General features: G+C 40.4%; 17 protein-coding genes across 25 annotated transcripts; 10 read left to right on the top strand and 7 right to left on the bottom strand.

The window, feature by feature from the left end:
* Positions 1 to 6,163: 6,163 nt before the first annotated feature.
* LOC148098248 (uncharacterized) lies at positions 6,164 to 10,048 on the bottom strand. Its single transcript, XM_087830126.1, has 4 exons — positions 9,970 to 10,048; positions 9,560 to 9,877; positions 9,384 to 9,474; positions 6,164 to 6,182 (listed from the first exon to the last, which is right to left on the bottom strand). The coding sequence occupies exons 1-4, from the start codon at positions 10,043 to 10,045 to the stop codon at positions 6,164 to 6,166; spliced, it is 504 nt and encodes a 167-aa protein (XP_087686252.1). The 5' UTR covers positions 10,046 to 10,048.
* A 3,633-nt stretch (positions 10,049 to 13,681) lies between these two features.
* On the bottom strand, positions 13,682 to 18,559 carry LOC148098247 (uncharacterized). Its single transcript, XM_087830061.1, has 5 exons — positions 18,484 to 18,559; positions 18,074 to 18,391; positions 17,898 to 17,988; positions 13,919 to 13,988; positions 13,682 to 13,831 (listed from the first exon to the last, which is right to left on the bottom strand). The coding sequence occupies exons 1-5, from the start codon at positions 18,557 to 18,559 to the stop codon at positions 13,682 to 13,684; spliced, it is 705 nt and encodes a 234-aa protein (XP_087686187.1).
* Positions 18,560 to 39,919: 21,360 nt separating this feature from the next.
* fstl1b (follistatin-like 1b) lies at positions 39,920 to 62,639 on the top strand. Its single transcript, XM_006788350.3, has 11 exons — positions 39,920 to 40,067; positions 40,213 to 40,269; positions 53,404 to 53,505; positions 53,628 to 53,757; positions 56,501 to 56,533; positions 56,887 to 57,017; positions 57,560 to 57,678; positions 58,033 to 58,145; positions 59,964 to 60,074; positions 60,157 to 60,251; positions 61,223 to 62,639. Exons 1-11 carry the CDS (start codon positions 40,065 to 40,067, stop codon positions 61,262 to 61,264), a joined length of 936 nt encoding a protein of 311 aa, XP_006788413.1. The 5' UTR covers positions 39,920 to 40,064; the 3' UTR covers positions 61,265 to 62,639.
* A 6,240-nt stretch (positions 62,640 to 68,879) lies between these two features.
* Positions 68,880 to 90,071, top strand: lrrc58b (leucine rich repeat containing 58b). The gene is made up of 4 exons (XM_006788349.3): positions 68,880 to 69,592; positions 85,539 to 85,667; positions 85,879 to 86,156; positions 87,636 to 90,071. Exons 1-4 carry the CDS (start codon positions 69,135 to 69,137, stop codon positions 87,827 to 87,829), a joined length of 1,059 nt encoding a protein of 352 aa, XP_006788412.2. The 5' UTR covers positions 68,880 to 69,134; the 3' UTR covers positions 87,830 to 90,071.
* A 6,115-nt stretch (positions 90,072 to 96,186) lies between these two features.
* On the top strand, positions 96,187 to 112,487 carry gpr156 (G protein-coupled receptor 156). Its single transcript, XM_006788348.3, has 10 exons — positions 96,187 to 96,365; positions 100,559 to 100,711; positions 104,072 to 104,199; positions 104,281 to 104,401; positions 104,484 to 104,594; positions 106,271 to 106,396; positions 106,655 to 106,750; positions 107,085 to 107,321; positions 108,035 to 108,193; positions 109,635 to 112,487. Exons 2-10 carry the CDS (start codon positions 100,571 to 100,573, stop codon positions 110,961 to 110,963), a joined length of 2,448 nt encoding a protein of 815 aa, XP_006788411.2. The 5' UTR covers positions 96,187 to 96,365; positions 100,559 to 100,570; the 3' UTR covers positions 110,964 to 112,487.
* On the top strand, positions 101,563 to 104,035 carry LOC102789583 (zinc finger protein RFP-like). Its single transcript, XM_006788347.3, has 2 exons — positions 101,563 to 101,726; positions 102,155 to 104,035. Exon 2 carries the CDS (start codon positions 102,157 to 102,159, stop codon positions 103,807 to 103,809), a length of 1,653 nt encoding a protein of 550 aa, XP_006788410.1. The 5' UTR covers positions 101,563 to 101,726; positions 102,155 to 102,156; the 3' UTR covers positions 103,810 to 104,035.
* Positions 112,488 to 114,937: 2,450 nt separating the features above from the next.
* gsk3ba (glycogen synthase kinase 3 beta, genome duplicate a) lies at positions 114,938 to 149,874 on the top strand. 5 transcript variants are annotated; one of them, XM_035906644.2, is made up of 12 exons: positions 114,938 to 115,548; positions 115,704 to 115,861; positions 124,069 to 124,262; positions 132,318 to 132,401; positions 139,681 to 139,791; positions 141,362 to 141,492; positions 142,904 to 143,010; positions 143,228 to 143,325; positions 143,430 to 143,537; positions 145,100 to 145,286; positions 145,692 to 145,790; positions 146,595 to 149,874. In XM_035906644.2, exons 2-12 carry the CDS (start codon positions 115,774 to 115,776, stop codon positions 146,663 to 146,665), a joined length of 1,278 nt encoding a protein of 425 aa, XP_035762537.1. In that variant the 5' UTR covers positions 114,938 to 115,548; positions 115,704 to 115,773; the 3' UTR covers positions 146,666 to 149,874. The 5 variants fall into 5 exon arrangements, with proteins under 5 accessions (XP_035762537.1, XP_006788407.1, XP_035762538.1 ...); XM_006788344.3 differs by having other exon boundaries at positions 114,938 to 115,861; positions 143,430 to 143,525; XM_035906645.2 differs by having other exon boundaries at positions 114,938 to 115,861; positions 146,560 to 149,874.
* Positions 149,875 to 150,937: 1,063 nt separating this feature from the next.
* nr1i2 (nuclear receptor subfamily 1, group I, member 2) lies at positions 150,938 to 161,503 on the bottom strand. Of its 4 annotated transcripts, none has more exons than XM_035906755.2 (9): positions 161,318 to 161,503; positions 160,277 to 160,549; positions 157,197 to 157,327; positions 156,783 to 156,952; positions 156,383 to 156,699; positions 156,160 to 156,305; positions 153,203 to 153,319; positions 152,902 to 153,007; positions 150,938 to 152,812 (listed from the first exon to the last, which is right to left on the bottom strand). In XM_035906755.2, the coding sequence occupies exons 2-9, from the start codon at positions 160,456 to 160,458 to the stop codon at positions 152,656 to 152,658; spliced, it is 1,326 nt and encodes a 441-aa protein (XP_035762648.2). In that variant the 5' UTR covers positions 160,459 to 160,549; positions 161,318 to 161,503; the 3' UTR covers positions 150,938 to 152,655. The 4 variants fall into 4 exon arrangements, with proteins under 4 accessions (XP_035762648.2, XP_006788406.2, XP_035762649.2 ...); XM_006788343.3 differs by having other exon boundaries at positions 160,277 to 160,506; XM_035906756.2 differs by lacking the exon at positions 161,318 to 161,503 and having other exon boundaries at positions 159,597 to 160,395.
* A 798-nt stretch (positions 161,504 to 162,301) lies between these two features.
* On the bottom strand, positions 162,302 to 170,269 carry cfap91 (cilia and flagella associated protein 91). Its single transcript, XM_006788342.3, has 17 exons — positions 169,892 to 170,269; positions 169,706 to 169,782; positions 169,290 to 169,438; positions 169,043 to 169,123; positions 168,848 to 168,904; positions 168,591 to 168,760; positions 165,477 to 165,654; positions 165,104 to 165,261; positions 164,843 to 165,004; positions 164,596 to 164,729; positions 164,016 to 164,129; positions 163,863 to 163,934; positions 163,625 to 163,771; positions 163,321 to 163,542; positions 162,946 to 163,094; positions 162,771 to 162,862; positions 162,302 to 162,600 (listed from the first exon to the last, which is right to left on the bottom strand). Exons 1-17 carry the CDS (start codon positions 169,977 to 169,979, stop codon positions 162,395 to 162,397), a joined length of 2,256 nt encoding a protein of 751 aa, XP_006788405.2. The 5' UTR covers positions 169,980 to 170,269; the 3' UTR covers positions 162,302 to 162,394.
* A 3,076-nt stretch (positions 170,270 to 173,345) lies between these two features.
* On the top strand, positions 173,346 to 182,522 carry si:ch211-214p13.9 (cell surface glycoprotein CD200 receptor 1-A). Of its 2 annotated transcripts, XM_006788341.2 has the most exons (7): positions 173,346 to 173,614; positions 174,800 to 174,847; positions 175,407 to 175,715; positions 176,641 to 176,907; positions 176,994 to 177,081; positions 177,178 to 177,220; positions 177,347 to 182,522. In XM_006788341.2, the coding sequence occupies exons 1-7, from the start codon at positions 173,548 to 173,550 to the stop codon at positions 177,413 to 177,415; spliced, it is 891 nt and encodes a 296-aa protein (XP_006788404.2). In that variant the 5' UTR covers positions 173,346 to 173,547; the 3' UTR covers positions 177,416 to 182,522. The 2 variants fall into 2 exon arrangements, with proteins under 2 accessions (XP_006788404.2, XP_087686038.1); XM_087829912.1 differs by lacking the exon at positions 174,800 to 174,847.
* On the bottom strand, positions 178,850 to 181,725 carry LOC148098246 (uncharacterized). Its single transcript, XM_087829913.1, has 4 exons — positions 181,628 to 181,725; positions 180,926 to 180,942; positions 180,759 to 180,796; positions 178,850 to 180,472 (listed from the first exon to the last, which is right to left on the bottom strand). Exons 1-4 carry the CDS (start codon positions 181,645 to 181,647, stop codon positions 180,269 to 180,271), a joined length of 279 nt encoding a protein of 92 aa, XP_087686039.1. The 5' UTR covers positions 181,648 to 181,725; the 3' UTR covers positions 178,850 to 180,268.
* A 3,302-nt stretch (positions 182,523 to 185,824) lies between the features above and the next one.
* LOC102787445 (B- and T-lymphocyte attenuator-like) lies at positions 185,825 to 189,785 on the top strand. The gene is made up of 6 exons (XM_035906841.2): positions 185,825 to 185,906; positions 187,424 to 187,753; positions 187,852 to 187,899; positions 187,988 to 188,116; positions 188,211 to 188,242; positions 188,747 to 189,785. The coding sequence occupies exons 1-6, from the start codon at positions 185,825 to 185,827 to the stop codon at positions 189,221 to 189,223; spliced, it is 1,098 nt and encodes a 365-aa protein (XP_035762734.2). The 3' UTR covers positions 189,224 to 189,785.
* A 3,759-nt stretch (positions 189,786 to 193,544) lies between these two features.
* LOC148098245 (uncharacterized) lies at positions 193,545 to 196,956 on the top strand. The gene is given in 6 exon segments (XM_087830159.1): positions 193,545 to 193,626; positions 194,800 to 195,129; positions 195,228 to 195,275; positions 195,353 to 195,481; positions 195,579 to 195,670; positions 196,603 to 196,956. Coding segments are annotated over 6 exon segments (1,035 nt in total).
* A 7,905-nt stretch (positions 196,957 to 204,861) lies between these two features.
* Positions 204,862 to 217,775, bottom strand: zgc:113337 (OX-2 membrane glycoprotein). Its single transcript, XM_006788339.3, has 7 exons — positions 217,604 to 217,775; positions 216,960 to 217,031; positions 216,541 to 216,864; positions 215,016 to 215,345; positions 210,865 to 211,149; positions 208,915 to 209,016; positions 204,862 to 206,419 (listed from the first exon to the last, which is right to left on the bottom strand). Exons 2-7 carry the CDS (start codon positions 217,021 to 217,023, stop codon positions 206,412 to 206,414), a joined length of 1,113 nt encoding a protein of 370 aa, XP_006788402.1. The 5' UTR covers positions 217,024 to 217,031; positions 217,604 to 217,775; the 3' UTR covers positions 204,862 to 206,411.
* A 938-nt stretch (positions 217,776 to 218,713) lies between these two features.
* gphra (golgi pH regulator A) lies at positions 218,714 to 225,702 on the top strand. Its single transcript, XM_006788338.3, has 14 exons — positions 218,714 to 218,963; positions 220,194 to 220,253; positions 220,371 to 220,474; positions 220,558 to 220,664; positions 220,747 to 220,848; positions 221,047 to 221,167; positions 222,328 to 222,408; positions 222,501 to 222,610; positions 222,798 to 222,886; positions 223,917 to 224,009; positions 224,158 to 224,253; positions 224,696 to 224,785; positions 224,877 to 224,942; positions 225,330 to 225,702. The coding sequence occupies exons 1-14, from the start codon at positions 218,922 to 218,924 to the stop codon at positions 225,534 to 225,536; spliced, it is 1,368 nt and encodes a 455-aa protein (XP_006788401.1). The 5' UTR covers positions 218,714 to 218,921; the 3' UTR covers positions 225,537 to 225,702.
* A 1,763-nt stretch (positions 225,703 to 227,465) lies between these two features.
* Positions 227,466 to 232,294, bottom strand: pdzk1 (PDZ domain containing 1). Its single transcript, XM_006788337.3, has 8 exons — positions 232,236 to 232,294; positions 231,122 to 231,331; positions 230,794 to 231,007; positions 229,683 to 230,015; positions 229,402 to 229,598; positions 229,097 to 229,321; positions 228,684 to 229,013; positions 227,466 to 227,974 (listed from the first exon to the last, which is right to left on the bottom strand). The coding sequence occupies exons 2-8, from the start codon at positions 231,326 to 231,328 to the stop codon at positions 227,921 to 227,923; spliced, it is 1,560 nt and encodes a 519-aa protein (XP_006788400.1). The 5' UTR covers positions 231,329 to 231,331; positions 232,236 to 232,294; the 3' UTR covers positions 227,466 to 227,920.
* Positions 232,295 to 240,147: 7,853 nt separating this feature from the next.
* On the top strand, positions 240,148 to 265,685 carry cckbrb (cholecystokinin B receptor b). The gene is made up of 5 exons (XM_006788336.2): positions 240,148 to 240,608; positions 252,546 to 252,797; positions 255,800 to 256,061; positions 262,182 to 262,309; positions 264,660 to 265,685. Exons 1-5 carry the CDS (start codon positions 240,446 to 240,448, stop codon positions 265,196 to 265,198), a joined length of 1,344 nt encoding a protein of 447 aa, XP_006788399.1. The 5' UTR covers positions 240,148 to 240,445; the 3' UTR covers positions 265,199 to 265,685.
* Positions 265,686 to 285,724: the final 20,039 nt, after the last annotated feature.

Genomic DNA, 285,724 nt, shown 5'->3' with positions numbered 1-285,724 from the left:
TGCCAGTATTACAGATAAAGAACCAACACAGAACCAAGAACAAGACTAAATTCACTAAGTAGTACAAAACGTCTTGGTCAGTGAGCAGCTAACTGTTAAAATAGCAATTTGTATAAAATGTCTTCAGAGTGGCCGTTGAATTTCACATTCAGTATCATGAACATGTTGGACACAACTTCCAGAATCATGTTTTTCACTTTTATTGTTGGCTAAATTCTCAGCAGCCACATTCAAAACAAAGCTAGTTAAGTTCAAATGGAGGGTGTAAAAAGCATGACACATGTCTGGAGCCTGGAGACAAACTGATTGGCAATTTAGAATTACCAATTAACGTAACGTGACTAACAGCATGTCTTTGAACTGTGGGAGGAAGTCAGAGCACTGGGAGAGAACATGCAAACTCCACATAGAGAAGTCCCAGCCAGATGGTGGATTCAAACCCAGGACACAAATGTTAGTCCAAATCTGTTTGAAAATCACCAGCAAGTTACCTGGAGATATTTACACAACAGACATAATCTGAATGAGTTTAATTTTATGCTTGTTTTATGCTTATTAAAAAAAAATACATATATCCAGTTTCAGCTTTATCAAAATAATCAGTTGCAAAAAGCCTAATTTAATACATTTATGACAAAACTAATATATCTGAATCAGAAGAAACAAGTCAAAGATTTAAAAAAAACAGTCAAAATTAAGATTGAAAATCAAATGTTTTTACACAAAATTTTACTCGTACAGATAGAAAATTTGGTCTACATGAGGTTTCCAAGAAATGTGTAACATTTTCTTTTCCAGTACAAGAATTAAACAGAAAACAATGTGACCTTTCTCTTGAGCTCTCCTTCCGGTCTATACCTTGTTTCCTATTCATCTTTTATCTGGACTTTCTTTTTGTCAGCACACTAGAACCCCCAAATAAAATGATTTTCTGAATGTGCTGTCTGTCCTTTATAATGCAAAACGTTGAGGTTGTGGAGGGACCACCTATGGATCAAAAGTGTAAATAAACTTAATTTCTACAAGAAAAAAGTAGTAAAATAGCAAACATGAGAATAGGTAAGAGAAGATATGAGTTGAAACACTTTGTGAGGAATAAAAATCTTTGTGTGGAAAAAAATAAAATTCCTCTAACCTTTCCTCTCAGCTGAACATGATACTGGACAAAACTCAAAGTCCTGATATCATGCGGGTCCTTGTTCAGGGTCCGGGTGCAGTATCTAATGAAAAATAACACAGAACTTTATTTTTGTTTTATACTGTAACCTTCCCATATGTTCTCAAAAACCAGACGTTTTGATCTCAATTTGTCTGTTTATTCGGTAACACTGGTAAATGGGCTGTTAACTCCGGGGAGAGTGCTCCGGTACAAACACTCTCTTCAACCCCCGGACAGTCACAACAACAACAAGGACCCCCCTCCCTTCCTGCACACATTAACTCCAGGAGGAAGCTCAGAGGGGACAGGGCCTTCTCTATCGTGGCTCCAAAATTATGGAATAATTTGCCCTTGCACGTTAGAGAGGCCCCTTCACTGTCCACTTTTAAATCACATCTTAAAACCCACTTTTATTCCTTGGCTTTTAACCTCAGTGAGACTTAGTTTCTCTTTTAATTGAAGTAGTTATTTAATTAATGATTTCACTCTTCTTTTATTTTGTTTTTATTTGTATCTCATGTAATTTTATTTTACAGTTCCAAAGTACAGCAATTTGTGTCAGCTGTGGGGGTTTTAAAGTGCGTTATAAATAAAGGTGATGATGTTATTACGGTGTATCCTTATAAATGGCCCACCCTGTATAAGAGATGTTGATGCACTATAACTGAAGTAATATTGTTAAGTCCTAAAAGTCATATTCTTTTTATTGTCATGACTGTATTTGAAGCTATTTTTATTTTTGTATGATACCTGATTTATATGGAATATGGCTCAAGTAAACTAAAGTCTAAAATACTTAGTCAGTCATTTGTTTAATTGTAATTTAACATTATATAATTCACATATAAAACTATGAATTGTAATTTTAAATGGTTTAAAAGCATGTAGAATAGGATATGTAGGCAAGTGTATTTCTCCTTTTTTATCAAGAAGCAAGGAGAAAAAAAAGAAACGGGGCAGGGTTCGGTGGTTGAATCATCCGTCCCCACCAATGCCAAAACCAAATCTACGCCCTTGCCCACAACGTATGATTTTTGAGCATTGATCTGGCTTTTGAAGTTTTAGAATAGTATTGGAGCCATATGTGGAAGCCTGTTAATGTGCATATGTCACACAGTGGAAATTTGTTTGTTTTATAGTCAAATTAGACAAATTGGTTAAAAGCTGCCACCTGTTGTGGTGCCTGTGTGCCCTGAGGTGGCCTATCATATGTGGCCTCCCATCTTGTTAAAGGACCTGTTTAAAACAAAAAAAAAACACCAAAAAGGGAGAGAGTGCCCAGACTGTAGGAGGAAGGAGCGTGTAGAAGCCAGGAGAGAGAAGGGCATGCTGTCTGATCGCTAGGGAAGATGGCTTGTGTGAAGACGGGAGGACATCCCATTACCGGAAAAGAAACGGCGGCCAGTGGGAAACTGGCCGCCGCAAGTTTTCCACTTTAAGGAAAACTTGTGGACTTGTTCTCATTTGGTATCCCATTCACCCACTGGTGGCGTTGTAGGATTTTCCTCACACTTGTAAAAGCTTTTGAGCAATTGCATCTCCGCCATTCTAGTGTGTGCGTGTGACATTATTGATTCCTTGCTCTTTTCCTTATAATTCCCACCACCTCGTGCTGCTACATTTCTTTAACAATAGTAAATGCAAGTTACACTTCAGGTCTTGTTTCTATGTGTGTGGTTTTGTAGCAGCTAATGTCTTAAATATAAAGCAGCAAATTCATTTCAAGTGCTTGTTTTGTATTAATAGAACTTGGTCCTGTTTTTTATTCTACCCGTCTTTGAGATTCTTGTACACAGTTCAATGTCACATAATGCTTTATGTTAGTTGGAGTATAAAGTCATCTATAAAGTCAGTCAGGCTGAGCACTAAAAAACATTCTCTTGGGATTAGTTCTTGATCTATTTTTAATTTGTAAAGTGAAAAAATGGTAAGGTGTAATAATTTTTGAATACTGAAAATCAGATCTCTATCAGTACATATTAGAATTATTATTATGTAAATAATGCAACTTTTTTAACACAGTGAAATTCTGATAGATACCTCTTAATCTCACCATTAAAACTTCCAGCCAAATATTCTTTAGCTCCTCCTCTTGTTTCACTAAAATATCAGTGACTGGAACAACTCAGACTTCAGTCTGATGGTGATCTGGAGGATATTGTGAGGTTTGCTGCTACATTAATATCTTAGGTTCTTTCTTGTCATCTTAATATTTTCTTTATAAGTAGCTGTGACTCAAAGTACAGTTGGTGCTCTTTTAATTACAGGGTCGATTATCTGAACCTCAGCTCACCCGGTCCACATGTCAAATCATCTTTGAGTAAAATGCTGAACCCCAAATGCTCTGGATGCATCAGTTGGCAGTGAGTGTGTGGTTTATTTTTTTATTTTATTTTATTTTTTAGTATATAATGTCCATCGGAGACCCTACCAGGACTGGACTTCTCTACTTAGCCTGCTTCCACTGCAAACCCAGATAAGCAGAAGAAGATGGATGGATGGTATATAATGTTTGAATGCAATTTTTTTGTGTATGAACACATTTCTAATTGTGAGTTGTGCACTCACAAGCACAGTGTGCTTGTGAAAACTCTCCAGAAACCATAAGTTATATTTATGGTTTTATATTTTGTCTTGCATTATATCTGTTCTTCATGTTGTGATATAGCACCGCTAGGGGGTGTTGTCCTACTATTGTAGCAGTTGGAGAGACTCCTTGGGTGTGTGTGAGTGCAGCGGCAGCCATTACATGCTGCTCGTGTATCTGTTCCAAGAGACCTCACCAGTAACAGGCTGGCACCGGCGACTACCTAACCCTGCACATGTATATACAGACAGAGTAGAGCCGTGGAGACCTGGCTTGTATGGTCTGCTAATGACAAATAAAGGTCTCTTGTTCTATTTAACTGACTGGCCTGAGTGTGGCTAACCTCCAACCTTTCTCATGTATTCAGCATTCCAGCTTTGTTATCCTTCCTGTCGCCTCACCCTGTTTTGTCTCCGGGTGTCTTGTTGAACTAACCAAACTGTCATGGTTTGAAAGTCTCAGCCGGCTGACCTGCCTGTGGGCATGTTTTTCTTTGTGTACTGTTTTCGGCTCCCCTCCTGGTCCCCTGCCTCCCCTGTGTTTGTGTGTGTTTTGGTGTGCCAGTTTTATTGAATCATTAGGCTGGAAGAGTTTCCTGCACTGAAGTAAGCCGCACCTGTTACCCATTTAGTCTCACCAGCTGCCACTAATTACCTTTGTCAGTGGACACTACTTAGCTGGGTGGGTGGGCTTTAGTCGACTCTGGATCGTTGAGTTATCGAGTTAGTGAAGCTCGGGCTGTGAGCGGAAATATTGTGGCCATGCTTTTCGTGAGTTTGCCACTGATCTTCCCATTTTGTCATACCAGGTCACGGGAGTGGAGCGATTGGTAAATCAAGTGTTGGGGAAGGTTGTCTGTCACAGACCACGAGCATGGAGCGAAAGTCGGGAGCACGTTCACGGACACCAAGTTATTGAAACTGTTGCACATTGTTCACTAATTCTCACTGTAAATAAACACACTGACACAAACCTTGATTAACAACAGTGGATACAGTCTATTTGGGGGAGTGCATCTCAGTAGTTTGTAGATTGTCCAAGTAAAATCTATACAAAAGTAATGATCCAAGTTTTCTTTGTTTTTTTGTTTTTTTCCAAAAACGCGTATGTTTAAGCATCATGAGCCTACGCACAGTGGACCCAGAAACCAAAGGTAGTTTTCTTGTCACAGAACGGAAACATGCCTGTCTGACTCTGACAACCTTTAAATACCTCACGTCTCTCATTTCCTATTTTCACCTGCAATGGTTTAGAAAAATAGGTCAACATAGAGCTAATTCAAGCCTGTAAAGTTAGAAGTTTGTACTGAACAAAAAAACTGCATTTTTTTTCTTTACCAAAAAAGACTATTTCAGCTGAAACTTAATAATTCAGGTGATCTCCTACCTTTGAATATATCTGAAAGGATATATGATTTAAAAACATGTAGGGAAGAAGCCTGTCTAATCTCTAAAGGCAGATTGTTCCACATTTCCACAGAGCTGCTACAGCAAAAGCTCGTTCTCCTCTAAGTTTACGCTCAGTCATTCAGGAGCAACTGATCAGCTGACCTGAGAGAGCGGGTGGGTGTATAAGGCTGTAGCAGCTCAGACAGATAAGATGGGGCTAGGCCATTGAGGGCTTTAAAAGCAAATAAAAGAATTTAAAAATGAATCCTAAAATAAATGAACAGCCAGTGAAGTGAAGCTAAAATATGGGAAATGTGCTAAAACTTTCGAGGGCCAGTTAAAAGAGGAGCTGCGGCATTTTGTACCCTCTGTAGATGAGTAATGTATGATGCACTGACCCCTATATAAAGTGCATTACAGTAATCCAGCCGAGTGCTAACAAAAGTGTGGATAACTGTCGTGTGCTGCCGTGAAAGAATTGGCTTTATTTTTGCCAGCTGCCTGAGCTGAAAGAAGCTTGATTTTGCCTTAATCCGACTGTCAAGCTTCAATTCAGTCCACTTTGACCCCCAGGTTTGTGACAGTTGGCTTAACATACTGGGCCAAGGTATCTAAATACTCATTTGGGGTCTCAATGGGCCTACCAAAAACCACCTCAGTCTTTCTGTCATTGAATTTTAAAAAGTTAAGAGACATCCAAGCCTTAATGTCATCAAGATAGTGAAGTAATGGCTGTGTGAAATATGTGCCATGTGCAATATGTGACATAAATCTGACAGTCCTCAGCATAAAAGTGCAATGCAATGCCGTGTTTTCTCAGTATAGGACCAAAAGGGAGCAGATATTAAAAAAAAGAGGAGGGGGACCTAGAACTGAGCCCTGTGGAACACCACACAAGAGAGGGGTGGAGGACGACACATGGTTACAGAGACTGACACAAAAAGTTCGCCCTGCCAAGAAAGAACTGAAACACTCCTAATGCTCACCCAGTGCTCCAAACGAGAGAGTGAAATGGCATGATCCACTGTATCAAACGCAGCTGTCAAATCTAAAAGCACAAGAACAACACATTCCCCAGAGTCATGTCAAATCATCTTTGAGCAAAATACTGAACCCCAAAATGCCCTGGATGCATCAATCAGCAGTGGTTTTAGTGTTATATGTTATAACTTTATGTAGTACTCATGGAGTACTAAATAAAGTTCTGATTTTTTACCTTCTGTATTCCTGTATGACCACACCATTTTAAGTTCCTGCTATATTCCACAATATACCTGCCTCTGTCTCCTCCTCTCTGCATGTGAGCTAAGTTCTTCTCGTCTTCTTTCAGATTATCTTTCTCAAGTATTCAGAATTCCAGCTTTCTTGTCCTTCTTGTTGTCTGGCCCTGTTTTGTCTCCGAGTGTCTTGTTGAACATATTTCCTGTGTACCAAACCTTAATTTACAGCAGGGAATATCATATATTTGGGGAGTGCATCTCAGTTGTTTGTAGCAAAATCTACATGAAGCACGATGACCCTACGTACAGTGAACGCAGACTCTTTGAGAGTAACAAAGGTATTTTTCTAGTTGCAGAATGGAAACATGCACGCCGGAGAAGGTTTACCACAAAAAAAGAAAAAAAAAGAAAAAGTCCCCATCAATGTTAGCTTTGACTCTGACCACCTTTAACCACTTCTTCACGACTCTTATTTCCTCTTTTCACTCTCATCTGTATAGAAAAATAGGACAACATAAAGAACAGAGGCTGATTTAAGCCTTTACAGACGTACTGAACAAAAAAACTAAACTTGAAAAATAAAACCTATTTCAGCTCAAACTTGATAATTCTGGTGTTCTCCTACCTAAAACAATAAAGCATCTTCATATGAAATAAAAAGGTTGGGTTGAGTAATAAAAGAAACTACTGCCAGACACATTTATTCTGTGTTTTATTTTTTATTGAACACACTCGCTGGATGGATGCAGTTTCAGTATGTTGCTCAATCACAGTTTACCACGTTTACTGACAGAGCTGGATGCAATGAGAGATTTTTCACCTGCATTCTTTATCTGGTATTAACATTAGGGGTGCAACGATACTCGTATCGATATTGAACCGTTCGATACAGTGCTTTCGGTTCGGTACGCATATGTATCGAACAATACAACATTTTTAATTTATTTTATCAACTTTGTTGAGCGGTCAGTGGATCTGCACTCGACAGTCCAGCCTAGGCGGAGTAGTCGAACACAGATTCACTGAGCACAGGGCAAGCTAGCGAGACAGAAGTTAAGCTCTCCATGCAACATGGCAAATTGAACCTCCCCCACCCTCATTCAGATCTGGCGTTTGGAACTATTTTGGTCTTCATGTGATGTATGACCCTGAAGGTAAGCCCGTCATGGACTAAAGTAAAACAGTATGTTGGATGTGCCAGCAATGCTCAATTACATGGGTGGGAACTAGTGTGTTAGCGCAGTTAGCTCGTTAACGTGTTGGCCGTCTAGCCCCACGCACGGGGCGATCCGCAGTAGCTCGTTAACGGAGATTTGCCGTGTTGTGGCGTTAACCTCATTTCAGATTAATGCTGACAGCACTAGTGGGAACACAACGAATATGACTGCACATTTACGCTGACATCATCCTAGTGCAAAAACAAGTGGAAGTAGAGAAAAACAACAAGCACGCATGCTACAAACTTTACCCGAGTCATTTAGACAGCCGTTAGCACATGATTCTCCTTATGGGGACCTGATATGTTTAATATGCTGCTAAGAATATAGCCCAGAAGAAGCGTATAGTATAGCTTTTATTTTGGAAAGAGCCATTTCTCTGTAATAAACTCTCTTTTCCAAAGATGAGTGATTCCTCAATCAGATACAGGGCTCGCAAAATCGCTAGCCCGACGTCCCGGGGCTAGCGATTTTTCCAGTCGGGCTGCCCTGCTCTGCCCGTCGGCCTATCGTAGGAAGGAAAAATATATGTCAATGCTTTTGCATTCTTTCGGAAATGTAGCTGGGTAATTATGTCATTGGCATCGGTGAGCCACTGTCAATATGTGACATATTGAAATTGCGTTTGAATTTGCGCTCGCTTTTTGCTTTCACTTTGCAATCGCGCGAACTGTGTATAGAGAGCGACAGCACTGATTGGTGAGTGATGATAATTTGCGCACCAATTCCTCTGACATCGTCTTATCAATCGTTAGCTTACTATGCAAACATGACAAGTGAAATCTCCCGCAGCTTAAACATGTGAGAGGTTGATCGCGCAGAGAATCATTGAGCGTTATGTGAGTGCGTGTGTAAAAGCAGCAGGATATATATTTTAGTTCTGCTGAGCCAAATAAGACAGGTCAGGGTGAAGAAGTGACAGCCAAAGAAAAGCTTACCACAAAACGGAAAAGTTATGACAAATCAGACTATAAGGCAAAAAGAACGTGCAGCTTTATGGTTTCATGGACAAAAGAATTTCTGTGGCTGCAATATGACGAGCTAAATAACCAGGGCTGCACATAAGTGGTCCGCAGGTGCGCATTCGCTGTCAAAATAAAAAACGCGCACAAGATAAGAAGTTGCAACGCGTGTTTGCGTACATAAGATTTTCTGGAGGAGGACAGACATTTGTTTAGAACTCTTAAAGATGTCGAAGAAGCAAGCTCCTTTAAGCAATTACTTAAGTGTTCCTCCACCTCCAAAGAAATGTCAGAAGGAGCCCGAACCACAAAAGAAGCACGTATTCTCGGAAAAGTGGTTGCAGGAGGTGAGCTGGCTTCAAACAAATGATGAACGCACAGAGAGGTGGTGCAGAATGTGCCGTGAAAATTTAATAAATGACAAATTAAAAAGGCATGAACATTTTTTTTGTATCGAAAAAATATCGAACCGTGACACCAAAGTATCGAACCGAACCGAACCGTGAATTTTGTGTATCGTTGCACCCATAATTAACATTCACCCTGCGTCAGTGATTTTGTTATTTAACTGAACTGAACTCAAGAGGTCCAGGTTGGTTTTATGAATCTAAATGCATTTTATTTTTCAATTGTATTGTGTACTTGGAATTTTCATTTATCATAATTTGCTTTGAAACCATCATAGAAATATGATTTTAATTTTTAAATGAATTACCCAATAATATTAACCATATACATTTATTTCCATTTCACTTTGTCTTTCTCTTATTTGGTACGGCCAAAGAAAGAAGAAGAACACAAAATAATCACATTCATGCATTCATTATGAAGATAAAAAGGTTTTACTCACCTGTAGAGGAAGACAGCCAGTGTGATGCAACACAGAAGGAATCCAATTGCAGGTGGGAGTATGTATAGAAAATACTTTGATGAAGTGGATTCTGTATCAAAACAGCAGTGAATTAATTTAAAATGCTTGGTTGACCTTTGCTAGAATTGACTGGATCGGCTTTTTGTCCCACCTACCTTTGGGGTTCTCAAACACAGTTAAACTCCATGTAATGCTGTATATGCCACATCTGTCTGTTGTGTTACATGTATAAAGTCCTTCATCTTCAGGTTGAGCACTAAAAATAATGAGCTTTGTAGGAAACTCATGATTTATTTTCAGTCTATGCAATGAGAAATTTGAATAGATGCGATTTCGCTCAGTGGAATAACGAAAAACAGATCTGTTGTTGGTCCAGGTGATCAGTGTTGCATTTGTCTTGGATATGTTGCAAGTCAGCGTCACTGAGTCTCCTCTGGACACCAGCACAGCTCTGTGGTCGTTTTTAGCGAACTCTATAGTTTAAAGGAGACAATCGTTCAATATAAAATTCTATCTGCACTTCATCTGTAAAAAAGTGAATCTCAAACACAAATGTGCTCTTTACCTGCAAAGACTTCCCACACCACTAACAGCTGAATGAAAAGCAGTGCTGCTCGATTTATAGTGAACATTGTGATCATCAGACAGAGAGAGAAACAGACCTGAACTTCACTGCCAGCTGTATTGATATCTAAGGAGGAGCCGCAAAAAAAGGAAGTGGTTACTTGCTGTAGAGTTGAGCTCCGAACTAATGTATGTGAATGTGTCACCATTTGTTGAAGCGATAATTTACATTTAAGTAATGTATGCAATGATTCAGAATCGTCACAACTGAAGTATATTTCTTCCAGAAACTGAACACAATTATATTGCAATTAATTTCCTCTTGTAATTTAGTCACTCATGTCATAAATGGAAAATATAAGCTGCACCTGAGTAAAGGAGCATTTTTCAACTACTAAAACCACATCTGCAATGTTAATCAGTCTTTACCCACCAGATAAAAACTGGGACCTGCAATGATTTTCTTGCATTGCTCAGTTTGTGACACAACTGTGATTGTTCTGCTTTATGAATGTGAAGTAGAACAATTAACAACAGCAGGTCATTTTTATAGAAGACATTAGATATGTCATAATCAATAGTTCACTGTCACGTGACTCAATAGAGAATTATTATTAACATTAATATGTTGTCTACTAACAGACATGTATAAATATTCATTAGCAGCTGACTGATGACATTTCATCTCAGGACTGTGTGATTTTAAACAAACTGTTCTTGTGTAGTGACTTCCTGACTTTCTGCTTTTGCTGTGTTGCACGTGTTCTGGTGAAAATGTGAATGTTTTGAGAGCTAAATAACTAAACTTTATCAGGACCTTTCAGGCTCTAACTGATAATGTCAGCGATAATGTCTAAAAGGATCTGCTTAAACATCATAGACTGAATTCAAGCTGCCACCTCACTGGTGTGTTTGTTATTTTTACAACAAGCAGTGCCACCCTGTGGTTGAGAGAGTTTCTGCCTATAACATGACAAACATCTTCTGTTCTCTTCTCCTGAGGGAAACTGATCCTGGACTGGATCCTGCTTTAGTGTCCTCATCATAATTCTTTCTGCAGAGTAAAAGCAGCAACCAATAATAATATCTTAGCACTTTCCAGGTGTTTCAGATACCTAAATATATGAGATAAGATTAGTAACACTGCCTTATAGTGACTAGTATAAACACAAGAGATTCTTTTTTCTGTCCTTCACTGTGAGGATTTGCTGATAACAATGATTTTTATGGTGCACGGGTTCTGGTGAGAATGTGAATGTTTTCAGAGCACAATAGCTAAACCTTAGCAACACCTTTCAGGTTTTAGAGTGTAAAACCACAGTTGCAAGAGTCAAACCCACCTCCTCTTGCTGTGTATAATGCTCCCATTAAGCTTTGTTTGCTAACTGAATTAAAAACTGTTTCATTAGAAACCCTGGTGATGTCAGTGACATAAGTCTCTTTACACAATCACACAAGCACACATATTGTCCCACTATTGACACTCTGGTTACCACCTCAAACCTTTTGTTTTTATGGTTTTTGTATGTTGTTGTTTTTTTGTTTTTTTTGGTAATGCATTTGAAAAACAAAAACAAATTTCATAAACTTACTGTGTGAAATTAAGAAAGCTGTGTCACACAGGTCCGAGGTGAATAGCCACATTGCTATAAGCTGATGGGGCGGAAACAGTAACTCAAATAACCGTTGATTACAGCTGAGTTATGCAGAAGAGCATCTCTGAGCACAACAGAGAAAGACCCCAGCCTGATGGTGGAATTGAACTCTGGACCTTTTTGCTGTGCGGCAACAGTGCTAACAACCGTGCCACCGTGCTGCACCATATGTAAATGTCTTCAGTGAATAAAATAAATTTAAGGGTTCATGAAGTTTAATCACATAATATTTCAACATACAAATAATATAATATGTCAGTCTTAAACAGTCACTTAAAAATTGGAAGGTTGATTTAAGGTACAGTGTGTAGCTGTAATCTCACCACTAGATGTCAGTAGATAGCAGATTGCAGTCAAATTAATTCTGTGTTTAATTCTCCTCTCATTTCAAGTACATTTAGAGGGGTAGTGTGAATGCTGCAGGCCAAATAACTATAACCGCTGTTTATGTGCAGTGATTCTAGCAGAAGGAAATATTGGAAAGCCAAGAGATTATTGTTTTATCTTTTTTTTTATTGGATATGCTGCAAGTCAACATCACCAAGTGTCTTGTTGACAACAACACAGCTCTGTACTCATCTGTACCACTCTCTGATGTAAAGACAAAATACAAAAAAATCAATACAAAAATACAAAATGTAAAAACAGAATAGCTAAACTCCAAAAATGTACATTAACATAGAAAACTTTTGTTCATTTGCTAATTATTACTAAATATTTAAGGAAATTTTACTAAACAAACATGCACTACATCCACATTAATGAACAATAAAAAAAAATAAATTATTATTATACTCAAAATTATGGCACACATAATTAAATAAAAGGTATTTCTGTTGGGCAAATAGCAAACGTCTGCACTTTACACTTAATTATTTCTGCAGTGAAACTTCTTTAAAAATGCTTAAAAGCAACAAAGAAAACAATACAAATTATGAATACAAATTACAACACTATTCCCTAAAATCCTGCACAGAGAGTGACCTGCCTTGGTGGAGGTCTGAATTTCCTGAGTGTTCTTTGTTGGAAAATGGTTCAGAGAACTTGAACTCATGTATAAATAAATATACTTACCTATAAAGACAAAAGGCTAAAATGAAATTTGGTGCTGACTCTGAGATAGAGAATAAGGTAGAAACATTTGAGAGTATTAAAGATGATGACAATCTTCTGATCTCTTCTCTTGACTGAGGGAGAAACTGATCCTGATTCAGTGTCCTTATCATAATTTTTCTGCAGAGTAAAGCAATAATGACACTGACACTCACTAGTCTCCTTCATTCTGCTTAGTGTACAATCCCAGGATATGGTGAAACCCTCCATGCATGGTATGGATGGACTTGTAGCTGTCCTTGATGTCTGCATTGTTGCCTTCTGCTAGTGCAGTTCGCTCAGTTCTGACTGCTTTCCCTCTCTTTGTTACCATCTCACTACACTTCTCTAGTCCGTATGACATCACAGTGTCATTGCTGTATATCCTAGTGATATGGATCAGTGAGTTTATGTCTCGTTCTCTCTTGGCATACAGCTTGATGTCATCCATGTAGGTGTGGTGGCTAATGATTGCTTGATGGTGTAGTTGGTATCCCTAGCCAGTCTTGTTGATGATCTGGCTAAGGGGATTCAGACCTGTGTAGAACAGTGCATCTCCAGTGGGGACAGTGCATCTCCTTGGTAAATCCCACACTTGACCACAAACTTGACTTCAAGTTGGCCTCAAGCATTGTTCACCACATCCCCATTGAATTCCCGATGAAGGCTCTTAGGGTCCTGTTGGTCTTGTATTTCTAGGCATTCCAGGATCCATGTGTGAGTCATAGGCTTTCTTATAGTCAGTCAACAGGTTGACAGTACATAAGTTGGTGAACCTGGTCTTATACTCACAGATGAAGAAAAACATTTCTGTCAAAGTTATTAAAGCAAAGATCCTTGAGATATAAAAGCTCCTTGGATGGTGATGGATGGTTGGAACTGCTGTGCTCACAGGCAGAGTCATTTGTCTGAGCTGAAGCTGAGGGTATTATAGCCCGGGTGTCCTGCCTCTGATGGCGTTCCCTTTTAGTTTCTGCTTTGACACTGTTCATGTCTGTCAGGAACTGGAAGGTTTTTCAGTTGATCATAGATTGAATTCAGTCTCTCCATATACTGACTCCTCTGTCTGTTGTTTTTGCAATTCGTGCTGCCATCCTGTGGTTGAGGGAGAGATGTCTATAACAAAGTAAAAATAAAAATCAGTCTGGACTGTGCTAAGGCAGAGACATGTGACAGTGTTAAAGATGGCAACAATCTTCTGACCTCTTCTCCTGACTGAGGAGGAATCTGATCCTGGATGGCATCCTGATTTAGTTTCATCATCATGCTTTTTCTGCAAAAAAAGAAGTGACCAATAATAAAATCTTAGAAGTCGCCCAGTGTTTCAGTAAGACAGGATGAGTAAACACTGCCTCATAATGACTAGAATAAACACAAAACATATTCTTTTTTTGTTTCCTTCCTTTGAAAATTTTCTGATAGCGGATTATTTATAGTAAAAATTATAAATATCTGTTGCTGTTTTTTGATATTTACCAAATTAGAGGTATGAATTATGGGTGATATGTATGAAACAAACTTTTAATCGCACAATACAAAATCTGACAGTTCATAGCAAAGAAAAATGTGAAAATTGCCTTTGAAAGTGAATATAAACAGTTGCGTATACAGTTATTGTGTTTTTCAGTCCCATTACTGACACATCCCAGTTCTTAAAGTATTGTCATTACTGTGGTTATTGCAATAATAGGGTTGAATTTTGGAACATCCTGTTATAACAGGATATAATATTCCCAATACAAATGAAAACAGCTAAAGTAATACCACCAGTTCACAAATTACAAGCCTGTTTCTCTACTTTCACAATTTTCAAAAATACTGGAAAAGGTTTTCATTAATAGACTTGACAAATTCTTGATAAACATCATATAATAATGGACAGTCAGTATGGCTTCAGACCAAAAAGATCAACATCCACGGCATTAACTGAACTAATTGAAAATATCACTAATAATATAGTTCAAAGAAAATGCACAGTTGGAGTTTTTGTTGACCTAAAAGAAAAAAGCTTATTATTTGATAGACAGACAACAATTTGTGAAGATTGGTGAATATCAATAAGAGTGCCTGGACAGTGTTTGTGGCGTCCCACAGGGGTCAGTATTGGGACCAAAACTGTTTATCCTGTACATCAATGATATATGTACAACATCTGATATATTACAGTTTGTTTTATTTGCAGATGATACAAATATTTTTTGTGCTGGAGAGAATTCACGGATTTTGGAAATTGTCACACAAGAAATAATTAAACTGAAAATATGGTTTGATAGAAATAAGTTGTTGCTAAACTTGAATAAAACTACATTTATGGAGTTTTATTCAAACTTCATAAACTTGACCACGCACAGTTTTCCTGTGGGTCTACAGCATTAGTCCGTTCACAAAGATGTTTTGAAACGTGCTTTTGGAAGAATATGAAACTGATAAAGCTGATGAAGATAGTATTTATAACTATGCTAAATTGTATCTGAATTATATCTATCGCTGTAGCTATGGTTATACATGTCCTTCAGCCTGTCTTTATTGTGTGGGGTTAGGGATGAGGGGAAGTTGGGGTAACACAGAATATGTTGATTCAATAGAGTGTTGAGCGTGGGGATTAATAAGTATGTACATACTTCTTCCTACTGCATTTTGGACTTACAGTGGTATGCAAAAGTTTGGGCACCCTTGATAATTTTCATCATTTTCCTTCGTAAATCACTGGCTATTTGGATCAGCAATTTCATTTAAATATATCATATAGCAGATGAACACAACGATATTTTAGAAGTGAAATGAAGTTTATAGGATTTACAGAAATGTTGCAATAGTTACGTAGGCAGGTGCATAAATTTGGCCACCGCAACAGAAAAATTACATCTATATTTAGAATAGAATAGAATAAAATAGAATAGAATAGTTTTTTATTGTCACTGTTACAAGAACAATGAAAGTCAGTTTGGCATCTCTCCATGTGTGTGAAGTACACAGTAAGTAAGTAGATGTTCCTTTTACAGAAATAACAGCCTCTAAACACTTCCTATAGCTTCCAATGAGAGTCTGGATTCTGGTTGAAGGGATTTTGGACCTTTCGTCTTTACAAAACATCTCCAGTTCACTCAGGTTTGATGGTTTCTGAGCATGGACAGCCTGCTTTAGATCACACCATAGATTTTCAATAATATTCAGGTCTGGGGACTGAGATGGCCATTCCAGAATGTTGTACTTGATCCTCTCCCTGAACGTCTGATACTGACTGGAATGCAACCCTCAAAAAGATTCCCAGTGCCTGCACTTCAGCCCCCATATATATATATATATATATATACACACACACTTTTTCCCCATTTTTAAATGGAACTACATTGTGCATATGCTATATTTGAAAAAATAATATAATGCCTGTGCTTTTTGAAACTATTGTGTAAATGTCAATTAGTGAAGGACTGAATATTAAAACTCAAAACTTTAATGCTAAACAAAATGTCTATTAGCACAAACAGTAAATTAAATCCTGTTTTAGATTTTTAAGTGCATTGTTTGTGACGCTGACTTTTGTGTTGCAGTATTTGAATGGCGTAATTTATTTCATTTTAAAACAACCTGCTCAGTATTGTTTCGATCCCGTTTGTCTCAAGATGTTCTTCAGAGCAGCCTGTGAATCAGGAGAGTGGGCAGTGTACTAATTCACAGGTTCCCTCAGTTCACATGTGAAGTTGTCTTTGAGCAAAATACTGAACTCCAATGCATGCATCAATAATCGCAAATAATATTAGATTTTTAAGCATAGTATACACGAGTGTGAATGCAGTTTGTTGTATAGGTATGCAGTAAAATTGAGGTCACTGCCACTGAAGTATGAAACCATTGTGCATTTTTAGTGTGTTTATTTTCTGTTCCTGTTTTATTTTGTACTCCTCATTGGCTCTCATTTTTGATCTTTCACTTCCTGTATTCCTGTATTACCCCACCCATGTGAAAATCTACATGAATGGAAGGACTCAAAGATTGTATTCCCCAAACAGAGACAACATACACATGAGACCCCATATAACCTCTGGGATCAAGACCTAACCCTAACCCACTATGCAAAGTGATATTGGTGTCACGTCTTTCATATGTCATTTTTGGACGTCAAATTTTGATACACACTGAAGGGGTTGTTTTGTAATGTCTGATGTTGATGTCCGTAGGCCCGCCATGTACAGGCTATTTATAGTCCAAATGTGGTCGTTGTGGACAGATGTTATTTTTATACTGCTTCTGTAGTCCCATGTTTCCAGAGGGTGGAGGGCATGTTTCCTACAGAAGTTATTGGAAAATGATCTAGAAAAATATAACACTTTCTGAAATGGGATTGATCATAACAGTTATGTATGAAGGAATGCAGAGCGATTAGCGGACATCTCCAAGATGACGCAAGCTCTTGAGCTAAAACAAAAGTGCACGTCTATAAAACATCCAGTGTTTAGTGGGACGACGTCTTCTTTGTTATTTTAATGAGGTTTTTTTTCCAAATGTATGATGAATCTGTAGAGAATGAGTTCAGCTTGTAGTTGTAGGATGTAAATGTACATGCTGGCGAAGGGTTGCGTCAGAGAAAAGTGAATGACAGCTTTGACTCTAACCACTTTTAGCCAGTTCTTTACTACTGTCATTGTCACTTTTTGCCCTGTTGTATGTAACAATAGCCCCCCCCCCCGCAAAAAAGCACAGCGGGCTGATTCACAACTTTAAATTCAGAGCAGGTTTGCGGTGCTTACAGAAGTAGTGAAAAAAAGCCTGAGCTCTTTCATCCTTGAAGTTTTCAAAGATAGATAATAATGCATCATCTTATTAAATAAAATCCCCCATTTAGCAATGAAAAAGATCTGAGCTCTGTGCAATGAGGCACTGAGCCTGTGATCACTAATGTAATGATTTGCTTTAAAAACATCATAGAAATATGACAATATTAATCATCACATGATGATTAATATTGTGTGTTGGTATAATGGTATAAGCCACAATATCACATTTCCATTTCCCTCTTTACTTATTTAAAACAAACTTTAAACACTTTCAGTGTAGGCAGATAAAATAGAAAATAGTGTTTTATAATCCAATCAGTCTTACATGTACTGAGAACACTTCTACAGACAAACACAAAATAATCACATTCATGCATTCATTATGAAGATAAAAAGGTTTTACTCACCTGTAGAGGAAGACAGCCAGTGTGATGCAACACAGAAGGAATCCAATTGCAGGTGGGAGTATGTATAGAAAATACTTTGATGAAGTGGATTCTGTATCAAATCAGCAGTGAATTAATTTAAAATGCTTGGTTGACCTTTGCTAGAATTGACTGGATCGGCTTTTTGTCCCACCTACCTTTGGGGTTCTCAGACACAGTCAAATTCCATGTAATGCTGTTTACGCCACGTCTGTCTGTTGTGTTACATGTATAAAGTCCTTCATCTTCAGGTTGAGCACTAAAAATAATGAGCTTTGTAGGAAACTCATGATTTATTTTCAGTCTATGATATGAGAAATTTGAATAGATGAGATTCAATGCAATGGAATATTGAAAAACACATCTGTTGTTGTTCCAGGTGATCAGTGTTGCATTTGTCTTGGATATGTTGCAAGTCAGCGTCACTGAGTCTCCTCTGGACACCAGCACAGCTCTGTGGTCGTCTTTAGCCAACTCTATAGTTTAAAGGAGACAATCATTCAATATAAAATTCTATCTGCACTTCATCTGTAAAAAAGTGAATCTCAAACACAAATGTGCTCTTTACCTGCAAAGACATCCCACACCACTAACAGCTGAATGAAAAGCAGTACTGCTCGATTTATAGTGAACATCGTGATCATCAGACAGAGAGAGAAACAGACCTGAACTTCACTGCCAGCTGTATTGATATCTAAGGAGGAGCCGCAAAAAAAGGAAGTGGTTACTTGCTGTAGAGTTGAGCTCCGAACTAATGTATGTGAATGTGTCACCATTTGTTGAAGCGATAATTTACATTTAAGTAATGTATGCAATGATTCAGAATCGTCACAACTGAAGTATATTTCTTCCAGAAACTGAACACAATTATATTGCAATTAATTTCCTCTTGTAATTTAGTCACTCATGTCATAAATGGAAAATATAAGCTGCACCTGAGTAAAGAAGCATTTTTCAACTACTAAAACCACATCTGCAATGTTAATCAGTCTTTACCCACCAGATAAAAACTGGGACCTGCAATGATTTTCTTGCATTGCTCAGTTTGTGACACAACTGTGATTGTTCTGCTTTATGAATGTGAAGTAGAACAATTAACAACAGCAGGTCATTTTTATAGAAGACATTAGATATGTCATAATGAATAGTTCACTGTCACGTGACTCAATAGAGAATTATTATTAACATTAATATGTTGTCTACTAACAGACATGTATAAATATTCATTAGCAGCTGACTGATGACATTTCATCTCAGGACTGTGTGATTTTAAACAAACTGTTCTTGTGTAGTGACTTCCTGACTTTCTGCTTTTGCTGTGTTGCACGTGTTCTGGTGAAAATGTGAATGTTTTGAGAGCTAAATAACTAAACTTTATCAGGACCTTTCAGGCTCTAACTGATAATGTCAGCGATAATGTCTAAAAGGATCTGCTTAAACTGTCAGGCGTTGTGTGGAGGCGAGGAAGAAGGAACCCAAACGCAGGACTCACAGGTAGGTGAAGACTGGTGGATGTTTATTATAAGGAGTGGAGGAACAGAGGGTGAACGGACACTGACTGGCTGGAACACTGAATGGCTGACTGACTGCGAGAACACGGGGAGGACAACATCACACGAACATCATCAATGACACGACAAAGAACGAATGGAAACAGAAGACCTAAATACACAGACTGATGAGGATGATAATGAGAGACCGGTGAGTACACAGCTGAACATAATCTGGCTAATGGCACGAGACGAGGTGACAGGAACAAACAGGAAGTGACGAAATAAACTGAACGTGAACAAAACGGAAAGCACTGGGTCACCGACCCAGGAACCCTGACAGTACCCCCCCCTCCAAAGGCCGGCACCCGACGGCCAAAAGAGAAAAAGACCAGAACAGGGCGGGCGGAGGGGGCCCAGGACGGAGGGACGGAGTCCACAGAGAGACAAACAGTACAGGCGGGCGGCCGCGTGGCCGGCGGCCGAGCCGAGACAGTTCAGGCGGGCGGCCGCGTGGCCGGCGGCCGAGCCGAGACAGTTCAGGCGGGCGGCCGCGTGGTCGGCGGCCGAGCCGAGACAGTTCAGGCGGGCGGCCGCGTGGTCGGCGGCCGAGCCGAGACAGTTCAGGCGGGCGTCCGCGTGGTCGGCGGCCGAGCCGAGACAGTTCAGGCGGGCGGCCGCGTGGCCGGCGGCCGAGACGAGACAGTTCAGGCGGGCGGCCGCGTGGCCGGCGGCCGAGGCGAGACAGTCCAGGCGGGCGGCCGCGAGGAAGGCGGCGGCGGCGGCTGCTGAGCTGGTCCGGTGGGCGGCCGCGAGGAAGCCGGCGGCGGCCGCTGAGCTGGTCCGGTGGGCGGCCGCTAGGAAGGCGGCGGCGGCCGCTAAGCAGGTCCGGTGGGCGGCCGCGCCGGCGATGACGTCCAGAACGTGGCTGGGGCGACGGTGCGGCAGCCGCAGGACCAGGCGAAGCGGAGGCTGGCGACGCGGCAGCCGCCGGACCAGGCGAAGCAGAGGCTGGCGACGAGGCTGAGGCCGAACCAGGCGAAGCTAAAGCTGGCGACGAGGCTGAGGCCGGACCCGGCGAAGCAGACGCTGAAGCAGAGGCTGAGTCCGGACCCGGCGAAGCAGACGCTGAAGCAGAGGCTGAGTCCGGACCAGGCGAAGCAGACGCTGAAGCAGAGGCTGAGTCCGGACCAGGCGAAGCAGACGCTGAAGCAGAGGCTGAGTCCGGACCAGGCGAAGCAGACGCTGAAGCTGAAGCTGAGTCTGAGGCCGGACCAGGCGAAGCAGACGCTGAAGCTGAAGCTGAGGCCGGCCCAGGCGAAGCAGACGCAGACGCTGAAGCTGAGTCCGGCCCAGGCGACGCAGACGCTGAAGCTGAGTCCGGCCCAGGCGACGCAGACGCTGAAGCTGAGTCTGAGGCTGGCCCAGGCGATGCAGACGCTGACGCTGAGGCTGGACCAGGTGACGGCACGGGAGCCGGGGGTGACGGAGCCACAGCTTTAGGGCCAGCGGGCGCGGAAGCCCCTGGCTGGAGACAGGCAGGGCCAGCGGGCGCGGAAGCCCCTGGCTGGAGACAGGCAGGGCCAGCGGGCGCGGAAGCCCCTGGCTGGAGACAGGCAGGGCCAGCGGGCGCGGAAGCCCCTGGCTGGAGACAGGCAGGGCCAGCGGGCGCGGAGGCCCCTGGCTGGAGACAGGCAGGGCCAGCGGGCGCGGAGGCCCCTGGCTGGAGACAGGCAGGGCCAGCGGGCGCGGAGGCCCCTGGCTGGAGACAGGCAGGGCCAGCGGGCGCGGAGGCCCCTGGCTGGAGACAGGCAGGGCCAGCGGGCGCGGAGGCCCCTGGCTGGAGACAGGCCGGGCCAGCGGGCGCGGAGGCCCCTGGCGGGAGAGCGGCCGGGCCAGCGGGCGCGGAGGCCCCTGGCGGGAGAGCGGCCGGGCCAGCGGGCGCGGAGGCCCCTGGCGGGAGAGCGGCCGGGCCAGCGGGCGCGGAGGCCCCTGGCGGGAGAGCGGCCGGGCCAGCGGGCGCGGAGGCCCCTGGCGGGAGAGCGGCCGGGCCAGCGGGCGCGGAGGCCCCTGGCGGGAGAGCGGCCGGGCCAGCGGGCGCGGAGGCCCCTGGCTGGCAAGCAGGAGGGCTCACAGCTGGCTCTGGGTGCTGTGGCTGCAGGTCCGAGGACTGGACTGACTGGACGGGAGGCGACTGGACTGACTGGACGGGAGGCGACTGGACTGACTGGACGGGAGGCGACTGGACTGACTGGACGGGAGGCGACTGGACTGACTGGACTACAGACTGGACTGACTGGAGGACGGGAGGAGACTGGACTACAGACTGGACTGACTGGAGGACGGGAGGAGACTGGACTACAGACTGGACTGACTGGAGGACGGGAGGAGACTGGACTACAGGGGACTGGAGGACTACAGGGGACTGGAGGACGGGAGGAGACTGGACTACAGGGGACTGGAGGACGGGAGGAGACTGGAGGACAGGAGGAGACTGGAGGACAGAAGGAGACTGGAGGACAGGAGGAGACTGGAGGACAGGAGGAGACTGGAGTGAAGGCTGAAGAGCAGGTGAGTGAACTGACTGGAGTGGAAGCTGAACAGCAGGTGAGGGAACTGACTGGAGTGGAAGCTGAACAGCAGGTGAGGGAACTGACTGGAGTGGAAGCTGAACAGCAGGTGAGGGAACTGACTGGAGTGGAAGCTGAACAGCAGGTGAGGGAACTGACTGGAGTGGAAGCTGAACAGCAGGTGAGGGAACTGACTGGAGTGGGGAAGCTAAGGGATGAACAGAGGTTGGCGATGCTAATGGCTGAGCTAATGACAGAGTTACCGAGGGGGATAAGATTGCGGCCTGGGCTAATAAGGCTGGTGCCTGAGCAGGGGAAACTTCAGCTAGCCTAACCAGGGACAGTGCGAGGGCGTGAAAGGTAGGATCAGGAGGTGGATGAAGAGGTGAAGTAGTAGGTGGGCCGGTTAGCTCTTCCAAGCCTCCAGGGAGGTCAGGCTGGGTTGAGGCTGCCCTCAGCCTGGGCGCTGGGACAGGCACGGGAGGTGGCTGGACACCAGTCACCCCCACCCGGGAAACAAGAGTGGATGTGGAGGTAGACTGCGTCGCAGCTGCCTTCCTCCTGGGAGCTGGCACCGGTGTGGGAGCTGGTACTGGTGTGGGTGTAGGCCGGGCCCTAGTCATCTGAGGTGATGAAATGGCTGAAGAGGAAGGCCAGATCTGGGCTGCCGTGCTGGTGGGGAATGGCTGAGTGACGGGTGTGGAAATGGTGACCGGGTGTGTGCTACTGGCAGGTTTATCAGCGTTCGGTCTGTTTCTTCTGCCACCACGATTTACAGTCTTTGCGGGAGCACAGCAGAAAAACTCTTCCCAGTCTACATCATCCAGGAGGGAATCTCCCCATGAATCGGAGTAGAGTCCCTTAGTTAATCTGGGTGAAGTGTCAAATGAGGAGGGTGGAAAACAATTACCGGAACTCACCACCGGGAGTTGTTGACAATAGTCCGTGTTATGGCGGCGTGTGCGCCGCTTTCTCCGGGAAGAGGAAGCGGCCGGGGTGAACAGCTGAGCCTCTGGCGCGGTAGCCTCCATTGAGTCGAGGTAGGAGGCGTAGCCGCGGTGTCGTGGCGAAGGTGGAGGTCCGGCGAATGAGGCGGCGGGTGTGTGAACGAGGAGCGGAGCGGCGAGAGAGGGAGCGGCCGAAACGCGGCATGAAACGTCCGCTCTCCGCGGCAAACGCTCCGAGGCAGGTGTGGCAGCAGGTGGGGGAACGCGGCGTCTCCGAGGCCCGCCCAGAGCCAGGCGAGTCCCCTCGAAGACGTGCTCTCGCTCCGCGAAGAGCCGCTGTTTTCCCCTGACCAACTCTGCCCAACGGTAAAGCGCTGCCACCTGCCGCTCGTTGAGGTCCGAGTCCGCTGGGTCCCAATCGTGTCTTCGTGGCACGGGTCGTGTCATTCTGTCAGGCGTTGTGTGGAGGCGAGGAAGAAGGAACCCAAACGCAGGACTCACAGGTAGGTGAAGACTGGTGGATGTTTATTATAAGGAGTGGAGGAACAGAGGGTGAACGGACACTGACTGGCTGGAACACTGAATGGCTGACTGACTGCGAGAACACGGGGAGGACAACATCACACGAACATCATCAATGACACGACAAAGAACGAATGGAAACAGAAGACCTAAATACACAGACTGATGAGGATGATAATGAGAGACCGGTGAGTACACAGCTGAACATAATCTGGCTAATGGCACGAGACGAGGTGACAGGAACAAACAGGAAGTGACGAAATAAACTGAACGTGAACAAAACGGAAAGCACTGGGTCACCGACCCAGGAACCCTGACATAAACATCATAGACTGAATTCAAGCTGCCACCTCACTGGTGTGTTTGTTATTTTTACAACAAGCAGTGCCACCCTGTGGTTGAGAGAGTTTCTGCCTATAACATGACAAACATGTTCTGTTCTCTTCTCCTGAGGGAAACTGATCCTGGACTGGATCCTGCTTTAGTGTCCTCATCATAATTCTTTCTGCAGAATAAAAGCAGCAACCAATAATAATATCTTAGCACTTTCCAGGTGTTTCAGATACCTAAATATATGAGATAAGATTAGTAACACTGCCTTATAGTGACTAGTATAAACACAAGAGATTCTTTTTTCTGTCCTTCACTGTGAGGATTTGCTGATAACAATGATTTTTATGGTGCACGGGTTCTGGTGAGAATGTGAATGTTTTCAGAGCACAATAGCTAAACCTTAGCAACACCTTTCAGGTTTTAGAGTGTAAAACCACAGTTGCAAGAGTCAAACCCACCTCCTCTTGCTGTGTATAATGCTCCCATTAAGCTTTGTTTGCTAACTGAATTAAAAACTGTTTCATTAGAAACCCTGGTGATGTCAGTGACATAAGTCTCTTTACACAATCACACAAGCACACATATTGTCCCACTATTGACACTCTGGTTACCACCTCAAACCTTTTTGTTTTTATGGTTTTTGTATGTTGTTTTTTTTTTGTTTTTTGGTAATGCATTTGAAAAACAAAAACAAATTTCATAAACTTACTGTATGAAATTAAGAAAGCTGTGTCACACAGGTCCGAGGTGAATAGCCACATTGCTATAAGCTGATGGGGCGGAAACAGTAACTCAAATAACCGTTGATTACAGCTGAGTTATGCAGAAGAGCATCTCTGAGCACATGATATGTCAAACTTTGAAGTAGATGGGCTACAGATCACACCAGTTGTTACTCCTGTTAACTAATAACAGGAAACTGAGGCAACAGTTAGTACTGGCTCACCACAGTTGGGCATCCAAAGATTGGTGAAATGTTTCCTGATGAGTCTCTGTTGCTGTTATATCCAAATGGTGGGTATAACATGGTGGATCCATGCTGCCTTTATCAGCAGTTGGCTGAGGAAGGCTGCTGGTGTTGTAATGGTGTGAGGGTCTTTGTAAAAACTGAGCGAAATGTCCACAGCCAAGATGAGTATTTTTTGTCCACCCCTTTATGACCACAGTGTACCCAATTTCTGATGCCGGCTTCCAGCAGGGTAACGCCCCAAGCCCAAATCTCAAATCGTGTAAAACTTTTTTTTTAAACATGAAAATGTGTTCAAGGTACCAAATGCCCTCCACAGCTTCCTGTGGAGCTTCCTGTGGAGGGCATTTGAGGCTTCCTGCCATCAGGACATTTATCTTCAGCGATGCCTCCATAAAGCACACAGCATCATCAAGGACCACAGCCACGCAGCACATCAGCTCTTCTCCTTGTTACCATCTGGCAGACGTTACAGGAGTCTGTCGGCTCGGACTACATGACTTAAAAACAGTTTCTACCATCAAGTCATATGACACCTCAACCACAACACTTAAACACACACACACACTCCACAGGACGCACTCAGAAGCTACCCTGCAGCTTCACAAGTACTCTGTATAATCTGCACTGGTCACTCCACTTTATTGATATTTATATTTAAAAAAAAGTGCAATACCGTAAGAACTGCCACAAAAAACAAAAACGTTTGTACTGCTGTACCCCCCCCCCCCTCCACATTCCTATTTAAGATTTTCTTTATTTAATCACTAGTGTGTACATATGTTTATATATATATATATATATATATATATATATATATATATACTTGAGTACAAGATCCATAGAGGCTGGGGTCTATCACACCAGGCAAGACCCCAGGTGCAGGCTGTGTAAAGATGCCCCAGAGACAATCCAGCACATAACAGCAGGGTGCAAGATGCTAGCAGGCAAGGCATACATGGAACGCCATAACCAAGTGGCCGGCATAGTGTACAGGAACATCTGTGCCGAGTATAACCTGGAAGTCCCGAGGTCAAAATGGGAAATGCCCCCAAGGGTGGTGGAGAATGACCGAGCTAAGAGCCTGTGGGACTTCCAGATACAGACGGACAAAATGGTGGTGGCTAACCAACCGGACATAGTGGTGGTAGACAAACAGAAGAAGACGGCCGTAGTGATCGATGTAGCGGTTCCGAATGACAGCAATATCAGGAAGAAGGAACACGAGAAGCTGGAGAAATACCAAGGGCTCAGAGAAGAGCTCGAGAGGATGTGGAGGGTGAAGGTATCGGTGGTCCCCGTGGTAATCGGAGCACTAGGTGCGGTGACTCCCAAGCTAGGCGAGTGGCTCCAGCAGATCCCGGGAATAACATCGGAGATCTCTGTCCAGAAGAGCGCAGTCCTGGGAACAGCTAAGATACTGCGCAGGACCCTCAAGCTCCCAGGCCTCTGGTAGAGGACCCGAGCTTGAAGGATAAACCGCCCGCAGGGGCGTGCTGGGTGTTATATATATATATATATATATATATATATATATATAGTCAGTTAACTTAAAATCTCTTTTTCTTTTACTACATCTTGTTAATATTTTGCTCTTTACTATTTTTCTATATATTTTTTATTATTTTATTATTATTTTTCTTCTACTGTACCATTCTGCTGAGTGACTGTCTTCTGCTCGTCAAATACATTTCATTGCGATGTTCACCCTGTGCTAACTTGCATATGACAAATAAAAGTGAAACTGTCTGTTGACCAGAGCACTTTTAGGATGTGGTAGGATGGTAAAGTCACATGAAGGAGCTTACAAATCCGCACAAATATGCTATCATGTTCAACCAAAAGCCCATCACCCCTGTTGCCATGAAGAATTAGATTAGCTCTGAAATAAAAATTACCATCTAATCTGATACTAACAAGGTGTACCTAATAAAGTGGCCAGTTAATAGTGGTCAGTTAAGTTGTATATTCTCAATAAAATTGAGGTTTTCTAGATTTTCAAAATAATGTTAAACACTGTATATGTGTTTGAATGCAAGTGTGTGTGTATGTGTGTGTGTGTGTGTAACACTCTTTAAAGTATGATTTCCATCTTTGTGGCCTTGCTGTGGAAAATGACACCTTATCGTGCACTCTGCTCTACTGCAGGTTTAAAGTGAGGAAAGAAAATGTTGTTAAAAAATAAAAACCTTATATGTTCAATGAAAATGGTGTTAGATAATGCAAAACCTAATAAATAACTGAACCTGTTTGAAAAGTCTAATTAGATCCCAAAATGACTCATTAATTAGGAAACTATGTGTTATGAGTAGCAGCCTGCCTGACATATAAAAATGACTTTTGTCTATCCACCACACATACAGAACAAGGGTCTAGCAGTACAGAAGGTGCTTCTTGTTTCCTTTAGTTCTGCCCACACACAGGGTCTCACAAGCTTAACTGCAAAGAAAGAGTACAAACAGGAAATTCACACTTTTCAAAGGTGTTGGAGAAAAACACTATCAGTATATTTTAGTTATTATAGCCTCATCGTAAATCACAGGTATGCTAAATATAAACATGTCATTTTTTCTTCTACTAGGTGTTGTAATCAATTCCATTTAATGTTCATTTTATTAATAAATCACAGTGTTTGTTATTATTCTCAGAAACAAGTCCACTACAGCATCAGGTACACTAAAGACAGAGGAAGTTCTTTAATCGTATTGTGTGGCTGCAGACCGAGCTCTAATCACCATTCTCCTACATCACAGGCAAAGCACAGTGTGCACCGTGTGCTTTCAATGAAAACAAATTCTGTTACTAAACTCGGAAAATGTGCATCAAAAACTTGTGCTGTACCTGTGAGGACATGGCACACAGCTAAGAATGAATTAAAGAGAATGTCTGATTGATCTGGATCAAACATGATTACAGACAGACAAAGTGAAGCTTCACTTCTACATGTGCTTGTAAAGGTGATGCAAAGAACAGGAAGTGGTTACTTGCAGGGGACAAAAAAAGCAGTTCATTTAACGATGCATGAAGTTTAAGCATATGACAAATTAAATCATAATCAATATAATATTTAAACAATTCAATGGCAGCACGGTGGCACGGTCGTTAGCACTGTTGCCACACAGCAAGAAGGTCCTGAGTTCAATTCCACCATCAGGCCGGGGTCTTTCTGTGTGGAGTTTGCATGTTCTCCCCGTGTTTGCGTGGGTTCCCTCCGGGTACTCCAGCTTCCTCCCACCGTCCAAAGACTTGCAGCTTGTGGGGATAGGTTAATTGTCCATAATAATAATAATAATAATAATAATAATAATCCAAATTACCACTAGGTATGAATGTGTGAATGGTTGTCTGTCCCTGTGTGTTGGCCCTGCGACAGACTGGCGACCTGTCCAGGGTGTACCCTGCCTCTCGTCCTATGACATCTGGGATAGGCTCCAGCATCCCCCGCGACCCTGAAAAGGATAAGTGGAAGCGAATGGATGGATGGATGGATAATTCAATGTAAACTAGTTATAAACAAAAAATTGTGTAATATGTAACTATTACAAGAAGTGTTCCGAGATCACAAACCTCCGCCAAGGGAGTTTTTACATTTAAGGAGATAGTACTTTTATGAAAGTTTGATCCTATTTCACTCATATCCTTTATATGTTGTCAACACAACCAATGGTAGCAATAAACAAAGTTTTAAACAGCTCTGTATTACACTTGTAAGAATCATCACTAAGTTGACCTTGAAGGCCTCAGTGGACATAATCAAAATGTTAAAGGATCGTTAACATGACCCCACTCTGCAAGGTTTTATCAGAACACACACACACACACACGTGCACACACACACGCACACTAATGCTAAAGAAATACACAATCACCCTGTAACAAGCTTATAATGAAGACTTAGATGGAAAAAACATTAACGAGCTTGAGCTGAGAATACATTATTGTCATAACGTGAAAACTTTAAGGAAAATTCTTGAACATTTAAGTTACACTTGGAGTTGACTTGTTCTGATTCACAGTTTCATGTCATTCCTATTTATTTGGTAGACCTGCAGTTCATCCTGTCTCTGAAACAACATGTTTAGTTCCCTTCTCGTGTTCTTTAATACAAACCTTCTTCTAATTGGCTGCTTCGTGTAAGCAGAGGGATTTGTTCTATTGGCTATAGTAGCACTGTTGTCCTCCCTCTGATGGTGCTCCCTTAAAATCCCCTTCATTAAAACTTTTTGTGTGGATTGTTAATCCGCTTAGACATTATCATAGATTGTATTCACCCTCTCCATATATTGACGCCTCTGCTTTTTATTTTTACAACAAACAGTGCCACCCTGTGGTTGAGGAAGAACTGCCTTCAAAGACAAAAAGAGAAAAATAAAAATCAGTGGAGGTTCTAAGATAGAAAATAAAGGCAGAGACATGTGAGTGACCATCTTCTGACCTCTTCTCCTGACTGGGGAGGAAACTGATCCTGGACTGGATCCTGATTCAGTGTCTTCATCACAATTTTTCTGCAGAGAAAAAGCGATAATGAAACACCTCACACTGGGCTAGGAAAAGCAATGCACATCCTACAGTAAGAAACACAAAGCATGCAATAAACACAAAACATTTGCCAATGTGAGAAATTAAGTAATATTTTTTTAACATCATAAATCTGATAAATACTGTTCAATCACAACATTAAAACTATCTGCCCAGTATAGCTCACCCCTTGTGCCACCAAAATGTCTATGAGCAGGACAAATGCGCGTGCTCTAGCACCTCTGTTATGACAACAGATTAATGTCTTTCTTGTGTTCTCAAGATTTTCTTTAGCTGTGGCTCAGGTAGGTCTATTAATTTCCATGTTATTTGTTTAGTCCTGAGTTCCCTGAATGTCCACATCAGGTCATCATGCACAAAATACCAAAAGCTAAACGGGCCTACAAGCCTCCCTTGGATGGAGTATATCAGATTTTTAAAAAGCATAAATGTGTCTGAATGCAGTTTGTTGTATGGAAATGCTTTTCTCAGTAAAACTGAAGTCACTGCCACCAAAGAGTACTTGTGTGAACCCTGCAGAAACTTTAGGCTGCATGTTTTGTTCTGTTTTCTTGCATTATTTCTGTTCCTGTTTTATTTTGTACTCATCATTGTCTCTCATTTCTCATCTTTCACTTCCTGCATTCCCTACCTTTGTGGTTTCCTCCCATAATGTGCTCTATACCTGCCTCTGTCTCTCTCCTGTGGACTTATAAACTGTGAGTTCTCCTTGTCCTCTCTGATAATCCTTGCATGTATTCAGCATTCAACAGTGTGGTCTTTCCTGTTGCATGACTCATATTTTGTTGGATTAGTTACCTCTATACCAAACCTTGATTTACAACAATAGATATCAGATATTTGGATATTTGATTCTGAACCTATGGATTCTGAACTCTTTCAGTCTCTGCTCCATAGAAAGATACATCATCAAAAGGCTCTGATGGCTGATTTAGTTAGTGAACACCAAACTACTAGCACCACAAACTACACTCCAGTTCTTTTATCTAATACGGTGCAACCTTCAAATATATTTCAAAAGCTGAACATATAACTGAGACTAAACAGTCTGGTCAACATAAAAAATTATCATTTCTAATTTGGTGTAAAGTGGGAAAAAAAGACAAAATGTTACAAAGCGTGTGAAATTATTGATCGAATCAGTCTAACCAGTCTTAAGCAGTACTGATTATTCAGAACTATCCTCGATTACATTCATGTATTCATGCTTACAATTAAGTAGTTAAAAGCTTTTACTCACCCACAGATAAAGACAGCTAGTGTGATGCCACACAGAATGATTCCAATTGCAGATGGGAGTATGTATAGAAAATACTTTGATGAAGCGGAATCTGTATAAAATCAGCAGTAAATTAATTTCAAGTGCTTGTTTGACCTTTACTAGAAGTGATTAGCTCTGTGTTTTGTCCTACCTACCTTTGGGGTGCTCAGACACAGTTAAACTCCATGTAATGCTGTATATGCCACTTCTGTCTGTTATGCTACATGTATAAAGTCCTTGATCTTCAGGTTGAGCACTAAAAATAATTACCTTTGTAGGAAACTCACGATTTATTTTCAGTCTATGAAAAGAGAAATTTCAATGGGTGCGATTCAGCACATTGGAATATTGAAAAACACATCTGCTGTTGGTCCAGGAGATTAGGGTCACATTATTCTGTCTTATATTGCAGGTCCGCGTCACTGAGTCTCCTTGGGACACCAGCAAAGCTCTGCGGTTGTTTAAAGGAGTTAATCAATTAATATAGTCATCGGTAATGACAAATTTCGATAACAGGATGAACATAAATATGTCTGTACCTGCAAAGACATGCCACGTCACTAATAGCGGAATGAGAAGTGCTGCTTGGTACAGTCTAAACATCAAGACCATCTGACTGAGAGAGAAAGAGAGCTGAACTTCACGATCAGCTATATTTGTATCTGAGAAGAAGCAGCAGGGGGAAAAAAGGAAGCGGTTAGTTACTGTATTGCTAAGAACTGCCTGCATACTTTTTCCACATGAGACCAGGTACGAGGAGGAACCCAGGACCCCTGCACCAATGTCAGGTCTTACAGTGGGTCCAAGGATTTCATCCTTCATACGTAATGGCAGTTAGGGTGTCACTGTCTAGCCTGTATAGGTCTCTGCTTCCCATCCATGGACATGCCTCCCTAGACCATCACTGACCCACCACCAAACCGGTGATGCTCCACAGCTTCTCCAGACCCTTTCATGTCTGTAACACGTCCTTGGGATCATCCTGCTCTAATCTGTGGAAAGCACAGGGCACCACTGGTGGATCTGCCAACTCTGGTATTCTATGGCAAATGCCAGTCAGGCTCCACAATACCAGGCAGTGAGCACAAGGCCTGTTAGAGGATGCCAGCCCCTCAGCCCACACTCATGAAGCTTCTGATTGTTCAGCCAGAGACATTCACACCAATGGTCTGGAGGTCATTTTGTAGGGATCCTGCAGTGCTTGGTGCTCTTTATGTTTAGTTATGTTATTTTATTTTTTTTGAGGAGTCTATATAATGATTTCCTTCAGCAACAAATTGTAACAATTAAATTGAGTATAATTATAATTACGTGTTCTCCCTTAGTTTTCCCTTCACTAAATAAATGTATCTGTGTGGGATATGCTCCAAATGTCATATTATATAAACTATCAAGCTAATGAAAGTTTAAACTAAGTACAAGTTTAATATTGGTCTTGAGGTTCTAAACGTACACATCATGTGTGGCATAATTCTGATGGAAGAAATTCTGACAACCGTGTCAAGCATGTGTAATTTCCTTCTTTGCGGCTTTGATGTGTGAAATGAGATATTATAGTAAACTTCGCTCTACTGCAGACTGAAAGTAAGCAAGGGGAAGTTCAGGGCAATCGGGTTTAGATAGATCACCTACTGATCCATTTTTAAATGAACAATTTTGAGTACTTTTAACTTTTCCATTCCAGCAAATGCAATGTAGATAAAGAGTTTAGCATCACTACCCAAGAAGCTTTTCAATTCCTTTATGTCTGCCCGGTCTTACAACCTTAACTACAAAGAAAGCCCCCCCCCGACACATAGATATCGACTACAGGAAGCCTTTAACCCATACTAAAACACACACATATAAACATGCACATGCACCAAACACCTTTCTATCACTTCAGAGGACTTCAAAGTGAGGTACATTTATTTTCCGGAAGCATATTTAAATTTTTGTTCCACACGTTTCACACACACACATAAGAGCTGCCTATGACTCACGCTTACATTTGACTTATACAGGCCTCAGAGAAAGATGTGATAGAAAAACTGTGATTAAACAAAACTCCAGGAGCAAAAAAAAAAAAAAAAAGGAAATAATTAAATGTGTGTATGTGTGTCTGCAAGTGTGTGACTGTGACTAGTTTCTGACCCTTTCAGGCATTGATGGATGTTTGTGAATATTCGAGATGCCTCTTGGAAAGCCCCTGGCAGAAAACAGGGAGACATCAGAAGAGAAAATACCTCAGTTCTCTGTTCTGAGCGCTGCTTGATCCTCTCACATGTACGTGCACAGTGAATGAATTTAAATCTTCTATGAAGAAGACGGTTTTTATAATAATAGCTTGGAAAGAAAGAGCTGTTGTTGTTGGTTAGCTTCTCTCAGTTGCTTGCAGAACATGCTGTAAAATTCTTTTATTTTTCCCACCACACATATCTGTTTTGGTGTAAATATGTACGTGTGTGCGTGTGTGTAGTACAACTGATCAAACCTGTATCAGCTTTTGCAGAATTTATCAATCAAACACTTCTGGGAAACGATATGTTTGCATTTTTTCTACTGATAGCTTTTTATGTTGCTGTTTTCACAGTGTTGCCTTCTAGAAAGAGATTGTGAATCTCCAATGCGGTTAGCGCTCAGGTAAGATTGTGGTTTCAGGTAAATAACTGTACAAACTGCTGTTGCTGTTTAATACCAGAAAGCCATCTTTCGCTTTGTGTAATAGGCTGTGATAGCCTCAACACAAAAGTGCAGTTTTGCATGGAAACAATGTTCCCAGTGAGTGATCTATCTAGCATTGCACTTTTAGAACCTCATTTTATTTATGATGCACAGTTCAATAAGACTTCTGGGTTTTCCATTGTGCTTTGTTCTATTTGTCAAACCCATGCATGCTCATGCACTAAAGTAACCACAATGCATGATGACTGATAGCACTGCTGTAGCCACATAACGTCAGAGATGGTGTTCTCATTCCTTACTAACCTCACACACAAAGATTTTTATCTTCACATTTTCAAACTTGCCTTCAGTCCCATCTGACACTGACTCAGCTGATCACCTGAGGCCCTTTTTGTTATGTTCCCTCTTGCTTTCAGTGCTGGACAGCAAATTCTCTCTTTCCCTCCCTCTGTCTGATTTTCTTTCATGCTTTTTTGTTTTCTTCTCTAACCTAGCCAGTGTGCATTTTCTTGCAAGGGGATAAGTTCTGCCAGGATTGCCAGCTCTCTTAATGGGCATTCCCACTGGTTCTCCACCTGACATACCTGTTGTTGAGCATCTTGATCAACAGCAGGTGTTGATAATCTCCACTTACCTGAAATTTTTAAGGTCTGGTTTATTCACCCTCTGTTCACCAGATTGCTGCAGCAGTACATTCAGGCTCACATTCAGGCACACACCTGTTTCTAGTGCTGTGTTTATCTGGGTATTTACCTTGGCTTTTCCTGTTCCCTATAGGGCCCCCTGCTGTATCAGTAAGGTTTGGTTCTGGAAATAAACTTACCTGGAAACCAATGCTCATTGCAGGAAAACAAAATGTCCTGCCTTGAAAAATCTATTCCAGGGGTCTCCAACTCCAGGCCTCGAGTGCCGGTGTCCTGCAGGTTTTAGATGTGTCCTTGGTCCAACACAGCTGATTCAAATGGCTAAATGACCTCCTCAACATGTCCTGAAATTCTCCAGAGGCTGGTAATGAACCAATCATGTAACTCAGGTGTGTTGACTCACAGTTATATCTAAAACCTGCAGGACACCAGCCATCGAGGCCAGGAGTTGGAGACCCCTGATCTATTCTTTAGAAATGTTAGCGAATAAACAAGGATATTTACCAACAAAATGGAAAAATGTGATGTCCTCATGTTATCTTTTCTCTGGTCTTGATCCAGCCAAATCTCCTCACCAAGAAAAGGGATGGAGCCTAACCGGGCAGAGCATAAAGCATAACTCGGTATGCCTAATCCAGCCTTGGATGCCCCCAAGCCTCCTTGGTGACAATGATATGCAACTCTAAAGAGTCTCGTTTGGATGTGCTCTTTTTCTAAATTCCTTCATGTATTACAAAATTTTAACACATACTTGCACAAATTGCATCAGAAACAAATGTATTGTTGTTCTGGCTGGTTCTTTCTCTTTGTGTGTCGGAGCTTCAGCATCTCACAAATAACATCTGACTTCTAAATGGTAAAAATGTGTAATACCAAAGCACAAGCAAACAAACTGCTGTGACCCTGATTAAGGTGCCACTGCTTTAGTGGCTTTGTATTCACACTTGGGTAGAAGAGTGATCTCTGAGCTTTGAGCTTGAGCTTGCACAGAGATTTGAGAGATTTGCAACTGGCAAAAACTGTCAGAGTTAAGAATGAGGACAAAGGGACAGGAAACATTCAACAAGTCATATAAAAAAAAACAGCTTTATCAGTGAACTGTACTAAAATGAATGTTCATAGAGGTCTGGATGACCAAAACTAAATGACATTTTGCTGTTGGGGAATTAAAATTGCATTTTTTTCCCCAAATGGTATGTTGAAAACAAGGCTGTTAATTTTAATGGAGTTTTAATGTGACATTAAGTTGCACACTCACCAACCACTTTATAAGCTACATTTTGCTAACACCAGGTTGGACTCCCTCCTGGCCACAGAGCTGCTTTAATGCTTCATAGCACATGAAGGCCTTATTAGCACCTTTAACAAAATGATGCAAACACCCCTCAGAGATTTTGGTCCATATTTACATGATAGCATCACACAGTTGCTGCAGATTTGTCAGCTGCACATCCATAATGCGATTCTCCTGTTATTTTACATCCCAAATGTGCTCTATTAGATTGAGATCTGGTGGCTGATGAGGCCATTTGAGTACACTCAATGTAACGTTCAAGAAACCTGTTTGAGATGATCTGAGCTTTTCAGCAACAATACAACGATAGGCTTTGGCATTTAAATGATGCTCAGTTAGTCCCAAAGAGTGGCAAGAAAATATTCCCCACACCATGACACCACCACCACCAGCCTGAACTGTTACAAGGGAGGATGGATCCATGCTTCATGTTGTTTACAGCAAATTCTGACCCTAGTTACTGTTGCTATCCTATTAGCTTGAAGCTATCCGTCCATTCTCCTCTAAACTTTGACCTCAATAAAGCATTTTGCCAAAAGAACTCACTGGATATTTTTCTCAGACCATTCTCTGTAAACTTTAGAAATGGCTATGTGGGGAAAATCCCAGTGACTCAGCAGTTTCTGAAATACTTAGACCAGCCCGTCTGTCACCAACAGCCATGGCACAAGTTTCTTATCTTCTTATTTTTAACATGTTTCCGTGACCAAATGCACTGTGCTTGTGTAGAACAGCTCTACCTAAAAACAGTTGCTGCATGTTATCTGGCTTGTGCGAAGTGTTTTGACACAGTAAGCCTAATTACTCATCAAGTCTGTGATTACTCATACAATTTAATACTGCACATGTTATGTATATATGTTAAGTATATCAGTGTGTTGTTGGATGACAGAAAAACCTCTTCATGTATGTGTGTGTCTTTTTGATCAACAAAGATTTTAGAACGAGGCAATTTTAACACATACTTGAGACAAAACAGTTTTGCAAAACAGTTGTGCGGTTTGCCTTTCTGCTTTGTGTTTAGCATTTTGACAAAATGAGTCACAACTGGGCCCCTTTTGTTGTTGTGTTTTTTCTAAACTCAACAACACACCACTTCATGGAAAAAAAAATGGGGCAGCGTTTCTTGTTTTGGAATCGAAACAATAAAAGTCTGCGATGATGGCTTAAAGCCATTTCCTGTTTCACTCACTAGTGTCTCAGCAAGGCTGTTGAGCCAAGTTTGAAAAGATGTAAGAGGAGATCGAAATCACAAGGGAATATTTTATCAAAGGACATTCAAAATGAAGACTATAAACTATGGACTGCTTTAAAATTCTTAGCACCGCAGAACCCGAGCAACAATATTTAATTGTTTATAAGCCTCTTAAAGATTATTTCCTCTTCAGCTCTGCATGGTCCTTTGAAAGGGCGTGCAGCTCTCAGTGTGCATGCAAAACTCTGCATAATGCAGCCCATCTCCTCAGTCCTAATTCAATCTAACATGCTTTCAGGGTTCAAATGGACATTTCAATGTCATTATATCTTAAAAGCATATCCAGAAATATATTATGTGAATGCCCCTTTGTTAAAATGTCCCCTCTATTCTCTCCTTTTTTCATGCTTTCAAACACAGTTTAAACTTCAGGCAAGGACACTGCTGACTACTAGCATAGGCAGAGGAAATGACATCAATCTGCCATGAGGGACTTCAGTTCCATCCATGTTAAATTTAAGTACAAATAGCTGCATTTTTCTGGAAAAGAAGAAAAAAAACATTGTGGCTTTTTTTTTTGTTTGTTTGTTTGTTTTTCTTTCGTTGTGTTTTGAGCCTACTGTGGGCAAAGATTCAGGAAATCGGTGTACAGAACTGTGCTAAACTATATTGAGAATAAAATATTCTCTTAGTCTTTGATTCTCCTCTTTTAGCCTTTCACAGTTGGTAAAATCACCCACAGACACTGAGAGCTGCAGCGCTTTGAGGCAGAAAATGAAGAAAATCTTATCTGCAAAGGGAATGTTGCAAGCGGTGTGCACACATACAGCGGGTCCTTTAACATCAGCTATGCGAAACACTTCACAGCATGTTTTTAATTCACTTTTCTGCACACGAAAAGGAGCTCGGTGCTCTGTATCTGCTCAGTGACACTTTAGCAGGTGAGTCTGGGGACTGAAACACCAAATCTGCATTTAGTGGACGCCCCATTCTCCCACTTAATCCATAGCAGCACGTTTTTATTTCCTGAAGTGTGTTTTCTTGTTTTATGTTATGTTTTATTGCACGTTGTGTTCTTTGGTTTTGTTGCTGTGGCTTTGGTTTGACATTGCACAGCCCGTTCTCATTCCCACGTTTTGCATTGCAATATATTCAATGATGTGCTTTGCACTTCTCTCCCTGAAAATGCCGTATTAAATTTGTCTGTGCTGCATTGTTGCTTTGTTTAACACATTAAGTTTAGTTAGGCAGCTCCCAATGGGAAGCATGAAGAGAAAAAAAGTATTTTTCCTCTTCTCTTACAGTATCTTGCATGGCAACAAAACAGGGAGAGAAACAAAGGTTAGTGTATAAGCGAGACAATATGGAAAAATACAGAATATCTCCCTACAGCGTTAGAAACAGGGTCAATTAGAGGCATGAAACTAACTTTGGCCAACACGAGGAAAATATTTTTTCATGAATTTTAACGCCAGTGCTAGCCCAAACCCAAGGCCCAGTGCATGTGCACACTTTCACACACAGTAATACAAAACGCCTCGGGGTGTCAAATAAACACAGAATCTATTTAAATAGGTAGACTCAAAGGAGATGAAGTTATATATAATTGATGGGTTGCAGTTGAAAAACATTCTTCATTCGCTTTTTTGTGTTCAAAATTCAGTGCACCGCTGTGTTCAGAGCTCAGACAGTCCTTCTTAATCACTCTTTAATTACTCCTCAGTGGAGCGTGCACACCATTGATGGTTTGTAATCCTGAAATATTGAAATCCTGAAAGAAATAAGAACATTAATCTTTCAGTACGTGAGATACAACAAAGGTCTTTCTGTAGAGGACTTTAATGAACCTAAGCTCTGATCGAAGGATGCAATGCTAAATGATGTAAAAGCCTATTCAAAACTGAAATATATATATATATAGATATATATATCTATATAGATATAGATATATATATTTGTAATTAATACCACTAAAAGCACAAAGTCTGATCTCCTTATGCACTTGTTCATACTATTAATATGTGCATAAATGAATGGGTTCTTATCAAATCAAATCTGAATTCTTTTTAAAAGAAGGCCATCCCTAAAAATGACTACATATAAATTTATTGCCCAACAGTTCTGTTTCATTGTGTCAGCACCCTCCAGTGACCATTTGAATGCATGTGGAAAACTGAGACTATTCAATCACAAACAGTATAAGGAGCTTGGAAAGAAAAGCGTCTGGACTTCTTTAAGTTTCCTTGAAGACGTTTCACCTCTCATCCGAGGAGCTTTTTCAGTTGGACAAGTTCAGGTGGAGAGTCCCAGATTTTAAGCCCTATGGGAGTGTCCCCATTGGGGACACAAACACTACTTAAGGAGGAGGCTGGAGGGGATGGATTGGGTGACAAAACATTGAACTTCAAAGCAGGAGACCTCAGTTGGCTCTATACTCATAACTGTAGAAACAAAGGACAGCTGCTTCTCTCATTTTTTTTCCTCCTAAGATCTTGTGTCCTCATTTGGGAACATAACATCTGATACCTCATTCTGTTCATTAAGGACCTGTTGCATGCCTAAAAAGTGCTCAGTCTCAGCACATTAAAGTATTTTTTAACATGTCAGAGTTTGAGGGGGGTTTTTTTGTTTTTTGTTTTTTTGTGGCTCTGCTCGTTGCTGATGTTACAAACCATCAAGAAATAAATACAGAAGGTTCTGTTGAGTCCCTTTTCTTTATTAAACATTATTTACATAGACTCTACAATATAATGTATATGCATACAAACTGAAGGTGCAGATGTCCGCATACGCATTGTGCACCCATTCAGTGCAGTACACCTCCACATTTGATTGTCTTAGTCAGAAGAGAAACGAGGGAAGTAAATCATCAAAGTGAGACATCAAGAACCAGAAGCATCAAACAGATGGAGAGAGAGGGGTGAATAATCAAAATATAAGCTTAAAACGACACAAAGAAGCAGCGGAAAACAAAAACCAGTTAGAGTGAGTCATTTCATTTATTGTGATTTAAAATTGCCCTCTTTTGTGTGTTTACCTGCTATGTGGGGGGGGGGGGGGGGTGCCTTCAGCTTTAACAACCTTTTTTTTACTGTTTTTTCAGGAAATCCAAATGATCCGATAGACAAACGCAGACTTGCCTGAGAATCTAGATGTACTGCGATTACTGCATTTGTCTCGTGAAAACTAACAACTAACGTTGTTTTGTTCGTTTACAAGCTGTGGTCAATAGTGTGTTTTAAGAGTTCTTCTGCCCCCTGGTGGCAGCAAAGAAAATCAAGCGAAACCTTGTTAATAATACTGGATGGTTTTATGGCTGTTCTTTGAGAGTTTGACTAAAATGGACTGAAACGGCCAAGAGAAATGTTCCCATAAGATCAGTAGGATACAAAAGATTTTATACGAACCGGACACAGAATATGACTGAGCCCCGAACACAGCCATCCACCTTTCTTGAGAGAAAGGCTGCATTTACCGTTTAATTTACACACAATACATAGCCTACACACTTTCCATCGTTCCTCCCCCGCCTCATCTTCTCCTCTCCAGACGTTTTCATTGGCCAGGGTGAGACGAGAGGAGGAGGAGAGACTGACGGACTGGCAGGAATTCCTCAGCGCTCCTCAAATTTCTTGAAATCTCGGCAATTCTGCTCGACTGCGTCCCGACAGATATCCGGACCAGCACCCCTTTTCCGAGCAGATTTCCCAAGCCGAATATAAAATGGTAATGTAGAGGACTAAAATTTGGCTTTTCCACAAGTTTGTCTTGACAATATGAATGGTATGAAAACGGATGGACACTGTCGTTGGCTCATTCTTTTCCCATAAAACCATACTTACTCTCTTTTCCCCTCCTTTTTTTTGTCCAGATGTTCCAAAGTGTGGCTGTGCTCCTTCTGCTCTCCGTAGCTCTGTACAACGCGGAGGTAAGTTTGCTCTTTTATTTTTCTTTTCTTCAAACAGTTGTCTTTGCGAGGCTTCATATTGGAATCAGCCGTTTTACGCCTGTACTGAACACTTTATAACCGTTAAAAAACAAAAAGACAAGGCAGCCAAACAACAGCTTTGTTGAGCTTGAACACATCTGGAAAAAGAGAAGAAGAAGAAAAGTATTTTATTGGTGAAAATGGGCCATTTATAGTTGGGTTTTCAAGGCTGTATTGTGTCTATGTGATGTAGGCTGGATTGTTTATCTTCCTAAGCGGAACCACACAATTACGGCAATCATGAGCGTCATTACAGACACATTCTGACTAGTTTGCTTTCTTCCACTTGGGGTATTGTTGTTAATAACGAGGTTGCACCCATGAGGCACTGGAAAAGTGAGCGCACATATTTCTTAAACCTTCACATTTTCCATCTTGTTTGCTGACCGCACAAAGAGAAGTCCTTCACCTATTCTCTGTTTTTGTTTTGCCGAGTTGTGATTTTTGAAGGTAACATTGCAACAAAAGCTGACATGTGCCATGAGAAGATGAGAGGAGTGACAGACAGCTGTGAAGGAGAATGGGTGGGCTTGTGTTTAGCTTTCACAAATCTCTCTGGGGGGGATGACACTCTTCATCAATACTGGAGGGTGTTTTGGTGCCAACTGGCAGCTGCTCTAATGGCATAATGTTTGTTTTGGTGGTTGGTCGGGGAGCATGTGTGTTTGTCTGCAGCGTGGTGAGTGCCTCAAGAGCTGTGAGAATGTTCACCTCATGGGTATCACACTGCAGTGCTAAGTAGTCTCCTCTCTAGGTAAACACCAGGATGTGCTGTTAGTAGGTGGCCCGATTGCACACAAGAATGATTAACTGAAACAGCGTGCAATTATTAAAGTTTAAGCATCTCACAGGGGTGACAGATGGGCTCGTATATGTCAGTGGGTTTGAAGAATGAGTGAAGCTTACTGTCTGGGGTGGATGCTCAGTAAGCCTAAATATGATTAAAAGTAAACCTAGCAGTCAATTAGCTGAGCTGAGCATGAATGAGCATGAGCATGGCAAGTTTCTTGTTTTGAGATGTCTGTTGTGATTGTGCAAGAATAACAAATGTTATGTTATAGTTATGGAAACAGCTATCAAGATATCCAAGAGTAAAAACAAAAAAAAAGCAAACTACAAGAATGTCTTTGTGACCCAGCACATAGTCTCTTGTAAAAATGATTATTTTTCCTTTGTTTCTTGCTTTTGTGGCAATCTATGCCAACCAGCTGCTCATTGTACCTCCCTAATTATTATGCAGACCTGAAAGCAGGATGGATGTTCTCATATAACTTGGCAAAAAGTCATTTGTTCTATGTCCCAAATTATTCCTCGAAGAACGAGCAAGCACACACATGCCAGGTGGCAGTTGATGATGGCCTGGACCCTCAGTGGACGCAGCTGTTGAACACCTGGCTTTGTGCTGACTCCTCTGTTGACCGGCACAACAATAACAGGAGGATGATATAAACACGGTAATAACTGTAGCCTAATTAGAGGGATTTTTCAGCAGGTTAGAGCAATGCCACATGTGAAAGATAAATCAATTATCTGTGGCCGAGCCTGTCTTTATGGCTTAATGCAGATGGCCATTAGTGTCGGAACTGCAACATTGCTCATAGACTGATGTGCCGGCTACCCCGGCTGACCTTCCCCTGCTCTTCCTATCTTTACCCGCTGGCTGTTAAATGTGGGATTGTGTGCCTCCTAATTGAATCTATGGCCGTGATCTGTGAGGTATGTCCTAGATGGGATAGAACACACGGCAGTTGTTGTTGGGTGGACCCACAAAGTAATGGGCACCCATTAAAAAAAGAGGCATCTGTTCTCCAAAGGTAATTATCTTGATAATATATGGCCTGTTGACAGGCTGTGAGAAGGGCCTGAACTGGCATACCAGCGTGCTGTCTAAAGAAGGTCAACAAGTTGCAGCAAAGAGGTGAATCTGAGCCTATAGGGTATCTATTTAGCTTGTGTATGAACGATGGGATGCATGTTAAATTGACTGTATACACATCACTAAAAAAGCTGGAAAGATCACTGAAAGGAGGATCGATTGTGTTTTTATTTGCTGGCACGAGTTTAGGCTATTAAAATGTGGAAACTAACTCCTGATTTATTAAGAAGGCGAATGCGTGTGTGCTTCTTGAGGTGAGAATTTGCTGCGTTTGAAGATAAGCTGCTCAGAAATGCAGTGTGACAGGGTGGCCGGGGTCGAGACTCAAAACTCTGTTTGTGTGTGTGCCCGCGGGCTGGAAAGCAGATATGCATCTTGGGGAAAAAAAACCTTGATGTCTTACTCAAACACACCGGGAGCTTGATATGCAAACGAGGTCGGATGCAGGCATAGTGAAAGTCATAAGACTTTGCGGCCTCGGGGGACATGTGTGCGCACAGCCGCATGTAAACAGAGGGAGGAGAGTGTTTATATTTCCGCTGTTATGGCATGCAGTGTTATTGTGTTATTGTGCATCATCCACGGTGAATGACACATTGGTTAATTTAGTTTATGGCGCTCTGGCATCAACAGGCAGCCAGACTAGTTCGCCAGGACAACATTTCATGTAACAAAGAAAACAAATGAAAAAATGAAGGTGCTGGATCCCTTTTTCTTTCTGGCCCCGGATTTGTAGCACCCTGATTGAGCTAAATGCTCTCGGGCAACCCGCCATGTTGCCATGTTGATGCTTGTTCTTTCCCATACAAGGTGGGCTAAAAATATCTGCCCAGGTGGAGAGAACACAAGCATGAGGGGACGCCGTGTCCTCTGTCCGTACGAGCCTGCTCTAATTACTGTAGCTCGACATTCAGTCATGGATCCCGTGCAGAGATTGTTCAGGGCGGTGAGATAGTGATGTAAAACAGGAAGGAGATGTCATGCAATTACAGCAGGCAGACTGGGAGTGAGGTAAGACTTGGCTGTGTGGTGTGGGGGTAGAGAAAGAAGTGGTGTGTTACGTTTCACGTCCCTGCAGTGTGTTCTCCTCGCTCTTGGCTTGGCTTGAAAGGAGTCCTCATTTAGCTTAGCAGCTGTACTGGTGTCTTATCATTACCGGTACTCTGCACTCAAAGGCCTGACGCACATAAATTAACACAGGCACCCACGCAAATGACAAAGACTGGCACCAAAGGGTTCTCTGAGCATTTTTTAAAGAATGAGGTAATGCATCATTTTCAATCATAAAAGTTAAAAAGCAAAAGTAGGTAATTTACTGATGACTGACTGTTTGCTGCTTTTCTGCCCACTTTAAGCTCTTGGAAAATGTAATGAACATCACTGTGAGCTTGACATCTTTAAAAACAAAACTTCTACAAATATTTACTTCCAGCAGAGATTATTCTGTGTCCAGTGACCCGTCAAAGAGAGATCACGAACAGGCTTAACTGTAGGAGGAATGATCAACAGACGAACACTGCTGTTTTCCAACACTGAGCAAAAAACATAGAGGCTAAAGTGGCTGTTTGGAACTTTTGTAACTCTTCCATTTTCTTGTGATCTATGTGATAAGAGAGCGCTCTATAATGTAGCATACCTCTCTTATCACATGCAGAAACCTTGCTCAAGGGCCTGCAAAGGGTGACTGTGCGCACAACCATGATTGATCCACATACAGCCTGTTTGCTACAGAAATCTGTCAATTTTCTTGTTATTCAGTATATTACACCCTAACATAAAAAAATGATGGTTAAAAATATATAGGTTTTTTTTCCCTTTGGGGCAAAACATCTTTGATGGAGCTTGTTTTTCTCTGGTGGTGGTATTGTACCACCACCGGTGCTGAATAAAAGCATTTCATTGATTTGAGTCACTGTACTATGAGTGTGTTGGTGCTGTTTGCTACACCAGGGTGTGTTGCATACTTTAGGACAGCAGCCCCCAACCTTTTTTGGACCAGTTTATGTCTGACAATATACTGGCCTTTAAGGTGTCGCGGGTAAAAACAACAAAATAAAACCAGTACCGCTACCATAAAAAGATTTGTTCATAACACATGGGAAAAGACCCAAGGAAATCAAGTTAACAATAAAAACGATTAAAAAAATAACAATAAAAACCAATAAAAACCCTGAAAACCATACATTTCATACCCGAGCCTCAACTCTCGGTACCAAACATCTCGGGGGTTGGGGACTACTGCTTTAGGACATAACATTTTTCCCTTTACAACACACTGTACTTCTCTAAAGAGTCAGCTGAGAAAGTAATCTGCAGGATGAACAACTGCAATAAAATAATTAGTTTAAACTGGATTTGATGTAGCTCAGCAGAGGTCAAAAAACATGTCAACCGCAGCTCTTCGAGCGATCAAAAATGTGGTTAATATGTGTGGAAGGAAGCCACTTCTTCATAAAAAATCCCTTTAATTAGCACCCTTTCAGTCTTCTTCAAGGCATGAACAGGTAGCAAGTGAAAGCTGAAGTACAAAAGGTTAAAAGAACATCCCATGATTAGCCTCACTGCGGTATACTGTGAAGCTCGCTAATTAAAAAGATTTTTGAATAGATTGGAGTGCGCAGATGACTGTTTCATTCAGTTTGATCATTTATAGCTCAAATACCTCAGCCGTGACTGATACATAGTGAGAGGCTCTTTTCTCCGTCTATTTTAGTACGAATGAGACACGATACAAAGCAGGGGGGATGACTTTGATTGTCAAACCCAAAGGAAAAGAAGTCCTAAAAATCTGTAATTTAAAATGTCATGAGGAATTTCAAGAACCATGAAAAAGTGTGACTTGCAAGTTCTTAGATTACAACAATGCTAAATTTCATTACTGTTTAATCTGCCAATTAAGTTCTCTGAGCCCAGGTGATTGCTTGGTCTGTATAGCACATGATCCAAAATACAACGATGGTCTGCAGAATTAAGATCTTGTGACTGTGGAGGCCATTAGAGAACAGTGATCTCATTGTTAAGTTCAGGAGATGTGTTTGAGATGATCTGAGGTTTGTGACATAGTGTGTTATCCTGCTGGACATTGTCAGCACCAGTACTCAGGTAGGCTGAAGCCAAGAAACTTTCCCCCCAACACCAGTGCACCACCACCACCAGCCTGAACCGGTATCAAGACATTTTTACCAAGAGAACTGCTGCTCACTGGAGATTTTCTGTTTTCAGACCATTCTCTGTAAACCCTAGAGATGGTTGTGCTGGAAAATTCCAGAAGTTTGGCAGTTTTTGAAATCCCGAGACCAGTCTGGGTCACTTAAATCACCGTTCTCCTCCATTCTAATGCTTAGTTTTAAATTCAGCAGCTTGTGTAGACCACTTCTACCTGCTTGAATATGTCAGTTTGCTTCCATGTGATTGGCTGAATGGATATCTATGCTAACAAGGAACACGTGAACACATGCACCTGATACAGTGGCCACAGTGCCTTAATGAAACAGTTGACTTACTCTCTGTGAATCAGATAACATCTTGATTGTTTCTGCTCTCGCTGTATCCTGACATGCTTTGAAAGGTTTTGATTAAAAGGAAGGCAAAATACAGTTGTTTAAATATAATTAAGGTCTGATCTCACAACAGGTTTGAAATGTCTAAACACACTAAACATCTTGCAGTCTCTAATTGGACTTTCCCTTGTACAAAAGTGTTCGACATTAGCCCTTACACTGGCCTCAAAGAGGGAGCAGAGAGGAGGGCAGGGAGTCTGCTCATTCCCCTAGCTGTTAAAGCTAAAGCCTGCATTGGCCCACCCTCCCCATCCCCCTCACTTGCCCTTCCTCGTGGTGGAAAAATGCAGAGAACAGCGGGGGGTGGGGGGTGGTTCAGAGGGGAAAGAAAGGTGACAAAGTGAGCAAAGAGAGAAAGTTGAAAATGATAAGGGGAAATGAGCAAGATTATCTGTAAAGAGTCAAAGAAAGGGATTAAAAAATTAAAGGCAAAATAGATGAGAAATTATTGAAAATGATGATAAGAAAGAAAACTTGACTAGAGGTTAAGATAAAGCAGGTAGTGAGGACAGGGGACGTTTTTGTCCGAGCAGAGTGACAGCAGGGTGAACAGGGGAGGACGGGCCAGGGGCGGTGCTGCGTTCACAGCATTTTGTGTTCTCTGGTGACGTTTTAACTGCTAGCAGATGTTGCTCTGCCCAGACGGTGACTTATTTCCTGCTTTTCTTTAGTCTTGTACTTCTTGCTTTCTCCATTTTCTCACCCTCTCTGTTTCTCTGCTGTACTTATCTTACCGTGTATTTCTGTTATCTCCCTCTTCTATTTCTTCTTTTTTCCCTCATGTCTCTTTTCAGTTTAGTTGCTGCATTTCAGCTTTTGAACAATGAGGCTGCTGGGTGTAAAATAACAGGCTGCAGACTGGGGTGACATCATCCCGTCCATTGGTGCATTCCTTTTACACTGAATAAGAAACAGGGACGAGAATAACAGGCAGAACTCTGTAAACTGGTCGTTACCCTGAGCCCTTTTGTTTCTGCAGTTTTAATCTCGGACCCGGTCCCTCAGAGAACATTTGAGACCACCCCTAGTGCTCTTATAAACCGCTCAAATTAGTTCTTCTTTGGCCTCATTATTTCAAGGACACATACTGCTCTCAACTGCTGGCGATCACTTGTCATGTAATCCATGAAATACTAAGCAGATATTTGAGCCAAAAGGAAGCAGAAGCATGGCAGTCGATCGTGTCTTTTTGATGGGCTGACTGCCTGTTTCTGAGTGGAGGATTTACTGTACATCTGATCTCACGAGGCTGTCAAGTACAGAAGAAATGAGACTGAAACTGATTTGATATAAATGAAGACACAGATTCACAGAGGGGGGAAAGGCAACAGAGTCTGAGAATGGAGCAATGTGAATTATTGAAGGCAAAAGAGACAGCTTTCTGTAATGACTCAAAACCAAAATAAAATAATATTTTTTCCCATCATCTCGTTAAAATTCCTTAAGGGGGGAAACTGGATCGCAGTTAGCTTGCAGTGTATCTGGTAAGTGGTTTTCTTCTTTGGCTGCGCTCCACTTCTCTTCTGATTAGAAGTTAAGGGGAAACAAGTTGCTCAATTTTGAGCCCTCCCGTTCTGTCTGCTCCTGGCATGGACTCATGTCTGATGGAGCTGAAGAGTGTTAGACAATCTAAAGCTGGAGGGACACCATGGGGAAAACGCTGGAGAGGGGAAGAGCAGGGCCACCTTTCTGACCCAAATACTGAGGAGATTTTGGCTCAAGGCAAACTGGGTCGGGTTCCAGCTGAGGCACTACATGGCTCGGGAATGAACCCCTCTTACCTTCTCATTCTCCTGATTATGTCTCTTGTCTACATTTCCTGCCTTTCAGTCTTGTGTCTCTTTTATTTTTCACCTCATTGTTACATAAAAACTCTTGTAAAACACTCAGTTGCATTTAGAGGTAAGGGGGGGGGGGGGGGGGGGGGGGGGCGTCCATGCATTTGCCTGTCCATCTGTCATGCTGACTGTCTCTATCTGTCACTGTTATTGCCTCGCTTGAAGTAAAATCACGTTTTAGTGCACATCTCCTCCACGTCAGCATTTGTTTAAATAGACTTATGCATCTCCTTGGAGGGAGGTATATGAAAGGAGAAACCACTGTCTCTGAAGGACTTCTGAAGCTGCAGTCAACAGCCTAGCTTTTTGTAGCTTAGGCCTCAGACTCTGACCCCCAGCAATCTCCAGTCACTAGGCAAGAATGTGCATTCCTGACTGTCGCTAGGTGAAATAGGTCACAAAGACGGTGCTGCACTAAAAAGATCCCTGTGATTGCTTTGGTCACTAGCAGATTACTTTGAAGAAAAGACAGCTGGAAACGGAGAATGTTCACCTTCAACATTCGCACTGCAGCCAACACATTTCGAACAGCACAATTTTAACTTTCTGTACATTTTGGATAACACTTGTCATATTTTCACTCCTGCTCGGCAAGCAGTTGGTGAGTGCTGGCAGACAAGTGAGCGTATTCCATGTAGACTAAGGGCGATTGCATTGTTTTGACTCCCAGAAACCTCCAGTTGGTCTGGGAATAGATATTATTATCTAGTGACCAGAGGACGCTAATTGTTCTGTAGGCCTGTGTGACTGGTACTAGCCTCGCTCTTCTCAGTACAAACAAAAAAAAAAATCTACCTTTTTCTCTAAATTGTAGAACTTTTCCTTCACTCCTATATTCAAATGTAAGACTTTTTATATAACCTTTCTCAACCAACTCTGTGCAAGAAACCAAGTGACTCAAAAATGGGTGATATGTTTTTGAAGAAGCAAATTTTTTTAATCAAATGAAAATAATTTTCTCATTTCAGTAGTCTTTCTTTTTTTTTTGCTTGTGATAGTTTTCATTTTTCTTCAGATTTGCCAGTTTGTTATGTAAATACGGGGAAATAGATGCTTTTTAATAATCATTAAATTGAACAGACAACTGTGTGCATACTTAGATTAGATTTCAATATCACTGTAAATATTTCCTCTGCTTCCTCACAAACCGAAGCCTTATCGGTGTCTCAGCACGACAGCAGCATGTGTAACAGTGTGCTGTAGTTCCTTCATTGTTATTCAGCATTTCAATATTTCAAGTGGCCCAGCATGCATCATTTACAGTGAGGTGTCTCTTACACCCGTGCATTAAATCCAAACTTCTTGAAAAGCCTTTTCGAGCCTTTCACATTCAGATATCGATGAAACTCTGTGTGTCATACAGATGTTAAAGCAGCTCAAGCTGATCTACCCTGTACCTTTTTATAATGCAGTACGAATGAACAGCACCAGAAAGTACAGCCTACACAGTGAAAGTAGCGCTGAATCAACACCTCTCGAACACAGCAGACAGGCAAAAGAAGCTCTATGTGAAAACAGTCGAACTGCAGGCTCGTTGTATTGGATTCCATTGAATTAGATTTATTGTGTCCAAAACTAATCCAATCAAACAGATGAAACTAATCTTTTAGTATTATTAGAAATGCCACATTCTGTATTTATTGCACTTACTGTTTTTTTTGCAGTTGCTTCCATTATTCTCTTCACTGTTGTAGGCATATCTATGGCAGGGACTTCAGTGCAATCTCTAGGTTAATGTTTTCTATGCTAATAAGGGGCAGGGTGCAATATGGGAAGTGCTCACGGTGGCTGTAAATGACATCAACAGTAGAGAGGCATTGATCGGCTTGTTCGATTAGTGGAACATCTCCAAGATATTTGAAGGTACACACACTAAGCATGCAAATACAGACAAATATGCTGCTGCTTGTACTGTTTTGAGTCTTTGAGGACACAGAGATAAGAAAGGCTTGCAAAGGCAGAGCAGATGTTCTAATGCTTTTTATGTGTTGTGCAAGGTGCCTTTAGGTGCCTTTAGTTAGTGTGCCTTTTCACTGTTGTCTTCATTGGATAAAAGATAAAAGGGCATTTTGTTCTCTAAAGCAAGGATATGTTCCACTTTAACTCAAGTCCGCCTCATCAATGAACCATATAACATGCTCGTATGCCCCCCTCCTCTTCTTCACTACCCACCTCTTTCTTAATATTCAGACTGTCCTCACAACTTTCTCCTTTTATTCAGCCTCTTACTATTCTCTGATTTTCCTCCTCTGATTTCCATCTAGCTCTTCAAGGCTGGCCTTCGTTCACAGACACGTGTCTTGCATCTGTAAAAGGGCATGGTGCTAGAGATGAGATGACAAGAGAAAGAACTAAAGAATAGCAGAAATGAAAGCAAGACTTGAAATGAGAGTTGCCACGCTGATATAAAAAGATGGAAATGATGCAAAGAGTTTTTGGAGAGAAAAAAAGTATTTTAGAAACCTTTAAGTCGTTTCATCCTCGTGACTAAAACACTGAAATAGAAAACATGTGAAACGCAGGGCAAGAGATTAGTGTCGTGAGCTGTGAAATGTGTCCGTATTGACTGTAATGAGCTTAGAGAAGCTCTTTGTATGAAGGACTCTGGTATGATTCACCAGTCTCTTATGAGAACACTGATTGGTTTTAAATGGGAAAGAAGGCATTTGTTGTCAGTAAATTAAAAATAATAATTTATCTAGGACATGCATACTGGGTGTGTTTTTGTTTGTGCTGACTTTGTGTCATGTCTTTTTTATGTCTGCTCAGCTGGTGACTGTGTTAATGAGTGCCTTTTAGTTATGGTGGGGTTGATACCAAGTCCCTACAATGTGTAAACAGAAAGTGATACCCACTTGGATAAAAACATTGATATCAATCTCAGTGTATGAACTTGGAATTACATAAAGATTCAAAGAGGGGAAACGTGGGAAGTTCTTTACCAAATAAAGTAAAATAGTGATAACAACAATGATAAAAAAAAAAAAAAAAAACTTCTCATATTTTCAGGCTACTAACACTCAAGTAAATAAAATAAAGCTTTTATGCTTTTATGTTGTAACAGCATAACTCCCTGTAGGAGTAAGGGTGACACCAATATTTGGGGATTTAAAAGTCTACTAATTTTTCTCCTCTTAGACGCATGAAATGTGACCATATGTCTCTGACATTTGCTATGTGTAGTTTTTATTTATCCCTCTGCATTGTCCATGCATGTTTTATGCACTGTGTTTGTGGCATCCCAAGAACACACGAAGAGACTATTTCGTCTGTTATTTTCTGCAGTCTTGTTTTATACAGTGCTGTATTTGCCCTGTTCCTGATTTCTTATTTTATTGCATATTTGGCACACTTAAATGTTTCAGATAATCAAAGAGATTTTAATATTTGACAAAGATAACCTAAGAAGATACAAGATACCATTTTTAAATGATGATTTACTTTATTAAGGGGAGAAAAAAGGTTGTCCAAACTTATCTGTCCCTGTGTGTAAGAAATGTAAATGCTCCATAAACCTAATAACTGGTTTTGCCACCTTTGGCAGCAAAAACTCAAAAAATATTTTGTAGTGGCCTAGTCAGCGTTGGGATTGGAATTAGACTTGAATCAGTTTTCGAGCATGAATTATCTGTTTAAAACAGATCTGCAAAGAAGAGTGGACCAAAGTTTTCCACAGTGATGTGAAAGCCTCGTTGCCAGTCATCACAAACACTTGATTGCAGTTGTTGCTGTGAAGGGTGGCACAACCTGTTATTAGGTTTAAGAGACTATTACTTTTTCACATAGGGCCAGGTAGGTTTGGTTTCCCTTCATAAATGAAATCATCATTTCAAAAACTGCACTTTGTACTGTATATTTGTACTTTGTTATCTTTGTCTAATAAAAAAATGGTGTGATAGTCTGCAACATGTAAGAGTGACAAATATGAAAAAACAACTAAGGAAGGGAGAAATACTTATTTCACAGCACTGTATGTCGAAAGAGCCCTGCTGAGATCTCATTTTGAGGCTTTCTTCCATCGGGCTTACTTGACTGACACTTCTGTAATCAAAAGAAGCCGGTATATGTTCTCACTATGGCAACAAAGCACTTGAATCAGCTGCAAAAAAAGGACCCTCTACCTCTGTATTCATTAGCTAAATGTCAGATATCCTCAACTGGTTCTGCTAGGAGGGAGATGGACAGACAGAGCTCTGTGTTTGTACCAGATTCATCTTAAGGAGCCCATCTATTATTCATGTTCTCAGTGGAGGTTTCTGCAGGTTTCAACAGGCCTCTTGCCCATCTGTGTCTGAGAAACTGAATTGTCCAACATGTTCAAGGCCGGGAGGGTTGCTTTGAAGATTTTTCCATGACCTCATCTTAGGATAGGAAGTGTGTGTATGTATATGTCTCTGAAGCATGCATAGAACCGAATTCCTCTCTTTGAGTCAAAATTGCTACACTGTGATGATTGCATGTGACTGCTCCCCCACTGTCATCCCTTTAGCTCTGAGATCCATCCTGTTACATTTTATCATGAGAGCTCAAGAAGGTTCAGTAACAACATCCCACCTTCATTTTGACCTACATACCAGACCTTGCAGTCATACACAGAGAGACAAAGTTGGAAGCCAGCTCACGTGCAGCCACACAAAGAAAGCCAACTTCTGTCTCGCTGTTACAGGAAACAGCAGCTTAGGGAGCAGGAGTGGAGTCGGGGGGGGGGGGGGGGGGGGGGGGGGGGGGATTTTGCACTGCATGGGAATGGGCCTAAAGGAAAACACAGCTCAGACTCCAGATGTGGAAACACCCTGTACACACACAAGTTCACACACAAACAAATGCAATCACACACAATGGCACACATATACAAAAACAAACAGATGGGGAAAGGAGGCGGTAATGAGGGTCATAAACCAGCTCTTGGAGCTCCACTTGGCGTCTTCTGATTGGTTGCTAGAGCTCATTTCTTGAGTCTGCTGGCAGTCCCTAAAATGAGCAAACACAAGATGTCAAGACGAGCAAATGAGATGGTGTGTGTGTCCATGAGTGTCAACGAGAGCGAATGAGACACGCTAAATGTGAGAGAAAAGGCTGTTTAACTGAAACAGATTTGCTGGAGACATTTGGATGAAAGAAAAAGAGTATTTTTGAGGAGGCAGCATGGTCCAGCAGGAACTTATCCCACTTACATGTTTTCTGTATTCTGCCTTATTTCAAGCCAACTTCTGTCACTGACAGGGCAACAATTCAGACAGCTCTGGAGACCTCATTAAAGTGCAGATACTAACACACACATAAAAAAACAAAGATAAGCAATAAACCAGGACACATTTGTTTGAGCACATAAATATTGCTTTTTTTGCTTATCATGTTGATGAGAAAGGAACAAATAAAATTGAAATGCAGTCAGTTGTTTGAGGATTCCTCAGAGTCTCCAATGAAACATTATGAACCACTACGTGCACAAAGCAACTGAGCTTATTTACCAAAATGATTTAAGTAATTCTTGGTATCTTGCTAAAAAAGATAGGAAACAGATACAAAAAGCATCACCTCCTAGACTGAGTGCGGTGCAAGATCGGTGAGCTTTCATCTCGGATGCCATCAGGGGACAGACTCTTGTCAGTTAATTGGGCGAAACGATCTCTTTATCTGTGACATGAGTTTGGTTCCACATGGCTTATTGCGAAAGTTAAATATTTGTGTTTTGGATCCCGTTTGCAGATTCCTGTTTGACTTGATTGGCGCATTCTGTTTGAAAAGCACAACAGTGCCACCCTGTGTTCAACCATCACAAACTTCTTTTGCTTTACAGGAGGTGCAGACCAAGAGCAAAGTGTGTGCCAATGTGTTCTGCGGGGCCGGCAGGGAGTGCGCTGTCAATGAGAAGGGGGAGCCCAGTTGTCTGTGCATAGAGGTGAGTGTCGGGTCATTGCTTTTACGCAAGGAAGCAATATATGTCCAAATAATAGATTTGGATTACAAACTCCCTTTGGTTTCACTTCACATTCATTCCCTTTGCATTTTGTTTCTTTGCAGAGCTGTAAGCCCCACAAGAGGTCAGTATGTGGCAGCAATGGTAAGACCTACAGGAATCACTGTGAGCTCCACAGAGATGCTTGTCTAACTGGCTTGAAGATCCAAGTGGCACACGACGGACACTGCAAGGGTACGGATAACAAATGTTGATAAAACAGTTCAAACCGGCATAATTATCACACAATGATTTTTTGCTAAAAAAATGTTTTTTCATCATCATCTTTCTTGCCTTGAACGGTTTTCAGGGTTTTTTCTTTCTTTTCTTTTAATTTTTACAATTTAAAAAATGTACACACAGAAACAACATTTTGATAGGATAGGACATAGCAAATCAGGTTTCTCATTCAACTGACCTATTAAGCACTGATTCAAGCACTGATTGGTCCATCCATTGATTTTCTTGCACATATCTAATTCAGGGATGCTGGAGCATATCCCCACTGTAATACGGTGAAAGGTGGGGTACATCATGGACAGGCCGGCAGTCTATTGCAGCTAATTGATACTATTCAGCTCTTTTTTGTTCCAAAAATGAAATACTTGACTGTTTAGAGTGCAGTGGAAGCCAAGATAACACGAGAATGCTATAGAGATGAAAAGATGAAAACACAGTTTGGAACCTGTCATGACTGAATTACTAGCGAGGAATTTAACAACACTGACTAAAAATCTTGTGTTCATAACACCGAATGTCAGAGTCATAGGTTACTGTCAGGTCCTTCCTTCTTCCTTCTTGTCCTTTAGCGGGCGACCAGCGGCGGTGGTCGGCCGCGCAACCAGTACGCTGCTGTAGGTGCCGCGGGTTCTCTTGCTTGACCAACAATTATCTTCCACGCTTTTCGATCTAAGGCGATGGTTCATGCCTGCTCGAGGTCAAGTCGAAGGGCCTTCAAATCATCCTGGATTTGTTTCATCCATGTGTTTTTTGGTGCATTTCGATGCACCCTCCAATCGGTGGGGCGGGTCAACCAGAGTAGGCAATGGGGGTAGCGGCTCTGGTCCATTCGACAAATGTGGCCAAACCAACAGAGTCGGCGGCGCTGGATTAGGTTGACGATCGTCGGTTAGCTGCCGCAGTTGGTGAGGATGATGTCATTTGAATGACGGTCGCGAAGGGAATCACTGAGAACGCATCTAAGGCAACACATTTGGAAAACTTCGAGCTTGCTCAGGTCGTGTTTGAGCTTTGTCCACGTCTCCGCACCGTAAAGTAGAATGGGCAGGATCAGGGTTTGGTAAAGGCGGATCTTTGTCGCCAATGAGATGTTGCCCTTCTTCCAAACGCCGCCTGCCCAATTCTGGAGCGTATCTCTACTGATGATGCCACTTCCTTCTCCTCGACGAGGGACCCCAGATATTTAAATTCCTGAACTTGTTTGATCTGCACATCGTCGAGGTGGACGATTGCTGGTGAGCCGTCGGTGGTCAGGAATTTGGTCTTCTCGGCGTTAATCTTGAGGCCGTACGGTTTGGAGTGCCGGGCGATGTCACAGAGGATGTGAGTCACCTCGGTGTTGTCTTCGGCAAAAATGGCGCTATCGTCAGCGAACATTAGATCGGTGATAAATTGATCGGTCGAGGCTTGGACTCCGCAGCGGCCCTCGAATGTTTTGCGCATTATCGCATCGATGACGATGTTGAACAACAGCGGTGACACCACATCGCCCTGCCAGACTGTCAGGTACAGAGTAGAAGCTTAAGTATAAGTGAATCCCTGAGATCTAGTAGATGTGACAATGGGAGGCCTAAAAAGGCCAATTTGGCCCCTTTTCAGTAATATCATTTAGCTCACCCGACTAATTGTGAAAGCGCTGATAGTAAGCAATTAAACTGATTAGTATGTGATCTCTGAACTAGCATACATTCACTGAACTGATAATGTGAGGTGACTGGGTTGACAGTCATACAATGTCCCCTTCCATGACCCTGCACTATCATTTTTATCACACCTCTGCCCTGTAGCCACCTCTTCATATATCTAATATTTGTATCTTATCTGATCTCGAGTGAACTTTCACTTCGCTGCTGGTCCCTGCTGACATGAAGTTGTTTAGTTAACTGGACCTTAATCTGTGATATATAATCTAAAATGCTTTGGTCAAATTTGTCAACATAAGTAATGTAAATAATACATATAAATAAATAAATAAATAAGCAAAACTAATTCTGAAACTAATTTCAGCTGAGGTTCAGTTCAGTTGAGGTTTATTTATATAGCCCCAAATCACAAAAACAGCTTCCCCAAGGCACTTCATACTGTAAAGAACCTACAATATTCTGGTGAGAGCCCAACAATAAGGAGATCCCTTTTAACAGGAAGAAACCTCCGTCAGAACCGAACTCAGAGAGGGGCAACCATCTGCTGCAACCAGCTGGGGGATGAGGAGAAAGACAAAGACAATAAAAGAAAAAGACAGCATAGGGAGGCAGGACAAAAACACAGATTAAAGCAGAGAGAAGACAAAAATTTCGTGGCATACTGCAGTGGTGTATAAACACGTGAGGAGAGAAAAGAAGTATGGGGAGAAGAAGTGCTTAGTGTGTGTCATGAAGTCCAGCAGCAGTCTGAAAAGAAAAGAAATTACATTGATTTTCAGAAAGAAAATCAAACATAAAAATGAAATCACAAAGGAATAACAAAAATGAGGAACTAGAAAAAAAGAAAGAAAACAAAATGCAGAACTCGAAGAAGGCTAGCCTGGACATTGATCGGTGACAGAAAGGTCAGCGAGGGAAAATCATTATGTCACAGCATGCTCTTTGCAGACCTTTGGCCAATTGTTCAGTGACAGACATGTTTATCTCCAATAATGTTCTCCAGGTTTTGTATCAAATGTTGTTTCTTTCTCTCTTTTTTTTCAAATCACCTTTAGAAAAGAAAACAGAACAGGCCGCTGCCAGTCCAGGTAAGCTTATGTGTATGTGCGTGCATGCTCTTTTTGGTTATATAAACATCCATTCACCCATCCTTTTTCTTCCGCTTATCCTTATCAAGTTTGCGGTTTATATAAACATATAAATTAATTTACAACTGAATGTATTTGTAATTTTTTGACTGGATTGTACTGGCATATTAAGGTCTAGTCCATGGTTACATGGATGGGTTACAGTTTACTAACACACGTGCTATACAGTAGCAGACATTTATGGTCTAGCTGAAAGAACATATTGAGCCTGAATACACCGATGCACAGTATACCAGGTGTACTGAGTTATTTATTCATGCTGCTGACTTCTGGAAATATCCCCTCTCCTGCAGTGGTTTGCTATGCTGCTGACCGCAACGAGTTAAGATCTCGTGTGATCCAGTGGCTGCAAACGGAGATTATCCCAGATGGCTGGTTTGTCAAGGGTTCCAACTTCTCTGATATCCTGCTCAAATACTTTAAGGTAGGCAGAATGAACCCTTTTCTGTTTTTATGCACACCACTGCTCCTAAACCAATGTTTTCACAGAATACCCCAGTTTATTTGTCCACGCGGGCCTCTTTCAGTTCACCTGCTTTTTAAAGCTGCCTGGGACTGTGTCTAATTATTCATGTGACAGACCTTTCAAGCAAGTCAGCTGGTGGTGATAATTCAGTTTAATGAGGAACTTTGTTCTGCAGAGGAGGGCCCCTTCCTCTCCAAGGTTTGACATGAATGCCATTATAGCAAAAGATGGGGGTTTTGGACGATTTAAAACTTTACTTATGCCCAAGATTTTTTTATTTCATCATCATATATGAAGCCCATGTACAGTAGTCAAACAGCAGTCAGCTTGGATGCTAAATCAGTTTGAACAACAACTAGTCATTTAAAAAAAATGAATAAATGAATAAAAATGTTAAGGTAGCGCTACAGCCAACCCAGCCTGTGGATCAGAACCCCAAATGACTTCTTACAGAGTTCTTTGTGTTCAATCCTCATGCACATGAGTCTGTGTGTTTGCAGTCATATGACAGTGGTGATTCTCAGCTGGACTCCTCAGAGCTGCTCAAATTCATCCAGCACAACGAGTCAGTTGTGGAGTTGCAGTCCTATGCAGACCAGGAGAGCAACAACCTGCTCCGGTTAGTGTGTCTGCAAGTTTGCATGCTTATGAAAAAGTGTGGAAGTGGCAGAGGTGAGAGAGCCTTCAAATATTTATTTTTCCAATGGTACTGTTTGTGCGTAGAAAATCTTATCTTTGGTTGCAGCACTATTTTAAGACAAGTCATTGAACCTGATCTTGGCCAGAGCAAACATTATTGCAGGCCTCTTGTGGGAAACCATATTGGCAAAAACACCTGCACTCTGTAGAGAAAAAAAGAAAAGCAGCTATCAAAATGATTTTTACAGCATTTGCATTGTTTCTGTAATGGTCCACTGTTACTGTATGTAACAGCTAATATTTATTCTGTGTTTGTGTGCTTCTCGTTCCCCAGGAGCCTGTGTGTTGATGCCCTCATTGAGCTCTCCGATGAGAATGCCGACTGGAAGCTGAGCTTTGATGAGTTTCTTAACTGCCTGAAGCCTGGCTTCAATCCACCAGAGAAGAGTGAGCTTGGAGTGATACTTTGACATAATGTAGCACACCATTAGATCTACTATATAAATTGACCGAAGCACAAAGCTCAGTAGTGCAGCTGCTGTTTTCTTAGGATTTTGAGACTCAGCCCTTCAATCTGTTCAGTTGACTGGTGCTGATATATCTGGGATAAAGTTCACAGGAAGAGGGGGCATTTCTCCAGCAGCCAGTCGCTGCGGTTGACTTAACTCTGGAGCTACACCAGATTCAAGGACGCACACGTTTATTTGACGAACTAACTGTTAGCTGTGTAAAATTTCAAATGCAAATCAAGATTTTCATGCCTGGTTAAGGCATTTGATTTTTTTTCTCTTTTTACATAATAGTTTCTCCAGTTTACACACAAAGGTTTTATGCTTGGCGTTGGCTGTTTTGCTGAGTGTTTGTGACTAAGCAAAAGTAACCAAAAGAATGAGACACTGTGGTTATGCTGGTGGATGAATGATGCAGCATTTTAAAATGCTGGCAACTCATAAAAGTCATAAAATTGGTAACAATGTAAAACTTTTATTGTTCTACTAGCAGTGTTGGGGAGTAACGGAATACATGTACCGCCGTTACGTATTTAAAATACAAAATATGAGTAACTGTATTCCGTTACAGTTACCGTTTAAAAAGGTGGTATTTAGAATACAGTTACTTTGTTGAAATAAATGGATTACACGGCGGTACTTCCCTGTTTCATATTGTCACGGGTCAGGACTGTTTGGGTTTTGTTTGACAGCTATGTTCTGTTGTTCCAGGTGGCAGCGTTACGGTTGCCATGGTTACAGGGTGACGCTCTCTCTCTCTCTCTGCGTGTTTCCTGGGTGAGAGAGCGCCTTTTTGTTGTTGTTGTTGTTGTTGTGCTAAGCTAATAGGCAGAATGCAGAATGTAGCCTCATGGGCAGTGTAGTCCGTGCTGCAGGGAGAATGGACTGCCATACTCATTATGTGTCTATGAGCGCGAGGAGGGAGAAAAAGGAGAGTGGAAAAGTACGAGTTATCGTTGAGCAAAAACGGGAGCTGGAAGCATGTAAATATAATAATAACCACTGCAGCCAAGAAGAGTGCCTGACGAGCCCAGTTGTAGGTACGCTATTAAGACTCGACTGTACGCTGTGTTCGTGTTTTCCTCCGAAACAATAAGTTCCGTTGGAGCAACCTTTCTACGCCTCTCTCGCAAGCAAACTTGACCCACACAACAAAGTAAAGCTATTTTTCGGCTACGAGCCCAACACGAACCCGCCATATTAGTCAGAGGTCCCTTTACTACGGTTCGGAGCCACAGACCTTCAGTAACAGTAATAAATCACAGCAATAGTACATTCATGTAGTTGTAAAATGATACATGATAATATATTAAGTAATCCAAAGTATTCAGAATACATTACTCTCATTGAGTAACGTAACGGAATACGTTACAGAATACATTTTGGGGCATGTATTCTGTATTCTGTAATGGAATACTGTGAAATGCACTACACACAGGCACACACACGCCCAGGTCTTTGTCTCCAGATGCCACGTTTATTTATTCTTTCCTTTGTTATGACCGACCACAGTCTGACAGCTGTCGGTCTCAGCTGATTTCCAGCCCTCCTCCGCTCCTCTCCCGTCTCACTATAAAAGGGGAAGGAAACCATGATCAGTCCAAAACGCCATCAGCTGTTCTCACCTGCGTCTCCAGCACCGCCCCGGGACCACACCTCCACCACAAATACATTTTAAAAGTAACCTTCCCAACACTGTCTACTAGAGTCTTATCTGTGGCCTTATCTAGGTAGCGTGTTCTTTATCTTTGTGCAGAATGTGCCTTAGAGGATGAAACATATGAGGACGGAGCAGAGACCCAGGTGGAGTGCAACCGCTGCGTTTGTGCATGCGGCAACTGGGTCTGCACCGCCATGACGTGCACTGGTAAAAAAAAATACTGAAAATGGCATTTATCCTGTTTGTTTACACGCACACATTTCACTTAACCGTTGTGTAATCTGACCAGATAACCAGCCAGCTGTGGATGACTTAGCAGATGCTGGAGTGGAGATGACTGAGGAGGAGTGGAACCTCCGTGTGGCCGAGCTCAACAAGCACCAGGTGTGTATCTGTAAACTAAATCCCATCAAAAAAAAAAGTACAGTATATCAGTCGAGTTAAAGACAAGATAAATCAAAAATTATAAGTGTTTTCCCAACCTTAGAACCTAATTTTTGCTTTTCTCCCCACTTGGTTCTACTGCACTCCAAAGCTCATTCACTGTCCACTGCTTGTAGAATTGGTTATAAAGTCCACTAAATATAACCTTTATGAGCCAATAGCCTCGTGCCTGCTTTTATATTCCTTGATTACCTGTAGTTCCTTTCAAATCAAATTGCTCAATACAACTGACAGAGGAATAGGTCGGTGTAAATATTTGATGCGTTCCAACCTGGCAGAGCTCGGCGAGCCACAGTATCAGCGGCTTTATTGCTTCTGACAGAACAAGTGAAACAATAAATCCAAAGGAGAGCGATGTTTTCAAATTTAGAGCCATAAAATGATGTTGCGGATATGAAATGTAGGGCAGATGGCCTTAAAAAAAAACCATCAATGCTTGAGTTTCTTTTACCTTTAACAGATTTATGTGTTGGCATCTTCCTTTAACGTTTCTTGCTTATTTTGATTCACAGGCAGTGCATTAGGTTTAGTAGGAGTAGACTAATTGGCACATGTATTTAGAACAATCTGCAAAAGTAAAAAAAATTTTGCAGATTGCTGTTTTTGTAGCTTGTGCGTCTGCTTGTGTGCGTGAATGACACCGTGATGTCCGCAAGGTAGCTCTAGGAATCTGGCTTGAGGCCATGACTGAGTCAGCAAAGCCATGTACTCTGCACCCCAGAGGAATACTTTGTAGTGCCACTGTAAACAAATGTGGTTCATCGTGTGTACAAGTTTCGATAGGTGACACCAAATTCACCTTCAAACAAATGCAGTGCTGAAAAAGAGTGTGTTTTCCAGAAATACTGTTTTAGTCAGCATGTCAAATGAGACACTATAGCTCACGTTTCTTTTCCCTGTTTTAAACATAGGAGACAGTGGAGAAGATGAAGGCCAGCACAAAGGAGGCCTAAGTCGGGATGCAATGAAAGAAGAGGATGCACGCCATCATCCTTCTTCCATACTTGATTTAACTCACTTTAACATGTTTCTCTGCTCTGTTAATTATTATCCTTTTTTTTTTTTTACATTTTTAAGTGTTTGTGTTGATGTTTGTTAGTTTCGGGGCAATCAAAGCGTATCAGTGGATTCCCTTGTGTTGAGTACTGTCATGTTTGATTGTATTACTGCACCCCTACTCTAGCCTCGGGGTTGCTTTTTGTTTTATGTTTTTTTTTACTACAATCCTTATATTTTTGCAGTTATTATGAAAAGAAAACTGTCAAGTTATCACTGTTTTGGAATATGGAAGTCACTGTTTGAAAAGGTAGTGAGGTTGGGGGTTGTTTAAATATAGGCGCTGAGTACACAGAAAACTGACTGCTTGGCGCCTCGTACAACCTCTTGTCAGAATGTTGCATAAAAAGGTAGAGCTACTAGTGCTTTTTAAAGTTTTGTTGCCTATAGAACTGCCACAGTAGGCCACTACCTGACCATTGCACTTCTCTTTCATTCTCTTTAGCTTTCTTAGGCTTTAGTTCAACCACAACAATGAATTTATTTGTGTCTTACGGCTAAAATAATAACATTGCTGCCAAAAAAAGTTTGCTTCTATATACATTATGTTATTGGCTTGAGTTGGAGTTCATCGTGTTCCCATGTTATACTTAGTAGAGTCTCTCTGGTGCTTTTTTTTCTTTTTGTGAGGGGTTAAACATTTCCCTCTGTGTGTCTTACTTTTCCGAGACGTAGTGGTCCAGCTTTCATTGAGACCTGATCTGAATATAGCATGGTGAAAACTGAAACCAAAGTCTAGATGAAGTGTTTGAATGATGTACAAAATTATCCAGGTAAGCCATTACTCTGGACCCAGCAACGACACTATACCTGTGCTTTCAATATCACTCTTAACAGAAGGACTAGCCTCAATGTCAGTGGAAGTAGCTTAGGCGCGTCAATAACCTGGTGCATATGAATTGTGTGCGTGTGTGTCTGTGTGCGTGTGTGCGATTTTCAATTATGACGCTGAGAGTAGCTCGGTTTGTTTAATGTGTTCATTTGTTGAAATCCTGCATCTGAATTGAGATGTCTAAACACCAGAAATCAGTGCCTTAGACCTGCAAACTTTACAGGTCGCTACCATTACCTGCACATAGGATTTTGTTTTTGCCACGTGGCGTTTCAAGAACGAGTGTGCTTTGATGAAGATGGCATCAAACTAGTGCTTTGTGACTCTATTTCCTATGTGTGTGAAATTTGCATTACTAAGTTGAAGCTGAATCTTTATATTTCACTAAAAGTGCAGAGACTGTAAGGAATATGTATGCCAATAAAGCCCATTCACCACAACACAGCTTTGTCGCTTTGTTTGTGTCTGTGTGCGCGTACGTTTTTGTGCTTTTATCTGCCAGATTTACTTATGAGGTACTGTTAGTGGTGAAAAAGTTTAAATCATTGACTATTAAGCTATTCCATTTTCTTCCAAAGTGCAGTGAGTCAGTAATATCACCACTGGACTGGTTGCCAGTACAGATGGGAATCACATTAAAAAATTGCACTTCCTACTTAAAAAGCACCAATCAGTAAGACCAATGAGCGTATTTCTGTGCCTATAGTTACATGAAGGTGCTCATCTCAGCAAATCAGTGACTGCTGGTTGTTCTAGTCTTCTAGCTTGAAAGGGCAACTCATTTGTTGTCTTTACCTCTAAATGTTAACTGGAATTTCTCTTGCCTAACGGGCTATTGTAATAGATTATTTAAATGAAATAACATTTTCAAGTACACTGTAAAATCTAATTAGTTCCCAGAACTCAAAAAAATTGAGGAAACTCGTTGCCTCAAATAAATTGAGTAAAGCTTAGCTAAAAATGACTAAATTAGGACAACTTATTTATTTTGAGTACTCTGTATAAGCTCATTTGTTCCCAGAACTCAAACAAATTGGATCAAGTTTACATAAGATGACCAAGTTAGAGTAACTTACTCATTTTGAGTACACTGTACAGCCCTGTTAGTTCCCAGAACTCAAAAAAACTAAGTAAAGCTTACTTAAGATGACTGTTAGGACAACTTACACATTGCAAGTCTGCAGTATTAAGAATAACTTGATATTTCTGACTGTACAATACTAATTGTTTACCTACTGACAAACATTTCAAGTTCAACTAAGTGAAAAAACAATTTGTGGTAACCTGAATATGATTAAAAATAATTAACAACACTTTTTGTAATGATGTTAAAATGAGCCCAACTTTTATTTTCAAACACAACAAAGTATAACAGCCAACATACTGGACACTGTTCTGCTGAACAACAAACATGCCATGCCATCACTGTTATAATCTTACAATGAAACAAAGTCTCAGATGTAATTATTCTGAAAATAAGTTTAGGCCTACCACAAGTTTGTTTTGTACTTACATTACTTATATAATAAAAATAAAATATTTATTGTTCTGTCACAAGTGCAGTCTCTGATTTAAACAACACATTTGTTTTTCATTCCAACACATGAGCTGGAATGTTGTATTATTTTAAAGATGGCTTGTTTCCAGTCCAGGCATTACTGCCTGAATGACTGTCATGAATCGAGGTGATCCAAATGTAGGTGCAGACAAAGTCTTTAACTTCCCTTAAGTACAGTGGCAGTGGATGTGGGTTGGAGATGCTATGAGCTTGAACCTGAAGGCGACCATCTTCACTGACCACACCATCTGTGACGGAGGACTCATCTCTCCTGTTGTCCTGCAAGCAAACAATCATATTTTTGGAACATGAACTTAATTGCTTTCTTAAAACATTTTTTTCTGCATTTGGTATAAAACAGACTCCAATTTGGACAATCTCAGGGTCCCTCCCCACCAGAGAGGTGACATTCAATGTCCCACTTGTCAGTCTGGATAGCCGTGACCACCACCCAACACACAATAATGTCATGAAAGCATCATTTTAAAAAGGGCTATGCAAACATGGCCAATAACTTTCATTCTAATGATGTGCAAAATGATTTGGGCACAAAACAAATTTTGCTGTTAGTAAACCTGCAGACTTCACTATATACAGTGTAGACCCTCTAAACTAAGTTTGGGGGATGTGATCTTTCAAGAAATGCAGACCAAACTGTTGTTGTTTGTTTACTTACACAGCATGTCTTGTAGGATTAACTGGAGTCACCAGCAACAGCATCGTGCAGTCATATCTCAAGTCTAATAACAGAAGGCAAGAAAAGATCAGTACAGAAACAACTTCCCCAAACCAAAGCACAAATAAAACAATAAGTAAAACAGGCTGATCTAAAGTATGATTAAAGTTCAGCCTGATTAATATAAATGTCACTGACAGTTGCTAATATATTGGAAAACCAAAATACTTACCACTGAGTTGATGTCTTTCTGTCCAACAGCAGGAGTGCTGGTCCTGAGCCTCAAAGACAGTAAGAAGCAAGCAGAGGGAGAAAAAGCAGAACATTTTTCAGAAACTGGTTTGATCCTTAATGGCTGTGCAATCATTCTAACATAGAGTTTGCTTATGTTGTTAAATAAAGGCTAGATTTGACATTAATAGATGCCACAGATGTTCAAAAGCTGCCACAAAGCATGAAAAAAATGGACGTCTCTGAAAACGTCGGAGCATTTTTGCAAATATGTGATGTCTTGGTAAATCGAACAGATATTTGAACTTTACACAGCTACATTCTTGCCTGAAAATATCTTAAAAGTTTATTTTGTGACCCAGAAAAAGTAATAAGTTTTTTAGCCGTGCTCCTCCGCCATTGCCGCGCTTACAAGTACGCACAGGCTCCGACAACCGTGGCCGACAAATGCGATCCTCCTTTTCCCCAGACTACCCTTTCTGGGTCACGAAATAACCTTTTAAGATATTTTCAGCCGAGAATGTAGCTGTGTAATGCTCAAATATCTACTTAATTTATCAAAATATCACATATTTGCAAAAGTGCTTCGAAGTTTTCGGAGAGCTCTGTTATCCACCAGCGCGATAGCTGACCAGGAGGTCAAGGCTTGATAAGAGTCCGCGAGCACAGCTAACTCCTGGCTTATTGTTTTCAACCCCCTGCGGTCTTTTGCTACTCAGGTTAAACATGATATATATATATATGAGATATATATATATATATATATATATATGAGATATATATATATATATATATATATATATATATATATATATATATATATATATATATATATATATATATATATATATATATATAGATATAGATATATAGATATATATCTATATCTATATCTATATATATATAGATATAGATATATAGATATATATATAGATATAGATATAGATATAGATATATATATTCCATAACAAATGCTGGCACCATGAACATGCGGACTGATCCGAGAGGGAGGAGGACGGTAGTGACGTGGCATTTTCAAAACACATCTTTCATCCTTCCGCACTGAGAAGCAAAACTTCCAGCTTACTTAGTTTTTCTAAGTTAAGACAACTCAAATAAATTGAGTTTATCAGCGTTTTTGCATAAATTGCACTGGTAACGTATTAAAATCTAGTTCTAATAACAAATTGATAAAAACTGAGTTCAGCATATTTAATATTTTTAATTAAACACAATATTACATTTTACAGTGTAAAACTTATCAAGGAACCATCCTATGCTTTATGTTCCATCCATTTACTTGGCTGATTATGTAATGTAGACTTGTGTGTGTGTTTATTTTACAATGCACCAACTAAATCTACAGCAAGTGACACTGCAGACATTGACCTACTCCTGAATCTACCTCTGAATAACAGACAAGCGCTTCTGACTTGGTACAGAGGTTGTCAGTGGAGCAAAATGCAAATAGTACAGTGGATATTGCATAATTTGGACATGTACGGACTATTTTCTGTGGCACAAAATTGAAGTCTACTGAAGAACATGAAAAATTGCTTTAGGCATTCTTTGGTTAAAATGGCGTCAATATGAATGCAGTTCCAACAGTAATGCACAAAGGTGAAAAGGTCAGAGAAATGCATGAGGCTATAGGAGAGAATAGTTGGCACCATGAATGTCTGTGGGTATACCACAATGCTGTTTAACAAGAAGATAGCCAGCTGACCAAGGCTTGTCAGTAGAGGAATAGCAAAAGTAAAAATGGATTTCTAAAGAAGAAAACAATCACCATAACATGGTCAAGTATGTTGCTTGAAGTATGTTACAAAAAGAAGGGTAGAGCAATGCAGCTCTTCCATCAAAGAGTGACTAAAAAAAGATGCTCTTGGAGGAATGGCAGAACATCTATGCAAAAATTGTGAAATGGTATCCTTCATGCTGACAAAAACTGATTTAATAATCCGAAATAGATGTTTGTTTTTAAAAAAAGAAAAAAAGAAAAAATCTGAAAATTCAACTTATTGTTCCAGTTGGGCAAAATGGATGTACAATACTGTGCAAAAGTTTTGTACCAGCCCTTATTCCTTTATATTTAGTTTATTAAAAGGGATAATAGAGGATTTATTTAAATATGGGCCAACGTAAATGGAAATTCAGTATATTATGCAAAAACAGAGTTTGTACAATTATAGCAAAATGGAAACTTGGTATCATCACCTTTATGCTTCAACACAACCTGAACTCTTTCAGTAATGTTGAGGTCTGGACTCTGGCCCATTGAGTTTTTCTATCCAGATATGCTTTAAGAATGGTTTGCACCTTAGGTAACGGAAACTCTAGGTCTTCTTGCCACAATTACTAAATCTTCTAGGAACCTTGGGGTGAGTTTTGACCCACATTTCATTTTGGATGATCATGTTAAAGCTGTGGTTCACTCTCACTTGTATCACTTAGGAAATCTTTCCAAGTTGAATTCCACTGTGCCACCCTCTGGCTTGCAAACTGTTATTAATGCCTTTATTTCATCATGTGTGGTTTATTGTAATTCATTGTTCGCTTGTCTTAACAAATCTTCCTTGGAATGTCTGCAGATTGTTCAGAACACTGCTCCAAGGCTTCTGACTAAGTCATGTTAGAACTCACATATCTTACAGTTATTAATTCAGTTGCACTGGCTCCCCGTTAGTATCAGGATCCACTTTTAAGATTCTGCTAATACTTTTAGAGCCCTCTCTGGACAAGCACCAACACAAACTCATACTTCCCCTGCAGGTCCCTGAGGTCATGAAATCAGAGCCTGCTGAAAACTACACGGGTTTTTGCCCCAGTTGCCCCAAGACTCTGGAATTCTCTCCCACTGAGCCTGAGATCTATGGACTCTTTTTACTTTGATGTTCTAGCTTTTTTCACAAAGCATTTATTTTTCTTGAAAGGTTCTCACTTAAATGGCTCATTGCACACCATGCTGAGATATGTCAGTAATCTTTGACAATTACTTATTTATTCACCTAAAGAAATGCAAACAACTTATGTGATTTGTGGCATGATGCTAGAAACAAAGTGCCTAAAGATACAATTTTAAACAGTTTCTTTGAAAAAAAAATTAGGTGTTATGTCAGGACACAACACAGGTTCATCCTTTGAGTTAGGTGCCTTCTTAATCCTTAGCCCCCACTTTTTTCACACACTGGCTCATGATCAGTAACAAGTCAACAACCACCTCAGAACAGGAAAACCTCCACTGGGGTTTAAATACCCATATCTCTCCACTTTTTGTTTTTTGAGCTTCAAAAACCTCTTGGATTGCAAAACTGTCTTCACAAAGAACTGCATTAACCTTTTAAGACTATGTTTGAATGATTCATAGTGTTAAGTGGTTCATCAAACACAAACATATTCCTCCAAAAATAGTCAAGTACAAGAATTGGACTGGCAATGAGTGAAAAAGCTGCCAGAACCTGGAGGACTATTGCTTGAGACCACCAAATGACAAGTCTGGCTACTTTGAAGCTAAATATGAATAAACGAGGGATGGCTCAAGACGTTTTACACAGGACTTTATTTACAGTGTTATTTTGAATTACTTAACTTTTTGATAGGATGACATAGATGCATTCGTTTCTGCTATACTGTGTGTACATGTTACATGTCAGCAGTATTTCAACACCTCACAAACGTTACAGTGTTTGTTTAGTTGTTTTAATGACCATGAAAACATGTAACTACGTCTAACCTACACAATAACTCTTCCGAACCGCTTCCAGATAATTCTGCAGGAACAGTACCCATGGCCAACTGCTGTGCTTCTCCCGAATAAAGCTGTGACATTTTTATGCATAGACCTGAATTCAGTGGGAGGAACCCAATTATCCTGTACCTATTTCTCATTCCATGCACATCCAAGTCAGCATTGAACTGCATAACGTAACAGAGGACGCGTGTTGCATAAGGGGAGAGAAAATGGGTAGCTGATTTTATCGATCATCGGCCACCACTGTCCCGTTTTCGTAAGACTTAAAAAAACACAAAAACAAGAAAAAAAATGCAGTCAGCGGTTACACATGGCTACTTGTGCCAGGAAACTGTTTATAAACTCCAAAAACCAGTTACAACTCCCTTAATCGATGCCTATGTAATATGACAGATCTGGAGCGAACCCAATGGGCGCGTGGGTGGGCGGGATTTATATGGAGAATCAGCCAATCTGAACCAGGAAGCCACAGGTCATCCCAACAGCTGCGAGTAGAAGAGCCTCGCAGCGTTCGGTGTAGCTATTGTGGCTTATTTCAGCCTGTTATAAGTAATACATTAGTCATTTAGACATGATTAGAAATGCTGTTAAATGTTACTGGTAGATGCTCATGCTTTATGTTAAAAATAGGCAACTTGTGGAGCTAAGTCACGCGTTGACGTTAAACGTTCTCTGCGAAACTTTTGCAGAGTTGCAAAAAGGAAAACAAAATTGCCAAAATGGAGAGTCACGAACGGGCAGCGGCTGTGGGCGACGGCGTGCTCGACTTCTCACGCTTGGGTTTGAACACTCTGAGCGTTGACAGTATCACCGACAGGAGGAAAAGAGACACCAAACAACTCTACCTGAACTACAACCGACTGGGCTCGCTGCCGTCGTCGGTCACTCTGTTCTTCAACCTCGAGTTTCTGGACATTAGCAACAACGGACTTTCGTTCATCTGTGAGGACATTACGCGTCTGACCAAGCTGAAAACACTTATAGCCAAGAACAACCGCCTGGACGAGTTTTCGCTGCCCAAGGAGTTCGGCTCTCTGCAGCTGGAGGTGCTGAACTTTAGCGGTAACCGATTCGAGGAGATCCCGCTTCAGTGTACCAAACTGCTGCGCTTGCAGTCGCTTTCACTTGGAGGAAACAGATTGAAAAGTATCCCTGCAGAGATAGAAAACTTAACCAGGTAAGGTAACAGCACAAAACGGCCGAAAAGTCAATATATGAGTGACGTTTCACTGAGGTAATGGATTACGTATAGTGTCCAATCTGCATATCTTTGCTTGAGGCAATCGACTATATTGCATAAACTATAATCTGACCAACTGATAAGTCGCAATAATTGAGGGGGTGGAGAGGAATCAATCTTTTATTTCTCTCCAGTAAAACCCTCTGTATATTACCTGTATTGATCACTACATAGTTTTTTTACGACTTCCCTTTTGGTTAAATTTAACTATGTAATTAGCTAGTGGTGTCGTTGCTATGGTTATCTGCAGAGTCGGCCCAGCCTTTGGGCCCCCCAGCCCCAAGCTAAACCCACCACCAACGACACACTTCAACACGGCTAATATTAACTATATATTGTCCACGCTTCGTCTCGGCATAATACATCTGGCATAACTGTTATAATGGGTAACTGGTGTGCTTGTAAAAATTAAATAAATGCATAAATAAATAAAAAAGTAGTAAAGTTTTTACATAAAAAAACTAGTTGGCTGTTATTTCGGCATAGACCTTTTTTATTTTGTTTGCATAGCAATGCAATTGTTAAAACCGACAATATTAACTAACTTAAATAGAAACTTGCTAACTTAGAGAGCTTAGTAGTTGGTTACCAGTGATAATGCCTATGGTTTTAATGCAACGTCACATCTAGTCAAGTCTAGGCTTGCATCTCTGCTTGAATCATTGTTAGTGAATCATAATGATAAATAACTAAGATAAAGGAAGCATACCATTATCTTGCTGTTTGTTTGTTTTTTTCCTGTTTTGTTCATATATCCTTTGTTTGTTTGTTTTTTAAATCTCAGATATGCTTATTGCAATCTGTTTGCAGTTACTTAGTGTGGATAAACACTGTCCTAACTCTGACAATGAAAATTATTTTACCAGTAGCATTAAGTTGCCAAACATTCACTTTCTCTTATGATTACACAATAAAAAAATATACATTCATCAACCTGTCTTATGTGACATTTTCAGGGCTTAGACTGTTTATGACTTGGCCCGGCTCTGCTCAGCCAGTCAACAACAATAGCTGAATATAGCCAACTAAATCTCACCTGTCAGGCGACTAAAATATTACTGCTAAGATCTGCAATTTGTTTCCTGATGCTTCTTAGCTTATTGAACGCTAAACATGTTAAAATGCATAAATCCATAAGTTGGTGATTAATGAAATATCTTAGTAAAAATACTTTTTCCTGCTGTTCTTTATGTTATAGTAATTTTAAAATGTATGTGAAATTCCATATTAATTTCATATATAAATTGTTGAAATAATATATCATTTTTAATTTTTCTGCAAGTATTTTGAACCAATTACAAAAAAAAAGTAGATGCTGTGTCTGGGGAATATATTAGGATATGTGAGTGAGTGAGTGTGAGTGAGCCCAGCAGTACTCGCAGTACTCCATCTGCCATATCGAATGGGATATTTCGACTGGTTGCTAGGGAAATGAATTTTTCTACTGGTTGGTTGTGGTTTCTGGAGGTTGCTGGCTCCTGCTGGGTGAAATCCGTTGCAAAGAAGGTTCTGCACTAGAAATATCCTACTAATTGCTTTGGTTGCTTGTAGATTTTCATGTTTGTCTGCAAACATTTGCTAATTACTAGCCGAGCAACGGAACAACTTGAAAAGGTATGACAAAAACTGGAAATGGAAGAGGTTTGTCTTTACAGTAAAAGTTTTGTTCCAGCTGTGCAGCCAAAAATTTCAGAAAAAGTTTTTGGAGAAAAGTCTCTCACTTCCATTCAAACTGTGACTGCAGTAGCAACCAAAGAAACTATGAGGGTTTTGCCAACAGGGGGAATACACTTTTCCCAGTGACAAGTGATTGCACGGGGTCGCAGGCTTCCTTTCCTATTTTCACAGCAACTGCCATCAACCTCCTGCAACCACTTGAAGCTGCTGGTTGCCAAATGGTGTTTAGGGCTGTCTGACTGTGGCTGTATTCGATTGAAGTCTATTGGAAAATGTCCCTCAACCCTGACAACTTTGCTGGTGAATTTATTGACTCAGTCGCTCATTTTGGTTTCATGTTGAATAAGATACTACCTCTATTTTGTAAGTTTTGATTATTCAGTTTCAGAAAATAGGTTTATCTGGGGAATAATTGGCTCAACGGCTAATTATATGTGATTTACAAGTCATTACCCAACGAGAGTAGTTTCAGTGCAACATAATTGCGTCGTCACATCTGGTTTCAAAACACCATCGATGGAAATGCTCATCTCAAGGCTTCGAGAACAGACTTCACAAGCCAATGGTTTCCCTACATCACCGTGGCTCAAGAGTTGGGAGTTCGCCTTGTAATCGGAAGGTTGCCGGTTCGAGCCTCGGTCGTTGTGTCCTTGGGCGAGAAACTTCATTGGTGTTGGCCAGAAGGGCCGATGGCGTGATATGGCAGCCTCGATTCTGTCAGTCTGCCCCAGGGCAGGTGGCTACAACTGTAGCTTGCCTCCACCAGTGTGTGAATGTGTGTGTGAATGGGTGGATGACTGGGTGTGTAAAGCGCTTTGGGGTCCCTAGGCGGGACTAGTAAAAGTGCTATACAAATACAGGCCATTTACCATTTACAATAGCTACGCCCATCTTTATAGTGTATGTGTGTGTTTCCATATGCCAAAATTAATAATTTAATGGCGGCTTGTCTATTATAAGCTGTTATTTAGTGAAACATTAAACGTGACTTTCTGCACACTGTATGCTTAAATTTGACTTCTAACATTTTTCATTATTCCAGAGTGTGCATGTGTTGCTCTGCTTCTACCAGTTTGTCATTTTACTGTTTGCTTCATTTGCACACACAGGTTTTTTTTTTTGTTTGTTTGTTTGTTTGGTTTTTTTTTTGGGGGGGGGTTAAAGCATTTTAAACTCATTTATGTCATACCTAAATTACTGCTTTACATGAGTCAAAGTTGACCCACCTATTAAGCCTGCCTGCAAATTTTTTTTTTTTTTTATAACTGATAATAATCAGACCCCTATGAAAAAAAACACTGAGGGAACAGTTTACCCTGCCCGGGATAGGGTTACCGGGGCCCTGCCCTGGAGCCAGGCCCGGGGAGGGTGCCCGAGGGCGAGCGTCTGGTGGCCGGGCCTTAGTCCATGGGGCCCGGCCGGGCACAGCCCGAAGGGGAGACATGGGCCCATCCTCCCGCAGGCCCACCACCCGCAGGAGGCGCCATAGGGGTCGGGTGCATTGTGTGCCGGGTGGCGGCCAGGAGCGGAGGCCCTGGCGGACTGACCCCCGGCTGCCAAGACTGGCAATAGGGACATGGAATGTCACCTCTCTGGTGGGGAAGGAGCCTGAGTTAGTGCGTGAGGTTGAGAGGTACCGGCTAGATAGTCGGGCTCACCTCTACGCACGGCTTGGGCTCTGGAACCAGTCTCCTGGAGAGGGGCTGGACTCTGTCTCAGTCTGGAGTTGCCCCTGGTGAGAGGCGGCGGGCTGGGGTGGGTATTCTAATATCCCCTCGGCTTGCTGGGGTGGGTATGCTTGCTGCCGGTACGTTGGGGTTTTTCCCGGTGGACGAGAGGGTTTGTTCCCTGCGCCTTAGGGTCGGGGAATGGGTCCTGACTGTCATCTGCGCTTATGCGCCGAGTGGCAGTTCGGAGTACCCAGCCTTCTTAGAGTCCCTGGGGGGGGGTGCTGGAAGGTGCTCCACCTGGAGACTCTGTTGTCCTGCTGGGAGACTTCAATGCTCACGTGGGTAACGACAGCGAGACCTGGAGGGGCGTGATTGGGAGGAACGGCCTCCCTGATCTGAACCCGAGCGGTGCTTTGTTATTGGACTTCTGTGCTAATTACAGATTGGCCATAACGAACACCTTGTTCGAACATAAGAGTGTCCATAAGTGCACGTGGCACCAGGACGCTCTAGGCCGTAGGTCGATGATCGATTTTGTAATCGTATCACCAGACCTGCGACCATATGTTCTGGACACTCGGGTAAAGAGAGGGGCTGAGCTGTCAACTGATCACCACCTGGTGGTGAGTTGGATCAGGTGGCGGGGGAGGACGCTGGACAGACCTGGTGCACCTAAACGCGTAGTGAGGGTGTGCTGGGAACGACTAGCAGAGGCCCCAGTCCGCGAGATCTTCAACGCACACCTCCGGCAGAGCTTCAACAGCATTCCGAGGGAGGCGGGGGACATCGAGTCCGAATGGACCATGTTCAGCGCCTCCATTGCCGAAGCTGCTGCATTGAGCTGCGGCCGCAAGGTGGTTGGTGCCTGCCGTGGTGGTAATCCCCGAACCAAATGGTGGACACCAGAGGTGAAGGGAGCCACCAGGCTGAAGAAGGAGTCCTATCGGGCTTGGTTAGCCTGTGGGACTCCGGAGGCAGCCGACAGGTATCGACAGGCCAAGCGGAATGCGGCTCGGGCAGTGGCTGAAGCAAAAACTCGGGTGTGGGAGGAGTTCGGAGAGGCCATGGAAAAAGACTTTCGGACTGCCTCGAAGAGGTTCTGGCAAACCGTCAGGCGTCTCAGGAGGGGAAAGCGGTGCTCTACCTGCACTGTGTATAGTGCTGGCGGAGCGCTGCTGACGTCGACTGAGAAAATTGTCAGGCGGTGGAAGGAATACTTCGAGGACCTCCTCAATCCTACTGACGCGTCTTCCAAGGAGGAAGCAGAGTCTGGGGATGAGGGGAATGACCCGCCAATTTCTGGGGGCGAGGTCACTGAGGCAGTTAAACAACTCCTTGGTGGCAGAGCCCCTGGTGTTGATGAGGTCCGCCCCGAGTTCCTGAAGGCTCTGGACGTTGTAGGGCTGTCCTGGCTGACACGCCTCTGCAATGTTGCGTGGAGATCAGGGGCAGTACCCGTGGATTGGCAGACCGGGGTGGTGGTCCCCATTTTTAAGAAGGGGGACCGGAGGGTGTGTTCCAACTACAGGGGGATCACACTCCTCAGCCTCCCCGGGAAAGTCTATGCCAGGGTGCTGGAAAGGAGAGTTCGTCCGCTAGTCGAACCTCTGATGCAGGAGGAACAATGCGGTTTTCGTCCTGGTCGCGGAACACTGGACCAGCTCTTCATCCTCTCGAGGATACTTGAGGGTGCATGGGAGTTTGCCCAACCAGTCTACATGTGTTTTGTGGACTTGGAGAAGGCATTCGACCGTGTCCCTCGGGGTGTCCTGTGGGAGGTGTTGCGGGAGTATGGGGTGTCTGGCCCATTGCTACGGGCCATTCGATCCCTATACAACCGCTGCAAGAGCTTGGTTCGCATTGCCGGCAATAAGTCGGACTCGTTCCCGGTGGGTGATGGGCTCCGCCAGGGCTGCCCTTTGTCACTGGTTCTGTTCATAATTTTTATGGACAGGATTTCTAGGCGCAGCCAAGTGGCGGAGGGCTTTCGCTTTGGTGGCCTCAGGATCTCATCTCTGATCTTTGCGGATGATGTGGTTCTGTTGGCTTCATCGGGTGAGGGCCTCCAGCTCACACTGGAGCGGTTCGCAGCCGAGTGTGAAGCAGCGGGAATGAGGATCAGCACCTCCAAATCTGAGGCCATGGTTCTCAGCCGGAAAAGGGTGGAGTGCCCACTCCGGGTCGGGGATGAGGTCCTGCCCCAAGTGGAGGAGTTCAAGTATCTCGGGGTCTTGTTCGCGAGTGATGGGAGAAGGGAGCCGGAGATCGACAGACGGATTGGGGCTGCAGCTGCAGTAATGCAGACGCTGCACCGGTCCGTCGTGGTGAAGAGGGAGCTGAGTGTAAAAGCAAAGCTCTCAATTTACCGGTCAATCTACGTCCCTACCCTCACCTATGGCCACGAGCTGTGGGTAGTGACCGAAAGGACGAGATCGCGGATACAAGCGGCGGAAATGAGCTTCCTCCGAAGGGTGGCTGGCATCTCCCTTAGAGATAGGGTGAGAAGTTCGGCCATCCGGGAGGGGCTCAGAGTAGAGCCGCTGCTTCTCCACATCGAAAGGAGCCAGCTGAGGTGGTTTGGGCATCTGGTAAGGATGCCCCCTGGGCGCCTCCTGGGTGAGGTGTTCCAGGCATGTCCCACCGGGAGGAGGCCCCGGGGCAGACCCAGGACACGCTGGAGAGATTATATCTCTCGGCTGGCCTGGGAACGCCTTGGTGTTCCCCCGGATGAGCTGGAGGAGGTGGCTGGGGAGAGGGAGGTCTGGGCCTCTTTGCTTAGGCTGCTGCCCCCGCGACCCGGCCCTGGATAAAGCGGATGAAGATGGATGGATGGATGGATGATAATAATCACAGTGATGTGGCAATTTCGACACTTCAAATGAGGTTGTTTGTTCTTCCTCTCTTTGTGGGTTTAGTCGTTTGAAACATTTTGCACTTATCACATCAGTCCATACGTCTTGACACATTTATTTCTATTCAGTTTATTCTGAAAATGTCATGTTTCAAACTGTGCAGAGTCATGCTGACTTAAGCTGTTCCACAAATTATGTTGTAGTGGTTTTGCACCTGTTAACACTAGTGGAAGGAAAGTTGCAGCTCTGTGGAAGACATTGTTGGCAGAAAATGCAGAAAGTGAGCAGTTGAATAAATTCACGAGCAAGAACGTGATTTATTACCAAGCTCAAAAGTTCACTGAGATCAGAGGAGCTCATTTCAAAATAAAAGCGAACAGCTGAAGTCGTCTGTTCAAAACTTTTTCAGCCTGGTTGTTTTGCAGTTTTCTGTTAAATGGGGCAAAGCAGGGTAAGGACTTCTTATCTTGAACTGCTGACAGGTACAAGTGTCATAGTGACCGAATGCTGGGCCAAAGATCAAACCTAATCGTTTTATCAACATGTACAAAATACTGCAGCTCAGAGGCAACGGATTTAATTATTTAAATTTAATCATAAGTCACATGCTGGCAGGAAGTATTTAGACTTTTTTTTTAAAGTAAGCCTTTTATATGTGGACAGTACAGTATTGTATTCACCATTTTTCTTGCTCAAAACTGCTCAACATTGAATTGCATTTTCCAAATTCAACTACACATTCTCACATGGATCGAAGCCTGGACTCTGGCTGTTCCTGGAGGTGCTTATTGAGCAGAATGGAAATGGTGGGCTTAATTGTTAATATTCTTGCATACTCTCTTAAAATAACTTAATGACACAATAAAAGAAACTCCACACTGCTAAGCTCCCCTCTTCCCTCAGTTTGTTGCACGGCTGTCTTTCGAAACTCATTACTTCGATGATGTGGAAGTAGGATCGTTACAATGTTACAAAGCCTTTTTCAGGTGATGCCAGTTAAATGGAAAGTAGTAGATGTCTGAAGATGTGTTCAGACCAAATGAGAGTTCAAAATATTTCATCTTCAGATGACAACCAGAAATGGTGGACAAACATACTTAAACTCTTTCTGGGCAGCCTGAGACCTATGATTCAACTTCTTTTATGTAGAAAAAAAAGGGGGGGGGGGGGGGGGAGGTCTTGGTGAATATCGAACAAATATAATTGAATATTTGGCGATTTTAAAAAAAAAAAAAAAAAAAAAAAAAAAAAAAAACTCAAACAGTTGACTCTATTTGCACAAAGGGGAAACTTGGCTTCACATTTGATGTGAACATATCATAAAAGGGATATTTTATAGACAAGCCACCTAATTGCTGCAAAAAGACAGTATATACTTTTTTCTTTATTATCGGGACTAATAAGCCGTGTGTGTGTACACGTTCTTTTCAGCTTTAATGCTGCATCAGCTGAAGCACCCTGGCAACAGTTGTGCATGCAAAGACATTCCTTTTGGTTATGTGTCCTATAGCGCCTGATAAGGGTTCATTAAGTCTCTTTGCATTGTAGGAAAGTTACTGTCCAGTTGCTATCATAATCATTGATAAGCACACTTTGATTACACACTGGTGATCTTTGTTTCCAAAAAGCACAGTGACATGTTACAGCACAGGTTTAAAGGCCATCCATACAAACTCCTGTGTTCTCTATCGCTGTATGTTAAGTTTTTCTTGTTCTTCAAAAATAATCCCTCATGCTGCAAAATGACTTGTAAGTCTACACATTTTTCTGCCTGAGTAATTTTCCGTTTGTCCTTGTTGACCTAGTTGCCTGTAGCCCGTCCTTGCTGACCCTGTGAGTTTGTGAGCCTCATTCACACAGAGCTGGTTCACACTGTGTTTTATTGAGCATGAAAGGAAAATCCAGTGCCCAGTATATGAACCAGGAGGTCCTGGATCACAGAGACAACACTGATTGATCAGGGACGAGAAAGATGGAATGCATCTGAAAAAATCCTGAAGCACACTGGATGGTGCTTGTATGCGAAAACTGTCACTGCAGCCAAATCTGTTATCCTAATTGTTACGACCGCCTCTGCTAGGCGTCAGGGGAGGAGTAACATACACAAGCCCCCAACACAAAACTGAGTAAAGAAAAAGGATTTAATTACAAACTTTAAACAGAAAACCGACAGGGCTGTTCAACAGGCCACTGGGCAAACAATTATTACATAAAGAAAAAAACAGTCAAGAGTAAAAGCTAGAGGTTAACTAAGGCAAGCCAGCATCACAAAACTAATGAAACTAAGGTCAGCTGGTTTAGCAAACAAAGAGCAACACAGCAAACAGTTTCAACAAACAATGTTCAAGTGTGAGGCAACGAGGGGGACACTGCATGTCACTTCAGAGCAGCAGTTCCCCATAGTGTGAAGGATCTTCAGCCTTTTATACTGCCAGGTGCAGACAATCAGCCAGTCAATTGGTCTTGGAGTGGTCATGGGACCTCCAGGCAGCCAATCGTCCGCGAGGTCTGGCACACTGTGATCTGCATAAAAGAAGGCTGGCACAGGACTCCCAGCAGCCAATCCTCCCGAGTCCTAGCACACTTGGATTTGCATAAACAAAAAGGCAGCCTCACTCCCTCCAAGGCCCCAGGCCGTAACACCCCTCCCCTTAAAATACAAGACCATGTTTTGTATATACAGATTTCCATATTCGTGACAGACAACAAAACAAGTCATACTCACAACCGGGAGAGGCCATCAGCTAGTACATTTTCTGATCCTTTGATATGCCGAATCTCCAAATTGTACTCTTGTGGCAGCAAGGCCCATCGCATGAGTCTTTGATTGTGGTTAAACATTCGGGCAAGTAATACAAGTGGATTATGATCAGTGTACACTACAATGGGTAATGTGCCAGACCCCAAGTACACATGGAAGTGCTGAAGAGCTAGCAACAGGGCCAATGTCTCCTTTTCAATGACGGAGTAATTTACCTGATGCTTGTTAAACTTGCGAGAGAAGTAACAAATGGGGTGGTCCAATCCCTGCAAGTCTTCTTGCTGCACTGTACTGCCCCAGCCCCAACAGCACTGGCATCAACCTCTAATTTGAATGGACGCGTCAAGTCAGGTGCAGCACGGGAGTGTGGCATAGGAGGGCTTTTGCACTTTCAAAGGCATCCTGACACTTGTCAGACCATAGGAAATCAACCTTAGGGCTTAGCAGGTTGGTCAACGGCTGGACTATGGAGGAGAAGTTTTTGCAGAAGTTCCTGTAATAACCCACCATTCCCAGGAATCGGCGCAACTCCCACCGGGTGGTAGGCGTGGGATACTCCATAATCACTGCAACCTTGGCATTAAGAGGTCGCACCTGCCCGCTTCCCACCTCCCTGCCCAAGTAAGTCACTGTGGCCTTAGCAAATTCACATTTAGCTAGATTGAGGGTTAAGGAAGCCTGAGCTAAACGGTGGAATACTTGGCGCAGAGTGTACAAATGGTCCGACCATGTTTTAGTGTATATTACCAGATCATCTAGGTAAGCACTACAGTTGGGAAGGCCATAGAGGACCTTATTCACTAATCTCTGGAAGGTCGCGGGTGCATTACACATCCCAAATGCCATGACAGTGTACTGCAAAAAGGTGTCAGGCGTTACAAAAGCTGAAATGGTAGAAGCACGCTTGGTTAAGGGGACTTGCCAATAGCCTAAGGGAAGGTCTAATTTAGTCACATATTGGGCCGTTCCAATACTGTCCACGCGATCCTCAATTCTAGGGAGTGGGTAAGAGTCAGGGACAGTAACGGCGTTTACTTTGCGGAAGTCAGTGATAAAACGAGGCTTCGCTTCTAGCAAGCATTGTGAGCTCCAGGGGCTCTGACTGGGCTCTGCCAAACCATGTTGTAGCAGGTACTCAGATTCTTGCTTCATCAACAAACGTTTGGTGGGATTTACACGATAAGGGTGTTGTTTGATGGGCTTTGCATTTTGAACATCAATGTCATGTTTTAGCACCGTAGTCCGTGTTGGCACATCGCCAAATAAACAGGGGTACTCATGGACCAAATTAGCTATGTCTTCTTGTTGCTCGGAAGACAGGTGATCAAGCTGACTCCGGAATGATTTTAACACTTCAGAGTTAGGCAAGCGGGGCTTAGAACTACTAGAGTAGTTCAGTTTTAAACCATCAGCCTCGTCTGTGCTTTCTACCTCTGAGTGACTGAAGACAGCCACAGGAGCACAGCTCCCAGTGGGTTATGGTTTGGGTCGGGAGTGGTATAACTTTAACATGTTTATATGGCAAACACGGGTTTTGCGTCTTCGATTCGGCGTGCTGATTATGTAATCGGTTTCTCCTACTCGTTCGCGTACCTCATAAGGCCCCTCATACTTAGCAGAAAGAGATGATCCGGTGACAGGCAAGAGAACAAGTACTTCATCTCCTGTCTGGAATCTTCGGTCGACAGCAGCCTTATCATAAGTGAGTTTCATTTTTCCTTGTGAAACGGTGAGGTGCTGCCTAGCCAGAGCATTAGCTTGACTCAAACGCTCACGGAAATCCTGCACATACTTGGTCACTCCCACTCTAGGGCTCCCTTCCTGGATCAACAGTTCCTCTTTTATTGCTTTAAGCGGGCCACGAGGCGTGTGGCCAAACACTAGTTCAGAGGGACTGAACCCGAGTGAAGGGAATCCCTTCATCCCAATCCACTTTGGCCTCTAAGCAATACTTGGGGAGCATGGCTTTTAGGGTTTGATGCCACCGCTCTAAAGCTCCTTGGGATTCTGAGTGATAGGCAGAGGACACAACCTGTTTGATTTGTAGGCTTTTAGCTACTTGCTTGAATAATTTAGACTGAAAGTTAGAGCCTTGATCTGTTTGAATGACTTTAGGCAGGCCGAATGTAGAAAAGAACTTCGTAAGGGCTCTCACAACCAACCTTGCTGTAATTTTGTGCAGTGGAATAGCCTCAGGGAAATGTGTAGCAGCACACATAATGGTGAGTAAATATTGGTTTCCCGACTTTGTTCTTGGTAGTGGACCTACGCAGTCTACTATGACGTGATCAAATGGTTGATCGATTACTGGGATGGGACATAATGGTGCAGGGGGTATAACCTGATTTGGTTTACCCGCAAGTTGACACACATGGCAACTACGGCAGAAAGCTGCCACATCTCGTTTCATGCCAGGCCAGAAGAAGTGTTTTAATAGTAACTGATACGTTTTTGTGATGCCTAAGTGTCCCGACCACTGGCTTTCATGAGCAAGCGCTAGGATCTTTGACCGATACAGCGTGGGAATGACAATCTGCTTAACCTTACTCCAGTCCACACTCCTAGCCCCCAATAGAAACCATTGACGCATTAGCACACCTTGTTCAATGAAATAGGCTTGTTACTCATTCTTAGCTTGCTCAGCACTTACCACATGCTTAAAACATCGCTGCAACGATTCATCAGCCAACTGGGCCACCGACAGATTTTCTCTGTTTAAAGGCAGTGGTATTTCTTTTACAGATGGACTAGGCTCCTCAGGTTTACCACGTCTGGGGAAGACAAAACATTGTTGTTGTCAGGTAACGTGGCACCCTCCCCAGAAAATTAGGACATCAACACAGAATCAGTGAGGGTAACGTCACCATCTTTGCGGGCTTGGGCACGAGTAACCACACAGGCTGGGTACAGCTTTGGGGTCACAGAAATCTCAGGGGCATCACAACTGAGGGGCTTATCCAGCACCTCCAGACTAGGACGCACTAATCCGCCCGCAATATCATTTCCTAGCAACATGGCCACCCCCTCTATTGGTAAGGTCGGACAGACTGCGACGGGGAAAAATCCCGTAACAAGTTCTAATTTGATATAGACCTGGTGAATGGGTCTGGGAGCATAACCCATCTCTATTCCACGCAGCACAACATTAAATCCACATGCACTGTCTGCTGAGAAAGGTAGAGCACTAGAAAGGATTAAGGTCCGAGACCCTCCAGTGTCTCTCAGTATACGCACTGATTTTAGATCGGTGCATTTATCAGTTAGTGATACATAAACATCAAAGATAAATGGATTAAAACAAGGGTCTGGCACCTTACTACCACAATCAAGCAAATCAGGATGGAACGCTGCTTTCACAAAGGCAACACCTTTGGGTTGCTGAGAATTCACCGTTTTGCGTTTCAGGGCCAAACAGTCCGCAATGACATGTCCCGGTTTATGACAGTAGAAACACTCTCGACTCACTTTAGAGCCTAAGGGTTTAACAGTGTGAGCCTGCTGCGCAGCACTAAACTGACTTCCCTTTAACCAGAAAAGAGGACTTATGGGTGAGCACATACTCGTCTGCGAGAACTCCTGCAGTTGCTAAAGTGGTTACTTTCTGCTCATTCAGGTATAACACTATACTCTCTGGAAGACACTTTTTAAAGTCTTCCAGCTGCATCAATTCACGCAATAAATCATAATCACTGGCTTTTGACGCAGAGCACCACTTGTCAAAGAGGATACCTTTTTCCCTGGCAAACTCCACATACGTTTGGGAGGGAAGTTTCCTCTGTAGCCGAAATTTCTGCCTGTATGCTTCTGGAACCAATTCATATGCTTGCAACACAGCTGAGTTACAACAAGAATACTCCAAACTGTCTTTTAAGGGAAGCGCAGCTACCACCTCTTGGGCTTTTCCAGTCAGTTTACACTGTAATAAAAGGGGCCAGATCTCACTAGGCCACCGCAAAGCACCAGCAATGCGCTCAAATGCTGCAAAATAGGAATCCACCTCAGCCTCTTTAAATGCAGGCACTAAAGAAATGCACTTACTAATGTCATAAGGAGTAGTAGACACGGGGGTAGAACCTGGACCATCAGCGGAGACAGATGAGGCTCGTGGCTGAGACTCCAGCTCCAGCTTACGCTGCCTCACTGTTTTATCTGCCTCTATTTCTAGCTTTCTGATCTCAAGCTCTAATTGAGCTCGCCTGGCTTGAGCCTTCTCCTCAGCCTCCAACTGGAGCCGTGCCAAGCGCACCTTTAGCCGGGCCCCTTCCCGTGCTTTTGAACTTCCAGAGGAAAGGGGATCATAGCGAGAGAGCGTGCGCAGCGTCTTCCCCCTCTCATCTCCCACACTGTCATGACCCGTACCATCTTTATGGTCCCCCTCAAATGAGGAAGTTTGACTAGGCTCACCAGAGACCACAGGCACTTCAGGCAGATCAGGGACTTGCATTAGACCAGCCTCCACCAAATCGTCTACTACCCGCTTTTTCAGGTCACTCTTACGGAGTGTTTTAGAGACCTGTAGCTTAAGGTGTTCTGCAATTTGCAGCAATTCGCATTTGCGGCAGCTTTCAAGGAGCACAACAGATGGAGCTTTAAAAAAATCTTCTAAACAAAATGGAGCCGACATGGCGCTCAAAACGGGGAAGAGGGCAGAAGAAGAAAAAAAAAACCCAAAATCGAGCAAAACACACGTTCTCTCTTTCACAAGAGGGAATTCTCCTTATGGGGAAAAGGAGGATCCCGGACGAGCCCCCACTTATGTTACGACCCCCTCTGCTAGGCGTCAGGGAAGGAGTAACATACACAAGCCCCCAACACAAAACTGAGTAAAGAAAAAGGATTTAATTACAAACTTTAAACAGAAAACCGACAGGGCTGTTCAACAGGCCACTGGGCAAACAATTATTACATAAAGAAAAAACAGTCAAGAGTAAAAGCTAGAGGTTAACTAAGGCAAGCTGGCACCACAAAACTAATGAAACTAAGGTCAGCTGGTTTAGCAAACAAAGAGCAACACAGCAAACAGTTTCAACAAACAATGTTCAAGTGTGAGGCAACGAGGGGGACACTGCATGTCACTTCAGAGCAGCAGTTCCCCATAGTGTGAAGGATCTTCAGCCTTTTATACTGCCAGGTGCACACTTGGATTTGCATAAACAAAAAGGCAGCCTCACTCCCTCCAAGGCCTCAGGCCATAACACTAATAAAGGTTTCAACTACATTAATGTTTTTTTCTTTTAAATCTAAACTTATGCTGCATTTCTGTCTTTTTAAATTCAAAGCATCTACTGTGAATTAAGACTGTGTGGTTGATCCTCTGGACATTGTTTTTGAATTGAAATGCAAGAAGTGACTTACATTAAAATGTGTGTAGAAGATTAGAGCCTGCCTGATATGGGATTTTTAAGGCACTACTAATGATTAATATTGGCTAATCAATAAATCAGTCAGGCTTTTTATAATATCTCTAATATATATTATAGACTATATAAAGGGGAAAAAAGTCAAGCTAGTATTCTTTGGCTATATTTCCCAAAAATGGCTAATCTAAAGGGGGGGGGGAGGGGGGGACTTGAGTCACTTTTCATTCCAAGCTCCTTAGATTACTACGATGCAGATGACTGAGAACCTACATAGACAATTGACCTGATACAGCTCCATAAGATTTGTGACAAACAGACTTGTGGGGGAATTAATTGTAGAGTCTACAAAATAGACATTTAGTCATATTGCCAAACAGAAGAAGACAAGGTACATGTAACCACATGAACCAGTTTTATAACCTTTATGGACACGCTGAACTTGATTAGCTGATAAACCTTGCATATCAGCCAGATACTTGTAAGACGGGGAGAGGTGCTATACTAACAAGCTTCTTTAGGCTTATCCTTCCCATGACCCAAACATTAGTCTCAGCAAGCGATCTTGAAGGATGGCTGGTCATTGTGCAAGTTATCACAAACACTGCTGTGATCAAATGACAGTTTATAAAATACAGCAGCGGGCTATAACAAAACTATGCATGGATGATGATGTACCATGAGTCAGTTCATGATATGTGTCTTTGAAATTGTCAGTTAGTAGTTTTGTTTCACGGTGTTGGTGTGGGCAGTGAGCAGACCCTGAATGTCTCCGTTCTTTTCAAAGAGAGGCTCAGCCACCAAGGACAGGATAATTGCTTCATGTCTCGTAGTCGCTGTGTCATCAGTTCCTGCAGGCAGATGGCCTGACAGCTTACTTTCGCTGACCAGCCACCCATAGCTCTCTCATGTCTCTCTTTGATGCCACCCCCTCACCCCCACCCACTTGTGTTCTTGATACCTACAATAACTCAGCATGGTCATTTTTTAATTTATTTTTTTTGTCTAGCAACAAGCATGTATATGTCCGTTTTCCTCAATGTAAATATCATCTCAGCATTTATTTCATGTCCTTTTTAATTTAAATCAGCATATTTTGTAAGCAAAGTTTCATATTTGGTGACAAACCTGAACTCTGACCATGAAAAGGTGAAGCTTTAGCTCCCCCTTGTGGCATACTTTAATGTAACATTTTATTTGTTTATTTAATGAGATGAAATCATCATCGGTGGCTAATACAGTGCTCTTTGGTATCTGCGGCCCTCAGCCATCAGCAGGGTTGACAGGAGTCTGAAGCTATGGCTATAAACTCCTATTGTCTATAGGGACGATAGACAATAGAAGTTTAATTTAAAAAAAATACCTGCACACCAGCGATTGTGATGGAAAGTGTAATTTTATTGCATTTAGACTCATTTATTTAAATTTGTCATGGTAAAAATCACAAAGGAGAGAAATGGATGCTCTACAACAGAGCACCATATGAAAGAATTTACTGTGTGATGCACAGAGGAAAAAAATCTTGAGATTGCAAATCAATACCTGTTTTCTTTTGTCGTCTGTCAGTTTGGAGATGTTGTACCTCGGCGGAAACCTTATTTCAGCCATTCCTCCTGAAGTAGCGAATCTGCCCTACCTCACCTACTTGGTCCTGTGTGACAACCGCATCCAAAGTGTCCCACCGCAGCTCACCAGGTAATATCAGCACTCTCCAACTATCCTAGCAGTCGCCACACACCAGTCTACCTAAAGCTTGAATATATGGTCTCCTCAGAGATGCTATCTGAGTTAGAACTGTAATTTATCCTGCATTGATCTGGTAGCTGGACTTTCAAGTAGTCATGATTTTTATCAAAGCGCAAACAAAGCTGAAATCATTTCAGAGTGCTTATGCATCCGATTCTAGGCTCCACTCTCTGCGATCTTTAAGCCTCCACAACAACTTGCTCACTTACCTGCCGAGAGAGATCCTGAGTCTGGTGCACCTGCAGGAGCTCAGTCTTAGAGGCAACCCGCTGGTTGTGCGCTTTGTCAAGGAGATGACCTACGATCCACCCTCATTGCTAGAGCTGGCAGGGCGCACCGTTAAGAGTCGAAATCTTCTGTACTCCCCTTTTGACCTACCTGCAAACCTGGTGCGTTATCTGGACTTGGCCAGCAAGTGTCCCAACCCCAAGTGTGCCGGTGAGTTGTGCCTAATGATTACATGCCATGTCACCAGTTTCAGTGAACAATAGGTGGGTGAGGCTGCTGTGCTCCAAGCCAGAGCTGTGTGCCTCAGATAATCAAATTGAGGATATCCTCTCTCTTTGACATACAGATTTAAATGTAGCAAAAGAAATCTCACATGGATTAATTGTACATATGGTGACCTCCTTATTTGAAACTTGTTTTATGAGCATCTATCCATTGTATCAGTATATATGACAGGATAAGGATAAGCGTCATAGCTCCTTTATTTTTATCTTGTGACCTTCCTATGGAAATTCCATATCCCAGGTTGGGAACCACAGTTATGTCACCATGCTCACCACACTTGTGAGCTGCTCACTACAACTGTTGTTCCTCATATTGTATATTATCCATCCATTTTCTTCTGCTTATCTGGGGCCGGGTCACGGAGGCAGCAGCCCAAGCAGAGAAGCCCAGACCTCCCTCTCCCCAGCCACCACCTCCAGCTTATCCGGGGGAACACAAAGGCGTTCCCAAGCCAGCCGAGAGATATAATCTCTCCACCGTGCCCTGGGTCTGCCCCGGGGCCTCCTCCCAGTGGTACATGCCCGGAAAACCGCGCCCAGGGGGCATCCTTGTCAGATGCCCGAACCACCTCAGCTGGCTCCTTTCAATGTGGAGGAGCAGCGGCTCTACTCTGAGCCCTTCCCGAATGGCCGAACTTCTCACCCTCTAAGGGAGAAGCCAGCCACCCTTCGGAGGAAGCCCATTTCCGCTGCTTATATTCGCGATCTCGTTCTTTCGGTCACTACCCACAGCTCGTGGCCATAGGTGAGGGTAGGGACGTAGATCGACTAGTAAATTGAGAGCTTCGCTTTTACACACACTTATTTATCAATGCTATTTATTTTCTTGGTTAAGGATTTGATTATTTCTATGGGGGTAAGGGATAGGATAAGTATAAGCCATAAGGCTTCAGCCTATTCCTTTTTCGGTTACTGTTTGAGTACTTTTATGTAAAATTATAATCTGTTGTTGTTGTTATTGTTGTTGTTGACTGAAATAAAAAGATTTCAATTTCAATTTTCAAAAAATTTCACTCAGCTCTCTCTTCACCATGACGGACCGGTGCAGCGTCCGCATCACCAATCTGTCGATCTTTCGCTCCCTTCTCCCATCACTCATGAACAAGACCCCGAGATACTTAAACTCCTTCACTTGGGGCAGGAACTTGTCCCTGACCCGGAGTAGGCACTCCACCTATGAGATCCTGAGACCACCGAAGTGAAAACCTTCTGCCACTTGGCTACGCCTAGAAATTCTGTCCATAAAAATTATGAACAGAATCGGTGACAAAGGGCAGCCCTGGCGGAGCCCATCACCCACCATAATATTGTATAGTGTGTGTGTGTGTGTGTGTGTGTGTGTAACAGCACAAGTTACTGTTACTTAAGCCTGACTGTGCATTTCCTGTCACTCTTCTTGTTCCAGGTGTGTACTTTGATTCGTGTGTGCGCCAGATCAAATTTGTAGACTTCTGTGGAAAGTACCGGCTACCCCTCATGCACTACCTGTGCTCCCCTGAGTGCACCTCTCCCTGTAGCTCCAACCCGCAGAGCGACGCCGAGTCTGAGGAAGAGAACAGTGTGCCTGCTGACCGCCTTCAGAGAGTGCTTCTGGGATAGTACGACCAAGAGGAACATCTGATCCTCTGTCCAAACAAATCCTTGACAGTTTGCCATTGTTTTTATAACACTAACAAGGACCCTGATTAAGACTTTATCAGACATATTAGTGCTCATACACATTTTTATTTCCCCCCCCCTTCAGCCACTGAAACGCACAAAAAAAGTGAGACAACTTACCTTTGCTTTGAACTAATGTGAAATCTATTCTATGAATGTTTTGGGTTGTTTTTTTTTTCTTTTTTTGTTTCATGAAGCGTGTTGTCTCACCATACATCAGTCTATCTAGAGCACATGAAGGAAGGTCCATCCACGCCTGCTTGCCTCATGGTTGAGCACAGGAGGGCAGTAAAACTCTTGTTTGACTGAAGGAGTGAAAGGATTCTTTTTTGTTTTCAGGGCAACATGTTTAGTTGTAATTACAACATTTCATTCTGTGCAGATGCTACAGTGTATTAGTCTGCATTTTCACTTTGAGTATGAGCTCTTTGTCAGCCTTCATCTGACTTGATTTGACCATCAAGCCTGATGTGCCAACCAAGAAAAAGTCAGTGTTTTTTATAGTATGTGAGCAGGAACTTTGAACATTGTTTCAAACTGCGGTACTATAAATATTTTTTGTGGTTTGAGATGGCCTTATGCACACTTTGCTGTGGCCAGTCCCACACAATACTAAAGGACCAGTATGTAGGATTTTGATGGGGAGGGTTCACTTTCAGTCATGTGATCAACCCTGGAGGACAAAAAGAAAATTAAACATTGCTGGCTAAAGCTAGATATGCCACATAACTGAGAAAAAGTACACGCCTGTCAATTTTCCAGCTCTTTCAAACCACATGTTTAGATCACCTAAATATGAAAAGCAAAGATTTGTGAACCATAAGTTAGATATGTGGCTGTCTAGTCAGCATACTCAATGACAAGGGAGAAATAAACTGTGGTCAAGTTAAACCATTGTGTCATTTCAAATAAATCATCACTGACAATCTGGGTATCTGTGAAGGAGATGACTGAGGACCGAACTGAGTCCTCACAGAAGGAAAGTAACTGTTAACTATGCCAATAGAATATGTCTTTGCTTTTGAAAGACTGGGGTGTGTCATAGACGATGGTTCACATAGTCCTGCGCTTTGTTAGCAGTTGTGAAACAGTCGAGTGTCTGATTATGGGTTGTAATGGCTGTGCAGCATTTTGGCTAAACACAAACCAGATGAACAAAACTTGGTTTTGGCTTTCAACACAGGAGCGGGTCCTCGTCAACCAAGCTCCAGTGTTTCTACTTTAGCCCAGAAGAGATGAGCCAAACATTGACACTACAGAGGACCTTTCATTAGCAGCCACTCCAGGTTCCTCAGAGGTGTTGACTTGGTTGTCATGTTGCTCGATCCCACTTAATCCTGCATACTGCCTTCAGAATAGCAAGGTGGCGATCTTTTATCAGTGCTGTTGTCTCAACTGCATGCCACCTTTGGGGGGGGGGGGGGGTGGCTGCGATGGCTTAGTAGTTTTAAATTAACTCAAAGTAGTGGTTATGTTGAAGAATGCTTATCCAGGCTGACTCACAGGAAGTGGATGTGGGTTGGGCCAGGGAAAACCATTCACTGTGTTCGCACAAAAACAATAGCTATTGAGCGCAACTCAGTACCAGCCTTTGTGTTTATGTTCAGGGCTGTTAGTTTTCTGTGGGCATAAACATATGAAGATGTATCTGAATAAAACCCACAGTCAGTGATATATGTATGGTTACATATCTGCTGCAACTTTCTGCTTGTGTGGAAAGCTGGGTCATTTTATAATGTCCCAGACAGTTTGTGTGTATTAGTCAGGAGAAGAAATCCAATTTGGCTTCACATTAGACCTTAATGTTAAGAAAACAGAAGAATGTTCTTCTATGTTACAGAAGCTACAGTAGTTACAATTCCTAAGTGCCTTACTAATGGAGACTTCTAACAGCGAAGCAAGTATGAAGAAACTGATATATGCACCCTGAAATGTGAATAATTTAGCTTTATAAAAGTCACTTTTATCTGATTTCCATACTCATCTGTTTAACAGCAAATATACAAAATAGCCCTTTAAAACAAAATGGATTTATATAAATGTATAAATCCATTTTTTAAAAAATGTTAAAGTGCTACATTTGTAACAAGCTTTGGAATAGACAATGCTTTAACCTCAGATATTGTAAGTAGATGTACAGTAAATAATGACATTAATAAAGACTGATTGTTATATCTTTAAATTGTGTTGGTATTGTGATATTTTCTGATTGAATTAAAGCAAATGTGAGCAACAACTTGGAGGATTTCTTCAGTTGCTTTAAGTTGCAATTATGTTGTTATACGATTTGAATACTGCTTTTTAAATATCTGGTATCTGTAATGTGCATGTGTGCAAATGATTCGCAAAACTATTAGCTGCAACTATAACGTCGATTTAAAAAGTTACATGTTCACCGTTTTAGTCCTGAAAAGGACTGAATTGCATTCCTTTAACATATATTATTTTGTATGTGTTGGTCTGAGCAGCAGAATCTCCTCAGATCCCCACAGCCTGTGACTACAACTACATGGATTACTGTTTAACCCTAATAGAATCAGAGTACTTTTTAATGCTGGTAAAAAAAAAAACAATATATCCTTACTTTATTAGGTACACCTTATCAATATTGGATTGGACTCCCTTTTGCTTTCAGAACTGCCTCATTCTTCGTGGCCTATTCTCAACAAGGCAACTGTTTCTGCAGATTTATTGACTGAAATTTCCTCCAAAACCAATCTGATTTGAGCTTTGTGATATGGTGCTCTATCCTGCTGGGAGTGGCCATCCGAAGATAAGTACACTGCGGTCATAAAGAAATTAATGTGGTTCGCAACAATTCTTGCTTTTTAAATTATGCTCAGTTGGTACTAACTGGCCCAAAGTATGACAAGAAAATAACCTCCCACACCATTACATTGCCACCACAAGCCGGAACTGTTGATACAAGTTGGGATGGATCAATGCTTTCATGTTATTTACACTGAATTCTGAACAAGCATCAAAATATTGCAAACAAAATCAAGACTCATTAAATATAATATTTTTCTAATCTTGTATTGTGAAGTTTTAGTAAGCCTGTGCAAGTTGTAGCCTCTGTTTGCTGATCTTAGCCAACCTGTTGTGGTCTGCGGCCGTACTCCATCTGCTTTAATGTTCGATATTCAACCACTCATTGCATTAGTTGCAATAAATGGTTGTTTGAGTTACTGTTGCCTTCCTAAGAGCTTGAAGCAGTCGAGCTCTGTCATAAACAAGGTATTTTCCCACAGAGAACTGCTGCTTACTGGGTATTTCTCTTTTTTGGACCATTTGGACCATTCTCTGTAGAGATGTCTGTGGAGGAAAATCCCAGGACACCAACAGTTTCTATGCAGTTTGTGGCACCAATAACCATGGCAAAGGCAAAGTCCCTTAAATCTCTTTTCTTCCCTCATGCTGAAGCTCAGTTTGACTGGTCATCTTGAATTGTCTACATGCCTACAGTTGCAATGAGCATGTGTACTTATTAAAGTGATCACAGATGAAAAGTAACACTCAGTTCTTCTGATCAGTTACTTGCAGATATTTCCTAATACTGGCCACATGCCTAAGTTAAATAAGAACAGGGTTGGATTGACTTTAGTAGAATCACTGGTTGCTGCTATTATCTGACTAGCAGTAGTGAAACCAAGAAGCTGCATTGTTTTTTATGTTGCACCAAATGCTGTACAGGCACCTCACAGCACCTGTTCATGCTCATGCTGTTTTTTTAGTTGCAAACTGAACTTGTTTGGGTCAGCGTTCACAGAAATACTCTTTTTAAAATGTGTTCATGCACAACACTGACTCCTAAAGACTTTGTGTGTGTTGTTTGCACGAACCGTTCCATTTTGTAGCTTGAATATGTCCAGGTTTCATTTGCATATGAAGGTGAGTTCATTCTTGCATTTGAATACCGAGAGCCCTTTTCTGATACAGCTAGTGAATTCTGCCTCTCACAATCTGCAAATCCTTTAACATCAGCAGCCAAAGGCAGCTAAACTACTAGTTTGTTTTCCTTTCTCTCGCCTCTTTTCACAGTTTCTGTTCGTACCTCGGCATCTAATTCCACTTCTTTTCACCTCACTGTTTCATTAAGCCTGGTTGGCAAAGAGGGTTGCACATATTTTGTTTGTTTTCAATGGTCTTTGAGCAAGTCACAGCTGGGTTCCCGTGTTTTTGCAGCATGTCTCTTGTCCCTCATTTCTGCTCTCAGCACTTGCACATGAACCCTTCTACCAACAGCAAACACCAAGGAAACACTCTGGCATCACTGTGCCGAGTTACATCCATGGTTTGCATGCACACAGTGGTATACCTTGTCTGTTAAATAAGGGGATGCTGTCAAATGCAACCTGAGACGCAAGCAGTGATGAAGCACAGTTAGCTGTGACTGGTAGCTGTCACCAAAACCAAAGAGTCAAATCAGTCCTGCAGAGTCACAGAAAGTAAAATACTGCTTGAACATAGACTTTGAAACCTTGGATCACTCCTGAAGCAGAATGGGTCTGTAGCAAGGAGGATGTTTTAGACTTCTCGAAAGGTAGCATCTGTGTAGTCCTTGTCACATCTGAGGATTAATGCAAACATATATAATTTTTGTTTGTTTGCTGAATTTTATGCAGCACAGCTCTCTTTGGTGGTTACAGTACAGCATTGCAGGTGATCCAAAAATCAAAGCACGTGTTTTTTTAAAATATACTTTAATCCTCTTAATGCCCCACAGTCTGAGGCATACCAGCCCATATCAGCTCGTAGTAAAGCCAGTATGTTTTACACATGTGTGCCAGACCTCACACGATCGCTTTCAAATTTACACTTATTACTTATGATAGCCGCACACTGCAGACACACTGTCAATAAGGAAGCCTTGTCTTCAAAGTCATACCGCTAATCCCGCCGACAGTGAAAATCAGGCTGGAGTTCGGAGAAGCAAGAAGGGAGTAAGAAGAAGTGGCAGGTAAATAACCATCCAGATCTGAGCAACTGTGTTTTGTTTTTTGTTTTTTGGTTTATAGCTTCTTCCCTTCCTTTGTTTTCCTTAAGCCATTCAGTCTTCTTTTATCACTTATCTCTTATTCATTCATCTCAGGCAAATGTTTGCAGCAGCCAACACGGTCACAGAAATGCTCGGGAACATTGAAAGAAACCATGTGCAGCAGCTAATCACACACAATAAGGAACATGTGACTGCAGCTTTCATTGATGATGTGTAGTAGAAAAGAATGGCTGCAAAAAAGCATCACTTTTTCAGTCTTTCCAAAGCATTTAACAGCAGTCTGCTTCAGCGTTTGCTAAAACTGTTGCATGTCTTTGCTTGAGTGTCAGAAGTGTATACGACAGATCAAATAGCTTAAAGACTGCATAAAGGTGACACGGCAAACTCCTTTTTTGGATCTACAGTTTCACATTCTGTAAAAAGTTGTAGGCTGTAAATGACTTTCAAAACTGAAATCATACAATTTTGACAAATTGTTACATCAATGTAAACACTGTAGAATATATTTATACTGGAAGTGCTGGGTATACAAGTCTGGCCTAAGTCTTTTTGCACAAACACAATCAATCAAATTATATAACAGAAAGCATTAAATCCAATTAAATATAGCTAACGATGAAAATGAGAATGATTAGATGGAGACCATAAATGGAGCTAAAATGAGAATTTGATTAAATAACAGTAAACAAACCCCTAATGCGTCAGGAGTCTTTAAAACTGTTTAACTTTAGCTGTCAGTTATTGCATAATCACTTGTTACCTGTTTATTTTTTTTAACAAGCGTGTAGGATGATGCTTTACAGCAACCACATTAATCATTATCATAATCCGCTGCTTTAGAAACACCATGATTGGAACCTGCTTGGGAGCTTTGATTCAAAGTTTCTAATCCAGGTCCATAGCAACACTGCGGGAGGATCTGCGGTGTTCCAGAGAGGGCTTTGTCTCCCGGTATGTCAGTGGGCAAACCTGGGCATGTCACGGAGGAGCGTCCGGGCTCAGGCAAGGACAGCTTGGAATTGAAAAAAAAAAAAAGATTGTGATGCTTCAAACGTAGAACAATGTGCTTCCACCCACACAGTACGCTGTTGGTGCTGCGGTCACATGTTGGACCACAAATGCAGATGCTTCCATGTCAGGAAACAGCGGTGCATTCAGGAGTGGTTCAACAGGAAATGGTGTGTCAGGAGCTTATAAGCTTTGCTTGTTTTTTGTTTGGTTTGGTGAACTTCCAGCTGCTCCATGTGCACAACATGGCAGAGAAAGATAGAGGCTCTCACTGATACCTTAATTTGGTAATTATAACATCTCAATGTTAAGCTCAGTGGAACAACATGTGTCCTGTTTCATCCAGTTCGCCTTCCCATTCAGCCTCGTCTGTTTGACTCCTGCTTTATGGGTGACAGCCCCCTCCCTGTCCTCACATCAATTATTCAAGCTCCTAGTAACCTGAGCATCATTGCAGTCCACCTGCTGCTGCAGTTATTTTGAACCTGATCTTGAAGGAAACCTGAGAGTGATCGACACACTTTGGGTGTAACTGAGCTGGTGACAGCATTTCAGCCTTTCAGTGGAGTACTGACATCATGTCATTTGAGCTTAGCTCACAAGAAAAATTATGAGCTTAAAAACACTCATCCCATATTCCACTCGAGCTCTTTGTGCATTCTTTTAAAACTTTCTTGCACTGATGAGTGATTAGTACTGTAGTCAGTGCATTTTTCAGAAGGTCCTATTGCCAGCCTCCAATGAAGACCTAATTGTCCAAAATGAAAACATGATGTTGAATTACATATTTTAACATGCTAACTTCATGATAATCTGTTTTCCCGGCACTTTATCATATTTAAAACCAAAAGTTTGGCCACAGCCACTGACATGAAAACCATCTTCCAAATAATGCATATTGCAATGTAATATAGGTCCAAAAAAGACACAAATAAACAATGGGTCTTTTGCATTGACTCAGCTGGATGTCAAGTGCCTACATCGTGTTTTATGTCTTTTTACTCAACAAATTTGAGAATTTCTTGTATTTTTTAAGTGCAATTTTAAAAATAACAAATAAAAACAACTAGTATCTTTTTCTTCTTCTCATGACTACAAGTCTGCACTGAATTTAATTCTGCTTTGAAATATTTACTTGTTGAAAGTAACAAACAATGCTGTTACTGAAGAATACACTCAATGTGCCGGAAGCTGTTTGGGCGTTCATTAACCACAACGCAGTCATTCCATCCTGTTTACGTAAATATGTTTGCGTCTGCGTTTCACCTGGTTCCCACCTGAGAAGTCTGAAAAATGAAACCCAACTTTTGGGATAACTGCTGCAGGGCCCCTGTTGTAAGCTTTCCGGTTTTGGAAAATCTGGTTTGTCATAATTTCGATGCCAGAATAATTTATATGTTTAATTCCGGGGAAAGGCCACAGGAGCACAAAGCTTTTTCAAACATGAAACAATGGTGCACTGTAAACACGTACTGTGGCCTATTTGAAATAACAGGGAGCTATGTGTCTGTTCAGAGTTTTAATATAGATTAAGTGACTTTAAAATTTAAAAGCAGTGAACCTATAGATTAATACAGCCATGGGAGGAAATTTTATGTCGTGTGAATGGGACTAATGGGGGCAGATGGACGCATGAGTGGATATCCGCATATTCTTCTTTTCTGATAATCTGTGTTTGTCTCTGTTTCCCCACTTACAGCTCTCAGTGGTGGCACTCCCTTATCAGGAATGACCCGCCGTGTAGGCTCACACTGTAAGCCTACAGTGACGTCTTAATAACACCTTTATGTCTCATATAGCCGGCTGAATAAATGCTGACATACCTGTGCAGAGGCTTGCTGAGCAATCTGAGAAACTCAATCTGTCCTCATCAGCCTGCACGACGATATCATGTCCATCCGTCATAAACGTCTGCTTTGGAAGAAAAATAACAATATTATATACAGAGATGATGTGTGTTTCTCTTTCCATTAAAACGAGCGCTGTTTTCACTCTATTTATTTGTACTGGTGATAGTTAGAGCGCCGCCCTGTCCCATCTGCCACACGCAGGTCCCCGAGGGGCCCCCTGTACCATACTGGGCCCACATTGTCACAATCGTGCACCGCATCACGCTTTGAATTCGCTTTATTGGAGAGAGAAACAGAGAGAGAAGGAGAGAGAGAGAGAGAGAGAGAGAGTCAGTATCTCCCACACACACTCGCTCACACTCGCGCCCTCCCCTTCCTCCGTGCGCAAAGGAGGACTCCAGAGTTCTGCTGAACTTCTCCAGAGTGACGGGCTCGTTCCGGAGTGACGGGCGGGAATCGTTTCAAGTGTGCGGCCACGAAAGCCATGTAGCAATGTTAGATAAGGAACTATATTTTCATTTATTTTCAGTTTTTATTATCATAAGGTTTCTGAGTCTGGCGACATGGAGTCCGAGACGGGACGAAGCAATGGGATCCTGCGTGCGGTTTGAAGACCAAGGTTTGTTCTTTTGGAGTCATTATTTTCTTCTTCTTCTTCTTCTTCTTCTTCTTCTGCTCAGCGGGTTTAGCTGACAAATTGGCTGCTTTACTGTACAGCCAACTAATTACAGCCATGAGTGTCGCCTCTTTTACCGGATAGGATCGCACTTCACAGCTGATTATGCTACAGAACCCAGAGGAAGGCTTATTTTTTTAAGCGATCTCGTACAGGTGTTTTATCCAATATTCAAATTTTAATAGCTCATAAATCATTGCTTTCTTCTTCACTTTATTTTAATATTATCTGTTTCTCTTTTTATTGGTGCTTCATTACAAAGCAGTGATGACACGCACGTTTCATTCAGTTTATGCTCTTTCCAAAGTCTGGGGGGTATGGCTAAAATCAAATGCCATTAATAGTGTTTTTCTCCATCATAACGTAAAATATGTGCATATTCAAGCATTTTATGAAAAAAGCACAAATGTGATCGTGTAATTTGTGTCCCCATATAAATAGAATACAAGACACGTTTACTTAAACTACTTAAAGTAACTGAATAATACTTGACACCAAAGAAAATGGCTGCGAATATACTTTTTTCTCTAATGTGTATCGTGTTTAGAATAGAAGTTGCGATTTTCTATAAGAAAGCATTTTATCTGGACCCATAATAATGACATAATATTTTAATATGATGCTTGCATGGATCCACATGCAATCCTTGTATGTTATATCTACAGTATCTACTCTCGTGATAATGATTAAATAATTAGGCTAATAACACAAGGTTTCTCTATAGTTTTTCCTTGGTAAACTTTAAACTGATATGCTGAGAACTCATCAGATTTTCCGCTTGTATAGTGAAATTGCTTCCGTTCTCAGAGAAAATATAAATTTTGATAACATTTTGATGAATTGATGTCGCTATAAAATATATAATCCAGAACCTGCAAAAAAATGGATGATGTGCCCAGAAATGGCCTGAGGTGGGATTTTAGTGCCAGTAATTGCGTTCTAAATCAGCTTAGGGAATAAACTTATAAACGGATTACTGGCTATGAAGGAATGTTTCAATAATGGCCCCTGAACCAGGCTTTACATCTGATGGTTACAACACTCTAATCTTAAAAGATGAACAGAGTGATTGACAGAACAATGAATGGGCTTTACTCCAATTTTTAATAAAAGTTTTAAAGGACTTGTTAATTCTATCTATCTGGGCCCGTTGGCCTGCCAAAAGTAATGAGAATATTCCTGAATTTAAGAAAATGTATCCCAAAGGGAGGCACAGTGGTACACCCCTGTTACCAACATTTAAAGACACTCACTTTAGTTTATTTGTTTATTTTTTGTTTTAAGGCAGCGAGACTGCGATGATTCTTAAATTATTTAACCTACGGCTCTATAGTGTCATTTACAGATTAAGCTTACAAATTAAGCATTCCCGAGTCAATCCAGGAAGGAGACATAAATCCCTTTGGGGTTGTATCAAGAAGGGAATCTTGTGTAAAAAGAAATCTGAACATGGGAAACTACTGGCTGTAGTTTTCTATTTAGTTTAAAATGCAAGAAGAATAAGTATAATTTTAATAAATATAATTTTCAAACTTGTTGCTTTTTTTAAATGGAGATGTCATAAAATACATTTAAAAATGATTATCCTGTAACAACAAAAGACTTAGAAATAGTCCTCAACATAAAGTGAGGAATAATGTTTGAATTTCATTTTCTGTGGTGCATAAAACTATGAAACAATTCAGAGAATAGAGAGAAATCTTTTCACATAAAGGAAAAAGCCAAAAGCGATGATTGGGCTCTTGTACATTTGCATTAAACAAGAAAAAGAAATATGGTGGAAATCACTTCACGGCTCAGAAACACTGATAACAACCACTGAGAGTGAGCACAGTTTTTGCTGCATTCAGAAATACAAGTGAAAGTTTTATTATGCAAAGACAATACCATAAACACTATATGCCTCTCTGGGTCTGAGTCGTCTAAAACAGGCAGGTGCAGAGACTATCATTGCACAGATACAAGCCACAGTCTGTGAAACTTGCCATGAAGGAACCATTAATACTAAACAGCATATACAGTTTTTAGGTTCTGAGCAATATTTTCCAGCTAAACCCTTACAACCACAGACCCTGTAAGGATCTGGGTGCTGAACTGGCCTGCCTGGAGTCCAGTGCAGTCAATCTCTGAAAACATTTTTGTCATGAAATTGGCTCTGAAATTTGAATCTGCTGGCATATCAAGCACACCTGGGGGGGAAATGCCATTCACAAGAGCAATTTGTCTCTGTAGTTCCCAAAGGTGAGAATGTTATGAAAAGAAGAGGTGACACAACACAGTGGGAAACATATCCCTGTTCCAACGTCTTTGAAATGTGTTTTTGGCATCCGTTTCAAACTGTCATGTCCCAAAATGTGCTGTTATTTTCCACAAAGCAATGTTTCTCAATATCTGATACGTTGTCTATGAAGCGAGTTAAACGCAGGGTTCAAATGATTTGCAAATCACTGCATACAATTTTTTATTTTTTTATTTTTTTTTAAGACAAACTTATAAGTATAAAAGTGAAAGCCGCGCTGCAGGCACATTAAGCCCATTAGGCCCATCCCATGTTTAAAGTAAGACAATCAAGGCTACAGGTAGCTCAGGTATTACTTGCGGTTTAGCCTTCAGGACTTCAAAAGACACTCCTCATGATTATTCTGAACTGTCAAAACATGTCCATAAAACCAAGCTCAGCTTGGAGTCTAGCACTGCTCTCCCTGCTTACACTGTGACCCCCCTCACAGTTGGATGTTGACCTCTTCAGGGGGGTGGGTTTTGGCCTAAGCTGAAAGCTACAGAGGCAGGATTCTGAGAAAAAACTTGCGGAAATGCCTCTCTATGACGGCTTTTCTTGCAGGAAGCAGAAGAACTGTGATCTAAACTTGGAAAGTGACAAAAGGATATGAACAGGAACTCCAGACATTTCCTAGATATATTGAAAAGATGGCTTCTTTGTTCAGAAAACAGCCTTAATATTTGGAAATGCCTTATACTTTACATTACTGTCAGCCCTGCTTAATCATTTTCACTCGGGAGCTTGCAAATGGGATGTTTTTATGCCACACTGCTACACCACACTATTTCTGCACAATTTCCCCTTTCATTTTGATTGATCCCATAACTGAACTGCCCCAGAGCCTTTCAGGTTACCTTAGTCATTCTACAAAGACGAGACGTGTGATGCCTAATAGCACTCTACTCACATAAACACCCACCGGTCTGCCAATTTGTATCGATACAAGTAGTCTTACATCGTCTTAGCAACATGTGGCTGAGTCACAGCAGCGATTACAACGATCAGACTCTCGTCTGTCCTAGTTACAGCTCACAGTATCATGTGAGACCATGCCGCATAATTAAACGTGCAACATGTCAGTGCAGCCCAGAGCAGCCTCATAAAAATTCCTGCGGCAAGAGTGACAAACTGTTGTTTGGCATTAAAGTTTACCTCTTCAGTTGCAGATGCTTTAAATTAAAGGTATAATTGTGGATTGTTTGGCTGTCGGGGAAATCTTAACCCTGAAATGTTAACTTTGATATGTTAAATTAGCTCTGCTGTTCCTTTTTCTTTTGCCTGGTCAATGTGAAAATGTGTGTTATCAGAGGCTGTGGTCCACTGTTTGCTAATTTACCTCTGGGATCACAAGGTGATGGTAAAAATTGAGGATAAGCAGAAACAGAGTTCCTGTTGTTCATGTTTATTGTTTTAAAGTTGGAAATACCACTAATGCCTAATAATTTCTCTAATTTATATTCTAGTAATTCTAATATTCTTGTCTGTTTAAAATGCCTGTTTCTGTTTGGGCTGCTATCTATGCAATGCACAATCACTGTCTCTGCCCCTGTCACTCCTCGCCTCAGAGGTTTCTGTCAGAGCACCACACTGTGGTGGCTTCAGGTCCTACAACTGTCAGGTGAATAATAAACCTGGAAACAGAAGCAAAATGCCACTAAAACGTGTTTCCTTGGTCTCTAGTATCTTGTGGAATTTAGTACATTGGTCCATTAGTAAGATAAATAATTATACAGTAAAAATGTTATCACAAAACAGGAATAAGTGATTTTAGTGTGTTCGGTTTTCTTTCACAAAGAGCAGTGTGTTTATTCTTTCCATTTCATCACATCTGTGAAATCTATTGATTGCTTAACAGGATGTTTTTGTGATGGTGGACGGACTGGTGCCAATCATGGAGCCTGAGCTGAACTGCAGCTCCCAGTGTGAGTCCCCATTTTGCTTCATCCAATCTGGAGTCAGCAGGCAGGACAGCCTCGACGTTCTGCAGAGGCTATGCAGTCTCAGCACGGTAACCTCTCTCTGTCACTCTCTCATGTTAATAAATATACTTATAATGAAAAATATAACAATGCCAAGCACATACTGTATAATCAGGGGTGAGAAATTAAAGGAAAAGAAACTCAGAACGCTATACTTCCAAAAGATATCCCTTCATTCTTGGTTTTGATGATAGATGATTGAGAGAGTCCAAAATCTCCCACAGGTGTTCAGCTGGTTGAGAGCTCTTGACAGGAAGGCCATAGAATATGATTCATGTTGTTTTAATATACATGCAGCCACTCAGCAAACCCTCAATGTTTCACCAGAGTATGAGGTGAGGGTGAACAACTTTGTCCAGATTTACAATCACTCTTGCAATGCCAGTAAATTACTCTTACAGCACAATAAATCAGCAGGACTTTTCTTATGGTCAGCTCAGCTGGCCAAGTTAGTTTTTCCTTTAATTTGTCACACATCTGTGTATCTAGACTATCCAGATGTCACATGCACATGTTCCTGCATTTACACAGTAAACAGATTTTTTTTACATCACAAAGTGCTGGCACACTGGCATGTCTTGTGCAGTTGACCTTGTGAAAGGGTAAAAAGGGTGAAACTACTTCTGATTAATTCGATTAGCAAATTACTTTTAATCGAGAGCCGTTCACTCAAAGCCTAAAAAAAACCTGTTTTTTAAAATTACTTTTAAAAGCAGATTTTAAATGTTGGTCTGTTGGTCAATGGAACAAGTGAGCCGTGTAAATAAACACACCAAGCAAACTAGGAGTGTGATACTATCCTACTCGAGAAGCTATTTGAATGGTACACATCCCGAAAGGTAATAGGGGTGGACTACCGAAGCTATGTTTAGTATCGTCTCAGTCACTGGTGCCCTTAAGAGACGAGTCAGCGGAGATCAGCACCGTGAGGCAGGCAAAGAAAGTCTAATAAGACTTTCAAAATAGAAGCTAAAGTAGCCGAGACGCTGTGTCAAAGGAACACAAACAAGCTTTTCTCTTCGTGCCGTGCCACAACGAGTTGAGGTGAGTTATCGCTTTGATTTCTTTCACTTTCTGATGTTAATTTATGCATGGGTGGGTCTCAGAGTGTATAGCATCCTCACCCAAGGGAGGGAAGAACAGTGAGCTGTGCTGTGTTTTCTTTGTTATGGTAATTTTTTCCATGACAAAATAGTATTCAAACATAGTATTATCCTTTAGTTCAGTGTCTTTATGGTCTCTCTTTATTATTTTCTAATGACCTCAACTGACATAAAAACTGCTCAGCTAAAGTGAAATACTCTTTGATGAAATCTAACACCATGCATTTGTTGCTATTTGTGGATGTGAACAGCCCACCAGGCACCAAGTGTTCCTATCCCTAACGCTATAGTGGAAAGACAAAAATACAAGGAGCTGAGCCAACTTATTGCATAAAACACCACCTGTTTTTTCTCTCTCTGTGCTTCTAGATATGGCCACAGCTGGCAGTGTGCTGTCCAAGGAGCAGCTCCTTTGCCCCATTTGTCTGGATTTGTTCAACCAGCCAGTGTCCACTCCTTGTGGGCACAACTTCTGCAGGGAGTGTTTACAAAGATATTGGCAGACCTCTAACATGCCTCAGTGTCCCATGTGCAAGCACAAGCTGTACATGCGGCCTGACCTCAAAGTTAACACCTTTATATCGGAGGTGGCTTCTCATTTTAAGAAGTTGGTGGAAAAGAAAAATGAAAATGAGAGCAGTGCTATGGATCAGTCAGAGGGCCACAAGGGAGATGTTTCATGTGATGTATGCATTGGAAAAACAGTCAAGGCTTTTAAATCATGTCTGGACTGTTTGGCCTCATTTTGTGAGACTCATCTGGAGCCCCATCACGTTCTAGGCACCTTCAAGAAACACCGCTTGATTAAGCCTGTGATAAACATGCAAGACAGGGTGTGTAAGCAGCACGAAAAGCTGTTCGACCTGTTCTGTAACACTGACCAGGTGTACGTGTGCCAGATCTGCATTACGAAAGACCACACGGCTCATCAGACTGTTCGAATAGAGGATGAGAGCCGGAACAGAAGGGCTCAGATCGGGAGCACAAAAAAAGAGGTGGGAGAAATGATCCATCACCGACTGCAGAAAATCTGTGACATCAATAAGATCATTCAAATCAGCAGGAGAAACACAGAAAGGGAGACTGAAGAGAGTCTGCGCGTCTTCAGCAAGCTGTTCCAGCTTGTCCAGAGAGGCCAGGCTGAAGTGGCCGAGGTGATTGGCGCAAAGCAGAAGCAAGTAGAAAGCATGGCCAGCAGGCTTATCTTGGAGCTGGAGCAGGAGATTGATCAGCTGAGCTGCAGGAGAGATGAACTGGAGCAGCTCTCGTTCACCGACGATGATCTCTATCTTCTCCAATACTTTCCAGCTTTCGCCACAGTGCCAGCCACCAAAGACTGGTCCGACACCTGCTTAGAGAGTACTGAATATGTGGGCATAGTGAGGAGAGCGGTGAGGAGAGTAATGTGTCAGCTGGAGGAGACGGTAAAAGCTGAGGTGAAGAGGCTCTGCGAATCCGAATTTCAGAAAGCTCAACAATATGCTGTGGATGTGCATTTGGATCCCGATACCGCTCATCCCAAGCTGGTGCTGTCTGAAAACAAGAAGCAGGTCTATCACGGTGACGTATCCCTCGGCCTTCCTGACAACCCAGAGCGATTTTACCCTTGTGTGAGCGTTTTGGGAAAGGAGGGCTTCTCTGCTGGAAGGTTCTACTATGAAGTTGAGGTGAAAGGAAAGACAGAATGGGATATTGGAGTTGCGCTTGAAACGGTGACCAGAAAAGGAGGGAATATGCTAAACCCCGACAGGGGCTACTGGGCGCTGGGGATGAGAAAGGATGAGAGCTACTGGGCTCTCAGCAACAGCCCTGTGTGTGTCCCGCTGATTGAGAAGCCCCAGAGAATTGGGGTGTATGTGGATATGGGCTGGGGACAGGTTTCATTTTACAACGTGGACTCTCATTCTCACATCTACTCCTTTACTGGGTGCACCTTCAGTGGCAGACTTCTCCCCTACTTTAACCCACGGAGGAATCACGGCGGGGTTAACTCAGCACCTCTCATCATCGTGCCTGTTAACTAAAACTTCATAATGTGCGATCTCTACTTGAATGCTTCATTTAGTTTTCAATTTAACGTTTCAACTGTGCCAAAAAAAAGTTCCAAGTCTGTAGGGTAATACTTGTTGCTTAATAAAATAGTGTTTGTCCAAATGAATCGTGTTTCTTTTTTTATTATTATTGTTTTGTGTCCGTGATTTCAAAAAATGAGAGTTTCAGATGCACAAGAGCAGCATCTGAAATAATTTGGATCCATGTTTGCATGTTGCATGTATGCGTTTGCAGATGGCAGCAGAGCTCCCGAGGCGCTCTCTCTCATCGGTGCTAATTGCTGTGGTGTGGACGCTCCTCTCCTGTGGAATCCTGTTGGCATTTTGCTTCCTCCTTTTCACCCTGCGCTTCAAAAACAACAGGTACAGTGAAGCATATGCAGTATATAAACACAAAGAGAGGCTTACAGAAGTCATTTAACATAATGTGTGTCATGTCATTAGGATAGTAAAGATGTCCAGCCCCAACCTCAATGCCCTGACTCTCTGTGGAAGTGTCCTCACCTATAGCAGCGGTTTCCTGTTTGCCGTCGAGGAAAGTGGAGCATCTATAGCTGTTCTACAAGTGAGTCCAACTTCCCTTCACCTCTCTGTATTAGCATTGACATTGTTAGATTGAAGTAATCATACCATGCTCTCTCCCGTAGACTCGCATGTGGATGCTTTGTGTTGGCAGTACCCTGGTGTTTGGCCCAATTTTGGGGAAGACATGGAGACTGTACAGGGTGTTCACGCAACGCGTGCCGGACAAGAGAGTGGTAGGCATGCTCTTCAGTTTTCCTGGTGGTTTCCTAGGGTTTGTTGTTAGCATCTAAAGATTTGGACTTACAGTACACAAATATGAGTAGATACTTTGAGATGTGAAAGATTAAAAACAAACACACTACATAGTCTACAGTCCATAAAAAATATGTAGGTTTGATGATAAATTTGATCCTCCTGGACTTGGAGGAAGTGCTTTTCACATATGATTGTTTTCAGCTGCTCCTTGCTGGAGGAATTTTGTTGCTTGACCTTCTACTTTAAAACACTCCAGATGTAGTCTCTTTGAATTAGGGGACATAGTTTTCACTCTTTCCTCCTGTGTCCACTTTGTTAAGACCTCAGGGCAACCTTCCTTCAGTTTCTGGGCACAAACTTGCCATCTCCCCAACATTGTTTGCACTCGTGTTTCACAGCCAGCACTGTTGACCTCCTCTTTCTTGAAGTATTATTCTTGCTTTTATTTGGTTGTAATTCTAACTAAAAGTGCTTTCACTAATGGTCACAATGCTTCTTTTCATGATCTTTGGCAAATCGTGCAGCACTGTGCTGTTTTTAAGCTGCTGTTTCCTTCTTTTCTTTCTTTCTGCAGAGGCTTAATTCATTCAGGGTTTTTTTTTTTTATTGATGCATTAGTTTCTGCTGATACTCTGTCCACTATCAAACATGCCATCTGCTTTTCAGTCAAATTATATGTAGCAGAAAATAGCAAATTGTGTATTTGTCCTGTATTTAAGGTCGTCCACTGTGCCTGTTTGTGTTAACATGGATCTTCATTTACCTTTTTTACTTTTTAATCACTCCTGGCTCATTGTTTTAACTTATGCCAAGTAGCCTACTTACACTCTTGGACCCTCTCTATCTTTATGACATCTCACAATCTGGTTTCTTACGTGCTGAGGCAATTGAGCCAGGCCAGATTAGACACAGCCAAGGCCAACATATAACAATATAACCACTGTGATATGTTGGTATAGTAGTTTGTGTTCAGATAACAGTTTGATTCTGGGATAAGATACAAAATTTAGGGGCTGGTCTTGGATTTGGACTCAGGGCCTCTCATGTTAGGGTCACTAAATCCATGGCTCAAAGAAACCTAACATATGAGATGCCACAACACTGCTGCAGCTCAACAAATGTTTAATATTGCAAAAATAGTTATTTTAAAAAATAAAACAAATAGATATAACAAGGAATAGGAGACCAACCATAAACAAACAAGAGAGAAAGAAGAACATGAACAACTACACAATGAGCAATCAGATTCCAGCTTAAACTAATAGTCGTAAACTAAACTAATAAAACCAAGACTGAAAACATGATTGTCAATAACTCCCAACTCAACTAGGAATAAATTAAAAACAAACAAAAATATAGTCAGTATGTATTATGTATTTTTCTTTCTTCCTTCTACTATTTACCAGATTCATCAAGCATGTTCTGCCCCAGGTATTTATATTGCTTAGGAGATATTCAGAGATGTTTCTGAAGCATTAACTAGCAGTTTAGGCCATGGATAAGATACAAAGCTTGTTTTGCTTAATATAAATTTCTTTACTGTGCATATCCAATCTGGTATCTGATAACTGTGCCACTTAATCAAGGTGTCGCTACATGAATGAAAATGCTCCACTGGTGAAATAATAACTGGGGACTATGCTCTATGTGTCAGATAATCAGGGACATCCAGTTGATGGGTATGGTGGCTCTGTTGATCCTGGTGGACATGCTGATTCTCACCGCTTGGAACCTCAGCGACCCCATCAGGTGCTCACGATCTGTGGGAGCTGTTGTCAAGGTAGGATTATTGGTGATTTCCTGAAGCTGAGCAAAAAGTTGTAAAATGACTTGGTTTCATTAAGAATGATGAAAACCGAAATGCATGGGACTTTATGTTCACCTGAATGCTTTTTGCTGTCAAATTATGGAAAGTGAAATGAGAATGAGATTGCAGGAAAAATTGAATTTGTGACTGGAAAATGACAAACTCATACATAATGATGACAGCTAAATAAATCAACTCTCTGATGGTGTATTGTTTTCTTTGATGATGTAGGTGATGGAAAGAGATGTTTCCTACTCGTTGTCGCAGCTGGTTTCTTGTTCTTCTTTGTACTCAAATCTGTGGATCATTATTGTTGTTGTCCAAAAGGTAACTAGTCTCTATTCAAACTTTATTATACATTTGTATCAGTGTTTAAATGCACATTTTAAAGTTTTGTATTATTTTGATGGCATAATTTATCTTTCACCTGGTGTTTTCTGTGTTTTCTGTATGCTGTACAGTTTTACAGCTTTACTTAAGTGAATATATGTGAATAAAACTGCTGAATTTGAGAAATCAAATCAAAATTATAGTTTCAGACGTCAAGTATTAAATAACCTGGTCATTCATTTTTGAATAATATGAATAATTTTTAAACAATAATAATGGTTATCTTTTTTTTTCTTTTAATGTTCTTTGTCTTTACTTTGTTTCTCTTTAGGGTTGTCTTCTCCTCTATGGCACTTATCTAGCTGGACTGACAAGTAATGTCAGCCATCCCCCAGTCAACCAGTCTCCTACAATCATTACATGCGTCACTTTGGTCACCTGCTCCTCCGCCGTTGCCACCCCCGTGTCCGTCTTCCTGCAGACTTGGCCCAACCTGGTCTACAGTACTGTGGCTGGAGCCATCTTCATCTGCACGCTGGCTACAAACTGCATGCTGTTTGTGCCTCAGGTCAGACACTGATGTCATTTTCCATTTTTTAGCATCTCCGTAACAGAAAACTACTTGGAAAATAAAATTTTCCAAGTAGTTTTATTATGTTTACTGATTGTCCATTTCATTTTTGCGAACACAATGATGCTTCAGTGTACAGAGGGGGGTTTTTTTTTTTCAAATATGGCAAACGTATTTACTTAAAGTGAAGGATACACTGATTATATAATAATAGAATACTACGTTTAGAAACCAGCAGTAAATAAACAGACTCAATCAGACAGACAGAAACTAAATACAGACAGATGACAAATAGACACATGAATGATAGCTTTGGTTTTGACTTTTTCTTTTTCATTTGAATAAAGTAGTAAATCTGTGAGTGATTGCGGTGCTCACACATGCAGTTTTATGTGTGCCAGGTTTCCATGTCTGTCAGTGGAGGGTGACTCACACACAAGGTGTTTATGAGTCAAAACTACGTAGGCTGTCGTAAACAGGTTTATGACTCTCTAAGAGTCTAGCAGAGGGCTTTTGTTATGGTAAAGGAATGCATCTCCTCTGGAACGGAAGAAAATAGCTGAACAGTGAGCAGTTTGTGCAAATACACCTGGTGAATATTCCCGATCAAATGACCCTGATAATATATCTTCTTTTTTTGTTAAAAAAAACTTTTGTAAAAAACGACATTTTTTTCATATCTCTAAAATATCTCACTTGCCCCCATACAGCTGACCCAGTGGCGACAGTTTGAAGAAGATCAGAACAACCCGAGTCAGATGGCCAAGTATTTCAGCAGCCCCAGTAAGAGTCAGCCATCTGTGTACAGTCAGGATGAAATCTTCTACCTGCTGGGGGAAAACAGCTCAATGAAGAAACTCCTTAATGAGGTAACGTTAATGTTTTCTTCTCAGAATTAGCCACTCAGTAAGAAATCATCTTTGTTTCATGTTAGAATTCATATAAAGCTGCAGTAGAACTTTCTCATTTAATTATAAGACACGTAATCTTTATTTTTTTGCAGATGATTTAGGTTTTCCATTCCTCTCCTGTAGACGAAATGTGCTTTCTTTATAAAGGCCAGTAGGGGGTGACTCCTCTGGTTGCAAGAATATGGGGAACTGACACCACTTCTCTTATTTATGATCTCAGTAAAAACTTCCTAGATTAGTTTATGGCATCAATCACTTTTGTTTTTTTAAATAGAGCATAAGGTTTATGTAGTAAAGAATTGTAACATTTAGAGTAAAATCAACACCAAAGTAGAGTATGCTTCGGGGCGTGGCTGCAAATATATATTGTCGCTAAACTTAATTAGTTTTTTAAACAATTTGTCATTTTTTGAGTATTGCGGTAGCACATATTGCAATTTAGTGGCCTTTTTTAAAGTGTTGCAAACTGATGCAGACACTTTGCTGTACTCAAATTTTCCTCAACTATATGCTTCACATCTCTCTATAGTGTGAGTATGGTTGTGAAAAAACACAACATATCAGGGTTCCAGGCTGTTTAACACATAACAAAAATTTCAATTCCGGTCAATTTTATTTATACAGAATCAATAGTCCACTCAGTGTGCTTTATACAGTAAGGTAAAGACTATTAGAAAGAAACCCTAACAATCATATGATCCCCTATGAGCAAACGCAGGAAGACAGGGAAAAAGGCAAACTGTGGGAGAGAGAGTCAGATTTTAATAAAGGCTCATGTTATCTGAGACAAAGGTTTTGGTAAATAAAGTAGGTCATGGATTGTGTTATTTCAAACTAAGTGTGTCGAGTCTTTTTTATTTTATTTTAGTTTCTATTTTATACCTAATAAACTTACATGGAAATGGAGCAGCAGAGCACAGTTCTGATAGCGTACGAGGCACTTATAATGTCCCCCCAGCTTCTGTATTGGACACATCTTTGTTCCTCATCTATAATAATATGTGTGATGCACTGTCCAAGTGCTGGTCTCTATATTAAACACAAAAACAAATTTCAAGAGTTTACATCCTGAAGCTGCAGGTAGTCCTCTTAACAGACTCATTTAATGTCAAAATTAGGTGACAAACACATTCAGTACAATATATAAAACTAACACCTTCATATTACTTCATTAGTGGTGTAGATGAAACAGGGCTGAGTCAGTGCTGAATCAAAGTGGCACCAGCTGCTTAACCATATGTTTACGACTTTCTGTCACTGCTTGACTGTTCTGTTTATATTGATTCAAAAGGCAGGAAACTGATGCGTGCCAAGTTTTCTTAGTGGCAGATTTTTCTAGCAACATTTTCTCAGTATGTGTCAAAATGTTTTCACTTCTCTGTATCACCACAATTTTCAGAAGAACGCCGTGATCGACAGTCTCCAGGAGCAGGTGAACAACGCCAAGGATAAACTCCTGAGACTCATGTCAGCGAGCCAGCACCCTGAGGACCAAGAAATGGACTCCTCTGCCACTAACCTCAACTCGTCCTCCACTCAGACGACCGAGCTCCAGTCGGAAGGCCCCTCTACTTGTTCTCAATCTCAGAAAGACACTAAATCAACACTCTCGCCCTCTGCTCTCTCCCCTCACCTCACTGCTGCTCATGGTTCATTATCTGCTGTTACACCGTCCTCTGCACCTTCCTCTATTTCAAACTACTCCGCTCCCATTTCTGTTTCCTCCCCTCTCCCCAACAAAATCCCTGTTTGTGAAACTCAAAACAATGCATCTGCTCTCAAACGGGACGCATCCCTCCCATTTATGGGTTTACTCAGGACACCAGAGGAGACAGTTCAGTTTGTGACCTCTCTACAGTACCGACGAGGGTTGAACCCCTCTATGGCTGAAAACTTTGGTAGTTATAGTGGCCTAAATCTTCAGGTGGGACCAAATACTAAACCAGCTGGTTTTGTTAGTAGCGAACAGTTGCAGGAGATCCTACAGGAACTCAGCGTGGATGCAATCACGGAAACCACGCTTCGATCTCCCGATCAGGTGCCCAGGATACCTTCTCAGCAAAAACTGACCAGAGACTCTACACTCTCCCCTCTCTCCCCACGGACACCCTGCTCCCTTCCCTCTCCTCCACTCTTTCGCTACCCTAGCATCTCGCCTTATACCATGAGAAAAAGGCGGCGGCCCTTTCACTCCTCCAGAGGAGGTTTAGCTCCTCCCTGCTTCTACACAGGCTCTGAGGTTCCTGGCTGTGCAAGAGCAAGAGACACATGTGCGCTCCCAAGTCCAGAAGATATTACTGTGGATGATAACTGTATCCCACATCACAACAGTGACCTTGAAGAGGGAAAGGAGGAGGAGGACACGAAAGTGCATGAAGTAGTGAGAACATGTCAGAGGTGTGTTTCAAGGCTCCCGAGATGTTCGGTCTTGCATTGTGAAGAACAAAACCGTAAAGCTCCAGAGGATGTGGGAGCAGGCGGTGATAACGAGCAGCACCGCAGACACATTCGAGACTCCTGTGGGTACTCGGACTCAGATTCCAGCAGCTCAACCGATTACTGCTACTACCACCGTCCTTACTGTGACTCCTGCCTGCAGCGAGGCTCCCTCCTGTACTCAGACAGCTCCTCAGACTCCTCTGACAGCGAGTATGATGACTACTTGAGCCTCTACCGCTCACCACGCCCTGTGGTATTCAAAGAAGACCTCAAACCCACCTTCGTATGAACACGTTTACTGCACTTTACACATTTATCCAGTTCCACAACTTGAATGAATATTCTCAGAAAGGTTGCTAAAACGGATGTACTTCTGTGATGGGGGACATTTGACAGTAGCTTACAGTATAGGAACTTTACATCCCAGAGATTGGTGTTTTTCTGTGTTGCACCATAGGTCACAGTGACTGATTTATGAGACTAAAGCTTTTGTAGCTTAAAAAACACATAATGCTGTTTACTTTTTTATAGTTACTTGTGGCATTATTTGTATTATTTGTATTACTATTTCTACTGTCTGATGAAAACTTTTGACACTTACAGTACTGTGCAAAAGCCTTGAGTTACTCATTTATTTATATTTAGTTTATTTTAATTCTTTAAGTGGTTCTGAAGGACATTTGTCTTTGGACATTGGCTGCTTTTTCATTCTTTTTCACATGAGACGCATGTTTTTTTCTGTTTGTTTTTTGTTAATCTTTTTAACACTTACCTTTGAATAATGCAAACATAAAAAGTGTTTGATGACAATGATAACAGACAACTTATCAAAAAAAAATATTTTAAATTGTATGTTTAGGCACTTTGTTACTAGCAGCGTTCCAAAATGCATAATTTGTTTCCACTTCTTTAATCCATAAAAATAAATGCCGAAGATAACACATTTTCACAGATATAAAACACAGTTTTTGCACCACAAATTGATTCTCAAGGTGCTATCAGCCCAAGATATTTCTTATGAATCATAGTTTCATAGTTTCAGTTGACCAGGAGAGAGGTGCAACAATGAGTGCCTACAGCCATCTGTAAAACACCGTGGAGGCTCTGTCATGGTTTGGGATTTCCTTTCAAGTAGTGGTTTTGGAGATCTTGTCAAAATTGATGGAATTATAAATGCAGAAAAGTACCATTGGCATTTGATCCGCTATATAATACCATCTGGAAAGCTTTTGATTGGCAAGGACTTCATTTTTCGATGATCCCAAACACACTGCCAAAGCAGTACAAACATAGCTGGATAGAAATGCACACAATGCAACCCCAGAACCCAGACATCAACATTAGTGAAGCAACGAGAGATCATGTAAACAGAAAATGAACAAAAAACATCCAAAGAAGAGTTTTTTTGTCCTTCAAGAAGCCTGGAGAACTATTACTGAAGACTACTTAAAGAAATTACAAGAAAGCTTGCCTAAGAGAGTTCAGCATGTGTTAAAGAATAAAGGTGGTCATACTTGTACAAACTATGTTTCTTTCCTTATATACTGTATTTCTATTTATGTTTGCACCTATTTCATATTTTCCTAGCAAAATATTGTGAACTGAGGAAATCAGGACTTTTGCACAGCACTGTAGACAGGTGCTTTGTTAGTTAACTCATGTAAGATCTCAAAATATACTGACAGAAGAGACACAATAATGAAAAATGACATAAACAGATGCAACATAAAAGGTTTTCACAGAACAAATGTGCGCTCTATTATCAATTGTGCAATTCTGTATTTATTTCTGTATTTATTCATTGATGTTTTGGTGTCCAGAATTACTTTATGTTTCTTTTATTATAAACATTCCTTAAAATGTTGTTATGTTCCTTTGCTGAATCTGAGTTTGAATTTACAATGTGCATTCTGTGAATGTGAGTGCTGACTTGATGTTAAATACTAAACCTCACCTTTATATGATTTCCATGTTAAATGCAACATTTTCCCTGAGTTAAAATATTTTCCAGGCTCCCCATCACTTAAATCTCCACCATGATTTCACCACATTTTCATGGGTTTTTCTGAAACACAGACAAAAGCCTTTTCTCCCTCGTATCTTTCATGTCTTTTTTATGGCTTGCCCTTCACTTCCACTCCCTTCTGCTATCTACTCTCTGTCTTTCTCGTATTTTATCCCTCCACTAATGGGAAAATATATGTTTGCCGGGGGAGGTGTTGCTATGAAGGCAAAACAGTGTCTTGCGTTACTTCTGCTCAGCTGCCTGCTTTTAAGATGCTGCTGCTCTCTGTTCTGCATATGAACCATTGAAGGCCAGCCTGGGAGAAACTCCCTTTGATACGGAGAATAAAACGCACACACGCATACACACACCCCTGCATAAAAGATACACTAGCAACTGTATCACTGTGAACAAGGAAAGACTTTCCTGCCCTTTCTGCATTCTGCATATGATAGACTTTATTGCCATTTCATGAAATGCAGCTCACATATAATTAGAGTTCAGTACAGTTAGTGACATCTACCTGCATTTGCAGAAAAGAACAAGATACACCTTCAGCGATTTTATATTACCAGACAAACATAAACTGCACCAATTCCAACCTTTTTGGTGGTTTGTTAACAATAACTGCTTTATAGATCAGTAATAAATTACAGTTCTAGATTATTTTGAATATTTTTGACTCAGTGATACAACATTCAATTATTAACATCTCATTTAAAATTTATATTAATGGTTTCTTCTTCTTCTTCTTCTTCTGCATCTGCATGTCCTCTGTCACCACAGCCATGAACCTTCTCTGTGATCTTCCTCTTTTTCCTCCAGCCTCGCAGCTCCATTTTTAAAATATATCTATTATCCCTCCTCTGCAAGTCCTCTCATCCTTGTCTCTCTGACTTTGTCTCCAAACCTACCATCAGCTATCATCTTGTAAACCTTCCATTTCACTCATGCTGCTTTTGTCACAAATCACCCCTGACACTCGTTTCCACCCAGTCCACCCTGCCTGCACTCTCTTCTTCACTGTCCGTTGCTTTGGATTTTTGACTCAGTGTAGTTAAACTCATCCACCTTCACTACCTCTGCTCCTTGCAGCTTCACTATTATTAATTAAAATCGTTCATAAATATTATGTCAGTTGACAACAACAGCCCTCTCAAGGGTAAGAGGAAAGAGAACAAACAAAGAAGATCATAGAGAGACAAGGACAAAACACAATGGCTGAGAGAAGAAAAAGTTAATGCCATGCTGGAGTGGTATGTAAATGCAGCTGTAGCATAAAGCCATAAGAGGAGAAGAAATGCTCATTGCATCTTAGCAAGTCCCCCAGCAATATTGCATCATAATCAAGACATGGTTCGGGGTCACCTGATCTAGCCCTACCTATAAGCTTAAAAGAAAAAATGAGAGTTTTAAGCCAAGAGTAAAGAGGGTATCTGTCTCCTCAAACTGGGAGCTGATTCCACAGGGGAGATTGCTAGCTGAAGGTTTTGCCTGTTATTCTCCTTTTAGAAACTATATACATCAAAATATCACCAAAAATTAATCGAAAAAAAACAACAACCCATCAGTCAAAGGAATCTTCAAAACCAACTGATCCATTAGGTACGACGCCATCTTTATTAAATAAATAATAGCAAAAGCTTTGTTTATCTTTCATCTTTCAAACACACAAAGAGACAACAGTTTAAATGTGCAATCAGGAGGTACGATGCTAAACATGTAAGATAAGGTTATAATAGAAGGATGAGACGCGTGCACGCGCACATTATTACATTACTAAGCAAGATGACACTAATTAAAAGGATGTGCCCGAGAGCCGCGTGTGGTAAAAAGTGTTGGGGAGCGATAAAGGAGAGGCTTTTGTAACTAACATAGCAACAGTGCTGCATGACCACCGGTGCTCCGTGTCCGTGACAGCTGGGTCCATTTGAACAGACAGCCCGGCTTCGACTCTCCATTGGTGGAAGAAGTTATCCATCCCGGGAACGGGCCCGCCCCTTGTCCCCGACGCGGCACAGGAAAAAAGCCTTTGAAGTCGCGAGGGCGGTGCCGAGCAAATTATGCCATGTGGTGCTCGAGAGCGGGGTTTTCATTGGACGGCGGGGAAATGGTCGCCGCCCATTTTTGAAGGATACCCTCTCTGATTGGCTCAATCGGCCACCCCAGTTTTGCCGTGCGCGCGTTCACACTTTTCCTATTCTCCCTCGCGAGTTACGTCAGCAGCGTGAACGTCTTTCCGTGACGCTGGAGCGATCCCTCGAACAATTTGCGGAAACGGCGTACCTACCATGCGCAGCGACAAAGACTGCGAGCCTGAAACCTATGGGGAAGGAATAAAAAAAGAAATTTCGTATCGTCGCACTCTGTGCTTAAAGACCAGTATTTTCTGAGGAGCTCGCCGGCCTGGGGTCTTGGTAAAGACACCGAAATTTAACCGAGGCAAGGCTGGATTTAGAGTCGGCGTACGGCTAGTGAATTCGCTGAAGAAGATTGTAGCAGCTGGCAGATTTTCCGTTGGACCGTCTGTAGGCTAGGGTAGCGAGGGAGCCGCCATGGCAGTCGGATCATTGAGCCTCCACATCGGGATATGAAGTGGACCTGCATGTGTCCCGAATCGTTAAGAAAACGCTGCATTTGTCACCGATCCGCACCGGATCAGCATCTTAACTAACCCTTCTTCATCTCCGTGAAATCGATTCCGCACCCCGAAAGAAATTACCGCTGGTTTTTAACCGTGGGGCCACAGGGAGAGGCCAGATTCATGACTATTTTAGTCGGATACGTGTCTTCAAAGGCCCGCTGAAAGAAATCCTGGAGCACAAGGAGGAAACGATGCTCTGATAGACCGTCGGTGGAAAAGAAAAGGGTAATTTAGTGGCGATACGAAGTAGTGTGAAGGATTCCTGGGATAAGGGGATCTCTTTCTAGCTGACCTCCCCGTGAATTACAGTGATATTAATTTACTGTCATCCCCCCTCCTTTTTGGATTTTTTTTAATTATTTTTTATTTTTGATGAGAAGGTTCGGCGAATCGATCAGCTCCGCCGTTTAAGCAAGTCACAGTCGAGAGAATCAAGGGGATCGTCGGATCATGTCGGGTCGGCCCAGGACCACATCTTTCGCGGAGAGCTGCAAGCCAGTGCCGCAGCCTTCAGCTTTCGGCAGCATGAAAGTCAGCAGTAAGTACACCCGTCTAATTCTAGAGTGGCAGACTTTTCCTGCACGCACCAGGCCCACCGTGGGCTGCATATGCTCGCTTAAGTGTCCTCTCACTAACTAGACTGGAAATGTGTCAAGTTAGCATACAGTTAGCTCCGGGAAGCTTATCTCTGTCATATATGTGTGTCACTGAGCGAGACAGTGGATGGTGCTGAGCGGCACACACTGCTGCTCGCCCCGATGTGGACACACAGCGTTACGCGCTCTGTCGCGCCGCCCCGGGGCCGGTCAGCCGGAGCAGGGTTAGCAGGCCGCGCCGGGAAGGGCCGGGCCGGGCCATAGGAAGGTAGTGTTGGCACAGGCCCAGGTCAAAACCAAGCCTCCTTCTTCCACCGCAGATCCGGCCTGATTATTGTCCATTTGAATGTAGATTAGATCGCGTAGAGATATTGCCACACAGCACCAATCACATGCGTAATAGAGTTAAAGCGATTGGTCCGGTCTATTACGCAACTGTCAGAACGGAAGGTGCGCCCGTAGTTGAGTCGGGCAAAACTGACGCGATCCCAAGGGGGGTGGTTTATTAGCCTTGTTTCCACTACTTCCACGGGCCGTGTCGCGACGACCGGAGGGAGTGTGACATCGAGTATCCTGTTCATGAAGCCACGGTGGCACGGTGCCAGAGACCGCTTATAGACTGGCTGCAGAGAGGAAGCCATGCGACTGACTAGGCCTGTCAGCTGAGCAAGTGGCGGGGTGGGGGGCTGGCAATGTGGGTGCTAGACTCCTCTCTTTCGTCTAGTCTATCCATCACCACGACGATCTCAAGGCAAGGCGCACTCGCTCCCATGCTGAAGATACTGCTGCTGTGCTGGTTATATTTAATGGCCCAGTTAGAGCTCAGTCAGTTTAAATAACATCAAATTAACACTTTACCTATCTAAAAGCATTTTCATTTAAATTAATCTATAAGTATAGCATCTTTATTATTAATGAGTATCGACTGTCATAGATGGACACTTGCACAGTTCCTAGTTACACCCGTCTTATCTGACACACAGATGGGTGGGGTGGAGTGTGGGGGCACGTACCTGTTAAGGAATGCTGATGGAGCGTTAAGGCTGTGATGTGAGCATGATGTATGTCAGGCGGGTGAGGCCTGAGCTCAGGCTCATGTCTGGGCCTTGGTGCTGGAAACCGATTAGTGCACTGTGACACACACTCCAAACCCAAGTCTAATTCTTGTCTCGCCCCAGGTGCATGTATGGGTCAGGTCTGCTAAATGTGAGAATTTTTTCAGACAAAAGTTTTGGATCCTCAACTTGATTTCTTTTTCTCTCATAGAGACTCGTCTGGTGACTCAGTACTTTTTTTTTTATCAACTAAAATAATAAGCTGAACCTCTAGTTGCTCAATTAAATAGGTGTTTGATAATCTGATGTCTAACAGCAGGTGGTGTTCATCTCCATGGAGGAAAGTAGAGTGGCTGATTGCTCAGATGTCCCCTGTTGTAAAATTTTGGTCTGTGAAGCATTTCATGGAACAAACCCTTCCCAAAGTAATTTCCATCAAAGTAAGCAGCTCTGGCAACTTCAGGGCCTTCTGTACATCGCCGATTGCAGGCGTGGACATTAGTAAAACATTGGTGAAAATTGTGGGTTATATTGATTTAGACTTTTACAAACGGGAAGGGAACTAGCAAATGTAAAGATCTGTGGATGTATATGCAGAGACCTTCTTAGCAGCACATTGTTGGTAGCAGCATCCAAGCACCCAAACAGAACGTTATTAAGTTCCCAATAGGGCTGGGCCATGTCATACCGGTCACGGTAATACCGGTATAATGTTGGGCAACGACAAGAAAATGAAATATCGTGATAGAATATTATTTTCATACGCACATGGTGGTAAAGGCAGCGACGGAGAATGAGGGCGAAAGCGGATCGTTGAATGAAACGGATGAACGAGAATTGGTTTGTAAAAATGCTGCAACTTCAGTGGTGTAGAACTGGTTTAGCTTTCGTCTGTCAGATACACAACAAAGCACTATTTTTGGTAGAGCATGCCAGCAGACCGTCGTTATTACCGTGTTTTTTGGAAAATACGGCACACTCAATCCTTTGATTTTTCTGAAAATCGACACTGCCTCTCATAATCCCGTGTGCCATATGTTTGAATTCTGGTTGTGTTTACTGACTGATGTTTTAGTACGACTTTGCTAAGCTACAAACCCGCACCACTTTATGGGTTGTCGGAGCATTACTTCTATCGTAGGGAGTAGAGCAGGGCAATATGACCAAAAATATTTATCACACAATATATATTTGAAAATTTGCGATAACGATATAACTGACGATATAATTGACACTAGACAAAATACTTTACAACTCTTCAACTTTGATGGGTTTTTGCACTAATAATGTATTCTCACTTAAACAAGCAGCTGTTTTTTCCATTAAAGTTATATAAAGATGTAACAGTGCAAATGCAAATTCTTGCTGACAGTTTAACCTAAAGGCATTTCCAGTGGACACTGGCCAACATATCCTCAGCATAACAGTGTATAATATCCACAAAACTTAAAAAGAGCTTATACACACGCAATATGGTAATATTATGTTGAAGCACCGTACGTATCACTCCGCAAGGCTCCTCCCTACGATAGCCGTAATGCTCCGACAACCCATCAAGTGGTGCAATGTCCACTGGAAATGCCTTTATATAACTTTAATGCAAAAAACAGCTGCTTGTTTAAGTAAAAATACATTGATGGTTTATTTTGCACTAATAAAATTGTGGAGTTGTAAAGTATTTTGTCTAGTGTCAATTATATCGTCAGTTATATCGTTATCGCAAATTTTCAAATGTATATTGTGATAAATATTTTTGGTCATACCGCCCTGCTCTAGTTCCATATCTTTAACGATCAAGGATAATAGCAAATCTAAATCACTGAGTTTTATTTTTTCTTGTAACAAGCAGCTACATATAATTTAACTTTCTTTTTAGTTATTGTTTTAATCTAAGGTAGGCTCTGTCACACAGAGGTATGTGGTACGCAGTTTCAGTTGTATCAAAACTGTACTTTGGACTGTGTCACTTAGCTGGAATCTACCTAGACTTGTTTTTTCTTCCGGTCCAGGATGTCATCCACTATTATCCTTTCCTCCACCATCCTATAACACACACACACTTGGATAGATATATGCACTCAAATGTGTGTGTAATAACTTGGCTGATGGTCCTAAGCAGCTGTAGCCACTGCGTATGATCCTGGAGAGAATGCTCTTACCCCTCCTACACAGGCAGACGGAAACACACATGCATATACATACATACAGTACATTCACACACCCACTCGAGCACCCTCAGGTTTTGTTTTTTGGGGGGTGAGGCAGCTGGCCAGGAACAATGAGCAGCTTGTTTAGCATCTCAAAGCAGCAGCTCTCTCTTCCTCTTTTCTCCTTTTTCCTGTCTGTCCCCCTCTCACGTTTTACAAGTGATGACGAGAACAAAATGAACTAATTATACTCTTTGATTCCAAACGAAACAGCAGGGCTTACAGACGAGACGAGGACCACCGGAATCGCTCAGGGTTTAGAAGAAAGATGAGATCTATTTATTTATTTATTTATTTATTTGTGAGTGAGAGAAAGAGAGAGCGAGAAAGCTAAATAAGATGAGTGTAGTAGTGCAGCAATGGCTCTGCAGGCTGCACGCTACCCTGACATCTACAATCCATGCACCAATATTATGTCTCCATCTCAGTGAATCTTGGCCAAGTTTACTTTGCATTAGCTGCAACACTCGTTCCAGTAATGCAGTGAATTATCGTGTCAGCTTTACAACGGGGGGATTCTGCAAAATTGTTTGTACCTGTGTCTGCATTACAGGAGCTGAGGACTGCGAAGCAGTAGATGCACGTCTGTCATGAAAGACATGTGAATGCAGCACCAGTGGGGAAAAAAGAAAGAAAAAAGAAATCTATTAATAAAAAAATGAAGCATAGCAAGGGAAAAAATGACAGTGAAATATATACGGTACATATCACTACAGCCACTACACTTTAAAGTAATGTAGACTGAAAAAGAGGAGGCTGGAGAGGTGTAGAAGAAAATGCAAGAGCTGTCACTGCCACTTCCTGTTACCTGTGTGAATGCAAACCAAAAAAAAGGTATTGAAAAGTAGTAGCGAGTCCTTAGAACTGTTTGATCCAATGCGTGGATGCTTCTGCTTGCAAGGTTCAGGCATGACGTGGCCTAAATGTTCTCCTGACTCGGCAGCGTAAAATATGGCACACATATCTTGAGCTAGGTTTAAAATCTAAGCTTAGTGATAAGCCCGTCAGGTTTTAGTTACCCTAAAGGTTATAAAAATATCTCTGCGTGCACTCTTCAGGGCTTGCACCTATGTTTAGTTGGGTGTTGATGCTTGGACCTAAGGTTTCCCAGCAGAACACTGCCCTGTAACGAGTCGTCTACAAATCCCCTGTCAGTAGTTCCCTTGCGTAGCTGATTGGTGCATGAGCAAGTTATTGTGTGCAGTTCTTTGCCAAAATTCAGAAAGCGATGGACACATGGGCTGTTTGGCAGGCTTTGCACTCTTTGACATTCACTTGTAGTGATGCAACATGAATGGTGTGAAAATTATTATTCGCACTGCAGTAAATACATGACTAATTTTATGACTGCAGCTTGATTACTGCTGCATATTTATACCCCTGTAGTACTTGGAAAGAGTGTGGCTGATCATGCTGTGGGAGTCGAGTGTAAAAGTACAAAGAAAATTTCTTTGTTTAGACTTCCGTGTCAGACAAAATACTAATGCATTAACTTTAGAAGGGGTAAAACTGCTATTGCATTAATAAAAAGAAGCATCTTGTCCAGAACTTGGACCATGGAATAGTGAGCGTGGAGGATTTGTCTTTAGAGTTATGCCATGTTATTCTGTTCATTATCAGTGCCAAGGCACTGCTGTATATTAATAGCTAATAACTTATTGAATTATCGTGTACATGCCACAATGTGAGTGTCATCATTTTGTGGCTAATGTTCTGTTTTGAGGAGGGACTGACAGATAATTTCAGTGGCAATATAATAAAGATGTGATTAATATTTGCCAGCCACAGGAAGACTTGAGAGTCAGAACTCAAAGTTTCTTCACTGACTGTGACTGTGGGGAGACGTCCACACGGGGAGCAATTTGTTGTCATGAGGCGTTTAGAGGCCGTAGAAAGTCAGTGACACTCAACGACTTCAAGTGACTACGGGCGAAAAAATCCCACTGGTGACGCGTTGAAGCGACTGCCAGTGAGAGGACAGGATACCGGAGGTTGACATGACCTGGTAGGAAATGCCTTAAAGGGTAACCTCGGCAACTGGAACCTAGAATATCTTCTGTCGACCAACTGTCAGCATCAGACCAGTGATCGCTTCCCTGTGCGGATGCACCCTAGCCTGAAAGGGCTACCCTGTCACATGTCAATCAACTCGTCCTTCCCTCTCATTGGTAGCTGCTTCATTTGCTCACCTCGGGTTGATGAAAGTTTAACTCAGGATCTGCCCACCTTGCATTGCCAGCAGTTATTTTGCTCCACATCACCTGAAGTTGCTGAATATTGTTGACTATTTATGGTCTCTTGTTGCCAGGATGCTGCTGGTTGCTTCCTTTGTGGATGCCCCTTAAAAGTACTTCATTGCCCTCCACCAGAGAAAAATAAATGACAAAAAGCCAGAATAGAAGTGTTGCTTTTAGGCAACACTTTACAAACTTAATCATGTTACTTATCCCATAATAAGCTTCAAATAACTGCAAGTCCTTATTTATTATTCATGTCAGGAAAATTAAGATAATCCATAAGTCTGTAAGTTAAAAAGTTGTTTTTCTTCCCCCTTGATTTGATTTAGATGAACACAGATGAATTTATGACATTTGCTCATGTAGTTTTTCAGCAGCTTTGATAGAAATACAGGGTTACACGTTTTTATCAGCAGCAGCCGCACACGTGTCCTGTGACTGCTCAGCGGCAGTGTTGTTGTGCGCACGCGTTAGCCATATTCAGCCGTGGCCTGAACTAGTCTGCTGACCTGAATCGAATATTGATGCCGCTGGCTAAACGTCGCATTGCAACAACCGTCTCTGCTCTGTCACTTTGTAGATATGTAATACAGCATACGTACATGGAGTGATGCACTACGATTTATCTATTAACTAGTGTACTTGTTGCAGGCTGATAAGTTAACAATTCCCGCGCATGCTTGAAGATGTTTGTTGTTGCACTGATTTCTCTGTTATTGGTGCAAAATTCATGTTTGGTTATATTTAAAGAACTCTTTACATGTTATAGAAGTTTTTACCAAAAACTTTTGTGTTTGTTGGGAATATTTTATTATAGGGATGGACAGATTATTGGTTAAACCAATATTGGCCTTTTTTTTTACTGTAGAAATATTGGTAAAAATGATTGTTTATCAATGCCTGGATCCATTTTTTTGTCTCCCCAATGTTTTTTAGTTTTCTAAATGTTAAATGCCAAAGTGATTAAGAACTAAAATGCAGTTAAAGCTGTTAGGATTTTTTTTTTTATTGTAGTAAAGATTTGCTTGTTTTCCTGGTTTGTTTACTTATTAGAATAAATAGGTGCCCTTTGCTTTATAGGAAGTTACATTTCTTCTCACATGTGAACTGAAGGTAATTCCTAATTGTGTGCAATTGTAATAGTTTCTCTAGTCTGTGTGAAAAGTCCTGCTTCATGCGGCGTCCAGTTAGTCAGTCAAATCACATTTGATCGCTTGGTCATTCCTTCCTTACACCAGTGTGGGTTTCCAGTATGTGTTTGTGAGCAGGCACAGACTTTTCTCACGGTTTGAGGAAGTGCAGAGGCGTCATAGAAATGGCCCTGTTGGAATATCTGTAGGCAGAGTCATATTCCTCTCTCTGTCCACAGTCCTGGAAAGTGTATTTTTGTTGGTACAGAATCCATCTTTAGTTTCCCTTTCTAGACTTGGTCCTGGAGAGAGAAGCTGTCTCTTTTTCCTTTTTCATTTTTTGGTTTCTCAGACCCCTCCACTGTTTTCTCCCATTCCTTCCCTATTCTTTGATTGTAATTGCATCTTTGGTAATGGAGCCTCTCACTGGCCACACAGCAGCAGAATAAGGCTTCCAAACGCACATTAATAATTTTATGTCTGGATTGAGCTTGTGTGTGTGCCGGCGTCCGTGGGGGGACTATTTGCATCGAAATCAATGTTGGTGTTGGAAAATAAACTCAGCAAACCAGTGAAAGTAAGAAATAGGACTGATTAACCTCCACACCCTCGGTTATAGTTTGAGGTCAAATGTGATTTGTGGATTAGCAGTGCGGGGGTAATCAGCCCGAGGAAATTGTTGATTCAAAACACACATGCAGACAACCCATGACCTGGTAGTTTACTAGAAATCAGCATGACGTGCACACCCACTCAATATGGGTGGACGTAGCAGCCTTCCAGAGTCCATCCAACCAGTTGTGTTTGCTGCCTACCACTGTGAGAAATTTAGAGAAGAATGCGTTTGATATTTTTGACTTGTTTAGGCTCCTCCTCTGAAGTCTGGGTTAAGTTCAGACCTGCCCAGTCATCCTTTTTACTGCCAGCTAATGTAGAGTTTCCTCAATTTTACAGCTCTTTCCACTTGTGCTTCTTTTGTCTGTCTGAGGCTAAAGCTGATAGGCGTGACAGTAACATGGTTCAAATGTTCATCAGTAATACACGGTCCTAGCCTGCGTTGTATGACTTGTGAATCGAGGACCAATTTGACGCTTTGATGACCAAAGACAGCCTGCAGCAAAATTCAGAAACGGTGTCAGAGAACAAGTTCTCACAGTGTGACCCACATTTAAAAGCCAGTCCATCACAAATGAATCAATACACCAGTCAACTGTCGTTCTGAATAAAGTTCCGTTTGAAGATTTTTTTTTAATATTCTTTTAGTTTTTAAACGCTTAAAAGCACTGCTGCAGTGGTCACACAGTGGTCTGGTTTTCTGTGAAATATCTTTGGATTTTCAGACAGGGAGCTCTGAGACTCACCTGAAACTCTCAGGATCATGAGCATTTTTACTCTTGTTTCATGTATTTCAGTCAAAATGATTAGGAAAGAATATAATAAATGGGAAAATTAATGTTTTCCTCTAATCTACTCGGATCTGAACACTTGTGTGTTGCTTGTGTCTTTGTCTCGATCTGCAGGGGACAAAGATGGCAGCAAGGTAACGACAGTTGTGGCCACCCCAGGCCAAGGCCCCGACCGGCCACAGGAAGTCAGCTACACGGACACCAAGGTCATTGGCAATGGCTCTTTTGGCGTCGTCTACCAAGCTAAACTCTGCGACTCTGGAGAGCTGGTGGCCATCAAGAAGGTCCTGCAAGACAAGAGGTTTAAGGTAAAACTTGTTATGACTGAGAACAGCTGCAGGCATAATTGACGAGTGTGCATATAAACGCAAACTCAATGTTTACCCTCCAAATCACCCTTTTTTCCCTTTTCTTTCTTTTTTTTTTTTTTAAAACAAAAATCCATGCTATCAGAGTCGAGATGTGTGGCATTAATGAATGTTACGGGGTAACCGTGAAAGAGACATGAATGGAGTGATCTTTCACACGAACGGGGAGATCAGAGAAGCTGCGAAACAAAAGAAGAGCGGGAAAGTTTGTCATTCAACACATTCCTACTTTAAAGCGTGTCTTTTCTTCTTCTTGCAGAGAATGTGCGTGTTTGTGTAGTAGTGGAGCGGAGGTCTTTTCTCACACCGACAAACTCAAACACATAAATACTCAGTCTCCGTCAGCTTGCAAACGTCATGTTTCTTTCCAAGTAGAGCTCTGCTGGAAATCTCCTCCTGTGCTTTGAATAGATTTGACTGATGGCATGTTGTTCCTTCATTTGGGCAACATTGTCTTTGCTCCACTGGTTCATGGCCTCCGCTGAGTGTATATGGGTGGAAATAAGTGTCCCGAGGATCATGCGGATAGGATGTTTACATGAAACACACAAACTTGATAATAAGATGTATATAAGCAACATTAGCTGGGATTATTTTTGAGTGCTTAGGATAGCATATTTGGGTCTCTCGGACTGGTTAAGGGTTTGTCCTTGTTTCAGAAATCAGGATATGATGTTTATGTGGCAAAGACAAAATGGGATACTTCAAAAACTCATGTTCATATAAACAAACTCATTGTCCCTGCCACTAGACCTCAGAAAGCAACGCTTGCAGAAGAGCTGTTTAGAGTTTCATCAAGTTTAAAGGCTTTAAAAAATGAGCTTCCACAGTATTTTAAGTGTGTGATCAGGCTGGGGTTAAACTGGGTAACAGCTCAAAGTGTTAATCTTGCAGTTGGTTATTTTATACATGTGCATAATGTTTGTTAAATGGTTTAAATTCAAACCAGCGCTTCTTAACCTATTTCTGAGATGCTTCACTTAAAAAGCAGCCATAAACTCTAACACTGGGATCAAAGTTTTATTTATTAAAATATACATTACCAGGATACCATCAGTCAACTCGTGTTTGTTTCACTTTCACCAGATAAATGATATCTGTTAACTTAGCTGGACTCCACATTTTTACCCAGGTCACCTACACTGGTTCTCTTCCTCACCACTGAAGCCAGTGCAGTCTAATTAGGGATGTTATTTGATTTAGTGATACCAATACTATTATTGAGTCTGCTTAAAGGGCTTATTCTTTATCGATTCTCTAATTGATTGTTGATCAATTTTCTGAAAAAAGGAGGCCCATTCTTGTTTTCAGCAGCCAGTATAGCAACAAAATATAAAAATAGCTTATGTTAGACTCAGGTACTCAACATGCTAAAGGAAGTTATTAAGCTTGCAGGTGTGTGATTATGGTGTACTGGACAGTTTAGTAGTGGTTCTTAACTGGAACTTGGTTCTTGAAATGCAAACTTCAATTCAATTCCATTTTATTTATATAGCGCCAAATCACAACAACATGGGCTTCAAGGCGCTTTATTTTGTAAGGTAGACCCTACAATAATACATACAGAGAAAAACTCAACAATTATATGACCCCCTATGAGCAAGCACTTTGACAGTGGCAGTGGGAAGGAAAAACTCTCTTTTAAAAGGAAGAAACCTCCAGCAGAACCAGGCTCAGGGAGGAGCGGCCATCTGCCGTGATCGGTTGGGGTGAGAGAAGGAAAACAGGATAAAAGACATGCTGTGGAAGAGAGCCAGAGATTAATAACAAGTATGATTCAGTGGAGAGAGGTCTGTTAACACATAGTGAGTGAGAAAGGTGACTGAAGAAGAACTACTCAATGCATCATGGGAATCCCCCAGCAGTCTACACCTATTGCAGCATAACTAAAGGAAGAATCAAGGTCACCTGGTCCAGCCCTAACTATATGCTTTAGCAAAACGGAAAGTTTTAAACCTAATCTTAAAAGTAGAGATAGTGTCTGTCTCCTGAATCCAAACTGGAAGCTGGTTCCACAGAAGAGGGGCCTGAAAACTGAAGGCTCTCATTCTACTTTTAAATATAGTGCGAGAGCAACGTGCTCTAATAGGGTGATATGGTACTATAAGGTCATTAAAATAAGATGGGGCCTAATTATTTAAGACCTTGTATGTGAGGAGCAGGATTTTGAATTCAATTCTGGATTTAGCAGGGAGCCAGTGAAGGTAAGCCAATATAGGAGAAATATGCTCTCTATTTCCAGCCTTTTTTTGATTAACTGAAACCACTGTAAGCTACGGGAAATGCTGGTGAGTGGTTGCTACCTCCTTGGAATTGTCTTGGTTACAATAAAACAGCTTGTAGTTTGCAAGAGAGACGCGAACGTGTCCACAAACAGTGCCACTGCGTACAGACTGGTGGTGAAACTGTGAAAAGTACAATACAAATGGAAACAAAGTCACTTAGCCTTGAAAGTAGAAGGTACACCTTTATGAAACATGTCAGCAGTAAAGCTTAATTTAGACTTCTGCAGGAAATTTACGTCTTAACTTACATAGTAACTCCTTTTATCTCCACACTGCAACCTTTCACACCACTCGAGTGGTTGTGGTCGTCGACCCAGCGTGTAGTTACATTTCTCGGGAGGTGCCTGTCTGGCGTAGAGTTAAAATAGGATTCCGGTTATTGCATACGTTACAATGTCGATCTGACGCAGGAGTATAATTTACATGTTAGGCTTAAACTTGAACTTTGTGTTTGTGTCAATGCAAACTAAGGGTGACCATGGCTGCCTGCTAGCCACGCAAGGAGGATTTTTTTTGTTTTGTTTTGTTTTTTGGTGCAGCGCTGTCTTCGCAATCGACAACCCCTAGCGACAGCCAGCAACCTCCAGCAACTTGTCAGCCAGGTAGGGAATACACATTTTTCCCAGCAACTGAAGGTTACCAGGGGCTCACCAGCCAACCTCTAGAGTTGCTGCCATTCCAACCACAGCTGAAAGTCACACCTTAAAAAAACGAGTGCACTATTGTCGTGTGAGACTATATATTTGTCATGCACACAGACACTCAATACAGTAACAACTACCAGCTGAGTTGGGGTTGGTTTGAGTGGGCTATTCCAGCCTAAGCACAGCAATTACTTTGCAGCTCTGAATGGACTTAATTTCTAACCTCACAGGCAAAAATAAGAAGTTTTTGCGATGATTAAAGGAGATACATTTCAACTGTAAAATTACTGCAAAAAACGATTTATATCTTACATCTCTGACCTTGTGATGCTGTAAAGTTTGTGTACGTTCTACCCATAAGCTTTTATTTCACTGTGTGACAAGAGATGCTTTAATTGTAGACATTTGACTAGGGGAAGGGGGGGGGGAAAGCACATTTGTTACTAAAAATAGCAGTGGCTATGTCGTCAGACAATGGTTCCAGTAAACAATGGCTGCAAACCAGGGGAAGCAGTTCACATTTACATGCATTTAAAGTAAAACTGAAAATACAAAATGAAATGCTGGCATGAAGAAAAGAGGAATAAACAAACTAAAACTGTATTGACAATGATAAATGGTTAGGTTATGTGTCATACTACATACATGCCCTGTTATAAATAAATAAATGAGTAGTATGTCTAATGGGAATTAAGTCTGTTAATATTTGATTTAAGCTTGGAAGGCAGAGCTATTCCCTTCTCGCTCATCATTTTATGTTATTCCCAGGAGGAGAACGCTCACTGTTGTCTTGTAGACTCCCATCCCGCTACTCTTTTTCTTTTTACCCATAACTGTGAGAACTGATCACAAAGTTCAGTCAAATCTATTTGCCTGTAGCGTTTTCACCCAACTGGTTCAGCTAAATGCTTGAGCAACTCAAAACCCTGTTGGAGATTCAGCACAGTTTTTTTCTCTCCTCAGGATGTGCTAGTCCTTTGCTCTGTGAAGCCAGACAAGATGAATGATGTCACTTAATGGTGTAGGGGGTCGGACATCTGCCACCAAATTCGCGGCGCTCGTTGCGGACGCTCACACTGTCTTTTTGTGGCTCTGCGTGCCGGCCCCGGTGAAGTCACATCCTGCTCTTCCTGTTAGCCTGTGGTTAGCATGACGTGCTAGCAGGCCGCCTCCTCTTTTAAACAGCTCAGTGAAGCTCATGCTGGTTTGATTGTTCAGTTTCCTCTTTAGAGAAGACCCTCTGCCTCAGCTGGCTGCCGCTCTTTCCGCCTCGTCTTTCTCGCTGCTTCATCTGCACGTCCTCCTCATGAACAGCTTGTTAGGAAAAATGAAGCAAATGAGGGCTAAGACTCTTCACATGACTGTCAAGCATGCAGCGCGAACACACACACACACACACACATAAACACCTGCGTTCTATTTTCTTCTCCCCCACTTCAAAAGCCTTTTGTCCACACTTCTGCTTTTTTCCTGTCTGATTTAGTGCTCATCTGTGAAGTGAGCGTGGGTTGAGTAAACCATGCCAGTCAACATGTGTGAACGTTTTATTTTCTCTCACTGGCACACACACACACACACACACACACACACACACACACACACACACACACACACACACACACACACACACACACACACACACACACAACCAATTCAAGTCAAGTCGAACAGGGTAATCATGTGAAGAGGCTTCTGGTTTAACTGTGAGGCAGCTTTGGTGGGCTCGCAGTGTTCTTGTTGTCCATTATGGGATGGGTCCTTCTCCCTTCCCAACTGAGGGATCACATATCAGCCTATCGGAAAATGGATGCTCACATTAGACCTCGCTGTCACACAGACCGAGAGCACGCCTGATGGCAGATACTTGTAAATATTATTAACGAATAAAGAAAAATAACAAATCCTGTAAATACTCTGTAGCTGAAACCTGATCAATTTAACCCCGTAGGTTTTTTTTAAAATTCATAAGTGTCTGTTTGACAGTTTTGAGTAATACACTTAGAGAATCCCCTTTGTTCTTTTATTTTGGATGATTTACAGTTTGAGTGGGCTTGAGAGGGACCACAGGTCTATTTTAATTGCATTTGACTTATACATAAACAACATTTCTTCTCATTATTTATATTTAAACCACGTCAGATTGATCATTTTTTTCATTTTTTTGATTGTACAAGTACATTACAGTATTTATAATCAACTTATGTTCTCCCACAATGACAGCTCTGTATAATTCCCAAACACAATCCAAAATCTACATTGGTGCTGTAGGAAGCCATTTAAAACGACAAAACCAAGGAGCTGGTTGACTCATGGGAGATGGGAATAACTAGAGTAGGACAGGGCTCATGTTTGTATTGTTCTGTGGCTTTGCCGTTCTTAATCTTTTTGGGATGCGGTTTGGTTTTGGCAGCATTAGCTGCGCGAGGCGCTCAGGTGTAGTCCTTGCAGCCGCCTCAAATCAAGTCATTTTTCTCTCTTTCCTCTCGGTCTCTGCTGTCTGTGCCGCTCACACTCTGGGGGATGATAGGTCAGCAGGATGGACTGCAGTATAACTGGAGCTGGGTTGGGCTTTACTCAACAGCCTTTCCACTCCTCCTCCATATGCTACTGTCTCTCTCTCTGTCTCTCACACAGAGACACACCCTCGGACACTCCAGCACAAAAAAGACGAGGGCGTTGCCTGCGGCCGGTCTTTGACCCCATGTGCAGTGATGTCACTCGGTGATGTGGGGGGTTGTGTGTGTGTGTGTGTGTGTGTGGTTGTCGTGGCTGCGTAAAGGGTAAAAAAGCAGGGGGAAGACTGTGGGGATGATTTGCATCAGCTTAAGTGAATTAGACTGGGGGGTTGTCTACAGGAGGCTATTGAGCTACCAGATGCTCTGTTGTGCTGCTGTTGTTTAGGTGGAGAGGACCTAACCCTGCTAACATGGGTTTAAAGCCTTATAAAGACAAGGACAGCTGCAAGCATCATCCCGACCCACGTAAGGGACTTTTCATGAGTCACAGCTTCAGACAGACAGTTCAAACCACGCAGTGTTTTGTCAACCACGTTTATCCATATTTCTTTTTAAGAAAACCACTGATTTACAGGCAAAACTATGAGCTTAAAATCTTTTGGTTTGAGGAATTGGCATTTTATTTTGTGTTGTTGCATATAATGAACAAACTTACCCATTCTGCTATCTTACACTGAGCTGCAAAACCAGATGATGCCAGTCTGGAGGCTTTTAAAGGCTTTTGTAATGATCGTCTTGACTTGGACTTAAGGAGTTAAACAGTTATCAAAGCCACTGTTAAATAATACTATAAATTTCAGTTAATCATTAGATTAGTCAAAGAGGAAGATTAAATCTCTAGCTGCTGTTTTATATACTAAATAGTGATTTTAAGCCTCTTTATTACAGAAGAGCAAATAGAAGAACCTTCAGTAAGTAGTTGTGTATTCCTACATAATGTGTGTTTTTACTCACAATGATACTAGACAATTTGTGGATGGATAAGTTGCTTATTGATCACTCTCTGTTTAAAGTCCAAAGCTCACAAAGTAGTTTCTTTTGACATCACATGTGCATCCAATTTAAACAACACAAAGATGATTTGCGTGCGGTGCTTCTAAGCCAATCCTGAAACCTGTCTTTAGACAAGTTCAGACAGTGTATGGGGTTATCAGCAGCTCTGTGGTCAGCCACCTAACTGCACATCTTGCAAGTGGCTTTACATCCTTTTTCATCCAGAAACCCACAGCAGAGTCTCTGATGTTGAGTGGTTGACACTTGGTCTGGTAGCTTGTTAGTCAGCTGGACAGTCATGCAATTCCGTGCTTCCTTAATAACTTTGTCTGTGAATTAACTCTGTAACCAGTCTGGTTACAGGGGAATTAGACAGGAAGCTGCTGAGTTTCTTTGAGTGGAAATGTACATTTTTTTCATTAAAAGCATGCTGCATACTGATGTCATTGTGACTATATTTGCCATCTTTATGTCACCAAAGTCACAGCGCTTGGTTTCTGAATGTAATCATATTTTTCCCAGAAGCTGCTAGCCTTTATCAAATACAAAAAAAAGTGAATGTGGGTGGCAGTTCTTTTGTACATCTACAAGTGGACAGCTTCACTGAAAACCCACATCACAGCTATAGAATATGCTGCTCTAATAGGTTTCTAATTGAAAATATTAAAATGTACTCAGTGGGGTGCACGCGCCATTCAAATTGCAGGTACTCAGCTTTCTTCTCTGATCTCTGTGTTAGTTCTCTATATCCTTGCTACCCTCCATTTCTTTCTCGACACTGGGGCCACACAATGTTACACAATCACTTTAGTCAACACCGAGCGCTGTGGAAAAGAGGAGGAAGGAAAATGGAGAATGGGAACAAATGTGGACTATAATAGAGCTGTTAAAGCTTTTTGTAATGCTTGAATTCCTGCCCAACCTTGAGAAAATCCATACGCCTAACCTTTTTATGTATGGAAACACTGTATATGAATACAGATGGAGTGGTCTGACATTTTTTCTCGGCCTCTGGATTGTCTGACTACAGGGCCCAGAGCTTTACTCGAACCCTACTGAACATCTTTTTTTTTTTTTTTTTTTTGGACAACTCTTTTTCTGGGGCCATTTTCTGTAGTTGCTGGTGCTTTAAATGGGAATGGATGGCATGCAACCTTTTTTTTGTTTGCTTTCTTCCCCTCCCTGTGGAAGTGTTTGTCTTGGTAACACACTGACCTGTCACAGTGATGTTATTGTGAAACCAGTTGACTAACGGAATGCGTTTTCTGTCATAAGACAGTCAGAAGCAATATAAGGTTGATGGTTTATGTTAAACGTTTGGCTTGTCCAAACTGCACTCGTTGCTGTTGAACCCACTGAGGCTGACACGTAACGCTTCTGACATCTAGTTGGTTAAAAAAAGCTCAAAAGGAATTCTCCACAGTGTGCTAAAGGTTCAGTGGAAAGCTTTCATGATCTCCTGACCCTCTTTAGACCAACGGTGTTATGAAAGCTGTCTGAAGCATAAACATGAAGTATCTCTCACGCTTTTTCTGTTTTTTTTCTTCTTTTATTCAGAATCGTGAGCTGCAGATCATGAGGAAACTGGACCACTGCAACATAGTCCGCCTGCGCTACTTCTTCTATTCCAGTGGAGACAAGGTGAGTCGGCTCGGTGTACTTCTTCTAATTCTTCATCTGACCGTGGGAGGATGCATATTTAATTCTGCACAAATATACAGGAAAAAATATTAACAACCATCTGCTTAAATTGACTGTTCAGCATAATCTATTTTTTCCATCCTTGGAAAAGTATTGCTGCTTGTGGCTGAGGAAGCGTATTCAAGGACGAGTGAAGTAATGCATAAAGAAGTCCTTGCTTTGGTTTTCTTAAATAAGGTGGTAATTTATAGATTCCTCTTTTATGGGCCTTTTTAAGGTATCTTGGGGTCTTCTAAACAAAATAAAAGAAGATCTAAAATTCAATTTATTGACTCTGATTGCAGTAGCATAACACCAGCCTCTTCTACAGAGTGTATATACATATATAAACTAAATGTGCTCTGTGGACGCTGTACTTTCAGAAGCAGTTGAGCATTTTCTAGCTCAATCAACTTGTTGTGTGTTTAAAGGGACTGGACTTATAGCATCATTTATTTCACTGAGTCCCATTCACAGGTCATTTTGTTCTATTTTGGAATCTGTTGTTTTTCTGTTTTGTTTTTGTATTTTTTTTTTAATGTTTTCTCCTTGCCAGCTTAGCTGTAATAAATACAATAGTACATATCTTGACTGGAAAGTCCCTCTCTGTGCCCTGCTGTCGGTCTTCGCCGAACATCAGAGGTCCCCTGGAGACTACACGGCTGTGCTATGTCATTCAGCTAGCTTACAATGGGCAAAGGTCTGTGTGTCAAATATAGAACCACGTGGACTTGGCTCACATGCTGTCGGGACTATACCCATGACACGGCAGTTAGGAATGCTTTCCTGTTGCTCACCTAGCGACACCAAGGAAAGCTGTTAAGGTTTGAAGGGGAGTAGACGGTGAGATGGTCAGAGGGCATCGGCTAATTATAGATCCACTCGAGCTCTCCCTTTCGTGCCGTGCAACCTCCAAGCCTGTCCCAGGCTCTCGCCACACACTCACTGACCTCTGGGAATTGCCTCTAATTCTTGGTATACTGACACAACGCCCGCGGTGACATGTTACACAAATCACCTTACACGCTGCCAACTTCTTTTTTTGTATTGCACAAGTTTCATGTGACTGTACCATTGCATCCACCTTTACATCACTTTCTTGTATAAGTACCCCCCCCCCCCCCCCCCACACACACACACACACACACACACACACACACACACACACACACACACCCCTTCTCTTCGTCCTCTCCTCACCATGTCTAATTATGTTTTTGGTATGGGATTTTACCACCCAGAGAGCTGCTGAGAGGTAGTGAAGTAGCCAAAAGGCAATGTGAAAGGGATGGAGAGTTTCAGGCATGTTAATGGATTGATGGCAGATGGGTTTAAAATAAGTACGGGAAGAAAAAAGACAGACAAAGAGATGACATGAGAAGAGGTCAGGTGTGTAGGTGCCACTGGTGTCCTGAAATGAGGGTTCATGTTGGGTGCAGCTGTGAGACAGGCAGGGACTGTTGCTACAGTAGCTGTCAGCGTGTGCACAGGTAGTCTTATGTAAGTGCTGGCATGTGGCGTGCCTGATGCACACAGTGTGCTTTTGCTTTTACCCTTTAACCACTTGTATAATGCTGTGTTTAAACAGAAGGCCACCGGTCCAAACAGCGTAGGCAGGGAAGCAAATAGTCGCTTGACTTTTAACTATGAAATCGCTCAGAGGGTGCATGGAACGTACTCTGCTGACATGTAGCTGCCCTCTGCTGCATTTCTTCTTAAAATCACATATATTTACATACTGATTGCTTTCAGTAACATGAAAAAAATTAAGATAACATTCTTGGCAGCAGATTGACACTACAGGTTTTTTCTGTTGTAACAGACTTGAAGACAAAGTTCAGTTCATTTTCAGGTTACTGACTGAACGGTGATTAGAAATATGAGAGGCAGAGTTCAAAAACTAGCTAATTAATTGTTCATAGGTGACGAATCTGCATTAACATGAACTTGCACTCTCACTTGCAACTTCCACTGGCACATCTAACACTAGGACCACCTTTGGTCTTCAGAACTACCCTAATTCTCTGTGTCTTAGAATAAATAAGCCACTTGAAACATTCCTCACTGAGTTTTGTCCATGTTGACATGCTGTGGTGTTTTAACAATGCTCAGCTGGTACTAAGGGGCCCAAAGTGTGCCAAGAAAACACCCCCCTCATCTTTACACCATCATCAAGCCAAAACCACTGATAGCAAGCAGGATGGATCCACAGAAGAATCCACTGAGACCTCTCAACAGAAAGTGAGGAATCTTAGACCATCCGGTATTTTTTCCCCAATCTTCTGTTGTCCAGTTTTGTTGAGCCTTTGTCAACTGTAGCTTTAGTTTTCTGTTCTCAGCTGACATGAGCAGCTCCCAGCGTGCTCTTTTGCTGCTGTAGCCCATTTCCTTCCAGATTTAATGTGTTGTGCATTCAGAGACGCTCTTCTGCTTGTTTTATTTGAGTTACTGTTGCCTTCCTATGAACTTGAAGAAGTCTGGCCATTCTCCTCTGGCGAGGATCAGGATATTTTCGCCCAGAGAACTGCCGCTCACAGAATATTCTCTTTTTTTTTTTCCAGACCATTTTCTATAAACCCTAGAGATGGTTGTGTGGGAATATCCCAGTAGATCAGCAGTTTCTGAAAAACTCAGCCTGTCTGGCACCAACAACAACGCCACATTCAAAGACACTTAATCAGTTTTCTCCCCATTCTGATGCTCAGTTTGAGTTGGTGCCATATGACTGACTGATTAGATATTTGCATTAATAAGCAGTTGAAAAGGTGTAACTCTAAAAAGTGTAGGAGTTTATTGAGGACTATGAAATGCAGACATTTTGGTCTAGGCGTATGATTCTTGCTTGGGGTGCGAGATGTCCCGGGTTCAAATCCCGGACGAGCCCCCAATTATGCCCCCAATTAAACATAAGAATAGACTTGTACATTACAGTGGTGTAAAGAAATGGTAACTTAATGATAGAGCTGTGACTTTGGTTAATGTCATACATTAGTGTTGGAAATCACTTTGATCATGTCCAGTTAATTTAATGATGTGCAACAGATGCACTTTTCTAAGGTGGGCATTGTAACTTTCCTGACTTCAACAGTGTCTTAAAACTGACATCATTATGTGATTCAGACAGGATTCAGGAGGGATGTGTAACGATGATGAGTTTTGTTAACATGGAACTTATCTGTACCCACTTTAGACTTTAGTTAACACATCTTTTTTTATACTGCAGCTTGCAAAGTGAGCAAATCAAAGTACGCTGTGTCACATCCTATTAGATTTTGATTCATGTCGGAAAAACGTTTCCATGTTGGGGAAAATGTATTGTACGTAATTAATAAAGCTATTGTTGTGCCACGTGCGTAAGTGACGCTGATGGATGAATCCTGCTGCTCTGTGATGTTGCAGATATATAATAAACTCAGAGGAACGACTCCAGCACACACAAAGCCTAAAACTAAATTTCACCCCCTGTTATTGTTTTGTCAAAAACCTAAATCATATTTATTGCTCCCACTGAGTTTTGTTAATCTGTTATACTGAATGATGCTGAATTGGAGGCCCTAATATTTGGTGTCCACTATTTCTTCTCCACATTTATAATCAGTCTGGGTGATTAAGAATGTAAACCTGACTAGTTGTTGGAGGCATACATTCTTCTTCTTCTTGTGATTCTTGTTGAGGGCATTCCTCACATCAGTCTTTCCTTTTTCTTTTTTTGTGGGCTCAGAAACTGGCGACCAGAGAAACCACAGTCTAGTGCGTGCCTCTCCATTAATACTGCAACGAGTTACTTCAAATATGAAGCAGACGCTTTCAGATGCTGTCTGATAAGCAGAAAGACGTGCACGTAACAAACAGATTTAAGTGACGTGAATGACTCAACAACCTTGCGTGCTTGGTGAATTAGCTGGAAAGGAAAAGGGAACTGCACTGGTTTTTTGTGGCATTTGTTGCTGGTGCCTTTAAAGGACTTTTAACAACTGATTTTTAGAAAAGACAAAATAAAAAATGTGTATTTTCTGTATGAGAAATAAATCTACATCAAGTTTTCAGTTCTTTATTATGTTAGATTGTGTTGCGCTTGGATGGTGCATATTTTTAAATGAAGTGCAGTGAACTTATGAACTGATGGGTTGACAATGAGCCTGTGTGGCTATTTATGAGTTCAGCTGAAGGATGGTTATGTAAACATACAAAACAAATAGGCCCAGGGGCACCTCTTCTGCCTCCGGTGGTTGATCCGGCTGTGGATAACATACAATTGTAGCTTTCTGCTTTTTTCAGTTTTTTTTTTTTTTTTTTTTGAGCTATTAAATCAGTGATTCCGGATTTTAATAGAGACACTGTTGTTGAATAGCATTGCATCTAGATAATGAATCTGGTAGAGCTGCCACTGGATTTCCCAGGAGCCAGTGAGAGACAGGTGAGAGTTTATGGCTGTGGCTGACATATCTGGCATTGCTCTTGCACATATTAAAGACTTATTCTTAGATTCGTAGTGCCATGTTGCAGTCTTCATTAGCGTGGGCCAAAATAAGGACTCGAGCTCCGTCTGTGCCGCTGTCTGCCTTCCTTGATTTCACAGACTCATTTGCGCTCACAGTTGTGTAATTTCCTCCCGTAATATGCATTTAAATATGCCTCATAATGTCAACACAGAAGCACAAACACACATGCTAATAAAAGCTTTGCTTGTGAAGACTGACATGCAAACTGTGCATTACATACTGAAGACTGCTAAGCTTACTGACAGATAGCGTAGCCAGTTTTTCTCACCAAATTAGAGGCTGGGTTGCTTAGCTGGGAGTGAACAAGGAGCCAATCGGATCCTGCCTGGTTAACCTCCGGGAACAAGCCAAGGAAGTGGCTTTGTAGTGAGGCAGGAAGTGAGTCATTGCTGTTGCTAGGCTAAATATAGCTTTAGTGGCACCAGAAGGAGGTGTAATGGGCTCTCCAGACATCACAATTCTTATCAATGGGAGTTTTGCTGGTGAACGAGGGATGGCTGTGTGCTATGATTGGTAGAAGAGAAAGGCACACAGAGATCGCATGCTAAGGCGTGAACGCGATGCCGGTGATGGATCAGTTTGTAAAATGAAGCTATACTCACCAGTATCGGAAACCCTGTGCGTGCCTGTCCATCTGTCTTCCAGGAGTCAAGGCCCTGTACTTCGCTCGCTGTCTGTGTATGTGTCCAGTCATCTGAGTGTGAACAGGAGAGAGCTGTCAGGAGAAAGCAGGACACTGAGCTGACAGAAGTGTACCGCACAGTCTGTCTGGAGGCTCTTCACAGGCCCAGCTCACTCATTTTGCTTTGCAGACCTGCAGGGAGCCAGCCTAAGCTGCATGTTGGGCAGTGTTGCTAACAGATGGGGGAGAGGAGGCAAAAGGAATCCAGACACTCAGTCCCAGACTAGATAGGAGGGAGAGAAGAAAGCAAGGAATAATTTAATTAAAGTGTAATTTAAAAGCTCAGATTTATTTATTTATTTTTTTACTCAAAGAGGGATGTCTCATGGGTGTCTGTGCAGATACTGTTCAATACCAGTCAGTGCTACATGATTACATGTAGCAGTATGCGCTCACCGCCCACTGATCCTCTCAAAGATGTCATGATGAGGGAAAACATGAGATATATAGCTTTGCAGATGCAGTTACACTGTGGGTGATGCGCTGCTGTTATCAAAAATGCAGTTTATCACAGTATTACATGCGCCTACACAGAAGGCACACCCATGTGAAGTCCATTTACACTTTATCTTACATTTATGTTTGAAACGAGTGAAGGAGCCTTCTGCTAGTGATAAACAGTGAACGCACACAACTTATATTTTGGAGGCGAGTCGGTTGTGTTGCAAAGATTAAAGACTGCATCAGCAAATCCCTTGAAAGAAAAGCAACACCATCAATAAAGCGATGGCCAGGTTTAGCTTCTCGCTCTGCTTCATATACCTCAGCTGTATTTAAAACACATCAGTGGCCCGCAGTGTTGCATGGCTGCTATGTTTCTTCACTACAACATGGCCTGTGTAGTTTATTTTGGGTTAGTCCCGCCTCACCATTTTGGTGCTATGAATACTTACTAGAGCATCAAATGTGTACCAATACCCTGGTGAGAAAAGTCCCCTCCACTAAAGCTCAGCTTGCTCTAGTTTGAGCAATATTAGATCAAATTTGCTCTGTCCGGTGGTTTGGGCATTTTTCATAAGACCACAATTTGTGATTAAGTGAATGATTTATGCAGTTGGGAGGGAAGTCAAAGTATTAAGAGAGACAGCAGGACTGTGGTTGTGCTAATATTTTGTAGAGAATGCATGAAAAATATATAAATTCCAGGTTTGTCCTCTGGAAAAGTGCTCAGTTTGTTACATTGTTACTACTACTGGTATTCTGTTACTGGTTTTATTGTTAGCATTAAATGCTTAGAAGAAGACACTTCTTCTGATGATGGACATTTTCCAAAAAACACCACTGATCACTCAGTGCTGATTTATTCACATCACCCTTAACATGAGCATAGTGTTTTATGCAGAGGCCTCTGCTGTTCCTCCTAGCATGCAATCAGAGCCTGAGCAGGCTAGTTGTCAATGCATCACGTATGCGTTTGTGAGTAACCTTCCTCCTGAATTTTTAAAGTATTTCTTAACTCTTGCATTTTAGCCTTATATGATTTATAGCCTCAAGCTTGAGTTCCTCAAGAAACTGTAATGGCTTACTTTGGGCTCATTTTGGCCACTTTTAAAGGAAATGGGAAGTCTTAGAATAATTGGGTGGAGAACCCCCCAGATACAGCATCCTTTCATGGTCAGTGCGCTCCAGAGTTCAATGTACACAACCCCGCCCTCCAACACTGGTCTCGTCCAACCAGGAAACGAGGAAATGATATCACTGTCTGCGGCCACTGTCGGGGCAACGGCCGTTATGACGCATGGTTGTGTGCTTCCTGCCCGCAGGGAGAGATACAATGGATTCCCAGTTAGGCTGCAAGAAAGCATCAATTACATCAGCATGAATACGGCTTCTTTCTTAGGAAAAGATGCATCACAGCTAAGAGGAGAGAGACAGGGTAATAGGATGGGGGTGCATATTTAGATCACAAGTTTTGAGTTAAATTCATGCATTTTCCAAGATTGTGTTGTTTTTCTTAACATGTTTCGATTACAAGTGTCTTTTCTATACAGTTTACATGATTTTTGTCAGTGTAACCATGATTTTTTTCTTTTCCATTGTTGCTTCTCATCGACAGAAAGATGAAGTGTATCTGAATTTGGTTCTGGATTACGTGCCTGAGACTGTCTACAGAGTGGCCAGACACTACAGCCGAGCCAAACAGACTCTGCCTATGGTTTATGTGAAGGTAAAAGCTCTGTCTGTTTAACAAGGCTGAAAAAGATACAGTTTAAAGTGAACTTGACGGACATGTTTCCAATCTCATATTTTTTTATTCTTGGAGTCTACTATAGTAGCTTTCAAACCAATCCTCATTGGTGGAGCTCTATGGTTTATCCACTGACTGAAATAGTTCGCTTTAGCAAGCCTTCCTTTAATCCTGCTTACTTCTGATTGGTATCTCTTTGTAAACAGAAGGTTAAAACGGAGCATGGGCGGATGTACTATGAGATGACCATGTAACAATTCTGAAATACATAATAGTTAATTGAATATCTCTGGTAATTCTTACTGGTAGTTACAGCAACTTAGTTAAATCTGAGTTAGACTGGTGAAAGCTGCAAGTATAAAGACTGTAAATAAATCAGTAAAATGCGGTGTGGGCTTTTTGTGTGTGAATCAGTCGTGATAAATTTGGGCTTGGAGAATTTTTATACTTTTAATATGAGACACACTGCTTGTAGGTCCACTTTAACCACACTACCCCACATTATGTGTCCTTTATCTTCACATTTCTTAAAGTACGTATTTTTTTTTACTACAGAAAGAATATTATCAAATCAAAACATGTTTATGTTTTTATTAAACAGCTGTGTTGGTATAAAATGTGTCTTAACTCTTCTAGTTGATTATGGGGCTCAGTTTTCATCCAGCATCATAAGATCCAGATTTCACTGAGCTGTGTTATCAGCTTGTTTTTGATAAAAGCTAATTTATCATATTTCATATTTAGTGTTTAGTTTCACTGCTAAACACTAAATATAAACAGCTTAACAAATGAAAATTTTTGTCCTTGCATATCCCATCTATTTTTGCCCGTAGATGACTTTTACTAACTTTTTAACGTTGTGTTTTGTACAGATCTTAGATTTAGCTAAAAATCATAGAAAATCTCAGAAACACTCCTCTCTGTCTTCAGATTTCTTTTACACAATGTGAAACTTTACTGCTTTGTTGGTTTGCATCGTGTGTGCACACATGAGATGCTACTTTTTAGGACTTACTTACCGTAGATGACAGATGTGCAAAACAAATTGGGAATAATTAGCAGAGGCACAAAAAAACTCCATCTGAAGGACTTTTCTGTATCAATGAAGCAATTAAAAATAAAGCACACCTACTGTTTACTACACCTGCTGTTCCACTGAGCAAGTTCTCTGCAGTTGTAATATTAATTAGGATTAAACAACTAGTTCACTGTGTTAACAAGTAAAACATTGTTTGATCTTATTTGTAAGGATAGATTGACCTGAGGCAGCAAATTTGAAACAGGAAATGAATTTGGATTTAAAAAACTTGCTTTAGTTTTAAAAATTGTGTCTATAAAAACACTTCATATACTTAATTTTATCTCTACAAAAGCTGGGTGACAATGTTTAGGAGTTAAAAGAAACCATGTGTGAAACTGGAGTCTAAACATTTGCTGTAAAACTCATTCTCTGGAACTGAAATACAGCCCAGAGTTTCTATATGTTAGTGCTGTAATGGAAGTTTGCTGTTTGTCTAACCTCTGTGTGTGTGTTTTTTTTCCTGTGTAGTTGTATATGTACCAGCTCTTCAGGAGCCTGGCCTACATTCACTCGTTTGGTATCTGCCATCGGGACATCAAACCCCAGAATCTGCTGCTGGATCCAGAGACGGCTGTTCTCAAGCTCTGTGACTTTGGCAGGTGAGGGACAGTCATGTTTTACACTGATCTGAGTTTTTTCTTTTCTTGGCATTTACAAAAGACGTTCACATTGGTACTGCTGTGATGTCTGATAACATAAAAAGTGAGCGCCAGCAACCAGTTAGCTTGGCTTAGCATGGACAGTGGAAATAAAGGAATGGGTCTTCTGGATCTGTGTGAAGGTTTCAGAAGGCTTCTAAGTAACATTGCTGCTCATCCTCAGTCTTTAGCAGTGTTCAGCAAATCACACACTGTAACTATGCACAACCAAGAAAAAGGCCCTGTAACACTGCTGTACATCATTCTTACAACAGATCATGTTGGAATTAAGCAAACGAGACTGACCCCTGTTTACATCTCTTCTCATATGACTTTATATTTATGAGCATGAGAATGAAATCAGTCTCCAGCTCTAAACATACCTAGTCAGTCTGTTTCCCCAAATGTTACTCTATTCCTTTTGAAGAGTTTCACCCTTAAGCTGATGCACACTGTGTGGCTGCCTGGATTGAACTGAGAAAATAGGTGAGGCCATAGTTAAGGTCACGTGGTGCCATGAGTCTACGTTTACTCTGTTCCTGGAAGATGAGCACACTGTACCCTGAAGAGAGGTAGATAAAAGTGATGCAGCCACCATCATTGTCATCATACCTGTACCTGCACTACAAGCCTGTGGAAGCAGCGTTATGATCTGGGGTTGCTTCAGTGGCTCAGGTCTAGGTTCAGCAACATTATCTGCCCAAACATGAGGACAGCGGCTACCTGAATGTGCCGAATAATCAGGTTTTTTCCTTGTTTAATGGAACGGGCACATTCCAAGATGACAATGTCAGGATTCACTGGGTTTAAATTGTGAAAAGAGTAGTTGAGAGAGCACGAGACATCATTTTCACACCAGCACAGAGTCCAGACTTTATCTCCACTGAGAAGCTTTGGGATGTGCTGTAGAAGACAATTCAGTTCAATTTGTTAGTGGAAAAACGTGAACCACCTCTGGAGTGAAAATGTCGTTATAAATGTTGCTTAAACGTATCAAAACAATGCCATGGAGAATGCAACGCCTTCATTAAAGCTAAATCCAGCAACATAATAATGTGGGAGCCGTTTTCGGCCAGGCACATTATACAGGCTCTATAAAGTGTGCAAAAGTCAAATTGAGATCAGCGTGCGTTGTTGAAAACAGATGATTTATTTACTTTTCATTCGTTAGCATAAATGCTGATTGTATTTGTAGCAGAAATGTAGAAATCTTCCTTTTAGCTGTGTGTTTGATTGGATATGAAGTCCACTGAGGTTTTATCACACGTGTAAATCCTCAGTACTGGGTGTTTCTTCAGGTTCATTTTTTCCCTTTTTTTTGAAGTATGCAGATGGTGGTGATGATGATTATTTGCTATGATTTTGTGTGCAGCGCTAAGCAGCTGGTCCGTGGAGAACCTAACGTGTCCTACATCTGCTCTCGCTACTATCGAGCCCCTGAGCTGATCTTTGGTGCCACTGACTACACTTCCAGCATAGGTAGGCTAACTCGAGCAACAACTCTCGCTGCCTGACACATGCACATTCATCAGGAAATTATGAGATCGTGTGTTAATCATGATAAATGGACTGGTTCTTATATAGTGCTTTTCTACTCTGGTTCAGCACTTAGCTTAAGCTTTACAGCAGCATAGAATCGCAAGTCGTCATTGCTCCTCTTCTGTTTTTACAATCGGACTCCTGCCTTGTCCTTTAGATGTGTGGTCAGCCGGCTGTGTACTGGCAGAGCTGCTCCTGGGACAGCCGATCTTCCCTGGTGACAGCGGAGTGGACCAGTTGGTGGAAATCATCAAGGTAATGACCGTACTAACCGAGAGTATTCCAATATTCCCAAACAAATACTGCTTCAAGTTGGATGTAATATTACTCGGGCTAATGGTTCCACCCGTGTGTTTCAGGTTCTCGGCACCCCGACCCGAGAGCAGATCCGTGAGATGAACCCCAACTACACTGAATTCAAATTCCCCCAGATCAAGGCACATCCTTGGACTAAGGTGAGTCAACAGGTACAGGAGCCCTTTTACTTCTTTAAGATCCACCGCAAAAGCATTCTGCCATTCCTGTTTTGCCTGCATGCTTCGCAACCATCCAACATCATCATCTTCATCTAACAGACCTGCATGTGAAATAATTACTGCCATAAATGCACAGAGTTCTAAAAAATAAAAGATGCAAAGAATTTGCATTTACTGAAAATTTACTGAACTCAGCTCACACTTATCTCCCTCAGATCGAGATTATGAAATCAGCAGCACTCGTGCTCAGAGCAGATGCGCTGACTGGTAGCTAGCAGCAATGTGCGGATGTGCAAATCAAATATTGAGCACCAGGCAATGAATCTGAGGGGCCGTGTACTTTTTTGCATCAACTGTTTCAAACTCGGGGGGAATGGGAATGAAGGCCTTGAAATCCTACTCAGTGTTCCCGAACGTGCCATGCAGTTGTGTGATTTCTTGGTGTTGATGCTGCCAAAGATGCTTTTGTTTTAATGTTAAATGAGAGTCTTGACCAAATCACATCAGCCAGACAACTGGCATCCTTAACTGAGAGTAAGGGTTTCTCCAATTTTGAATAAGTCAGTCCTGAATTTTATATTAAATTTATATCTTTTATTGGTTTTTAAGTTTTTTCAGTCCCAATAATTATTTGAACAAAGAAAAAAATATCAGACTTTATAAGAGCAAGAAGGGAGAAGGATGCAACACCATCGCTGGTAGAATTCTACATTTTAAGCACTTGTTACCGGATCTGACTGGTGATTCAGAACATGCCGTTTTAAAGTGGCAGTTAACCCTGAAATGAAAGTTGACTTAGCTGATGCTTCAAAACAACTGAGGCATTTAATTACGACTTCCGAGTTGCAAGACTTGCTTCAGGGAGGAGTTTGATAATGACGCACTGGTTCATCGAGCTGAAAACAACCTCTCTCTTTGTTCTTGACCACCTGTAGCACAACGTCTGGGCCCGTTATCAGCAGCATCAGAGTTTTGGCACAGGCTCAAAGCAAATATAAGATCTGCCTGATGTTTTAGAGTGGACTGATGTTAAACCTGCGCTATCCTACTTCAGTCAGTTACTTCATCAACTGCCACCCTACTTCCCAACATCACAATGTTGCCTCGTTGCTTGTTTTAACTCATCTTGAGAACTAAACAGGCTTTAAAATCTAAAGGACAGTCTCTCTTTCTTAGCTAAGCACAGCTCTTCTATTTGAAAAGGCAATTAGCCAATCAGGAGGGAGCAGGGTTATCAGGCCCTCCTGTTCACCTCCGACGTGCCTCGCTGTGGTCGCTCTCTGCAGCTGCATTTCATTTGCTACTCACTGCTACAGCAGTCATATGCTTCCACTGATTCATCCATAGCACACCATAAAAAATGCATTGGACAAAGTGCATTAGCTTTCATAGGATATTAGTAAAGATTCATTTTTCATCCGGTCATATGCTCTTTGTGTGTGTGTGTGTGTGTGTTGTATGTGTTGTATATGCGTTTGTGCTAAAAATACTGAAATGTCTCTTTTCTTTGGAAACTCGTGATGTTCTCATTGTTGATTCAAATTGACATTCAGGTGTTCCGACCACGTACGCCTCCGGAGGCCATCGCCTTGTGCTCCCGCCTGCTGGAGTACACGCCCACGGCCCGGCTAACACCCCTAGAGGCATGCGCACACTCCTTCTTTGACGAGCTGCGCGACCCCAGCATCAAACTGCCCAACGGGCGAGAGAAGCCCTCGCTCTTCAACTTCACTACCCAGGGTAGGCGCACTCACAAAGCGTTCCTCGGAAGAGAAACCATTCATTTAAAAAAAAAAACACCTCTCCCAAAGTCCCATTTGCATTGTAAATACGGTTTAAAAACGAATATTAAAATAACAAATTCAGGGGGATCCGAAGCCCTGAGGGTTTAAAGTTTTTCTGTTTTGAATAATTCGCTTTACTTTATTTGGATACTCCAATCTAACAGATTTTTTAGAAGAATATAAAGTACATTTAAATATTTTTTTTGTCTGGGACGTATCGGTTATCTCGTATTCACAGTAGCATTTATCCGTAAGGAAATCTAAGCACATCTTAAAACGCCACTTTTATGTTATCGTTGATCTGCAGGTAACTTTGTAACAGCATAATGTGGTGATGCATTGTGTGTTCTTCTTCTTTTAGAACTATCTAGTAATCCTTCTTTGGCCTCCATACTCATCCCTGCCCACGCCCGCAGCCAGGCTGCCGCCTCTACCCCAACCAATGCATCTGCCACCACAGGTTAGAGCCACGCTACCTCCGTCAGACCCTTGTTTTATGTGGTTAGCTGCTCTATATTTATTACTTTGAAGTACTGGTTGTGGCTTTGCTTACTGCTAATTTGAAAAACAATTTCAGCCCCTAAAGGTCAGCCTCTTTAGTTCAATTTAAGTTCAATTTAACTTAAGCCAGAAGTTGTTTTGCACTCATGTCTCCGAGCACTAAACGCTGCAAACAACAACACATGCTGTTTTCGTCGAAGGGTTGACCTTACTTAACATGCCACCTTAGTTTGGCAGTATGTTAGGTGTTTTCAGCTGTGAGTTTGGCTTTTAATTATTAATAAAACAAGATAATTGAGGTTTGTTTTTTTTTTTTTAAATTGCGACACCCTTGCTTTGTTTTTTGCTATAAATTCTTCGCACTGTGCCCTATTACAGCAGCGGCTTTAGCCCGACACCATAAGCCCAAACTCGCTCCCAGTCATGTGACATGCTTAGCTTACTTCACATTTATTAATTATTATGTTTCCACTTCAAAGAACTGCTAAAAAAAAGTTTAGTGTTTTTTTTCCGCATCAATCCATGGGGTTTCTAATTGTTTTTAAATTGTGTCTTTTTCCAGAATTTAAAATTCCTTTCTTCTCATGTATGCTTATGTTTAACCTGCGTAGCATTATCGATTCACATTTGCTGCTTATATTGTTCAGTGTAGTTTGTATACACAGATTTGTATCCTTCGCTCTCATTGTGTCTCTGTAACTCTTTTTCTACCTTTATCTCTAAACCAGCTGTTCAACTGAGCACTTCCTCTTCCTGTTCATAGATGGCAGCAGCACAGAGCGAGGTCCCACCACCACCACCGCCTCTGCCTCAGCTTCCAACTCCACCTCCTGAGCCCACAGAGCACCTGCCCCGCCCCGGTCTCAGCCCCAGCCCTCAGCCTCTCCATTGCCCTGGCCAGGGGGTGAGCTCTGCTCAGCTCAGCTCTGCCCTGCTCCTCTTCCCCGGCAGCAGCGGAGCGATGCTGAAGCAGACCGGGTTCGACAGCTAACTGACCACAAACCTAGCATCCCCAGTCTGCCTCTCTTACCCCCAAACCCGGCCTCAACATAAAGCTGTTTGAACTCTTCTCCATCCTCCGTCAAAGATGCCTCTCCGTGCCCTCTCGACAGGGAAGTGAAGCGCAGGGCCGAAGATGTTATCGACTGTACTGTTGATTTAAAAAGTACACTGTACACGTATACACAATGCTAGCCTGCTAAGAGGACAATCGGTAGAAAAGTCCTGAGCTCTCGCCCTTTTTTGCCCTGTCTCTATCTGGCCTCCCTCTCCATTGTTCCATTTTTCTGCATCCTTTGACCTCTGACCCCTCCGTCCCCTGGCCAACCCCTCCTCCTCGAAAAAAACAAAAACAAGCCCCGCCCCCCTTTTGGTTCTTTCTGTAGTGCATGGCCTGAGTATGGTAGGATCACCTGGGGGCCACCAAGCCCTCTCACATCCACTTCCGCAGACAAGGCATGAGGCTCACGCACGCGTATACACACACACACACAGACACACACCTACACCCTCAAACACACACATCCTCACACACATGGATGCATGATGATCCTGGTGTATGTGGGAAGAAACAGTCCTCTTTGGGAGGACATGTTTGGACAGTGTTGTTTTTTTCTTTGCCCGGGGTTATTTTTAAAAATGGTTAGCGATCTGTTTTATTCAACTTTGTTTTTAATTATTTTCTTTTTTGTTGTTTTTTTTGTACTCCTGGGCAGACGTCTTTTGGATTGCCATGTGCGATGGATGTGACATGTATCTGGTCCTGTGTGCTTGTATAATATATACATACAATACAAAACAGACATGCATACACACACAGTTTATATATTACTTTTCCTTATGTATAAAAAGTATATATAGATATATGTATATTAACTACAATGGTTCAGAAATCATTTATGGTGAGCTCATATCTGGCAGAGCAGTGGCAATATTTGCTGCTGCCTAAAGACAATAGATTTAGATAAGGTGGTGTTTTGTTATTATTTTATTTCTGTTTTTTGTTGTTGTTCTCTTCTTTGCTGGAGTGTGGTTAGATTCCAGCAGCCACTTCCCTGTGTCGTCTGTATTAAGGCTGTAGATGGATTTAGGGCATCGCTCTATTCCCCGTCTTTGTACCGGCTCTGTCTGTAACAGTGTTTCTGTGACAGTGCAGCGTCTAGACAAACGTGTCCCCCACCCTTTTCCCTCTCTCCCTCTCTCTTTCTCTTGCCGTTTCTGCGAAGAATTCGAGATTCGTTTTCACGCTCGACTCTCGGCCCGCAGTCTTTGGCGCACCACCGGCTGCCTCGTGCGCTGCGACCACCGACCGGAGCGCCCCTTTCTTTTCGTCCCCCTCCACCCCCGCAGCACATAGAGCCACTCGGTACAGTCTGACGAATCGTCTTATTTACGGAGAATACTCACTACATCTAAACAAAAAAATTCAAAAGATAAAACCAACAAAAAAAAATTCAGAAAACAAAAAAAAAATCACACACACAAACACACAAGAAAGAAAAACCGAATTTGTACATACAGTATAAATGCTCCTCACCAAAATTCTGACTTGTATGTTGTTTTTTTTATGTTGTTATGTTGATTTTTTTTTTTTCTTTCATGTTGTGTTCAAGGTATGTATATATGCAGACCCATGTACTGTTTATGAGCAAAAACAAAGATGGGTGAGGGAACGGAATGAAAAAGATTCAAAAACAAACAAAAAAATGAAACAAAAAACAAAAAAAAACCAGAATCAGGGCAAAACTGATGTTGTGTATGGATATTGTAGATGACGACGACGACGATGATCAGCTTTATCCAGCCATATGTTCAATCTTACCTGTACAGTACAGTAGATTACAGCTGTATTATTGTAACAAGAACTAGTCATGTATAGTGTAACTATAGTTTGGAGTGCCTTTGCTTTCATACACCTTCGCCTTGTTTCCACCCTCACCCAGCCCACGCCATCAACCCCCCACCCCCACTGTCACCGCCACCCTCTGATATTGTGACTCTCCCTTTTGGTGCTGTTGAATGTCCTGCTGTCCGCGTGCTCACTCACGCGCCTCCTCTTCCACCCGATGCACATCCTCTCCCTCCTGCTCTTTTCATTGCACACTAAATGTAATATACAGACATTGTTAATTGTAAGGATTTTTTTTCTTTAACTGAAGATATAGTAGACAGGTGTTTATTTTAATAGATGTTTTATCTTGGGACACACACACACACACACACATACACGTGTACTGCAGTCCTGGCACAGATTTGGGGTATGAAGTGGGTGGGTGGTGTGCTGTGGACGGCAGCAGGGTTTTAAACAAAAAAAAAATCAAACAAAAAAAGGCCTCATATATTATATACGATACAGTGCAGTTTCTGTATTACTCGCAGTGTTGGTTCTGTTACCAAAGCCAAACCATCATGTTGTGATGAGCCATCCTCAGAGGCAATAACTCTTCTTCTTCTCTTCTCTTTGGATGTTTTGTTGTTTCTCCTCCTGCTCTTGAGTATTCAGGGGGGTGAAATTCAGTAGCACCTAAGGGGTCAAGTCATGTAGCCTTTCTCCTGTCTCTCCCGCTTGCTGTAATTTTGCATTCATGAACGTGTTGCTACCCTCCACCAGAAGGTTGGACCACTTCACCTCTGCCCTCTTACTCCAGTTCAATTAAAGCACCACAATGGCTACCAAAAAAGAATAAAAGTGTATAAGCTAGTATAATATCTTATACTGACATATACACTAGTGTCATATGCTGACTGGGTTAAACTGGGGTAATAGAAAAGAAGAATCTTAAGAAAATACTACAAAAACATCCTGTATAACAGTACTACTACTTGAATGCCTCTGTTTGTGACTGAAATTTTGATTTCTTTTTTTGTTTGTTTCTTTTTGTTTGTTTGTTTTCCTTTTGTTCTGTGAAGGTATGCTAAATGTGCGCCTCTGTAAATATTCCCTCTGCGTGCTCCGAGGAATAGTTCCCTGGTACTGTAATTTGCATTAAATAAAGAGTAGGATAGCCTGGAAATGATCATGAAATTTGTCTGTTTGAGATTCTTTTACTGTGTTTGTTCCTGTCACTTCGTAGACATCAGATCGATTTTGTTAAAGAAAATTCAAACCAAAGTAGTAACATTTATGTACATTGCTGAAGTGGCAGGGACATACATTATATATTGTAAATGGCAATTTATTAGGTAGACCTGCTCAACTAATCATTAATGCAAATGTGTATTCGGCTGATCACATGGCTCTAGCTCAGTGCATTTAGGTGTGTAGACATGTTCAAGAGACCTGATGAACTTCAAACAGAGCATCAGAATGGGGGCAAAAAGGTGACTCTGGTTGTTGGTTGTTGTTGTGGTTGTTGGTGCCAGACTGGATTATCTGAATATTACAGAAACTGATTTCTACCACACAACCGGAGTTCACAGAGAATTATCTTAGAATTATTAGGAGAGAGAGAAAACATCCAGTGAGCAGCAGTGGATATAACCAGGATACATAAGACCATCTCTGAATGCACGCGCATCGAACCTTGCAACAGAAGACCACACTGGATGTCACTCCTTTCAGCTTAGAACAGAAAACTGAGGCTACAGTTTACACAGGCTTATCAAAAGTGGACTGGAAAAACACATCTGCCCTGACGTCTCAAGTTCTGCTGCTGTGTTCAGACTGTAGGGTTAAAAATTTTGTGAACAAATTAAAAGCGTGGATCCCTCCTGCATTGTATCAACAGTTCAGGTTTTTGGTGGTGTAAAGTTTTCAGGGATATTTTCTTTGCGAACTGGTTTTTTGAACATAACAATGAAGTCACTGTAGCTAATTGGCCTCCAGTGTCACCAGATGTGTAATGCTGCCATGTCAATCAAGTCTCCAGCACTTCAGCCTGTGCCACAAAGAATTAGGTCAACTGAAGAACAAACCATGACCAGCCTGATACTTTCACAACGTATCTGTTAAAGTGTTTAGTGAGTGTCTTTTTTTGTATATTACAAAACCAGCATGGCAAAACTCATATGATCATGTAGATTCACACAGATTTCTGTTTACATATTAAGAGTCTGAAACCTTGCTAATGGTTCAATGATGCACTGGCTTAAAATAAATGTGTTTGAAAAAAGAATATCTTTATTACAACATGATGCACAGAGATAACAGAAGCATCAACAGTGAATCACAAAGTCTATAGTAAATAAAAGTAAACAAATGTGGAGGTATTCTGTGCCAGGTAAATCCAAGGATTTCAGTTGGAGTGCCAGTTTCAAGTTCAACCCAAACTCATGAAAGGTTGCCCTTTAATGATGATCTGAAGGCAATAGCTGAAAATCTCTTTGGATGTTCTTAGTTCTTGAAAGAAAAATAGTAAAAAACGGTGTCCTTTTGCTTAATCTGAATCAAATAGAACAACTGCCGGGTACTGTACACAGAAATCTTGAAGAACAAAACTCTCAACTCTCAAAGTCACATAATGAAAAAGTTCTCCTTAGTGCAAAGAGAAGGCTTGAGTCTGCCATCACAAATTAAGGTGGACAAAGAACTGACAAAATAAAAAGTTCCTCCCTTGGGGCGTGTTTATTTAATCCATTAGATCAAAAGTGATCAACAAAACTTCAGGACAGTCCAGATGTTTGCAGTGCAGATCAGCCTCACAGAGAATCTGTTTTTCTGTGTGTGGCCACAGGGGGGCAGTGTTTGTCTTTATATTCCATCAGAAACGCTACATTCATCACAGTTTACAATAAATGAACATTAAGGCACCAAAAGCACAAAACTAGACCAACAACAAAATTCTACATTTAAAAAGCAGCTTTTTTGGAGTAACAACACTGACAACACTCGTTCACTCCTTCTCACCTATATATTTTTGTCCTGTCAATATTTAAGACAATTCAATTCAATTCCATTCAATTTTATTTATATAATCACAACAAAAATCGCCTCAAGGCGCTTTATATTGTACAGTAGATCGCACAATAATAGATACAGAGAAAAACCCAACAATCATATGACCCCCTATGAGCAAGCACTTTGGCGACAGTGGGAAGGAAAAGCTCCCTTTTAACAGGAAGAAACCTCCGGCAGAACCAGGCTCAGGGAGGGGCGGCCATCTGCTGCAACCGGTTGAGGTGAGAGAAAGAAAACAGGATAAAGACATGCTGTGGAAGAGAGACAGAGGTTAATAACAGATATGATTTGATGCAGAGAGGTCTATTAAGACAGCGGTCCCCAACCCCCGGGCCTCGGACCGGTACCGGTCCGTGAGTCGTTTGGTACCGGGCCGCGAGAGTTGAGGCTCAGGTGTGAAATGTATAGTTTTCAGGGTTTTTATCGGTTTTCAGCGTTATTTTGTTATCGTTTTTATCGTTTACTCGGTTTTCCTGGGTCTTTTCACGTGTGTTATGAATAAATCTTATTTTTTTCGGTACCGGTACTACTTTTATTTTGTTGTATTTATCCACGACACCTTAAAGGCCAGTCCATGAAAATATTGTCGGGCATAAACTGGTCCGTGGCGCAAAAAAGGTTGGGGACCTCTGTATTAACACATTGAGTGAGAAAGGTAACTGGAAAGGAAAAACTCAATGCATCATGGGAATCCCCGGCAGCCTATGTCTATTGCAGCATAACTAAGGGAGGATTCAGGGTCACCTGGTCCAGCCCTAATTATATGCTTTAGCAAAAAAAAGTTTTAAGCCTAATCTTAAAAGTAGAGATAGTGTCTGTCTCCCGAATCCAGTCTTCACTCTTTTGACACATGTAAAATAACAATAGGATACTTTCATTTAAGCGTCCCCATTAACAGTGCTTGTGCTGCTCACGTACAGCACATTCTTCATAAGTCATTATAGGAGCCTTTACTGACCACCTCCATTATGAGAGGACTGATGGTGTCAGGCTGGATATCCTGGATCTGTAGAATCTGTTTGCTGTATTCCTCAGTCATTGTTCTCATCTCTGTAAAGCAAGCTATCACTTTGGGATACAGCAGGCTGAAATACAATAGAAAAGTCAATAACTGCAGTATGTAAAAATGTTTCACACTGACTGGAAAGGGGCAAGAATTTGACATTTCACTCACTGTTTGTCTGGACTTGTTCTCTTGCAGTCAATCCAGGTTTTTAGCGTCAGCGCCAGGTTTTCATGAACTTTGTCAATCAAGCTGTGGTGCTGCACGCCTGGACGGTCTGGCAAATCAAGTAAAAAACAAATTTCTTTTAATTTGAAGCCACTTCGCCCTGAGGAAAATCTGAGAATGCATTTTTATTTTGGGCTGGGTACAAATGCACACTGTTTGTAGGGTTTAAATATTTACAGGGTTGGTTAATTATTGATTTGGTCCTGGCAAGGACTGGGATGAACTGCTGAAGAACGACCATCACCTGGAGAAAACAGAGACATGGCTTGCATGAGAACGTATTCTTCCTCCTGTAGGCCCAGTGTGCGCAGCGTGTGGTGAAATCTGAACAGAGGCTCCAGCAGACATGGCTGAAATCCCGCTGGAAAACACAGGAAAACGGGTCAGGAGCAGGACAGATACGGAAGGACAGTGACAGTCTGAGGGCCACTGAGGTCTGATCTGTTCCCACTTTTCTCCACACTCCCAGACACGGATTCAAATGGATATGTTTAGTTCCCACTTTCGAGTGAGCTACCATCAAGGTGATTCTGGCAGGGATTTATGTGTGAAAATGTGCAGCACATGTACAGGCAAACCACAATCTAAAAGCTCATTCATGCAGAATTATCCACAATTAGGAAGGAAAAAAAAAATCAGGGAGAACAATGAGCTCAAAACTACCAGCTACACAGTAAATATTCACCAAATACACAAAACACATATGCCAGTCAGATATGCGCTCCAAGAACATGCTGCAGGATTTTCCAGACATTCTTGCAAAACTATTTTTGCACAAGTTCTAAAAAAAAGCAGGGGTGGTGATTTGTCACAACTTCCCTACAGTTTTTCCAACACACAAGGCTTATACATGTAACTGACATGCTGTTAGCCTAGGAGCACTGAAACGGTGAAAGGAATTTGCACCAATAAAGACAACTAAACGCCAGCGGAATAGTCGGGATATCCTTGGTGTGTTGACTGGAATCAGTCAGACATTATTTTATACTGATTTCTGTTGTTGCGGATGAAATAAAGGTACAATTATTCTACTTGGCTTTGCCAGACAGATTGCACCACAAGTCCCAAAAAATAATATCTAACAGATTATAAACAAAGTATTTATAAAAGCATTTATACCAAAGACCCCTGTAGTTCAAATGTCATTTATGGTTTATGTGTATTTACATTCCTTTAAAAAACAAAAAACCAAGGAAGTGCTATTTTTAGTGTTTGTTCTCTGTGTGACCTACTTTTAGGTCAGTCTAAGCAGTTAACTCGCAAGTAAAGTAGCATGAAGAGCAAACACCTTTGTGATGGATATTTGTAGCTGCACACCTTATCCAGTGTGAAAACTGCAGGTCAGCACCTTGAAAATTAAACAGAGCTGTATTCCCTGTAATCTCAACTTTCACCTAGTGCTCAGTGTGAATTCCTTATTCCTAAGAGCTGTTTGTCTAATAGTAAAAGGGAACCTTGAGACAGCGCGTTTGTGAAGCACTTTGGATCGAAAGAAGTAAAAACCAGTTTGACAGCATTGCAGTGAGTGTTTCTTAAGGAGTCATATTACACCACTGTGTGAGAACATGTGACAAGAGTGATAACAGACTGGACATGTTACTGACTGACTGTTGTCTGACTGCTTCAAAAATAAAAGTGCAACATGTGCATACATGTTAGGAGCGTCAAATTTCTCTTTGTTCATTTTACTCCTGTTTAATAACAGTTTGCAACTTTACATGTAGTTTAAAAGCAAAAAAAACTAGCGAGATTAGAGAATAACGACTCAACGTGTTCATCAAGTGAAAAAATATTTTGCGGGGGCAAAGGTCATTCAGTACACGTACATGTTATTTAATCAGGTGTGCAGAATTTGTGATCAGGGATGTTACTTTGAGTCCTTAGACAACACACACCTCAGAGTTACTATAATTGTCTCCATTACTGAATGCATTTTGTATTTTTGTATACCGACTTGATTATAAGCACTAAGTCCATCTCTATGAACAGTGGAACACAGTGAGAACTCAAAGAATCTGCACCTCCATTTGCAGTTTCTCACACTCTTTGGAGTACGTCAGCATTTTAAACTGCACAGCCACTCATTGTCACACTTTTTTCAGCAAAAGCTTTCATACACCGCTGCAGTCTTTGCCAGCACCAAAGAGCACCTCGAGATTGCTAACACAGCGGATGATTAGGGAGCTAATTAGGCCTAATCCTCCACTATCCTCTGGGAAGCAGCGTCAAATGTAGAGACAAATGAAGAAAACAAGTGTCAAAAACTAAACTGCAGTTCCTCTAATGACCACTTGAGGCATCATTCATTCATCATGCTTATCCAACTCAGGCTCACCCCGGGGCTGCAGCCTATACCAGGTGCCAATGAAATAGTGGACGGTTACACCAAACATCGCAATGCTAACAGACAGAGAGCAACAAACATTCACACCTATTTAGATTCACCAATTAGCCTAACATTGGATTTTCGTGAGTGTGTAGAGTCAGTTGCTCATTTTAGGCCATATTGTATAAAACATGAAGTTCAACTTTTCTAATTTACATGTCAGAAAGGAGGATTATCCAGGACATGCTCTCCTCTTCTGGGATGGTTTGAAACACACAGCAAGCCATAATAATTGTCAGATAAACTATTAAAAATGCTCCAGATGATACAACATCACAATTAGCTACTGCAAGTAGCATCAAGCCTTGCAGACACCTATCACTGCCAGGACAGGTATCAATCAACTGAACAAACTCAACTATTAAGGTGAGTGAGTGGTTAAAACCTCTCACCTCAGAACACATGAAGCAGGAAACTATCCACAGAAGCCAAAACTTTTTTTTTGTACCAGGTTGTAAACTTGCTAAACTGGTTGGCAGTTTTAACGTGGGAGTCTGGAAACTGACTTGCTTTTTGAGCCAGCCTCAAGTGGCACCTAGAGGAACTGCAGTTTTTGCCACTTGTGCATGGGTCTCATTTTTCAGGTCTGGAGGTCAAGTCCCACTGACTGACTTGTTAAAATATCCATGTTTTAAGACCTGTTTAGAAAAAAAATTAAAATCTCTCTTTAAATGATGCTTTGTCACAAGTGTTCAGGAAAGTGGCCACTCTAAGTGACAGTCTGACTTCACCTCAGATAATCTAATCTAATCTAATCTAATCTAATCTAATCTAATCTAATCTAATCTAATCCATCCAACTGTAAGAAGTCTTACCTCGTACAGCGTCATCTATGCAGTATGTAATATGGCCACATTCCCATGTGCTCGTTTTTGAGTTGAACACCATGTTGAAGCGGATCTGCATTATTTCAAACGTGGCTCCCTTCAGCAGAGATATTTGGTCTCCCATGGTAAGAGACCTGTAAGACACTAGTTTGACATCAAGTGTCGAAAACGTGCCGACTGAATATAAATATTCGTTGATGTACACATTTACCGGAAGTCTTGGAGACTTTTGGAAAAGCTAATGACGTTCTGGATCATGTAAGTGGTGAGGTCGGCCACATGCGGAAGAGCAGTGAAAACACATCTGTTTTCGACGCCATTCCGTATGTGGTGTTCTTGTTTTTTAATGGAACTGTGGAAACAGGAGGAGGATGAAGAGCATGAGGTGGCGGATGGCGATGATGTGGGCTCGGTGGTAGATATACTCGCAGTGCTGCAGGCGTTTCTAGGGCACTCGGTCAGAGGGTTAAAGAGCTTGCTTGCCGTCTGCTTGTGCGTATTCACAGGAAGGATGTTTCGGTCCATAGGCTGAAAAAAATCAAAGATCAATTACACAAGTTAAAACAAAGATGATGATGAAGAGCTGAAACTGCATGCATTATCACACACACCCTGAAGCTGCTGAAGCAGGAAAATGCTGAGTCGAATGTGCTGCGGTGACCAAAGAGCAGTTCCTGAATACGTTTTTCTTGTTGGAATGAAAGCTCCACTGGGGAGTTAAGCATCTTATTCTTCTTGATTTGGACCCTCCTCTCCTGCACCTTTTCATCAGACATGACCACTGAACAAGCACAAAAATACAAGCATTTACTATGTGAAGCATATCAGCATAAAAAAACCTGATCTGATTCATAATTTCTTCTGAAGGCATGAAAATTATGTGTATCAGTTTATTGTATGACATGATGTAAACATGCAAAATGATAACAAGCATTCTAGAAACTGATGGGTGCACCTTTTATAATATCACACACTTCCTACAGTGACTTTAACATTAAGTATAAAAGCCTTTAGATGTTACTTACTGTCTTTGCGCATGCCACTGGCCTGACATTTGCGCATGCGGCAGGCTTGACAAGACCGGCGGCTGTTTTTCGTTATAACACATTTATTCAGGAATGGACAGCGGAGCTGGTTTGACCTCTTTATGTTACGTCTGAAATGAAAAACATCCACTCACAAAATAACAGCTTCATGCCTTAGGTTTAACTGCTTGTTAATGCAAATATCTAATGAGTCACAATTTGCACAAGTTTACTGAAATTGCACAAAAAATGTGCAGTCTCAAGTTCTGCCGCAACATTTGTTTGATAGGGTCAGAATTTGGTGTAAACAACATGAATGCATGGATCTCCACTCCATTTAGGTTGGTAGTGGTGGTGTAATGGGGTGGAAGATGTATTCTTGGCACACTTTGGGGCCCTTGGTACCAACTGAGCATCATTTAAACATGACAGCCTACCTGAGTAATGTGCCCGACCATGTCCACAGTGCACCCATCTTCTGATGGCTGCTTCCAACAGGACAATGCACCATATCATAAAACTCAAATCATCTCAACCTGGTTTCCTAAACATGACAACAAGTTCCCTGTAATCAAATGCCCTCAATAAAAAGCTCTCAGTAAAATAGAGCACCTTTGGGATGAGGTGGTCTGGGAGATTATGGATGTGCAGTAACTGTGTGATGCTATCATGTCAAAATGGACCAAAATCTCTGGGAAATGTTTCCAGCACCTTGTTAAATCTATACCACCAAGAAATAAATCAGTTCTGAAGGCAAAAGGAGACCACCCTGGTACTAGCAACCTGTACCTAATGAACTGTCTGTACTGCGTGCACTGTGTGGATTTGATTTGTGAAGGTGTTGAAATTAGAGAAGGTCAAATTAAGAACCAAAGTAGATGAGAATATCACACTGACACCACCTTTTATGCCAGAAACTGAATGTTATCTGACCACTCAGCTCACCGACAGCAGCACATCTGAATAACAGGGACAGAGAGAGCTTTGGTGGCAACAAAGTGAGGTTTAAATAAAGAATAATTTGGCCTAAAGAAGTCAAATAATAAACAAAACTGAGCACACTTCTAAATGAGACAGTTCAGAGAGCATATATGGTGAACAGTAAAATAATGTTCCATTAAAAATCTAAATAAAAGCCATTAAAATAAATGGTTAACTTCAATACTACAAAACTCTAGTATTTGGGCTCCCAGTGATTGATGATGATGATAACACATTGATGACACACAGCTTCCTATCTGACAGACATCTTGAGCTTCTCGTTGTATAAACTCTTTAATCAAAAGGTCAGATAATTTTAAACGTTTTACAGCTGAATGTGAGGAAAACTGAAAATGTGATTAGTGTTAAAGTTAATAGTCATATCTTTTATGTAGTTACAACACATTTCAAACATAACAAGCTTCTGACTCAGAGTAAATCATGTTTTCATTTATCACGAGCAGACTAGACCACTGTCATTTCCTGTTTGTGAGCCTTCCTAGTAAAAGAGTTCAACTTATTCAGAACACAACTACACCAGTCCTAACTAGGTCAACAAGTCACGGTCTAATCTTCTGAAACCTGCATGTGCCACAGAAAGAATACAATTCAACATCCTACAACCTCCTACAACTTCATCGTTACTCAGGTCACAGTGAACTGAGGTGGCCGTCAGATTGCAGAGCAGACGGTGTCGAGCCTATTTCACATTTTGAGCCTATGAAAGAAGGATAGTCACTGTATCTATGTAAATATCTATGTATATACATACTGTGGTTGTACATATATACAGTATAAAGTGGTTTCACTTTATATGATATTAAAAATGTGCAATATAAGCAGCCAACAAAATGACATGAACATTGCCCCCCCGAAAAAAAAAAAAAAAAAGTATTAATGACTGCCTGTACTCTTCAACACACAGCCTGAACCCTCTTAGGCAAGATTTCTCAGAATGTTCTTTAAGGAATAATTTCTTCAGGAATAGTTCAGCAGGCTTTTTGAAGGACATTGAAAGCTCTTCTTTGGATGTTGGCTGCCTATTGTTCTTTTTTCTGTCAAGATGTCCCCACACTGCTTCAATAATGTTGAGGTGCGGGCTCTGGGGAATGTTTTTATTACATTACATTACTGTGTTGAAAAATGAAGCGAATGCCAATGAGATGCTTTCCAGATGGTAAAAGCAATCTGATGCTTTTACCATCAAAATCTGATGGTATTTTTCTGTGTTCATAATTACATTAATTTTGACAAGATTCCCAACACCACTGGATGTTATACTAATGACTGTGGTATGAAGGTAAATGTGTTGCACTTGCTGTGTACCTCTCTCCTGACCTATTAACAGAGATTTGAGCCACAAATTTCAAGACCAGTTGCCACTGATGTTTAGTCCAGTTCTTGTGTAATTTGGCATACCTCCACCTTTTCTGCATGTTTTCCTCCCTTAAGAGCAGATGGATGAACTGAAGGGCCAGATGCATCTCTCTGTGTCTCTCTGTGTCAGGTCTTTGCTGGATCTTTTCCTCTTTCTCAAGGACATGACTTTTAGAAACTGTTCATCTGCTGGAGATGATGGAGTTTTTCTAACCCGGTCACTTCTTCTTTTGTCTTCTACTTTCCTGAAAATTCTTAAGGACACACTGCTGAGATATGCCAAATTTTCATCTAATATTTCTTATTAGATGAACTAAGTTATTAGCTATGTATGGACAAAACACTGGTCTATCCTTGAGTTCAACCGGGAGCCTTTTATGCTCATCCGGTACAAGAACTGAGTGAGTGAAAATGACTGAGAAAGCAGCAAATGTCAAAAGAAAATTTTTGGAAGACCTTCTGGAAAACTGGAGAACTATTGCTCAAGACCACTTTAAAAGATTACAAGAAAGTCTGGCTCCTTGGAAGGAAAATCACTCATTTGTCTATTCACATTCACAAGGGATTCTTTTCATGACAAAAAAAATTGTAAATATAATTAAAAACATGAGAGAAACTCTAGATACCGCAAACATAAAAGCTGGACTATTTGTTTTCTAAAAGCCCTTAAACAGCCATTTATTGCTTGATTCATGACGTTATTAAAAGTTGAAGAGCTTTACCTGAAGAAGCCCTTGCAGCCTTCACAGGTCAAGGCATTGAAGTGGTAACCATTAGCCAGATCTCCACAGACACCACACACTCTGGGCTCCTCATCATCCGTCAGCTTCTCCTCCTCATCCTCTTTATTCTGCCTTGCGAGCACTTCACTGATAATCTGCACTCCAGCGGCCTTCTCGCTCATTCTCACCCGAGAGATAATCAGATTAGTCTGGTGTCACTGCCTTCACATCTGTTCTGGGCAAGATTCACTCAGTAAGAAGTGGAAAGGTTCCCTGTGAGATCAGGCTTAGGTTTAACTACTATCAGCACTACTACGTCACAGTTAATGTACAGGATACACACTGTATATTTTATTCTGCTATGACACTCTTAAATGAAAGGATATGACCACAATACTGTGGCTGAACCATTTTCTTCCACCAGTGACACATACCTGGATATGACTAAAGGCTCCTTGTGGAGTCATTTACGTCTATTACGACCCCCTATTCATTGTGGCTACATGGTCACAGTAGGAGATCACCTTGATTTTCATCAAAAAGCAATTTTCTGACGTGCGCAGAACAGCTCACAATGTTCAAGTGCAAAGAACAATGTGGACTCTTCAATTTTATTAATTTTTTATTATTTTCCAGTGAAAAAACGGTAAGTTGCACAAAAAAACAAGCACAGGCTACTGTTGATTAATGATTTAGAAACATACATTTCAGGTATTTTCTGCCAGTAAACAATGCTTAATGCAACCTTTTTAATTTTAACACTCAAATCCCTCAGAATTACTGACACACTGAAATCACAACTTTAATGTAAGTCGTTGTGCTTCTTTAAAGCATACACAACTCCACACACTCCACTGAAGCAGCGTGTAAAACATTAGTGCTTGTTTGGGAATGCTCCTACTTTACTCCCACCCTGCAGGCAGGCAGGTTTGTAACTGCAGCCTGACCTGTCTAACAGGTGTGCACAGGTCGTCATAAAGTAAACTCTTTTCCTTCCTTTACCTGGTTAAATGTCTGGCTTAAGTCATTCAAATCACTCACCTGATGATTCCAGAGGTCAAAACAGCTGTGCGTGGTCCACAGGTGCCCGCCTCACTTCGCTTAATCGGGTGAATTTTGAGCATGACCAACAGGGGAGAGAATCGTTAACAGGTCGTCGTGCAAGCTTTCAACCAGCTTAATGTTTAATACTGGCAGTTTGCCACAACTACAACCGGCTGCAGCCGAAGAAACTGCGGAGTAAAATCCAGCACCGCCTACTGATGTCGTACTTCGTAGACGCGGATCACGGACGCAGGGGCGTTTCCAGGATGGAGTGGCACAGGACGAATCCAAATATTTTCTTGCAAAAGTAATGAAACATAATTTTTTGCTGAATAATCGTGGAAACGTGAAAAAAATGAACTTTTAATGTAAGTTATAATCCCGTTTAAGAGTCTTCATGCTGCACGTTGTAAAATCAAAATATATAATAAGTACCAAAAGTCATTATGGAAAATGGCACCATTTAATGTTGAGCTGCGATTATTTTAATTGCTTGTGTGTTGCTGGGTATCTTAATCTGTAATAACCCAATCAATAAAAAACAAACAAAAAACAAAGCCTGGATTATCATGTTTGAATTAGTTTTTGAGGCTTCATCATCATCATCATCAGAGTGATTTTCCCCTCAAAAACTGAAATAAATTGCACAACGCATTTTAAAGAAATACATAGCTAAATATAAATAAATTAAAAAACAGATGCAGCAAATATGACATAAATTAAAACACCTACAATAATAAAGATTTTTTTAAATTCATCACAAGGTCCCCTTTTTCAAAATATATAAATAAAATATATAATTTCTGGCAATTAATTCATGCCTATGCTTCAAAGGGTTCAAATACATCATCTACCGTATAAAACACAACATTTGTTCCCCGAACGTGGTGGAGTAAAAGCAGAAAGATTTCTTCAAACATTTCATGTCAAATTAAATTAAATTAATTACTGCTTAGAGTAAAAAAAAAAAACAACCCAGAATGATTATTAAACCCTCACTTTAATAACATCACAACAACTTTTAGACATTATAGATTGCAATGCAGAACACTTTTAATATTCTAGTCCTCCCTTTTACTCAGTTTGAGCATCGTGCTGCTCTGCTTCCTTCCCCTGCAGCGGCTGGCTCATTGTCTCTTCCAGGACTTGACAGGACGCTTTTATACCAGGACAGGTAATTTTTGACGCTTCCAGAGTACTGTTCAGGAGCTCAGGAGCATTTGAAGTCCCTTGAATGATGTTCCGAGCTGCCTGTAAGTGTCTATGCTGCTTCTGGTGCACTGAAAATGCAAGGTCAGAAAAAATTAGGAAAGGATTTACCTTTAACTTAATCACTCCATCAACACACCAATAAGTCATTTTAATTTCTATTTTTTAAAAAAGGGGCATTTATCTTTTACTACTAAGTCATTGAATGCATTTTTGTGTGTTTGTAATTCTTGCTACAAACCTCTTTTTCTGACACCGATCTTCTTTACCTCCGGGATAAGGAAGCTGTACACCAGCTCAGACACAATCTCCTCCGACTGAAGATTATCCCGGCTACTCGCACACAAAAGCGATGTTTGTTAGCGTTACAATTCCTTAACACCAAGCAGCGACAGATATTCGAAGGTGCTTGTTACCTTTCCTCAACGGCATATGCGATGTCATTGACCTCCTTTGCCCTCTTGTGGATCTCCTCCCGCGCCTGCTGGTCGGCTATGTGCTCAATGGTCCCCAAGATGATGTCTTCTAAATACATGTCCACAGTCTCCTGATGTACTTGTACCACCTGTGACAAGAAGTGAAGGGAACCCACAAACTCACACACCTTAAAATGGTAATAATAAGTACAATAATTGACAAAAAAATAGGAAAGTATGTTTTAAGAAGCAATTTAGAGCTCACTGACTCAGCTTGTTCCAAAGAGTTGGTGCTTTGACTGCAAATGCTTTTTTACCTCATTGTTACTGATCTCTGTTACCCTTTTACAACAGAACAATGACATGTGCACATACTTCTCTGAAGATCTCGTCTTCCTCTTTGCGTCTTCGCTCCTCTACCTGCCTCCTTCCACTCTCCTCGGCCTCTCGCATCCGACGGTCTCTCTCAGCCAGCAGTGTAAAGGCGTGGATCCTTCGCTCATCCTGGAGACGAATCAGCTCCTTGGACAATGTGTCAAACACTTGTTCTAGTTCTGCCCCTACTACTCCGGCTTGATGCGCTTCCTGCTGAAAAATCTGAAAAGATGGAGAGAACGGGTATAAAGGTTGTTTGGATTTAGTACATTTTTGTCCGCATGGTCAGGTCCGTGTGTTTCACCTCATGTCTGCGTTTGTCTCTTTGTTTATTGAGCATCATGACGTGCTCTTTGTCTGCCTTCTGTAGCTCCTGCTCTTCCCTCTTCAAGGCATGAACAGTCCTTAGTTCCTGGATGAGATCCTGATGTTTCTCCTTGCCCTTAAACATCTTTAGAACAGCGGAGATAAAAGTAAAAAGATAAGTGCTCAAAAACTGAGCAAGACTGAAACATTTATGTAGGAATGAAACACAGATGGACCTCATACTGGATCCTTCGTCCTCGCAATAGTTTCTGCAAGAAGATTACAGCAAGTTCTTTCTCTTCTTCCCCCTAAAAAATAGAGAAATATTAATACAATAAATGTAATATTTACAAAGGAAGTCTCAGTAACAGTCAGAATAATTAACTGACCTCAGGTGGGGTTTCCACTGTGGGAGTGACAGGATGAGGAACAGGCGTCTCCTTTCTGAGAAGACAACGTAAAGTCCTCAAAGATGTGTGGTCATCCTGCTTCTGCTTCAGATTCTGTGGAGCCAGAAGTGCCAGTATGTATGTATCTAAAACTTCAAAGATATACTTCAAGTGGATCTTGCATCAAACAAAATGGCTAAAATGTCAAATAATGAGGTTGTTGTATATACATGAGCCAAAAGCTCAGGCTTCAGATTTCTGCCTGGTTTCTCACAATTTCTTCTGCTCTTGGCTCTGCCTGATGTTAATGAGAGCAGAGATCTTTACTGTGGTCATCTCAGGTGCACAGAAGCACCATTAACCTGCAGTTCAAACCTTGTGTCTGCATGAGATAGCCAATCAGAAGTGTTGACTTAAGCTTGTTTCAGTGGGTGAATCGCCAGAGCCCAGCTTATGATAAGTAAGAGTTATTTTAAACTGTCAATTACGCAAAACTACTCCAGTAGTAATAAATATTGCATTGGACCTGAGCAACGTCGATCCACTTTAATGAACATCTATATTTTCTGTTCTGCCTTACCTTGTATTTCTTCAGCAACTGCACAGCTCTGCTCTCAGGAGGCTTCATCACATCCTCTGAGACTTTGGGTTTGGTTCTTTCTCTCTTTGACTTCAGTACTGAAGCACTGAGTTGCGTCTCTAGTTCTTCTAAACCTAACAAAGAGTTAAAAATGATCTTAACAATGAATTTATGAAATTATCTCTGTGTGTTATACTGGAAATTACATACAAAAATTTTACATCTGCAACAGCATTCCGATTCAAACCTTCATATGTGTCTAAGTAGCGTCTTGTTGACAGCATGCTGTGGATGTTCCTGTTGGGAAAAATGCCAATGCGGATCCTGGGGACATACGTCTGAGAAGCTATGACACATCGTTCTAGCTTCCCCTCCACATTTTTCCTCTTAGCTTCTAATTTTCTCAGTGCTGCAGACAAAAATAAGAAAAGAAAAACAGAGGCAGTTACCCAGGAGTGAGACCAGATATTAAATAATATACTTAACATTAAAGGGGTGGACGTCTTACATCTGTTGTAGTCAGCGTGTATTTTGTTTAGCTTGGTCTCCCTGTCTTCCTGGTGCTTAGAATATATCTGGCTCAGTCTGTCATTTGTGACATCTTTCTGAGCCTCATCTCTCTGCCTCAGAAGGTCCTTTAGCACCTCTAAACGAGCCTCTTGCAACCTAGCAGAGAAAATGTACGATAAAAACACAAAACACATCTGTTCCCTATCAGAGTGACAGGAGTGAACTGAAACAATGAAGGTGTAAAGCAATCAATACATGATGAAGTTTAAATCTGTGCAAAACAGTGCATCACCATCACTTTAAGCAGTAGGTTGCATCCCTATTAGTGTGTTTTCCAGTTAGATTAGCATTTCAGATGCACTATCACTCACTTCTCGATTTCTCCTTCTCTGAAAGCCCACTCTTTGGCCTCCATCTCTTCCATTAAACGCCTCCTCTTGTCAAGCTGGCTCAGGTCACTCAGTGGAGGAAGACTGGCCTCCCAAGCTCGCTTGGCACGGGTTCGCTGCATCATTTCCACTTCTGCAAGGCCTGCAGGCAGACCGTGACCTGAGGAATTTTCATTCAGAAAAAAACTAATTATGCAACCCTGTCACAAAAAAGCAACACGGCTTAAAATGTAAACATATACAGATTGCAATCATCTGAAAATCATTAAAAGCCTATATTTGCCTAAAAATAAACTTGATGCAAAAGTAAGGAAAATTTGCATTTTTTGTAACAAAGAAGAATCTTCTCCAAGCAAGAAACAACATAGAAGAGCCACCTCGAAAGGACAACACTCGGCTGTACATCTGCACCTAAAAGTTAAAGGTCACTCTTTCAAGGATGCCAATGTTCACATTTTGGACTGAGAACATAGATTGTTTGAAAGAGGAGTAAAAGAGGCCATCTACTGTGAACGACCATCATTGAACAGAGGGGGTGGCTTCCCAGACGCCTCAACCCCCACTCATATATTGCGTCAGCTGATCTCAATAGGTCACATGATAGGGTGAGACAAGTTCTTACGGTGTTTTCATCAGAAACCTCTGGGGGTAACATCCCATGCCTTTTATCACACCTCGGGCTCATGTGATGACACACATTATGCTCTTAAGGGACAATCCCCACTAGGCTTTCAGTACCTGTGACCAGGGGCACCTCAAGAATTTTTTCATAAGGGTGGCCATTAAAAACAGAACAGTGCAGGGGTGCAGCGAAGGGGAGGGGGTGACGATGGGAAATTGTGAGGGACATACAAAGTGACACAATACGAAACCTTTTAGTTTTAGAACTGAAGAAGCCTCTTGGATGAGAGGTGAAACGTCTTCATGAAAGATGTCTAGTCGCTTTCTTTCAAGCTCCTTGGAGTACCATGACCTGAGAGCCCACACAGACACATTTTTCCACGTGCTACTGAGTCAGTAGCAGAATAAGCTGCTCGCCATAGGCAGAGTCAATTTGGAAAGTTTTTCAAGCGAGCAACCCACATAGTCAAATCTGCTACTTAACCTAGAAATCCATTTTCCTTACAAACATGGCAACATTTAAGGGAAATAAACAGGCTTTAACTGTGTAAGACTTATTGCCATGAAGCATTGCCACAACTAAGAAATAATCAACCAAACTACTTGTACTATTTGTGCTAAGTGTAGTAAAAGATAAAATATCAAGCATTGACACTGAGACACTTCATACTTAAAAAAAGTATCTTACTTTATAACTTGATACTAGACAAATTAAATGGGACAACTAACACACTTAAAAAGGATTTAAATTATTTATAAAATCCCTTAAGTACCATCACACAACTGAGCTAATCAGTGACGTGACAGGTTATATAAACAGTGCGAGCAACAATTTAAGAATAAGAGGAGTCAGAGAGTGCAACGTCCCCAACATGGCAAGGGCTATACTAACACTGATACTTTATGCTGATGTCAACATTGTTAATATGGAAATCTAGTGTAGGATGTTCATCTTTTTGTTACATTGGGAAGTCATATAATGTAATGAAAAAATAATGTTTTAAAGAGCATGTTTATGACCCCCAATGAAGAATATATTGTTTTAAAGTTTGGAGATGACTCAATGAAAACTAAAGTTTTTCCTAATTTATGTGACCCTGACCTTTGACCTTGAAGCATTATATGCAAAACTTGTGTATTTTATTATCTTTACCCATATGATTGTAGCAGAAATGTCTTAAGATTTAAGATATATTCATGCAGTGTGAGATATTGTGAAACTAGTTGTGATGTCGTAGGCCATCGTATTGAAAAATGAAGAAGTGCATTGTACAGTTCTCTTCAAACCCTTTTACATGATATATTACTAGATACGGCTTCTTTAATTTTTTTCCAAGCTCAACTTTGACCTTGGGCACTAGCAGTGATGACCTGTGGATGCTAGCTTGATAACAAACATTTACAGCAGACAGACAAACAAACTGCACCAATTACATTTGTCGGGGGAATTTGTGGGGATAAAAGGCACTCTGGACCCAAGGCACAAACTTGAGAACCAAGACAATAAAATTTCTCAGTTTTAAAATATGATATAGTCACTTATAGGCATATTGATCAATTGTGCAGTGACAAATGTTAGCAGTGTTATGGTAAAGCAGACAGACTGCAAAAGGTTCCACTAATATGTTTAAGGCATGGTTCTATCTTGTGAAGCAAAGCTCAACTTTATTTATGCATTTGCCTTATGATAGGGGTGTCAAATATAAGGCCCGGGGGCCGATATTGGCCTGGCAAAGATCCAATCCAGCCCGCTTTGGAAAATATGAAGGAGTGCATCAATTTTGGGACTTTTAAGGGTATTTTCATTCATGTTTTAGAGCTTGTCCTCTAAATACCTCCCTCACAGCCATTTATACTACACCTAAGTATTCAAGTAACCAAGTAATCTATCAGATTAACAATTAAATAACAGAAAAGTTTTTTTCACTGTCCACTATATAAATTTTAATGAACAAAATCTTTATCTTGTTTTATAAATACAGGGCAGTGTGGGAAGTGAGCTTCCAGAATTTTTCTTTCTGTAATTTCCACATTTAACATTTAGAAAAACTGAGACATGCTGTTGAAATTGAACTTCTTCATCTTATATTAAGATATCTCAGTGATTAAATGTGTAGTTAAACGTCTTTACACTAATAGAAAGTGGAGTTTCAGTTATCCCTCCCACTCAAGATCAGCGTGGGTTGTATGTATTTTACTTGTACTTTCTTCCTGTGCTGACTGCGACTTGTGGATGATGAACCTGTTGATGTAAACTATTTGTTTCTGCAACAAATTGTTTTTCAGTGAGTTTCTTATGCACAGGTTAGCCAGCACAGATGCATTATAAATTATGTTTAGTAAGTAAATAAAAAAAAAAATAGGATGGAGAGAAGAGAGCAAGATAATTATACTGCCAAGATCTAATAAAGTTGCTTATGAGTGTACCATCACGGTTCATATAACAGGTAAAGAACACAATAAACATGCCTATACCCCAAGTCAAAGCTGCCATCTGCAGGAGCTCTGAGGGAGTAGTCCCGGGCTGAATCACATACTCGGGGCTGTATGGGTCTGTCTGTGTTTCACTTTCCCTGTAGTCTGTCTGGACCCCAACAGTGAAGTGGGTGGGTTGTTGCTCAGCATCAGACGTTATAAAGTCTTCTCTAAAGTGACACAAAAAACAGACATACTTCCAGAAAAAATGGCACAGCAGAAACAGCTGCACAACAAAGTAATGCAAAGAACCTCACCTCGGCGAAGCATAAATCACACTAGGAGGCATCTGCTGCCCAAAGGGAATGAGAGGGCTAAAGGGAACAAAGTGAAATACTATGTCATAGACTATATTGACATCTATATAAGTGGGGCAGTATGGCAGTTATCTTTAGTTTGTTGTGTTAGGAAAAACAGAACAAACAATCAGATTCTCAACTGGCTAGTCAAACCGTTTAAAGTATTTGCAGAAATCCGCTCCAGTTACACGGCACTCCTTGCTTTTCAGCCATGTTTGAGCATTTGGAGAAATCCTGTCAAGAAGATAATCAAGATGTAATATATACATATTTTATCATTTATAATATATAATAAAGACATTAAAAAATTACTTTATTTATTTTGTCTGTAATGAGAGAAAGACTACATCTTAAAATGAAGCAACTTAGTTACTAAGGCTTCATGTGCATGTTGTGTTACCCAGCCAGCTGCTGCAGGGCCTCTTTGCGCTGTTCTGTGTGGCCTCGCCACTGAAGATCAATAAAGGCCGGCTGCGGGACTGCAGGGTCTACTTTAACAGTATAGCGTGGGTTGTCACTAAACATGGATGCAAACTCTGGTATTCTCCTCTGAGCGAAGAAGACGGAAACAATGTTAAAGAGTGCATTTCACATTTAATTTTTAGTTAAACAAAAGAGACAAAAAAAGCCCCTGTACATTACATTCAAAAGGTGGAAGAAAATATACATTATTACAATACAAGATAAATGCTCTGTATACTACAGGTTTAAATTAATATTAAAATAAACTATAATATAATAATGACAGCATTTTAAATCAACTTATCTTTTATTTAAAATGTAATAAATTTGAAATAATGTATAGATACGACTTACTATTCGAGACCTGGAAGCAAAGGACTTGAAATTGGCCTTGGTGTGGTCTGCCTCCGATGACACTGTGTGAACCGGATCTGTGGAGGAACAGTTCAGGTGATGGCAACCGAGGGAGCTAAGTTCAGCTATTAGCCGTGCTCATTGGTGTGTTCGTTAGCTGTGCTAGTTAGTTCAAAGCTTACTCACCGTACAAGTAGTCATAAGCCCGTTCACGCAAAACAGCTGTACCAGCATCATTCTTCTTGGTAAACGTGTTAGTCACAGATGCGCACATTTTCTGTATTTAGTCAAACATTTGAGTATTTTTACAGCTAATTTTACATGCGGACGGCCGCTTCAACGACGTCGTTTTGACATTGTAGTCATGGAGACAATAAACTGACCGTCCGGAAGTGGGAGGATTAATCTCGAGCTTTCTGTTTACTCTCACCGGGTGGAAGTTGGAAGTAATTCTTGGGCAACATACTTTGGGTTTTTATCAAAATGTGATAATATAATATTAATTTAACTCCACATGTCATCATTTAAGATTTAAAGGACGTTTCTTCCTTCGTGATTTCATCTAGGAGAGGATTCAGGGTCTACCTTTCCACCGGTGATCGTTTTTTATGTCTCAACTCCCACTTAGTTGAAATTATTTCCTCTTCTTTTTCATCCCTAGTAATAATAAATAATGAAGGGTTATATTATTATTTTTAATTAGCAGGATAGTTGAATAACTTTCAAAATTGCTACAATGAATTTTTGTACTTTTTACCAGCCTACAGTACCACAAACGTCACAACCTACATATAAACTACCTACATACAAAATCTGCTGTATCTGCTAAAATGATTATGCCTTAGGCCGTGGGCACATCACAGAAGTTAAACTCCTAAGTAGGTCAGGATTTTTTTTCCCTAGTATCAGTTCATATAAGACAGCAAAGACTTTAAGACTTTAAGAATCAACTTTATCAACTAATGCCAAGTAAGTGTGCACATTAATAATTTTATTCTATTTTTTTTTTAAAAAGAAAGAAACAAAGTAAAAAAAATGCTACAAAATGCAGTAATATAATCAAAATATACAATAAAGCAAAAATACATATACACAAACAGTACATCAATATACAAACAATGCAGGATATAAAAGGATACGAATTTGACCTCTTTTTATTAAAAAAAAAAAAACCCTAAGTAAGACAGCAACAACTGTAAAATTTAGGACAGCAGTCTTTAAGAATTAGTAGAAGGAAGGAGGAGTGAAAATGTAGTTCCTAAAAATGTAACTACCACAAAAGCCCAGTAATCTAATCAAAATATATCTACAACATAGAGAAAATATATATGTATGGCACCAGAGTTACATCAATGTGAAAGGAATATAGAATATAACTGGTCATGAAATGTAACTGTTTTTATTCCATAATGGCAAAAATGCAAGAATTCAAAAGTAACATGTCAGCTTGTTACTTAGGACATTTTAACATCTACATGCACAAACGACCTCACGTATGAGTCAGAGATGATAAAAGTTTCCATTTAGACTAGGGTGGAGTTGTCTGACAGTGTGAAGACTGAAAAAGGTGACCCTACAAGAAGTGGAAATAGTAGTGTTTGTAGCAAGAAGTAGTAGCACACAAGAAAATGAAAAACAAGAGTGATCTGATCCCCATCTACATATACCGGATGACCAGAAAATTATTTCCATGCTGATGAAAATTCTCTGTATGACTACACAGTCACAGCAAATCGAAAAAGCTCTATGATACCACATGTACTGTACATCAGCGACCAAGAGGATTCACTTCATGTAAAACGAAGAAAAAAACAATTAAAAAATGCTGGTTTTTGAAGCATGTTGCCTTTCTTTTTTTTAATATGAACAAGGCACTGGCACACTGACCTTCACTCAGGATTTTACTGGACCATTCAGTGAACACAGAGGTATCAGCAGCATGCCGTACTCTTCTATTAAATTTAATGTTTCAAATCTCTTTACTTTGTATCATACTGAACTGAAAAATGTAATAAAAGCAATCAGCAGCTTTTCAGCTGACCAAACTAAAGGCAGGGGGACTTCACAACAAGCAAGTGGTACGTGTTACTGCACTAAGGTTTCGTTATTAGGGTAGATACAAGGCTTCAGGCTCTTAGGGGTGACACAGCATGACATAGTATATAAAATAATTTTTTTCTGAACCCCTAAACTTTCCAGGCAATTTTGCTAATACTGACGTAAACTTCTTAAACTGAAACCTCAGAAAAATAACTAAAGAAGACCAAAATTGTCTGACAACTTCTGTTTTTTTTCTTACCCTCCGAGTTATATTTTTGGGTAGCCAAAAAGCATGATTTTGACATCAACAGGAAGTCACTTATCAAAGGGAAACAGTGTGTGCATGCATGCATAGACACATGCACAGTCTGTGCTTCTTATCGTTAAAGCCCAAAATGTGAGTTGTTTTTTTCGCTCCTTTTTTGGGATATGTGTGCAATACTGCTGACCAAAGCAACAATAGTTCACAGATGAAGGATTTGCTATTTTTTTTGGAAGAACTAGTTCCTTGTCCCATGTGTGCCAACTCATAGTCAGCTGAATTTCTGTCTATACATGAAATAAACATGGTCTAATATTAGATCCAAGAAAAAGGAGAACGGCAGTTATTCATTTAAATACCCCTCTTTTTTTAAGGTCCCAGCCCAAGATGAAATTAGGAAAGGATGAATCAAACTCTGGCTGGTTAAGGTATGCGATGTATGAGTTTATACTAAGACATTTTTTTCACCGTTTTTGCCTTTTGTTTCACAGTTTTCACAGTTTGTCACACTTATACCCACAAGAGAAGGATAAGCCGAGCTATCGGCCCTATCAGATAGGGCAGATCGTTGCTCATCTGCCCTATCTGAACTTATATGGGACAGCTAATATCAAGATTTCTCATTGCAAGATGTATTTGTGAACCACAAACTCCGCATACGGCTTGGAGACCTTAACCGCATACAAGCAGAATGATTGCACCATTTGTTTTCAGTTAATGTGTGCAATGTGCAAACTGGAGATGGAGTCAGTAATAACACCTGCACCCACATTAATGCTGCATGTAGGCAAGCATGCATAGCATGAGTCTTATACAGCAAAATGTTCTTACACCAGCAAATATGAGACCACAGCAAGACTAACATTTGTCCTACTCAGCAGAAATCATTTCTCTCATCAAATCTTTCGAAATACTGATACAACTAAGCTGAACTAAGCAGAAATACATAGAATGCTTCATTTATGTCACAAGAAAGGATAAATGTGAGTGTACCATACAAAGTACCAGTAAGCTCGTGATGAATCATCACCTGTGACTATGAACGTGGAGACGAACGTTGAAAGAATTTCATAACGTTGCTCTATTTTTTATGTGTGTGTTCACGCACACTGCTTTACTACAAACTACTTTAGAGAGCACAGCTATGTGTCTGACAAGAGAGGAAATGGGTGTCTTGACTTATCAAACGTCATCCTGTGTGGGAGAAAAAGGCAAGATGTCTCAGTGGAAAGCGGTTTGGAGAGAGGGGATGAGAAAGAAGAAGGGAGGGATTTGTTAGTCACACGATGTATATATTACTGTGTCACAAAGGACTTCAGGTTTGTCTGAAGTCTTTGTTGGAGGACATGCTTCACTTAAATCCAGAGCTTGTTGGGAATAGTAAGGAAATGAAATGGCAAGATAACGGAGGAGAAAGAAAATGCATCTTGGTTTGATGTTACTTTAGAGAGTCTAGCACTGACGGTTTATGTCAGGCCATACTTGAGGTTTTACGGTGTGAGCAGCAAGTTTACAGAGGAGCACTCGAAGACACGCAACGATGAGAGAGACTATGTGGATTTATGTCGTGATCCTGTTCTTGTCTGAAACACGGAGCGTGGAATTAGGTTTGACATGTTAACTTATTTTTCTTGCATTTGTTTTTTGAGCTCTTACTACTTACATTTTCTTAAGAGTGCACAAACTTCACAAATATAATACATAATGACAAACTCCATGCGGATTCATGTGGTTTACGACACAAGTGAGACATTTTTAAACCTTGAAAATTTATTTATTTTTTTTACCTTTTTTGTGTCATTATACTCTGCGAATGTATTTTAGTGTCAAATATGTGTAGCATGCATAATAACAGAGGTAATTAGTGTTAGATTTGTGGCTCATTACTATGAAGTGGGTGAGTTGTAAACTGTAAGTGGTTGTGGGCCTCCTGAGATTTCAGTGAAATGGTTGTATTCTGATTCACAGCGTAGACAGTGTATGGAAAGACTATGCATGAAAGTGGGCCAGAGCAGAAACTGGCAGGGGGAAAAGGTGTTCCATAACAGAAGTCAGGCTCATCTTTTCTGAATGATCAAACTGCCTGGTACTATCCTGTAGCTGCAGTGGAAATCTTGATTTCACATCTGGGTAACACTATGATGCAGCTCTTTCTGCATTGTAAGGGGGTCTCTGTTTTAGAGTTGTGGTTTTGTTCACTCACTTTCTGCGTGGTCTTGGTTTTACACCTGTCAGATGTAAACAACTCACTGAACACATCCACCTTGAATTTTCCGTTTCACTTATATGAAATACCGACTGTGTCTCTGGCTTCTGGGTAACGTGGAAGATTGTGATTAACCCTTCTAAGGCTCTGGGGACGTTTTGTGGCTTTTTTTTTTCACTTACAAGCCATTTGCACTGTGTTGAATGAAATATAGCCAAATTTTCCAAAAAAAAGTTTGGTATAATTTTGTTTCAAAATTTAAGTCTGACTTCCTTAACCTTAGTCGGCTTTATAAGGAGCTGAACTTTAACTGTGAAATTTTATCGCCCCACATTCAGTGATTGTCACGTTTGTTTGTTTTTTTCAAAAGCTTAAAAAAGTGCAGTTTGTCTCACAGCTCTTTGTTGTTTAACTGTCCTGCATGGCCATTTAATTCATGTTACATCTTAACCGATTAAACTTCAACTAACAGACGACCATCACTGCTGCTCTGCTGACTGAACACTTAAAAATGAATATTTTGCTGCTACTTAATTACTGAAACATTCTACTAACTTTTTCCTTAATTCCCCTTTGTCTCTCTCAGGAACTACTGAAATCTCCCCTGTGAACACCACTTTTCCTCCTATCACTGGTAACAGTCTTTCCCCCGTGTTTCTATACTGCTTCTGTTCACTATGAGTATAATATTAAGTTAGAAAGTGTGACTAGCAAAATGTGAAAATGTCAGTACATTATGTTTAATTCCTTTTCTACTGCTTATTGTGTTTCAACCATTGAACAATCTTCTTTACTTGAAATGCATTAAAGTGAAAGAAATAGTGCTTTAAAGCACTTCAATACTTTAAAGAGAAAAGAAAGGTTTTATTTATCAAGCCGATTCTTTACTCCTTTTTGTTTTCTAGACCCTCTTTTCCTCTATTTTACATTTTCTTTTTTCTTAAATTTTTTTGTAGTAATATATAAAATCATTTTCTGCTAATTGGACAAATCTCATGAATTATTACAAAAAAATAAACAATGTTACAATTTATTTTATAGTGTTTAAAGCTTTGAGTAAAGATATTTGTTCAATACTTTGCATTTTTTCTTTGTATACTAGCAAACCTGTTGTATTGTGAAAGAAAAAAAACACAAAGAAATTTATTTGAACAATATGTAAGATGCATTCACACTTCCTTTTTTTTTTTCAGAACACAGATATGCAATTTTCAATAATGGGAGAGATGTTAATCTGACTTGCAGCGATAAGATGTGGAATGAGACATTTTATGTTATCTGGACCATAGAATTGATTAACAAAGACCATTGCACGATCAAATTTAACAGCGACGGTCAAAACAAAGACACCTGCAATGATGGAAAGTCACTCCGAAACACATCCAGTGCTCAGCCATATCTATACATCCCAAAGTTCTCAAAAAATGATGTGGGAATCTACAAGTGTGAGTTTGTTTACAGAGGAGGATCTACTAATTGTAAAATCTACATGAATATCATAGGTAAGACTTCTGTTGTCACATTAGTCACATATCACTTATGGTACCTCCACTGATATATACGAATGTAAACAGTTGAAGTATCAGCCTTCTACCATTCAGCTTATACCTCATAAGGGAGTAAAATGGATATGCATTTGTGTTGCTCTGCAAAGTCTTTTAAATGACACATTTTAAAAACCTTAATCCAATTTGCTTTTTTACACACAAACATACTCCTCTTCCTCTAGAGCTGGGATGTTAAGCTCATTTAACATCGCAGTCAACATACAGCCCACTTTGATCTGAAGTCATCTGAACCAGGAAAATTCCTCTTTCTGTCAGTGTAAAAAATTTTAAGTACACATTTAATCCCATTTAATCTAAGAAACAGAAGTGCACTTTCAGCAGCACATCATAATACATCCAAATGGTGCTGCAGCAGATAAAAGACATCTGTCAGCATGTCTAAAATTGCAGAAAGAGCTCAACTCCACCCGTGTACCAATTGTAAAAAACAGAACTTTCTATAGTAGATTTTCTGCTTTTTAATTTTCATTGTTTACTTGTCACTTAATTACTTTGGCGTAGTATGAAATACAATGGAGGAGGTCTTTTATCAGTAGGAAAAACTGTAAAATGCATTGAATGAAAATACACTTGAATGAACAAGTCTAAAATCTATTTAGTGGGCTGGAATCGAGTATTTGCTCGTCCGATTCTGGCTCACAGGCCTCATCTTTGACAACTCTGCTCTAGATGGATCATTGACTTCATTGTTAACATTCTTCAGTTAGCATGTTTAGATATTTAATTTGAAAAACAAATAAAAAATAAAAATAGAGCACACCAGGCCATGCAAATCCCATTTTGTGATGTGGTTAAGCTTAAAGCAAGCTTAAATGTTTTGTTTTTGTTGTTGTTTCTTTTTTTGTCTCTGCTGATTTAGTTACTCCTGTAATGAAAGCCTGGTTGGAGCACAAAGACAACGTAACTGTAGCAATATGTATAGCTGAAAATGGAAATCCTGCAGCCAACATCAGCTGGAGTCATGCACGAAATTCTTCTGTGGAACAACTGCCTGGGAAAAATGGACGTTTTACAGTAGTAAGTCGTCTGGAGCTGCCTGAAGGCATGGATCCAAAAAACCTGAGCTGCATCATCAGTCACCAGAACTTGACTAAGATTCTGTTTCCAGAATTTCAAAAAGTCAAAGGTCAGGCTTCTACAAACTGAGGCACAAAAGTTACACAACCACGTGCATTTAAGGTATTAACAAACATTTAATTCGTCTTCCTACAGTTTATTCTCTCTGGCTGTATGCACTCATCGTTGGGATAATAATTGCATTTGTGGCGGGAGTCTTATTTTTTGTGGTCACGAAGCTGAGGTAACAGGTTTAATTTGACAGAAATTGAATCAAAAATAATAACTTGTGTTCTGAGAGTGTCCAGGTTACTGAACATGTTTGTGTAACTTTTGCCAGGCAACACCAACAGTCAGATACCTCCTCCTCCAAATCCCCACCGGTAGGTAAAACTGCCTGTATTTTATAGTTCTGGTTGTTGACTGCACTTTGTCATGTTTTGTTAAAGACACCTCCCTCTATTCTATCTCTTTTGTCTTTTCTTTTTTTTTCTTTTTTTTTTTTGTAGATAGAGGATGTGGAGGAAGTGGAGCCCTATGCTAGCTATGTTCAACGTGTGAACTCTATCTATAACTGATCTGCAGATATGTTCACAATGACAAAAGAAAAAGAAAAAAAGAGCGTGCACATAGATCACAGCCTAAATGCAACAAGTCTTTGTGAGAAACTGAGGGCTGTGAAACTGAGAAAGGGTGAAATAGTAAAGAGAGGGAAGGATCAAAGATTTTCTCTGAAAGAGGGAAGTTTCTCGCTTTAAATGTATCCTAATAAACACTTAACCAATGGAACGGGGGATGTACCTGATGTCTGCCCACCACTTTGTGTGGGTCTCAAGGAGAACATTAACTAAAAAATGCACTGAACTGCTGAAATGAGGAGGCTCTTGAGCCACATGCAGCATGTAAGACTACAGAACTACAGACTTTTGATAATGCTGATGAAATATATTGGCTACAATTATGTACAAATACACTTATTTAAACATTAACAGTTAAATAGATGATCATTTCTTACATAGAATCATGCTGGAGTGGCTACAGTACAAGCACCAAGCAACGAAAACATGCATTTTAATCACATAGCTGTCTCAAGGTAATGTGGACAATGCCATGTGAAGTATTTATGTTATGTATGAATGTGAGATGATATGATTCTTTGTATTAAAGTACATGTATAAATGCTGACTTCATTTTAGCTACATTCTTCAGACTTAGGAACAACATTAGTAACGCTGCACCAGAGCAACTCAGCAAGATACACCAACAGTGATATCTGCCAAGGTGACTTTTTCATTGTTTGAGGGCATGCACTAAAAATACAATCAATACTAATTGTCACTTTTTTCATAGTGACTGTGTAAAGACTCACCTCAGGAGAGTAACAGTGACTAATGCAGTTCCGAGAAAAGAAACTAGAAAAAGGAACTATTCTGTCCTCTACTGGTGAATAATAGAATTAATGTTGCTACAGGATTAAATGATGCAAGGCGTCTGAATAATTTCAGTGATAGAAGTCAATCTATTCCTCCGAGTTTGAAAGCCATTATTTGGTCTTTGGGAATAGTTCTCCGGACTTCTTGAAGGACATTGAAAGCCCTTATTTGGATGTTAGCTGCCTGTTCGCTTTCAAGATGATCCCACACTCTATCAATATTGTTGAGGTCCAGGTTCTGGCGAGGCCAAGCCACGACTGTTTTCCATTGGCAGTGTGTTTGCAGTGTATATATACATGTATGTCAGTGGCTTCACACTTGTTCTTTTCAGTAGCTTTAGTAAGTAATAGAGGGTAGATCAGAGGCAAGAGCTGCAATGACTATAATTGTATTTCCATTATAATGAGAGAACTAAAATTTGCCTCACAAATATATCCCTATTTTCACAGCCTGACTCTTTGAACTCTTTCAGTGACTTAGCACATTAACATGATTTCCTCTTAAAAGCAGAAGCAAATAGCAAAACTGGTTTTCGTTTTAAATTGAAAAACAAAAACCAGTTGTTGTTTTTTCTCCAGTTTTTCAGAAATGCAGTTTATTCATACAGCAGAATAAGAACAGATAAGGTAAATAACAGTACTCTGCCATGAAGTTAAATGTATAAATAATTCTGTTGATTAGACAGATTCAAACTAAAAGGCACAAAAAACCATCTCTCAAAGAAAAAACAAACAAACAACTAAAAAAAAACAAACAACTTCTCAGCCTTTCAGTGTGTTTGTAGTATATTGGGGCCTGTGGAGTGCTTCTTACATGCTGTAAAATGCTTCTGACTATGTGTGGTCTGGACTATCGTTTTATAATGTGGCAATAGATCAAATTACACAAACAGTTTTCGTATTTGGTTGCACATTTGGGTTGCATTTTAGGTTTGGGCAGTATTAAGTTGAAAAACACTTTCTGAGGAAACTCAATATGGGGCGTTGTGAAACTGGTTAATGGTGGAGCAAAGAGTTGGCATTGTTTCAGCACCAACCACCAGCAACAGACTCTAGATAATGATCAAACCTTCCTGCGCAGCACCTTACAGCAGATGCATTCATATCAATAAATTTGTCTCTCAAAAACCCCCAAACAGTTCTGCCATTATTGTTGCACATGCACGCTATGAAACCACAAAATACCAGTTCTAGATCCATTTTACTTTCCTATGCAAACAAAATGTTTGGTAAGAATGTCGGAGAATGTGGTGGACATTCTCCAACTTTCAGTTGTGGTGTGGCAACAGGTCAAAAAGGTTAAACAGGTCAAAAAGTCTGAGTTTCTTCAGGGAAACTTCTCTTTAAAGAGGAGCAAGTTTTGAATTTGTGCTGTGATGTTTTAGGAATTTGGGGCCAAAACATAAATCACAAAACCACACACAGAGCTAAAGAAACACAACAAAATAAAACTTCTATTAGGAACATTTTCAAATTCACATTAAAATGTCACACATGGTGGCTTTAAGACTTCATCGATTCACTTGTAAGTAGTAATTGCATGCCAGAAACTTCTGTATTTCCTGATTTGGGTGCATTGCTCTTCTCAGAGAGGTCCAGAATTGATGAAAGCTTGTTGGCTTTCTTCTAATTTTTCAAATCTTTTAGTAAAGTCCCAATGTCTCGAGAATCGTGTCGTCTCTCGCAGGTTCGTCTGCAATGCGAGTTAGTCTTCTTGAGGAAGGAACACGACCACCATGTTCTGGTTAAAACGTTTCTTCAATTGTGGAGAGAAACTTCTTTCTGGTTACTGTACATACTTCCACAATCAGCTGCTGTTGGCTGTTAATCTTCTTATTTTGGCAGTTTCTTTGATAATCAAGATCTGCTCTTGATTAAGCTAAGAATATAAAAAATAAAGTGACAATTCAAGTGCAAACAAGTTCTTGCATGCCTTTACCCGGCATCAGATATTTTCTGCAACTCACTTGACCGAACAAATGCTTCCACTTCCGTTTGTTTACCCCATAAGTACATAATCATCTGGACATTCGTCTTTAGATGAGCACTCAGATTCAGACTGAGGCTGAAGTGCTGCAGGAATATTAACTGTAGCATAATCACAGTCGTCGTCGGTGATCTGGTTTGTCGGTGGTCTGTTATGTCTTGCTCCTTTGGCTTTGTCGTGGTTAATAGAAGCATATGTTACATCTTCATTGGGTTGCTGGAAGAGAGAGAGTGAGATGGGTGATCATCTACCCGTATTGTGCCCATGAAATAATTTATTCTATTTTTTACACTGTGTTTCTGCAGCTGGCATATTTTGAAATGTGTCTACATGCCGCGGGTTCCTGTGTAGTTTGTTTTACGGCAGAAGCCTCATGTTAATCTTCTCCAAGTATGTAAATCCAAAGTGGAACACACCCATGTCTTATGAAAATCATGAGCTGATAACGGTGAAGATTTATGGTCAACAGAAATAGAACCAAGATTAATGCGGGGATGTCTACCTTGTCATTCGCGGTCTTATCATCTGGTTCAGAATCCCCTGAAAGAGGAAATGTGGAAATATCATAAAATTACAATAGTTTTTTTTTGTTTATGATATTTATCACATTTATACTGGGGAAAGTAACACAAAAGCAAAAAGAAATTAGTAATACAAAATAGTTTTTACCTTTCTCTTTCTTCTTTCTGAAAATAAAGCAAATTGAAACGATAAGCTACCAAGGACCACAATGGTAGCACACACAGAAGGATAACGCCTTTGGATAATACTGCTTATTGAGTCATGTCTTTTACGTCAATAAATCATATAAAATATTATCTGTGGCAGCAGGTGGGGGCTTTAGCCAACAGCAGTGTTTCCTTGACAGCTTTAACAAATACGCGCTTGTGCAACAGGAAACACTTTACATAGACCTACAATCAACACCTGTTTATAACCAACTGAATATGGCAGTGAATAACCAAAGAGGGCATCAAGCTTTGCATATTTCTAGACTTGCCATTTTAGATGGTAATATATTGAATATGTAACGCAACAGCAAAATATGTTCTTTGCATTTGACTTAGTTCTTGTAAGAAGACAACCAGAACCCAGGGCTATTTTTATCTCGTAACCACAGTTTCCTTGCTAGAGGAAATGCAGAAACTTCTTGTAAAAAACTGCACAATCATTTCATTTAAGCTTTGTCTTTTTTTATAAATATTTTCGCTGTAGTTAATTCACAAATACCTTAACTATATTTTCTGCATTTACAGCAGTTAAAGGAGTGTTTTAGAATACATCACATTCTGATGAATAACTTTGTAATATATGAAAGTCCCCACTTATAGGAATGTGTGAATGAATGTATGAGTGTGTATGATGACTTACCCTGAAGCACAGTTTCCCATGACGATCCCACAGAGTGCCCGGTTGCTGGAGAAGGGCCCCTCGGCCTGACGCTGTAGTAGATATGAGCTGATCGCTTCCTTGCATCAAACTGCATATAGGCCACAGTAGTAAGGAAGTGGTAGAAAAGAGAGGCAGAGCGAGAATGAGGTAGAGAGAGAGCAAGTGAGAGAGAGAGAAGCAAATGTGCTATCACACCAATAGGAAAATAACAGTACTGATGTAGAGGAAAACGGTCAGTACTAACAAACAGCATACAAAATATAACCTGACACATTGATATTAATACGGAAATGCTGTAACACGTTGACACAAAATACTCAATTTTTTCAGCGCTTTATTCATATAAAATTGTGTATATCTATATGCATGTACTTGTATGTATGTGGATATATTGGTTTGTTGGTTTTTTTTAATGTCAGAAATAAAAGGTGATCATCATCATCATCGTCACCTACTGTATTTGCTGTAGTTTAAAATATTTGCCATTGAGCAAACATGAAATCTGCATCGCGAGATAACACAGTAGTGAGTAGTTACTGTAATGTATTTTGTTGTCAGTGCATGATGTCATTTGCATGTTTGTGTAAATACTTTGTATGTGCAACAACAGGAAGTCAGTGATCTTTGCTACATGGAAAGTCCAGGTTTGGTTCACAAACTATTTATTGTCAGCAGGAAAAAGAACCACACCTTCATATTCATTCAGAGAAATGTCTGGATATGCACCACCTAGTAACACTCTGTACAGGAAAGAGTGGACAAACTGAAGACTTATTACATCATTTTCTTTTCTCTAATGATGAAATAAATGATCAGATAATCACACCAGATAATCATCTTTACTGATATGTTTTCAAATATAATAAAGAATATTGCAAATTTTGTGTTTTATTGACTTTACTTTTGTTCAAAATATATTTAGTGACGGTACGATAGTTAGAACTGTTGTTATACACTGAGAAGATCCTGGGTTTGAATCCAGTCTGGGGCCTGGATGATGTTTGCATGTTCTGTCTGTGCCTGCATGGATCCACTGCTTCAACTTTTTCCCACAGTTCAAATATATTCATGGGTTTAGATTAATTGATTATTCTAAACTGACTTTAACTGTGAATCTGAGTGTGAATGCTTTATGTGTCAGCCTTATAATACACTGGCAACCAGTCCAGGCTGTACCCTTTTGCCCTGTGACAGCTGGAACAGGCTCTAGCCCCCCTCCGTAGATTGTAAACAAGGATAAGAAATCATTCTTCGTGGCTCATGAGTTGGGAGTTCACCTTATAATTCGAGTTCGAGTCCCGGCTTGGACAGTCTTGGTCGTTGTGTCCTTGAGCAAGACCCTTCACCCGTTGCCTACTGGTGGTGGTCAGAGGGCCCGGTGGTGCCAGTGCCCAGCAGCCTTCCCTCTGTCAGTGTGCCCCAGGGTGGCTGTGGCTATAATGTAGCTTGCCATCACCAGTGTGTGAATGGGTGGATGACTGGATGTGAAAAGCTCTTTGGGGTCCTTAGGGACTAGTAAAGCGCTATACAAATACAGGCCATTACCATGCTTATATTAAGAAAATCCCTGGTATACTGACGCATCAATATGTTCTTTTTAGGAACAAATCCTATAGTGAGTATTCTTTATCTTTTATGGTATGATAATGTATTCAGAATTAGTATTGAATTACACAATACTGTCTGCTTAAAAGGGGTCATATGCCTCATCCATGGGTTGCACTGAACACTAGTTTCCATCAGGTGTGAGGTGGTTTCTCCCTGAACAGACACAGAGAGAGACAGACAACCATTCACATCCACACATAAAACCAATTTAGCAGAAACAGTGAACCTAACATGTCGTTGGGATGAAGCAGGAGTAGCCGGACAGAATCCATACTGATGGGTTTGAACATTAACTTCTTAGTTTGCAACAACGGTACACTTCACAATGCCAGCCTTATGAACGTTTGTGTATTTCACAAAATACAAGCTGGCTAGCTAGCTATTGTTAGCGAGATAGCTAGTATAGCTAGTACTAAAAATATTAGTTGGCATGAATTTGAAGAGTGTAGCATTTTGCACACAGCCTGTAAATGTCAACAACAAAAGGAGTGTGTAAAACATGTATATTGTAGTGATGGCAGGATACTGTGTATATTTATACTGGCAGTATGGAAAATGATTATTTGGAAATGCTTAAAATGGAAATGATCATTTACTGTGAGGTGAGGTGTGGTTGGGGTACGGACAGTGGTTGTGCTTTTGTAACGTTGAGGTATGGACAGCTACACACTGAGGCCTCAGTCCTGCCTGTTCACATTTTATTCAGTAAAAACTAAATTTTCACTGCTTTTATGACCTTTTAGTGGGGAGAACATAGCTAGGATTTAATGATTTAACAAATCTTTTAAATCCTTTGTCCTCCACAATGCTAAATGGCTGGGAGTCCTCAATCACCATGCTAACCAGGTTTTCATCTATTTGAGATTGTTCTCCTGAGGAAAGAGCACAAATATAAATATCACACACGTAACTTATTACAGTTGTATAATATTGTTATATCATTTAGTAACATTACTGCATGCTATATTATCATGGCATTTGATGGCTCACCTGGTCTTGCTCCACAATTGGTGTTCCCCTTATTCTCATGCAAAGCTCTGTAGTGCCTAAGCATGGATGAGGTGTTGTTGTTATATCCCAGCTCCCTGGCACATAGCAAACACTTCACCTTGTACAAAAGTAAAGACAGCTTAACATAAATTGTATTGCACCATCAGTATTATGAAAATACATCTTCTGTAGAAATGTACATACCTTGTTGGGAGGAATAAGATCAAAATGTTCCCACACAGGGGAGGCCATCCTCCTCTTCTTAGCTGGCTCCATTCTCTCCTGACTTTCTCTAAACCTCCTAAACCTCCAAACTCTCTCCAAACTCTCACTAACTGCAACTCTCCATCAAACACCCACATTTTGAATGAAGTCTGAGGGGTTTATATCGCTGTCATAGCTCGCGGCAAAGTTCGAACCACTTCCTGAACCAGTCACGTGGTACGGCCGGGCAGCGAGGCTTCGGACGTCATCATTTTCAGCTCCTCCCTCGTTACGCGCATCGCGGAAACGCCCCCTCCATTACTCGACGCAAGCTTTGAAGCCTCGATACAGAACGCCACATCACTAATCATGGGTGTGCAACTATCATATTTTGGAAGCTGTGTGATACTCTCTTGTCACTGTGGTTCAAAATGTTTATCTATAGATAACTACCAAAAGCTAAAAGAGAAATAAATGATTATATTATTTTTGTGCAGAGACACACATAATGGCATATCCACATGAAGTAACACACAATTTTCCACCAGATGATGCTGTTGGAAAAGTATGCTCTGATTCACATGACCCTGAGAAGCATTGTCTACAAACTACATAAAAAGGTGAATGTGAACTTACACCACCTGCTGGCTGCACAGACAGAGCAAAAAAGAGTAAAAACAAAAGTCATTCTTGGTGTATACTTCAGATTTCTAACGCACAAGTATGTACACAAGTTACAGCATAATGAAGCCTGAAGCATGATCGGTATTATAAGTTGTTCATATAAGTATACTGGTAACCCGAGTGTGAAGAAAAGATTCTTTTTTGTGTAATAATTGATCCAATTTTCCTGTTTAAGTCTGAAGAAAACTATCAAAAATTTCTCGTTTTCTGGTGCAAAGCTAAAGTGTTCTTTTTTAGATAGTGAATTTGTGCTTTTTAACACTTTGACCCTCAGTTAATAAAACAAAATAAAACAAAATAACAGCATGTTTAAGTTTTGTTTAAAAAAAACCCCGCTGCATCTTCATTTAAAAAAAATTGCAATGCAATTGCAATTATAGTTGAGAAGCAATAACAAAACATTTTCTAGTCCCCTAAAGCCCCGCTGATAAATCTCCAGTCATAAACCAAACAAACCAAAAAGTTAATGGAACTACTTGAGTCGAAGTACCGAACTTTGATTACATAAAGTCCACTCCTCCTTAACATTTCTGGAAACTTTGTTAAGTAACAGCATACTGAATTACACAAAATGTGCCGAATGGTCGTGGCATGCGTGTGGGACGTCAGGAAGTGGTGAGCCTGTCACATGTGAAAAAAAGCCCCTGACGTACCTACAGTCAATTATTTGAAAACTTTTAGGCTGTGAGCATGTTGAGCCTAAAGGATAAACTGAATTATCTGATAATATTTTGCTGCTGTGTGTTTGTCTCTGTCAATGGAAGCGGCAAAGGTAAACATAGATATTATTTTATTGATGGAATAGCTGTTATAGATGTGCCATGGTTGTTTGAGGGTAGGAACACTTTAGAGCACACTGCTAGAACATAGACTATAAGAGCTATAGAGTAATCATTACTGAGGAACAAAGATTGAAGTTTAAAACAATTTAGTTATTATTATTATTATTATTATTTTAACATAATGAGTGTGAAAAAAACACGACAGAGATTTAAATGCTTAATTCAACTTGCTTTAAAGTTGTACCGAAAACAAACAATGTAGCACATTTTATTGTTACTGTTGTATATACAGCGTTGTTGCTGGACTAAATAAAAAGTACATGTACAGCCATTTGAGGATACATACATTTTATAATAGTGATATACTTCTGGGGCACGCTATGGAGTTTTAAAAAAATAGAGAGATGATATTTTATGTAACATCAAATGATAAAGGCATGCCTAATTAACCAAATAATCAGATGTTGTTCTTGGAAAAATGTGCTGATATGAATTATTTGAACATGGCATGCCAAATTTGGGCATATTTACATGTTACAGCCACTATGATGGAAATTACATGTCAATATTATAGATGATGAGGGAAAATCATAGAAAATATGTGAATATTTTTATTTCCTTTTATTACCAGGGCATATGGGCACTGCCTCAAAGTATTATTGGCTTCTTGTCTATCTGTAGATTTGTTACACCTCTCATCATTAATATTAGGTTTCTGAGGTGTCTATTATTTGACTGAGCACTGAATTATGTGTGAGTAAGACTAAAGGGCTTTTGCTTCAGATCAGGAGCTGCGTTCTCTCAGTGTAAACCAGAGTAAAGGTAAAATCTGCAACTAGATTTCCCTCTGTGGCATGCAGCCTCACGGCACTAAATCTCAACCATGCCACACAAAAGCCACACAATACAACACAGTTCCTTTATACAATGTATATTATCATAAAGTTCATTGTAAAAACATTAATTAAACATTAATTCAATCATGTAAACATTACATTCATACCAGATAAGATAAAACTTAAAACAAATCTTTACAAACATGAATATTAATCTTATCTTGCACAAGTAAATGGCCAGTAAGTCCTCCAGTTACTGAGAAAACAATACCGTGAGAATGAAAAACAAACTGTATAAAATAATTGTCTTATGTATAAATATACATGTGAATATAAAACACGTTGTTTTTAAATACACAGCATCTATTACGCTAAGTACCATTATGTCTATATTCTCTCTGTCTTTGAAATGTTAGCACTCCAGAGAGCTCTGGGACATAATTAGACTAATAAAACCACTAATAAAATGACAGTAAAATGACAGATAGATAAATAAATAAGATGGACGACATGTGTGGGATGGGACAATTTATATAGTATTAAGATAAAAAATGTATTTCATTGTTGCAGTCACAAAAGAAGAAAATATGCTTCATGTAAACAGGCTTTAATTCTTTTCTGATAAGAATTACGCATTACTTAAAATATATATATATATATATATATTGCAGGTCCACATGCTTCGTGTGAAGTTGCGATTATGGTCCGAAGATACAGCACTCGGAAGACTCCTCCACGACAAAGTCTGACAGTCAGCTGTCCGGTCAAACACTGTGGAGAAATGCTGGAGGTCACCTGGTGTAAACTCTTTGACTCAGTCAACTGTGAACGGATTAATGAAACAAAAAATGTGAAGATAACACAGGATCCTGATAAGGATAAGCTGATCTCATATTTAAATTTCAAGGAGATTTCCATTCATGACGATGGTTTGTACAGATGTGGTTTACAAGGATATAATGGCAGCCTAATCAGCCATTCCATCAACATCTCAGTATCAGGTATGCTTTCAGGTATATTTTATTCTTCATCAGCATTAAAATATAAAATAATAAAATATGAAGTGTTAATTCTGTCTACTATGTATCATTCCCTAAAGACATGTACCAGGGGATTGAAAACCCTGATAATAATGATAAAAATGCAGGTGAGAAGCTTTATTTGTCAGAAAATCACTGCCAACATTTTCGTGGATGCAGTTTAGCACGACTGATCTGGTGATTCTGCTTTTGTAGGAACAACACCGAGCCCTGATCACAATGAGGATAAAAACTGGAGGCCATACTTCTACATTTGTTTTGGTATAGTGCTTCTTATTCTCATACTGACTGCCCTCATCTTCCTGAGTTCTTGTGACTGGAAACGTAAGAGCACTAATTTTTATTTTGGATGGTTGAAACTGATTTCATTGAATTTACCGTCTAAAAATGGGTAATTTATTTATTGGCTTTTCTACAGGAGTGCTGACCTTAAACTACGTAAAGGGAGAGGTAATGTTGGTAATATCAAAATATATTTTTGGGATATTTGGGGGGACAAAAAGTATTATTTATGCACTGTTATTTTGTTGTAAAGCACTTTGTTATCCTTGTCTTGAAAAGTGCTACATAAGTAAAATTTTACTTACTCACTTTTGGAGCCAGCGTCTAATGGCACCTTGAAGAAGTATAATTTTTGACTTTTTTTTTCAGGGTACTTTTGGTCTAACAACAGGCTTGAAAATAGGAGAACCCGTAGTTTCACTCACTGATGAACAATTTCTTTCTTTTTGTTTCAGTTTGAATGTTTTTATAGGCCATAAAATAAACAAGTAATACAGTATATAACATTTTGTGAGCCTCTGACAACCTGGCAGGCTGATTTTACTTGTTTTCTAAGCTAATTATCTTCCACCTTGCTTAAGATTTATTGTCATGGGAGTGTCGAGAATTTTTTTTACTAATATATTCTAATATATGTTTAATATATTCTCATTTTGGTGTTTTGTGCCACAGGAAATGCCCACTCTTATGATACCAGACCTCCCTAAATGGAGCCCTCCTTCCACTCCTGTCCCACTGACCAACTTGTCTGTTTTAAATGACATCTATTCATCATATACTCCAGAAAGATCAGTATCACCAGCTTCCCAGACCTGTTCGAACCAGATTTCAGCTTCAAATCCAGCACTTAAATATCAAGACTGTGAAGTATATGGTATCATCAAACATAGACACGCTACTAAACAGGGTGGAAAATATCACACCATGACTAACCAAGGTAAAACCCCTGAGTCTTCTTTTACTGCTGAAAGACCAGAATCACCAGCTCGCCAGCCACATGAGTACCAGATTTCAGCTTCAAATCCAGCAGTCAGAAATGAAGACTATGCAACGTATGCTGTCATCAACCACAGCAAACCTGCTGGAAAACGGCACACCGTGACTAACCAACTTAAAAACCCAGAGTATGCTGTCATCAAATTTTCCTGAGTGTTGTTGATTTGAAATGGACACTTGCAGATGAAAAAGTGGAAAAATGTTTTGCAATATGTGGTGGAGTCATGTGATGAAACGTACAGCTGTACAGCCATACTGCAGAAGATATGAATGGAGGAAGCTTGTGGTTCTCTAAGTGAACTGCATGTCTTCTAGAGTTATCGTGACTAAACCGGAAGCAGCAGCGACTTCATTCTCTAGCCCTCAGGTTTGTTCCCAGCAGCAGCACTTCTTTTTCAACTAATAATTTATTGTACTTTGTATTGTACTTGTGATGTCATCTGATTCCAGTCCTTGTATTGACTTGACTGCAGTAACTGTCGTACTTTCATAAAAAGGTCATAAACAGATTTCTTCTTGACAGACAAATAACACTTAAATGCAGTTTTCTGACTGATTTGTTATAGAAGGATGGCAGTCATTAAAAAAAGACATGTTAATCAGTACCAGAGAGATTTAAGAGATATGAACAGTTTCTCATACCTGTCCCACATACAGCGCTTGTTGTTTTTGTCACCACTACTGTCAGAGACAACACCTTGCCTATTGACCACAGAAGTGGGGTTTAGCTCAAATGTGCAGGAAGTTAAAGATGGAAACATTTCTGACAATGACATTTTGTGAACCGGGGACGCTCAGCTTCAACCACATGTACGCATTGTTAATATTGCACTTTGGGCGATGGCCTTATTATTGGTCCTGTTTTTCACATATTCTATACTTAAACTAAAAGAAAAACAAGAAAGAGTAGTATTGGTTAGCTTTTCAAAACAAGAAACTACAAGCAACAGAGAATGGGGGAATTAGAGGAAATATTAAATAAAGACAACATAGTAGTTGTCATAGTAGACTCTATGTTTGTCAACCATTTGAGGTTGGAAACCTTAAAGAAATCTCCCCTTGTAAAATGTTATGGCCTTTTTGTGGACATACAATTCTGTTTAAGGGGGATTTTCACCTTTAAAATTTCTCTGAATCATTTTATAAGTGAGTCTGAAGTTTTCCTTTTTTTCCTGGAAAAATTATCAAAAATATTAAAACAATTTTGGTAAAGCTGCAATTTAACTGTTTAGTATAATTTAAAATGTCAGTATAAATGGGTATTTAATCCTGGCTCTCTAATACTTACACTCAGTTTATCTACATTAGAATATATGTATTTGTATATATACATGTTTGATTTTTTGTTTTGTTTTTAAAATAAAAACATAGACAATAGACTACAGACTCTATAGGTATGATTTTTTTTAATGTTGCATTCAGTATAAGTTCAAACCATTGATTCTGCCCATAAGTTTTTACTGAGGCATATATGGCGGGGGGACCAGGGAAAGTTTTTTCATATCTATACGACCAAACATTTTTTCTTTTTGAAATCACAGAAGTTGCCCCTCGTTCTTAGAAAGAATTCAGATTTAAGGTACTTTTGAACTGCCTTCGCTTTTAATAATTTTGAGCTGTGCCCATCTTTTACTGTATGTGCAGTGTGTGATATCAGCTAACAGGTCAATAAAACAGTAGTGCATGATCATAATTTTCTTGTCAAGTCTCACAAACAGAAATCGGCAGAAAATAACACTCATTTACTACATTATGCTTGTGGAAAGGTTTGCTGTGATTTATAAGCTGGTGAGCAGTGTGCCTAGGCTCATACCATGGAATAATGAGCGCTTTTAATATGTTTAATATTTAATATTTTAAGTTTTTTTTAAACCTTCGTTACTTCTGAAATACAATAGCCACATGAAATCTTAAACACAAAAAAACACATTTAAGCTCTTATAAAAATGGCCAATCAAATCTTATTTTCACCTACTCCAAGTGTGACAATCTAAAGCCAAGATTCTTTCTTTATTTACAATAGGCTTTTTTCCCATAACTTTGAGCATCAATATAATGGGATATATATGCCTTTTAGATAGCTATATGCTGCCTCTCTGTGTTTATGGAGGTTTTCAGAGGTAAGAAGAGGTGTATTGTGCCTGTTTCTTGGGCCTCTTGAATAGACCTGAAACAACCTGGCTCCTTTCAGTTTGAAAGAGTGACTCTGCTGTGAGCCCATTTCATGTTCCTCACCCTATCTCTAAGGGAGAACTTAGACAACCTTCAGATCAAGCACATTTCCAACACCTGCTTGTCTAATCTCAGTCTTTCAGACATTCTCTGCAGATGTTGCACAGCTCCATGTGTCAGTTTCTTGCTTAGTATGTCCCTCAAGCATGAGCAACGGGCAGCAGCTCATCCCCAACCTGAAATTGGTACTTTAACTTTTTGCGACTGAGAATCATGGTCATAGACTTGGTGCTAATTGTTGTCCACAGTTGTTTCACACTTGGCCAGTACAACCTGGAGATTATCACTCTGATCACCTTAAACTTACACTACATCATCTAAAAAAAAAGGCCAACTAAGACCAGATGTTGCTAAGGCCAACAAATCAACTGATTTTGACCTTACACCACCCACCCATCTATAAAAGTTCTGAACAGAAGCTCAGTACTGGTGAAGTCCGGTCCACTTACAATGTCAACCAATCTCTTGCTATAGTTTTACTGGGAGTAAATGGCCTGTAACCTTTGGCCTAATACACCATATTCCTGAGGCAAATCTCCAAAGGACACATCAAGGGAAGCAATTAATGACTCCTTTGTGACTACAGAACATATGCTGATTTTTAGGATAGGACAAAAACTATATAGAGCTGGGATAAAGCTTCCCAGAGAGTCCCCTTTTCAAAAACTTACTGAGGACTTTCACCCCGGTTTGCCAATTCAAAATTACTGTTCACTTCCACATGATATTGCAGGTCAACCAAGAAAACCCAGAAGTATCCAGACTTGGAGCAATTCCCATGCCCAAGTGGCCTGGCCATTGGAGAGCATTTTTTCTTTAATTTAAGCTGTTCTAAAAGAGGTTGTGTGAGATTGGACAGAAACTCACACAATCTTTATTATTATTGAGACAATAAAGAGTTGATCCACCTGAACCACAACTAGAATGAAAGCTACACTGTTCCTCTTCAATCTGAGGTTTGACTAAAAGGTGGACTGATGACACTGACCTTCCCAGAGAGCTCCCTTGTTAAAGAGGGAAAACACTATCCCAGTTTACTGAAGACAGCCCTACAACAATAAAGACATGGGGAATTTTCATCCATCTCCCAAGGGTGAAACTTTTTTAACCCTGTGACCACAGCTACAGTTGTGGATGAGTTGTCCTACTTCTCCCCCGATGCTGCTCTTTTATTTATTTGTGTTTAAAGACAGATTTATGGGATGTTTTACCTTTATTAGATAGTGGAGCAGTAAAGACAGACAGGAAAGTGGAATATGCTCCACTTGGACTCAGTGTCCACAGTGAAGATCTCCCAGACAGAGCCCTCCACCAGACATTCCCAGCCCAACCTCACTACATGTGGTGATCTATTAACGGTTCAACATCTCTGTTCACCCGAGTGTCCAAGACATACAGCCATAGGTCTGATGGCCTTATTGGAAAACAATCCTAGACTTGGCACTTAAGGTGTCCTGGCACCTAGTGTGCTTATGAACACCCCTATATTTGAACTAGGTGTCCGTTACATAAGCCTTTCAGAGTTCACTGTCATTGTTCACATAAGCGCTGATGTTGCCCAGCAGGAAAAATGGAGTCTCTAAATAGGGCACTATCTAGCATCCCAGCATGGACTCCACGAAGGACAGGGACTCTCACTCTGGAGCAAGTTTACTGGTTCATTCATGATTTAAAGGTAAATTTTTCAATACCTTATTAATAATGTTAAATTGTCTTTACTAATGTGTAAAGTGAAAACCGAAAGAAAAATAAACCCAGCTGAACAAAATGAAGATGAAGACAGACAGGAAATAAAAGCAGAGGCATGACACAAGAGAGACATGACAGTAAAACAAAGTAAAACAAGAAATCACAAAAACAGAGATAAGACCCTAACACTATATAACTTGACACAGAGGCACACAGGTAAAGGCTAAGGAAAATAACACAAGGAACTAAACTCTTTACACTCTAACCAGACTGCTAATGGAAATAAAAAGGAAGTGGAACTAACTGCAAAAGGCCCTTGATGCTAAGAAGGAATATAAAAATCAAATATAAACAACAAACAAACCGAGGAGGAAATGGAGTAACTTCATTCTTCCTTAATACTGAAACTAAAAAACTTTATCATGTTACAACATGAAATGCACATGTGTGTGCAGCACACATGCAGGGAGTAAGGAAGTGGTGAGTTTTTCACAAGTACAAGAAGCCCCTGCAGTACCTTCAACAGATTATTTGAAAATTTAAGGTCGTGAGTATGATGAGCCTGATGGACAGATTTAACTCTCTGATGATTTTTTGCTGCTTTGTGTTTGTCTCTGTAGATGGAAGCGGCAAAGGTAAACCTTTATTAATGCTTTTTATGAAAGCTCTTCTATTAATGATAAGTTATTTAATATAAACTAATTGTAAAAATGGAAGGATGGATGGAAGAACAACTTAAATAAATGAGACATTTGTTTGCTGAGACTGAAAAGTAAAGACTGAGAGCACAAGACTGGAATGTAGAACATGAGAGACATAGATATAATAATTGGGTACACTGAAACATGATACTGTGTCATGATAGTAAAAGTATTTAAATATATTTTAAAAAGCGAAAGCTCTTAAGTAATTTGATTCTTAAGTTTAATCTTTGTATTCCTTCCAAGGAGTGCACAAAATGAACACCGCCATAGAATGAGTGCTTTCCCAAAATTCCCTACGTTTGGTTCCTATCTTGTTTTGATCTTTATTTTTTATTTTATTCTATTGTTTTTTCATGTGTGTTGCTGAATCCTGAACTTAAACATATAGAATTGATACAAATTTGAGATGTGTGATACTGATATTAAATCACAAAATGATATGTTAACAACATAAATTAAGCTTTAATCTTCAACATACAAAAGTTGCCCATTTTAGTATGAAAATGACAATTTGTGTAATTCCAAAAAAGTTGGGATGCTGTGTAAAATGTAAATGAAAACACAATGCAAGAAATCTGCATATATTATAAAGTCATATTTTATTCGCAGTAGAACAAAGAAAACATGTAAAATGCTTAAAATTAATAATGTAATTTATAAATGGTATTAGCTTATTTTGAATTTGATGCCAATAATATATGTTTTACTACTATTAGTTACAACAGTAGTGTAAGATAGGAATAACACTTTGATGCTTAAGCTTGTAAAACAAGCATCATAGTCAAGCTAAGAACTGTGAGTAGTGTCAAAAAATGCAATAGTTCCTACATACAGTGACTGTTTTTATCAACTCAATAATTTAATTATACAACAATCAGATATAAATAATAATAATAATAATATAATAATATTATATATATATATATATTATATATATATATATATATATATATATATATATATATATATATATATATATATATATAATAATATAATAATAAATAATAATATAATAATAATAATGTTCAAAACAATTTAAAAAACAAAGAAAAACTGTTTTAAACCATTATCACCTCTAATTCTCCCTTCTTTACTTATTTTTAGGTTTACATGCTTCGTGTGAAGTTGCGATTATGGTCCGAAGATACAGCACTCGGAAGACTCCTCCACGACAAAGTCTGACAGTCAGCTGTCCGGTCAAACACTGTGGAGAAATGCTGGAGGTCACCTGGTGTAAACTCTTTGACTCAGTCAACTGTGAACGGATTAATGAAACAAAAAATGTGAAAATAACACAGGATCCTGATAAGGATAAGCTGATCTCATATTTAAATTTCAAGGAGATTTCCATTCATGACGATGGTTTGTACAGATGTGGTTTACAAGGATATAATGGCAGCTTAATTAGCCATTTCATCAACATCTCAGTATCAGGTATGCTTTCAGGTATATTTTATTCTTCATCAGCATTAAAATATAAAATAATAAAATATGAAGTGTTAATTCTGTCTACTATGTATCATTCCCTAAAGACATGTACCAGGGGATTGAAAACCCCGATAATAATGATAAAAATGCAGGTGAGAAGCTTTATTTGTCAGAAAATCACTGCCAACATTTTTTTAGCATGACTGATCTGGTGATTCTGCTTTTGTAGGAACAACACCGAGCCCTGATCACAATGAGGATATGAGCTGGAGGCCATACTTCTACATTTATTTTGGCATAGTGCTTATGATTCTCACGCTGACTGCGCTCATCTTCCTGAGTTCTTATGACTGGAAACGTAAAAGCATTATTTATTTTTTGGGGGATAGTTGAAACTAAATTTATTGAATTTACCATCTAAAAATGGGTAATTTAATTATTGACTTTTTCTACAGGAACACTGACGTCCCCAGCAGCCCAGCCCTGTTCGAATCAGATTTCAGCTTCAAATCCAGCACTTAAATATCAACAATGTGCACTATATGCAGTGTTGGGGAGTAACGGAATACATGTACCGCCGTTACGTATTTAAAATACAAAATATGAGTAACTGTATTCCGTTACAGTTACCGTTTAAAAAGGTGGTATTTAGAATACAGTTACTTTGTTGAAATAAATGGATTACACGCGGTACTTTCCTGTTTCATATTGTGGCGGGTCAGGACTGTTTGGGTTTTGTTTGACAGCTACGTTCTGTTGTTCCAGGTGGCAGCGTTACGGTTGCCATGGTTACAGGGTGACGCTCTCTCTGCGTGTTTCCTGGGTGAGAGAGGCCTTTTTGTTGTTGTTGTGCTAAGCTAATAGGCAGAATGCTACCGGTATAACTCTAAAGAATGTAGCATCATGGGCAGTGTAGTCCATGCTGCAGGGAGAATGGACTGCCATACACGTTATGTGGCTGTGAGCGAGGGAGGGAGAAAAAGGAAAAGTACGAGCTGCCATCGAGCAAAAACGGTAGCTGGAAGCATGTAAATATAATAATAACCACTGCAGCCAAGAAGAGTGCCTGACGAGCCCAGTTGTAAGTAAGCTATTAAGACTCGACTGTACACCGTGTTCGTGTTTTCCTCCAAAAACAACAAGTTCTGTTGGAGCAACCTTTCAACGCCTCTCTCTGTCTCTCGCTAGCAAGGTTGACCCAGACAACAAAGTAAAGCTAGTTTTCGGCTACAAGCCCAACACAGAACCCACCGTATTAGCCAGAGGTCCCTTTACTACGGTTCGGAGCCGCGGACCTTCAGTAACAGTAATAAATCACAGCAATAGTACATTCATGTAGTTGTAAACAGCATGATAATATATTAAGTAATCCAAAGTATTCAGAATACGTTACTCTCATTGAGTAACGTAACGGAATACGTTACAGAATACATTTTGGGGCATGTATTCTGTATTCTGTAATGGAATACATTTTAAAAGTAACCTTCCCAACACTGACTATATGTTATCATCAACCATAGACATGCTACCAAACAGGGTGAAAAATATCACAACATGACTAACCAAGTTAAAAACCCAGAGTCTTCTTTTACTGCTGAAAGACCAGAATCACTAACTTGCCAGCCCCATGAGTACCAGATTTCAGCTTCAAATCCAGCACTTAAATATCAACAATGTGCAGTATATGGTATCATCAACCACAGACATACTACTAAACAAGGTTTAAAATATCACGCAGTGACTAATCAAGTTAAAAACCCAGAGTTTTCTTTTACTGCTGAAAAACCAGAATCACCAGCTCACCAGCCGCACGAGTACCAGATTTCAGCTTAAAATCCTGCAGTAAGAATTGTAGATCATGCAACGTACGCTGTCATCAACCACAGACAACCTAGAAAACCTGCTGGAGAACAGCACACCATGACACAATCAAGTTAAAAATCCAGAATATGCTGTCATCAACATTCCCTCACTTTTTTTCATTTGAAATGGCTACTTGTGGATGAAATTGTGTAAAAGTGTAAATCAGTACAGTCATGTAAAGAAAAATGTTTGACTATATAATTCTGTGAAAAACTAAGCAAATCTAAGTAGATCTTCACCAAGTTGGCTGATCTAAGATAAGATAAGATAACCTATATTAGTCCCACGCATGGGAAATTTGTTTTGTTACAGCAGTGGACAGTTCAAAGTTGCATAGAAAAATTAGAGAAAAACACTGGAATAAGATATCAATAAGATACAGTACACAATAGAATAGAATAAAATAAAATACTATATACAATAGAATAAAATAGAATAAAATAGAGTGCAAATGCATACAATATGAGTATAATACAATGGTGCCAGAAAGAGTATTGCACTTAGTGTTATTGCTATTTCAATCTAGAGCAACAATCTAGAGCAACAAAACACCATATATTCACTCCAAGGTCTGACAGTGCAATGCTCAGAGGCTAGATTAGGTTCTATAGGCCTGTTAAAGTTTGTAACAGAACAATTAAAAAAACATTAGACATTATGGCTTGTTTGGAAGAGTTACCAGGACAAAGACTCCAGGAGAAAAAAAACCAACAAACAAAGTGTTCTATCATAGTTTAGGTTTGCAAAGTTGCATCTGAAAACAACAACAACAAAACTTCTGCAATAATATATTTTAGACAGATGAGACCAAAGTTGAAATGTTCACAAAAACCAAACAAAGTGTATCAGCACAAACAGCTCAAACCAACTAGCAATAGCAAATGTATGACAGAATGGCTGAAAGAGAAAAGAATCAGGGTGTTTCCACAACCTAGTCAAAGTACAGACTTCAACCCAGATTTGACAAATGTTGAATCTCAAGACAGCTGTGCAAAAACAAATGCTTCAAAACTCAAAGGTCTGAGAAATTATTGCTACTATATATGGTTCCACAGTCTGATGAATTGATGTGTGTGTGAAAACTTTATCTTTCACATGACTGTATGAAGTGGCATAATGTGATGAGAAAGACTGCAAACGAGGTGAATGGAGGAAGCTTGTGGTTGTGTAGATGCACTGTGTGCCCTATTAAGCTATCATGAACAGACCAAAAGCAGCAGCAACTTTATTCTCTCACTCTCAGGTCTCATCCAGACAATGCTTTTATTTTATTTTGAATTTCTTTTTATTTTTTGATATGACTTTGTTCCCCCATTCAAATCCATGTAATTGAGTTGGAATTAAAAAAATAAAAATAAACGTATTCAACTCTGATGGCCAAAACTTTGACAATGTCATAAAATTCATTAATGGAATAGATTTGTTCTGTATGGACTTACTGATATTTGTAATGCAGTCTTCTGATTTGTTACAGGATGCCAAATGTGAAAAAAAAAGTTTTGTAATGTAAACTAATAAGTGACTCATGTACAACTTTTGAAAGATGATTTTGTTTGAAATGGTAATGACTGTACTTACTGAATTACAGATTTTTACATTTCTCTTAATTGAGCTTGTTGTTGTTCATATATTAAGGAGATTAAAGAGATAAAAAAATGATCATGTCCACTCATGGCATGTTGCAAAATACAGTAACAACACCAGAGATGCTTGAAGATATGAACAAATATTTTTAAAAGCCCATGATTTCATCTCATACCCTTTTCTGTCCTACAAACAGGCCTCTGTTTTTTGTCACCACTAGTGTCAGAAATACAACACCTTGTCTGTTGACCACAGCAGTGGGGTTTAACTTAAATGTGAAGGAAATTAAAGATGGACAGATTTAAGGTTTCAATGAGATCATGTGGCAAGTGGTGCTCCACCTCAACCACATGTTTATATACTTAGTATTGCAGTTTGGGTGATGACCTTACTGTTGGTGCCACTTTTCAAGTAAGGGTAGCAATGATTAGCTATTTAAAGGTACCATGTTTTATAACTGCTGGAGGTTGAAGTCCTTAACATCATGGACTTCTTTCCCTGATATTTGCATCTCAGATTTCTCTGAGTCATTTTATGTGTGGGTCTGAAGCTGGAGTCATTCACAAACAAGCAAACAAAGCAAAACAAAGACATTATTTAACCCAATTTTTTAATGGTGCCACATGAAACTTTAAGCAGTGAAAAACACATTTAAGTTCTGTAAACAATTGCAATTGCAAACAATTGTGTGAAAGTGTCACCCACAGATTATAGCCATAATTCAGAGTAGGAACACAGACTGACCAATATCCACCTGCTCTACCAAACAGATGCAGATGCCGCCACTAATCCATCAGCCACTCTCCTGCTCCACCTTCCCTCACCTTTGAAGAAGAGTTTGAGATAGACAAAAGTATTGGGCCACACCTTTTAATTTTTGAATTCAGGTGTTTTTAGTTCCATTATAGGTCTACAAAATCAAGTACCAACAATGTAGCCTTTAAATAAACATTTGTGAAAGAATGGGGCGCTCTAAAGAGCTCACTATAAGCGAAGTCTGTGAAATTTCTTCCCTCCTATTTTCCACAATCAGATATTCCACAGTATTAATGCAAAGTGAAAATGCTTAGGAGCCCCAGCAGTTCAGTCATGAAGTGATAGACCTGCCTTTCTACACAGGCAGGAAGTCTGCCTGCATAGAAAAGCAGACAGGAAGTCTGCCTGTCTATACCCTCACTTGAAGTCAGCAGTGCCCCATCCCCAACATATATAGTGTGGGCAGGGAAATGCTATCCTTGACTGAGTCTCATGAGAGCTGAACAGAATCCCCTTGAAGCTTCAGCCACAGCCAAAACTGTGTGTGCCTGTTGCCCAGTGGTATATCACAAAAACATGATTAATTCCCTTTTCTAAAATACAGGGTGGGCCATTTATATGGATACACCGTAATAAAATGGCAATGGTTGATGATATTAAAGTCCTGTTTGTGGCACATTAGTATATGTGAGGGGGCAAACTCCTCAAGATGGGTGGTGACCATGGTAGCCATTTAGAAGTCGGCCATCTTGGATACAACTTTTGTTCTTTCAATAGGAAGAGGGCCATGTGACACATCAAACTTATTGGTAACTCCCAACTCTTGAGCCACGATCACCCCAATGAAAACAATACGTTTAAAAATTGCATTTTTCTCAGTATTATACATGTTGTTGTACCTGGAAAACTTAAAATGAGATGTAAAGGCTACTAAAAAAACGTACATCTGTTACGCAAGATTGTAAAAGATCAGGGCACAGCACATAGTAAAGGAATCTACTGTTAGAAAATGCCTAATGTGAAGATGTGATTATGGTCTGGAGAGGCAAGTCATTGAAAACCACCCAGGCACTATTGAGAATCACTAGATGTCATCTGGTCTAAAATCTTCGACTCAAACAACTGTGAACGGATTAGTAAAAGAGAAAATGTGGATATAACAGAGAAACATGTTAAAGACCAGTTGATCTCATATTTAAGTTTTAAGCAGATTTCCATTAATGATGATGGGCTGCACAGATTTGGTTTAATAGAATACCATCATAGCATAATTGCCCACGCCATCAAGATCTCAGTATCAGGTAAGCGTTCCTTTATTTTCAGGTATTTTATTCTCCCACAATATCAAAATATGCAAAATTCAAAATTCATGACTTAATTTTGCATTGTGGGTTATTTCAGGCACAAAACAAGGATTCTTAAATATCAAAGAACTCCAAAGCAAAAATTACCTCTATTGTCACCTGATGCAACCATATTTGGAGGAGAGAGCTCTCAGCCAACATTGGCACTGGATACCAGCTTGGCAGTGGAAATCTGTAATTCACTCTGATCATAAATGGGTTGCCAAGTTTTACTAGCAAAAACAAAGAGTATCTGCCCAAGATCACAAAGACACACAAAAAATTAAATTAAATATTTTAAAATAATTAAGTGAAAAAAACCCGAAACATGCTTTTGTCTCAGAGGTAGAAGAAGATAGAGAACAAAATCCCATTTGTTGTGTCTAGTTGTATTTATGCTGTAAATCTGGGTATTTTAACACAGGAGCCTGTAGCAGCCATTAAAGAAAGGGAAGTATTTTGCACTTCCATACTGGCTTTATTTTTAGTTGGGTAACAAATATTGTTTAGTATAGCAAAAAGAATTGGAAGGAACTGCATAATCACCAAAGCCACAAGCTTTCCTGCCCTGTGGTAACCAGCCTGCTGCTTCAAACTGAAAAAGAACCAAAAATATCAAGACTGCTGTGAATGACTTCATCAACCATCAAGACTGCAGTAAACCTGCTGGAAAACAGCAGGTTTATTAACCAAGTTAAACACCCAGCATATGCTGTAAAAATAACATTTCCTAAATGTTTTTAATTTAAAATGCACACGTTAAATAAAAAAAAGTGCACTGGCGTGTGGCTGTGTTGTGCTGTTGAGCAGATGATAAGCGATCAACCATGCTGCAGAAGAGGTGAACAGAGGAAGCTTGTGGTTGTGTAGGTGTGCTTTTGGACATCTGAAGTTATTCTGAGTAGACCAGAAGCAGCAACTCTCACGCTCAGATTCGTTCCAATGTTGCTTTTTATTATGTTTTAATATCACTTTCTTTATATTCTTCATTTGCAGTGAGAAACAAACTAAAAACAATGATTTCGTGGAAAATCCAGTGGGTAAATAGATTTGTTTTGCACAGACTCAGTGAAAATGTGTTGTTCAGTCATTGGGTAGATTTGTCAAGGCTAGCAATCATGTGAAAAAGAGAAATCAGCTTTTCACTGTAATCACTGGCTCATCTGTGATTTTGGAACCATTATATTGTTTGAAACGTTAATGAATGCAGTGATTTTATTGCATGTTTTTGCATTCCACTTACTTGAGCTTATCATTTGACTTACTTACCTGTCCATTCATTACTTGTTGTGAAACAGAACTACCAGACAGACATGGTGTGAGTGTGAAGAGAGATATGAGCAAGCACCTTTACCAGGTCATCTCACATCTGTCCCACACACAGGGCTCATTCTTTTTGTCACTGCCACCGTCAGAAACGGGGCACTTTGTCTGCCAACCGCATCAGTGCGGTTTAGTTTAAGTGTGCAGGAAGTCAAAGATAGAAAGATTTCTGACAATGACACCTCGTGGTAAGAGTTGCTCCACCTCAACATCTCTTTGTTTACGTAATACAGCAGTTTGGGCATTTGCCTTTTAAATTGTCAAATAAAAGTTACAAATAAAGCCACAGACTCATCTATTGTGACTCATCTCCTCTTGTCACAGGTTTGGCTTTTCTTAAGACATTACCTGGGAGTAATTCCACATAAGAGGGGTTTTGCCACTTGGGATCATTTTATGAGGGTGTGTGAGGTTGAAGCATTTTACTAAAAAAGGAAAATTCTTAAAGAAACCCAAAAAACAATATATAAATTTTTACAGAAATATTTTTAAAAAGCCTGCAATAAAATAGTTTCTTTTTTTCTTTCACAGAGGCCTTCATATTTTTATTTTCTTAAGCCTGGTAAGAAGTGTGATATATGAAGCTGTTTTCTTCTATAATGAAAACTTAGGCTATTAACGTGCTAATAAACAAGTCTGCTAAAATTGCTGACATGTGCGGAGACTTCTTCAAAACAAAAACCTATATTTTGGAACACTAATCAAAGTGTGTAACGACACTGTCATCGCTGTTACATTTCACACGGAAAAACAGGTTCTGACCAACAAATCAAGAAGAAAATCCCAATTTGTAGAGCAGGTTTCTCTAAGGTCACCACTTTTCAGTTGAAGGACTGGAAACAGGAAACTGCTTCCCCACCTTTTAAAGCGAATTCACTGCTGTTGCTTGCTTCTTTGGAAAATCTACACCAAAGTGATAACTGTGAAACCGTAAATTACTGATCACTCATGATCTTGCTCAACACACACACATGTCACACGAGAAAAACTCCCAAATTTATGGATTATTATGTTCCTTCTGTTGTAAATCCTGATGCTCTAATCCACTGTTCACTAAAAAATCTGTATTGAAAAATGTGCCCCATTTTTCTTCCATTATTCTCAGTGGAATTACTTTGGGGAGGACCCAGAGAAGTTGAAATATAGCCTACATGTTCAATGTGACTCTTAACCCTCTCAAGGCAGGCGTTGCAGATTTGCAACAAGTAAAAGCTAACAACCTGATTACCCCACGTACATATTTTATGAGTTTTTTTTTACTCAGAAGCACCACTGCAGGTATTCTTTTGTGCATTAGCAACAAAAACTTAATTTGAGCCTGAGAGGGTTAATCAATATGTGAGATGAGTCAGGAAACTACGTTTCTGTCTGTGAATGGAATTTTTCTCTTCTCACCATCGGTGTCTGGCTGTCACAGCCCACACAGGCGTTCTGTGCATGCTCTTTCTCTCTCTCCGTGTATCTCTCTCTCTCACACACACACACACATTGGTAATTGTATTTTCTCTCGGTTAGACAAAGCCCTGATTCACGAAGCCCCTGCAAAATGACAGAGCACACGAAGGCTGTGCGAAGGCAGCGCTTGCAACAGGCCAGATTAAAAGGTGCCTCTGAGGTCACAAAGCGAGTTTGTGGACGCTTCTGCATCAAAGCAGCTTTTAAAAAAAACTCCCACAATGTGTGCAGAAACGCAGAGTGTGTTCCATCTTCCTCCAAAGTCATGATCGACAGTAACATCTGTGACATCCGAGCATATCTGCAAAACATTTTCTAATATGTAATGAATATTAGTGAAGTGAAATAACACAAGAAGCTTTTACATTATGTTTAAACTTGGAAACTGATCTGGAAAAATGACAAGTGAGACGGGGATTTTTAATTTTTAAAAAAAAAAAAAGTATTCTTGAGAGGAATATCACGGCCTTCCCGAGAGGGGGGGAGGATAAAATAAGTATTTGTTTAATTTGTTTTCAGCAGTATGTGCAGATTTATAATCCTAAACCACTCCATCACCCCACCCTACCACTTCACTACAGCACAACGCGCATACCACATACTTTACACATACAAACTCACTTAATCCTTAAATGCACCTAGACTGCTTACATTTCAAATAAACGAATGACCTGAGAAAGACCTTATTAAAATTCACATGCAGATTCAAACACATTCTCTCCCACCAAATGCAAATAGACAACCACAGGTTTAGAAACTGTACGATTTTAATCATTGTCTGGCAGAAGTCTTCAGCTGTGCAACAAACCTTTTGACAGGGTAAAATAAATGCTAAGAATTGCTAAGGCATGTGGTTTTGCTAAAAATACAGATGTCTCCAAGGGGATTATACGAGAGCAGGGATCAATTAGGAGTGTAAAACTATTACATTTGAATGATTTTACTCTGGTGTTAAACATTTTTATTCATTATAGCAAAAGAAATAACATAATAGTTTAGCTTGGTTCAATTTTGATATCTGCTTAATTAAAGCACTGTTTTAGTTACACTTCTCACATAAATCCAGATGCAGTCGGATCTGAATTTATGCTGTCTTTATACAGGTGCTGAGTTATATACATAAACGTATATCTAATAGAAAGCATAAATAGTAAATGTTATCTTTCAGTTGACATGGCTAGCAGACTCTCTGAGTAAAAGTGTGCACAATATGTGTGTGATTATTTGTTCGGCAATGTCCACCACAACTTGGCTTGGGATTTAAAAAAAGGCATCTGGCCACCAGGTTTGGCACAGCTGAAAGGAATGTGATGCTTTTCTAAAAATAGTTGGAAATGCACAAAGTTGAGATAAAAAGCTGAAAGGATGACAGTGAGAGTCTGAATGCATTTTTAAACACTTTTATTATTCTGTTTGTTGCATTTATTACATTAACTTTACATATGTAAATAGTCATTCATGCATCCTTTGATTTTTTTTCCCGTTGGACGCTACCTTGCATTCCTATTAAAAAATATCTGAACCCACTTTCAGAATTATGATGTGTTTCTGATCATTGTGTATGCTCCACATACAGGTAAGTACTACTTACATGCTTTTGTAGCTTTTGAATGAAGTGTTGATCTTAAACTCTAATAACTTTCATGCTGTTCGTCTGTTTACAAAGAAAATAACTGACAGATGCAAGTCATATGCTTTGAAATGAAATATTATTTCAACAGTGAAATAACATTTTAAAAGCACCGCTTTGCACATACAAACACAGTAATACCCAGAGGCGCCATTGTAATTCATTGCTGATCATATAAGCACGCAGGTACCACTTTGATCCAGAGCAAAAATATTTGGAGTGGAGTCTCTCTTTGGGTGTTTAACGTGAAGTTCTCAAGCAATTTTTCAAACCACTAACCATGACTGTACGATGGAGGCATCGAACAAGACACGCATTCCTTTCTGGGGCACCAAAAAGGTTCTACTGTTGCTCCCTCAGGCAATTGATTCAAGCCATCTGACCGTGGAATTCAACCTCTAACGAACACACATGGACACACACACACATGCACACACACATCAAACACAAACAGACTTTGAAATGTGTAGAAAAGTTTGTAATAGATATTACATAAACAAGGAATCAGTATGCAGCCCTTTTAGTTCATCTAATACTACCGATGGCCTCACCCAACTATCACAATACACTGAAGTGACGGGGTCTTCAGCTGAGGTACAAGAGGAAGAATAAGTATCAGCTCATAGTGACGGTTAGCTGGTTATTTAAAGGATAGGGATGGCATTTTCTTTCCTACTGTCCAAAAATCACCCAAAATGTTAGTACATCTCTACAGTGCAGGCGTGGCTGAGCAGCGAAATCTTGGAATATTTAATATAATTTCACTGTTTTAAAATAAAATTATATATATAAGTTTTTTCAAAACATAAAGCGTTTACTGCCTTTATTTCAGCATGGATACATACAAATACACATTTGGTTTCTGCTAATGCTGAATATGAAAAATATAAAATAGCAGTGCACTCTTTCTTTAAAGACCAGGTAAAAGACTCAGAGTCTAAGTGTTTTGAGGACAGGCGATGTGCTATCAAACAAGTACTTTAATTTGCCGCACAGAGACGTTGCCGTTGGTTCAGGAATGCATGGGCATCGATTCATTCAATTACAGAGTCACACAGAGAACGACAGCGAGCTCTGCTTAAGAGTTTCTCACTGACACCATGTGAGGACAGTCTGGCAGATTATATCAGAGGCAGCAGAGCAGAGTTAAGTGTTGTCCATTTGGTGCTCATAAATAGGATTGTACTGAACATCCTACAGAGGTGTGTCAGAATATCTTCCCTTTGTACCGAGATGATGATGATGATGAAGACGACGATAATGCAGGGAAATAATTCTGCAAGGCTGGCTCCCAGCATATCTTCTCGTCAGCCTCTGGTCTCATTTGTTTACGATTAATCAGCTGAAAACAAAAGTACGAGGAGAGAGTAAAGAATATCTAAAAATGCATTATAAAGTATAAAAATAAAGTTTTTCTAATATTTAACATTTCCATTTCAGAAAAAAGTCTGAAACAGTTTAACTGTGGAAAGGTACTACATGTGAAAAAACACAGACGCACAAAGTCAAAAGACAAAATGTGGTTGATCATGCAGGTTTTAAAAAACATAAAATGACTATCACACTGATTTTTTTTACAGTATATGTAATAATACCTGGATTACAAACTATTAAATTAAATAACATAGTTTTATTGCAATCAGAGTTTTTAAGATCAAGTTCCAGGAAAATTCATTACCATAAATCATTCCTATCATAATAAGATGAGGGAAGTGGGAAAACTGCAGAACCTAGTCTCTGTCCAACTCTTCATTTTGTTCAGTGTATAAATGTAACTGCTTCCATCAGATCTTTCTTTGTAAAAGTCTTGTCTGTAAAGTTTTCTTTGACTTCTTTGGCTTTGGCTGATTTCCTTATTCAGTCAGAACTGCTTTACTTGGACTTCCTTCTTGCACAGACGGAAAACAGCTCTTAAATTTGTCAGTAAAGTGCAGATGGAGTGCAGGTACAGGACAATGAAGCAGGAATATCATACCATCGATGTTCAGTCCTAACTGTAAATATTAACTAAACTTGGAGGACGTTATGAAACCCATTTCCAGATGGATAGATTGAATCAATATAGAAACTTATAAAAAGTGAAATAATACAAAAAACTGAGAGAACCAGAGACTTTTAGAAGTTTCTAGTCTTGAAATTAAAAAAGTCGTTCACTCTCAGTCTTTATAGTGCATGTCATTCATTTTTGTCTACACTCTCATACTTGGTTTTGTGCTTTGTGCTGCTCCTTTCTCTCTTTTTGCCTCTGCACTGATCGACTGAGGCAGATACCTTTTTCTCTCTGAGCCTGGTCATGCCAGAAGGCACTTCCAGCTACAGGGGAGTTTTTCCTCTCCACCATCACAAAGTGAATCTGCAGTTACCCCTAGGCCATGGGGCTAATGATAATATTACATACAACTGGAATCTCAAACAATGAGTGCAGCAGCTTCAGCACCCATTTTCCCATTCATATATTCAATATTGTAGATGTAGCATTTATGTCACAAGTTGACTAAGGACAAGCGAGACACTGTTTAAGAGCAAAAGTTGGTTTCAGAGATTACAGATCGAAAACTAACTGACAAGACAGATCAGGTAATTTTGAATGAAACTAGTTTACAACAACATATAATATAAATTCCTGCTCCTCCAGGCTTCTAAATATTAATGTAAGTTGGTGATAACTGAGAGCCTATCGATGTGGATGTTATTATAATTAAAATGCACATGTTTACAACGCATTACAATCTATGGGTGCATAATAAGATTTACAAAATGTGCAAAAGTATATCGTAAAAAGTCACTTTGACTTGTGAATGTGTGCAGTAATGTGGAGCTGTGTGCGTAGTAAGATTTGCAAATGTGTACACATATCTCCAAATCTGTATTCAGACTGAAAGAGATGATTTTTTTTATTTTCAAAACATTTACTAATATAATTATACACACAGAAACTCAATACATATCTGCAGATTATAACACACTGACAAATCTCATTGGAATCTCACAATTAAGGTAATTACACAACTCTGGGCACAAATTTGGAACTAAATCAGTAAATATACCACAATATGTACGTGAGTGGATACTGTGAGTTATTTCACAATATCTGACCTGTGGGAAATGACTTTCTGACCATTATTTCAATATTATAACACTATTGTTGAAGAACACCACACCTGGCAACTGCTTCTTCATTGCTTTTGAAGCACCCAGGCAGTTTGCCTAAACCCACAATAAGACAAGGAGCCCCAAATATTAGATTTCCTTGACCTTCAAATGATCTCTTGGCTTTAAGAGAATTACGATGGAGTGAGTGGAAAAAGTGTAATAACTTTAAAACAATTCAAGCCAAGAGACTGCCAGTATCAAGAGCACAGTATATTAGTGCACAAGCAGTTCTTTAACATTGAAATAAAAAAATACTGTTTTACTTCCAATATTAATTTAGTTTGTTCACTGTTTGAGTCACATGTTTACAAAGGGCGGGAACCATGTGTAGCTCTGCATATTTGATTTGGCAGACACGGAGCCCAGTTCTGACAAAGGCATTTGTGTCTCCTCCCAGAATCAGATTGGGGATCTTTCACTTTTGGGGCAAATGTTTTAACAAAAGGTATTTTGAAGCTTTCATTTCTTAATGATACTGCATGTTTTGTAGCATTTATGAACATAAAGCAATCTAGTTAACTTGAGGTGACCAGCTCACACCACTAGTTACATAAAACTTGTGGACAGGTGGCTAAAACGACAGGAGTGTGGACATCAACACGAGATTTTTCATATGTATTCCCGATACAACCCTCAAATAATGACAGTGAGATATTTTTGGAGTTATACAGTGGGCATACTCACCTTCTTTACGCAAAAAACACTTCCAAAGGCAGAAGCAGAGAGACAGAACTAACAGAGCTGCTACTGTAGTGACTGAGATCAGGATGGTGAGCGCCGTCCCGACTGGAAGGGAAAAATACAGAAATCTGATCAGCTGTTTTAATATCTCTATAAATAGATAAACATATAATTCTTCAATTTAATTTTGCTGTTAGTATTTCTGTGACTGTTTGTACCGAAGGGCTGTGCTAAATTGAAAAGTGCCTCTCCACAGCTATAGACCTGCCCTGATTAAATCTCAGATTTAATTTAGTTACTGTCTGATTCCACTCTTGACCCATTAAACCAAGATAAACCACAGGTCATCAGAAAATGAAATACCTGACAATAGCACACAGTTTACATATGCCAAAGCCTCCGGACCATTAAAAAACACAACAGAGATTTTTTTAACCATACTGGTGAAGAATGGGAAAACACTAATTCACTCAGCAACTTTGCTGATTCACTTAAACAGGTGATCATTCCCACTCTCATCCTTATCAGTTAACATGAGGTGCTGAGTAAACTAAGAGGCTCCGAGGACAGCATGTTAGCTTAGCATAAACACTTGAATAAGGGAGAGTTGCATGGCTGGCATCAACAAATCATCTATGAGCATCTGTAACTTTCTATTTAAGATGTTCTGTCTTCAGTCTGCATGAAAACAGACATGTAGGAAGAGCAAATTATCATTTTATAGGTTGCTTGTGCAATATTGTCTTTAAAAAAAGGCAAATATCATACCTTAATCCAGCACTTGAAACAGATGGCATGCATTGGGGAGTTTTTTGGGGGGTTTTGGGGCTTATACAGCCATTGCTCTGCAGTACCCCTGCTCATCAGAGCTGAGTTTTCACTTCCAAATTTCTTCCTTTGATTGAGACTTTTAAAATAGAGAGACAGTAAGGCCATTATGGTAATTCTGAACATTTAGTGAATCCTGGATAGGAAGTAAGTTACTGTTTAATGTTATGTATATTTAAATATTTATAGTATCATAATTCAGGCTTCTCTGGAGAAAAATCTATCTCATACTTTACCTCCTTATTTTGTGCTTTTCCCTAAATTTAAATCCCCCAACACAGCTGAAGAAATTCAGTAGATTTCAAAAATTTGCACATGATCAGAACAGGGTAAACAATCCAAACACGGTCCTGGAGAGCTAACAGCACTCCACAATGAGCTATATTTGAATGCATTTTTAATTTTTATGGGCACCTCATATTCATGGCTCTGCTTTAATGAGTTGCAAGGCATCGTGCAGAGACTCCTGTGGTTACTGGAAGCCAGGAGAAGGAGGCGGTGCTGGCTAGTGGATCAGGAAGCAGGCCAGCTGTGTTATCAATCGTGGTCAAGCGAGAAAGGGCAGTGGTCTGTATGACTATCTACTAACAAGTTCCACCGCATCAGCCAAGGACACTGCCTCTGTGCTCAGCAGAGCATAATATTAATACACAGGGTCCATGGGTTGAAAATTGAAACACTGCTCAGAAGATCCATGAGGAAGCTTAAAAAAGCAATTTTGATTTGACCCTTGGTTTCATCTTTTAATGCAGTATCGAGTTCTTGGATTTTGTGCTAAAGTATGGTATCCAGCTGACTGTAGTTTCATTTTCATGAAGGTAAGAGTGGTATTGAAATGTTCATTTCACTATGTTATGAAGTGAAGATTGCCTTTATGCAAAAAATTGAAAAGGCTACACAGACCTACATAAGATAAGGATGGGTCTGCAAGTATGGGAACTAGTGCAATGCAGTTTATGGGTGTCTTTTAGAGAACATTTAAAAACTATTTCTACTATCTTTTTCATTCTGGGTTGTAGTATTGCCTGCAGAAGGACAAAAAGTTTGTAACATAACGTAGCTCAGGGCAAAAGAAGCTCAGCCGCTGAGATCTTCAAAGAAGAAGGATTAGTAACACTAACTTACTCTTAGTGTTCATTGATACAGCAATTGGTGACTCAAGCCCTTTGTGATGCACCAAGCATTTGACCGACACGTCTTTAAGCAACCCAGACTGGACAGTCAGCGTACTGATCACTAGAGTGGTCCCATCATCTTGCGGTAGCTGCTTTGTCACAGGTGGGTGCATGGTGCGGTTGTCTCTCTCCACATTCCACACAATCTCTGCCGGCGGCCTTGAAACAGAGGTGCAGTTTGCCTCGATCACCCCCGGAGAAGTGGTTTTGTAGCTCACCTGAGGTTTTGGCAGCACTGCGAATAATAAATTTACACAAATCCAAGTTTATTACAATAAAACTTTCTGTTGCTTCAATAAAAATAAAAACAGTCAGTGAAATATGAAACGCATGCTGTGGTAAATCAAGCATGTGTCAGATTACTTTAATCTATAAATTGGTCCATTGTTTTAGTTTGCATCAAGTGTGCTAATTTAAATTTCTAAAATCGTATCTAATATAACCCTTAAAGCCTTTCGGTTCAGCTAAGATATGCGAATTCCTGCACTCCTTAGATCCATAAGTAAATATATGGCTGTTTTCAATTCTCTGTTCTCTGGGCTGAGAAAGGAATGTGATACACTGGAACTCAGAACATTTCTGTTGGCAAGAAAACATTTAGCCACAGATATCTGGCATTCAGAGTTTCAGCAATTTCTGCGAATTCTACGTGATTAACTTCACCCATCAACAGCCTTAGAGGGTGGTTCAAATCTGAGATCAATCTGACAACAATCCAAACCAAAATAATGCCTTCGTGTTGCATAGCTTAGAATGACTGTGGCTTTTATTTAAAATGTAATACTCGTGTGTCATAAACAGCAAATGTATTACAAGGAAGTACATTTTTGTCCCCGTTCATGACTATGTTGTTACCTATTACATCGGCACAAATATATACGTAAAAACAATCAAAGTATTGTAATTGCTTTTTCCCTCATGGTGGCGATTACTTTTGAGATTTGTAGTAAGTTAAGACATTTATATATTACCTAATGTATACTGTCTCAAGCCTGGTGTTACAACTTAAATAAAGAATTTTAGCATTTCTTTCACCACAAACTGCGACATAAAAAAGCTGAAAATGTATCATTTCATGCAGAAATTTAATGCAGCCATGAAGATGTGAACTCAGTGACCGCTTCACTTGTAGTATGAAAAATCTTCTTTAGAGCTTTTAATTCACATTACACATTTCTCCATTCCATGTTTTTCACACTCTAGTTTAACTACCCCTGAAAAAGTGAGTATAGATAAACAGATTGACTTTGAACGTTGTCTGTGGTCTGCTTTCAGCAGGATAACGCACAAAGCTCAAATCATTTTTTTAACATGGCAGCGAGTTCACTGTACTAAAAAGGCCTCCACAGTCACCAGATTTCAATCCAAAAAAGCACCACTGAGATTTGGTGGAACAGAAGATTCACATCATGGATGTTCAAATGACGAATATGCAGCAACTGTGTGATACCGCCAAGTCAATATGGACCTTAATCTTAGAGAAATGATTACAGCACCTTGTTAAATATATACCATGACGAATTACCTTGAAGTCCAATCTAAAGGCAAAAGGGGGTCTGGCCTAGTACCATGTTTTTTTATTAATGTAATTAAGAATACTTGTAATAGCAAAGATAATGTAAATGTGTCTGCATGGGATATAATTGCTGTCGAACAATATTTCTGAAAGTGGGAGAAAAGAAGGGCGTATTATGTCACACCCAAAGTGGAATGAAGTTAGAAGCCTGTTGGCAACAATAAGCATTAAGAATAAAACATTAATGCTAATCATGCTTCAGCACCCAGAACGCCTACTGTCCTGTACAGTTCAGTTTCAGACAAAAGCACGTGTGTTTCTTGAGATAACTGTGAGAGCAAGGGAATGGGAGAAAAGTGGAAAAGCAAATGAGCATAAAGAGAGAGAGAGAAACAAAGCACAGAGGGAATCACTGTCTGCCGCAAACACTGACAGAGTCATGCATCAGGACCTCGTTCCCTGCCTCCATCGTTCTTTCGAATGGTCCATTCTTTGCACGGACACACTCCTGTTCTGTTCTGACTTTGTGTGTTAACAACAGCCTACTCTTGTGATATCATAAAATTGTTCAGAGGGCAAAATCTGGGAGAAAAGATGCACATTCCTATCTGAATCCCAGGGGGTACCTGTCTATCCTGCCAAAAATGTCCAAGTTAAATCGTCTCCTAGTTGCACTAAAGCCTGCCTCCTTTATTTTTCTCTTGGCTTTTAGCTCCAACTATTTTCTTTGTTCCATGCGAAAGTGACACTATTTAACAAAAACACGGCCTCAAAAAACTGAAGACTGTTGAAGTATCAGCTGCACTAACAACAAATAAAATCATAGCTCTGTGGGAGGTAGGGAACCTTGATTAGGTCCGCTGGCCCAGAGCAAACTATGTCAATCTGATGTACTGCTTTGGAAATTTGGCATGAAATTCTGGGCGTAATTTGGTTCAGCGTGCCTCGATCAAGACTCCTAATGACTTTATTGGTCGCCTGACATTTCAACTAGTGCCACCAACAAGCCAAATCTTCCACTTGTCCAGGGCTTAATTTAATCTCAGAACAGCTCAATCACTTCCAGTTAAATTCTAGGGCCAAAGGGCAGGTTTAAGCATTTTACAAAGCAAATATGAGACTGTAATAGTCTGAATGAACTAAATCAAGTGAGTATCTTACCAATCACAGTCTATTTGGTACAGTCTGTTTCCTTGCTGAGTTCGCAGGGGAGGGATCTGCTGACAAGTGGACTTGTCAGGACAAAACACCAGCAGTAAAACTGCACAATTGCCACAAAGCAATTTATTATTGCTATGTTAAAGCCTCAGTTTGACTTCGGCCAAACAAGAATTTTGCTTTTTATACTAACATAATTAATGTGAACAGTAAAATGTCATGGGAATACTTTTATAACAGTACCCAAACAATTTACCAGATATGGGATAAACTACACTATACTACTTCAAGGCAAATATCTTACATTGCACTGTCTGCCATTGTCCATCGACAATGCCAGACAGTGACATAGACTGGCCAGTGTTAACAGCAACAGTTATTCAATTTAAGTGTAGTTATAAGATTTTACTGCTAAGGACAACTGTTCATTGTTACTACTATGACCTCAAAGAAGGTCAAAGAAGGAAGAAGTACCTCGAACTGTGAACACAGCTTCCAGAAATGCTGATTAGTTTAGCCCCAAAGACACTTATAAATGTTTATTATAACAAAATTAGGTTTGCAGAGTTACATCCAAACAAGCCACAACACTTCTGGATAGATTGACGCTTGGTTAAATGCTACTTTAGCAAAGCTGTAATGTACAGTGCCATGCCTGGAGAGAACCAAACACAGCAAAACAGCACAAACGCCTAATGTAACTGCCGAGCACGGTGGTGCAGGGGTGATGATTTGGGCTGAGTACCTTGTAGTCATTAAGTTGACCACAAACTTCTCTGTATGCCAAAGTAATCTTCAATCAAATGTGAGACTATCCGTCTAAAAACAAACGCTTGGTAAGGCTGGACGATGATGTGAGAATCTGATAAATTCATATTATTGCTCGTAAAGATGGTGCTACGAGTTCTTATCAATTAGTTTTGCACAGAATCATGTGAAAAATTTCGTTTTTGCATAACAAAACAATGATGCAATTTCACCAGCAGTGTTTATTACCTTTGTGCAGAAACAGGCTAGATGTTTCTGTTTCCAGTTTATCTGGTGAGCTAGTTAAAAATTACTTAAATGCTAATTTTGTAAGATAACTTTGCAAATATTACACAGACTTGTTTTTTTTTTTTGCATATTGTTAAAAAATATTTTTTTCAACAGTACACAGACTGTTCTTTTACTCCCTTTGATTTGTGCTAACTATGCACTTGGTATGCGCAGATTACATAATTAATGACTATAGCAATTAGCAAAATATAAATTTTATTTTAAGAAACTTTTAAACTGTGCTTCATTTCTGATTTATGGTAAGTTTATTGTACATAAGATGTCTCAGGGTTTGTACAAATACTGAGTTCTTGTGTGGATTATCCTTTTACAATACTGAACCGCAACAGCATCACCAGTAATAGCCCACTGTGAAAACAGGTGTTTACCGTAGGTGGAGAGACAAACTGTGGAGGTCTTCAGCCCATCAGAACGTGTTTCATACATGCAAGTGTAACAGCCTTCGTCCTGGATGGCAACAGGCTGGATGGTAAGCTGACTGTCAGACAGGGAGGAAGTGAGCCAGACTCTCCCCTGGTAGGGTGGCTCGATCATGGGGTCGCTCCGCTTTGCAAAGGAGGCTACATCCGTGGATTCTCCTTGAGCAGAAATGTGCCTCCACATTATCTGTTGAACTTTTTCTGGCAAACCATAGGAGCATAAAAGGGAAACCTTTTTGCCGCTAACTGCTGTTTTGTTACCATCAACGGTGACTTGAGCTGGAGATTTAAAAAGAGAAAAAAAAAAACACTAGTCAGTGACAGAATGATGGATGAGAAGATAAGATAAAGAAAAGAAAAAGGCAGATAAAGGATGCAAACAGGACAATGTTAATATTCAGAAATGTGAGACACCCAAACAGAAACCAGTCACTGGAATCCACACCAGCTGTTTTTGGTTAGAGCCCTCCTCCCACTGCTCCACGGCTCTTTATTAACATGACTGGCTGAGTTTCAACATACTCATCAACTCTTGTTCAGAGGTGAGCAGTGGTTAGGAACATCAGTATTCACATATTTTCAGTGTTAATGGTCGGGTGCAAAGGGCAGGCATCCAAAATCAGTTAAGAAATGGTGCACCACTGAGGACAGAAATGATGGAAACTCCATTCAGCTGACTGGCTTTTATGATTCTCATGTGGCGTGTCAATTTCAATCTTTGTTATTTCTCAAATATACCAGCAGCTATTGTAGCACATCTCACATTTTCTCATTCAAAAACAGACGACACTGATGATACTAATGGTGTATCAACCAGTTGACAGGCCATTTTACTTCCACTTCAGAACAATTGAGCTCTTCAGTTTGACCCTGTGAATGACATCTGTCTCCTTCCTTGTGGCAAGGGGATCATTACTCAAACTGGCTTCCAGAGCAGGTCTTCCCAACTAGTTCGCAGCCATTCTTACTATGCCATAGAAGATTTTCACTGTGGTTTAAATACAAGAGGCCTGCATGTTTAGTGTGCTTTTGTTTGAAAAAAAATTACACTTTGAACTTTCACCCATGCAAAGCCTGTAGGTCAGCTTGCATTACAATTCATTCATTTTTCGTTCAGTTATGGCTGTGCAGACTGATACTCACTTTACATTCAGTGCAATAACAGCATCATATAAACTTTTATTTGTACATCTTCATTTTTAGCCATTTTATGGAGCAGAAGACATTACGTTGATTACAGGAATCTGAGAAGAATGCACTGAAGTCCACCAGAGGTCTCTGAACTGAGCCAGAAACACTGCTGTAAAGGATCAGTACCTTAATCCATACAGGCAAGCTACTCATTCTGTCCTGTGACAGATTGGTACAGCTTCAGAAATGTGTACAAGCGCACAGGATTTACCTAAACTATAACATACTGCTGTTGCACCAAGATCATTAATGTTAATCTGTTATCATTAATGGGCTTACTCACAAGTCACTGTGAGACACGTCGATCCCTGCTTTGAACCAGTAGGGTGCAGGTCAAATATGCAAGTGTAGCAGCCTTCATCACGGAAGCCCACCCTGCGAATGATGATAGATGAGGTGTCCTTCGCAGACGACGGGGCGAGTTCCACATGCTGTTGTCCGCTCACACTCTCCCTGTTGCCAGGCTGGTAGGTCAGCAGGGTCTGGTTCTGGACATCTAGCCAACGCACCTGTCTCAGGAATTCACCTCGCTCCTTTAAAAGACTGCAGGTCAGAGTGAAAGGCTTCTCCACCGGTGCTTCCAGATGCTGGGTTGCTGTTACTCTAGCTGGAACAACCACCAGAGAAAATCATAAGCTGATGTACAGAACATCCTCACTTTGGCTTTTTCCTTATGCTATAAGCGTGGTTTGGCACACTCACCTTGTAGACGTCCTGCCATAAACAAGAGTGAACACAGCTGCAGACAGGAGGCCTGGATCATCATCTTCTTCACTGCTCATTCAACAGAGAGAAAAACGAGAGTTACTGAGATTTAACAAATGATTATAGTCTGCTCCTGTGTGAATATACCCTCTCCTATAATTAAAAAAAACCCCTAAAAGATGATCCAGTGATGCAGAATGAAGGCTGGAAAGGTAAACTCACTTTATCTTACTCAGAAAGCCAGTTAAACTGCTGTATTCAACAATGTACATTTTTTTACAGAGATTTTACTCCATAAAGCATTTAGTGAGATGCAGTTCAAAATATTTCCATACATCTAAAAATTAAGTGCGCAAAGACTTTCAGATCATACCCTGAGTAAGTCGCAAAGTTATCACACTAGAGATGATTAAACCGATTCAGGGTTGGATTTCAGCCTAACGGCTCCAACCCCAAATTAAATACAACTGTAGAAAATTGCACGTCAAAGAAATTAGTGATTACATAAGTGTTGTACTACTTTGCTGAAATCAGATCACCTGTAGTTAATCAAGTGAATGAAACAAAATTTCTTTAAAAGATTAATAAATCAAAAGCCCTATCATATACAAATTATAGACCCATGAGACTAAATCACTCACCTTTGTATACCAAAAAAACAGTTTAAAATCTTCTACCTCTGCAACATCTCGCTCATCCTTATGATTTGTCAGTCTCGGGAAACTTCACTCTAGAAAAAGACAGAGACCGTTTTTACTCATCCAACTCTTTTCCACTGTGCGCACATCAAACTCCGCCGTGAACACCAGCCGGTCAACAACGGACTGCGGTGAGGCGCCCACAACAGGCTGAACCACATAGCTCATGTTTTGCGCTCACAACGCCCTCTGGAGGGACTTTGTGTGCATTTCTGGTTTCACAAAGCCTGCAATCAACCATGGACTGCAGGACGCAGCTGACAAGTGTTTCATTTTGATGTCAAATACACATTATATTAAATTAGAAGTTTGAGTAAAACATATTCATTTAACGCTTTCATTGGAACTTTGGGTAAAACCTCATAGGGTGACGTCAGAAAACATAACTATTTTTCAAACTACTCTAAGGCTGAGTGAATGAAGTAATACATATATAAATACTAAATACATAAATCGTATTCATTAAACGGCTTCCTTTAGGGATCTCCAGTGTCCTCCATCTCACCCTATCCCAAAGATCCTCCTGTGTCGCATCCCTCTGCATGTCCTCCTTCACAACTTCTATTGACTTTGCTGAGATCTTCTTCTTCGTCTCCTGCCTGTCAACTCCATCTACAGTTAGCATACTTTTCCCAGTATTTCCACTATCCCTCCACTGCACACGTCCAACCTAAAACCATCCCAGTCTTGCTTCTCTAATTTTGTCCCCATGTATTAAAAAGTGAATGAATGATTAAATAAATGATATTTACAAATAATTCACAATTTATTTGAAAAAGATTAAAAAATTTAACGCTATGGTTGAATACAGTTTTTATCAACTTTATTGAAGTAAAGAAAAGTAAGAAGTGCGTTTTTGTTGCGCTTATTTATTTATTTTTACGCCTACGTTTTTACATATGGAAAAAACAACAATTGTCAAATAAATTACATTTCTACATTAAATGTAAATAATATAGCCACGTTCACGGTTTGCTACAAAATGAAAACCATATTTTATGGCGAAATATATTTTTTGTTTTTGACGTCATAACTGTGAGACGGAAGTGTATTTGGAGGAGTCATCTCGGTGACGTCCCTTCGCGGGCAGTTGCTTTAAGATGACAGTTTAATAACAGTTGCTCCAAATATGCGCTTCTTAACGACATAACGAATAATTTGCATTCAGTTCGGAGAGTTTCTATCATGTCAGCGTGAGCGGAAGCTGTGCTCGACCCAGTTACACATGCTCAGTTAGTTTTCGACGCACTAAACTGTCATCATGTCGTTTCTAGTGGACTCAGTCATTATGTTCACCTCACAGGTAATGCTGAGCTGGAAGAGTCGACTGGTTGTAACTTGTGTTTAAGTTCGTACGCACGGACATGCAGTGACAGGTCTAAGCTTTGACTCTCAAGTGTATCCTCCCAATATCACACCGAAAACGCCTTTTGAAGACTGTTAGCTTGGTGCTAGTTTACAGATGTTACACACCTTGCTAAATATCGAGTTGTGGTTGTAAATAACTTCATTTAACAGAAGAATAACAACAACAAGTTGTTGTCTTACCTAAGCACAAGCGCCTTTACTAAAATGTAAGCTTTCAGAGTACAATTTGAGAATGTTTACATCCCTTGAGTACTTTAATGTGTATTTGCTCTACATGGTGATTTTAACAAAAGAACATTCAGGCTGTTTCCTAGTGAATTGCGAGGATCGACATACAGTAGGTTTGCTGTGCAGGAGAACTTGTGGATTATGTAGTTTCATAAACTACAAATAGGTTTAGCTGAGTTTCGTCAGCTTCACACTTGTGAATGTTGGATTTCCTTGTTGCAGAATGAATGCTTGTTTTGTAAGGTGGGTGGAACCCCATTACCGATGTTGTGCCAAAAACTGATTTCCAATGTTTCTATGTGTTCTTTAAGTGTAATGTCTTTACTTATATTTGTAAATTAACTTTAGTGAACAGGATTTGTAAAGGGGTTATATATAAACTTTAAAAATTACCAGTTTTTGAAGTATCTTCATAACTCTGTGTTATTGTACCTACATTATAACCAAGCCGGTCCCTTTTGGACACTTGAAATATGTTTACATAACTATTGTTATATATGTTGTAATTTCTGCTGTCCTCTTGGTCAGATTATGCTTTTTTTTAAGTGTTTTTTTTTTCTTACTTGATAAATAAAGGATTTATGTAAGTCACAAGCCAAAACCTGATTTTGATCTGATCTTGTGACAGGAATGTTGAGGCTCAGGATGACTTGGCATATAAAAACAGTTTTTGGCAGACGATCACTTTTTGGCACAACACCTGATTGCAAATAGGTGATAAGCATTTTTGGTGCAGGGCTGCAAATTGGGAAAGAGAACTGGAACCGCCATTGATCCCAGTGATCCCACAGCTTACTGGACATTTTCATAGCCAGTAAGCTGTGATAATGTGAGAATTAGCTAGTGAACGGGCACCTATACCAGAAACCTGAAGCTGAAGACATGCTTTCGTATTTAACTTAAGCGCATATTTATTCGAAAAAATTATTCCACACAGGTTCTGTTCTTTGGATTCGGCTGGTTGTTCTTTATGCGGCAGCTGTTCAAAGACTATGAGGTACAGTGTCTTTACTTACAAATTATCACCAGGATGGATAATAATAAATCTAATAAGAAAAATGTACTGGTTTAGGTTGCGTTGTAATTAATTAAATGTGTTTTTGTTTGTGTGCAGGTGCGGCACTATGTTGTCCAGGTGGTTTTCTCTGTCACCTTTGCTTTTTCATGCACGATGTTTGAGCTTATTATCTTTGAGATTCTGGGTGCCTTAAGCAGCAGGTTGGTGTATTTTCTGTGAGATTTTAGTGTGTTTTGTTGCTTACAGTCAATGAAAGACGTGAGCCTTTATGTGTTTGCAACAGTTCCAGGTATTTCCACTGGAAGCTGAATCTCTACGTGATTCTGCTGGTTCTAATCTTTGTGGTGCCTTTCTACATTGGTTATTTTGTTGTCAGCAACATCCGCCTATGTAAGTTCGCCACTTTTGCCCACTAAAAAATCTGATTTTATCACTTAAAGTTTTCTAAACTGTTTGACATCTCTCGGAGCAGTGCAGAGACAGCGGCTTCTTTTCGCCTGTATGGTGTGGTTTACCTTCATGTATTTCTTCTGGAAGTTGGGAGATCCATTCCCCATCTTGAGCCCGAAACATGGTGAGTGCACATAGCTCACTTTATTTTCCACCAGTCACTTTTATGTTCTCACACTGCATAGAGTATTTCAAACATTATAATTTTTTTTAAAATACAGAGGTCCCATCTCTAATATTGTACTTTGGAAAGAGTGTTGAACGGCAAGCGAAGAGTTGTGATGCTTCAGTCTGATGCTTTGTGGTGGGGGGGTTGTGTTAGGGATTTTATCCATTGAGCAGCTAATCAGTCGTGTTGGTGTGATCGGAGTCACTCTCATGGCTTTGCTGTCTGGGTTTGGTGCCGTCAACTGTCCCTACACCTACATGTCCTACTTCCTCAGGTAAGCTCCACTGTGGGTGTATTCTGACATCACTTTCAGCTATGCTATGTGAAACAGAAAGGCTTAAAATTAGGTAAATACAACCTCTGTTAAACAACAGCATATGATGCATTACACAGTGTCATGATTTATTTAACAAAGATGGATGAATCCAGAAGCACGTTTGAAAAACTAAGCCCACCCTTACTGCTTCCATAGGAATTAAGAGGGAAAGTAACAGCCAGGTGGTGATAATCAAATGCATTTGATTAAGCGATCATCAGCAGATCAGTTTGCTGGTCTGGAGCATTCAGGTGTGTATTAAAACAGTGCCAAGGAGGAAAGATATCTGCAGTGATCTTACAGAAACAACTGTCACTGCCTGTCAATCTGGGAAGGGTTATATAACTGTCATTTACAGCAGGAAACATTATTCTTAAAGGAAGACATTTAAGACAGCTGCCAATCGTTCCAGAAGTAAACATCCCAACAAAGTCACCTCAAGGTCAGACCGTGAGATGCTCAGAGAAACACCAAGAGCTATATCTCAGATTCTACTGAAGAATTGTGGTTGGTTTGGAGGGTTTTCAGAAAGCCTCTTTGCTCTAAAAGGAACGTGGCAACATGAGTTTGGTTTGTATGTGAAGAAACCACAAGACGTCTTTGGAGTGGAGATGTTTGGTCATATTGAACAGCGTCATGTGTAGCAGAAACTAAACAGAGCATATTAGTACAAAAGCCTCATACTCGTACTCAGCATAGGAGACCCACTCCCTATCGATCAGTCTCACAAATGTGTGGGTTTGATAAACTGGGAAACGGTTAACTGAGGTTATTGCTGTTACAATGGTTTCAAAAACTGTTGCATCATGGTGTATACTTAGTTTTTCACACTGCTTCTATGGTTTTGTCTTAGTTTTGTGAAATAGTGACACAGTGTAACATGTCACATTATGGTTTGTTCTTAAATAATTTTAGAGCCTGCTAGCCAGATGACTTTATTATTATAATATCCTGATGATTGAAAGAGGCTGTACATTGTTTTTACTATGACTGTAATCATGCATTATATTAATCTGAGTCTCACTGATTATCATACTCACTTTTATCTTTTTTTCATGGCAGAACTCAAACAAAGGATGACACTGCCTTTATGCTTTGTGCTTTTGTTGCGTTCATAGAAATGTAACAGACAGTGACATCCTTGCTCTGGAGAGACGGCTGCTTCAGACTATGGACATGATTGTCAGCAAAAAGAAACGGTAAGAAAAGACTTTTTGTTTTTTCTTAAACTACAAAAACGTATTTGTGTCGCACTTGATAGATTTTTTTTTTTTAAAAACTATTTTTAAAGAATTGCTATGACCCGGAGGCAGATGTACCAGCGTGGGGAAGACCAGTACAAACAGACAGGATTCTGGGGCATGATCAAGAGTGTCACCTCTACACAAACGGGCAGTGAAAGTATCCTTTATGCTTATAATGAATAAAACTTGACACACGGGGTTGCCACAGCAGTTTTACGCGGTGCAACATGACGGGATTCGTGTCTTATTTGAAGCCTAATTTCTGTGATTTTTCAGCTGTTACTGAATATCTCCATTTTAAGTAGGCTTAAATATTTGTAGTCATCCTTGACTTCTTTCTCCAGACCTCTCTCTGGTCCAGCAGGAGGTTGACGCTCTTGAGGAGTTGAGTCGGCAGCTTTTTCTTGAGACTGTAGACCTCCAAGCCACTAAGGTAACAAGTGTGCATGTGTGATCACACGCACACTTTGCTGTGGACTTTGGAGACCATCTCTAATTTATTTTATATATTTTTAAAATTCCTCATCTATAACAAGTTGAACATCCCATCTCAGTTGTGATTTCTGTTCTTTTGATTAGAACCCAACCGATTTATCAGTGGGCCACTAGTATGATCTGATACTAGCTATTTGCTGCTGTATCTGTATTGGCACTTGCAACAGCTGATTGACTGACTATACAAGAGAGGAGAAACACCCTTCAATCTTGCTACAACTGTTGATGCTGCATCATTTGCCCACCAGAGGGCACTCTCCAACCACTCTGGTGGGAACATGCATATTGGGAACTGATCTAGGTAGATTTGGGCAGAACTTGAGCAAGTAAATTAATAACTACCCATAACAAATGGAGTCAGTGAGTCTGCCAATGTATTGGAATATCTTATTTTTTACACCAGCAAATATCTGTCTGGAATATTAGCTGGACTCTTGCTGAAACCAGGTCCAGTATTCAGGTCCCTTTTCACTCTTGTTTATTCTTCAGTAAGTATCAAGTAAAGAATTCAGGTCATGTTATGACTTAATAGCTGTTCAGCTTTCATCATCATTACTCTGTTAAGCTTAGTTATTGATCTGTAACATATCAGGGTCCCTATAACATAATACTAGCATGAGTCCCTAGCATGATGTGAACCATTTACATTGCCTGTCCACCATATAGAGGATTACACCACTACTCCTTGTAAAATGCTGATTCTAAAATGTTAATAACGTGGCAAGTGTGGTTGTTATTTTTGTGATTTAAGCAGGTAAGGTTTAGTCTGAAGCACAAAGCGACATGCATGCTTGTGTTTTCCACAGAAACCATTGTTTAATTGAATGTTTTGATTAAATCCAAGAGGACTCTGACACCATAACAGCATAACCTTTATAGACACATTTATTTATACACACTACGCCCTTTTCTTGTATGTAGGGTAAATGATTTGCAAATTTTTTAACACCACCTTTCTTTATCTGCAGGAGCGAATTGAGTACTCAAAGACATTCCAAGGAAAATACTTTAACTTCCTTGGCTACTTCTTTTCCATCTACTGTGTGTGGAAAATCTTCATGGTGAGAATATTCACATAATGTACTCTGGCTTTGTTTTTGTTTTTTTTCCATTCATAATGACATACATAGCTTTGGTTACATAATAAGTGTTACTGTGTGTCTTTATTGCACTAGATGTAATAAAATGTTATTCTTCTTGTAATCATAGGCCACTATAAACATAGTGTTTGATAGAGTGGGAAAGACGGATCCAGTGACGAGGGGCATTGAAATTACGGTGAACTACCTGGGCATTCAGTTTGATGTAAGACACACACCCATGCACTCACAAACACAAAGCTGTGTTTCAATTAGTTCATAAGACTCAACCCAAACATAAACAATACTTGTCTTACCTTAATGTTTAAAAATGAAATCTTTTTTACTGAAATTTCACGTTATGGGGCCTTTTTTTGTTCTCCAGACACGTCTTCATAATTTAGCTGTGTAAATATGTCCCCATAACAGGAGTAATACACAAGACCTGCAGCAATGTCATATGTCATGTAGACTTGTTTTCTGCAAGAACTCTGATCATGCTCATTATTGTTTTGAGTTCTCACAGTTCACAATTAAAGATCCTTGGAGTCACTTTTGAATTTAAAAGAATAAATGGCTACAAAATAAAATCTTTTATTTGTTTTTGCCTACACTATTTCTCACGCCACTGTTTTTCTTATTGATTTTTTGTCTTTCTCACTTTTCAGGTCAAGTTTTGGTCCCAACACATTTCTTTCATCTTGGTGGGAATAATCATCGTCACGTCGATACGTGGCTTACTCATCACCCTCACCAAGGTAAAGCTGTCACTTCATAAGGTCTTTTAAGGCAGTTCATCTTGATCCTCATGATCAGTTTAATGAAACATTTTCTGCTGCTTATTTTTAGTTTTTCTACGCAATATCAAGCAGCAAGTCTTCCAATGTCATTGTGCTTGTCCTCGCTCAGATCATGGTGAGTGTGTCTGCCTTACGCCTATGTTTTTAAGAAAACCTGCAGCCTACAAATGACCGTGAATCTGAATCTTTGTTGTCATTGTAGCAATGAAACTGAGGCGCAATTCTCTCTGTGCAAAAAAGAAAAAAAACCCACACAGTTCCTCAATAAAATGTAAATTAAAAATATATAGAAAAATATGTCTATAAACATCAAACACAATTGTTTCCATGTTGCACTAGCCTCCACTTGCCGGTGTTGATTTAAATACCAGCAATAACCTGTGGCTGTAAACATGAGACTGAGTTGTAAGATTGTAAACACTGCATAACAAGTTATACTGAATCAAATTGTCTGTAACTGCACTTTGGCAATCAGAAGTTTCTGTGCATCTCAATCCAATAGGGGATGTATTTCGTGTCATCTGTGCTGCTGATGCGTATGAGCATGCCACTGGAGTATCGCTCCATCGTGACAGAGGTTCTGGGAGAGCTGCAGTTCAACTTCTATCACCGCTGGTTTGATGTCATCTTCCTGGTCAGCGCTTTGTCCAGCATCCTCTTCCTTTATCTGGCCCACAAGCAGGCACCAGAAAAACACATGGCACTCTGATCTCCTGAAGTACATCACCTCTCTTTGGACTCGTGATGCATGGGCTAACTTTTAAATTTGGAATTTAGAGATATCCAAAATTACATTTTTTATATGTATATGTTGGACATATTTACCTGGACTGCCTTTTCCTGAATCAGGAATGGTGGATTTTGGGGAATAAGTTTTGGGGCGCAGAGAACAACTTTGAACTTGGACTCTCTTGAAATTAAAGTATTTACAGAACATCATTATTAGGTTTTTTGATTTTCTATTTGAAAATACAAACACTGTTTCATTTGTTTACTACATTCTTTTCTTTCTTCATTGTCATGATTGGAGCTGACCTGGGGCCTGTTCACCATATGTCAGTGAACGTTTCAGCTGGATGAAATTGTAAATGGTTTGGTTTAAGGCCACATTTTTCACCATCTTGGATTATTTGCCACAGCAGCATACTAAGACCACACCTACTCCTTTTACTTTATTGTAAATTACCATCCATCGATTATGCATATACCATATTCAGGGTCGCTGCAGGCTTTGCCAGCTGTCTTAGGTGAGAGGCTGAGTACATGCTGGACAGGCGGCCAGTCTATCACAGGGCTAACGCAAAGTGGCAAACAGCCATTTAGAACTATCAGTTAGCTGTCAGTACCTGGAAAAACCCACGCAACCAGGGAAATCATGCACACTCCACTCAGAAGGGCCTCGGCGACCTGGTGGATTTGACCTTGCTGTAAGGGAAAAGTGCTTACCGTTGCACCACCATGCTTTCTGTTAATTATAAATGACATAAAGATTAAATTTCAAACGGCAGATCACTGCACAACCCTGGCTGCATGGTACACTGATGATACCAGGAGCGTTTAAAGTGGGGAGAATGATGCGTGATTGTCACGATCCTCGAGTGTACTCTGAGTCGTTGCTGTTAGGGAGATACCACTTTAGTTGGGAGGGAATAATAAATATAATGTATTACTACCACATATTTGCAAACCAAGGTGTGATTTCTTGTCCTTGTCCTTTTAAATAATTATGAAGAAAATATTTTTGAATATGCAATAACAAGAATATCCAGTGAGTTAACTTTACCTTTTAAAAATAAAAAACACTGATAGAACGTGCCAGTTTTTCAAAGAAGGAGAAGGCCACCTGCTATACTCTGGAAAATCAGCTGATAAATATTTTGGTGGACAGGCTGACTTTTCCAGCTGGGTTCAAGTCAGACCCAGCTGATCTTCTCTCGGTTGAATATATATATTTTATTAATTTCCCCCTTTTCACATTTGCTTTGAAAGTAGGTTAGCATTTACCCATTTGAATTTACTGTATTTTCCTTTTTTTGTTTCAGCTCCTTGGAGTGCAGCTTGCTTGATCAGAATATTTGAAAAGCTCATTAATCGGACAATGGACACATATATATTTGACATTTAAATATCTTTACCTTTTGGGTTTCTTTTTTCCTCATGTTTTAGTATGAAAGCACATTTGAAGGATTTAATTTCAGCAGTAGAAGGATTTTTTCATGACATATAATTTTAGATCCCTCACTTGTTTTTGCTGCTTTTATGCTCATCTACCAGAACCTCTTGCTCCACTGGGGTCAGACTTTGTGGTCTCTCACTCCTCTAATCACAGAGTGTGCACAAATCATTTTCTTTTATCAGTAAACATCCACATTTAATAACCATGCGAGGCCAAAATCTTCTCGAATGACACAAGCTGCCTCCGTCCTTGGATGTTTCTTTTTTTCTTCCAAAGAAAAGATCAAATTGCCGCTTGTGATCCACATTCTGAAGTGGCTGCAAGTTTTGACAAATATACCGTTTTTAGCTGCCAACAAAAAGACATTCATGAAGTTGGTCTTTTTTCAGATCACACCTTTGTTTATTCGTGTTTCGACTTTTATTAAACTTTTCATTTATTTATAAATCAGACAGCAAATTAAATTTTAAATATTTCGAACATTTATTAAAAGCAGGAGAAAAAAAGAATACATTAAAGGTTGCAGTGTTTACTGGCAGTATTAATATTGTGTTCATTCTCAGAGCTGTGCTAGTCATAGTAGGAAGGATATTACTCATCTCCGCAAACACACTCATCAAAAGGCAGCTCAAAGGATCGTTGGGCAAACGTTCCTGAAATTTCGCGATATTCACAAAGATGTTTTTGTTCTCAGCCATGTCATACAGTTGAAGCAGCTACTCTGCGATGATTCAGATTTTGACAGTAAGTTTGAAGTCTTCACTTCACGTTCTATTGTTTCTGTCAACTTAAAAAAAATCTTTTGATATTAAGTCTTTGTGAGAAGCCAAGCTGACTGGTTAAAATAAACAGAAGAAAAAGAAACAGATCAACATCAAATTAGGCCAAATCAGGAGAGGGGTCCTTCAGGTCGCTCCTCACAATCTCTCATCAATGCTTTCTGTAGACGAAGATGATGACACAGATGAGTTCTAAATAAGAGAAAACACAGACGTTATTAAGGACAATGAGCTTTTTTCCTGTATGTTTTTAGTTCAGGGATGATTGAGAAAAGGTGATGAGAGATATTTTATCAAGCAAATGAAAATACTATAACCAAGGCCAAAATTCTGCGGTTATAGTATGAGCAGATTTAATGTTTACTATGCTCCTGATCCTAGTTTGGTGTGTTAGCATGCAAACAGCAGCCACAGAGTACAGCTGACGATGATGGGAATGACGTTTTTTAAAGGCATTTGGTCATCATCAGTGTCAGATAAATGTTACAGTTCATTCTTTGTCTTGTCTTCCTTACAGCAGATGGCTGCCATTCCCCGAGCCTGGTTCTGCTAGATGTTTCTTCCTGTTAAAAGTTCTTTTTTCTTCACATCTTTGCCAAATGCTTGCTCATAGGGGTTTGTTTGATTGTTGGGCTTTTCTCTGCATTATTGTAGAGTCTTTACCTTACAGTGCCTCGAGGCAACTGTTGTTTAGTGCTATATAAATAAAACTGAATTGAATTCTGAGGAAAAGATAGATGTCTGAACAAGTTTCCTCTCATCCAGTCATCGAATTATTTACACCAAACCTTGTAAACCTCGCCGTGGCACTAAAAGGAAACCCAGGGGCTCCTCAGAGTCAGTATGATTTATTCTCTGGGGACTATGAATGTTTTCAAAACAATTAAAAACTACTTCTCACCCTCTGTCTTTCTGGTTCAGTCGGGGTTGTAGGTCTTGCTTCCTCCTCTTCCTCCAGTCTCTCCCTCTTGCTGGCTTCTGGAGTTTTTGCACTGTGGACTTGAGCGTAAGATGTTTCCCCGAGAAGCTGGCGTGTGATAGGCACTCCTTGAGCTTTGAGCTCATCATAGACGCTCTTTTTAGTCACCAACATTTCCAGATAATTCCCACTGCCTTGGATAATCTTCACCACGTCATCATGATGGCTCTGCTCTACATTCACCCCGTTCACCTCAACCACAATGTCATCATCCTCCATGCCTACCTTGTCAGCTACTCCACCCTTCACCACCTGGAACACAGTGTGTCTTATCACTTATCAGTTGTGCTTAAAGTATCAATGGTCAAATTTTGGACATTATTTTTAAGCCTTACATTTTGAAGGTAATGGCCGCACACTCCCTGGATGCTATTTAGATGAAAGCCAAAGCCATCTGAGGTCTTCTCCAGTTTACACAGTTTAGGCCTGAGTTCCTCTTTCCTCTCTGCAGCAGGCGTGCTTGATCTTGTAGGAATGGGTAAATTAACAGCTTCTGTGTAACTGGGTGGTGAGTTGGAATCATTCATCTCCTCCAAGAAAAGCAGAGGAGAAACTTTCCCCTGTAAATGATACAACATGATATAATTTAGACCACCTACAGGGATTACTTAACAGACAAGATGTTAGCGCCCTGGCTCACCAGCTTATACACTTGGTCTGTGTCTTTGTCCACTACTAGGAGGCAACATTTGTTGCCACTCTGCTTGATCCTGTCTACCACCTCCTCATGGCGGCAGCTCTCCACATCTCTGCCATCCACAGCAACCAGCCTGTCCATTTCCTTCAGGCGCGCTTTTTCTGCTGAACTGCCTCTCTCTATGTCCCTGATGAAGTGTCCTGCATGGAGTCATGGAGCACATTATTAAAATGCAGCCTTCTTTGGACAGTATAATCTACAAAACATAGTCATTATAATCATGCCTGCTTGATTGGGCTCCTCTCTAAGGGTGAAGCCGTATCCATCAGATCCTTTGGTTATGTTGATGTTGCGTGGTTCTCGAGGGAGGCACTTTGTTGTGGCTAACCACGAGCCAATCTTTGCATGAGTCTTCTGATAGAACTTGTCTGTTTCCTCGTCGACCAGTAGGAACATGACATGGCTGCCTGCCCGTTTAATTTTGTCCACTGCTCCTTCGTGTGTGATGTTTTCTACGTTTTCCCCGTTGATCTCCACCAGACGGTCATTGAGTCTGACCCCTGCCCTTTCAGCTGTGCCTCCTGGGGTCACTTCTGTCATGAAAAGTCCACGCTCACCTAGATATGATGATAAAAAAAGGAATTTTTTTTTTAAACATAATTGAACAGTTTTCTTGATAGTTCTCTACAGACTAAAAAGAAAAAAGTCATCCCTTTTAGTTGAACCAAATCCTAATTTTAATTTGTGATAGTATTTTTTTTTCTATTACTACTGAAATACCTTTCAAAGATAAGTGCACAGAAAACACTGCAACAAGTTAGATATAAAGTCCGGGTCTGAAAAGTGAAATCTTTGCAAAGGTCTTTAAATCTTCATGCTGGAAGGTGACTCCCAAAGCAAATCACATAAAAGTCTATAATGAATGAGCATGGTTGTCTAACTATTTCTGTGACTGGAATATAACAGACTGTTGTCCGTACCAGGGTGAATCCTCTTGCCTGAGGACAGCAAGGATAGGCTCATGCACAGCCTTAACTGGATAAGTGGAATAAAATAGATAGCTGGACAGAAGTCTGTAATGATACTTAAGCTCCCTTAAACACTATCATGATTAGTTCTGGTTTTAGCCACTATTTTCAAGCCTTATTGACTACTAAACATATGAGGCATTAGGAAATGCTCTATTAGCAAATAAATACGCTTTTAGCTGGAACTTATGAACCACTGTAAGTGTCATATAAATGGGTACTTCCAAAGTTAAGCCATTTGAGTTTAGCAAATCTAAACTTCCACTGTCCAGCGTCAAATGGCTTTTATTACTATAAATTGTCCTCCTATGGCCTTTTTTATTCTAACACTTACTCAGAATTGGGAGTCCCTGCATCCTCTCCTTACCTTCAACTGAGCGAATAGAAAACCCAAAGCTTGAGCTGGACTTAACCAAGTAGCAGAGTTTGGGTTTTGGACTATGTTTTTCCACTCCATTGGCAACTGGCTTGCTTCCAGGGTTGGAAAGGTTTACTCCCTGGGCTTTTGCTTGCTTGTAGGAGGATTCATCGAGAATGTGAAATGTGACAGATGTTCCACTGTTTTTCACCAGGTCCACCACCTGTCCAGGAAAAAAAGAAGAAGATCTAAGAAAAGATGCTTGCCACAGCAGAACTGGTCTAAGAGTTGTTATTGATTTGATTAATGCACTGCAGTATTTCTACATCCTGCTCACTTCAGAATGCGAACATTCATCGACAAATGTTCCATTGACCCGGAGGATGCGGTCTCCGTCTTTCATGCCAGCCAGCTCAGCTGGACCTCCCATTTCCAAGCAGCGGATCAGGTGACCCTCCTCGCCATTCTCCACCCTCAGATAGAAGCCAAATGTCTGTTTTGGTTTCTTGGATAGGGTAAACACCCGTGGCTTGTACCCAGCCATGTCCTAACAAAAAAGGTGAAAAGCACACACGTGACAATCACAGTGGTAAAGTCATAACATTAAATACACCTGTCACTACTAATGCTTGACTTACAGGCATATCTTTTTTTTTTAAACACCTCCTGCCACCCTCCCTATTGTTACTGCCTCTGGTCTTTTAAATATATAAATAGAGTAGAAACTATTACTGGACCTTAAGGACCAGTAGGAGAGTTGCTTCAGATCAATAATCTTACAGTTAACCTTTCATGCTGGGTTTGTAACAGAAGTTAATGGTTAATAGCAAACATAGCTGACAGTGGTGATGACTCTCCATAAAAAAGCAGCTTGGACTTTGAATGAACAATAAGAACGTCTGCTGCAATTCTTGCTGGATTGTTATTCCCATACAGGAAGGTCTGTGTTTGCACATGTACTGGCTTATTTATTCAGCCATTTCATGTACCTTAATAAACAAAAAATGGCAAAAAAAACCAACAACTTTATTTAAGCAGGCAGGTTAGAATAATTTTTTTGTTTGTATTCCTTATACCTTTACATTTTGTTTTTACCTGTTCTAGATTTAAGTGTATAGAATTTATGTTTGCACTGAATGCAATCTTAAAGCGTCATCTTAAAGATCACATTGTTTATAGATCCGGTATCTAATTAATAAGAGCCCTGAGATTACAAATTTATGTCTATAATCTCAATAATATCTTGTGTCAGTTTACTATAACACAAGCAACACAGCTCACCCTCAAGAAACACTCATCCTCAAGACAAGACAACATTTTCCATTATTCTTAAAATGAATTTATAAGATAGCATAGATCTAGTTTTGAATGTGACATTGAAAAATTTTAACTAACTACACGATCTCTGAAAAATTACATACAGCGTAGTTGAGTGTTTATAATATACTCACCAGCCTGTCTCTCCTGGCGTCTGAATCTCAAAGGAGAGCTCACCTGTTACTGTTTAGCTGTTATCTATGTATCTTTAACCTGTCTACCTCCTCCTTCCCACCCCTTTTCCTTCCCCCTTCAGGGACTTTGACAGGCCAAAGGTTAGCCTAAAGGCTGAGTTATTTAACAGTTTCTAGGCTCACAAATATCTGCAGAGGCATTACAAGGTGGGCAGTCAGCTGTTTAGTGGTCAAAGGTACAAAATGCAGGTGGCAAAAAAACAATGTAGAATCATTGCAGCACACACAGTTATTACAGCATTGTGAAATTTGAGTTATAATCACTAACACAGTATTGTGAAATGACTATAAAAATGCTTAATTTAACTGCATAATTTAATTTTTACTTGAAAGAAAAAAAATGATGGGTAACTTTAGAATTACCTAAATTGTGTTATTCTAGCAAAAAGGTCAATAAATTTGCATGAAATAGTACTTAAAAAGCCATTTCATGTAATGTAAATATAATCACTAGAGATGAGGATCAAGAGCTGGTTCTTTTAGAGAACCTGTTCCCAGTTGTTCAGTTACTTTGAGTTTTGAGTTTGAGTTTTGAGTTTGCCCGCCTATCGAGCCCACTTATCGGTTTCATTTGCACTTGTGCTAATAAGCTAATTTCAGTTTGTGTCCTGGAGGAGGAAATTTGTTTTTACAGTTTCTACAGTGTGGATATGAACATTTTGCTTATAGTTTGGACAAAAGGAGGAGAGCCCAGTGTTTAAGTGCAAACTGCATCCAGGACAGAACACAACTTCTGCTCTTTGCAAGCACCTGCACAAACAGTATGCTAACGCTAAGTTAGCCAAGAACCCAGAGTGATGTTAAAGCTGAGTGAATGCCGGCCCCATTACAGCAGCCTGACCTTGAAGTTCAACAGGTAATAAAGCCAGTGATGAGCAATCAAGCTGCAGCTTCCCTTGCTGTTCATGTTTCTAACATAGAATCACTATGATGATCGCTTTAAAGTCTTTTTGTGCGGATTTTCATCTTTGCTTTATGCTGTCAGCTTTGTGTTCATACCTAAATATTAAGAAAGAGAAAGATCACACGTGTGTCCTCATTAGGATAAGTTAGTGTGTGGAAATGCAACCTACAGGATTATTTTGTTAAATAGTATTTATGAAACAAGGAGTTTCAGGTCATTTTAATGAGTAACATGAAAGTTACTTAATAGTGTAACAAATTACTTTCCCCTGGGAGTAATTAAGTAGTGTACTGCATTACTTTTAATTATTGTGTTCTGTGTAATTTGTGCAATACATTACTTTTTATGAGTAATGCTCCCAGAACTGATCACAACAAATAGAGGAAATACCTACAACAGGCACAAACACTTGTATGCAATTAATTTGCATAAATGTAATGTCTTTGATATGGTGCTTAGGGATGGCAGTGACTTTCAAAGTGGAGCCAATGAGAAGCCAATGAGAATCAATAAAAGAACTGATAAGGGACAGAATCTATAAATATGGACAATGAAATCGGAATTGCTAAGTTCTTATCAATACACGTCCCTGATAATTACCCATGTGGGTGTTCCTCTTACATTTACACACCTCAAAGCTGCAGTGTTTGCATTATGGCACATTCAATCCAGTCTCATTCAACAAATGTGTCATAAACTCCACCCTCAAGGTCATAATGTTCAAATCTAATTCTAATGGTTTTATTGTGATGATATGGTGTCTTTTGATACATGCAGTACTACACAAATGTCTTGAGCAACACTTCCTTTTTTTCTAAAAAAAATGTAGACTATATCTAGTAATTTAATGAAATAAAAAAGAAAAAAAGTATACAATGCTAAACAGACAGGGTTTTTCTATCTAGGTACAGTATGCTTATACTGCAATGTTAGTGTGTTTGGGATCATTGTCATACTGAAAAATGTGGCTTTTGTTATGCAAATGGTATTGCATGGTGAATCAAAATCTGAGCGTATTTTTCTGTGTGTGTAATTCCATCAATTTTGACAACATCCCCAACACTATGGGCCTCCAATATGTTTTACAGATGGCTGCAGTCACTCGCCTTTGTTCCTTTTTCCTGACCTCTTCTGTAAATACTGATGGTGATTGAAAAATCAAGAATTTAAAATTTGGAGTCATCACTCCATTATACCTTATTCCACCTGTTTTTAGTTCATTTCCTATGTAATTTGGCGTACCTCAGCTTTTTCCTCAATAATTCCTTCTTGACAGCCACTGAGATAATTTATGGTGAGGCTTCATTGAACATTATGTGGATCAACTGAAGGTCCAGAGTCATGTCTCAAGTCCTTTGTTAGGTCTTTGCTTTGATGGTTTTCTGTTTCATAGCCACATGACTTTCAAATATTGTTATCTGCTGCAGATAGTTTTTTAGCCCAGTGTCCAGTTTCCTCAATTTTTGTAAGGACACACTGCACACCATGCTGAAATATACCAAGTTTTTAGGTAATAGCTCTATGGGAATTACCTTGTTGGTGCAAAAATAGTATTTTATGCCTATCAAACAGCTTTTTTTTTCATAGATTCAACGAAAGAAATGGAAAGCAGCCTTTGTCCAAAGAAAAACTTGGACAACTGTTGATCAAGCCACTATAAAATCTTTTAATACATCCGGCTCACTGGAAGCAAAATATTAAGAAATTGTGGGCCAGTACCATAATGAAGAGACAGACCAACACCGGACTAGCTATCCATTCTATCAATGGTACAGTTGGTCTAACTTAGATACTTGTATAAAATAATGTGTCCAGGAAGTTTTCTCCCACTAGCATTCATTGATTACTTAAAAGTCTAAGACCCAGAGGTTAATTGGTCTTGTTTTCCAAGAAACAGCTTCACAAATTCCACCTTAGTGTCACCACTGGTTAAAAATTCCCCTCTGTACTGCTTTCCCACATCAATACTTAAAATGGTAAGGATAAAATGTTGACTTGGCTGGTCTTCTAACAGGTGGATTAATGGGGGTCATTAATTTTTTTAGTAAAGATCTTTGTGGTGTAAAAAAATTCAAGATAGGGTTGGTCGCAGTTTTAATGTTTGTTGTTAACCTGGTCGTAACTCTGGATGTAAAAAGCAGTTATACGATGGCACAAAGGTGACAACCAAGGCAAAATCTGCAAAAGAAAAGTTTTATTCATTACCGAACTGGTGTCTGCAGCAAGATTTTGTTGTCAATATCTTTTTAAATGTTTTATTGTATGCTACTCAGAATTTGGTTCTGGTAGTGTCCTCTCTTTCTCAAGGCCTCTGGGGAGGCCACAAAGTAGATTTTAATTCCTCTCCGTGTCTTTGAACAGAAATTATTTCAGCCCTGAGTAGACGGTCAAAATAAATATGAGTGCTGTGGACTGCCAATGATGAGACTGCGCAATATAACAAAGGAACTTTTATAGCCGCGCTTTATGCAAATGATGTCCTGACATGTTCAGATTTTTAGAGATACTTAACAATGTATTATTTTATTTGAAATAATGAGAGTTACCTTGTGTATGTCATGCTGAAAGGAAATAATTACTTTAGAGTCCCAAAATTACATTAATTTGTATGCACAGAACCAAACTGCCTCTGGCAAGTTCATCTTCTAAAACAATCTCTAGATATATTTATTTAATTTGCATAAATGCAGAAAGAAATCCTGAGTCACACTTGGATGGTGATATTAAAACTTCCACACATGTATGAGATCCAAATATCTCGCCAGGTAATATCCATAAAGGTGTGTATCCCTTAAAAAAATAAAATACAAGGTCTCATTTCCAGCTTACATCTTTACTATAACATAACCTATGTATCCGACATCTAACAAGCACATCTGGTTGAAAACCCTTTTCGTCAATGCTTTGTACTGGCATCAGTCTCCCTCCCCCCAATATAATTTTCCTCCTTTTTTTTTGGCACACTGCTACCTTTAATAGTGCATTACCACCAACAACAGTAATGTATATTGACTGATGTGCAGACCTGCTGGTGGAAAGATGTATGGATATCCATTACCATCCTTCACAGTCCACAGAAATGTGAATCACATCACTCCACGCTTTTACTGTATGGATATAATTGTTGGTGCAATGCTAGAGCACTTACCTTTAACAATAAACTGAATTATGTGTATTCAATACCTTCCACCTCTTGTACAGTAAATGGTAACAAAGTAGACACTGCTGCTGTTTTGTTTTCATCTATTGTTGAAAGCTCATTTTACTGGGAATAAACTATTCCAAGGATTCCCCTCATGGCACTAACATTGTTTTAGCTGGTTTGGTCCTAACATCACTCGGGATCAATGTCTCACTGCACCCGTGAGAAGCAAATGAAGGATCATATTAGTGTCATATTAGTGAGGTTTGCATTACTGATCTAATGCTTCTCGTTTGTATGTCTACAATATTTGTGATTTAAGCAAGTTATTTTGAAGAAGCCTCGGTTACACGAAGTCATTTTCCCTGGGGGTTCCTGGAACCAATTTTGAGAGCCAGTGCTTTAGTAAATACTATACTGATGTAAAAAGTATGACGAGGTCTGTTTGTGACAACCTGGTGCGACCGACAACAGGAAATGGCAAAATTTGTGCTGGAGACTTCAATCTTTCTGCCTGTGCACCTGAACACTCAGATACCCAGTAGGGGTGTACGTACCTCCTGACCAGGCACTTATTACTGCTGATGGGTTGGCACCGATTATAACTCTCTCTCACACACACACACACGCACACACACTACCAGTTTGGAGCCATATTTGAACAATCGATCTCAAGGGTTTAGGAGCCACAACCTGAGGGGAGATGAGTGGAAAGAGACTGAAATCCGTTTCAGCTTGGCTTAGTGCTGATGCGTTCATAATCCATTAGCTCTTGTCATCACCTTGAATTTGCCAGAAAAAACCCCCCAAAAAACACACAAACTTTGTCTTTTTGTGATGATTGGATTTTCCAAAGAAGCTGTTATTATTGAATATGGAACATAATGTCATATATTTTAAATATAGCTATACAAGAATATACAAAATATGCATTTATTATTTAAACAAAAGTCATAGACATCAGCCTCAAAGTGCCACCCAAGAAGTGGTTGCCTCCAACCTGTCCTAATCAGCAGGGACGCGTCGGTAATCAACATGTCATGCCAGTATGCGATTACGATGCCCAACGGGGAGCACTATTCTCTGTCTTCATTCTGATTGGCATCCTCACATGGCTTGTTTATCTGGGCTAAGTGGCAGTGCACATGACCTGCCCTAGCCAGCTAATTAGACCAGGAGAAAGATTAGAGATGGGCTGCTTGTAATAATATCCCCCTCCATTTTTTCTGGAAATCATTTGAGTGTTCAGGGGGCAAACAGTGGCTTCCCAGTAATAACACCCTTCAGAGAACAGTGACATTTTAACCTAACAAATGTGCAAGTGGCATTGAAAACACAGTGTCTGTTACCTTTTAGGGAAAAAAAGTAGACATGTAATGTGTCCAGACTCAAGGCAGATACTACTGTATATCCATATTTCATCCTTAGTTCAGGAAAATATAATGATGAAACTGAAGAACTTGACTTAAAAATAGCATCTATCACCAAAAACATTCTGTCATTTAACAATATTGTTATTTAAAGACATCAAATCATATTGACACACTGCCTGAGGGCACAGACACATGCGCTTTAGATTTTTTTTTTTTTTTTAGCAAAGATATGAATCTGCATACAAAAGAATAAAAGAAGAGAGACAAAAAGAGACCAAAGTAGAATCAAAAGATGGTAAAAATAAAAATGAAAACCACGCACTCTCCCACTCTCCAGTTTGTTCTTTTCAGAAATGATGAAGAGCACTCGATACACGATGTTACTGCAGAAGTACAGCTAGGTATACAGTAGTAATGGGCACAAGCATTTTCAAGCCATGGGAGCAACAAGTACCTCATCAAAAAAAGAGGGCAAGACCATCATGTGACAGTAAATTCATGAGCCCAAAGTTCAGTTTTAGGTGTGACATTAGGTCGGTCTGCCAAAACCATTCTCCTGAAGCGTTAGGCAGCTTCCAGTGTGGGTAGGATGAGTGTACAGGCAATAAAAGAGGTAAAGGCCAAGACATTTAAGGCATTTAGTTTTTCCAGAATCCTCTAAGGGCGGCAGGGTGTTATGGTGGTCAGCACTGTTGCCTCACAGCAAGAAGATCGTGGGTTCCAGGCCAATGCCTTTCTGTGTGGAGACTGTATGTTCTTCCTGTGTCTGCATGAGTCCTCCCCAGGTAATCTAGTTTCCTCCCACATGTTCATTCTTTCATAAAAGTGGTTATTTGTTACATAACATCTCAACACATGGAAAAATAAGCAGTCACAAGTGCCATTCAGTTTTACTTTCAGAGGATTGAACTCAGCCAGAGAAAGAATCTAAGTGATGGCGATTTATGGTGGCAAAAAACTTCCAAAAGAAATGCACATTCATAACAAAAAGGAGTTCTTAAGAGAGCACAGGAAGCATCAACAGACAGTGAAACAAATATGGGTGAAATAACACAAGCAGGAACCAGAACACGATCACCCAATACTGAAACAAGAAACCGACAGTGACAGAGATGGTGGGAAAATGGTTAAAAAAAATAGTGGCACAGCAAATTCAACAGAATAACCAGGATCAGGACCAAACAAAAGCTTTTACTGAGATTTCAACTGTACTATCAGTTCTGCCAGAATAACCAGTGTGGGTGTTTTGTCACTTCTTTCCACAGATGACTGTTAACAGAATAGATCTCGAGTGTTTCTCAAATGTTCAAGTCAGACGAATAAAACTGCTTCTGCTGGGGGAAGGCTTGAAGCTGAAATGGTTAAAAGAAACTGCTGGTAGCAAATAAATCAAGTCACACACAGAGAGGGTTCTACATCAACCATAAATGCTGATGAGGAGCAATTAAGTGAGTAATCAAATGAGTGCAGATGAAAATATTACAACACATACAGCCAGAGGGCAGGTGGCATGGCAAAAAAAAAAAAGCAAAATAAGTATGCAGAAAACCTATTAGGCATTTCTTAATAACATAAGATATAATTAGTCAGTTCAAGTGAAGGGGTTAAAGACATAATGATGATGATTTTGATAATCATGCACCAGATATTATAGGGAGGAAGTCTATCACACAAGCGTTTAGAAACTGCACTGATATATTCTGCAGCTCAAACCTTTGTTAGTCAAGAGAGATTTGCAACAAGATGACCGAAAATCCGCTCAGACCTGCCACATGGGGGCGGTGGCGTGCACGTAAAAACCACAAAACCGCCTACAGTCCGTCAACACTTGAATAAGGTGAAAACGTCCTCGCTCTTAATTGAATTACCAGCAAGCACCTTCACACTATGGAACAAATAGCCAAATATAAGTGGAAGTGACGGCAGTAAAGTAATAATAATCAAAAACCTGAACACAATGAATCATGTTTTTCTTTCTTCTCTTCTCTGTAATCACCCAGGTCTCATTCATTTGAATCTCACCTGCTGCTTCCATATTAAATCCTTGACTATTTTCCAAAGTTCAAGAGGTCTTAAACGTTTTAGGACTGCCACTATTTAAATATTGAAAGAGAACTGAGTGATTTTCCTCTAACACAATGTTTCAGTACTCATTGCTTCAGGCTCATGGTGCTGCAAAAAATGATGAATGGTTTTCATTTTATGGCTCACCCCGACTTTTTTTTTTAATCGAGACAAACAATGCTGCCTCTTGAGAAGCTGTGAAGCTATTATAAATATGTTCGTGTATGAGTTACACACATAAAATACGAATCAGGCTTTTCTTATTCCCACTGCTCACACACAGACGCACACAAACCACACGCCCTTTATGACAGCAGTCCGCGACTCTGGCAGTTCATTTGGCAAAAGCGCAGCAGCGCACCGCGCTCACCTCTCCTAGTGCGCACCAGCCCTCGATTAACGCGCGACGCTCACTGAGACACATCTACAGTAACCGAGAAGGAGTAAAAAATAAATAAAAGAAAGGATATTCATCTAGTTTTTTTGTTTTTACGTTTTTATTTTCTTTTGCAAATTGGGAAAAAGACAACTTATACCTCATTCAGTCAGTGTGATGGACAATGGATGCAGAGTAGTGTTACCTGACACTTTAAAGGCTCGAATTCCTTTAAATTTTTTCCTAATATTATACGGCATCAACTTACGCTGCGAACATTAAATCAGAATCATGGCTGACTACGTGAGAAATGAGACATCCATCAACCCCGAGTGCGTCGTAGCGCAGGTCGACGCGTTGAAGAACGGAGCGGGTAACGGGAGCTTGGAGGCAACAAACATCGCCTGCGGCAACGCGTCCACACTCCTCATACCTCAGCGTGCGAGGCAGAGAGGTGAGCGCGCACACACATAGCTCATCTTTTAACGAAATGAAATGTGCCACCATAATGTCTCTTTGTTTAATTTTAACGCGCTATTATCTGCACTGAAGCATTGCATACGTCCGCAGACTGTATGCAATGTCCAACTTAAGTTTAATTTGTAGTATTGACTTCATTGGGATGTGATGGGACTGATGAGCTCTGATTTCAGAGAAACTAAAACGGATTGTTTTTGTTTTTCAAGTCCTTAAAACTACAACAAATACAATAAGAATCTGTGCTTTTAACAACTTAAGGTAAAAGCATTCTGTGCTTAACATTTTACCTGGAGGTGACAAACTCACTTTCTGTCTGATACCATTACAGTCTTTAGGACTGAGTTTATTGGAAGTATATGGAGGTGCGTTAATACTTTTTTTTTTTACAGTAAGGCTGTTTTTTTAGGTTCTATTTATTTTAAGCAAAAAAGTGTACAGAGCAGCAGTGAATTACAGATCAAAGAGGATGCACACAGACAGAGAGGCACATCTAACCCTGGCCACACAGGGGATTTATTCATAAAAAAAAGTCACATCAGGGCTGTTCCTCACGGTCATCCCAGTCCTAAAGCATTTTAATGCACTTTATCCAAATTGTGATGAGAACAGAGCACCTGTTATGCATAGAGTTCCCCCACCCCCCATGTAAATCTATAAATTTTGGAGGAGAAAAAAAAGGACATTTGAGTGCATCATCACACTTGCAATTTCCTGTGTCCTGTTTCCAGCTGCTACATTACATTGTGGGGTCTCGCTTTAAGGCTTCGTAGGTATTGTTGTCACTGAGGAGAGTAGTGATCTTTGTGTGGTAATCCATTGTGTTTAGGACCACGGTGCACCTTCCCTTATCAGCTGGTAATATAGTGATGTTGTGGTCTTTGCTCAGGGAAGCGACTGCCTTCTTTTCTTGTAATGTGAGGTTAGATGGAAGGACTTTGGAACTGGAGAGGGTGGCTGAGACTTTCATCCTGATTTGCTCTGCTTCTGTCTGTTATAATTTGTTAATCACTCCCACTGACATCCTGGGCCTTCTGACCTCAGGAAATAACATGATAGGGTGGGGCCAGGTTTCACAATGAGCTCACCCGACACCCTGGCTGATTGGGACCCACACCCGCTTTCACACCTTGGCTCATGTGATTAAGTAGAGGATCATCAGGGGGTCCTTTGTCCCTCTTTGGGGGGAAACTCCCACTAGGTTTATATCTGGGACTCTCCACCATTTGACCTTAGAACTGAAGAAGCTTCTCGGATGAGAGGTGAAACGTCTTCAAGCAACTCAAAGAAGTCCAGACGCTTTTCTTTCCAAGCTCCTTAGACTACGATGACCTGGATGACTGAGAACCTTCACAGACATTATCAATCAATCTTCACTCCTCAGAATTTGTCAGTGTTTCTGTGTTTGGATGAGGTGGTTTTGCCACATGTGCCTACGCTTGTGTGTGTTTGTGTGTGTGTTTGTGAGCAGCATAGTGTCAGTATACTTTTATATAAATGACAGATACCTGTACCCCTTTTATAAGACTTTAAACTGTAGTGCATTGTAGGCGATGATGATTGATTTGCCTCTCCCTCAATCATTCCCATCATTACACGCAATCTTTTACACCTCCCAGTGGTAAGTAATTTCAAACTGAGGCTGAATTTGAACTCTGCAAATTACAAGCCCACTGAGGGCACATCTAACAAGTACAGATCAATGTAAGGTGGCTTGTGTCTCCTGAGCCTGGCAGCAGATGTGTTTGATATATTATATGCAGCAAACTAAGATATTTTCTTTCCCCCACAACATGTCAATCACTCCTTCAAATCAGGCCGTTCTTTCTCTCTGGTTAATATTCTCACTGTATCTCCTAACTGCACTTCATACTGATCTCAGATGAACATAAATAGATCAAATTAAAGTGTCGGACCCAGTGCAGCTGCTGTCACCCTCATTTCTCACTCCGTCACTCCCAAATTGATTGCTTCTCCACCTCTGTCAATCATTCTTCTCATATCCTCTTTCTGCCCTTCTGTGTTTATCAGGCAGATTGAGTTGCATCACTGTCAGACTTTGAAAGAGTTACGTATGTTTTATGCAGATTGGTGACCTCAAGGAGCGTGCCGTGGACCACATGTAGTCTGCAGGGATTTAGTAAATTTATCCTTCCTCAATGGATGACATTTATTTTGATCAGTGAGATATCTCCAGTCCAGGCTCCTCCTGTTTGCTAAAGAGTGTTTTTTGTATAAATCATTTGATATGTGTATAAGAGGAGAGGGTACACTAAAAGCCAAGCTATGATACTGCATGATTTACAGTAGGTTGTGAATGAAATTTGCCATAAAAATGGAAAACACAAAGGGAAAGTGCTGTAAGTATTAAATGGGAGAATTTAATGCACGTTTTCTGAAGACAGAAATATGACACAAAATTGTTGGAATAACCTGGTAACAAAAAAAGGGTTGCTCTGCAGAATGTCTATGTACATCCGCTGCTTTGTGAGCATTTCACCATGGATACTGGCATTCACCCCTGAGCGAGGCACAAAGTGGGAGCGAGCGCATGTCAAAGTAAGGCCAAACCTCTGCAAGCTCAAGGTGGAAACATGTTGCTCGACTGCAGACACCTTTCAAAATGGTTTCACACTCAACACAGTCCAGGTGTTGTTTCAGGTTTGAAAAAGAAAAATAACAAAACAAAAAGCGAGAAAAAAAAGGTAAAAAAAAAGAAAAGACACCTACGTATTCTCTAAGGGCTTCACGGCACATGGATTTACATCATTGCTGTAGACTTCAGTTACTGTGGCTTCACAGAAAGCTTGTCACACGTTGCTTGGTTTTCATTAATAGAATCAATAAAAATGTTTATACTTTATCTAGGATACTGGAAAACCGGTGCATAATTTGTCACTCGAGCAGCGGGAGGCAATTTCTGGAGAGGATGATGAAAAATAATGAAAGTGGGATCTGTTGTCAGTGCCAGGAGCAAACCACCATTTCAAATCTGTTTTCAGAAAGCAGTTTACGCAAAACAAAAGGTGTCTAGTAAACAAAAAACCCCAAAGTAAAATGTACAAAAATGTAACCATTTTTCCTTTCATTTCTTCTTTTTCTCCCACCACTTCTCTCAGCGCTCCATCTACTGTCGCTCACACCCTCGCTTCTCACTCTGCCTGTGAGAGCTGAGGTGTTTAATACATGCCTGCGCTGTGGGACAAGCAGCAAACCTAATGTTCTGCATGCTGACTGCTGTGATGGGAGACTGTGGATTGCATGCTGTAGTCTGTCAGTCAGCAGTAAATGGGTTTGCTCGTTGCCGCGATCAATTGTTCGGTTGGGGCGTGGGGGTGGGGTTGGGGGGTGTTGACTTAGTGACAAGGCTTAGGTGGCATTTACCCTGCTGGATTAGCCACTAGCTGTGACATTTACAGAAGACGAGCCAGCTTTCCTTTCACAGACGCAGCGACACGAGGGTATACTGGGATTTAAAACGATGAGTGTTGCATATGTTTAACAGACTGGTGAAATGCAGGGTTAGTTAATTATCTATAATATCCTGTATAGCTACTGGTGGCAAGAAACATATGAAACCTTTAATATTCATTAACGAAATACAAACTCTTATTCTTTTGTTCATAATTTAACATATTAAATAACAGACTTACTTTACTATTCAGTTGAATTGTTACAGGTGATTTGTTAGCATCTGCTCTGAAGTGTTTAAACAGCACTTTAATGGCTGGTAAGTTGTTATTAATGACATGTTAGATATGCTGTCGCACATTATTTGCACATTTGTTTGTTCTGCATTAAAAAAAAGTGTAACAATCAATGGTGTCCAATACGGCCCACATCTTGCATCTCTGTGTGATCTGCCCAAATTCAGAGACGTATCTCTCTATGACATAGTGAAACAATATGTGCTGGCAATGGAGCCGAACAAGAAATAAATGACACATGATCTAAAGTAGCATATCTGGCCTCTTTCGGATAATTGCAAGCAGAAAACCCCCAGCAGTTAAAACAAAGTGATTTTTCCTGCAGTCTGTAAACAGAGAGCAGACTGTGTGTCAGCGTCAGTGGCCAGACGTGGATGTGCTACAGGCTTCCCTTCTGTCATTTGGCTCTTTAAACTGAAACGACTTTTGGTTTAGCTGGGTACAAACAAAGCCTTGCCAAATGGTCAGTGTTGGTTTCAGCAATAACTTCCTATCTATAGAGTAATTTCCTGCAACATTAACCATTACATGATATTTCTCTGCCTCACTGGCAGCTCTGGCCTCTGTGTTATGTTTGTGTCTGTCCGTATGTGTCTGATTTGATTTTTTTTCCCCTTATCTGGCCCATTCTGCTGTATAACAAGAAAACCAGATGCAAATTTTTCAGGCCAGAATTCAAATATGCTGATAATTACAAAAATTCAGACTAATATGTAACTTCCTGAGGTCTAAGTTGTCATTTCTCATTTTATAAAATTGTTTTCTCAAATCTCCCAAGGGAAAAAAGAAAACAATCATTCTAAGAAAAAAAAAAATTCCACCCCCAATCACCCTATATTTTGCCTTTCTCTAAAATATAGCATAATGACGTAGTAATGTTAGCTTGGCTCAAAGCTCAGTATACAGTGGGGAAGTGATGACATTTTATAGTGTGAAGAAGTATTTGTCCCTTCCTGATTTCTTTCTCTTTTTTGTTTGCATATTTTGCACACTTAGATTCAGATGGTCAAACAAATTTTAATATTAAAAAAATGCAGTTTTTAATGCATGATTTCATGTATTACGGGAAAAAGCTTTTCATACTTACCTGGCTGGTATGAAGTAAACTGGAAATTCCTGCCTTATTTTTAAGGGTATAGCAGATGTCTTGGTCATGATTGCTAACTTAATGTTATGGAGCAGCTAGTGTATCTAAACTAAAAAAAAAGCAACCAATAAAAAGCAGCATATTATTCCATGATCACAAGAAACTCAAGAACAGCTAAGAAAAAAAACTGTCCAGTCAAACACAGTGAGAGACATTATCCACAATTGGAGAAAACATGGAACAGTAGTGAACCTTCCCAGGAGTTTTCTACCAAACTACTCCAAAACTATATTGATGACTCATCCAGGAGCTCACAAAAGAACCCAGAACATCTTTTAAAGAACCGCAGGCCTCATTTGGTCCAGTTTAGGTCAAAGTTCATGATTCAACAATAAGAAAGAGACTGGGGAAAAATGGGAGAGTACAAGGAGAAAACCACTGCTGACCAAAAGGAACACAAAGGTTCGTCTCAGATTTGCCACAAACCATCTTGATGACCCACGAGACTTTTGGAAAAATATTTTGTGGATTGATGAAGGTAGATTTTTTGGAAGGTTTGCGTCCCGCTATATCTGGTGGAAAACTAATAAAGCATTTCATAAAATGAACATGATAACAATTGTCAAACATGGTGGTGGTAGTGTGATGTTCTGGGGCTCCTTTGCTGCTTCAGGAAAGCTTGCCATGATTGATGTAACCAGGAATTTTAGTCTCTGCCAGAAAATCTAGTGTGACTGAATTAAAACAATTCGGGGGGAAAAAAATGAGCAAAAATTCCTCCACATTGTCGCACTTTCTCCCAAGAGTGGCTCCCAAAAGTTATCAAGTTTAGAAGGCAATTACTTTTTCACACAGGGCCAAACAATTCTGGGTAAAACATCATTTAAACAATGCACTTTTAAATTCTTGTCTAAAGTCAAAATTTGATTGACAAATAAGTGATAAGTGCAATAAAATAATGAATGAGGAAGCACTGTGTATCCAAAAAGACAGTGGACACATAACTGTAGATGTAAATTGCAACATATAGCTTTAGTGCTTTAATCTTTCTTAAACACCAATTCTTTAGAAATTCCTAATTTTGGTTTTCATTTTGGATCTGTTTTCTGGAAGAAACAGCGACGAGAAAGAAGGCAAAAGTAACCAGAGGGAAAAGAATGAATAAAATGTGCTTTGGGGGTTACCCTGCACCATCTCAACTACAAATAGTGCTTTAATCTTTCTTAAACACCAATTCTTTAGAAATTCCTAATTTTGGTTTTCATTTTGGATCTGTTTTCTGGAAGAAACAGCGACGAGAAAGAAGGCAAAAGTAACCAGAAGGAAAAGAATGAATAAAATGTGCTTTGGGGGTTACCCTGCACCATCTCAACTACAATACAGTAGGTTAAAAAATGGTTTTTCAAAAGTCTGTGCAAAAACACTTTCATCTTATCTTGTCAACGACTATTTTGTTTCTTACCCTTATTTAAGATATTTTACCAATATCAATAACCATATAGAGTAGATGTGTTAAATCAAGATGTGGGCCCATTTTCACAAACTAAGATTTCACTGTATGAAAAATGCACAGACCGTACAGCCTGTTGTTGACGTAAGCACTAGTCATCAAATTCTGAATCATCATTCCCCCCCCCCCCCCCCCCCCCCCTTTTTTTTTTATTACAGTCATGAATCACATCTGGCCAAGTATAATATACCTATAGCACCTCTACAGGGAAGGTTTACTGACTTGAGGAGTTCATTATGTGATTTTTCTTTTGTTTTACAAAAGCTCAACAATGCTTATATTTTCTTTGTCATTACTTTTCCTTACATAGTAATCATTACCAAATGACTCATAAATAAATGGCAAATAAGTAGCTTTGGTTCAGCATAACATAACATACCACCAGGTAGCTGGTAATAATAGTCTAAAAACACACATTGAATTGTCAAGCTGCAGCTGATATGAGATTTAGGAGTTAGTGGAGAGCAAATACAGATTTTAAAGACAGTAAAAAGAAAATTTGGTTGGAATGAAAGCATCACTCAGTCAGTCTGGATGTGTAGATATGAGTCTGTCTTGATCCATGCTCAATCATCCAGGTAAGTCAATTCCAAAAGGTTGATTCTGTTCATCTGGACGTAGCGTTTTCAGTGGGAGAAACGTTTCATCACTCATCCAAGTGACTTCTTCAGTCTCAGCTGACTTTAGGTTTTCCCAATCTTATATACAGCACATTTACATAATGACTGAAACTAGCATCACTGAAGGAACAATGGGCTGGGAGGTCAGTTCCTTGATCATTAATGATGATGGTCACAGAATTGATCATCATCAGTTAATGTGAGATCAGGAACTGACCTCCCAGCCAATTGTTCCTTCAGTCATGCTAGTTTCAGTCATTGTGCAAATGCACTGTTTATAAAATTGAGGAAACCTGCAGTCAGCTGAGACTGATGAAGTCTCTTGGATGAGTGATGAAATGTTTCTCCCACTGAAAACGCTACGTCCAGATGAACAGAGTCAACCCTTTGGGCTATATATGAGTCTGTTTGCAATATGTTCACAACCTTAAAAAGAAGTTATTATCAGAAGTTCAAGTAACAATAATATTAATTTTAGCATTTAAACAGACCCATTGAGCATCGCATTTTCATTTTGCGGCACTAATCAGCCCAGCGACGCTGTGAAACAGAAGACTGCAGTATTAGAGTGCTCCCTTTGCAGACATGTTTTGGCCCGTGTGAGAGAAAGGTAAAATATTAAGAATGCCTCCATTCTACACTGATGAGCCAAGTAGCAGCTATTGTGAAGACTGTCCTGAAGGAACTGGTAAATGTGCTCAGGGAGTTATCAGCGAGCACACAGGAAAGCTAATTGGCTTTGATTAGGCAGAAGCCAGTGTAACATATTTCATTAAGCAAGAGAGGGTGAAAGAGAGATAGACAGTAATGAAGAAGAGTGTTGCTTCCTCTTTCTTGCCAATCATGTGTCTCCGTATTTCCATTCTGCTTTTGCGCCCTCAATACAAATGTAACAATTTAAGTGGCTGCAGTTTGCATGTCTGTTATTAGCACACCAACCATATTAGAGCTTAATGCTTTTTATTTGCATAGGAGTTTGTGAGACAGACGGTGGAGGCACATGTCATTAGATGTGTGTGTGTGTGTGTGCGTGTGTGTGTGTGTGTGTGTGTAGGTGTGTGTGTGTGTGTGTGTGTGTGTGTGTGTGTGTGTGTGTGTGTGTGAAAGGGAGAAACAGAGAGAGAGAGAGACCATATGACTCACTGGCATACTGTCTTTTTGCTGACCAAGCTGATACAAGAACATTTGAGTGAATGGGCGGTTTCAAGAGCACCAAATCAATTTGGTAAGACATGATTCTATTTTTATCCATGAACTATAAATATGCTCAATATGTATTAGGAGCACCAAAGCAATTCCAATAATGTACCTCTTTAACTTCATGTCCGCTCTTGTGTATCTATGTTCAGATTTTGCAGCTCAACCTGAACAGTACGTCGCCTTCTGTTAAGCAGGCAGATAAGTGGAGCTCGGATTATCCCAGCCAGCTGTGCACAATACACATGTTTACATCCCAGGTGGATTACTAAAAGTCAATAAGAGTTAGGTTTGGGATTACTTCAAATAACTGTGGTTCTGGGTGTTTTTTTTATGTTGCATTGTTAATCCTACTTTTTATATTGGAAGTCACTGATGTGATCCTTAAGGGATGTCCTTAAAGCAACAAAAATGTTAATCAATGCTGGCATTATCTCCTGATTCTTAAATAAAACACTCAGTGCTCAAAACACAAGCACTAGGCTACCTTTTTTTCCCCATGGACTTTGGCAAATTAGGTGGGAGCCACATTGTCGTGTGTCTGGATGCTGATTTTAAATTTTTTTAATTTTTTTTTTAACAGTAAAAGCTTTCTACTTTAACTGAGAGCAGAGGGGAAAAATCAACGGAGTATTAAAGCAGCAAAAGACTTCTGAAACTGAAACATTTAAAAGTCAAGTAGATTTCAATTAAAGACAAAAACACAATGACCATAGCCTCACTAAAAAAGGGCACTGCAATGAGTGAAAAAAAGAATAATTAAAAACAAATTAAAACACACAAAAAAGAAGAAGACAGAAAGGGATATCAATAAATTTGGTGATTTCAAGGACACAGACACTCTTGATATATATTTGCAGACTTTAGTTAATCTAATTTGCCAGTGCCTTTGAAGAACTGCGGTGGTGTATTTTCAGGGGATTAAAGGCTTGAGTGTGTTTGACTGCACATGCCTCCACAACTGTGTCAGTGAAGTCCAGGCTTATGTGTGCGATGTGATTTGTGTCCTCAAGATTCAGCACACATGGGTACTTCCAATCCCCAGGATACAGACACAGTAGCTAACCTGTTTAAAAGAGTGTTGTGTCTAAGAAGGGAGGCGAGGTGAAGATAAGAGAGAATTCCGTTAATATGGACATTACAGGATATGATCCAGTGAAGCTGCCAATGGCTGAGGGCACAGAGAGGCTTTAGGTAATCTTTTACATTTAACAGTATTTTTATGCAAGATTGAGACTGCAACTTTGGGAAAGGAAAATAAAAAAAAACTTCCAAATGTGTTAGAGGAACTTGGTTGAAATGGCACTGAAGGAATGAAAAGCAAATGATATTAACTGTATCACACATAAATTCAATATTTTTCAGAGATTGTCGCTGAGCTCCTGCAGCCTGAAGACTGCTATTCAATTTTTAAAAAAAAATCATTTGAAAGGATGCGCTCGATAGTTTTAGTGTCGTTGTAATCCTGGAAGTATTATTTCATACTGACTTTTACCTGCTAACTTGAAAAAAAATGTAACTATCTGCCTGTCAGGGTTTATCATTTAAAAGGATGACATCATTTTAAGGTGTATGAACTTGCCTCGTATCGTGGGTTTTATAACATGGGTTTTAGTGCTATCCAGATGTTCTCCAGATAAAGAGGGGAAGAGATTTGTTGGCTATTTGGGATGCAGCTGTTACAGGAAGTAATGAATCAGTGAACGTATTTTAAAAATCCACTTTGGGAATGTTTAAACCTACCTATAGTAGGTGAGAGACCTGGAAAAACCTAGCGTGTGTTATCTGTTATGACTCTTTGTATGTGTTTTTTGTATTTGCATTATTTATTTTGTAGGGACCTGTCATTTTGTAGAATCTAAATCCCTCTTTTGGGAATACAAATCAAGTCCCATTCAAATAAATACAATCAAGATTTAAAACATGGTTTAAGTTCCTTGTTAGGATTTGGGAGGAGTGATTACCCAACGAGCATTTTGCATTTCAGTGTCCCATCAAGATATCTGTAAACAGGACCTGACAGGACTTTTATTGATTGACTGGCTTTTATTTTGTTACTTTTTACACACACACTTTGATAGCATTTTTCAGTGTTCGCTGCCTTGGCTCCGATACTCCATAGGCAGCTGCTCTCCTCTCCGGCCTCAGCTGCAACTGAAGTAGCGAAGGTGTGATTAGAAGATGTGCCAAGCCAGCCTCCCCTACCACCATGCCCTGAACCCACTGCGCCACTCCTCTTCTGCAGTGGCACCGCTAACCACACCCTGCCACAATATCATCATCAAAATCGTGGATTAAAAAAAAGAGGTTCCAATATAGGTTGTGTTACACCTATGACTCCACAGATATTTGCCCCATACAGCCGTCAGGACAACCGGCAGCTGTAATCAAATTACAATAACATCTTCAGAGCTTATGATTTCACTTTCTCTTCTCTAAGCTCTTCCCTTTTTCTCTCTGTCTATCTAAAAGCCAAGGTTAACACAGTCAGCTCCTCTCGACTTAAAAAGGGTCATTTATGTTGCCAGTGGTATCAGGAGAGAGTCCACTACCTTATGGGAGGATCCCAGCTCACAGGATTTTTTATGAGGCAGCATGAAATGAATTTTTACAGCAAAGTTGAAATATTTAAACTAATAAGAAGGTGCATCCACCTCTAGTCCTTTTTCCTAGCATAGCTTTCTACAATTTTTATGCAGTTGCACCATTCTGACTTTTTCTCACAATTCAGAAAAAGAAGAAAAAAAAAAGATGTGCCCACTTTTTTTTTTCCAGTGGCCCTAATCCTCTTCTGTATTATCATCACCATCACTCTGTAGATACACAATTGTCTTCTATTGATTAAAACTCAAGGTTAAATCCATGTAACTTTTTGTTTCATTGCAATAATTTTTACAGTTATGCCAAAAGTGGGCCAAAAGAAACCAGGGAAGACAAGCTAAACAAAAGCTAACCTTTGATTAGGTCAGAGTCCACAGTCCACAAAACAAAATGAGCAAAATTCACAAACTCTAGGGACAACACAAATGAGGCCAGTCAAGCACACTGACAAAGGTAGAACAGGAACTATACGCTGAGGGCAAATTGGGAAAATGTGAACAAGAGGGGAACAGAAAACAGAAGAACATAACCAAGGCAATAAACAGAAACAAAGTAAATCTCAAAACAAAATACAAGAGATGCTGACGAATAGTGTCTCTTATATTTTGTGATCAATGATATGATCAATATTTTATGATTTTTAAGAGACCACTACTGGATGTAAAAACAAGGTCCCCTCTGTTCTTGGACCACAACAATTTTTGGCAAACACAGTGTTTATAGACAGGAAACAGAGCAGTGCCACTCTGCAAACTTTCAGCTGGGGATAAATTGAACTGTCAGGACACTTTTCACACCATAACAGTTTGGACACAGAGTCACCGACACTGTAATGTCCTTCATTGTGGCCATGGCATATTGTCGCTTAATAGCGTCTAACATTTTACAAACAAACCAGCGCAGTTTAAAGGTAATAAAAACTGTGCAAAGCATTACAATATAATAATATTTTAACAGTAACAACTCCCAATTGTACTGCTGTTGGCTGCACAATCAGACGTTCCACCTTTAAGAGACAAATCCTAGCAGATAAGACCCTGCTCACTCATTGACTTTTACAAATTAATAAACACAGCGAGAATTAGACAGCTTTATGAAGCTAAAAAGTGAAGAGTACACCACTGAATGAAAACAGACTAACACTTTAGCACGCTAATATTCCCTCTGTTCTTCTTCTTCTTTTTGTTACCAGATGAAGACCACACACTTCGGATCCTGCTCTATTCGCTGATCTTCTTCCTGAGTGTATTCGGAAACCTGCTGATCATTGTTGTTCTAACGGTCAACAAGCGCATGCGCACCGTGACCAACACCTTCTTGCTGTCTCTTGCCGTCAGTGACCTGATGATGGCCATCTTCTGCATGCCGTTCAACCTCATCCCCAGCATTCTTAAGGACTTTATCTTTGGAGCTGCCATGTGCAAGATAGTCACCTACCTCATGGGTGAGAGAAAAGGGGTGTAGTGAAGGACGGGGTCCCAAAACACTTATTTGCTTCTCTTTTCACAGTTTTTTCTATACTGTAAAAGATGTGAAATAAATCCAGAGTAAGCCTTAGATTTCAGATATTTGGAAGCTATCTTTTTACATTTTAGGAACATTTTTAGTTTCTTAAATTTTCTTAGCTAAGCTTATTGGAGAGATACAATTTATTGTACCATAAATTTTAGGTTTCCCTATGGTAAAGACATATATAGACATACACTGTAAATTTAGCTGTGTTTTACAGAACAATAATGTATGTGCAAATGTCCTTGGTACAATGTTGGTGATAATCTTTTTAGCTGATACAGAAGAACTGCTATGAAATGCTGTATAAATCTGATTCAGTTGAATTTTAAGCAGCACAGTCGCACATCGGTGGTTTGCAATAAGATGAGAGGTCAGAAACCTTCTGATGGAGGTTAAAAGTATCTCTACCAATGAGAATTTCTTTAGGGAGCCTGTATGGGCTTTTCTGTGAACAGTGTTAAAGTTCAAGCTTGTGGTGAGGATAGCAAATCATCAAAAGCCATTTTAATGCCATGAAACTAAAGAATGTGAAGCAACTTTCAGTAACTTTGCTCCAAATTTTTGCAAATATCTGCAAATTTAGAGTTCATTCCAGACTAATGGGAGTCACTTTCCATCTCATATTTACAAGAACATATAACATTTAAAATCAGTATTAATGATATATGAATTATATAAATGAATACACAATATATGTATTAATAATGTATGAAATCTAAATCAGCGACAGTAGGTTACAGATAATTACAAAGCTAAAAACTGATGCTGGCATTTGTTAGCAAGCAGTGTGTAAATATTACATTTTAGTTCAATTCAAATCTATGTGTATGGCACCAAATCACAATACAATCACCTCAAGGCATTTAATAATGTAAGGTAAAGACCTTATGATAATGAAAAATGAAAAGGAAAAAACCCCAACAATGACGACAGTGGGAAGGAAAAACTCCCTTTTAACAGGAAGAATACTGGAGCAGAACCAGGCTCAGGGAGGGGCGGCTATCTGGTGACTAACGGATGAGGATGAATAAAAGAACATCATTTTCTCCAATTATGGCATTTACTATAGGCAACATTTATGCTTGCCTGGACACTTTTCTTAATTCTTTCCTCATCAAACATTTGTGTGCAGATTATAAAGAGATACATTTTTCAGTTCACTACGGAATTACTTTTCTGGCTTTTGGTAAATTAGTTGGGCTCTGAGGGGAGTTGTTAATGGTGATTGAGTTATGTATAAAGGATATTTGGTCAGTCATCATTTACAGTTAAGGGCCCACAGATTTGGAATACTTTGCAACCAGAAATAGAAAAAACAAAAACAAACAAATTAACTGTATTTAAAAAGTTTAACGCAAAGGCAAAATAATGGCTTAAACAAAAGAAAATCTATAATCATCAATTATGTAATCATTGATTATGTATCATTTTTCAAAAGCAAAAATCTTTTTGTCTGATGCAAGCTGATTTGGCATCATTTGCTATTTTAAATCTAAGCAATTACATTTCGAGTTTGACTCCATAGCTAAGTCAATTTTACCTGCAAAACAATTAACTTGGATTATTAGAAAATGAAACAATCATCATTGGCAGCTGGTGGTTTCATACTAAATGAAGACACCATTCAGATGCACTGACTATAGTGTTCCTGTTGCTTTCTAATCCTGTACTTCACTTAACCTTAATAAAATCTGTGAAAACAATGGGAAGCAATAGCAGACAGAGGGTTAGGATCTCTCACCTTTTGACCTTCAGCTTATACAAGTGGCACATATTCTCACTTGCTTGTAACAAGGATGATGTGCCCCTAACCCGCTCAGTTTGAAGCCTTTAACGCACAATTTTACATCTTTAAAGATAAAATGTGATGATGAAATATCAACATTAGACTGGGGCTACTGAACATGAATTCTCAACTGCGTCTCCACCAAATTGGTTGCTACATAGAGTAAATGAAGCACAATTTAATGAGTGAATGTGCCGCCCTTGGCAACCATTGAAAAATTGCGTTTGCACAAGAGTTAAGCATAATGTTTAAGTAAATATTTTCTACAGAATGGCCTCTTAAAATAATTTGAAGGGGCAATGAGATGGAGGTAAGCTTTAGTCTTTAATTCAGTGTGTAATATGGTTGCTTATTTCATTTAAGTAGTTAATTAATGTACTGTAACGCAGATACCTGGAAAAAGAGAGGACATAACATTTTTATGTCAACGACATAAGAAATTCCAATGCAATTATCAATATTAAAATATGTCAAAAAAAACCAAAACAAACAAGAACAGGAGGGATTTTGTGCCCAGAATTATTTGAGAACTGAAGAGAAAAGAAGGCTCATGTAAAGCACGGGGCTTATGAATGAAGGCAGCCATCATTAAGGTGCACTGAAGAAAAGGACAGAGACCCTAAGGGGAGACTATTGGTGGATTGTCTCCTGCTTCCTTAGGGATGCTCTAAAGCTTCCTTCGAATATAACCATAGGGCACCTAAGGGTCTCTTGCTCCCTCTCTCTGACACACACACACACACACACCTACACACACACACACACAGTCTGTATTGTGTATTCTTGCTGAAGACCTGGATAAGAGAGGTGAAGAGTAATTTCCCGTCTTGCCCTGTCACTACAGGGATGGCAGATCAAATCTGTGGCTCAGGCCAGCATGATTTCCTCCACCACATGATTCAGATAACTGTCTCCACCTCACACTATATTCATTTGCAAACACGTCTCCACCGACTGCAGCTTTTTGTTATGATTGCAGATAATAGCCTACTTGCTTTGTGTTATTTTTTTTTATTATGGGTCCAAATTCTTTTTTGGCACTGAGCAGTAATAAAAGTTTATACAGTACAATAAAATATGTCATTAGATACAAGATAGCAAGAACACAGTATTTTACCTGCTTACTTTTTTGTTTTGTTTTCCAACAGGCATATCCGTGAGCATCTCCACTTTTAGCCTGGTTGCCATAGCAATTGAGCGCTATAGCGCCATCTGTAACCCCCTGAAGTCACGGGTATGGCAGACCCGTTCGCACGCCTATCGGGTGATTGCTGCCACGTGGGTGCTGGCCTTGATCATTATGATCCCCTATCCGATCATCAGTCACCTGGAGTCGTTTCCGCGCCGTGACAACACTACAGCACACCGGTGTCGCCACAAGTGGCCTGTCGCAACTGCGGAGCAGACCTGGTGCGTGTCTTGGTTCACTTTGGTAACATAAATCATGAGTGCTATGTTCAAAATAATACTCTTCACCCATCACCAGGGTCAGGGGCTTATGACCCCCCCCCCCCACTCCAATAATCAGACCCAACCAATATAACCCCCCCAATAAAATTATGAATTATCTTGCATAAATAGGCTGTTGATTTTCTTTACTCATTTCAGGTATCACCAGCAAAATAGTTGCCTGTTTAATCATCTGGGAATTTACCCAGATTGATTGATTTATTTAGACAGAGATCTTGACCCCACCAATGTTCAGCACAAAGTTACGCCGATGACCAGGGTTATTATAGTTTGCATTGCAACATGCCTGGTTAGGCATTGATTGACGTGTTACAACAAGCTAAAACTAAACATTTTCAAACTAAATAAAGTTACAATGAATTAAAAAAAGATTATTAGATAATTACATTACACAAAATAAACAGTTCTCGGAATAATGTTTTTTCTTATTCTAAAATTATGAGGGGAAAAAATGGCAGAAACTTCCTTTAATGGCCCGTAATCTGTAACATGCAATGCCAGTGCAAAGTGAATGAGATCTGAGATAAAGTGCTCTGAACTTCCAGGTAAGCAAATGAGAGAATAAGATCTGATTGACATATGACCTGATCGTAAATACATTAGAGGGGTTACCTAGGCAACAGGAACCTGAAATGTCTGCAAGCAACCACCTTTAAGCTTCAAAGTGAAACATGACGAATGAATTGCTTCCACTGTGGATGCAGCTTACCCCTTACCCTCAACCCTTATCAACTGGGTAAACTCAGTAAAGAAAGTTTTTCACACAAACCTTCAGTTCTATGAAAAACTTAGTACACACCTTGAAAAACGAGTTTTAATATCAAAAACTTGATTTCTGCACTTTGTTATATTACTTTCAGATAACTCTGCCACGTGCGTGACGTACAAAGCTCTCCCCCCCCCCCCCTTTCAGGCTGTTATAGATTTGCTGGTGAGCTTGGGATCACAGTCATGTTGCATGACCCAATTTCAACCAAGCTTTAGCTGTCAGACAGATGGCCTCACATTTGATTCTAGAATACTTTAGTATACAGAGCAGTTCATGGTCAATTCAATGACCGCAAGATACCCAGTTCCCGTGGCTGTGCAGCACGACACTGAGATGTTTGTGCTGGTATGTTACATTTGGTTTTTGCCAAATGTAGCAAGAATCTTCACGTTAGTCTTGTCTGTTCAAAGGGCATTGCTCCAGAAGTCCATGTCACCATATTCTTGATTGTTCTACAGCAGGGGTCCCCAACTCCAGGCCTCGAGGGCCGGTGTCCTGCAGTATTTAGATGTGTCTTTGATCCAACACAGCTGATTCAAATGGTTAAATTACCTCCTCAACATGTCTTGCAGTTCTCCAGAGGTCTGGTAATGAATTAATCGTTTTATTCAGGTGTATAGACCCAGGGTGAGATCCAAAACCAGCCCTCGAGGCCTGGAGTTGGGGCCCCTGTTCTACAGTCTAACCTTAGGGGTGGTGGTTTGCTGGGAAGTCCATTGTGGCATTGTGTTAGCACACGTCTGAATGCTCCAGAACAGCAAACTGGCAAATGTTCTGTTTTGTCAGTTTGCAACATTTTTTTTCTGCTGGCGATTTATTTACTTTTCCTCATAACAATGAAGCCTTTGTATCCATGTGTATATATGTGTATATATGAGCTGTATCAAGTATCCATAGTGTCCACACATTCTCTTGCCAAGTTTGATTCCAGCTGGAGATACAAATCCCCTTTGGGATTGTGACAGGAGGGACATAAAGCTCTGCCAAATCAATTATGTGAAGCAACACTTTGTAATAAGTGAATTACATACCACACCAAGTACACCTGCAGCACCAAGACCCATCATTGCAGTGTTTTCTGAAAAGTTCTGATTTACTGATTATTACAAGATTTTATTTGCTATGGCTAGGGTAATTGTGGAAGTTGATGTCTTCTTTTACTACTATGACATTTGTTTTAAGTTGTTTTTATTACAAATTCTAATCCTTACTTAATGAGCTAGTGTGGGAGAAAAATAAGAAGAGATTACAAAGAGATAGATGGAAAATCAGTGTCTCTTATGTAGACCATTTTATTTGTTATACTTTTTCATCTCTTTAACATTGTGGTGAGGTAACATATTTATTGTATGCATATTTGATAGAAATATAAGAAAAACAACAACAAAACATATCTGAAAAGTCATTAATGCTCTGAAACTTAGAGAAGGATGTCTCCTGGATTAACGAACATAGACACCATGAGTGGATATGGTACGCAGTCACACAGTGGAAGTTGTTTTAAGTCAGGATGGTCTAATATACCATGAAATTTCAGTCATGCTACATAGCCTTCATTTAGTCAGGCATTAAATTAACTCCATGCAACAATATTTTTGGCAACTATAAGACTGAAGATTAAAAGTTCCTATTTCTTCATAGGAAATATGTTAGAACATTTTTCTCATATTATAAACACACATTTCCAGCTATATTTTTACTTCATCATCAAACCCGCTGTCGGGCCATCCTTCCTTCTTTACTTTCACAACACTTGCAATCACAAAGGGATTTTCATTGTAATAAACTTTAGATGAACTGTGTGTGTTTATGAGTGGTGTGTGTGTCTCTGTGTCCTTTCAGTAAGCCACTCTGTGTTGAAATATCTCATTCACTTCCATGTTTGGACCTGGAGCCTGTTTTAACTATGTCTGTTCAATGTTTATGTGGAAACATTGGGACAGGTGAAGACAACAGAGCGTGCTTCAGTGTGTTTTTGTTATGAATTATGATAAAACAGGCTTTGGATGTAATTTCAGGCGACCACGTGATTATCTTTGTGTGCTCATTATTTTTGTTTTTGTATTTGTGTCTGATTTGTCATGTTTGTATTTGATTTTCTCTTCTGGGTATAAATTCTGCTCCCACTGTCTCTGATGTATTATCATAACATTTGACCCATAAAGCGAAGCAGCTGCAGCAGCAGAGCTGGTATTGTTTTCACCTTGTGAATCTTTCACTGAGCGCTAGATCCCATTTTATTTGATTTTCAATTTATGTAGCAAATGGCCTCAAAACATCCAGTCCACATAAAAAGATTATACATTTTAAAGCGTATCTATGCCTTTTCTGTGTGTCTCAATGACAACTATAATCCTGTCTCACTGTGTGTGTCTACAATGGTGAACGTATTTGTATAAACCTCTGGAATATCAATGTGCAGTCGTCCCTCGGGGGTATGTGTTTCTTCATGAAATGGCTGATTAGATGAGTACCTTGGGAATTGTTAAAAATGAAAAGGTCATTGGTCTAATCTCCACTTGAGACATTATCTCATCAGTCTCCCTGCAAGACTTTTATTATTATTATTATTATTTTATTTAGACACACAATACTGTGTGTCTCAAGCCTGATTTCTTTATATTTTGCTGGGGAAATGAGAAATAGGTGCAGTGATTGATTGAAATATGACCAAACATACAGTGGGGCAAAAAAGTATTTAGTCAGCCACCGATTGTGCAAGTTCCCCCACTTAAAATGATGACAGAGGTCAGTAATTTGCACCAGAGGTACACTTCAACTGTGAGAGACAGAATGTGAAAAAAAAATCCATGAATTCACATGGTAGGATTTGTAAAGAATTTATTCGTAAATCAGGGTGGAAAATAAGTATTTGGTCAATAACAAAAATACAACTCAATACTTTGTAACATAACCTTTGTTGGCAATAACAGAGGTCAAACGTTTACTATAGGTCTTTACCAGGTTTGCACACACAGTAGCTGGTATTTTGGCCCATTCCTCCATGCAGATCTTCTCAAGAGCAGTGATGTTTTGGGGCTGTTGCCGAGCAACACGGACTTTCAACTCCCGCCACAGATTTTCTATGGGGTTGAGGTCTGGAGACTGGCTAGGCCACTCCAGGAATTTCAAATGCTTCTTACGGAGCCACTCCTTTGTTGCCCGGGCGGTGTGTTTTGGATCATTGTCATGTTGGAAGACCCAGCCTCGTTTCATCTTCAAAGTTCTCACTGATGGAAGGAGGTTTTGGCTCAAAATCTCACGATACTTGGCCCCATTCATTCTGTCCTTAACACGGATCAGTCGTCCTTTCCCCTTGGCAGAAAAACAGCCCCATAGCATGATGTTTCCACCCCCATGCTTCACAGTAGGTATGGTGTTCTTGGGATGCAACTCAGTATTCTTCTTCCTCCAAACACGACGAGTTGAGTTTATACCAAAAAGTTCTACTTTGGTTTCATCTGACCACATGACATTCTCCCAATCCTCTGCTGTATCATCCATGTGCTCTCTGGCAAACTTCAGACGGGCCTGGACATGCACTGGCTTCAGCAGCGGAACACATCTGGCACTGCGGGATTTGATTCCCTGCCGTTGTAGTGTGTTACTGATGGTGACCTTTGTTACTTTGGTCCCAGCTCTCTGCAGGTCATTCACCAGGTCCCCCCGTGTGGTTCTGGGATCTTTGCTCACCGTTCTCATGATCATTTTGACCCCACGGGATGAGATCTTGCGTGGAGCCCCAGATCGAGGGAGATTATCAGTGGTCCTGTATGTCTTCCATTTTCTGATGATTGCTCCCACAGTTGATTTTTTCACACCAAGCTGCTTGCCTATTGTAGATTCACTCTTCCCAGTCTGGTGCAGGTCTACAATTCTTTTCCTGGTGTCCTTCGAAAGCTCTTTGGTCTTGGCCATGGCGGAGTTTGGAGTCTGACTGGTTGAGGCTGTGGACAGGTGTCTTTTATACAGATGATGAGGTCAAACAGGTGCCATTCATACAGGTAACGAGTGGGGGACAGAAAAGCTTCTTACAGAAGACGTTACAGGTCTGTGAGAGCCAGGGATTTTCCTTGTTTGAGGTGACCAAATACTTATTTTCCACCCTGATTTACGAATAAATTCTTTACAAATCCTACCATGTGAATTCATGGATTTTTTTTTCACATTCTGTCTCTCACAGTTGAAGTGTACCTCTGGTGCAAATTACTGACCTCTGTCATCATTTTAAGTGGGGGAACTTGCACAATCGGTGGCTGACTAAATACTTTTTTGCCCCACTGTACATGGGAATACAGCACATAAGAAAAAAACAGAGTTTGCACAATTCTAATGAGCTTAAAAACAAACATTTTGCCTTCTTTTCATTTCTATAAGTAGTCTTCAGTCTCCAGGCTTTGTGAAGGACATTCCAAAACTGTGCAAATTTTCAACTAATATCTTTGGCAGTCACCTTGTTGGTGCCAAACTTTTAATTTATGCCTGTCAAACTGTGCTAACGTTGGCATTTTTCATACATTCAACCAAATAAATGGGAACAAATTATATGCTTTTGCAACATGGCTGCTTGTAACAAAGGCCTAAAGATATAATTTAAAATGTTTTTTTTTTTTTGCTCATGGTCTGTTATGTGTAGCCACAACATTCGTTCATTCTTTGAGTTACATTCCTTTTCATAGGTAGGTATTTGCTGGCTTAACAAAAAGAAAGAACAGAAGAAAGAAAGAAAAGAAAAGAGATCCATTAAGTACCAAAGGCAAACTCTGAAAGACCTTCAGAAAGCCTGGAGAACTAATCCTCAAGAGACCACTTAAAAAAATCCGTGGAAAGAAGGATTTTTTTCCATCAGTGTTCAGATTTTGCCAACAGGAAAACATCCCTGTTTTGTTAAATTCACTCACTGTAACATTTGCAGGTGTGTAATTGAGAGCCGCCTTCATCCTGAGTGTGGCGCGACCCATTAGCAGACACCGCTCATGTAATAATGCTGTATATGTACAACTGCTATGAATTTTGTTCCAGAACTACTGTCTACTTGTTTCCATTTTTATCCAAGTTGTGTTTTTATTTCTGATCCAGGCAACAAGCTTGTTGCATGTTAAAATGTTCAAATGCAATGCTTTGCTGTGACCCAACAAACCAACAAAGCAGGCAAACATACAAAGCACGTGATGAATGCGTTACTCATAAGATATATACAGACTGTGTACTCAGTACACGGAGTTCACGTGTTATTGGGTTTTTTTTTGTCCACTGTGGTTGGATTTTTAAACTTCTCGTCTCTGTTTTAGGTACATTCTGCTGTTGCTTGTACTGTTCGCCATTCCAGGCGTGATGATGATCGTGGCCTACGGTTTGATCTCGAGAGAACTTTATCGAGGCATCCAGTTTGAAATGGGCCATAAAAAAGATTCTTCAGGTGAGGCCATTTACACTACAGTACTTATAGAAAACATTAAAGAAAACATAAAGAAAATAGTAAGTTTGAATTAATGTTCCAGAAAGCCATGTGGTTCCAAGAAAACAACATTAACAAACAGAGAAAAATACAGCAACATTTAAATCGGAATCAGAAACAGAGAAAGTTTATTAATCTCAGTTGTCATAACAGCATGCATACGACATACGGCATAGCTATCATATAAAATGAGGCAAATGTATATAAATGTAAATACATAAATATAAAAAGGACACACATATTAACACTTATGTTTTGGAGAAAAAGAGCAGTAATTCAATACATGGACAGGTGAATCAATGTGTCATAACAATAATTTTACTTGTATTCATACTTTTTACACTTTTAAACTGAATCGCAAAAATATTCATCGAAGTGATTTGTTAAAGGAAGTAAAAAACGTCTTCATATTAAATGTTTATATAGAACTTTTGTTGGTCTTGTATTTCAGTTCATCTGTGTGTGTAGCTCCAGTATACAGAGAGTATACTTAGTATTTTCACTAAACAGTTAAAAGCACAAAATAGTGGAATAAACAATAGACTCCAAAAACAAAAGCAAAGTAGATGGTTTTTTTAATACATTGACATTTTATGAGTAATTCAATTGAGATTTTTATATGATATAAATGAGTCAGATCAGTCAGTGCTCTCTAATTGACTTTACTCTTGTTTTGATTTCACTGTTGAATGAAACTCTCTGTTACTGAATGCCACAACTCTTATCAGCTCGTACCAAACAAGTTCTAACCTTACTTTTTTTTTTCTACAGGGTTTGTGCGAATTATGAGGATTTTTTTTAAGTACAAGAATTTCATTAGTGCTACAATTGCTGTAGTGTGTGCAGGCTAAGTGAAACATAACCTTTTATCGGAATACGAACTCGTGTCTGGGGTGATAGCAGCACTGACTGTCCTTGCTGATGCTCCATTAGAGGATGGATTGGCTGGCAGCTGCAGGCATGGACATCACCATCTGTTTGCTCTCAGAGAGAAAGAGATTGTACGAATATAAAAAGAGTTTTTGGAGGAAAACAATATGGATTAAAAACAAACAGGGAAGGAGAAGAGATTGAAAAATTGCATCTTACCTCACAGACTGCAAAACTGTCTCTATGAAATGTGTTTAATAATCCAGCAGGTGCTTTACAATACAATATCTTGTTTGTATGGGGTACCTTGAGGCTCTTAATTCTGAATCCTCTTTTATTATTTCTTTATAGAGGGAAAGCAAGGTTTTCAAATTGCTTTATTGAATTGTAATACCCCCATAGGCTAGTAAGAATTACTTGCTAATATTCCATCTATGAAGGCAAGAAGTTGCTCTTTAAATTACTCCAAAATAACCTTACACAGGAGTTAGTCAGCTGGCTGCAGGATAAAAGATGATTTCCCAGAATAAACTATTCTTAATGCGATGGCAGAATCACTCTGATATCAAGACCATTTATGTTTAACAACGCTGACTTGTAGAAAATGTATTCCTTCACAATTAAATTGATTTTAAAATTTTAGTTTTAATGCAGTCGGTGATTGGAATCATTTGGACACACAAAGCCATGGGTTTGTATTCAGAAAAAAACTGTTTGGTTGAGGTTATTAAATGATTTTCAAAAAAAATGTAAACAAGCACTTTTTATTTCAGGTACTTACAAACTCGTTCTTCTCTAAACGGAGACAACATTTTCCCCTAACATTAATCAAGTGCTGTAAATGTCTGAAAGTTTAATAATGCCAAAGGCATCACAAGTGGATGCAGCACTCCATTATAGGATGTTTGTGACTTTATTGCTTTTTTCATTATGTTGATGTAATTTCCTTCCAACGATGTGGCAATTTAGTTGCATAGGATAAAACATTATAAGGTGCAGAGGTGTCGTTAAATGATTTAAAGCATGCCAGAAGAAGGCCCCAACATGAAGTACAGACAGATGGGTTCTTAAAGTAATACACAGTTTTATGTCTATATTTTCATTGCTACTGAGAGTGCAATCATTTGGAATAATACCTATATCCAGTATTTCTATTGTTTTAATTATGTTCTGTATTTTTGTTTTGTTCCAGTGGTTTGGCATCAGTTCACTTAAACCTTCAAGTAGTGTCTGTCCTTTATGTCTTTGTGTTTTGAATTTTAATTTGCCTCTGATATAATCCTGACCCATCCCCAAAGGGCAGAAAAGGCATAAAGTATCACGAATCAGGAGCACCGCTCAAACACAGGATGAGGTTTTAAAGAACTTGGCTGAGAATTTGTTTTTATTGCATTTAATTAACACCAAAATATTCTCTCTTTCACCCTGTTTGTCATTTCAGATGTAAATGGCCTGACATCTACTGTGTCTGCTGGCAGTGATGATGGAGACGGTTGCTATGTGACTGCAGTCCAGCGGCCGCATACGATGGAGATGTCTGCCATGGCTGCATCAGGCAGGGCGATCAAGGCAGAGAGGCCACGCAGCAACACATCGGAAGCCAAGCTAGAGGCCAAAAAACGAGTTATTCGCATGTTGGTGGTGATTGTTGTCCTGTTCTTTGTGTGTTGGATGCCACTGTACTGTGTCAACACCTGGCGGGCTTTTGATGAAAGCTCTGCCACACAGACACTCTCAGGGGCCCCCATCGCTTTTATCCATTTGTTGTGCTACACCTCCGCCTGCGTCAACCCGATTATTTACTGCTTCATGAACACACGCTTCCGCAAAGCTCTGCTCGCCACGTTCTCATGTTGCATCGCGCCTTGCCATCGGCGTCGTCATCGTGGGCTTCGGGACAATGAGGAGGACGCTATGGCAACAGGTGCGTCCATGTCCAAGTTTAGTTACACTACTGTCAGCACTATGGGAACCTGTTGAGGGAAATGGATTCACAGCAATTCAAAAAAGACAGCTACAGAGGCAACACGAGACCCAACATCCCCCCAGCTTTTTGTTTTTAACACGTGCTCATAGGGACATTCATGTGAAGTGAAAAAATATGCCATCTGATGTAGCAGTATAGAAGCTTCATTTATGACTGTGAATAAAATTATATATCGATTATCTTAAGAAACCCAGTCTTAAGTGTAAATACCTCCATGGCTTTTATGAAAAAGCACAACACCAGAGTATACAGTTATCTGTTGTAGACAGAAGCAAATTGTTTGCTTAGATATTTGCGGTGTGGATGTTATTGGTTGGCTACATGATATGTGAGACAGTCTTTATAACTAAATAGTAATTATGTAGCTATAACAACAAACCTATGATTTGCTATGTAACTTGTGTTTGATGTTTTGCAGTCAGTTACTGGTTGTCTGTGTTAATGCAGATAATACATTTGCCTTGTGGACAAAGTGCCTGCTTCTAAATTGAATGGCCTTTATTGTCATTGTAAATATATACAAGGAAACTGAGATGTTACTCTGTGGTGCAACGTAAAAAAAACGGACGCTCACTAAAATACAGGATTATAACTAAGACGTACAATAAAATCTAGGATAAACAAAGATCTTAAAACCTGTATAAAATATACAAATCTGTATGTACATTAATAAATGAAGTGCGGGTGTACAGGAGCCAGATGGGTGGCACACTTTTATTGTTTTTTCTCATTTGATTTTTATTGCATGAAAGAAGAAACTGAGCTAAAAGCCTGCATGAGTGAAGTCCTTGATGATGTTGGCAGCTCTGCTCAGGTAGCATGAATGGGCAATGTCCTCCAGACGGGAGACAGGGGCACCCAGCGATTTTCTCTAGAGTACTTTCATATCTGCAGCCTGCATACCACACCGACATGCAGTATGTTACCAGCCTCTCATTTGTTGCCCAGTAGAAGGCCACCAACAGCATCCTGTCTGTGTTTTATTTCCTGTCCTTACTATTTACGGTCCTCAGATATGAAGACCTTCAGAAACTTGAATGTTTGTGCCCTTTCCACATGAAGAGAGGGGTCAGATCAGTGTCTAATTTCCTCCTGAAGTACAGTCCGAATTCCTTTGTCTTTGTGCTGTTCGGTGTCAGGTCGTTCACCGAGAATCACCCTGACTGTCTTTTTATCTTGTTCCTGTATGCTCTCATAGATTCTCATGTGATAAACCCAGTGACGCTTGTCTTGTCAGCCAAGGTGTTGGACAAGCAAACTGGTATGCAGTCATGAGGGCAGAGGATGCAGAGGGCCAGGCTCGGCACACAAACTGGTGTTTAGAGTGATGGAGGAAGAGCGGTGGTGTCCTATTTTGATTCTCTGTGAGCGGTTAATGAGGAAGACTTTGATCCAGGTGCAGATGACTAGAATGTCTCTAATTATGATATCAAATGCAGAGCTATAGTCACATAGTTCCCTCTGTGTTCTGGGTGGTTTATTGCTGTGTGGATTGCTATGGCAATTGCCTCTTCTAAAGATCTCTTAGCTTTGTAAGCATGTGGATCAGGTGTGGGAGAGGGGCGGCTTTTAATGTGATGCTTGGCAAGCTTCTTGAAGCATTTCATAATCACAGCCATACAGTAAGTGCAATGGATCTATAATCATTCAAGTCCACAGAGACTGGCTTTTTGGGAAAAGGAATTATAGTGCCTGACTTGACTTTTTCTAATACCCCAGTGAGCTGGTTAGCACATGCTTGGAGTACTCTCCTTAGCACATGTCTGACCTTAGCAAATACCGCACATCCTGTTCCTGCAGTGAGTCTGTTGTGGCCTCAAACTGGATGAAGAAACCATTTAGCTCCTCCACAGTGATTCACAATGATTCACATTCACAGTGATTTTATGGTGTAACCCTTGCCAAACCCTACAGGAGCCGTTATGTATCAGGTGGTCCTCAGTCCTGCTCTTGAAGGCCCTTTTCATCATCTTTATTCCGCTCTTTTAGATTGGCTCTTGCTCTGCTGTAACAGGCTTTGTCACATGTTCTGAAGAAAGTGTTGTGGTTTTTGAAGAGTGTTTGGACGTTGCTTGTCATCCACAGTTTGTGATATAAAAAAGCACAGCTTCTGTGCATTCCTCCAGCTTGGTTGAATAAATCCCAGGTTGTGTGATCAAAGCAGTCCTGTAGCCATGATTGAGCCTCTTTGGGCTGTGATTGTCTTCATTCCTGACTTTGACTACTTCTAGCAGCAAATGTTGCAAATGTCACATGCTGGTAGAAGTTGGGGAGTACTGTTTTAAGACACCAGTGGTTAAAGTCGCCCACATGCGGGTGACTGAATGGATGCGCTGCTGTTTGATAATGATGGCATTAGCATCAGGTGGGATGAAGACAACAAAGACTATCACCACTGAAAACTAAATATTATATATACCAAATATTATTTTTCCTCTAACTATTGGAGTTAGAAGTGTAGTTTAAAAGTTCTGAAACACTCTTAAGCTGCAAATATTCACCAGATGTTATAAATTGCAACATGGCAATGTGTGGGTTGTTATGTGATATTCATGTCATGACATTAAAAAAAAATCAAACGAAAAAAAATTATGTAAGCCCAAGCACAAAAAAGATGTTTCTTTTATGTGCTTGGGCCTCTATTCTGCTCTTTATGGAAAGCATTTTAAAAGGCATTTTATCTTTCTAAGGTAATAAATTCCACATATCATATTATAAAAACTTTATTAACCCTCCTGTGTTCATCTTAAATTACTGAATATTACCATAGACATAATAAAAAATTGCGAAAGAACATAATGTCTGATTCACTTTTAGAAAGGGTGTCAGTGGCTATTGTAGGGACTGGAATTTTTGGAACTTCTGCAATGGCTTAATTTTTTAGCCCTGGAGTTTGCTGCTTGATGTAAATATGGTTTATCAATATCATTGCAACTAATGCTTAAAATGACATAGTAGCTATAGCACCAGATATTGCTCCTATTGCTGAACTGCATTTGTAAACCAGTCTGTTAAGTGCAATGTACAGGTACTTCCCAGAACCCTAATAATCTATCTATCTATCTATCTATCTATCTATCTATCTATCTATCTATCTATCTATATCTGACAGTGTTTGAGCTCTACTGATTTCCACAGGGACATTTAGCTTTTGTATGTATATCTCTGATCTGAAGTATGCATACGAAAGTGATGTCAGGGAAAATGAATTATGTTTTTCAGTCTAACCTGACAAACTCATTGTCAAATCTTTGTAAAGCAGACATTCCTCCCTTGTGAACACAGATCTGCCGCTGCACTGAGCAGCAGACGGGAGATATTTATGCATCTGCTGGTGGTGTTTCCCACATTAGAGGAGCACTTTTGTTCTGGAGAATTATAACAGACTTATTTCCCTGCAGTGTCAAAGAGGTTGTTACGCCTCACTCCCCAGCCCACCGCATCTCATCCACCAGCTACAAACACACACTCCAGCTCAATTATGAATTTGCTCGCAACCAATTACGGACAGATGCCAATAAATACTGCTTTCTCCCTTCACAGCAATTAAAACTGGCCATGAAAATGAATCTCATTCTAAAAATAACTGTGATAACAAATAGTTTGTGCTTGGACCGCTCATTAGTATATTTCACTTACACACAATCTAAATGTCAGTGTGAAGAAGAGTAAGTGTGAACAATGTGTTTTTTATGGTCTGTTCATCCAGCCTCAGCACTGTTCATACAGTAGAAATATTGTTCTTGTTTCATGCACTAACACAGACTTGTATTAGATTGAGTAATCAATCATGTTCAGTCAATGGGTTGGCCTTTATAATGTGGCACATTCTTTAATTATCATGCCAGCTACACATCCCCCTCTTCTCCTTAAAGGCTATACAAACCTGTAAGTGGTTGCATTGATTGACTTCTCTACCATCCTCGCCTCCTCTTGCTTCAGCTTCTTATTAACATGCATGACGATGGCACATACCCTGCTCCATGCATGACAATAGCTTTTTCTTCAGCCTTACTCACTACATGTCTCTGCAATACATGACATTGGGTAATTCTCCAATGAACTCTAGCTGCTGCTTGCATTTTAGAGTGGTTCCCTTATATAAAGGTATAGCCATTTGTTACAATAAATGTTGGGATATTGACACTAGTGTAGCTGACGCATGGTGCAGTTGTGCTCAGGGGAAATGCTGCTGAAGAATGATAAGAATACTGTCCACAGGTGTTGCACAGGGACTCTCTGGTGCACGTGGTTGACAGTTTGAACAGTGCTGTAATTGTTTAGTGCAAGCAAAGCTGCCTGAGAAGTAAATTTGCCTGAGTGGACAGCGGAGGCAGGGGCATTCATGGCAAATCTGCTCTCCAGCCGTAAAATGCTGATAAGAAAATAAATGTAAAAATTCAATCTCGGTTATCTGAATGTTAAATAAACGTCTGTCCAGATTCCCAACTGATATGTAAATCTTGGCTTTGCTATGATTAATATCACATTCAGCATGAAGATAACTAATTCTTAAAAAAATAATAATAATAGTGACACAATAAGGCATTTTAACATAGTTTTTGTTGCTATTTTAAATAGCTCAATACATATAAATGACCACCAGCAGCAGCAGCCATAGTCAGTGATAAATGATTATTTGGATGAATTGAAAATTAAAATTATTGAAATACAAAGTTTCAGTTGTAAATTATTTGGCAATTAGACTCAGGTGAAGTTATATAGCAAAGCTGCGTCTGATGATGGATGATGGGAGGAGGTAGGACTCCTTCAGTCTTGGCGCTGGTGGTGGTAGCAAAGATGAAGCAGGTGGAGACTTGGACAAGAAACTGTATCTTGGCAGGATGAGGTGTAGAATGACAGCAGAGCTGTGAGATTTAAGGATAGCGAAATACTGATATTTTGCATACATGTATCTAAGCATGTTTTGTCTGAAGTCACTATAAATGAACTATATTTTCATCATGAAACCAGGCAAGCATCTGTCCCCTAACCCTTTCTTAAGTGTCTTGTGCATTGTCTTTACAAAGTTTAACAAGGTTAAAGTCATTGTGAGGAAATAGAGGTACAATTGAACTACAAGTGTTAAATGAGATTTTAATCATTCATTCAAATAAATGTTTTAACAACAAGCCAGAGAAAATCATTCTTCAAAGGATTTCTTTGAAATTATAATGAGGGTTTGAAATTTACTTCATTTGTGTGTTTGTGTGTAAAGATTATTTATACATACAATTTTGCCCGAGAAAAATAAGAAATAAAAACAGCAAACTAATGTTGTCGCCCTAATCATGAAGGACATTCCCTGACTGGTTATATTTGATTGTAAATCATAATCAGTTGAATTACAGGATTTATATTGTAAATTTGGGGCCGTTTGGTGCCTCAGAAGGTCTGGAGCGCCAGGAAACATTATCATCTTTGCCAGACTGCAAAACCAGATTTGCCATTTTAATTGCATTATCTTATAAAGCAAGGAGCTCATTTATGACATAACAAACAGTTTAATATATTTAAAGGGAAAAAGGAAAAAAGTTGAAACAAAAAAAACAGAAAAAACACACTGCTGCCCTTTTTAACGCTGTCACAAGCATCTTTGTTGTGGAAAACATCAACATGAACAGACACTCATCCTGTACGTACACAGCAAGCTGCAAAATGAGTTATGTTTTAATATAGTCTTCACTGTTACAGTGTATTAAATATGTATTAGTGATTTTTGCTATCAGTATGATTTATGTGGAGCACAGAAATCAAGCTGTACAATATGATTAAAGGCTGTGCTGTCTGAAAGTTAAGTATTCCGGGAATAGTTTCATTAGTGTTGATGTTTACTGTCTTGGGGGCAGATTTTGAATTAGTGCAGCTATTTTGACGTGAATGTCAGCGGCAACATGTGAAGACATTAAAAAAAACCCTTTTAGCGTCACGCAAATACAAGCGCAGCTAGCAGAGTTAGCTTGTACGCTATTCTCAGTTGTCAAGTGTTTACATATAACAATGAACTGTTCTTCGTTTTGTGATGTTTTTGTAAGGGAAACTGCTGACCGTGTCTCTTGGTGATAAATAGTCGTGTCCCATGCTTCTGAGCAACTCGTTCAGGCCGTAGGCGTCTATGGGGTGAACAGAGATGAAGGGTTAGAGATGCATACAAAGATGCATTTAGATTTACTTGAATAGTCACAGTTGCCAGGCCACCATTGCCTTAAGAGCATTTGGAGAATACAGTAGCTGTGTGTGTGCGCGCGTGCGTGCATGTGTGTGTGTATGCGAATGAGTAATTCATACATTTGCTGTGTGTACATGTGAGTCACTATTGTTTGAGGCAAGATGAGAGCTGAAGATGAAAGCATTTGGCAGTGTTGGAAAATAATATGGATAATGGTGAATGTTGTTTATACGGAGAAATGTAGGTGTTGGCTAGAAATCCTGTTCTGTTTGTGGTAAATCGTGATGAAAGATAACTTTTTGTGACTCTTTGCTGCATCAGTGACAACAGTTATGACGAATATTTAATTTGGGTTTCTTGGCTACTGTTTGTGATGCTGTCTTAACAAATATGTGCTGCTGTGACACTGCAGTTTGCAAATGTGTAATTGTTTTTAATGTTCGTGTTTTTGCTCTAGATGGAGGAGGTTCCCTCGGTACCTCCCTTATGACAGTGCAGATTCTCTGATTGTCATTGCAGCTGCGGTTCATTGTTTTTGACTTGTCAGACACAACAGATGTGCTCTCTCGGCATGAGGATCATCTGATCGGCATTAGTATATTTTAAATATGTTGAATATGTTTTCAGGCTGGCTGCAGCGGCTCAGTAAACTCATGATCCTCATGTCTGGCAGATCCAAAATACAGCCCTTTTCAGACATGTAATATTACTGCCTTCATTAATCTGCTAAGGTGAGGGCATGCCATCATTCCTCCAATTCAAACATAATGTATTGTACTTTGCTCTGTCCCTAGCTCTGATATTGTTGCCCTAACTTAATGGAAAAAGTAGCTGGGATTCTCATTCACACTTAGATCCTGGCAGGTAAAAAGGAGTGCATGTTTGAAAGGGGTTTTGTCTCTCCTGGTTTGTCTCTATTTCTAATGTACACACAGTGTTAAATGTGCATGTACAACTTGGTCATGTTAATGGTTGTAAATTGCTTTAGATTTTTATGTGCAATGTCTACTAATCCAAATAAAGATTATATGTCAAATAATATCGTCTTGTTCATTCTTGAATGAATTTGGTGTTATATGACAATTGCAAGTGACATTTTCTACACAATAGCAGACATTTTAAAGGAGCATAAGAGCAAGGCTTCATCTGAGTCATTCTAGGCCTCACTGTGCAGGTTTTGTTGGTTTTAACTTTTAGGTCTGAAGTCGCACTGAAATTTGAGAAGGTAAAGTGCACAGGCGTTTGCCCACCTCAGTTATTTGCCTCGTTGGTAGTTCTGATCGGAGTGGTCTTAATGGAAAGCTTAATGGTGGCTGTTTTACCTACCTGTATAGCCTCTCTCACAACACAGCCAGCACACGGGATATAAATAAATCTTCATGCACTAAAAAACAGTGGTTCCCAAATGGTGTGGTGAGGCACACTGGTGTGGCTGGGTATTTGATGTCAACCATACATTATTCCTGCAACTGCGTTCAAGAATGACATTTAAATTTACTCATCTGATTGAGAGAAAAGGATAATAAAGGTTGTTTTCTGTGCTTCATCCAGATGCTACCTTTCTGTGACAAAATACGGTTGAAAAGAAGAACTGATGATGTGTCAGATGGCATGGAGGTATGCCTTAAAATTGTTGCATGACTTTTGGAGGTGCCTTGGGTACAGAATGGTTGAAATCCACTCCTATTAAAAAAAAAAAGGTGTTACAAAAACCTTCTATCACATCTGTATAAAAATAGACTGTACATGAAAGCCAAGCAGAGACGTCTTCATTTAGCACCTTTAATAGACAGCACTCTCAGTGATGATCTGCAGCCTCTTGACAGCATTTTAAATAACTGAGTACATGAAGAGGTACTCACTCCAAAATAGTGTCATCCTAAAGTTTAGTGCCCTGGATGACTATTTATTTAGCAAGTGCTTGTTAGGGATATTGGTGCCCTGACAAGAATAAGCACCTCTGGCTAATTTAGAAATGAATAAGCATTTAGGCCACAAATCATTTGAAGAGATTTCAGCCATCCAGTCTTTTTTCATGTGCTGCAGACTGTGTGAGAGTTTTTGTACAAATATTATTCTAGTGGGATAAGAAAAAGACACAAAAACAGAAAGACACATCTTTTTTTTAATTGGGATCTAAGGGTTCCTGAGCAGTAGTTGGCTTATTTATGTAAAAGACAAATAAATACATAAATGATGATGCGTCCTTGGATATTGAACTAATCCTATTTTCAAAATGATGGAAGCTCATTTAGTGGCTTTAAGCAACTACATTACAGGGACATGGTTTCAACAACAGACAGCCTTCTTCTTCCTCCAGTCATCACCTTAATGCAGTTCAGGTATAAAAGGTCACATTTGTCACAGACTGCCTGACTCCCCCAAGGTGGTTTGCATGAATAACTAACTAAAGAAAATGTAAAGACTCCATTTAAATGAGTATAGGCTTGTCCATAGGGAGTCATCAGATGCTTACTCTAAAAGGTCAGCCTCATCCCTTAGGGCAGCTTTAAAGCTGAAACAACACCTCCCACAATAACCACAAGTAGTGTGCCTACTGGGCCTGTATATGTCTTGAGTACTTGGAGCCATTAGACTGGCATAATCCCATGTGTTCTGGCACATTTGTACATTTGGGTGATGTTTTGTCTTTATTCACTTTTTTTCTTACTTTTTTATTCCTCTACAATATTGGATTATTTTGTTGTCCCTTATGAGATAATGTGCCTATGGTATACATATACAGTCAGGTGCTTTTAGATACAAACATATATGTGCACACATACACAACAACATATTGAAGAAAAATCTTTTTTCTACATCTGTATAACACTGGTTTAGCTCAGTTCTACCCGTCAATATCTCACAATATTACCAAAAAAATCATATCAAAAATATCACTCTAAGGTCATTGTGCCTGCAGACTGCTTGAGAATGAGGACATTTATCAGTACTGAATTGTTTCATCACAGCATCACATATTGTATAAATTATGTCTGACCTGTTGTAACACAACACAGTGCCAAAATAAGACGTCAAAACAAAGCGATAACGCAGCTTTGTGTTTCATGCATAAATGATCTCCCAGTAGTGCCGTCTGTTACTACTGTAAATAAAACACGGACAGATCCATAATGCTGGCGCTGTGTTTAGTGGCTTTCTGTGTAGTTGAGAACTGAATTCAAAGACGTGCAGCCAAATAAGGTATGATCAGATGGATACGGATTTTAATGCTTTGGACACAGAATAATCTAATCATGCAAACAACTGGACTGCCTGTTTGTTCTCTCCACACTGGTCCAAATGTCATAATGATAGATTAGTGCTTCTTTGCTCAAATCAAAAACTCTAATCAACTATATAGAAACTCCCTCCCTCTTCCCAGAGGACTCATAATGCTACAGGATGATGTTTAGAGTGTTTCGTATTGCTACAGAACATTGTTTCGTTTGATTTAAGTCCAGATTACACGATATTTAAAAAAAGATTTTAAGAAGTGAGAAAAGTCAAAATATGCATTAGGTACTACAAATTATATTTTCTTTTAATATTAGTGATATCAGTGGATAAAACCTTGCAATGTTTCAACAAAAACACTAGCATGCACAGCTCTATGTAAAGAAAATCACCAAAATGTGGTGAAACACCTCCACTGACCACCAATGACATCATTAGGTGACTTTATGATTACATAATCATAGACAGACAGACAGGAAAATACAGTCCTCCTCATTCATTTAAATACCACTCATGTAGCACAGTAATGGTTCTGGCTAACAAGCTGGAAAGGCTTTTAATTTTATTTATTTATTTATTCATCCACACCAGAGTGGAGCTTCTGTCATTCCCACTTGTACCTTCGGGTCTATCACTTCTGAGTGCGTATAAATATTAGTCTTGAGCACTTGGGGGGATGAAGAAAAAAAGACAGAGGACTTCTTTTTTTCATGAAGATGCTTCACCTCTTATTCAAGAGGCTTCTTCAGTTCAGCTGATGAAGAGAACCAGGTATTTGATTCCTATTGGGGTTGTCCCTTTGAAGAGATCCAACTGAAGAAACCTCTTGGATGAAAGGTGGAATGTCTTCACAAACCAAAAAGAAGACTGACCGACGGCACCTACCCATCTGCTCAAATACTAGATGAATTTCAACTAAACTGTGTACAGACGCTCGTGTTTTATAATTACAATGAATCCTAATGATTTGGGCATTTTCGTTAGCCATGTAAGTGCAGAACAAAACCGCCCGCTGAACCAATTCAGAAAGTTATAAAACATGATATTTCAAAAAGGAAATAAATTTATAAGCGGAGGATGAAAATGTGGCAGGTTTGCTTATCTTGCTGTGAAGTGACATTTTAGCAAAAAAAATCAGTTGGGATCCTTTGAAACGTGTTTTGACCACTTGTTGGGACTAACTGTTCTGGGCAGAGTATTTGCTTTGTTGGCTGACAGTACAAAAATCCATCTTTGGCCACTTATTAGTTATTTATGGTCTACTACCAGACTTACTTTCAAACAGTTAATCATCAAATTTATATTGCAAATAATAATAAGAAATTTAAAAAAATAAGACATTATCTACAAATTTTGCATGTCTCAGTTTGTTCATCCATCCATCCATCCATCTTCATCCGCTTTATCCGGGGCCGGGTCGCGGGGGCAGCAGCCTAAGCAAAGAGGCCCAGACCTCCCTCTCCCCAGCCACCTCCTCCAGCTCATCCGGGGGAACACCAAGGCGTTCCCAGGCCAGCCGAGAGATATAATCTCTCCAGCGTGTCCTGGGTCTGCCCCGGGGCCTCCTCCCGGTGGGACATGCCTGGAACACCTCACCCAGGAGGCGCCCAGGGGGCATCCTTACCAGATGCCCAAACCACCTCAGCTGGCTCCTTTCGATGTGGAGAAGCAGCGGCTCTACTCTGAGCCCCTCCCGGATGGCCGAACTTCTCACCCTATCTCTAAGGGAGATGCCAGCCACCCTTCGGAGGAAGCTCATTTCCGCCGCTTGTATCCGCGATCTCGTCCTTTCGGTCACTACCCACAGCTCGTGGCCATAGGTGAGGGTAGGGACGTAGATCGACCGGTAAATTGAGAGCTTCGCTTTTACACTCAGCTCCCTCTTCACCACGACGGACCGGTGCAGCGTCTGCATTACTGCAGCTGCAGCCCCAATCCGTCTGTCGATCTCCGGCTCCCTTCTCCCATCACTCGCGAACAAGACCCCGAGATACTTGAACTCCTCCACTTGGGGCAGGACCTCATCCCCGACCCGGAGTGGGCACTCCACCCTTTTCCGGCTGAGAACCATGGCCTCAGATTTGGAGGTGCTGATCCTCATTCCCGCTGCTTCACACTCGGCTGCGAACCGCTCCAGTGCGAGCTGGAGGCCCTCACCCGATGAAGCCAACAGAACCACATCATCCGCAAAAATCAGAGATGAGATCCTGAGGCCACCAAAGCGAAAGCCCTCCGCCACTTGGCTGCGCCTAGAAATCCTGTCCATAAAAATTATGAACAGAACCGGTGACAAAGGGCAGCCCTGGCGGAGCCCATCACCCACCGGGAACGAGTCCGACTTATTGCCGGCAATGCGAACCAAGCTCTTGCAACGGTTGTATAGGGATCGAATGGCCCGTAGCAATGGGCCAGACACCCCATACTCCCGCAACACCTCCCACAGGACACCCCGAGGGACACGGTCGAATGCCTTCTCCAAGTCCACAAAACACATGTAGACTGGTTGGGCAAACTCCCATGCACCCTCAAGTATCCTCGAGAGGATGAAGAGCTGGTCCAGTGTTCCTCTAAGGGATGCATCAGAGGTTCGACTAGCGGACGAACTCTCCTTTCCAGCACCCTGGCATAGACTTTCCCGGGGAGGCTGAGGAGTGTGATCCCCCTGTAGTTGGAACACACCCTCCGGTCCCCCTTCTTAAAGATGGGGACCACCACCCCGGTCTGCCAATCCACGGGTACTGCCCCTGATCTCCACGCAACATTGCAGAGGCGTGTCAGCCAGGACAGCCCTACAACGTCCAGAGCCTTCAGGAACTCGGGGCGGACCTCATCAACACCAGGGGCTCTGCCACCAAGGAGTTGTTTAACTGCCTCAGTGACCTCGCCCCCAGAAATTGGCGGGTCATTCCCCTCATCCCCAGACTCTGCTTCCTCCTTGGAAGACGTGTCAGTGGGATTAAGGAGGTCCTCGAAGTATTCCTTCCATCGCCTGACAATTTTCTCAGTAGACGTCAGCAGCGCTCCGCCAGCACTATACACAGTGCAGGTAGAGCACCGCTTTCCCCTCCTGAGACGCCTGACGGTTTGCCAGAACCTCTTCGAGGCAGTCCGAAAGTCTTTTTCCATGGCCTCTCTGAACTCCTCCCACACCCGAGTTTTTGCTTCAGCCACTGCCCGAGCCGCATTCCGCTTGGCCTGTCGATACCTGTCGGCTGCCTCCGGAGTCCCACAGGCTAACCAAGCCCGATAGGACTCCTTCTTCAGCCTGGTGGCTCCCTTCACCTCTGGTGTCCACCATTTGGTTCGGGGATTACCACCACGGCAGGCACCAACCACCTTGCGGCCGCAGCTCAATGCAGCAGCTTCGGCAATGGAGGCGCTGAACATGGTCCATTCGGACTCAATGTCCCCCGCCTCCCTCGGAATGCTGTTGAAGCTCTGCCGGAGGTGTGCGTTGAAGATCTCGCGGACTGGGGCCTCTGCTAGTCGTTCCCAGCACACCCTCACTACGCGTTTAGGTGCACCAGGTCTGTCCAGCGTCCTCCCCCGCCACCTGATCCAACTCACCACCAGGTGGTGATCAGTTGACAGCTCAGCCCCTCTCTTTACCCGAGTGTCCAGAACATATGGTCGCAGGTCTGGTGATACGATTACAAAATCGATCATCGACCTACGGCCTAGAGCGTCCTGGTGCCACGTGCACTTATGGACACTCTTATGTTCGAACAAGGTGTTCGTTATGGCCAAACTGTGATTAGCACAGAAGTCCAATAACAAAGCACCGCTCGGGTTCAGATCAGGGAGGCCGTTCCTCCCAATCACGCCCCTCCAGGTCTCGCTGTCGTTACCCACGTGAGCATTGAAGTCTCCCAGCAGGACAACAGAGTCTCCAGGTGGAGCACCTTCCAGCACCCCCCCCAGGGACTCTAAGAAGGCTGGGTACTCCGAACTGCCACTCGGCGCATAAGCGCAGATGACAGTCAGGACCCGTTCCCCGACCCTAAGGCGCAGGGAACAAACCCTCTCGTCCACCGGGAAAAACCCCAACGTACCGGCAGCAAGCCGAGGGGATATTAGAATACCCACCCCAGCCCGCCGCCTCTCACCAGGGGCAACTCCAGACTGAGACAGAGTCCAGCCCCTCTCCAGGAGACTGGTTCCAGAGCCCAAGCCGTGCGTAGAGGTGAGCCCGACTATATCTAGCCGGTACCTCTCAACCTCACGCACTAACTCAGGCTCCTTCCCCACCAGAGAGGTGACATTCCATGTCCCTATTGCCAGTCTTGGCAGCCGGGGGTCAGTCCGCCAGGGCCTCCGCTCCTGGCCGCCACCCGGCACACAATGCACCCGACCCCTATGGCGCCTCCTGCAGGTGGTGGGCCTGCGGGAGGATGGGCCCATGTCTCCTCTTCGGGCTGTGCCCGGCCGGGCCACATGGACTAAGGCCCGGCCACCAGACGCTCGCCCTCGGGCACCCTCCCCGGGCCTGGCTCCAGGGCGGGGCCCCGGTAACCCTATCCTGGGCAGGGTAAACTGTTCCCTCTGTGTTTTTTTCATAGGGGTCTTCTGAATCGCTCTTTGTCTGGTCCCTCACCCAGGACCAATTTGCCATGGGAGACCCTACCAGGGGGCAAAAGCCCCCAGACAACATAGCCCCTGGGATCCCTGGGACACACAAACCCCTCCACCACGATAAGGTTGCGATTCACGGAGGAGTCTCACAGATTTTGAGTCTCTCAGTTTGTTAACCACTCAAAAACTAGATTTGTATCTATTTATCTATGAAAAAATACAACAAAAGCTTCTTATGAAGGAGCAGATGAAGTAATGTTTCTCACACACTGCTCATGCTGAATGTGTTTTTGTCTATCCAAATTGAAAAGGTTAGTGTATACACTGCAGTTTATATATTGTTACTGTTTGAGGTACAAACAGAAAAACAACCATGAGGTTTGACAAACTGACAGAAATCTAAAAATCATAAACTGATGGAAACAGGCAGGCAATAAATATGAAGAAATGTGACTTGCATCACTTGCAGTGCAGCCTGCAGTTTACAGATGTACAACCCCCCCACCAAAAAAAAAACCAAAAAAAAAACAAGACCCTGACACCCCACCCCAGAGGAAAACATAAAAGAAAGAGAAACACATAGCATTTGCGGGAGTCTTTCTTTCAGTAGACTTTCTTTCAATGTAACATTTCATTAGTTTATTTCAGTAACATAGCAACAAACTCTGTGATAAAAAGTGAAAATGACATCCTTTGTTTATGTCACTGTGGCGGGATGCAAGCATCCTGCCAGACATGGAAAATGATTTGGCAGCTTGGACAAATAATAGCGAATGTGTATTATGTCTGCCAGTCATATCAAAGGGATTGTGCACTGCACAATATTACTTTTTTCCAAATTACTGAATAACCCTAACCAACAATTGCACATACACTGTGCTTTAGACAGACAGATAGACAGATAGATAGATAGATAGATAGATAGATAGATAGATAGATAGATAGATAGATAGATAGATAGATAGATAGATAGATAAAATAACAATAAAATAATCTATATTAATATAAAAAAAATTTGAAGTTAGTTTGTTTTGTTCTATATTTTTGGCTATCCTCCACAGACAAGCAATGACACCATGATTCTATCTCTTCTCGCACACTTGGATTCCACTTGAATGTATCAGCTGTAATAGATTGTGTCTAGAAAGAGAGGTTTTGCTTTCCCAAAGTCTGGGCAATGATCCTTATATTTATAGAAAGGCAAATGGTAGATGCAGATAGAAAAGGACTCCTTCACACAGGATCTCTTTAAATGTTTTTCCAGGATATTTTCTGGAGATGAGATGACTAGGATCATATGAAGCCAACAGAAACGTGGATGTCTGAACAGACCTCTACTTAGACCCTAGTGTGCTTATGGATGTGGAAATTGCATCCATAATTTTAGGCAAAAAAAGTGTTTTTGAGACTTTTATCTGACCACTTTGAGTGCATTAAGATTAGATGACCCTACTGAACAGACAGTATAAACAGAAAGACTGTTGTGCAGTGTTTCTGTAGATGTTTTACTGAAAATTGTCTACAATCTTCATTGCCTGAGTTCTAGCAGGTTTGTCTCCGTCCGATTTACTTGATATGCTGCTGGTAAATTAAAGAAAACTCAGTTGTCCCTTAAAAAAAATAAGGAAAAAAATGGGTAAAATAATGTAATGGATAGTACAATCTTAAAATTGCATGTAAATTACATCACTGTCTCTGGAATCTTCAGAATTTAAGAGAGAGGACCCCAGTTAGAAGTAAGAAAGATTCATGCTGTTGGCTAGGGACTCCCATCTCTGCAACATTAAAGGGAGGATGGAAAAATTGACAGAGCATTGAGAGCCACGGAGATAGAGACAAGAGTGAGGTTTAATGTAGAGTACAGCAATTCCATCAACATGATGGAACTCAGTGCAGATAGTATTACCACATAGCTAAAAGCGAGCCGCAGGAGAGAAGGGGCTTATTTTCCTAACCTCTACTTTAAAATCCATTAAGGAGCCTTTGCATGTTGCATCTAGACTATAGATGTGTTCCAGCTACTTTAATTTGTGAAATGAAAGAATTTGACAACTTCTTTTCCAAAATGAACAGTGCTGGGACAAATACAAAGTGACTCAACAGCATAGTACAAAACCAGTGACAAAATGACTTATTCACTTCCTTAAATTAAGCTTTTAGTTGTCAATCTCCTAAATCACTTTTTTGGAAACCCCCCAAAAAAGAAGAAGAAGAAAAGAAAAAAAAAAGCTTACCAAGATAAGATGATTACCAGAACTTATTGGATCTGAATGACGAGGTAATAGAATCAAATTCAACTGTATTTACTTCTCCATGTTAGCAAAAGAAAGTTGATTAGTGGTGCTATAGTTAAACAATTCTCACACACCCACACACCAAAAAACAAACAAAAAAACAATTAACTGGCTTAGAAAGTTTGGACACATTCATTTGCTTGAACTCCCTTGTCATATTATAGAATTTGACACCTCAGCCACACTGGACTTGTAGGTTTTGAGTTTAATATTGTTATATATTTGCTGCAATGGCCTAGACGTGTTCCAAATTTCAGTAGCAAGCCTTCAGTCTGAATATAATGCCAGATACTCCAACAATTTGTCTCTCAATACACTCATTCTAGCAGAGCTATTAAGAAGGTAATAGCACCACACAGAAGTACTATTTTTTACTGATGTGGGAGAGAAATTGCCACTGCTGCTGCTACATACAGTTCTGAACATACAAATTACTAGCAGAAGATTGGTTGCTTGCTGTGACTCGGGGCCACATTGTAGATCTTATTACAGTTGCTTACAACTAGACCGAAGCACATATTTATGGAATCATTTATATGCCATATTTTCTGGTCAAATGGAAAATGAAACAGTGTTAGTCTCACTGTGAAACATATTGCATGAGTCATTATTGCCTATTTTTAGCCTTTCAGTTGTCTAATTAAAGAGGGGGGTTGGTTGGACGAAGGTTCAGGAATAGCAAGGCTTTAAGCAAATATGCCAATAAGACAGACATGTGACCTTTAGGTTGTTTCATCGTGTTAACAGGATATCTTCAGAGAATGAAGAGTAAAGTGCCTTAGAGTCACAGCTGCCACTATTTCAGACGTGATGTTGTGATAATTGGGACAATAATCTTAGGTCACTTCGATGTCAATAAGTCAATGGATGGGGATACCGGATGTCACATCATCACAAGGTTACCAGGATATTCAGTGTTGCAAGTTCTTCTCAGAATTTACTTTGCATGTTTTTATGCCTCAGCGTGTAGGCTGAATGCATTTCTTAATGTCATTATCATTTATTTATAGTAGCATTATACACCGAGAAATATTTTTTGGTAACATTTCCACACGCTTTCTGTTTCTGACCTCTTTTAGTAAGAGTACATTTATGCTTGATATGCAAATACATGGCTTGTATGGTGGGCAATCTGCCACAGTTTTCCTCCTCCATGCTTCATAGCTGTGATAAGATTTTGGTGTGATACCTTGTCTTATCTCTCCACAGAACGCTGTTCCATATAAGTATATATCCAGATGCAACAAAGCCTGTTGTAACCTGATATTGCATGCCTTTATTTATAAGGAGACGTACCTCTGCACAGTCTCATCTCCTTAATTGGAATAGCTGAGTCCATTCTCCATTGGAGGCCTCTTGGACACTCATGAAGTAAAACTCTAAAGTTTAATAATGAAAACTGACAAGTGAAAAATGGACTCTTCATCTAGATTATTAAATTATATGAAGGGAATACCAGACAGCTCAAGAGACATTTAATTAATTACTGTCCAGAAACACATCCACGCGTGCCAACATACACATATCAAAAATAATTACACAGTGAAATTATACATTTAAGGATGGAATTAAACTCATCAGAACAGTTAAGGGTAATTACTGATATCCGTTTTGATTCATTCCCCAGTAATAATCACTAATGTGGTTTTAAAGGCAGGAAGAAAAGCAAAGAAAGGGTAAAGAATAGTTCAGTGCTGTGCCAGATATCTTCTCTGTCTGCCTGTGGAACATAGAATAAATTGCACTGACAGAGTTGAATTCCAAGACACCAATCAAAGAGTGATATTTTTCTTCTTTACAAAACAGAAATTATAGTTAACATTGGGATGGAGCAAAACATCCTCGGGTTTATTTTTCAAACTGGCACACTCAGAGAACATTTGATAAAACATTTAGACTTGCTTGTATCCGAACTCTGTCTCAACATAAAACCTTTTGTAGTTTCAAGTCCAGTAGTGTATCTCAGTCCAAAATCACCTTTCTTTCCCATGTACTAGCCATAGACTAATAAGTAAATTCAGTCACTAGTAAAGCAAATACGTGCCACTAAAGTTATAGGCTTAAAGACTCCTCGGGCAATTTTCTTATTTTATTAAACACTAATGCCCTTTCTGTATTAGGCATGAAAGAGCTCATGAACCTTCAATTAACTTCTTCATCTCTTCTGTTCCTATTTCTCTTGTGCTTAGAGGTATAGCTGACTGGAGGCTGTTTTCCCAGTTACACTACAGGTTTACAACCCAGGTAATCAAATATATCACTACTGATTCCTGGCTTCCTCTCAGTGTCTCTCATTAGAGGTAGAATCAATGCTGAGTAAAAGCAGCAAGGATGATGTCAGCATGAATCAAAGGAGGTTTGTCATCTTTTGTGCTTTCCTTTGTACCATTCAGTTTTATCGGTTTCCATTTCTAACCCGTTTGACCACATTACCGGCTTTTGTTTGATTTCCACTTGTTTTTCTTAACCTACTTCATGCTGTTTAAACAGTCCCTCGAATGAAAAGGTAAAAAAAAACCAAAACAAACCCTCTAACGTATTGAACTATTTTAAATAAAACGGTTCAAAAGTCTGTAATATCTCACATTCAATTTTAAGCCTGATGTAGATAAATCTGGCTCTCTTCAAGAAATAATAAGTGGGCAGTAAAGCTTTACTACTGATCAGAAGATTGTTTAAAAATGATTTTTTAAAGACTGAAATGGAAGAAGAATTTTGTCTGTCTGTGGAGGAAATAGTTGTTGGATGTAAAGATTAGATTACAATCCTTTCTATTGTCAACACAGTACAACACAATTTGTAGCAATCCCAGAGGTGCCTTCACATATAATAGACATAATTAATTTACAACAATACAATATAATACAATAAATACAATTCAATAGAGCAGCTTAGTTATTGCACTTGGGTATATTGGACATTAGAGTCTGTGCTTTGTAATGCAAGGGTGACTATTGTTGTGGTGCTTTCTCATTTGAGGTAAGTGCTTCTGGGATAGAGGCTGTTAAATCTGGTTCTTTGTGATGGACTTGAATCATCTGCCAGATGGCAGTAAATTAAACAGGTAATGTCCAAGGTGGGAGGGGTCTTTCATGATGTTGGCTGCTCTGCTGAGGTAGCAAGAGCTAGAAAGTGTGTGTAGCCGATGATTCTCTGTGTAGAGTTTATGATCCTCTGAGGGGCTTTCCTGTCTGCCAGCTGAGCTGCTGGCATACCACGTAGAGATGTAGTATGACAGCACTAGACACTAGAGCATGGGTAAAAACAGAAAACAAAAATAACACCAGCAGCTTCTCCTGCATGTTATATTTTCAGAGAACCCTCATGAAGAGAAGTCTCTGCTGTGGCACTGCAATGTTTGCAGACGGGGAGAGATTTTCCGTAACATATACACCCAGAAACGTGAAGTTTCCATTGGTGTGTATTGAGTTTCTTGTGTTTTCGGAACTCTATTATGCATTTGTTTTTGTTTGTTTGTTTTGGTGGAGTTCAGGGGAAAATGATTTCAAGTGTACCATGCTGTAAGTCATGGACTTAACTCCTATAGGCGGTCTCATCTTCCCCTGAAACAAATCCAATCACAGTTCCATTGTACACGTACTTAATGACTTAACAAGAGTCTTGGTAGTATGGAAGGGACAGAGTTGTGGGTGTAGAGAGCACATTAAAGAGGCCTTTGTGCACAGCGAGGGTGAAAGAAAGATTGGGGCCTAATCTAACAATCAAGGCGCAGGTAGTCACAAAGTCCAGTAACAAACAGGTTGTGAAGTCCTAAGACGCTATATTTGGTGTCCAGTCTGTCTGGGTTGATGGTACTAAAAACAAAATTGAAATCTTCAAAGAGCATCCTTACATGCTGCTCAAGATTGAATAGTGTGGACTGTAAGGCAGTGGAGATCTTTCATAGACCTAAAGACACTGGTGTGGATTCTTGGTGTTGGAAACATTGCTCTGAGATTTTGGTCTATATGGACATCACGCCGTTGCTCCAGAAACATATCTCCTGTTCCAACATATCCCAAAGCTGTTAGATTGAAATCCGTTGACTGCTATTTGAGCGCACTGAACTTATTGTCTATTGTTCACAAAGCATTTTCACTGGGAGAACTTTCATTCACTGGATATTTTTTACATTTTTGTGCCATTCTCTGTAAACCCTAGAGATGGCTGTGAGGGAAATTCCCGGTAGAACAGCGGTTTCTGAAACATTCGGACCAGCCTGCCTGTCATCAACAACCATGCCCTTT

The sequence above is a fragment of the Neolamprologus brichardi genome, chromosome 16 (assembly GCF_056152115.1).
Source record: "Neolamprologus brichardi isolate AB-2024 chromosome 16, ASM5615211v1, whole genome shotgun sequence".
NCBI lineage: Eukaryota > Metazoa > Chordata > Actinopteri > Cichliformes > Cichlidae > Neolamprologus > Neolamprologus brichardi.
Note: the sequence above shows the minus strand (reverse complement) of the source record. Positions and strands in the feature narration are given on the sequence as shown.

What these genes read in the sequence shown, in the direction of transcription:
- LOC148098248 (XM_087830126.1), bottom strand. Translation starts at nt 10,045, where the DNA reads ATGATCACAATGTTCACTATAAATCGAGCAGCACTGCTTTTCATTCAG. An exon ending in GGTGTGGGAAGTCTTTGCAG is followed by an intron (nt 9,878 to 9,969) that starts GTAAAGAGCACA and finishes TTTAAACTATAG; the next exon opens with AGTTCGCTAAAAACGACCAC. An exon ending in TGTGTTTGAGAACCCCAAAG is followed by an intron (nt 9,475 to 9,559) that starts GTAGGTGGGACA and finishes GTTTTGATACAG; the next exon opens with AATCCACTTCATCAAAGTAT.
- LOC148098247 (XM_087830061.1), bottom strand. Translation starts at nt 18,559, where the DNA reads ATGATCACGATGTTCACTATAAATCGAGCAGTACTGCTTTTCATTCAG. An exon ending in CTGGCTGTCTTCCTCTACAG is followed by an intron (nt 13,989 to 17,897) that starts GTGAGTAAAACC and finishes CTTTTTTTGCAG; the next exon opens with AAAAAGCATGATGATGAAAC. An exon ending in CTCCTCAGTCAGGAGAAGAG is followed by an intron (nt 13,832 to 13,918) that starts GTCAGAAGATTG and finishes ACTTTGTTATAG; the next exon opens with ACATCTCTCCCTCAACCACA.
- fstl1b (XM_006788350.3), top strand. An exon ending in CCAGTTGTCTGTGCATAGAG is followed by an intron (nt 53,506 to 53,627) that starts GTGAGTGTCGGG and finishes GTTTCTTTGCAG; the next exon opens with AGCTGTAAGCCCCACAAGAG. An exon ending in ACACGACGGACACTGCAAGG is followed by an intron (nt 53,758 to 56,500) that starts GTACGGATAACA and finishes AATCACCTTTAG; the next exon opens with AAAAGAAAACAGAACAGGCC.
- lrrc58b (XM_006788349.3), top strand. Translation starts at nt 69,135, where the DNA reads ATGGAGAGTCACGAACGGGCAGCGGCTGTGGGCGACGGCGTGCTCGAC. An exon ending in GAGATAGAAAACTTAACCAG is followed by an intron (nt 69,593 to 85,538) that starts GTAAGGTAACAG and finishes GTCGTCTGTCAG; the next exon opens with TTTGGAGATGTTGTACCTCG. An exon ending in GTCCCACCGCAGCTCACCAG is followed by an intron (nt 85,668 to 85,878) that starts GTAATATCAGCA and finishes ATCCGATTCTAG; the next exon opens with GCTCCACTCTCTGCGATCTT.
- gpr156 (XM_006788348.3), top strand. Translation starts at nt 100,571, where the DNA reads ATGGTGGACGGACTGGTGCCAATCATGGAGCCTGAGCTGAACTGCAGC. An exon ending in GCGTGCCGGACAAGAGAGTG is followed by an intron (nt 104,595 to 106,270) that starts GTAGGCATGCTC and finishes TCTATGTGTCAG; the next exon opens with ATAATCAGGGACATCCAGTT. An exon ending in GCATGCTGTTTGTGCCTCAG is followed by an intron (nt 107,322 to 108,034) that starts GTCAGACACTGA and finishes GCCCCCATACAG; the next exon opens with CTGACCCAGTGGCGACAGTT.
- LOC102789583 (XM_006788347.3), top strand. Translation starts at nt 102,157, where the DNA reads ATGGCCACAGCTGGCAGTGTGCTGTCCAAGGAGCAGCTCCTTTGCCCC.
- gsk3ba (XM_035906644.2), top strand. Translation starts at nt 115,774, where the DNA reads ATGTCGGGTCGGCCCAGGACCACATCTTTCGCGGAGAGCTGCAAGCCA. An exon ending in TGCCTATGGTTTATGTGAAG is followed by an intron (nt 139,792 to 141,361) that starts GTAAAAGCTCTG and finishes TTTCCTGTGTAG; the next exon opens with TTGTATATGTACCAGCTCTT. An exon ending in CAATGCATCTGCCACCACAG is followed by an intron (nt 145,791 to 146,594) that starts GTTAGAGCCACG and finishes TCCTGTTCATAG; the next exon opens with ATGGCAGCAGCACAGAGCGA.
- nr1i2 (XM_035906755.2), bottom strand. Translation starts at nt 160,458, where the DNA reads ATGAGCGAGAAGGCCGCTGGAGTGCAGATTATCAGTGAAGTGCTCGCA. An exon ending in CCTGCTTCAGCAGCTTCAGG is followed by an intron (nt 156,700 to 156,782) that starts GTGTGTGTGATA and finishes GATTTTTTTCAG; the next exon opens with CCTATGGACCGAAACATCCT. An exon ending in AGAACAAGTCCAGACAAACA is followed by an intron (nt 152,813 to 152,901) that starts GTGAGTGAAATG and finishes ATTGTATTTCAG; the next exon opens with CCTGCTGTATCCCAAAGTGA.
- cfap91 (XM_006788342.3), bottom strand. Translation starts at nt 169,979, where the DNA reads ATGTGCGCATCTGTGACTAACACGTTTACCAAGAAGAATGATGCTGGT. An exon ending in TTCTGCAAATACTTTAAACG is followed by an intron (nt 168,905 to 169,042) that starts GTTTGACTAGCC and finishes TGTTCCCTTTAG; the next exon opens with CCCTCTCATTCCCTTTGGGC. An exon ending in AAGACGAGATCTTCAGAGAA is followed by an intron (nt 163,095 to 163,320) that starts GTATGTGCACAT and finishes TTCTTGTCACAG; the next exon opens with GTGGTACAAGTACATCAGGA.
- si:ch211-214p13.9 (XM_006788341.2), top strand. Translation starts at nt 173,548, where the DNA reads ATGAGAGAGACTATGTGGATTTATGTCGTGATCCTGTTCTTGTCTGAA. An exon ending in AGAATTTCAAAAAGTCAAAG is followed by an intron (nt 176,908 to 176,993) that starts GTCAGGCTTCTA and finishes GTCTTCCTACAG; the next exon opens with TTTATTCTCTCTGGCTGTAT. An exon ending in TTTGTGGTCACGAAGCTGAG is followed by an intron (nt 177,082 to 177,177) that starts GTAACAGGTTTA and finishes AACTTTTGCCAG; the next exon opens with GCAACACCAACAGTCAGATA.
- LOC148098246 (XM_087829913.1), bottom strand. Translation starts at nt 181,647, where the DNA reads ATGGGAAACTGTGCTTCAGG. An exon ending in ATAAGACCGCGAATGACAAG is followed by an intron (nt 180,473 to 180,758) that starts GTAGACATCCCC and finishes TCTCTCTTCCAG; the next exon opens with CAACCCAATGAAGATGTAAC.
- LOC102787445 (XM_035906841.2), top strand. Translation starts at nt 185,825, where the DNA reads ATGTTGAGCCTAAAGGATAAACTGAATTATCTGATAATATTTTGCTGC. An exon ending in GAGTTCTTGTGACTGGAAAC is followed by an intron (nt 188,117 to 188,210) that starts GTAAGAGCACTA and finishes GCTTTTCTACAG; the next exon opens with GAGTGCTGACCTTAAACTAC. An exon ending in TAAACTACGTAAAGGGAGAG is followed by an intron (nt 188,243 to 188,746) that starts GTAATGTTGGTA and finishes TTTGTGCCACAG; the next exon opens with GAAATGCCCACTCTTATGAT.
- zgc:113337 (XM_006788339.3), bottom strand. Translation starts at nt 217,023, where the DNA reads ATGATGATCCAGGCCTCCTGTCTGCAGCTGTGTTCACTCTTGTTTATG. An exon ending in TATGGCAGGACGTCTACAAG is followed by an intron (nt 216,865 to 216,959) that starts GTGAGTGTGCCA and finishes TGGTTGTTCCAG; the next exon opens with CTAGAGTAACAGCAACCCAG. An exon ending in AGTTTGTCTCTCCACCTACG is followed by an intron (nt 211,150 to 215,015) that starts GTAAACACCTGT and finishes TATTATTCGCAG; the next exon opens with TGCTGCCAAAACCTCAGGTG.
- gphra (XM_006788338.3), top strand. Translation starts at nt 218,922, where the DNA reads ATGTCGTTTCTAGTGGACTCAGTCATTATGTTCACCTCACAG. An exon ending in TCATTATGTTCACCTCACAG is followed by an intron (nt 218,964 to 220,193) that starts GTAATGCTGAGC and finishes TATTCCACACAG; the next exon opens with GTTCTGTTCTTTGGATTCGG. An exon ending in TTGTCCTCGCTCAGATCATG is followed by an intron (nt 224,943 to 225,329) that starts GTGAGTGTGTCT and finishes TCAATCCAATAG; the next exon opens with GGGATGTATTTCGTGTCATC.
- pdzk1 (XM_006788337.3), bottom strand. Translation starts at nt 231,328, where the DNA reads ATGGCTGGGTACAAGCCACGGGTGTTTACCCTATCCAAGAAACCAAAA. An exon ending in TTCTATTCGCTCAGTTGAAG is followed by an intron (nt 230,016 to 230,793) that starts GTAAGGAGAGGA and finishes CATCATATCTAG; the next exon opens with GTGAGCGTGGACTTTTCATG. An exon ending in CAGACCAAGTGTATAAGCTG is followed by an intron (nt 229,322 to 229,401) that starts GTGAGCCAGGGC and finishes TATCATTTACAG; the next exon opens with GGGAAAGTTTCTCCTCTGCT.
- cckbrb (XM_006788336.2), top strand. Translation starts at nt 240,446, where the DNA reads ATGGCTGACTACGTGAGAAATGAGACATCCATCAACCCCGAGTGCGTC. An exon ending in TCAGCGTGCGAGGCAGAGAG is followed by an intron (nt 240,609 to 252,545) that starts GTGAGCGCGCAC and finishes TTTTGTTACCAG; the next exon opens with ATGAAGACCACACACTTCGG. An exon ending in CCATAAAAAAGATTCTTCAG is followed by an intron (nt 262,310 to 264,659) that starts GTGAGGCCATTT and finishes TTGTCATTTCAG; the next exon opens with ATGTAAATGGCCTGACATCT.